At 46.3% G+C, this 288,358-nt stretch overlaps 5 protein-coding genes across 7 annotated transcripts; 1 reads left to right on the top strand and 4 right to left on the bottom strand.

Moving 5' to 3' along the window:
• Nucleotides 1–32,988: 32,988 nt before the first annotated feature.
• Nucleotides 32,989–43,576, bottom strand: SNAPC1 (small nuclear RNA activating complex polypeptide 1). The gene is made up of 10 exons (XM_050336767.1): nt 43,399–43,576; nt 42,621–42,780; nt 41,438–41,578; nt 40,880–40,984; nt 39,864–40,022; nt 39,346–39,420; nt 38,621–38,683; nt 37,564–37,693; nt 36,839–36,919; nt 32,989–35,541 (listed from the first exon to the last, which is right to left on the bottom strand). Exons 1-10 carry the CDS (start codon nt 43,524–43,526, stop codon nt 35,507–35,509), a joined length of 1,077 nt encoding a protein of 358 aa, XP_050192724.1. The 5' UTR covers nt 43,527–43,576; the 3' UTR covers nt 32,989–35,506.
• LOC126650597 (collagen alpha-1(I) chain-like) lies at nt 43,576–47,113 on the bottom strand. Its single transcript, XM_050335584.1, has 3 exons — nt 47,057–47,113; nt 44,888–45,002; nt 43,576–44,840 (listed from the first exon to the last, which is right to left on the bottom strand). Exons 1-3 carry the CDS (start codon nt 47,111–47,113, stop codon nt 43,576–43,578), a joined length of 1,437 nt encoding a protein of 478 aa, XP_050191541.1.
• Nucleotides 47,114–47,409: 296 nt separating this feature from the next.
• On the bottom strand, nt 47,410–81,873 carry HIF1A (hypoxia inducible factor 1 subunit alpha). Of its 2 annotated transcripts, none has more exons than XM_050336759.1 (15): nt 81,670–81,873; nt 66,914–67,104; nt 66,006–66,151; nt 65,820–65,904; nt 62,562–62,674; nt 61,263–61,465; nt 59,696–59,802; nt 59,356–59,503; nt 58,254–58,474; nt 57,788–58,068; nt 57,155–57,277; nt 56,531–56,925; nt 55,573–55,681; nt 52,672–52,798; nt 47,410–52,510 (listed from the first exon to the last, which is right to left on the bottom strand). In XM_050336759.1, the coding sequence occupies exons 1-15, from the start codon at nt 81,702–81,704 to the stop codon at nt 52,359–52,361; spliced, it is 2,436 nt and encodes an 811-aa protein (XP_050192716.1). In that variant the 5' UTR covers nt 81,705–81,873; the 3' UTR covers nt 47,410–52,358. The 2 variants fall into 2 exon arrangements, with proteins under 2 accessions (XP_050192716.1, XP_050192717.1); XM_050336760.1 differs by lacking the exon at nt 81,670–81,873 and adding an exon at nt 69,244–69,822.
• Nucleotides 81,874–126,582: 44,709 nt separating this feature from the next.
• Nucleotides 126,583–260,745, bottom strand: PRKCH (protein kinase C eta). 2 transcript variants are annotated; one of them, XM_050336255.1, is made up of 14 exons: nt 260,343–260,745; nt 217,617–217,680; nt 196,089–196,239; nt 195,230–195,264; nt 193,620–193,708; nt 191,916–192,045; nt 190,885–191,012; nt 188,311–188,454; nt 187,380–187,553; nt 172,338–172,492; nt 146,749–146,887; nt 145,627–145,815; nt 129,059–129,202; nt 126,583–127,591 (listed from the first exon to the last, which is right to left on the bottom strand). In XM_050336255.1, exons 1-14 carry the CDS (start codon nt 260,700–260,702, stop codon nt 127,445–127,447), a joined length of 2,049 nt encoding a protein of 682 aa, XP_050192212.1. In that variant the 5' UTR covers nt 260,703–260,745; the 3' UTR covers nt 126,583–127,444. The 2 variants fall into 2 exon arrangements, with proteins under 2 accessions (XP_050192212.1, XP_050192213.1); XM_050336256.1 differs by lacking the exon at nt 260,343–260,745 and adding an exon at nt 206,789–206,855 and having other exon boundaries at nt 217,617–217,678.
• A 3,729-nt stretch (nt 260,746–264,474) lies between these two features.
• LOC126650596 (maestro heat-like repeat-containing protein family member 7) lies at nt 264,475–272,860 on the top strand. The gene is made up of 15 exons (XM_050335583.1): nt 264,475–264,601; nt 264,842–264,900; nt 265,015–265,686; nt 265,870–266,018; nt 266,296–266,443; nt 266,665–266,852; nt 266,941–267,078; nt 267,357–267,471; nt 267,642–267,779; nt 268,005–268,181; nt 271,414–271,560; nt 271,718–271,819; nt 272,213–272,315; nt 272,410–272,454; nt 272,769–272,860. The coding sequence occupies exons 1-15, from the start codon at nt 264,475–264,477 to the stop codon at nt 272,858–272,860; spliced, it is 2,400 nt and encodes a 799-aa protein (XP_050191540.1).
• Nucleotides 272,861–288,358: the final 15,498 nt, after the last annotated feature.

Below are 288,358 nucleotides of genomic sequence, written 5' to 3'. Positions count from 1 at the left end.
TCAGTGGAAGACAAAACCATTTGTGAAGCTGTAACTCCTAGAACATGAGAAGCAGGAGAACATCAGAGCAAGCGAGGTCAGTGGGGAAATGGTGCGAAGTGTTAAGATTAGTTTAAAACCTTCCAGATTGTGACACTGTCCTCAGGGTTACAGGAGACTGGGTACGCAGACAGAAGAGAGGAATGATTTGAAACTACAGTTGTACCACACAGACTGGGAAACTATCTTGACAGGGTGCTGAAAACACTGTATTTTTAGACATTATAAATAACCAGTTAAAAACCTGTAATAGAAAAGCAGCTCATCCCCAGCGACACATAAGAATGGCTATTCTTCGACACTCTACAGAAGAAAAAAAAAAAAGCCCACAGAAATCTAAGCAATGAACTTGGATTTTAAAAAGGAGAACTACGTAAAAATCAGTGTGGTAGTATAAAGAAATAGCTGGAAATGCAGAAACACTTTCAGGAGACCATGTACAGGTACTATAGGAAAGCAACAGGATACTTGTATCTTTAATTCCAAATACTTTAAAAGGACAAAAAAATCAATTGTTGTTGTTTGGGGTTGAACAGCAGATTAAGGCAATTACCGGCAGTAAAGCCAAAAAGGGAAAAAAAGAACATCCTCCAGAATGTGAATATCATGTTCAGAAGAGGAAAAGAAAAACAGATCATGAACTTCTGGCAAGTTCAGTGTGGAACCATAGGAGGGCAGACCTAAAAACAACTGTGGTAAGCAACTTCCTAATGACATAAAGATTTAATTAAAACTCCTTTTCAAGTGTTGCAGAAATAGGACACCTTCCTGAGAGCTGGTAGGGTCATTGGTGATGAAGGTGTACAAGGAACACTCATGATGATAAGCCTACAGCAGGAAAGCCAAATTTTGTACCAGTGTTACCTGCAGAGAAGCTGAAGGATGTAATTCAGGACTCTTTTCACCCACAAAAGGGATCTCAGTGACCATCCAAATAGTCCTTTGAAAATAGCTCAGTGTTCAGGAACATGGCAAATAAAGAAGCATCATGAAAACTAGTGAGTGAGACCAAAAAAACAGTATTGTCATTACAGATCCATATTGCATCCCCTTTCTTCACTACTGTGTAGAAGTCTTAGAATATTATAATAGCACCACCCTGAGACAGGCAGCTTGGGTAATGAATGGTCTGCAAGGGCTTCTATTCAAGGAAAAATCCCGATTTTGTGAGATAGACAAAGAGGCAATTATGGGATCAGGGCAGGGATCAGAGGGGTAATAAAACAGTAAGTGGCATGGAGGTGGCAAATAAGGAATGAATGGTAACTACACCTTTCTAGGAAACAACTAGGGGACAACAAAGTGAGCAGATATCAGGTACAAATCACAGTGCACAGGAATAATGTTTCATGCAACACAAGGCTATGAAACTCTGCTGCAGGATGTTTCAGGGCCTGAAAGCATAGGTATTTCAAAAAACAAACAGATAAATAGAGTATGGGTTCATCACAGGCTACCAGACATAACCTCTGGGTTAGAAAGTCCCCAGACTGTTGATTGTCAGAAACTGGGAATACATATCCAAATTCTGTTCTAAAATATTCTCCCCAGGTAATTGCTACCAGCCAGCATCAGGGATCTTTGCTTTGACACAGCACAACCACTCTTTTGGCACCGCACCACAGACTGCATTTTTTGTTTATGTTTTTAAATTATTTTTAAATTTAAAAATAGTCTGGACCCATAAGATTGCAAGCTGTTAACAAAGTATGAAAAATTAACTGCTTGCTTTGCAGCTTTCACTCAGTAAATCAAACAAACAGCCTGCTCCAGTAATTTTACCTGTCAAATAAACCTTTCTGATCATTTGCTCTAGGCTCAGGGGCAGGAATGGCATCTGAAAGCTAATTCCCACTGCTAATCACCAAGCAACTAACAGCATACCATGCCAGCCCAACTGGTGTGCCATGTACACACCAGTCAGTACCAGTAGTCCCCTGGTCCTACAACTCAGTTGTTCAAAACTATGGATATTGCATAATCCCAGCTCACCCCTAAACAAGGGCGAGGCATTAATTTGGAGCGTTATCTTTATTCATGTTTGTTTTACTGAGGTGCTCTCAACTTATGCCAAGCAGCACAGAGAAAGGTGACCACTCTGGAAATGAATCCTCTACCACAAGGGCAGAGTCCAGCTCTGGGCTCCTCAGGACAAGAAAGACACGGAGCTCCTGGAACAGGTCCAATGGTGGACTGTGAAGATGATTAAGGAACTGGAGCATCTCTCTTATGAGGAAAGGCTAAGAGAGTTGGGCCTGTTCAATCTCGAGAAGATACAACTGAGAGGGGACCTCATCAGTGTATACAAATGTCTTTAGGGTGTGTGTCAAAAGGGTGGATCCAGGCTCTTCTTGGTGATGCCAAGCAACAGAACTAGAGGGAACAGGCAGAAGCTGGTACACATGAAGTTCCACCTGAGTATGAGGAAGAACTTGTTCACTGTGCGGGTGTCCACACACTGGAACAGGCTGCCCAGAGAGACTGTGGAGTCTCCCTCACTGCAGATATTCCAGAACCATTTGGATGCGATCCTGTGCCATGTGCTCTGGAATGACCCTGCTAGAGCAGGGAAGCTGGACCAGATGACCTGTTGTGGTCCCTTCCAACCTTACCCATTCTGTGATTCCATGAGTCCGTTTACCAGGATACCAGAATCCTCTCCTCCAACCTGGAGTCTCCTCCTCCACAAAGATAAACACTTAAAAGTGGTAACTCTCTTCACCAGGTAATGTTGTTACAGCAGCGCCAAAACAGTATCCTTCTTTAAGTCTTCATCATGTGCATGCAAGCAGTGGGATACTCAAGGGGCACAGAGAGTTCCATGGATGGATTCTGCTGCCTGCTGGAGAGGTCTGGGAACCAACCCACAGAGCACCAGCCCCGCTCTGCCCCACTTGCTGTTGCTTTCCCTGATGGGCAAAGAAACCAGAGAAGCCCTAGTCCATCTTTATTGATCCTTGTGGGACTCTTTCAGCTCGTGATATTCTGTGATTCTATCTGGAGCAGAAACCAGCCCAGAAACAACCATTACATTTTGGGGGAAGGGAGGTTGAAAAACATCTGATTACTTTTTGAATTAAAAGCACAGCCCTGAGAGAAAGTCTCCTCATCAGCCTAGATTCCCTTGACCTTTCTGGCAGCTTTTATACAGCCAAGTAGGGTAAAAACGAGATGGGGAGGGGAAGCGGAGATGGAAGGAAAAAAAGAAGATAAATTAGAAAAGGAAAAAGCAATTGGCAATGTGTTCCCCCTCAACTCGGTGACAACAGTTCAGTTTCCAACTTTGAAAAGAGAATTTCTCACAGAAAAATGACAGTATCTTTTTATTTATCTTTTTCTTTGCTGCTGCCAAGCTTGGCTGCCAGCAAAATAAGTTTTGAATAAAAATGTTTTGACCAGCTTTGCCTGAAACACTCAATTAGTGGTGAAGGGCAGAGCAGTAATGGGAGAGGAAAGAAAAGAGGTCAGCAGCTGGGCAGCAAACAGAGCCAGGCTGACAGAGAAGCTGGCAGCACCCAGTCCACCAAGCACCTGACAAATCTATGTTAAAGCTAACAAATCCAGCCCTTTTTCTCAATCAAGGCTTATCCTTTGAAGGATGTCCTGTACCATCTTCTCCAGAGAACTCCACCAGGCTGCCTAGATCCCTTGGACCCTGCCATGCCCTGCCAAGGTCTGCAGGGCCTCTCAGGTGCCTGGACCTAGCAACAGGGATGACCAGTGCTGAAAATAAACCAGGAGGTTCCTTAGGAACCAGTCACCACAATGACAGTCACCAGGCTGGATTCATATGACTCCAACTGGGCCTCAGGCACTCGAGTAACTGCTCAGATATAGCTTGTAGGTCAGTCTCCTTTCAGTCCTCAGATTCACACTCTTCCTTTCCTTTTCTCTCTTTTATTATATAGTACATCTCTCTGGCATCTCCAACTTAGTGTTCTGTGTGTTGGCTGGCTGACAGGTCTCAAAAAAGCACATCTTTCCAATTCCAGTGCAATTCTGTTTAATCTTGTATGAAGAAGGTGTATCACTTAGGTAACTTTTTCTACCCCTCATTTTCTGCAGGAAAAAAACATTCGAAAGAAGAATGTCAGAAATGTTTCAACCTAAACGGGAGCAATTTGCATGCAAATCAGATTTTTCAGGTGCCACAAAAGCTGTGGGGGCCCTGCCAATCTGGAGAGAGGGAATAAAAAGAACGGTGAATTTGACACAAACACTATGAAGTGACAAACCCTCAACTTTTGGCTTCCTCACTAGGGCAAAGTGTCCTGGAAAAAGAGCCTCTTCTGTAGTACTTGCATATTTATTTTCATTCTCATTGACACTACCATTATAAGACAAAAAACCTATTTCTTTTTTTATTTATACGCCTTCTCAAAGCTCCTTGCGTGAAAGAGCTAGAAATGTAGTCAACATGTGAGTAGGTGCAGCTGGATGTAAACCCAAGTGGGAAGCGGTTTCCTTACAGAACTTGATGAGAAAATGAGTTATACAATCAATAAAGTAGCACCAGACTGCAGAGAAGGAGAGAATCATATGATGTACTAAACAGCACCCAGACATTATCACCAATAACTCACAATACTATGGGAGTTAGCAGGGGCACAACAGGGATGCTAAAGCTGCTGAACACAGAGGAGCCTCAGGAAAGGCAGAAATCTGCCACCAGCACTTCAGCTCAACCAGTTCCTCCCAACAGTGCTTCTCCCAACAGTTAGCATTTGTTATGCCTACAGAAAAATCTTCATGCTCCAGAGCTGTCACTCCTTGTTGTAAGCAGAGTTATTTGTACCTCTCAGAGAAAGACCTTTCAGAGACCGATTCCCATGGATATTTATGCTTTTCTGGCATCACTGAAGAGATCTTTTGGGGAACCTGAAAGCACTAAGCCCAGTGACAGGGGATACCACAGCACTCCACACTCGGGACCACTGCAACATGCCCCAGAGCAGCAATGTTGTCATAGAATCATAGAATGGGTTGAGTTGGAAGGGAACTTAAAGATCATATAGTTGCATCCCCTCTTCCATTAGACCAGGTTACTCACAGCCCCATCCAGCCTGGTCTTGAGCACTTCCAGGGATGGGAAGTCTACAAGTTCTCTGGAAAACCTGTGCCAGTGCCTCACCACCCATATAGTAAAGAATTTCTTCCTAATATTTAATCTAAACCTGCTCTCCTTCTGTTAAAATCCATTCCCTTTGTCCTATCACTCCATGCCCTTGTGAAAAGTCCCTCTCCAGCCTTCTTGTATCCCCCTTAGGTACTCGAAGAAACTTTAAGGTCTCCCCAGAGCCTTCTCTTCTCCAGACTGAACAGCTCCATCTCTCTCAGCCTGTTTTCATAGGAAAGCTGTTCCAGCCCTGTGATCAACTTTGTGGCCTCCTCTGGACTTCTCCCAACAGGTCAACATCTTTCCTGTGTTGGGGATCATTCAAACTTGATCCATAGCACTGCCATACACAGACAATCAACATTTTTACTAAGTCCTCAACACCAAATTGACCAGTTTTATCTTATACTTGAAAACATGGAGAGAGAAACTGAAGAAAACACCCTGCGCTTGCCTTCTAGTGAATTCTGCACAACAGACCTGCCATACCAGAAGACAGTCTCCTAGCCATCAGATTAACAAACAAGCCACAGCTGCCATTTACTAACAGAGACACACATCTGGTCTTAGAAAACTTGCACTGAGCACAAGTTTTTCAAATGTTCACTTTTCCACGTTCTACCTCTATGTTCCTGTGCCAAGTGGTATGCCAGTGTGATTTACCACCACTGCTCTCGCCCTTACAAAAGTGTTACACCCTTTCTAAAATAAACCAGGGCTATGTGACGGATCTAAAACAGCGAAATTGCATCAGGGCAATTAGTGGTTCTGCTGGTTTTATGGCTCTGATTGGAATTCTGATCTCCAGTGAGAAAAACACGGTGGCTCTGCATACGGGCTCCATCTGCCGGCACGCTGCTCTCCTGGCTCTGCTCAGCACATAGTAAACTGAAACAAAACCTACACAGCCATCAATTACATTTTTCTTCCCTCAGCCTATGAATTTCAATAAATACACCATCTGTTCATCTTCTGTGTGGGAGTTCAGTCATCTTCTTGGCAGCAATATTATTCTAGAGCAATTACCTGTGTCTTTATCACCTATCATTGTGCTTCATCATCTTTTCATCATGTGTAAAAACCAACCACTTTATTACTACAATTTCTGTAGGCAGCCCGGTCCTGTTAGTTACCATGGAGATGATCTGTCAAAAGAAGTCTACATTTAAAGAAGTAAAAGCTGTGAAAAGGAGGAGGAGAGAAACACAAAGAGCCTGAAATGAACTTGTTTCTCTAAGTCAGAGTTTAAACACAAAAGGCACATCTCAGGCAGCAACACCGAGATGCCACTAACAACCTAGTTAGGAATCCATCAACCTGCCAATACAGACGATGAGTCAACAGCTCACAAGCATTACAGTATGTTCAGAGGTCAGAGACTCGGCTTTAATCCCTCGGCTGAGTCTCATGACCTGCTCTTAGGAAGGCCAATTTCTTATTACTATAAATCAAAAGATAAAAGAGGGGGAGGGAGGACAGGCTGGAATGACAGGCAGGCAGCAATGGCAGTTTCCTCTCCCTGGCAGTCACTGGCAAGACAGTGACTCTTACATCATCTGCACTACAGTTTATATCTGTTCTGGAAAATCTCCTTGAATTTTCCTCTTTCTTCCCCAACTTCACTCTGGTTTTGCTCCACTTTCTCTCACCCCTTCCATGGATTCCTGCTTAGCTCTGCTCTTTTGCTCCTTCCCTCACAAGCTGCACACTGCTCTCTTCTTTCTGTAAACCATACACACACTTGCAGCTGTTCCACCTCTCTCTTTCCAGATTCCCATATATTTCAAAAGCAGCTGTCAGTGCCAACTATTTACAGATGCTTGCTCCCTCACCCACCCACATACACACCCTGCCTTCACTTCATGAAATCCTGTTTTTCCCTTTGAATTTCTTCATCTCCTCCAGCCTTCCAGCTTCCATCCTTCCAAGTTGTAATTGCTCTCGTGTTACTGCAGGAAAAATATTAGCAAAGTACAAAGGACTTGCTGATGCTCTGTGTTTCTGGGATGCGTCATTAGCAGCCTTGAGCCGAGACACACTGGGCTGCAAACTGCTTTGGCTCAATTCATCCTTGTATCCCTGGAAGAAATAAGCAATCTCAGAGCTATCCAATTTGTTTAATATCAAGTACACATGCATTGAGTTTTAATGATGTGGGTTGTCATTCTGAATTGCAAGAGCACAAAAAGTGATGACCACCTATTCACTGTGTTCACAGCTACCTTCCATGGTTGAATTACCACAGTATTGCAAATCATAGAAAGATACCTAGAGAGGCAAGAAACGTTTTTGAGAAGTTCTCCAAACTTAAAAGCACTTTAATTCCTGTCTGTTTTCCTTGAGGGTCAATTTCTGTAAGTTCTAAGTGTCAATACTTCCCATGGATTCCTATCTGCAGAAAACTTTCTATGTTAAATAGCTAAAGAGCCTCAAATTTAGGTACTGCAAAATAGGAGGGGCGATTACTTTAAAACATTAAGCAGGAAAGAAGAGAGAATTATGAAAATTTAAAAAATAGAAATGGAAAAACACAAGGATATATCAGGAATGCACTGCCAGAGTTCAAAGCAGAAATCTCATGGACAAAATCAAAAATATCAAATCTGAAACAATTGGCATGTGCTGACAAAATACGAACTAAACAAAAAAAAATCCCTCACACTCTGATCTCATATCTGATCTCCCTTGAAGGTTTATTATGGAGAAAAAGTTCTTCACAACTGTCCCTTTAGCAGAAGTGCTGTTGAAGAGAGGCTAAAACCACAGATAGATGAGACACTGCAACAGCTTTGGTTGCTGAGGAAGTGGCACCCACACACTCCTTCTTTATCTCTAAAGATGTGGGCCTCATGTTTCCTCTCCCTCTTTAGATATGTTTTGCAGTCAGGTTGAGCCATCAGTTTCCATATGGTGCTTTACCTTCTACAAGACAGGTCCAGGGAAAGTCACATTCCCGCTCTTTAGCATGGTGGGTTTCTGCACAGATTGGATGGAGATGGAGGAGTGCCCAGGCTAAAAAGTGGTTTCCAACATCCCGGGCCAACTTGAGCCGTCACTTGGTAGGCATGCTGTAGAAACTTCTGTTTCTGCTAACCTCATTTCCTCCAGACAGTCTCAGTGGTTGCTGACTCCCCGCACAGGGTCTCTGTGCCCTTCCAAGGCAGATGCCCTCAACCAGCAGCATCTGTGCTGCCTCTGCCCTTGGCAGGTGCTGGCAGGCAACTGGGACAGACGCTGGTTCCGCTTCCTCCCCCGCTTTCCCGACAGGTCTGCAAAGACAGCCAGGAGAGCTGTCCCCACAGGGAATGCTTCCTGCCCTGCCTGCTGCTGCTGGAGCTGCTCTGCCTGGGGCAGCAACGCCCCAGTGCACAGCACCGCACACAGCCCACCACTCGGGCGTGGACGGCAAAGCCCTCATCCATCACTCCTGTTCTCTCAAACCCTCAGCAGCTTTGCAAAAATTATTATTTCTGCTTATTCTTTTGCTTGAACAGATGTTCCCAGTCAGTGCTGTGTGCTTGCACAGTGATTCTCCCTCTCTCTGGGGCTCTTACAAGGGCATGCAGGAGAGGGAGAAGGGAAAGCACCACCATGCCTGTGGTTTGCCCCAGCCTCGCAGAAGACTCGAGGAGTGAGCAGCAGATGGTGACGGACAGGCAAGGATAAAAATGGAGTATAGGATAAGAAGAATTTCTTCCTCTCTTCCTATTAAATCAAATACACACAAGTCAACCCAATGCACACACCCCTCCATAAAATGGCCAAAGCATCCTCCAGAAATGGGCCTTCCAGCTCCCTCGATGGGGCAGAAAAGGAGCAACTAGTATGTCCCCTCTTGCTCCACTCCACAGAGACAAAACCACATTTTTCCAGGGGCACCCAGAAGCTGTTACAGCAGTGCCACACCAGATTACTGGTCAGATGAGGCAGGAATTGCTCCCCAGACCAGGATGGCACAAAACAGGCAGGCTTGCCAAGGGGACATGGTGGCACCTACAGCAACCCCAGTAACATCAGCAGGCCCTGTACATGCCCAGAGCAGACTGCAACAGCCTGGAGCACTGCAGAGCCCACACCACTCCTCCTGCCAAGGATCTGTACGTGCACACTGGGCAGAAGGCATCTGCTCGTCCCTCAGTATCATCACACATCTACACTCTTCCTAATAGTCAAAATGACCTTTCATCTGCAGGTACAGCCATCACCTTCCCAGTCTTGAACTGGCTGGGATGGGAATAGACAGAACATGGGGTTTGGCTGCCTTTGGATGACACCTGCAACTCATCAGAGTCATGGTCCTGTAAAATCACCCCTTGGTCTGATAATTAAATGTGGACTCAGCACAGATACTAGTGAGCTGGACTGGTATTTGGCAGTCCAAGTGTAAAACAAGCAATGGATGAACAGAGCAGGCTGGGATAACTCTTGGCATGCCAGATGCCCATCCAGAACAAGGTCATTATTAACTGATTTTACCTCACCAGTGGCAACCACATGGCTGGACCACCTAAATTGTGCTTCAAACTGTCATAAATTAATTCCACCCAGTGACCCAACATCACTCTTTGCCAAACAATAAGGTAGCAATGGGAAAGGCACAGGAAGAGAAGCAGCACTAAGGAAGGAGAAAAATAGATTTAATCACTTAACAAAAGGCATTATCAATGCTTTGTTCAAAACTGCTTTTTGTCCTTGCATCTTTCGTGGGTTTGGTGGTATAAACAAGTCAACACAACTAATCCAGTCATCCTGTCTGCAGGAGTAATCCAGAAACCAGAGCTCCACAACAGTACAGGCAGCCCCAGGCAAGAGTCAGGTAGCCAAAAGGGTCCCTTACAGGCACAGAGGAGGCAGCGCTGTCACTGATAGATTCACTTCATTTACCAGGAGTTCTGCGACAAACGAACACAAATACTTTAATAAACTCAGTTTTGCTAAAATAATAACCACAGGTGAGGGTGTTACCCTTACAGCACCTTCCTCTGCCTCTGTGCAGGGGAGCTTGCAGGCACAATGGGGAAGGGGTAGGACTCAGACCACTCACCGGCACTGGAGGTAGGGACAGAAACCAGGAGCTAATTTGCCAATCTGAAGGATTAGATTAATGAAGAGGTACCATTAACACCTTTCACTCTTTCCCGGAACTCTGTAAAAAGCCTTAGACAAAGCAATCTGTGATCAAAGCAGTGTTAATTATTTCAGTTCACAGCATGTTTCTATCCTCAGTTCAGCAGTAGATTTGACTTGTTCCTTAAAAACTTTAGTACTCCTGGCCTCACCTTAGGGCAGCAGTTTACTGGCAGTGCTGGATAGTGTACAGTCAGCACCACCCACACCAGTCTGCCTGGCAGAGGAGCTGGGCTGGACTGGATTCAAAGGCAGACATGGCTGAGGAGATGGTGAGATAGAAATCATCAATTCTGACAACAGCCAGGGGGAAAAACAGGAGCTCATGCAAAGATTTTGGGGAAAAAAGGTCAGAAGATCTCAGGTGACCACATCCCCTGGTGTTCTCATGTCACTTAAGGAACACACACACTTTTTTAATTTTCTATATATGTTACTGATTTATTGGCTGTTCCACAGGCTTTTTATGGCTTTTTCATTAAACAGCTATTAAAGCAGGCAGCCAAAGTCAAACTAGGCCTGTGCACTGAAGAGGCAGAAAGTCCTGAGCAAACAGTTTTTCCTTCCTCATTTTAGGTTTGAGGAAGAAAGTGACACTAGATATAGCTGACATTTTACCTTGTGTCTGCAGGTGGCTGCATGCAATCATAGTGCAAATTCTTAACAATACTGACAATTCCCTTCAGGTGGTTTCCTGCCCTTGCTACTTCCAGATATTTCAAGAACAGACTAAAGCTCTATGCTGTCTTTTTGTTAATATTGAGGCACAATGCCAGTATAATATTTCAGGGACGTCCTGTTTTGTGCTCCTCACATAAATGCAAGCATGCAGCATCTGACTTTCAGCTAAACAGACCAGCAATTCATTTACATACTTCATCACATGGCCTCCTGCACCAGGCAAATCTGGAATCCTTCATCCTAAATTTGTCGTTTTTTAGTTCTACTTTAAAGCCCAAACTCAAGTTGAGATTCTAAGACAAGGGGCTGCAAGTCCTCAGGAATCTCAGAGCATTTATCCTCTCCAGGGAACAGCTCATCACGCAAGTTGCTGCCAGCAGTGAAAGGCATTTAGGATTTTCCTGATTAATACAAGAATACCGTATAATACTTCCATCAAAAACCATTCTAATTGTGTCTTATTCTCCAGCCCTAGAGGAATCAAACTCACTCATATGAAAAAAAGGTGGATATGAAAGGATCACCATAAAAAAACCCAGATAATCCTCAAGATGATTATACTTGCAACAGAATTGGGAAATTCTTGTGTAGAGTAAAAACATTAGTCTTGGGGCAGTACTGGGAATCAGCAAGAAAACCTGTCAGGAGTGAGTTAGATACTGTACATGTGGATGTGGGGCAAGAGAACAGACCTGTGGCCCCATCCTGCTTTACTTTCTATGATTATCTGTGCTCCTCAGCACTCATAGGTCCAGACACCCTCCTAATGCTATAGTGTACAAAGCCAGCCAAAATAGGATTTGGTTCCCATTTTGCTCAAGCTAGAGAGTTTCCTCACAAAACAATAATGTCTCTGCTTTAGCCTGGGGTCCTAAACATCTGGACAAATAAGAGTGACAAATAACCACAACTAAACAACCAAAAAGAGCGTAATTCTACAAAAAGAGAGTCAGTATTAAAATCCATTAGGCAGAGAAGCACAGGCTCTATTAAATTTATTGCTTGGTTTCAGGACTTGGGAAGAGTCTCATTTCCTGTACCTCTTGAGTATTTACCATGTCCCCTATGAGATAAGTCTCCCAGAGTCATTTTAATGTCATGTTCTAAGCACTTCAGTGTTGTAAATCATCGATTTTTATCTCTTTCTCCCAATCAATGCAAAGATATTTATGCTGAACACATAAAAGCACTTGACACTATAGAGAAACCAATTACACCCTGCAAGACGTTTGCTTTTGGTCGTTGACATCATGGAATTATCCATTACACTTTGCACATGCCTGCCACTTACAGGAAAGCAGTGTGACCTTGCCTGCCTGAAGTTTGCATCTCTGCATCCTGGCGAAGCAACGTGGTGGGAGTTTGCAGCAGAGACACCCATGCCTTGGCTGGGGACGGGACCTGACCTGCAATTTGTGAAAGCTGGGAGAAATCACAAAAGGAGAAGCAGCTCTCATGCCAGTTCTGCTTCTGTGCTCCTACCAGACACTGCTTGCTGTCACAGACAAGGTACTGGATAGACAGACCTTACTTTCTAACCACTGCAGTCATGCTTCCCCTTGGAGCCCCAGGGACAGACTGGAAAATTCATTATCTCTCTTTGTCTGCCAAAGCTTCAAGGATGGGTCCTACATCCACCTTCTGCCAGTGTGCCAGGCTGGTCCTTCTGTCTCTTCCCACTCCCACAGCCCGGGCTAGCAATGACTACATTAAACTGCAGGGACAGCACACACTGAACTACCTGCAAGCTCCTGTTATAGCAATTGTCTAGACCACACCACGATCCCCTGTGGCTCCCATACTCCATGCTCCTGGCAGACAGGTTCAGGGGATGAGCCAGGAACCAGACCTTTCTTGGCAAAAAGCTTGGCAAAACTGCAACAGACTTGTCAAGTCTCCGAATGATTTACGTTCCTGACGCCCACCAGTCCCTGTCTTGCACTTTCTACTTGTAACAACAGCAATTCACACCATCCCAGTAGAGCACAGAGGAGTCTGTGCTCCCTGGAAAAGGACCCACCACCAAAGGACCTCCCAGGAGGTGCAGTCTTCCCAGACTCAGCATCATCAGCATCACATTCTCTCTCTCTAGCCTGTGACACTACAGCTTAGCAATGAAAAGGAGTTTTCCTACCACGTTATGACTGGCATATGGATGTGGTTGTCTGCCACATGACTTGATGCTTGCTTCCTCACAAACAAGAGAGAAAAGAGTTTCACTCAGGACTAAAATAGGCAGCATTATTTGAGGAACAAGTGTGTTGAACAAAACCACATAGGAAACTGATGCACCTTCCCTAACACTGCTGTCAGCTCTGCCTTTCCATTTCAAGTGTTTATCCAGATTTTATCTGAAGCTGACACATCCCTGTAGCCCCAGCAGCTGAGGAGCAGCCCTCACAACTAGCTCAAGGGAACTGCATTTCATTTTAAAACCTTGGTAAGGTCTTGCAGTGTAGAACCTAATTCCAGTGAAGTCGGGGAGCTGTGATGGTTACATCAGACTCAGCATGCAAGCTGTGAGCACACCTTTAATAAGAGTATACAAAGGCAGAGAATATTAAATTCCAAATGGTCATCATTCTCTCTGCTGGTTGCAAGAGCAAGAATTACAAAAGCAGTGACACCAGCAAAAGCTTTAGGGCCCAGAGTCATCATCTTTGATTCTCTAAGTTCCCAACTGACCCAACTGAGTGAAGCAGAACTATCTCTCATTAGTAGAACAATTAACGTTTTTGTGACTCCAGACACTGCCTATACTGAATCTACTTTCAGACTCTGAACTTTTCCTTAGAGGGTGTTGGGGTTTTTATCTCTTGTCAAAACAGGCAAAATTCAGCAAACTTCACTGCAGATCATCCCTGTTAACAGGAGGACAAATTACGCGGGCAAAAAGGGGAAATAAAAAACATCACTGTGTTTAAAAACTGACAACCATATTTTGACTCTCAAATGTTGGGAAAAAAAATCCCCCAAGCCCCCCATTATTAGCCTACTTCTGAACACCTGGAGCATCAGGTAGTCAAAGGAACTGTGTGAGAACACAAAGCAGTGTCTATGGAAAAGAGATCCCTTATTTTAAAGAGGTTGGCAGAGCATGCACACAAAAGAAGTGCTAAAGACAAGAACTTGCAGCATATCAGTTCAATGACGTTAAGCCCTTTGGCTATCTCTCTTCTTCAAAAATCAAAGCAGCCTTAAGTAATAACAGTATGAAATTAAGCTGATTTCATACTCTTTAATCTAAATCAAGTAAGACAGCACACATGGCTCAATTCTAAACCATACAGGAAATAAAAAGGTTCATTCGGAAGCCGACTGTGTAGACAGGGATTTGGCTTCATTGTGTTAATCCACTTTACAGTGATACATTATTTAATTAGGAAACACATAGGGAAATTAATTGGTACAAACATAAATTAACTGTAATCTCTACTACAGTAATACCTATGCAACATTCATCAGGCAGCAGTCGATCTGATCCACAAAGTCTGGTACCAATATGTCTACTACTTGACAATGCTACGTTTTGGTGTCTGAAAACCAGGGTGGTCTGACAGGTGGTTTGTTCAATTCACCTGGACAAACAGCCCTGAAAAATGCTCCACACCTCCTGGGGGGGGAGTTGAATCAATCCAAATGCTGCACACCTGCTCTTCACAGCAGGAGCTGAGGGCCTGAGACACATCATCACATGGTGGCTGGAGCCAAGGCTTCTGCTCCAGCCACTCTCTGTTGACACTGCATGGTCCTTTGAAGGACAGAGGAGCAGTAGAGCCCCCTCAAATAGTCTGTGATCCCTCCACTACAACAGCCCCTTTTTGCAACAAGATGCTTCCAGTCTTAAAGCCACTAGTACCTTTCAAAAACTGGAGAGAGAGCAAGTGGGTATTGCTGCAACAGGAGAAATAAGTCATGGCAGAAGTGTGGCATTTATAGGCTCAAATACTTTTTGTTTTCTTAAAGGCAGAACTGAAAAAATAAAGAAAGCAGAATTTCGAGGGGAAACACTGCTTTATTTTTTAAAAAAATATTATTATGGAAGTATGTATAAGCAATTTCCCTTCTATCAGGTTGAAATGAGAGCATGTTGCATCTTATTTTTCCACCTCAGTTACGTAAAGTGCTGTCTCTGTTACGCCCAGCTCTCCTTTCCTATCATCATCCCTAATTTGCACAGATGAACAAGATGTACTCTACTTAGAAAACAAACAAATATTTATTTCAAAAGTATGAGTTGTTAAATGCTGTGCCCACATACAGAATTTTGCGTGCACCCAGAGCAACTATTTGGGGTAATCTTCTCTTTCCTGCTGCGAAAGGCAGTCAATTTTAATTTGGAAGAAGCATTGCTACTGTGAAAGTTAATAGAAATCTATCATGCACTGTCTTACAAAGGGATGTTGGTAGCAAAGTCCTTGCTCAAGCACCTCTCTGTTAGATTTCAGCACTGATTCCTCAATGCCCATCACTGAAGGTGATGTGAATGAAGGCAACGTGAACGACCTCCTGACTGCGCACTCCCCCACTCTGTGCACCTTCCTCTGGAAGGACAGCGAAGACAAAGCCACAACTGATGGCTGTAAACAGCAGATGTTACTTTATGTGCCTGTTATTTGCTTCAGAGCTGCCAGGGGAAGAGGGTCGTGCAAGCCAAACATCCCCTTCAGAACACCCTTGGAGAGAAGGGAGTGCACGTGTGCTCAAATGCACAGGCACGTGCACCTTTCCAAAGAGAAGTGGAGGCATCTGAGTGCAATTCCTCAGCTTCACTCACGGCAAGCAAGTGCTCAGAGGACTACAGGCTCTGCAGATCTGGGGTTTGGTTCACTTTACAGAGGCGTGTAAGGTCACGCACTGGAGACTTGAACTGTCTCACAAAGCAAAAACCCACACCAAGCGCTCATTAGACCATCAGCCAGCTGCACATAAGGTGTTTATTGGGTAGCAAGGAGCTACCGACCCCTTCTGACAGCACAGGCAGCCTCCAGGTTGTGGTTCGACACCCTGAAGAGCAGGTTGACACACTGAATCACCACCCTGTCATTCTGAATGCAGCCCTGCAACATTATCAGCAGACGTGTGTGTATGGCACATCTGAGCTCCCACCTAAAATTAATTCAGAACCTTCCAGCACAGGGAACTTTTGCTTCAAGCTGTGCTCTGCTGACACAATGATTTATTGATTTACCTCTCTACAAGGGAAACAGGAGCACCTCCAGTCAGAGGATATGTTACATTATAAGAGTATCCTGGAGGAGGGGGGAAAACAATGTGAAAACGAGTAGTTCTTTTGTGGACTCTGCTAGATGCACAGAAAGGATGAATTCTTTCTTTTTTTTTTTTTTTATTTGTTCCCTTAAATCATACACAAATATTGTAGAAGCTTTTTCAAGATATTAAGACCTTTTCGACACAAGTACAGCCAGTCTAATGCCCAAAGCTCCTCCGAAAAGAAGGCCAAGTTTTCTTTGTACGAGGAGTTTTCATCAGTCAAAACTTCTTGTGAAATAACAGAAAACTTCCACTTAATTCTTTATTATTTTTAACTATTTTAAGCAATCATCCTGCAGAGTAAGAGCTCTGTGAAAGAACCCTGAAGGCGCTCCCATCACAGGGAGCTGCACTGCCCTCTAGAGCCTCTCTCACTTTCTCATTCCAGCATCTAGACACAAATTCTTACAAAATTGGCCATAAAGACACCACAGAGTGGAGTGCTATCTACCAGATATGATGCACAGCCAATAATTAAGACAAGAATTCAAATTCAGACTCTTCAAGCAGTTCCTGTGTTACTTTGACAGTATCTCACCTGACCACACCACTATTTATATAGGTACATCTATGAAATAAGGTGTATTGCATTTTAAGAAGGACTTTCAACATCAGTGTCTCTATCTTCTATAGAAATAAAGATGCTAGCAAAGAGAAAAATAAATATTGTACTTTTCTCTTACTAGCTCCTTTCCCAAAAGCCACTATTCTGGTAACTCAAACCACAGGATGAAGAATCTACCCGGCTCCTTTCAAGATGGAAAATTGCTGCACTTGGATTCAAACTTCATGTAGTGCTACAGAAAGATGGATATTGCTCCTGTGAGTGCTTTGCTTTGATTTTAAATTGGTTTTAGTTCCTTGCTCTCAAGTTCATAATGAAAGATCCTCCAGTACAGCTCACTACCATACATACATATCCACCTTCATGTGGCTAATCGTTATTGTTCTTCCACAAGGACAGAACAGAGCACACTTTAACCCTGAAATACCAAAACTACAGCAAGTGTCTTCCATCACTATCGCATTCCAACAACCCTGTGGACACATTTGCATCACCCTTGTAGCAGGAGATGGGCTGATACACTCCGTCCCTGTGCACTGGGATTGGTGTAATATCCTTTACACATCATCCCAGACGTCTTGCTTCACCGCTGCTAGTTATGCACCCGAGCAGCCCATGTACTGTGCCAACAGGTGATATCTACCTCGCTGTTTTGAAATACACAGTTTTGCTCACAAAAAGGGGATGAAATAAGGACAGAACCTGTTTTGTTTGATTTGTCACTGCCCACATCAGACTGCTGTGGGAGATGATTCATTTCAAATACGTAACAGATCCACGCCTGGAGGTGCTCACACACAGAGTACCCTTGGAAGAACACAGAGACGTGGCTGAGCCAGCCTCCTGCTGTCCATTAGCAGCTGGCCCGCTGACCCACTCAGCATCACAGAAGCAACAGTGAGATCAGGTCTGGAGAAGAAGGTCTCAGCTCCGTGATCTACATGGGGAAAGTAGAGCAGGAATAAGGAGCTCTGGGGAAAAAGAAATAAAAGAAAGGAATGATTGCCTGGTTGCTAAAAGACATGCTGAGAATTACAAAACCAGGGCTGTCAGGACCCTCTCAAAGAGCTCTGAATTTATTATTCAGTCTTACACAGCCATGGGAAATGAAGCATCTCTGGACACTGCCCAGACCAACTGCTGGATGACAGTGGGAACATCAAGAACTGCTCTTTGTGCATCCCACTTCTAGTCACAGAAGATAAGGGAACAGAATATGGCTCTTAAGAGTTTTTCTGGCTACATGTCAACATCTGGAAGAGGACTGAGGTCTCAAGGAGACATCATGATCCTTTAGACTCCAGCAAATACCATGAGTGAGTCAAGAAGTTGGGGTTTTAGGGTTATTCTCTGAAGTTTGTCTATTTTCCCAAGCTCCACATCATCTCTGCTGTACTCTGTCCCACAAGGTTTGAGTTTGCATGGAGACTACAGCACATTAAATTCACTCCATGGCCTAACTAAAGAACCTTGTGTGACAACGGGGCCTGCTCAGAGGATCTTGTATCACCTCTTCTATTAAAGTCAGAAAATCTGACTTGTCTGCTAAAAGGCACATGATTCTGGATGTCACAAACACAACCCTGAAGTCTTTAGCTTAGCAAGGTTCAGTGTAACCAAGTCTCTTCTCCATCTCATGACACGACACAGGGATTTCCCAAAGGCAAACTTACTCTACAATTTACTCTCTGCCTCTCTGCTTCAGACTGCTTCCCTGTGGCTGCCCTTAGCTGTCTCTTGGTTTGGATTTGAATGTGGCATATTCATCTGAAGCCTCTCGGGTGGAAGCAGGAAGGAGTTTACAGTTTAGTAATGATGACAAACATCTCACTGCCAGGAACAAGACGTGAATGCAAGAACATGTCCTGGTGTTTTAAATGCTTCCCAGTCCTTCTGACAGTGTTATGTTCTTTTGGCTTGTCCATCTTCACCCGCACTCTCTTTCCTCCAACTCTGTCCCCAGAGATATCTGGATACGTTGAATTTTGTGTCTCCAGCGGCAGCTCCTTGGAGCTACAAGCACTCAGCTGGCACATGGATGTCACAGCAAGGGTGAACCTCAGTTCAAAGTGGAAACACTAAAACCCAGTCTCCTGTAGGTAGGTGGGCACTGGGCACCACAGCTCCCATCACAGCCAGTGGATCGGCACTCAGTACAGCCAGAGAGCTCAGAGAGACACTCACCTGAGCACTCACTGTGAGTCCACTTCAGAACTGGGTCACTCCTCAAGTTGTACTCGATGATCTTAAAGCTCTTTTCCAACCTAAAAACATTTATATCCCTACCTAATTTATTCCATGATTAAAATACTTATTTATAGGAAAATAAAGTGCAAGTTTTATGCCTGCATATGTCTTGAGTATAGATTCCCTGTCTGTGTTGTTCTAAAAACATGGGGGATTTTTGTTTTCTGCTTTTGGTTTGTTGGGTTTATTTTTGTTTTGTTGTTTGTTTTTCTTTTAACAAAGGGTTGTGTTTCCTACACTAATTCAGTAGTGTCCCCTCCTGTTTCATTACTCCTTAGACAATGTTTTTGGGAACTACTGAGCAAATTGCAAACACTGAGATACTGTTACCTCTGTCCAAGATGAAGTTGGAAAGCTTTTAAGTTGGCCAAATGTACATCACATTGAATCACACTCAATTAACCTAATCAAGCATTCCTCTAATCAAAACATACATTTATAAGCTGGCAGTTTCTGACTCAACCACAGTTCATTCAATCTTCAGGAAAAAAATCATTAGAAAAACCATCTGTTCTCTTTAAATAGACAAGTTATTTTTACGTTCATGATGAGCTCAAATAATTATAAAACAAGTGGAGAGGGTTTCAAAAGAAAAATAAAGGGAGAGGTTGAGACAGCTGCTACCTTGTGATTATCGTGGTACAAACATGTTGCAAGCCATGTAAAGTTTAGGCCTTAAACTCCTTGCCCTATGATGCATAGTGTAACCAATTGTCACCTGATTAGTCGAAGTTACACAGTAAATGCTACAGGGAGGCCCTGGGGTGAGATTTGATGAATCAGTATTTACATACCAGAATTGAACACCAACAGAATCCCAAAGTTAAAGTTCTCAGAAAAAGGTTGGTTCTCAAAGGAAATCAGTGTCAAAGTCCCACGCACCTGCTATTTTTAGGTACCAAATCAAGATTGCAGTCCTCAAAATCATCAGTGAGTTGACACCTAATCCTAGGGGATCTGACATTTTTAGCATTAAAATTCCCCGGGCACCCACCTGCTCACAGAAACCATGACAGCGTTAACCAAAACAGCAGAACTGTTTCATACCTAATCCTTCCCATAACCCACAGCACAGAAACTTCTGCCTACGTTTCCTGATGAGCTCATCTATCACCAAAGAGATGAAGCACTGCATAAGATCAAGTGGGCAGCACCTTTCCTCCAGCAGTTGCGAGGCTACAAGACAGGACAGTCCGAGTGGAAGTCCTGGCTTTTGCTAGAAGGATCTGAACCCCAGCATCCACACTGCTCTGGCCTGTGGAGTCATCCTGAGGAATTAACTCTCAGTGCACCCTGCTGAAGCTGCTCCAGTGAAATGATCAGTGGACCAAAGAGAGACACCAAAGGAGCACAAGTCCATTGTGAACTCCATGGTGCACTGATGAGAGAGTTTCCTAACACAAGGCAATCTTAACTTCTTGCTCAGGCTCCAGTGGTTGCTGATGCTAAACACACTGAGAACATGGGCAGCAGTTCAGGAATCTGAAGGCTCCTCTTTCCAGTGTCAGAAAGGGGCACATCTCCACTCTATGCTACTCCACTTTTTACACTGAGTGACTCAGAGCAATTCCCACAGGCTGCTGACTGCAGGGCTTCCCATGGAGACACCTGGCTGATCTGTGTGACTCTTCTGGTTATCACCTGACATCAGATCATCATGGATCATGCTGCAGTGCCTAGGAAGGAAACATTTCTTCAGCGATCTCCAACTCTTGAGCGAGTATGCCAAGCCCAGCTCCCAGTTTTACATTACCTCAGATCTGGAACTATCTAGTCATGGATTTAATGCTCCAAAAGAACTCAAGAACTTCCAGACTGTCTATGGTTAATCTACTGGTTTCAGCAAGGAACACTCATAAATGGTGTTCAGTGACTCCCAGCAGGCAAGAGCTGCTGAGCAACACCAATGAGAAAGTGCTCCTGAAGGATGTAATTCTTGACTAGGACAGGAGGTAATGGTGCTAAACTGAGAGTAGGTTTATATTAGATATCAAGAAGAAATTCTTTATTGTTAGGGTGGTGAGGCACTGGAATAAGTTGCCCAGAGAAGCTGTGGATGCCCCATCCCCAGAAAAGTGTTAGATGGGGCTCTGAGCAACCTGGTCTAGTGGAAGGTGTCCCTGCCCATGGCAAAAGAGTTGGAACAAGATGATCTTCAAAGTCTCTTCCAGCCCAAACCATTCTGTGATTCAGACACACCTAAACCAATTTTCAGAGTGGCAGGGAACAACAAATTTCCTGCCTCCTTTGCCCCTTCTGACTGCCACAGCACGGAATACATAACAGCATGCCATTTGTCTTTACTAAATTACAACTCTTTGGTCATTTTGCCATTTTGGACAGACCAGAATGTGGTCTGGGTTGTACAGGGTTCCTGGGTAATGGAGAAGGTGGGAGGTTGCCAGTATTTGGGCTAAAATGAGGAGATCATCACCTACAGTCAAGACTGTAACTGAGACACTTCCCACCCATGAAGTGTCCCTTACTAAAGCTTTCCATGACATTAGGTGCATGTCACATGGTTCAGTTGCATGACAACACTGGCACACAGCTCTTGGAACCAGGCAGGTTGACCACCTTGATGCACAGCATCATGAATAGCATAGATTGCAGGCTATCAGATTCCTCACTGTGGACTGCCTTAAAAACATGGCAGAGCTTCCCAAAACAAATTATGGTAATACAAATACACCTTAAGTTGTTTACAGGATGTTTTTTGACTTCAGCATGAAATGCACTCTGCTCCTATTGAAAAGCCTGTCATACACCATATGCAACCATACAAAATCCAAGCTAAGGGGGGGAACAGTTGCCAACATTATATGAAATGCAGGTAACAAATCAAGTAATTCAGACTGCAGAACAAACCCCAAAGCACTGCTGTGAAATGCTGTGAGCATTTATACATCTCATCTATTACAGCTCCAGTGAAACCTTAGCAAAGCATCTACTTTGAAGTACAGCACCAGAACCTCCTGGACTAACTTCTCAGCTGTATCCTTCCCAAGAGGACTGATGGATCGAATTGAGTGCCAATGCTACCGAAATTCCAAAGTCATTTCTGCAATTGGAAAATAAAATAACTGGTAACTATACACATGCTTCATGGAGCATGCACTGGTTTTTAAGACTTCAAACACAACTATCACAAGTTCATCGACTAAAATCTATACCTTCATCAAACAATAGTAGGTATTTTACCTAAATGAATAGATCTGAAGTAAATTACAAGGTGAGAATCTCAGCTGCTACAACAAATAACCTTTTAGTTCTTGTGGCAACAAAAAAAACCCCTTCTTTCCTTTCATATGTTCCTCTGAAAAGAATCTCAGGAGATTTCAAGTGCTGTTGAACAAGAAGGAGGATAAAACCCTCCCACACGTGGTGATTGTGTTGTTCTTCAGGGTTGACTCAAACTTTCTTAAGCACAAAGCATAACCATGGCATGTTATGCAAAACAGATTTCAGACAACAAAGCTTCTTAAGTGTTTTCAACAAATGTTGTTGATGGAAAATGTTGGTTCCAAAGAGCCACTGGGAAACGAGAAGAAATACCCACTCTAAAACAGACAATGCTTCATGACCCCCTGCCATTGTCTGATAAATACATTATAAATCCTTTGTTGCAGACAACTATCTCAAGATCCCAATAATTACCTTTAAACAGTGGCCCAAATGCTTACCTTCTGATAAAACCCACATTACCAGCAGGAATCAGCACTGTGTAGGTGCCTCCTATCTGCAGAAAACCTCTCCCCACACTTGAAGAATTAATGCTTAGGAAAAGAGAAATTACCACACCAAAGAACAATAAATTCTTTTAGCAAGCTCTCTTCTTTCAATTGCAGCAAGGTATTACAGAGGGCTGAATAGATCTGTGCTAAAATTACTGGGTTTTGGTTCAATCACTGAATGTTTTTGTTTCCACTGTGCAAGCACTTGGTTCTCAGGATGATGCAATGGGAAACGTCTGGGAGTATTTTCTTAAAATTTATATACATTATCTGAATATGCTCTCTAGACACTTCTGAGATATAAACCACATTCTGATTTTCCACATTTTTGTAAGAAGTGTTTAACTGTTTCAAAACTCCAGTTTTGACCAAAATAACTGGTTTTGGCATCTGCAAACCTGTATTTTTAAAGAATGACAGTGGTCTTAAAACCTGTCTGCCAGCTCTAGGAATAAGTACTATCTGCAAGTTCCCAGGTATTTCAAACCCTATCAAAGTCAATGACGGCTAATTAAGACTGGCCCTGCCCTCCTGGGAGGCATCCAGGATCTTATACATTTGAGTCACAAAAGCTTAATAAAAATAATAATATAGCTAATAATAATATCTAGCTTATAAATAACACATTTCATTACAGAACACTAGAGAAACAGCACAGGGCAACAGGGAGGGGAAGCAAAATGCCAGTCCCAAAGTCAGCACCAGAGCCAGGAGTGGTCTAGTGGATGTCCCTGCCCATGGCAGAGGAGTTGGAATTAGATGATCTTTAAGACCCCCTCTAATCCAAACCATTTTGTCATTCTATAATGATATCTATAATGATATCCTGATATCCAACAAAGCCCCAGCCCTAAAGGCCTCCTGCAAAGGGCCAAGAGAAACATGAAAGGTAGTTGTGAAACAGAGGGGTCAGAATGGTGTAAGGTACCTTAAGAAAGAAAGTAAACCAGCCTCGTTCCATCTTTGCTCTTCTCCAGTGCTGCTTGGAGACCCTGCCCTCCTTTCATGAGGAGCTTTCACCAGGAAGCATCGTACAGGTTATTCCAAGCCAGAAATCAGGACTGTGTTAAGGAAGAGATGCCACCCAGCTGCTCTGCACAGGCATTCAGGGCAGCTGTGATCTCACAAGAAGGAGGAACAAGGGTAATTTTGTGGGTTTATATGGAGAGTAGGCTCTGTGATACCCTTCCAAAACCCTTTCTTTTTCCAACACTGTCTACATCCTCCTCCACCTGGTTTTGGTACAATCACACACTTCAGTCTTGAATTCATACATCCTCTGGGCTTCCCATTCTCCTTTATGCCCTCCTCATCTTCCTGAGCTTCCCTGGAGACCTATTCTTTCTTTTCTGCCTTCTTTCCCATATCAGTCTCAATTTTTTGTTCAGGATCCACAGTTCTGCCTGCACTCCAGGCTTATCTTCCTGTCCACACCAGACCATGGCACCCCTTTCCGGTTGTTCTTATTGTACATCTTATGAATCAGCTGAAACTTCAGCATGGCTAAAAGCACAGCTCCTAATTTTGTTTGGCCCCAAAATGAGGACATAACCTTGTCTCAGAGCCTGCTCTGAGACTGAGGAATCATCCCATTTTTTTTACAATATCTGCATGATCATGCAGTTTGCCATCTACCATTACTCTTTCAACTCCCCTCCTAGTCCTTTCCCTCTTGATTCCTGTGAGCAGCTTTTCTAGGGACTTCACAAATGGTATTTTGTCTTTCTCATACCCACTGAGAATGCTGTCACAAAGGTCACTTTTCATTTCTTTAACCGAGTTCTGCAGCTGCTGACAGACAACGTTGCTATTGGCAATTTTAACCAGCTATTTACCCACTCATTTAACCCTCCAACAGAAAACCAATCTATCTTACACACAAGAAAGGAAGATATCCAAGAAGTCCACTCCAGACAACACAGATAACACAATATATCCACGACTAATTAAAACATGTCTAATTGGATTTGTCTACAGCCACCATCATAGGCCAGGTATACACACATCAGATATATGGTTGATAACTGTATTCTGCTCTGGTTGGGAATTCACATCCCAAAACGACATGAAGAACAGTCTGTGCAAAGTCTGAGTGCCTAAACAGCAACCAACTGCACCAGTTTGTAGTTAGTGGCTTCCCAGCTTTGAGACAGATTAGACTCAAGCCCTTGCTGAATAATTGATCAAACTTTCTCAGTGCACAACCAGAGCCATCGACAGCAAATCATGTGAATGGGACGTGAACAAAAAGTCTCCTTAATGACTACTCAACCCCTCCAGTCATGGCCTCCACCTACCTAAGGCACATAAGGGGATGCTTTTCAAAATAAAGCCTCCCCGATGTTTTAGATAATCTCCCCTGATAATTATGACTACTCCTATTTACATAAGAGTCGTCTCTACAGCTGAACAGCACCACGGAAGGACTTAGCCAGGCCAGATGGAACACACTTGTTTCCCACGTGTGCAGGAACTAAAAGAACACTCCAAGAAGGCAATAAACATTACAGACTCCTGCAGATGGGTCCCTCAGGAAGTGCTGGCATCATTACTTAGAGCAGAGGCAAGCCACAGAGCTGCATTTCACAAAACCTGACACAGCTCTCGCTGCCGCAGCGCTTCCAGCACGGGGCCAGCGCATCCACAAGCCCCACCACCACACTCACAAGACTTCCTCCATAATTGCCTGTCTGCACTGAACAGCACCCACCTCATGGTGAGCTAAGCATATTAAATCAGTGCTACAGCCATCACCAGCAAGGCTCTGGGGACAGATTTGATTTAAGGTGTCCTGCAAGCCCAAAAATATTTGGTTTGGTAATTCACTTTTGTCTTCAAACTTCTATTTTTAAAAGCCATGGGACCCTTTAGCCTTTTTTTTTAATCAAAGAAAGAATGCTGCCTGCACCTCTGCAACTGCATCCCAGTCCTGCAGTGAAGCACTCTCCATCCTCTCCTCTGAGGCATATGAAGTTGCCTATCTTTGTGAAAAACAAACTCTCCTCAGAGGCAGCGTCCCAGGAGAATACCCTCCACTTGAATCAAAACAGGAAGGAAACAGATTTAAAATGTTCTCCAATTTACTTTGAAGTCTGACTGTGTATCCGAATGTTTTCTCAGGGGGGCAGGTGCACAAGCACAAGCTCTTAAGAGAAGTCCCAGTGTTTCACATATTTGGAAAAGAATGTACAATTACAATCAATATTTTCCACAAAGCAGGCTTTTTTTTTTTTTTTTTTTTGAAAGATTTGCTTTCAACACAGCCAGATGTGATGCAGGTCTATTATTAGCAAGAGTTTGAGCAATGTTACATCAAAATGAAACAAGAGAGAAAAACCAAAACCAAGATACAACTACATGAACTTTCAAATGAAAGCCAATATATTTGCAGTATTTAAAAACTGCTTAGAACAGTCACATGTATGTCTCCTCTTTTAAATATATTCTCTTGGGACGTTTTTTATTTTAAAATGTACAGAGTGGTCTTAATACTATGAGGATACCATAGAATCATAAAATGATTTAAATTGGAAAAGACCTCTGAGATCATCAAGCCCAACCAGCACTGCCAAGCCCACCACTAAGCCATGTCCCCAAGTGCCACATCTACATCTTATAAATCCCTTCAGGGATGGTGACTCCACCACTGCTCCAGGCAGCATATTGCAGGGCTTGACAACCTTTTCTCCAAAGAAATTTTTCCTAATATCCAATCTAAACCTCTTGTGACACGACATTTCCTCTTGTTTCCTCTTCCACTTTCTCTTCTTCTCACTCGTTACCCGGGAAAAGAGACTGACTCCCACCTGGCTGCAACCTCCTGCCAGGGAGTTGTAGAGAGCAAGAAGGTCCCCCTGAGCCTCCTTTTCTCCAGGCTGAGCCCCTCCCAGCTCCCTCAGCTGCTCCTCATCAGACTTGTGCTCCACACCCTTTCATAGAATCTTTCCCAGCTCTGTTCCCTTCTCTGGACATGCTCCAGCTCCTCAATGTCTTGCTTGTCATGAGAGGCCCAGAACTGAACCCAGGATTCAAGGTTAGGTCTTACCAGTCACCAGTGCTGAAAATGGAGGGGCTGGTCGCTGCCCTGGTCCTTATGGCCACATTATTTTTGATACAGGCCAGGTTGCCCTTGGCCTTCTTGGCCACCTGGGCACACTCTGGCTCATATTCAGCTGCTGTTGACCAACACCTCCACGTCCTTTTCTGCCAGGCCCTTTTCAGCCACTCTGCCCCCAGCCTAAAGCTGTCAATTGAAACTGTCAATTCATGGCTTGGACAGGTGAACTCTTTGCTGGCCAAAAAACTCACTGGATGGCTGGGCCCAGGCAGTGGTGGCGAATGGTGCTGCATCCTGTTGGCAGCTGGTCACAAGTTGTGTCCCCCAGTGCTCAGGACTGGGCCCAGTCCTGTTTAGTATCTTTACTGATCATCTGGATGAGGGGATCAAGTGCACCTTCAGTAAGTTGGTGACAACATCTAGTTGTGTGGGTGTGTTGATCTGCTGGGGGGCAGGAAGGCTCTGGAGAGGGATCTGGATGGGTGGGATCAATGGGTTGAGGCCAATTGTATGGGATTCAACAAGGCCATGTGCCAGATCCTGCACCTGAGTCACAGGTGCAGGATCTGAAACTCAAATAACTCCAGGTGGTTTGCTCCATGGCCTTCCCTGACACCAAGGTCAGACTGACAGGCCTGTAGTTTCCCAGATACTCCTTCCAGCCCTTCTTGGAGATGGGCATCACATTTGCTGAATTCCAGACCTCCTGAGTTAGCCAGAACTGCTGGTGAAAGATGGAAAGTGGCTTGGTGAGAATTTCCATCAGCTCCCTCATCACCCTTGATGTATTTCATCTGGCCCCGTAGACCTGTATGTGTCTAAGTGGTGTAGCAGGTTGCTGACTATTTTCCCTTGGATTATGGGGGCTTTATTCTGCTCTCCATCCCTGTCATCCAGCCCAGGGGGATGTGTACCCTGAGAAAAACTTACTATTAAAGACTGAAATAAAGATGGCATTAAGTACCTCAGCCTTTCCTTCAATCTTTGTTACTATTTCCCCACACACCCAAAGGATGGAGATTCACCTTAGCCCTCCTTTTTTTGCTGGTATATGCATAGAAACATTATTTATTGTCTTTTACAGCAGTAACCAGATTAAGTTCTAGTTGGGTTTTGACCCCTCTAATTTTCCCCTTGCATAACCTCAAAACATCCTTGTAGTCCTCTAGAGTTGCCTGTCCTTTCTTCCAAAGGTGGCACACTCTCTTTTCATCCCAGAGTTCCAGCCAAAGCTCTCTGTTCAGCCAGGCCAGTCTTCTTCCCTTCTGGTTTGTCTCTCAGCACATGGAGACAGCCTGCTCCTGGGCCTTTAGTTAAAACCATTAGAAGTGTATTCAAAGGATCCACAGTTCTCTTTAGCATTGACCTGAACTGTGTCCAAGCTATACTCATTTCCAATTGAGCTGAAGCCATAGTAACTGGAAACCAAACTTCCCTCACTTTATCCTTGAGCCAGCAGGAGCAATGAATTATTTAGCAATAAAAATCAGAGCAGACAGCTGTAACACACATCTCTGATCACCTCAAGTCATCACTGCCACCTCTTCTGGCAGCCCAGAATCACAGAGGAAGAGAATCTCTGGCTTTTTTGCCCTTCTGTGAGGAACAGCTCTAATACAAGGACAGAAGATAACACCACCTGAGCTATCAGGATGCCCCCACTCCTCTCAAAATCCCCAACCAAGAAAAACCCCCAGTTCTGCCAATGGTCCACTGCTCCATGGCAGTACAGAAAAGGTACTGAGGTGCATGTTGTATATAATGCTGAAAAGAACAATGTCGATTTTCTCACTTCAGTAAAAATCTTAGTTTATATATCTGAGTGGACTTTAATACAAGTATACCAAGTTCAAGGAATGCCACCTTACTCATTTTAACATTAGGCTTTCCTCCAGTCTTCTTTATTTCAGGTTATTATTTATCAATCAAAACATATCAGTCATTTTCAAACAGATGAGGAATCAACTGTTAGATGTGGATCCCTGCTTTGATGATCTAACTCATGAAAGGACACATTCTGCTAGGTAACAATGTACTATTACTCTGAACAAATCAGGTTAGTTCCTAATTCTCCTAAGTCCACCTTGAAGCACCAAACAATTCCACATTGTGGAGAATCCATGACTCCACCCATCAGCCTGAGATGACCCTTCCTTGGGGACACAGCCTTGAAAGAAAATGATGAACAGTAAACACAAATGAACATCACTAAATGGCAAAAGGAAGAGAGAAACTGCACTCCCCATTAAGCCAAATCATTTTAATAAAAAGCTCAAACCTAGAATTTCGTTTCTGAGAGCTTGTACAGTGCTATATGCATCTCTTAAAGACTCATGTGATTATTTTCCCTAAACCTGGCAAAAGATACAGCAAAATCAATATGGCAATCTCCAAGAAGCACTGAAGTTGTCATTTTTATAGTAAATCAGGAGAAGACTCTCAGGACCTTGGCTGACAGTAGCAATTCAGGTTTTAACTCACTGGTGCTGTGATCTGAAATATTAAGAGAAATACCTGACCCCCGTGCAGCAGCACCACTGCCACATCCAAGAGCCAGGGTGGGTCAACAACACCATCAATCAAAACAACAATCAATCAAAAATCAGGATGCAATCATCTCTAAAATCATTTGTATTATAACATGGTCAGAAACCCCAACAACTCCGAGGCTCCTGGACCCAGACAAGTCTCCCATGGTTACACCTGTTCTCCATCAATATCTCAGAAGCAGGCTTTCCTATTCCTTTATTCTCCCTAAAATCCGTGTCCGCGTGCACCCACCCTTTCCGCGTGGAGCACACGAGCAACACACCCCGCCACCATCTCCTGGGTGACCCGCCGGTGGCGGGGCCGAGAGGGCACCGCCCGCCTCCGGCCCGGGGGAGGACAGGGACCCCCGAACCTCCTTTTGCGGCCGGAGGGTGCCCGCCGTTCCCAGGGGCCGGGCCGCTGGAGCGGGGCCCGGTTTCCCCCGCCGTCCCCCGCGGCGTTTAGCATCCCTCAGCACCCCTCTCCCCTCAGCACCCCTCTCCCCTCAGCACCCCTCTCCCTTCAGCATCCCGCTTCCTTCAGCATCCTTCTCCCTTCAGCATCCCTCTCCCCTCAGCATCCCGCTTCCTTCAGCATCCCTCTCCCCTCAGCATCCCGGTCCAGCGCGGGGCGCGGCCGGCGGCAGGTGCCCGAGCCCCCCTTCCCCCGCCCGGGGGATGCCGCCCCCGCCCCGCACTCACCGTCCGTGGCCACGGCCGCGGCCCGGCCTCCCTGTGTCGCTGCCCGGGGCGGCGGCGGAGCGGGCGGAGGGTGCGCGCCGGCCCCGCACGGCGCATCCCCCGCCCGGCGCGGGCAGCGGGGGGAGCGGGCGCGGCCGCGGGGGTCCCGCGGGGCTGCGGGAGGGAGCGGCGCTGCTTCCCCCCCCCTCCCCGCCCAGGGCATTTCTGCGACATTTCACACCCCCCAAATCCGACCTGGGAGGGGTAAGAGCTTCGCCACGCTCTTCCAAAATCTCTTCTCACGAGGCGCCGGGACCACACTGCCCTGTAGGCAGCAGCCGCACCCTCGCTGGGATGGACACTGACAACTCTCAGCGCTCTGTCAGGAACTCACCTGCTCGGTGGGCTGCACGGAGTCCGTCTCTCAGGTTTAATTGCCATAAAGCAGACATACAAAACTGATTTCTGAAGAAGTAAGTTTCTCCCCATCCCCAATAACCTTTAGCTGGGTTATGGACAGCCCTTACGTCCTCCACTGTTGTCCATATCCAGGTTTACATTTCTATATCTAAAGAAGCATCAGTTTGGTCTCTGTTACAGAAAGCTCAAGCTGTTGCAGGATAACGTTTCTTTGCATGTTTCTAGTGCAGTCAAACTACGGTGCAGCATTAAAGACTGACCCAAGGGCTACGAAGATGGTGACCTTGAGGGGAACCCTCAAGGTGTGAAGTGTGGCTGAGGTCACTTGGTTTGTTCAGCCTGGAGCAGACTGAAAGGAGATCTCATTGCAGTTACAACTTCCTTGAAAGGGGAAGAGGAGGAGCAGGCACTGATCTCTTCTCTGTGGTGCCCTGTGACAGGACCTGAGGGAATGGCCTGAAGTTGTGTCAGGGGAGGTTTAGGCTGGATATTAGGAACAGGTTCTTCACCCAGAGGGTGGCTTTGTACTGGAACAGGCTCCCCAGGGAAGTGGGCACAGCACCGAGGCTGACAGAGCTGCAGGAGCATTTGAGCAGTGCTCTCAGGCACATGGTGGGATTCTTGGGGTTGTCCTGTGCCAGCAGCTGGACTTTGATGATCCTTGTGGGTCCCTTCCAACTCAAGATATTCTATGATTTCAAGTCCTAAGTGCAGGAGCAAGACAGAGCTTAACACATTTGTCAGCTTCTTGTAGCTCCTGAAGTTCCTGCAGTCCCATTTCCAAGTGTTGGGCTGCAAATAGATAGAGGAGGGAAATATTCCATTACCTGGCTTAGTTGGGTGACCAGATTTGAGAACAAATATGAAAAGGAGGTGACAAAACCAGGCCTACGTAGTAAGCTTTGTAAAATGTGAACGGGCAACTCCAGAAGTAGAATGAACTTCAAAATGAAACATTCCAGAAAAGCAGTGATAAAATATCAGTGTAATATGAAGAATTTGCTATGCATGTGTGCAGAGAATATAGGCACTCTGCATAGGGTCCTGTTATGTAAGACATGCAAGTATAATACTGAAATAAACCTCAAGGTTTCCTTTAGTCCTTTAGGATCAACTCTGCCTCAGGCAACCACGACCAATGTTTATCCCACATTGTTTTGAACTCCTAAAGTGATTTTGCTGTTTGTTACAAGGCCAAATTGTTTACTTAACTGTGAAATTCTCTTACTAAGTAAATTCACATTGGTGCAAATTGTACGTCTCTACCTCAGTGAACATGGAGAACAATTAATTAATCACCATTTGCATAAACACATATTACAAAGCTCTAAAGACTGCTCCCACAAAGACTGGTATATTCACTCTCAAACCCTTTATTTTTCAGACTAAACTCTCTTGCAGTCTGCTTTCCTTCTGTAGCCTTTTTTTTAGGATGCTCCAATTATTCTAGAGGAGATACCTACATCAACACCACAATATACACACCACAGACCTTCACTGTCTTCCATGGCATTTGGAATTTTTTACATCACCCCCATCTTGCTGATCCACCTTTGGTTTGAGGGCTTGAAAAACATCCAGATTGAGCACAGCTGTTGCAGGAGCATTCCCAAGTTGGTATGTGAATTTAATTTGCCCAAGTGCAGCCTTTTGTACTTACTTTGTCTTAACTCTACCTTGTTGATGTCTTAAATTATAAGAATAAAAATTATATTGTAAAATGGCTCCCACTTACAACAGTTTCTTGGTGTTCAAGAAAAGACTGCGAGTGGCACTTAGTGCTCTGGTTTATTTGAGAAGGTGGTGATCAGTCAAAGGTTGCACTTGATGACCTCAGAGGTCTTTTTCAACCTAATTGATTCTGTGGTTCTGTAAACTGATGTCACCTGTAAGTGTTTTAGGTTTATTCTGCTTTTCATCACCCACATTATACTTGTAAACACTGCACAGCACTGGCTCAAACCTCCCCTTAGAAGATCTTTTAGCTCTGAAAGCCAAAGGAAACGGTGATTACTATTGCATGAACGTAGCTCTTCAGTCAGTTGTGTATCCATCTCAGAGGAGCTTCAGCCAAAACATATTTAATTTATGAAAACTGTAACAACACCCAGATACACACTGTCATGCCGCCTCACTCCTATCCATCAGCACAACTGGAAGTTAGGCTGGTGTTACAGAGATGAAGTTTCCTTTCAGCCTTTAACTACTCGAGCAGCTGAGGCTACAACCATGAGAGAATGTAGATACTGGAAAGTCTTCTACTACTATTTGGAAGGCTAGAATTCCTGCTGTTGTGTTTCTTTTAATGACAGCTGCTTGCTTCAATGAAGCACTTTAGGAAGTCCCTCTCCTGTTTTTCAAAGCCTGTAATTGCCCATAAGAGTGCAGCAAGGGATTCTTTTTTTTTATTATTATTTTTACTTTTTTTATTTTTTAAAGATTACACCAGCATTATGAAACTCTGCTCACAGCTGCCCCTAAATTCCCAGGATTACTGTTTTGAAACATAACCATGCATATAGTCAGCAGTTCTAAGTTTATTCTTAATCGTAACTTCCATTTTACATCTGTGTAATTTTATAAACAAATTACAGAACATTTGTTTTCATTATTACAATATTAAAATAACTGCTAGTTGAATTGCACCCATCTTTGTGCCTAGTCAAGCCTCTGCATGCAGGGAAGACTCATGTCATGGAATATTAAAAATTCTGACAAATTCCACCCCCTACTCAGCTCTTGGGATGGCTCAAAGATATAAGGAGAGGCAAATAAGATGTTCATGTTATGAAAAAGGGCCACTGCAGGGAACAGTATTAAAATGTAAAGCATGATAAAATAAACTTACACCTAACACATGGAAAAATAATTCAGCTGAAAAGAGCCCATCAAGAAAGTGAAAAGTAAGGGGTTTTGTGTTTAATTTTTAGCTTCCTTGAGAGCTGTAAATTGGAGGGAAATGGAAAAGAGAAGCAATTTTCAAGTTTCCCTTCAACTCAAGCACCCAATGCCATGTAGCTAGAAGACCAAACTTAACCTCTGTGCCTGGAAACAGCAGAAGAGGATTGGTGCTGTAAAATTCATCCTTAAGCAACTTCCTAAGTGAAGAAACCCTTAAGAAATTATGAATCTGAAGCGGTAGTCCCAATATCTGCTAGAAAGAACTCTCCTTCTTCATTACACCTACACTGCTGTCCATCAGTCTGCACGCCCGCCCACAAAGCACCACCTGGAACTGACACACCTGACAAATGCAGTTTTAACAACGGGATCCTAACTGACCAAAAAAAGTCTGACTAAGTTTCCTCTGAGAACCTCCTCACGTCTCTTGTACCTGCTCACCAAAAATTAGGAGCAGAAACGCATGGAGACGGTGAGTTTGTGCTGGTAAGAGAAAAGCACAAGCCAGAAAATCCAAGTGAAAACCAAACTGTTCAAATCTTACAGAAATGATACCTCCAAAACCTTTATAACTACAGAGGAGTCTTTTTAAGCAGATGACATCTGTGGTGTGTTCTACCCACAGACTAAGCCCAACCACCTTAAGATGAGAAGAGCAGTGGAAGAGAAAAAATAGAATGTAATTGCATGTAAGATAAATTTAACTGTATTATTACCACTACAGGGATTTTTTTCTCTGTGTAGAAGTATTCTTTTCCTGTAATAATTAGATCTGGACTAATAATGACTTTTGGACTAGACTGTAAAGATTTTGGTTATCCAACTGAATATTCAATTGTTCAGTTTTCAATACAGTAAGGTTTGGCTTTATTACAAAGTGTTTCCTCTTTTCTCATTAACAAGGTCAACTGCAACACTGGCATTTAATTAACAGCTTTTTCAGTGTCCAACCTGTTTGTCATTTAGGACCACTCCTCCTTGCCAACCAATGCGTTTAATATGGACTCCTTTTATAGTAAAACCTTTTATATTTCCACTTAAATGTTTTTTCTTCTAGGTAACAGCACTTCAATTCCTTTGGCCTTTGAGAGTCACACCACCAAACTAGTTCATTCAGCTTAGGTTCCCTTTACATTCAAATTTTTTCTAATTTCTATTTTATGTTTCTTCTTGTAGAGAAAGACACCTCAGCTCCTCTGGCCTTTCTTTAGGAGAGTAACTATCCACATTCTTCTTGAATTGTTGTGGTCAGGCGGGGGTATTTAAGGCTGTAGCCTTTCAGGGCTGAGCGACACAAATTGTACTGCTTTTTATTGTTTACAGAAAACACTCCAGCTGATGATTCTGTTTATTTGTTTGTTTTTTTCCTGCCATACTGTTACCCAGCAATTGATTCCCCATCCTGTGCCTGTTCTCAGTACTGAGCTGCACGTTTATTTCCACACCTCTTCTCCCACTCCTCTCCAATTCATAAAGATCATTTTGAATTCCAGTCCTGCCCTTGTACATCTTTGGGTCATCTGTAGAATTAATAAATTCACTTTACATCTCTTCATGCAAATAGAGAACAATTCCAGATGATCTGCTGGAGACAGGGTACAACAAAATGTTTATCACCAAGTTCATTTCCACTTGCGTGGGATCAAACCGCGATCAACAGTGAAGTTACACACTATAAAATGGAGCAAGTAAACCGCGAAAAACAATTTATTGCACTAATTTTCAGCAGTCAGTAACCTTAATTTTACGTTCAGAGATAAAAGATTACAAGCATGTCTTATATGGGCAGATGCTTTGTGAGCTGTTCTTTTAACAGTCTCAGCTAAAACCATCACTGCAGCTCAACACGAGTTCCAAGTGATGACTCACACGTACAAGCTAAATACGACAAGCCACCACCTTCTCTTTCCATCTCAAACAGGACACAGCTACTTTGTCTCCCACAAGAAACATTCATCAGATGAATAAAGGTACCAGGTGTTGTACCATGAAAGCATCCCAGTCACTACCAGTATTCCAGCATCACAGTTCTGGTCCCGGACACTTCTTGTATGTCCAAAACAAGCACTTGGTGTTACCTCTGACATTTACATTTTGTCACTAAAATCCTCATTAGTGCTTCTCTGACTGGATTCTCTAACATCTTCTTTTCCTCTTGGGGAGGGATACTTCTGAAATGAAATAGAGAGAGGTATTTTATGAAAAGCTTTTCAATCTGTCTTCCCTCATGTGAATTGTTCAAATAGAATTAATTTTATCCAGCAAAGGAAATTAATTAGATGAGCTCTTGAGATCCCCTCCCAATTCCTCTACCAATGTTTTTTTAAATATGAAAAAAAAAAATCTTTCTAGATCCTACAGCAAACTATCATTCAGAATATCAATTAAAATGCCACTGATGAATACTGTACTTCAAAACTTATTCAATCTTGAGAGCTCTCTGCTCCTCATGAACCCCCTTTAAGACTTTGCTATGAAGTTGACAAATGGAATAATCACAAAAATTAAGCAAAAAAAATCTGAAGAGACTGCCTATGAGTATTTTTAATGCTTTAGAATTTACTGGAAAATTCTGAGAAACGCAGGATGTCCCTGATTCAGAAAGAAACTTTTTATCCACAAGAATTGGACAAATGAAGGAAAAGTCAATGAAGTACAATATTAAATGCACTGCTGTGGCTTCAATCTGACCATTTAAAATTGAATGAATTCCTACAACTAAAAGTGATTAGAGAATGTAATCTCCCTTCAGCACTACAAGATGGTCTTTTGATGTTAAAAAGAGCAAATATAAACATTCTACCTCACTACAAATATCTTTTAATAGTTATTATGCTCGCTTGTATGAAATATCCTTCCATTGCATACAATTTTGGATACCAAATTAACTCAAAAAGATACACTCCTCACGCTCACCTATGTCATTAAAGCTTTCCAGAAGTTGTACTTAACCCTTTACTCCCCATTTTTAAGCAACTTAATTAAATCCTCCTCTTTCAAGTTAAGAACCAGTACCTCCAGTCTATCAAGGGCTACTCTTACCTCATCTTACCTCCCAGATCTACTAGAACAAGCATCTTCTGTAAGGGGGTGAATGACTCCCCCCCCACAAAAAATCACTTTTCCCTACACAAGGGAACTCTTCAAGCCAAACTTGTATTACAGAAGAGTGAGATTCCTTTTAACTGGACCAATTTTAATACTGAACACACTATAACAAAATAGTGTGGAAAAACATGACTGTACTTTGCCACGGTGTGCTCTTAAGAAAGCTTCAAATCAGAGTTTTAATTTTCTTACAACAATTAACAGGCTAAAAACTTCAGCTTTAGCTAAAACTTAGCTAAAATCTCAGCTCTTTCAAGGCAACAAGGCATGATCCAAAATATCAGCTTTAGTTTCAGAAAAATGCCTGAGAGAGCTATTAAAAAACAAGCCCCTAGTTTGTTAGAATTCCAGTAATTGTACCTTCTTCATCTGAGTTCTCCTCTACGATTACTGGCATCCCGATGTGCCGATTAGCAGTTTCCTTTGCCACTTCCATTTCACCTGCAGACAGATTTGGAGGAAAAACTTTTGGTCAGCTTTGCTTTTTTTCCCTGGTCCAGCAGTTGAAAGACTGTTCACTTGCTGCTCTCTTCACATCTGAGTCAGACGCTGTAGAGAAACCTACATTTCACAGCACCTTCAGAGCAGCTCAGTAAAGAAACCTTCAATAAGAGGTGATTAACACTGCCAATTTAAAACAAATTAATCACCAACTCAGTCCAGTGTGGTAGTTCAAAATGCCCTTATTCCTCCTCAACACTTCATCTACTCTTTTAAAGTCAAACAAAGGCAACACTGCCTAATGCTCATCTCTGAAGAGGGGTTAATTTTGTCAGTAACCTTTTTTCTCGCAGAAGCAAGTCAGAGAACAGAGTTTGGAACTTTGAAATTAGATTCCTGTCTTCAAAATAAAGATAATTCAAAACTAGTTTGCTGTTTTATTTCACTTAACAATTAATGAGTAAGCAAAAATCTTGCAAAGCAATTTCTATAATTTTAAAAGCTGGATATCAGACAGACAATTACTTTTCCCTTAGGAAAAGTAATTTCCATTGTGTTCCACTGACCCGCAGCTGCCCCTGCTAGCAAAACAATGGATAAAATTTTGCAGTCTCTCCAGGTTCATGGATGCAATGGAGAAATACCTCTGACTTCTGGAGAACCTCTTCTCCTGTCTGGCTGCGCTCTCCTGCTGGTTTTTCTACTTCGGCTCGGGGACTTCCCCGCTTCAGAAGATTCTAACTGCACTTGGCGATGTCTTCTGGATTTGGAAGCCTAGAACCCAAACACATGCAGGACACAAAAAAAGCTGAACTTCTACAGCCAGATATTGCTGTATGTCTCTTAAAAACCAGCAAGGACCAGAGCACCGAATTCCATGTCAGGGTGGAGAAGGGGAAAGAAAGAGAGAAGGGGGATTCTCACCAGTGGTTGTTCTTCAGTTTAACAGGGCAATGCCCTGTTTTTGATTTAATGGGTGTATAACTCAAAATGCAGATAATGAAACACTCATTAATTCCCAAACCATCCTCTGTTACTACCAAACTACACTAAGTCACTGCTGCACCATAAAGCCTCCTTACCATCATATTTTACTTAGATGCCTGGAAAACACTATCACTGCATATTCCTTAAAGTTGGGACTGTTTATACAATCCAGAGCTCTGTTTTATTTAATAACACATTTCTCAATATAAGATTTTAATAAACAGAGGAAGCTGCAATGTTTCTCATAGGCCTGCTAAAAAATACCAAATCAATAATTTATTTTAAAGTAGCAGTTACTCAAACAATGTTTCCCAGAACTTGCAACTGACTTTAAACTCCCAAGTTCCATTTTCACAGGCACCTTCCGAGATTCCGGTATCTAAGATCCAAGGAATCTGAGCAATTAAACCTGCAAGTGTTTTTATTCCATCTCCCTAAAATTCCATCTACCTTAACAGTGCATAGACATTAAAAGATATCTTGTAAATTAAAATCCCCCAAGCACAGGCCTTATCTGCACTCTTCCATAAACCTAACAAGAATAATAAGAGCCTTGAGTTTCCCCAATGTGTTAGGAAAACTAGAACATTCAAAGGTTGAATTACAGAGCGCAATTTTAACTCATTCCTTTCTGACCCAGCATTTACAATAAAGTGGTACTTAAAACTGTTCTATAAAAATAAATGCATCCCTCTCATTGAATTTTCTACCCACCTCAGCAACTGCAGAGTAAGACCTGTATTTGATTCTGGCCAGGGCACTTGCTCTTTCAGAGCCCTGGGAAGAAACAAGAGTCCAGTCAGAGAAAGTTTTCTTATTCTCTTTTAGCAATACTGAAATGCAATATCATATCAGGCGATCACTTGAGCAATATTTCATTACAGCTATAACTCCAGAATTACTTCTACATAATTAGAATGCTGACAAACTGTTACTTAGAGAAAAAAAAAATAAGTTCAAATTCCATTAAAAAAGGTAGAGTACAATTTTTGTTGCCTTCACTGTTACAAAGCCTGGGAGGAGAAAACCAAATTTTAAACTTCAAGTCTTAATAAAATTCAAAGTTGAAATAAGCAGAAAAGTACAACATGAAACAATTTTGTAGCATAAAAAAAACGAATGTTGCATTTAGTTGAAATTCCAGGAGGAAGCATTAAGGAGTTTGGCCCAGAAAGTACAGCTCTTTTCGTTCCTTACCTGAGAAAGACTTTTTATTATGAGCATTTAAGAGCTATCACAGCAATAAATGCTCACAGCTTCTCAGAAAACATGATTTAAATCAAAACCAAACAAGAAAAGCCAACCAGCCCCACTAGCTGTCCTTAGAACTTACTATGACACTATCAAGCCTTGACCTACACTGCTTAGCCTTTGATCTGAAGTCAAAAAATGAACAGATTCAGCCTGTGCAATGCAGCAAACTAGTTGAGCTTTCTTACCTCTGACTGCAGCAAAGTCTCATCTTCCTTTTTATTTTCTGTTTCATCAGTTTCTTTAGCATTTAGGAATAATTTCTGGAGGGGAAAAAAAAAAGCATTTTTCTTTAAACATCTGTCATACACAAGACAGCCAAAATACAAGAACCGTAAAAATCAAAACAAGTATTTACACACATGCACGTTTTCTTCACTGATCTTACACTGTGGCCTTTCTTTAATCCAAGAATAAGTGTTACAGAGGTATTTCATGAGGTCAGTCTAATACTGCCCATGAGTCACACCTTCAGGGATTCCCTCTCAGCAAAGGTTACGGTACCACAGAGGCAGCACCACATACAAGTCCTTTCCTCCACACCATATCTCTGCCTCACGCTTTACACATTCCACGTCTTCAGTTAAGTTCCTTCTACTTCAGTCTGAGATTTACAAGCTTAGAGGTAATCACACCAAGAAAGCCAGTTCTGACATGTCCACACAATCTGCTAAGTTGCCACAGCACAATGGTTGATATTACCCACCATTCTGTTCTGCTGCCATTCCTGATGTTCCAAGGTTATGTCTTTAAGAGTAACTACAAAGTCATCTTTTATCAAGCTCAGGGCCTTGTCTGGCTGGGACTTGTCAGCTGAAATGACGCACTTCATTTTCTGATAGTGGTCATGAATATTCATCAGTTCCTAAAATAAATTTTTAAAAAGTTATTCCAGCAATAAAGCAATATCAGTCCTCAGTGTACAAAGCCAGGGTTACACAAACCATTCTAATTGAACCAGGAGGAGTGACAGAAACAGATTCTGTTTAGATCAGTTGAGTTTTAGGGAGCCAAGCAATCCTGCTACCTAGCACTGACACACCAAATAAGCAAAAGAAGAAAGAGTATTTTGCATTATTTAAACTATGAAGGTTACTCAGGATCAGTATTCACAGAGGTTTCATTCTGATACGATGGCTTATTTTCATCTCTTTGGAGGAAGCATTTTACTTCACAGATTTTTGTAACACTGCTGATGATACACATTTGCCAGCAACCCAAGAACCTATACCTAGCTTGAATTACTGCATTTTTAATAAACTGTATTATATATTAAACAGAACCAAGTTTTGAGAAGGAGAAATAAAGGTTAGAGAAGCCTACAAACTTGCAGGATAAGTAAATTCACATTATCACAAGTATCAAGTCCCCAACTGCAACCTGCAGACATATCGAACCAAACATGCTTCCCCACATTGTCCAATTTTCTTTAAGTGACAATTAACCATTTACACCCTTCCCCTTCTACACCTTACTGAGGCAAACCCACAAAACATTAGAGCATATTTCAGTATTGAAAAAAGGTACCACAATTCTGCCAAACTGAATGCCACGTTTCTGAGTGTTCAGTAAAATTACAGGCTATTACCCTAGCCTGAATTCCATAAGAGACTTAAAAAGGACAAGACTGTGCTGATTAGAGAAGTTACAGCTCTTGCACAACAGAAGAAGAAAAACAAAACAAACCCCAGTGGTTAATCTGTAGTTTAAAAGTTTCTGTACCTCCAAAACATCATTAGTGATGAGGCTGTTTACTCTGTTACTTGGGTCCTTAAACTCTTCTTTAAATTCATTTTCCTCGATCTTCTTCTTAGTTCTGTAGTTCAGCTAAAGCAAGAGAAAATGTTTGTAACCTAAAAGCAAATTTAAAATGGCACCTCCTCTAGAGAATTCCCACTGCATATTCAACAATCAGGAGATGTTGAAAGGCATAAAACCATCTCAGCAACAACAGCACAGAGCTTTGCTGTCATAATGCTCAGAGACAGCACTTCTCACAAATTACTCCCTAATCAAGAGTTTAATCCAGCACACAGACTCATTTTCACAACTGATAACACATCTCAAAACCAATAAGAATATGAAATCCTGAAAAAATATTTTCAGGTGAGAAGCATTCAAACATCCTCTAAGCTTTACATCAAATACCTGCATAAAGCCACATATGATACTTCAACACAGCCTCAAGGCTAAACCAACCACGAGTGCTGTTGAACTGTTAGCCACCAAGAGATAAGGATATTTTACTTAAAAATGTAATTCTTTAATGCAGTAACTCACTAGCTTTGGCATCGCTGTGAAATGGAATGCTCTGGCTAATCTCAGTTTCCTGAAGATATATGCTGCATCATAATGCTGGGAGTCTATCAGCTCCTGCTGAAATTTCTGGATTTCAGGCCAGTCCTTGAGTGCAATTCTGATCTGCAACAAAGCAGTTACACACTGTTATGCCAACCTGCATATTTCAGCAAACAAAAATTAATTCAGCTGGCTACTGTGACCACGTTCTACTACAGACAATACTTGGATGTGTAAGGTATAGCACGACACACGACCACAGAACTACATTTTGTGCAGATAAACTCATTATACTGTTGGGCTAAATCTTTTCACTGCAGCTTTCTTTGATAGTGACATAGAACACAAGTCCTTTCTAACATTTGAAGACATTAATTCTTCACATTCTGAAGTGTGTGAAATAGCCTGCACCGAGGAGACCCCATTCACCAGTGATCAGAAAACTACTCATATCAAAATGTGCTGCCACTGAAATGCTCATAAAAGTATCACTCTTTTTTTCTTCCTTTCTCTTGTGTCACATCTACTCTGCCACCTCATTTTCTCTCTACCCATGTTAATTTCCTTGATAACTCATGTACTCTCTTACAGTTGCTCTATAAGCAGTGGCTTTAAAATTGCCTAAATTCATTTCCATAAAAGGTAGTGATTTCTCTGAAGTCAAGATATGAGACATCATGGCATCATTGTAGACTACTCCAAATTCAGTTTGTTATTTAAAGAATTTGGACTCCCCTGTGCACATGCACACAACACGCATCACACAGTTCCCAAGTAAACCACTTCTCCTTGCACTGAGTTTCCAAGTCCTTCAGATAGTGGTCTCCTATCCTAAAGGCACTCAGGAGACATGTCATTCAGGCATGCACCCTCCCAACCTATTTGTGAATTTCACTTCTGGTTAACGGGAACTGGAAATAATTCAGCCCTCTTCATTCTGTTGGAATTTTAAAGACTAACTAAGCCTATAATGTAGCTCACCCTACAGCTGACGAGCACATTGTCTGTCCCTACCTTTTCCAATGGAACCATCTGGTTTTAAGTACTTTTATTTTAAGAAAACGAGAGGAAATGCCCTAACCATTTATGTTGATGGAGCAGGCAGCAGTACACCACATATCTTACATCTGGTATCTGCCGAGAATAAAACCTCAAGAACAACTACCTTTTGTTTTGGCTGACAAAGCTGGGTATTATAGAGCCCATACAAAAGGTACAGAGCACCAACTCGGATCTGGAAGGCATATGGGGGCAAGAAGTACTGCTGGGCCAGTTCTAAAGTCTTCTTTGTGAGCTTGTTCCTCTCCAAGGCTCTTATTCTGCCACTAAAGCAAACAAACAAACAAAAAGCAGCATGTTAAAGCAAGCAAATATAAAACTGCAGGCTTTACAAAATCCATAATGCAGAAACAAGTTTTAGGCATTTTAAAAGCATAGAATCATTGAATGTTCTGAGTTGAGAGGGACCCACAAGGATCACAGAGTCCAAGTCCTGGCCCTGCACGGGACATCCCCAAGTTCACAACACGGTCATAGGGCCCAAGTTCTGGGGAGCCTTTAAGACAGACCTTAAGCTTTCACATATTACATTGTCTGTATTAAGTGAAGCACAAAGCGAAAAATGCAATGTCCCGCAGCCACATTTTTTAATCTCATGAGAACTGCATCCACCTCCCGGAGGAGTCAGCTCCCGCATCACACGCATTACTAATGCACGAAATAGATTGAACTAAAAATTCAGAATTGAATTCCAGTATTACACAGGGACCGATGCTCCCGTGCCATTTACTCAGACCCCAGGCAGGTAAACCTCCCCCAGAGTTAGGTAGGCCTGAGAGGGAACACGGCTCACCCACACCCCCTTTACAGCGAGGGAATCCCAGCAGCGAGGGGCCGCGGGCTTTGGGATGCGGGGAGGGATGCGGGGGGACGGCACCACTCACTGGAACACGGTGTGGAAGCGGCGCTCCCGCCACAGCTCGGCGAAGCGCTCGAAGCGGACGGTGTCGGCCTGCTGGAAGGCGCCGAGCAGCTCCTCGCAGTCCGCCTGCAGCCCCGGCACGGCGCTCATCCCGCCGCCGGCACCGCGCTCATCCCGCCGCTCCCATCCCGCCGCTCCATCACATCCCCGCACATCCGCCCCGCAACATCCCCGCGGCGCCTGCGCGGCGCCTGCGCACCGCCCGAGCCGGGAGGAGCCGGGAGGAGCCGGGAAGTCCCGGGAGGAGCGGCCGCGGCTGCTCCGGGAGGGAGCGGAGCTGGGGTGCTGGGGCTGCCCTGACCCCCCGCGCTCCCGCCGCGCTCCGGTCCCCGCGCCCCGTGTGGGGCGAGTCCCGGTCGGGGCTGTCGGGGCTGGGCGCTCGCTCGCTCGCCGCGCCCCGGGCTCTGCCCCGCTCGCCTCCGCCTCGGAGGGCGAGCCCGGTCCGCAGGCACAAAACCCCTCCGAGCAGCGCATCCCTGGCCGGTCCCCGGGGAGCAGAGGATGCTTCGGGCGGGAGGGAGCGGCGTCGGGTCCGCTCGGGCAGGCGCCGCTGTACCACAGCCCCGGGGATGCTCCTGAGCCTCGGGGCTTCATCGCCCCCCGTTTCAGTCCCGGCAGGAGCCCCCAGCACCGAGCCCGGCGGGCTGCGACCCGACGGGCTCGGGAGCAGCGGGTTCCCCACGGAAAAGGCGCCCCGAGCCGCGCTGCCGTGGGGACGTGACTCTCCGCCACGCTCCGACCGGCGGTGCCCGCCAAGGGCCACCGGTCCCTGCGCTGCCCCCCCGCCATCCCCCGGCTCTCGGGCAGGAGGGGGGGGTTGCTCGGCGGCCGCCCCCTCCCAAAAACCCCTCCGGACACCGGGGCCCGGCGGCTGCGGGAAAGCCCCGTTTCCGCCTGAGCGAGCGCGACAGGCAGAGGGGACGAGCCGGCGGCCGCCCCCCCGAGCGGAGGGATGCGATGCGATGCGATGCGATGCCGTGCCCTGCCCCGCCGTGCCGTGCCGGGCGCTCCCCGCATGCACGGCCACACGTAGGCGGCCCGGGCAGCGGGGCGGGCGGGGAGGGGGCCGCGGCTGCCGAGCCGCACGTAGGGTGGGTGGGTGCGGCCTCGCCGGCGGCGCGGAGCGGGCGGAGGGGGCTCCGCTGCCCGCGCTCCCCCGCGCACCGAGGGGCTGAGCGGACACCGAGAGGAGCCCCGGCGCCGGAGCGAGCCCCGAGCCCCCGTGAGTACGGACCCGGCGAGCAGCGGGCGCTGCTCGGGCGGTGGTGGGGTGGCTCCTGCGGGAGCCGGGGTTGGTGCCCGGGATGCTCCGCAGCCCTCCGGAGGTTCCCAAGAAGGTTTTTAGGGACGAGGCTCGGGTTTCGAGGCGGCTTTGCGGTGATCGCCCCTGCGGTCGGGGCTGGGCTGCGGGCAGCCTGCGGGTTGTGGGAAGCGGGGATGGGCAGCGGCACCTGCGCCGGGAGCGGTCTCCAGGTTTGGCAGGAGAGCATCCAAGTGCCTCTGCACCCTGGGGGCTACGGGGATGTGTTCTCGGCTGGTGGGAGGTCGCCCTTGCACGAGGGGATCCTTAACGGGTGAGAAACAGCATGCAGGGAAAGTGTGGAATAAGCATGGGATGGAGCGTGTTGAGCGTTTGGTGCCTTTGGGATATTTCAAACCTGCAGGAGTTTTGCCCAGCGACCAGGTTAAAAAGTCACACTTCGCTCTCTCAAATAGCAAAATGACTGTTAAATTCTGCTGGCTGCGGTGCCGTGGCTTCTCCAGTTCACCATTAGCATCAGCTAATTGATCCAAAGGTCGCTCCTTATGGCGAGGCACATCAAACTGTCAGCTCCTACAGTGACAGGAGCTTCCACAGAGTGCTTCAGGCACGCAAGCATCTTTCCATATTCCTTATATTTCCCAAAAGGTTGCTGGAATCCAACCTTTAGGAGCCTTTATTAGGAGATGAATGGCCATCGGGTGAACAGCTGTTGTCTGTGAGCACCACTGGTTGCCGATGTCATTGATTATAGGAACAGGAGTGTTCACAGAGCTGTTGTGTGTGAACTGGGCAGGTTTCATCAGCTGCTGGAGGAGAGCTGCACCTGCTGATGTTTGAGTTCCATTTTTGGGGTGCTTTTTTGTCCAAAAAGACATCTTCATCTTATCATTTGGATTCACGTTTGGGGATGTAGGGCAGTGACCTCATTCATCCAGTACATGACCCTGACTTCAACAGATTGTACTGATTTTAAAACAGAACGCCTGCACTGTTGGGAAAACAGATATAATGTGCTCCCCCCTCAGTGGATTTAAGGATTCAAAGCACAAGTAAGTTAAAATTGACACATTATGGAGTGAGTTCATCCTTACATACAGCTCAAGCCAAGCCCTATTTAGTTACAGGAGTTATCCTTTAATTTGATGGGAGCGGAGGAGCCTGGCTCTGGAGTGATGCTGAATTTGTAGGGCTCAAGTGTGTTTTCTGATTTTTGTATTTCAAGCATGCAATGAGTGGGGGGATTTCTCAGGGATGGCATTTCAAGAAGCATTATATGGAATTTTTACTTTTTTCCCTAAGGCAGATGGGGCTGTGTGTTGTGACACTTTGATCGTGTCAGATGATGCAAGATGTACTGAGGATGAGGCTATTGTGCCCGTGTTAACATGTGCTAAATCTTCCCTCGCAGAAAGTTTGGGTACACTGTAAGGAATTAAAATGCAGAGGAATAAAACCAAGTAACAGGGTCTCTTCATATAATGCCCCTTGTGTGGTACATGAAGTTAAATACAGTACCAACTTTTAGATTAATTAATACTCTATTTTTCTTTATAAACTGTGTTTTCAGTGCTCCTTCAGATTTTTCATTACTACATTTAAATTCTTAATTGATGCCTTCCAAACTAAAGAAAAAAAAATATAAAAATTTAGGTGATTTAAGGAAGAGTGTGCTGGTTACTGTATCTTCTTCATATTCTTATTTAACTCCTAAACAAAAGGATAAGATCCTATTTGACCTATTAATTCCTAGTTTTTAACTTGCAAGTTAAAAGCCATTTATCCTGCATAGATATACATAACGGGGTTTTCCAGGTGCACACGGCACAAGACAACCTGCTCTTTTTTTAATACCTTATATGATTGTATTATTTTATTAGATCACATTTGCAAATTGAAAACATGAAAGTAAGCCACGTTTTAATCGATTTTCATTAAAATAAATCATGGATGTATTTTATTAATTAGCATATTCCACCCTCTGTACGTGCAAACACACTAACAACAGATAACAGGATCATACTCTACTATGACAGCACTTGCACACGCCTTCTGCTCTCAGACTTCTCAACCAAGCAAAAACATTGCAAAATCTTTTTAGTCTGTGCAGTAGGAAGTGGTACTGATTTTAACAGGTAAGCAGGAGTCACAAAGTCCTTGTCAAGTTATTTGCATGTACCGACAGCAGCTGAAATCACCTGTAGACATGATGGTGTATTCAAGTGGGTTTCTGTTTTGATACTAAGGGTGTTCTTGATGTAATTACTCAAAGAGGTCTCATAAAACAGTCTCTGTCCCTCTGGCTCTGTATCTGTTGCTCACTTGCTCGCTCTCTTTGGCTTTCCCAGGGAAAACCTACACCATCCCCTATGTCCGACTTGTTAAATTCTATGGTTGACCCCTTTTGTTCATGCATGCGGTCTGCTTAATTCAGGTGGGAAAACCACCTGTCTAAGGTGAACAGGATTCAGCTTATATACAAATATCATGTTTATATTATATTTAATATAAAACACACGAATGCTTTTGTGAAAGCAACCACATGTCTGTTTGGTGCCCGGTTTTCTGACAGCAGTCGGTAAGATCTCAAACCTGCAAGGAGCTTCAGTTATTTATGCACAGTGGTTAGTTAGTTCACTTTAAAGTGGGCTGCCACCTCCATCTTTTACTACAAGGTAAAGGGACGAACAGAGAGATCACAGATGTCACAAATTAGAAACAAACCCTCTCTTTTATTGAATTTTATACCGTTACACAATCAAAAAGAAATACAGTCACAAGTACGTCAAAATGTTTCAAGAGAAATATCAATTGCAACACGTTGTACTTGGTTCCAAAAAAGAATTCCATTAAAATATACCACTTCTTCATGAGAGAATACTGCTATTATTCACAAAATCTACTGTACTGTATAAATCCAGTAGCAAACTCTTAAACTTTTTGGTAACTTGCTCAAGGTAAACAGGGAAGCAGAAGGTAAATGACAACTCATCTCTAGAATTTGGATCAAAAATCACTATTCCTCCAGAATGGAGCTTTCCAGGGAGTCAAGTGCCTAATGGCTAATAGTATTTTTAATGAAAGCTGAATACTCAATCATGTGAATTCCTATGAAAAAATGACCTTCCTACTCCTGGCCTGTGAAGTGTTTATTTTCATGCTGGACAATTACAGTTTCAATAATGTGCTTAAGTGCAGTGACATTTGAGTGAGATGTGTGCTCTGCTCAGAAGCAGCTCATCAGTGGGAATGGGAACAGATGGCTGACCTGGGGCATGTCCAGCCTGGCTGACAGTGGCAGGATGCTCCCAGCTCCCACTGCAAAAGGTTCACTCAGCAGTGTAACAGAGAACACTTGCCAACAGATACTGGTGGAAGAGCCCACAGTTCTGCCTTTAGCTACAATCATTTAGCTGTTTAATTAATTAAACAGCTCTTTAAATAATGAAAAATTACTATTAAATATGCAATAGTTTAACCTGTAATTATCAGACGTTTTTGACCCTATAGTTGTATTTCATGGCAAGCAGAGCTGATAATTTCATCCAAAAGAAGCTCCGAAGTCTTTCAATTGTCACCAGTGTTATGTGTAAATTGTTCTGTGATTCTTTAATTCAGTAATTACTTTGTGAGAGTTTAATGTGTGTACACAGACACTTAAGGAAGGAAACTTAATAGTAATTTGTTTCCATTTCACTCTAAGGTTTTCAAAGATCACCAAGGTCCAAGCCAGTTGCACCAGGTGAGAGGAAAGTATGTTAGAAAGGTGTACTTTGGACTCCAGGTGACCTTAATTTGCTCAGTATATTACACCCAAGATAAGTTACTGGACAGTAGATTTAAGTGACTGCTGGGAAGCCACAGTTGCTATTGCAACTACTTTCAGGTAAAGGAATGAAAAATATCATCATAAATACTAGTTTAAGAATTCCTTTACCTTTTAGCAAAATCATCACTGTTGAAGATTAAAACATCAATTAGAATTCTTATGTAAAAATAGTAATTGTGCTGTGCCCTGAAGAAACTCTGGCTTGACTGCTGCTGTAGTCAGGAAAACCAGGAAGCTAACTTTGTTATTCTCCTCAGTTTATCACTTCCACCTAATCTAGCATGTTCTATATGCAGGAGGAAACACTGTATTTACCCACAGTTTCTTCTTAACTACTAATGACTAAGAATAAATCATAGAACCACAGAATGTCTGGGTGGGAAGAGACCTTTAGACTCACTTAGTTCCAAGCTGCAGTTCCAGCTGCACTTTCCACTGAACCAGGTTGCTCTAAGGCCCATTCAACCTGGCCTTGGACACTGCCAGTGATGGGGCATCCACAGCTTCCTTGGGAAACCTGTGCCTGTGCCTCACCACCCTCACTGTCATGAATTTCCTCCTAATTTCTAATGTAGTGCCTCTCTACATTTATAAAAGGCAGCGAGGCAGCAAAGAAAGTATTCAAAATCAATAAGAAAACATTAAGGAAGCAATTTATTCTGGAAGCTTGTCCTCCAAAGAAGGTTTAGAATCAGACTGTGCGTTTCTGGAGTCTAAGGGGGAAAAACCTGTAGTTTAACAGGGGAAAAAAAAAAAAAGCTAGTAAAACAAACTCCCCAAAAAAGCAACTGAAAGGTGTACTTCTAGCTTTGCAAAATGGCATCTGCATTTACCAAAGCTCATGCAAGGCCAGAGCAATTACTATCACTTTTCCATGCCTTCTTCACTGTCTCTAGGAGGTCTGGTAAGTTTTTATTAAGTTAGGGTTTCATTCCCTAGAGTAAACCAAAACAGCTACTCAGTTCATCCCTGTAAACGAAATGCTGTGCCTTGTTACTGTGCACAGAAAAAAAATGTGAGAGTTGGGAAGATTCTTAGATGAAACATGGCTCTGTTAAATCCACAGCTGCTGTCACTAAGATCAGAGATGATCAAGGCAAGGTTGGGTGGGGCTTTGAGCATCTTGGTCGAGTGGAAGGTGTCCCTGTCCATGATAGTACTGTTGGAATGAGATTAAAGTCCCTTCCAACCAAAACAGTTCTGTGATTCCAGCAGGCTCACAACCACAAATCGTGGGTCATTCCGTTTTCCTCCTCTTTTTAACATGGATTTTTCTCTATGAAAACTTAACTGCCCCCTTAAAGTACACTGAAGAGGAACTGACAGATCCAAGCAGGTCAGGTTCCTCCAAAATACGGTCAAGAGAGCAGCAGAACACCATCAAGCAGGATGGTGTGGCATTTCTCTTGGGAGATGCAAAGGGATAACCCCCCCAGCCAGCTCAAAGCTTGTGGGGGCAGTAGAAAAAGTGGAACCCAGCTGCACTTTCACCTGCGGGGACTTTAGCCGGACTTCACTGTTTAAACTTTTTAACTGCTGATAGAGAAAGAAATGCCATGGAAAGAATGCCAGCCCCGAGACCCCGCACAGCAGGCAGGCCGGAGCTCTGCTGCTTCCAGCCAGAGAACTTTGTAAGCCTTATGGGCTGCATTAAAAATCTGTACTATTCAGTGGCAGGTGTATGTAGTGAAAATGTTCTCTGCACCAAGCGTCAGCTCCAGCTGAGTGCCCCTACACACTCTATCCTCTCTGTGCAACTTCTACTCAAAATTGTAACATGTGTGTAACCACCTGATGCTGCCAATGCCTTATCTTGCTAAGAGTGTCCTTTTGGTTCAATACAGTTGTGGCAGTTTGCAAAGTGCATCTTTCAGTGAAAAAGTCATTTTAGAGAACAAGTTAAGCTTATGTACTATTATACTGATTTCACAGCAGTGCAGTGAAACCAAAGTTTACAACATTAAACCAAAGTAATTCCTGTGACACTCCACAGTTGATTACTTACAGCATGATAAGTTTTTTTTTTAAATAGTTTGGCAAATGCACAGAATATCTTGACCATATTTACACAATACAGGGTTATACCAGTAGCATCGTGTTTTATGACACCAAACTAAGAAAAGTCACCGAGTCAACAGGACAAGAATGCAGAATAAGTTTTATCAAGTACCAGCTTAAATTTTTCATCACGGAGTTTTGTGATAAAATCCCATCTTAGATCGATTCACTCCTGCGAATTTGACTTTTTTCCTGCTTTCCTGTGTTACCTTGATAAAGCTTCCAGAGACAAGCCTTCAAGCTGTTCATAAAGGTGAACCTTTCTGCTCTACAGTAACACAAATATGCTGCCTCCTCGCTTTCAAGTTTGCTCACTGGTGTGATAACAGACTGAGAAGTGTAACGTCTTTGGCGAGTGGTAGTACAACACTGTCTAGGAGCACTGAATAGGCCCAAATAATTAACGCAGAGATGTTACAATCAAAACAAGGAAGCAGTGATTTCCAATCAACTCTAAGTTAAAAAGGGAACACGGATGAACAATAACCACTAACAAAAATATAAATTATCTCATTTCTCTCAGATAACACACTCCCCAAGGGGGCCTGGTCCACATATAGTTTATTGATGTAAGAAAACAATACAGTTAGTGTTAGATCCAACCACAAAGAGCAAAAGAATGAGTGAATGAAGGTTTTGTACAGTACATATAGGAAAATAAGATGTTTGTGACAACTATATATTTCTAAATAAAAAGGCTTCTAAATATATTCAAGTTATTGAAATCTACATGAAAACATATGGATGTTAATAGCAACAAGGTGCATAAAACCAAAACATCAAAATATTGAGCAACTCAATGTTGTACTAGATAAAAGTCTGCTAACAATGCAAGATGTTTTACAATCTGCTTGAAATATCACCTATACCACACAGGGTAAGCTGAACATTTAGATTTAAGATCATACACAATATTAGCATTAACTTCAACAACTACAGGCAGGGATTTTTTTTTTTTTTTTAAGCTGGCAAAGTGACTACTTTAAGAACATCAAACTTTCTCTAAATTGAGAACATATCCAAATAAAATGCTGCTAGCCCTTTCCAGATAAACCCTTTCCTTTGACTAACCACACTCATTGAAGTCAAAAGCGTAAGACAGCATTTAAGAACAATTTATATTACAACGTGACTAAAATAATGACATAATCCAGGTTTAAACATGTTTTCATAGGCAAACAAAAGATTCTTCTTAAAAACTAGTTTTTATAAATGCAGAATATATTGCATGAGGAACTGCTGGTATTTTTTAAGAAAATATATTGTGCGATTGTGGCTACAATGCACTGCTGCAAAGCATTGTTGTTTCTTATAAAAACTATTAAAATAAAAAACTTACTTGAACGTAAAGAGTAAGAGAGCACAAGTCTTCCAACTACCTATGAAAAGCAGCATGGAAGTATTGCCAGTTTTTCCTGTGTTGACATTTTACTAATGATAAATTTTGGTGACCAACTCCCCAGCCAAAAAATAAATTTTTTTTTAAAATTAGGTGCATATTTCAAAGCTGCTATTGCAAGTGTGTTTTAAATGTAATGGACTTAAAAGTGTATGTACCAAAGAATTATAAAAATGCACTATAGTTTGAGTTATTGTTACATAAAGAACATATTAAAAAGACTGTCAAAATAAGTAGAAAGGGGATCAAAACTGAACTAACTGAATTAGTGCAGTACTGTAGCCAGGCTTCTAAAATCAGATATAGAAAATATAAATAGACTGCTTTAGGTGATGATTCACCAGTGTCCAAAAAAGGAACAAGTTTTGTGAAAGCTCAGTTAACTTGATCCAGAGCTCTGAGCAGTTCTTCCCCCTGTAGCAGGTTTCTGTTGCCTTGTATGGGAGCGTTTACTTCGCAGTCGTAACTCGTGAGTTGGGGGAGTCCACTCTCATCCATCGACTGCCCTAGAAGTTTACTTGCTATGTCTAAAGAGGGAGGGGAAGGAGAAAAAGTGCACTTTATTCACCATGCTTAACCTCTCCTCCAGAGCTGTTCATGGGGAGCTAAGTTTGGATAGTTTTGGCCACTCAGTTCTCTTTCACACAGTCCCCTCCACCCCCGCTGCCTGTTAAAGGAAGATACCAACCAGTTGATAGTAGAATGATTGTCTTTTGCTCCACTCCATTATGACCATTTGTTTTGCATCCCTTTACACGTTTCCAAGCAAGTGATGCATTTCCTCCACGGTCTCCTGTCTGCTGGAATAAAGACCCCTAGAAAAGAAATAAAAGCAAATCTTCTTCACTGAATACTGTATCTTTCTATCCCTCCACATCCCTCTTCCAAATTAACAGTTCCCGTCACTAGTTACTAATGTAGGCATTGTTACAATTTGAAGTGGACTTTGTTCAGAACTTGGGGAGAAATATATTTACAAGCACACTAACCTTGAAAATTACTTAAATGAAAAGTGAATCAGATTTCAAGACCTTACTTCCCTTACAGAAAACAATTACTAAATCCTGGTTATCACCAGTTACCACGCACGCTCAAGATTAGCGTGTACATGTACACATACACACCCCTTTAATTAGCACTGCTCTGGTGTGAGTAAGCATCAGGTTTTCACGGGACTCTCTAATGGTTTTCTACACTGGAATTAACAGTGTATAGACAGGAGATTCAGGAACCTCGGTAGGTCGATTCTATCTAAATTTAAGATGTGAATTCTGCTTGCACTCCAGTTATTGCCTTGTGGGGAATGCAGTCCTAAGCCAGTCTACTGCAGATATGGCTCCTTAGCATATTGTTTTGACAGCAGCACAGAAGACATGGGTATTAGGAAGCTGTAAGGGCTTCATGTAATTAGGATAAGGAAGAAGCAGCTGCCACTGAAACAGATGGAAGGAAAAAATGCAGTCTTAGTATCAAGTTTCCTGGCAGAAATAGTTGAATCTGCAAAGTTTGGTCTTGTTAGTACTACTGACTGCTGCAACAAGAGGAAAAGGTATTTCAGAACCCTGCCATTACAGTCAACACTTAAAATAGTAAAGAGCATATTTTCAGATTATAAAACACCCATGCAAGTCAAGAGAACAGATGTATAATAGAAGCTACAGTTTACTCAGAAGCTGCAGTTCATACTGAGGTCAGTCACCTACATTGTCGCTGGTTCACTTTTTTATTGTGAATGCAATCCAGACCTTCATATTAAGAAAGGTACAGCTCATAACTGTTCCAGTGTAATGATTTAGAACATTATTTTATAATCAGACTATGACACACCTTGCCCTTGCCTAATTCTCCTGTTTCCTAGGAAGCTAAAATAGTACTTTGGTCTTCACTTATTTTGACTCTTTGCAAAATACGTCCTGCTTCCCTAAAGCTAAGAAGTTGAGCCAAGTGTTTGTACAATTCCAGAATAGCATGTATCCTAAGCCTAGATTTAACATCATTTTTCTTGTGCATATGTGAAAGGCCTGTGTATCCCTCTCAGAAATCCATTCTGAAGAAGGAAGCCAAACAGCAAAAGCACTTTCTTAAAATAACATCAGTAAGACCCAGCTTCATGGAGACTCATCTTCTGAGAAACCATCAAAATATTTACAACAGTTCTGTCAGATACAGAAAAAAGGAAAATGTTTAGCAAAGGATGAAGTCTGAACCTGTCAGCATTAAACTGGCACTAAGCACAGATGACTGAGAACTGTTACAGCAGTTAATACTGAACTGCTTGTGTTCTGTGTATTTAATGACATCCCAAGCTGTTTCGAATATTTTGTCAGCCACACTGCAACAGCTGTAGCACCACTGCATGAGCAAAGGGCAGTGGAAGGCAACAAAATTTCTTGCAGAGCTATGAATTCTAACAGGGCTTCTGGAAGCAACAGAACAACATGCATGAAAGTGCAAAGCATTTAGCAAATGAAAACAATCGCCTAATTATGATTTTACAAAAAAAAAAAAAAAAAATGAAGTGTTTGCCTCATAGTAAAATTGGACATGTAAAATCTTTCCCAGCTCTTTTAGAGGACAGCAATGATAAAGACAACATAGAGCGATTCATCTCATGCCCAAAGCAGAATACTAGCACAGGAATAATGCATAGTTCAGAGGGAAAATAATCCTGCACTGTAAGACATAATGGGTGACTACAACTAGGAGACGGATGGGCAACTAGAGAAACAAAGAATCTCAAAGGATACATTGCAGTAGAGGAAGTAAGACTTAACTGTGCGAAACTTAAGAAGGGGGAATTTGCAATGAAGGCAAGAAGAGAGAGAACAGTGTGCAGTGGCAAAGCTCAAAGTTTCAAAAGACTTAAAACTGACAAAACTGTGAGAGACAAAGATTATGGAGACAACAATATCCCTGCAGAAGATAACAAGCTGGACAACCCCTAATTAAGTGACACAAATATAAGAATATCTAAAAAGTTTCTTTTGAATAGTTAGGACAGATGATGACGACCTACTGCAAAATTCACACACACTAATACTAGAGAGAGTGTGCATGGAAGAGAGTGGTAGTAACAGACATTTGCTAAGTTATTATAGGAATTCTATTCCCTCATGGTTCAGATGGTCTTGTTGTCTCATTAAGTAAAGGAATCTCAGTCTCAATGGAAAAATGAAAACATAGGAAGAAGCATAAGAACACTATCTCTGGTATCGACAAATATGAAAACTGAGTTTCAATTCAAAAATTAAATAAATACAGCAATTACACATTTCAATGTGATGTCTTATATTTGTGCATATCCTACTGAAGAGCACATATGTTCACAGAAGAGTATCTTCTACCTAATCAAGAAATGTGCTTGAGTGTAGAGGGCACTTTTGAAACAGGTGACAGTAAGACAACTAAAATTGGAGTATTTGCATAGATATATGTATATAAATTTCACTATCAAACAATTATGTCTGATCCCAAGATTCCATTGCTTATCAACAGCTCAACTCAGGAGTCTGCAGTGATGCCTCATTTCAGAAAGGGAGGTTCTGCAAGGTTAAAAGGGAATATTTTAAAATGGTAAAACAAAACTCACAATTCCAACTGCCTGAAAAAGTGAACCATCATGTTCCATTTTTCGTTTTCTCTGAGCATTATGCAAAGCTAGCATCTTTGGATTTAGTTCTTCATCCAGTGCAGTAGATCTAAGAAAAATTGATTCAGGCTGTTAAGACGTTTCTACTCTCCTCAAGCCATTCTTCTTTCATGGACACTTAAATATACACATCATCACAGAACTGAATTTAAGAACTCTACTACTTTTTGTTCATAAATTGACTCATTTCAACAATCATTGTCTATGAGCATAGAAAACGTTAGCTTTTAATCTTGCCTTGAAGCTCAGAATGAGTTTTAACAAAAATTTTTTAAATCTGCAGGATAAAAAAAGCGTAAAAGTTCATCAATTTACTTCTGAAAGAAGGGAGGGAAGGGTGAGGGAAAGTCTCTTCTGAACATTTCTATGTACAGATAAATCTTTTATGCATCATAAAACTGATGTTTGACTTTATGTAGTTTTCTATCGTGGTAAATGTCTGCCACAGACACCACAGTCCATCACTGTAAAATATGGCTCATTTTAAGAGCAATAAATCTAGGACAGACTGTAGCTGCCCCTTACTTCTAACAAAGTGGACAAGGAAAGCACCACAAATACTGTGTGGGTGCAACTACCTACAAATTGCCTACTGCCTTCTGGTAGAAAGGCTGCACCATGTCAGGTACAAGGCAGAACAACACTTGAACAGTCTGCATACAGCAGCCGCCTGTTACATAAGGTGCTTATGTAAAAGCTACCATGAAATTAACTTCAGGGAGGTTTACTATAAAAAACAAAAACCAGACTTGTTTGAAGCGTCCAAATTTAAATGTATCGATTCCTGCTTTGAAGCAGAGTGCTGAAGGCAACATACAACACACGGCAGAATTTATAGGTGTACTATTATCTAGTTCCTTGAATTGATACTGGGGCTTAAGCTGCGCTTTTAAAATACCTTTTATTCAGAGTGACTGTTAGCAAGCTGGGTGCTCCCGGAGAAGGTTTTTCCGTCTGATCCACTGTTCCTTTCCCTGCTCTGATTGGAGAGGCGGTTCGACTCCTGTTCCCACCGTAAGGTGACGCCGGGGCACTACTCGTTTCGCTGCTCACGTGCACAGGAGACGAGGGGACGATTATTGTCTTCGCGTCGTCCGGACGTTCCGCCGCCGGTTTTATCTCCTCAGCAGGACTTGGTGGCGTCTGAGTCTGCTGAAATATGGTAATGGTGGCTGCACTCTGAGAGCTGGAAGAGCTGCTTTCCAGCGGAGAGAGCTGATCAAAGGATCGCAGCTGGAAGTCATCATCCATCGGGATGTAAGGAGCCAACATCTCCAAATCTAAATCGGTTTCCTGGGAAAGACGAGACGTAAAATTTATAAATATGGAAGAAATCTGAGCTAAGGCTTCATGGCTTCATCAGGGCCCTTCCTTTTACCAAATCGCTAAGTACTTTTTTTTGCACTTTAATAAAAATATTACATAAGGAATGAAGTTCCTGAAGACGTTCTCAGGAGAAAAAGAAGCACATTCAGAATAAGCATGGTGAGGATGAAGAATTCGAAGTTACTGTACACTTTACCTGAGTAGAGAAGGGATTTTTTGCTTCTGTATCTATGGCAAAGAGTTTCTCCACTAATTCCAGTTTGAATTCATTCGCCATATCATTATCCACGTCAAAGCAGTAGTCGTTGGGACTACTGGGCTGTGAAGATATTTTGAGCACAGTTTTAGGTTTCTCTCATTACACCATTTTGCGCTTTTATCTACAGATTCTCTGAAAAACATTCTAATTTAATTTCAAACTTAGCTGCACAAAATTCAAATGGGGGGGGAAAACACACTTGTCTGTATACATTCAAATTTACCCCACTGGGGAAGCACTTGCCTAGCTGAAACCTGGAAGTAGCCTCTACAGTAACCTATTACAACTATTTTGCTGTTTAGGGAAGTTGGGTCTGAATCACTCTCTTCTAAAAAAACCAATCCCAAGCTCTCCTCATTTCTATCAGATGGTACTGCATGTATTTGCAAGGCTTACTTTAATGAAAAGATATGAAAATTTATCTGTTTCCTCAGATCATGGCATGAGCTAAAGTCACAAGGTAGAAACAATTCCCAATTCCCAGCCTGGCTGCATCCTTACCAGATTTGCCCCACAAGCCCCAACAGCACATACATTTTAATGACAGCATACCCAAATTACGAAACTAACCTCAGGTGAACTTTGGCTGGTACTTGCATCAGAAGGGCTGGTTGGTTGCTCTTGCACCTGAGGCATGGTAAAAGAAAGTTCGAGTGGCTCTGTGTTTGGCTCCAGCTTTAATACAACTTCTCTATTGAGTGCAGGATCAGCATTGCTACGAAGTGGCTTTGTGGTTTCAGAGGCAGGTAGTGGGGACATTGCCATATTTATATTCTGCAATTTCTCACTGGATGAGGGGAGCATTACATCATTATACAAAGGAACTTCATCACATTGTTGTTCATCAGACTCTATAAAAATTAAAAGAAACCATCAACCTAAGTAACAGTACTGTGCGTGTCTACGGACCTCATTACATTTAAATAGCAGCAGAAATACCACTGGGCAAGTGGTACTGGGAGGTTATTTTTTGAAATCTACTTTAAAATACTAACTTTGCTAATTAGCATGCTCTCCAATTTAAACACACACCCACCATTACTGCTGAAATCTAGAGAGATAATTGTGTCTCCAGCAGCTGGGGCCAGCACAGTTAAAGCATCTGGTTCCTGTTTAAGTTTTTCAAAGAGGCTGTTGGTATCATCCAGGTCATCTTTACTGAATATTTTGGTCATTTTCATATCAGGAGACTCCACTGGTTTCAGCATACACTCAGTTTGTCCAAGGGAAAAAATTAAGTCCTTCTGAACAATTCCACTGTCAGACAGAAAGATGATTGTTAAAGCATGGCTAAAAGAAATAAACTTTGGCTTAACAGTTTTATAAGTGGAAACCCACCCCCTCCCCTAAACAAAACAAAAAACCCCACCACACACATCCCACAAAATTACCAGAGCTTTAAAAATTCTTTTTTTCTTACTCCTTCTTTCCTCAAAAGTAACAGACAAAGCAATTACTAATTGTAGGGCCATCAAAAATAAGCAACAAAAATAAACATGCTTTTCTGAAAGCATTAAGGAAGACAGAAAAAAAAAAGGAGGGGGGAAAGTTAGATATTTCCTAAGCTACTTTTCTTTGTTTTAAATGAATGTGCAATATCTTGATAGATTGATACTGGTATATTTATTGAAGTTTTGAAAAGCTAATTTAGGACTATTATACAGTTGCAGAAAAACAGTCAACAAATCTGCTTTGAGTTGAAGCTTTCAATTAAAACAGGAATTCTAAGGAAGAAAAAGATAAATGGGATTACAAAAGGCACCATTACTGCTGCTCTGACTCCGTGACTACAAGTTATTGGTGGAATTAACTGCTCAGACAAAGATTAGAGAGTTCTTTGAGCACACAAATGCTCAAATGCTTACAGTGAGACTGTACAGAAGAGGCTGGTCCTGCACTCAGCACTACATCCAAAACGTGTTTTGTTTTCAAATATAATTTCTAAACCTTAGGACTGGCAGTATTTCTAAGCAAAAAGTAATTTCTGTTGTAGGGAACAGTAAAACTATAATTTATTCAACAGGGGATGGCATTCTCAGGAATTTGAAAAAAAAAAAAAAAAAAAGCAGTTCCATCAGAACCTGACTTTATCTTCAATAAAGCTTATGGCAAAGAACATCGAAGTCCACTCAACTTACCTCAACACATAGTTTACACACACTATGCACTGTGGCTGAGAATTCTTAGTGTTGTATATAACAGTTGCTTGAGTTTCAACCCAGACATAGCCACCTTGTTTTGCCAGCATTCTGTACTGCCCTGTTGTCACCTGCCCTTTTGTGAACACTAAAAACAGAAAGGACACCAGCTTTAATTACAGACAGAAAACAACCAAAATCATTTAAGGTAAATATTCATTGCAGATTCATATATGCACTTTAAAAAAAAAAAAAAAGCTCTTGTTCTTCTGCTGCTTTCACCAGTGCTGTCTCTCTCATCCCCTGTAGTTGGAGGACTTGAAATTCACTTTTCACTTACTGTCGTGGTGTGTTTTGGTCAGATGATCAGAATCCAGTGCGTGATAGTACTCATAGATTGAGCGGCCCAGGAGCTCCTCTGGCTCATACCCCATCAACTCTGTAATTCTTTAAAACAAGGGAGAAAATGACTATGTAAAAGCAGACATGGACAAGCACAAATACTAGAGCATGTGGATGCTTGCACATCTAAAAAAACCCCTAAGAGTCACTTCCATGTACATCAGCAGCAACCATGGTTTACCAGGACTTTTCATTTTGAAATAAATTGCTATTTTTATGCTTCTTTAAAAGAGAAATTTCAGCAGGCATAGGATTCTACTTCTCACTGAGTATTTATAGAGGGATAGGATTACACAAATCCCTGCTTTCTAGACACTTGTAATTTTTTTCTGCTTCAAGGTAGACCAGCTACTTACAGACCGGTTTAGGCAAATATGAGAATTTAATAAAATAACAACGACGGGCTTCAACAGTTTTAAACCTGCAACTAAGAGAGATTAGAAATCAGATTTACTCTTCCCCCTCAAACACTGCCTGCTTTTAAGGAAAATGGGATTTCTTCAGTCTCTAGAGGGCAGTGCTAACCAGGGCAGCGCTTGTATTTTGCCCCATTCTAGATGCAGAATGTGACCAAATAAGTACTAGAAAGGTAATTCCTGCAGAGGGGAGAAAAAACCTGCACTAACCTCTTTTTGTTTCTAATTGCAGCAACTAACTAGAAGTTTACTTTTGTTCTAAAGAAAAGGAAACGGGCAGTAACAAATAACACCAATTAAATACAAACAAATGAAACAAACAAGTCCCAAACAATAAAAAACCTCAGGGCTGATTATTTCCTTCACCTGGGTTTATAAAATTTGTCAAGCTAAGTGTCCAGAGGATAGCAAAATCAGTCTTTTGTGTTTGACTACACACCCTGATTTGTACCAAAACACAAAAATCTCATTTTTCAACAGCAGATGTATTGCATTAAAAATACAGCTGAACTTTTGGGGGTTTTTTTGACTGAAGAAAGCAGACACTGATCTCCTGAAGAAGGGAGAGGGGAAGCAATAGCAATAAAATGCGCCTGACAAGTATTACACACACACTCTTTTCAGTCACCTAAATGTCCCATATTTGAGAAACCTAAAACCTTCCTGTTTTTTCAGTGTCTGGAAGAATCTTCTCATTTCAATTTAATCACTGTCCCTGTAGTAAAGACCAGTTTGAAAAGGCAATTAACTGAAGGCAAAGGATTTATTCATAGAATCACAGAATGGTTTGGGTTGGGAGGGACCCTAAAGATCACCTTGTTCCAACTCCCCTGCCCTAGGCAGGACACGGTCCACTAGACCAGGCTGCTCCAAGCCCCATCCAACCTGGCCTTGAACAAACCCTGCATCGTCCTTAGATCTAAAAATCTCACTTTTAATGAATCCTGAGCATTTAGTAAAAGCCAAAGTATCCCACTAGTGATTCCACTGTGGAGATGAATCGAGTTACCAAGAAAGACTACGTAAATGTATAAGGCAAGCATCAGCCAGATTAATTTATTTTTTTAGAGTATAAATCATATATATTACCTTTCATCACAATAGGAAAATTTCATATCAAGACTGTGACGACTGAGGAACGTTTTACTGTCCAAGGGGACCTCAATGTTTGACGGATGAGGAATAGGTTCACAGATCAACACCAGACACGTCATGGGAGGCTTTTTGTAGCCGCAGTGAGTTTGGTTACCACACGTGTCGTACACACGGATGTGCCCAGTGCAGTGCAGCACCTACGGGGAAGTTGTATTTTAAAGAGAGAAGAGGTTCTTGCCCGCCAGACAACACAACCATATTGCCATTAGCACACCAGAGCAAAGTCCTTCCCTCCCCAGCCCTCGACGTGATAGCAGCCCGAGGAAGGAGCAGTGCTGGGGGATGGATGGAGGGAGGGATGGCTACAGGACAGCAGTCATTCTCCTCCCCACACCACACAGCCTGTGATGGGCACACAGGCTGTCAGCTCCTTCCCCTCAGTGCTGTGTGAGGCAACACCACACGCTGCTGCATTTCTGTGAACTGCTGCTTTTTGAAAGTTACAGTAATGACACTGATAAGCAACTGCCTCAGCAAAAAGTATCTTGCTGTTTGAATTTGAATGTTATGGTAATAGCAGCAACCTCCATTTTAGATCTTCTGCAGAAGTGATGTTAAGAATCCAGTATTTCCTTCAAAAGACAGGAAGTTTTGCATTTTGTGGGGTTCTCTTTTAACCATTCTGAAGCAGAACTTGTTCACAGACAGCAGCAAAGAAGTTGTTTGATCCAGAATAATCAAATTCAAGTTATAAAAGAGAACTGTGAGCCATAATCCACTCGATACAGTAAAAGGTTACTTTTTGTGCAGAGGAGAAAATGCATTCACTGCAGAAAGTTATCAGGCTGGCCTCTTTTTGTTCCAACTGTTACAAAAGGGAGAGCCAGCAGCTTGAAAAGAATGGCATTGAAGTCCTTCAGAGAGACCTCAACTGTCACATTTTCAGTGTCAAATCAAAAGAAATCAGGGATCAGCATAAGTGGTGTCAAGTATTTTTTTCCCAGAGAAGGCTTTATGCAAACATATTTAGTAATTACAATTCTTTGTAAGTAAATTACCTCTACCGTAAAATGGAAAATTCATTAGAAGAGTTTTGAAAAACTAATTTTGAAACATTGTTTCGGTTACCTCTGTGATGTATTCAGCATTAAAATTCAGCATATTGAAGCACAACCATTAAAGTACTTAGTGAAACTCAAGCTCGTTACATGAAGTAAAAATGTTGAAATGTAGTGTTGTGACACCTGAAGAGGAAGCTGCCAAATTATATAAATACTCCTTTGCATTAGTTACCTTCCACGTAGCAGACTTTATATTCACTGTTCTTCCCCTGCTAGTCAGTGTACATTTCATTCTGAGAAAAAAGCTGCGCTCCGTGTTTTGCTCTTTGCCCTTTTTCACAGGACCTGGCAAAAGCAAACAGCAAACCAGTTCTTAAGCTCCTGGATCATCATGGTGTAAAAAAAAATCCCCAAGCATGTTAGAGAACTCTAAGTCTAGGAGAAGACTCACAAGATAAACTAAAAAGATTGATAAACCTAACAGCATTTTTGATGATAATACTTTTCAGAACAAGTTTTACTATCATGGAGATGAGAAACCTGAAGTTTCATAGCATCAAAGAATGGTTTGGGTTGGAAGAAATCAAAGATCATCTAGTTTCAACAAACATGCCACTAGACCAGATTGCTCCAAGCCCCATCCTACTTGGCCTTGAACACTTCCAGGGCAGGGGCAGCCACAGCTTCTCTGGGAAACCTGTGCCAGGACCTCACCACCCTCAAAGGGCAGAATTTCTTCCTAATATTAATCTAACCCTGCCTTCTGTCAGTTAGAAGCCATTCCTCCTTGTCCTGCCATCTTGTTCAAAGCCTTTCTCCAGCTCTCTTACAGCCCCTCTCAGCCTGTCCTCACAGGAGAGGCTTTTGCAGCCCAGTTTCAATGTTTTAAGATCAGTATTGTTTCTGTAGCCAACTCCAAGCTCACAGATATCAGGACAAAGGGATGGGGAGAAAAGACTGACGGAAAATTTAATATTCTTTAATGTTGTGGCAATGGACAAAAAAAGCACATGCAGAATGAGGAGCCCCGCTGAGTTCCTTTCCATTGAAATGCATCAGTAATTCAGGGTCAAACCAAATACCTTTTGGGCCTGTAGCTCTGCAGGACTGCAGTAGCTTTAAATTTTTCAATTCAGAACTAACAATTCTGCTGTTTACATGCATCCAAATACTTCCATGGTAATTTACATTCTTGGAGTAAACAGGGACAAGGTTTTTAAACACATTATTATCATTCTTGGGCAGAAAAAAAAAAATCAAGAAACCCTAATAGAAACCAGTGTTAGCAGCAGTAATTTCTTTAGCTCTACTTGCTAACAGCAGGCTTTACATTAAGATTTTGCTTTTACAGGGGAGATCCTTTCAGAGTCAATTACTAGTCACGCTGTTGTGGGCAGAGAAAATGTACCTGATGGTATCAGGAGAGCTGCAAGCAGCTCACAATGGGTGGAAGAAGGAAATAAAGCACTCAGGAGAAGGAGCAGTGGGAGAGCCAGTTTGCTGAGGCTTGCTAAGGAGCAAGGACCGAATCGTGGCAGAGGTGGAAGTTTAGAACATATGACCTTGCTTCTGGTGCAAGTTCATACAGTAATTTGCTCTCATCCTCCACAGATAATAGTAGCTATGAAATTTTTCTTCAGGGTGGCTTGCACTGCAGCTACTAGTTTGACAAAATTCATTAGAAAAACATTAAAACCCCAATACCTACATTCTCTATGGCTTCTAGCAGAGGCAAGGACTAACGGGGTCAAGTCCATTTTAGGCCACATCAAAATATCATCAATAACGGGACAGGGGAACTAAAGCAGAGTTCACAGAAGCAACCAAAACTTCTTTAATTCAGTATGTTTTAAAAGGGTTAAACCAACCTAGAAACTGATAGTTGAAGAGCACACAACATTATTGTTACCAAACCCTGATGTTTAAGGCTCTGCTTCATAAAGCAACTGTAAAAAGATGGAGCAACTTTCTCAAGTCTGATTCATCATTGGGGATTATTTTTTAAAATCACCAGCTTTGAAAGTTTAAAAAGCAGTTTCATAAAATGAGAACGCAGTTCTGTTTCTGCCAATCACATTCATATTCACTTGCACTCATAAATCCCAAAGGGGAATATTTAATACTCAATTCAAAACCAAAATAATTCCACTGATGTAAGAGCTGCAGTAGAACGCAACCTGGGAATACTAATAAATATAAAAATGTACTATTATTACTGTAATTCAGACTTTTGTCTGCCAACTTCATTTGCAAAACAGCTTTGGTAATAATGCTTTCCAGACATCTTATTCCAGTCTGGCCAATTTAGACATGCTAGAGCTGGGTTTGCATGAAAGTCAGCGAGACGACATTTTTAAGAATAAGCTTTTGCAACAAAACCAGTTTTTTTAAACTGCTTTAGGGAAGTTGTTTCCCCAGCCCCAAGACTGCATTACTGTATTCCAAAAGTGGGGGCTGGGGGGAATCTAATCTAGCCTTAGATATATATTTCAGTATTAGAGGCAGACAAGTTTACAAAATGCTTAGAAAAACAAAGTCAGGGCCCATAGTGCTACGTTATCTTATCAGGTCTCTTCCACTCAATTAGTAGGATGACAACATAAGACTTCTGATTTACATGAAAGCAGAGGTCAGGTTTAGTAATTCATCACTATCTGGATTCAGAGTCCATATAACCCCTGTTTGATAAAACAGAAATTAGAGAGGTCGGATTTTAGACTTGTAACTACTGAGTAAAGCAGAACTGTTGGGAGGCACATGGGCTGCCAAGACTTATAGTCATTATCAAATCTTTAGAAGACATAAAAGCAGTAATTCATGGGCAATAGTTAAATTCAAAGGCATACAGAACACGTGAACACGGTGTGCTGCTCCCTCAGATGGAGACAAGGAGAGTCAGAAGTCTGTGAAAAGATACCAATTTCATGCACCAATTAAAGGGTGCACAGAAGCGTCAATCCCAAAGCCCTTTCTGGGGTTGTTCAAGTCTTCCCCAACTTGGTTTTTGCTTCCTGAAGTTCAAATACAGTATCTTTTTTGTGTCTTAAGTATATCACCACACTTTTCTGGAAGAAAGCATTTGCTTTTCAGTTGTCCTGTAAAGGCAAGCCCAGACCAAGACAAATGCACCAACTGAACTTCTCCATGTCCTTCTACAGTAATTGCTTAAAATCGTTCTCATTCAACCTACCTTTAATTTTATTCCTGTAGGCACTTGAATTCTTTCAACCCTCAAGAACTCTATTTAGTCATTAATTTTGTTAGATTAAAGAGTAATAATGAAGTCTCATTTCTCCTATAATTAGGATATTGCCAAAACATTTTGGTTATTTCTGTTGTATCTCTCAACAAGGTTTACCTTGAGATTTAAGCAGAAAAGCACACTAGTTTGTTCACTCAAAACCATTTTCTGGCAGATATCCAACTGTATTAATGCCAACAGGAACTATCCACATGTAAATTAAATTGACTTATTTTCTTTTTTTCTCACCATTTCTGTGTGTAAGCATTTCTCTCAGCTCTTCATGGTCACATGGATGAGTGAAATCAAATACACTGTGCCCCGTCAACTCAAACTGCAAGAAACAGGAGGTATATGGGTGTTTAACTTCACATATACAGAAATGGAACAGCTTTTACAGATTTGAAACAGTCTTAGGAAGTGTCAGTATTTCACCTGAGTGAGTCCCATGCACTTGTTCACGTTTTCAGACATGTAAATCATGTCCCCATCTTCAGACAGAACCATGACAAATCCATCAAGAGCCTTCAAGTAGAAGCAGTTCAGTTCCTTCTCCATTTTGGCTTCTGTCTCCAGCTCACCTGCAAGCAGTCACACATTTCTGTTTAAGTAAACACCACCCATTCTTCACTTACCATCAGAAATTACATCTGGCACCAGTCTGCAAGAAGCCAATCTTGCAGGACCATTCAAAACCAGAATAATTCATTTAGATAAGTGATCAGTTCTTCAAGCTCCAGTAATGGTATCACAAATCACAGAAAACCAGAGTGAAGTTAACCCTCTTTGCTTTTACGCATTAAGCAATAAACCTTCCAACTTAAGGAGAAAATCTATATGGCAAAAATATTACCATTTATCTCAAAAAGGCATTACAAACTTCACTCAGGGTCTTTCTGGGAGAGATTTCAGAGTCTGGCTGCTGAACTTTCTCCTCCATACTTTAAAGGTAGATGTGCATAAGTATAAATAACCAGAACAGCACCCACAGCACTGGTTCATAACCTATCTCAGATACTCCTGTAGTTGCATGGGCAGGTGTAACTGCAGAGACAACACACCCTCAGCTAACTTTGCCTTCAGTGGGGCACAAATCACAAAAGTATTCCTCGCAGTTTATATTAAAGGGATACATCTACAGTCAACTCAGCCAGCCTTGCACCAACTCCCTACAGCTGAGTAAAGCACAGCTGGAACAAGCAAGTGTAGGGGGAAAAGAGGGTTAAACGAAGGAAATTAACTTTGGGAGAAGCACCAAATGTGACTGAAAACGGCACTACAGCTGGGATGAGCCAACCAGGATCACTAGAACAGGACGGGATTCTGCCCCATCATTCCCTTACCAGCATCCAGCAGCTTCCTCATGCGCAGGTAGCTGATGGTGAGCCTCATGATGGACGCCTTGTCCAGGTGTGCGCTCACGGTGTGGGGCAGAGGCAGCTGGTGAGCGAGTTCATAGAACACCTCCGACTCCTTGCTCCTTCGGCACCGGGCTGCATCCCTGGACTTCTCTTTTCTGCGTTCAGAGCTAATCCTAAACAAGCAAGTTTGGGGTTAGCATAGGAAGCAAGAGTTCTCTGTGGAAGTTAAATTTGAAACTAAGCTGCCCAGTGGACAATTAAACCAGTTACTGAAGTTGAATAATTTAAAACCTCAGTTTAAAAGGGTAATTGTATCGAGTTCTGCCGCGGTTGGGCTCTGCCAGGACCAACAGGATCAGTTCTTCAGACAGACATGTATGTACTCAGAACTGTTCCTGCTTATCTCATACCTTCACTGCTGCCTCTCCAGCCTCCAAATCCTGTTTCCTAACCCCTCAAGTCTGTTCAACATACTACAGAGTAGGTTATTTCCAGCTCATGTACACCCTCCAAGTTCATCCTTTTTTATCATCCTTACAAAGCCCACCTCACAAGTCAGATGAACAAGGATACTGATGCAGTATCAGATATCCTGCTTTTCAAGTGATCCAGAAAGCACTTTTCCCAGCTCTTTCCCAACCCACACTATTCTATGATTCTCTGATGATTCTAGGATTCACTCTTTCTCCAGTATAGCCCCTTCCACAGTCTCCCCTATACTGGAAAACTCAGAAAATGCCTCATTCTCCTTCCATTGCCTCTGCAGACTTGCCTCCCCCACAACACGTGAGGTAAAGAAGAGCTCACTGAGAGCAAGCACCAAAACAACTGAGACTGTTGACTGGTAACACGGATAATTCCCCCTTTTCCCAGCACCCACACTGGCTCACATCTGCCTCATGCATCTGTCACATGAGTTTTGAACTAAACATTTTGAGATGGGAGCTCCGAGTTCTTCTTGTCCATTTTTCTTTTTATACATTTATGTCTTCTGAAGGCACCCTATCTCCATTTTTGCACACATCTGAGACACAAAAGACAATTGCAGTTTACTAATTACTTTTTCAAATTTCACTGGACTTAAAAGCCATGTACTATTACTGCCAAATTCACGTAGCTAGGTCTGCAGATCTGTGCCAAAGCACTTTTTAAGTTAGCACACGCTGTGAGAGAGGTACCACAAATTACAGAGCAAGACTATTCATGGGCTAATATTGCCTGGGACATAATGAAACAGGCATAGTATCACCGAATGGTCTGGGATGGAAGTGACCTTAAAAATCATCTTGTTCCAATCCCCTGCCATGGGCAGGAACACCTTCCATTAGACCAGGTTGCTCCAAGTGTTACCCAACCTGCCCTTGAACGCTTCCAGGGATAGGGCATCCACAGCTTCTCTGGGTATCCTGTGCCAGGGCCTCACCAGCCTCACAGTCAAGAATTTCTTCCTAGTATCTAATCTAAATCTCCCCTCTTCAATGTAAGTAGTGAAATACATACCCAAAAGAATACGTTTTCAGACCTTTACCTGATGTCCTACCCACAAGAGCCAGAAACTTTCTTAGTTTGTGCAGAAACATGCAAGCAACAATACTGTTAAAACTGACGTTGGAAGCACGGAATATGAAAGAAACGTTTTTTCTTGAAACATGAAAGAAGCTTAATCATCCATGATAAAGACAGAGTAAGCCATGAGAATCTCCTCTACAATTACCCTAATTTTTTTCCAGCTTCATAAAACTGTATGGCATCCCCACCCATTCCCAATCCCGCTGTCTCCTCCTGCCTCCTGCCCCTGCCAGCAGAAGGAAGCCCTAGCAGCTTGATTTTCATAGTCATAAGTTTTATAAGAGCCAAGAACAGCATGTTTTCTCCTTTGGTGGCAAAATCAGGCTACTAGATCACAGAAATACTACTTTTGTGTAATAAGAAACATTAATATATCAACATCATAATAACAAAGATCTTTGGAAAACTAACTTATGGGAATTATAGTTGTAAAAAACTCTGGACATACAATTGTTCTATTGGTTTCTTTGTATATAAGCTCATATCCTTCAGAAGGGTAGCTTAAAATATCTGACAATATTTCCCCATCTTGCAGATTTCTTCACATTCAATTTCCTTGTGACAACAGATGTTCCTGCTCTAGTCATGGATATCTTGGTCTGAGAAGCTTGAGGCTCCTGACATACAGGTATATCCAGAAAGTGCCATTACGAAAAGTCTGACCTTTAACAATACTGAAAAAATATTTTAGCTATTTAACCTGACTGATTAAACATTTCTTACTGAAGCCAGGGCTCAAGTACCTTTTCTCATGGTGGAAAACTAAGCGTGGAGGTGAAAAAACATCTGGATTCTCTTTGTCCTCTTTCTTGGACCACACATTTTACTGTAAACTCAATTTTGTCGAAGGTACTTCAAGGTAACTGTTGTGGTTGAACCCCAGCCCACAACTAAGTACCACAAAGCCGTCTGCTCACTACCTGTCCTGCGCTGGTGGGAGAGGGAGGAGGACTGGAAAAAGGTAAAACCCATGGACTGACATAAGAACAGTTTAATAATTCAAATGAAATAATAATTGTAATGATAAGGGAGACAACAGAGAGAGAAACAAAACCCAAGACAGACAAGTGATGCACGGTGCAATTGCTCACCACCCACTGACCGATGCCCAGCCCATCCCAAAGCAGAGACCGGCGCCTCCCGGCCAACTCCCCCAGTTTGTACACTGGGCATGACGTTCTGTGGTTTGGAATATCTCTTTGGTCAGCTCAGGTCAGCTGTCCTGGCTGTGTCTCCTCCTGGCTCCTTCTGCATCTCCTTACTGGCAGATCATGGGAAACTGGAAAGTCCTTGACTCAGAGTAAGCACTGCTCAGCAACAACTAAAACACTGGTGTTATCAACATTATTCCCATATTAAATCCAACACACAGCACTGCACCAGCTACTAGGAAGAAAAGTAACTCTTATCCCAGCTGAAACCATGACAGTAGCCCAAGCAATTCTCCTCCCTTAGACAGATTCACCTTTATGCCTCTAATTTTTCTTTGTTAGCCACTCACTCAAGATCCCTTCACCTGCAGAAAGTTCATCCTACAACAGAAACTCAAGGGAGAATTACTGAAGTAACTGGTTTCTATTCACCCAGATGCCTGCAGTTTTGTCATGGCTTCCTTTTCAACTGCAGACACTTTTAAGTTAAACCCCCCTCCTTGCTTTGGCAATGAGTGCACTCCAAGTCCACAGGTTTGTCAGGCTTGTGTGAATCACACAAGGCACGTAGAGAAGGACAACGCAGAGACGAAAATAGACGGTAACCTCACAAACTGGGCTTTCAGCCCTTGTATTTTCTTTCTGACAGCCTACTGTTCTTGAAAGTATTTTGGGTAGCTCCTAGATTTTTGCAAGGTTTTAGCACAATTAGCAGCAGCCGTCAAGAGGAACAGTCAAAGCTCCTCGCAACTGTGGAATCATTAATTACCGACTGAAACACGGCTTAAATCGAGCTCGTAGTGCTTCTGTTAAAAATTATTCCTGCAGTAAGATCCTCAGGTGCTGCCGGCTGGAGCACTGCCTGACTGTGAGACAGGCAAAATCCAAGGAAAAGGGTCCCAACCAGCGCTGTCCAAGCGGCAGCGCCTCCTCTCCCTTTTACTACGTGTTTCCTTTCTAGAAAGGCTACTACTATAGATAGATGTTTAAACTCTACAGCACAACAGTTTGCTATTTTTAGCTGCTATTTAAACCAAAGCTGTAACCAATCTGAGTAAAACCCAGCCATTTAAACAGGAAGATTAACTACCAGCTTCAAAGAGCGTTTCTTTAATGGATCAAATTAATAGGGAAAAGGTCTTTCACAAATGAGGTTTAATTACCAAGTGAAGTCATTGTTGCCTCAACACTGAATGCCACCAAATAAAAAAAAAAAAGGAAAAAAATCCTTTACTGTTGCAACTACTGTGAGCTTTGTTACTTACAGTTGCATAAAGTAAATGAAAAAACACACTTCAGCATATGTAGCTGCCCACAAATTTCTGTGCAGCCAATTAAATGATGTTGAATTCCTGTGAAGAAAATGTATCGCCAAAGTGAGCACGCTCTCAACCAGGGGAGAAAAAAGGAAGCTCAAGGGAAAGGACTTTAAACAGCAAGATGAGAACTGCCACAAAATCAGTTTAAATATATCCTATCACTTCTCTTATCAGTTCTTTCAGAACTGCCCCGTGTACAACTCATGATCTTCACAACACAAATACCATTCTGTAGAAATGGGACCAAGCTCCACTTAAAACAACCCCCAAGCTTGAGATCTGTATTAGAACCTTCTGGTGTCAGTCTTGCACAGAACAAAAACAACCTGAAGAAAATCTCAGCTGAAGTGTGATTGTACATGCAGTGAAAATATCAGAAACACCAGGGCTGGACAGGAAATTGCATGAATTTGCAGGTATCATTTGTCCTGCACAATTCCAGTGCCAGACATCCATTTCCATTTTGTATTTCTGCCACCAGAATAGAGAAGCAGAGAGCAATCCTAAGCACATTATCCCTCGTAACTCACAGAAAGCAGTGTTTCACTGACCCCTTTAAACTCAGTACCAGGCACTTTCTACATATAAGAGAAGTTTACAGGCAATAGCTGAATAAAATCTTAGTTCCAGAAGATATTTGAGTTAGGGACCCAGGATTCACTGCTGCTGAACCAAGAGCTCAAGCTGAAGGATATAACCCAGACTTTCACTCACTGCCTAAAATCAAAAAGGCTTTAAAATACAGTGTGGTGAAGAGAAACAAAGTCTTACAGCAAGAATTAGCCCAACATCCTTCCCAGCAAAGCACACCAGCAGCAATCCCATGCACACCAGTCACAGATGTTAATGTGGCCTCTCTACTTGACTGTGCAGCTCCTGTCATTATGGTCACAGGAACAATTTGGGCCAGAGCATCTCCCAAACAATACATGGTTCCCCACACTATCTCAAAGGTCCCTCTGCCCACCATGGCATATTCCTACAAGTGAATCCCCAAGTGTCTGAACACAGCCCCCAGTTTTTGTCTCCCTGAGTGTAAAATGAATCAATAGCCTATGTATAAACTGATTAATTCCTGATTGTTTACCACTGGTAAATAGATTTAAAAAACAAACAAAAAACCACAAATAAACCAAACAAACTGGAAAATATCACCAGTAACTGATAAACTTCAATTAAAAATAACTGGATTTAAAATGGTCCATTTTGTTTTCTTCTGGCTCTTTTAAATCACCACCCAGTGTTAAGGAAACTTTTACAATGTGTACACAATATTAGATTAAAACAAAAATCAGTGGGTTTCCTGTATGTTGCTTTACTATTGTTACAAATTTTCTAGCTTTTCTCCTCTTATAACGTACTCTTTCTCTAACTGGGTAGATTTTGCCCTATAGGTGTCTTCAATTCCCCTGTAAAATAACTATTGTGAACGTATTAATTAATCCAGGCACATCTTTCTTGATCCAGGTTTTGAGAACATTCTAAAAAATTATAAACATCTGATATCAATTCAAAATTTTCTAATTTAGAATTGTTTTCTCTATCAAGTTTCTTTGTATTTGCAGTATCTGTTCTTAAAGTTTCACAGAAATATACCGTGTGGAAACAATGTAAACCAAATGAATAACATGCCTCAAAAATGGTAACATCTCCTTACCTGAGCTTTAACTCGCTTTCAGGTATGCCATTAATTCCCATCATTTGCCAGCACAACATTCACAGAATCCTTCAATGTTGGGTACAACCTCTCCTCTGACTGTAAAACTAGTATGGGAAATACCTGGCTTAGAAATGGAGTCACAGAGACCATATCCACTATATCATAGCTTCATTTTTTCTTCATCACACAAAAAGAGATGCAGCTATGACAATACAGTAATACATTAACAGTGCATGACACCAAGATGGTATTGGAACTTCAGAAAGTTCCAAAGACCTGGAACGGGCCTTGTATTTTGCTTTTAAGGTTCAACTTGTTCCTGCATTTGGTATAAAACTCGGTCCTGTTCTCAGGCCCAGCTCAATCCAGGTATTTCTGCCAGCACAGCTGTACCGGACAGAGGTGCAGCTCCCAGTTTGCAGCCGTACCCCAGCAGAACACCCAGAGTGACCAGCTGTGTTCATGGGGACTGTGGGAAGGGCTCAGCCCCGGGCATGTCTGTGCCGACTGCTCTCACCTACAGCCAGAGTGTGTTACAACAGAGCTCTGCTCTCTCAGCTGTGCTGAATATGCAGCCGCTCGTTTTTCTTCACTGTTTTAGATCTCTGTTTTGTCCAGAGCTGGATTAAATTATTCCTTCATGGAAAGAAGTCTCAGACAAGCCCTGTGCTTAATACAGAGAAACTAAACCAGTGGAAATGCCCTATTGACAAGTTCATATGAAAAATCAGTTTGTAATGAAAGAGAATAGTACTCTAATTCAATTATTTGGATATATGGGGAGCTAATGCTGCAAGTATTCTTCCAAAGGAAAAAAAAAAACAAGAGAACCCACACAGAAATCCCTCAACTTCCACCTGGCACAGATGAAGAACATGCCAGTTAGTCCCCTTATCCCCTTAAAAATACTTTTCAAATTGAGGCTGATTAACTTCAGTGAGGGAAGACAGAGCTGAAGCATTAACACTACAGAGTTTTGAGATGGATCCACATAAACATAGCCCAGAGACTGGCTTTGACATGGTTTCCTTTTAAAGTATTATTGCTTTGACCATTATGGTCAATTTTGTTTACCAATTCTTCTTATTTTGCTGTCTGTGTAGAGAGTTCTTGTGAGGAAAATACCAAACAAAAGAAACAAAACAAAACTCCCCAAAACAAACAAACAAAAAACTGAGACAAAAAAAAATCCCCCACACCCAAACGTCATGTGTAATCACAAACCCGCGACTGCACGGAAGAAAGTCTTGCTCTTCATGAATCAATGAACATCACAGCCCACTAATCCAACTCAGGAAAAGAACTCAGAAACTCCTTACATACACTAAGAATAATTTAAAAGAAATTTAACTGCAGAAACTAACACAGTATCCAAGCAGAGACAACACCTCTGTATGTAAACTATTAAAATTCATTCATATGTATATTACCTTCCAACTGCAATTTAAAACATTTTCTTTACATGAGGGTAGTTACAGGCATTTACCACTGCTTGACCACCACCAAAAAAACCCTAACTAATAAAAACCCTAACAAATCAGGACAGCAAGCAGGCAGTTCAGCCTGAATCAGCTACAGCAGCACAAACACTCCAAAACCCACTGGCGTTTGCAAAATGATAGTGGGGAGAGGCAGCGAGAGGAGAGTCCACTGGGCTACACATCAACTGCCCCAGTAAAGTGTTACTACCAAGACCATCAAGTCCATATAAACACCCCTTTAACAGACAGGTAAATTATGGCCTAAGAGGCGGCAGCAGAGCCTGAAAGTCCTGACGCCAGCACAGGACCACAGTGACAAGATTATCCATCATGTGGATTCAGCCTTGAATTGACCTGAAACTCCAACTGCCTCCCCACTTACTAAGTGTGAGCAAGAAGGAAAAAGCTTCCAAGATCATAATTTCTAATTCACATCATGGTGAAGTGATCCTGCTGTGCCTCACTGCACAATGTAATCCACTGATAGTTTACCTTTGCATGGTAATTTACTGTTTTAAAATAACCACTTGGCAGAAGTGGTGGTTTGTAAGAAATTTTTTTTTCAGCTAGGTTATTTGGCTTTTTCCTTGAATATATAATTTTTTCTTTCCTAATTAGTTGTGCTTTGCTCTTTGAGATCAAAGATACATGGTAGTTAAATTGTGTTTATTATTACAGAAAAATCAGAGCTATTCCAAAGACATATCTGAGCAGGGGCTTCACAGAGCTAGACACTAAGTGCTCCTCTCCCTTCAGCTTTCCTGCTTTTGCTTCTACTGAGCTCACAAAAAGTGATGCAAAACATATCCCCAAGATATCTGTCAGGCTCTCAGTTAACAATGTTTTAGCTACAAACTGGTCTGTCTTCAGACAGATGCTGACTCTTGATAAAGTAACTGATTTTAGTCTAAATCATGGCTTTAAAATGTATCATCTATTTTATTTGCTGCGTTTAGTTTTCTAGACTGGAGGCTGGACATTTTTTTACCCTTACTGCTTCCATCCAAGTTCTCATCCCTTCACCTCAAGTTCCTCAAGTGCTTTCAGTTAACAGGGTATTTTGTGATCAAAGGTTTTAAGAACAAAAGAAAACAAAACAAAACAAAAAAGGAACAAAAATAAGAGAGATCAACTTTTATTTTTCTGTACGAATAAAGAACAAACAGTCCCACTAAGCAGTCAAGAAAAACACAACAAGAGCTAGGACAAAAAGCCTGCAGCAATGTCAGCTCGGGATCCAGAGATTCAACAGGGTGCAAGGAAAAAAGTCCTTTCTGAAGGACTGAGCACCAAATATTCACATCCCCAGCTAAACCATTCTCTTCTTTAGTTTAGCTGGTGGAGGCTGCAGCCTTTATATTTTATGTGGATTATTTCAAGTCTTCTGTTCCTTGGAGCACATCTTCTTCCAATGGAGCTGAGCAGGGAACAAATGGAACGAGGTACGCCTCTAGTAACTCCCTTTCTAACATAACAGTCCATTTACTATTCTCATTTGTGAGCAAAAACAGGAGACTTTGCCTCAAATTCTTTTGCTTCTTGAAATGCACAAGTTTCCATGAAGTGGCATCACTCTAGTTTTGGTTTAGAATTGACAAAGAAAGAACTCATTCTGGTAAACAAAATGGGTCATCTTTTTCAGGTAACACTTCCAGGATTATTATAAATAGAGTCAAAAAGGTATTAAATAAGTTACCTGGCAAAACCTTCCACTGCTGTAAATATAATCAGTGCTGTTGATCCAGTATCCTCAATTCTACGCTTTAAGTTCAGGCTCTATTTTAATGTAGTGAGTTACAAGATTTGTTGTAACATTTCTCCTCAAAACACCTAAGGACCATTCATTCACACCAAATTAAACAGAAGCTGCACAGCTTCCCTCCTAACACACGGTTTGCATTGGATATCTTTAAGGAATGACTGATGGAACATCTTGAAGCACCAGTTCTTCAGTGCCAGCAGAGCCATTTTTGCATGAGTTGGTACTAAAATATCTCTAGGTTTAAAAAAGTTACATTTCTGTACAAGTCCCAGTATTATCAGACTTCAACAGGAGGAAATGACAGATATTGCACACAGTGAAACTCCTCTTCATCAATGCACTTAGTCCGAGATCTCAGACCCAGCCCCCAGGCTGCTGTGAACAGGCACAGCTTCAACTGAGGCTGTGGCTCCACATCAAAGCGCCCTGCAGTGTTCATCACCTACGTAAACTGTATTTAAAAAAATACATATGCTGGCATGCATTCACTTGATTTCATGTTCCAAAAAAAATTCAGAACTTAATTTTCATAGAGGCTTTTATTCTAAGCTAAATAGCAGAGATCTCAGTAGAGGAAAACCTTAATGGCCTTCATATCCAATGGTAATTTGGAAACCTGTATCTTCCCTGAATTTCCAGTCATTAGGTAAAGTACAAAGGCTCGCCTTCTCTCCTGAGCCATTTTTGTAGTCCTCTGTGTCATAAAACCCCCACGTGCCTCCCATTTCAGAGCAGTACTCCATGGAAAACTCCGATTTTCCCACATGCTTTCCTCTAATACAAAGAAGGTTTCTCAAGAGAGGCTCAAACTTTCTGGAATTCAAAAGAGAAAGGGCTGTTATAACATGAAAAGATGATTAAGGTCCAAGTTCTTTCCATGCATTACCTAGGTGGTTTTTCTGTGGCGTGTAAACACCTGCCCATGTAACTGTGTACGTGAAGATAAAAGGAGCAGTTTGAGCTGATTACTTGTAATCTGGAACATTCCCTTCCTTCTGGACATCAGCTTGCTAGGAATGGGTACAGGTTACTGCACCTTCTTGTAAGGCTCTGGCAAGATTTGTTTTTGGTTTGAAGCTGTTTGTTTTTTAAAGAACACATCTTGTAATCAGACTGGTATTTGCATCTCCTTGGAAGAGCAGTATCATCAGGAAAAGCCTGATGCTCTTGTATGCCACCACTGATCCATGCAGGACTTCCCTCCTGGGTTTACTTACTCTATTATTTTGTTGGCATATCATACCACCAAGCTCTTCAGGAATAAATAGAGTTAATACTGCCAAATTCTCTTCTTCAATAGAAAAAAAAAACCAACCAAACAAACAAAAAAACACACACAAAAAAACCCCAAACAAACAAAAAAACTCAATAAACAGCAGCTTCTGACATTCAGTGTCCCCTTGGGTATCAAAAAGCTTAGGCAGCCTACTTGAAATCCAGCACTCTGACATAAACTGGTGCAATATTACTATTGAACAACATGAACACATCAGGAATTCAATCCACTGTGTTACATAGGCTCAGCAAGAGTCCTCGAGGCTTCCAGGCTGGAAGAACACCAAAGGGAATGTGTGCAATCTTAAGAACCTCAGAAGAGTTTGGGCTTACACTGCAACGCTGCTGACATTTGCCAGTGTTATTAATATTTATTGACTAATTTTTTTTTTTTTCCCCCACTTCACCATCAGCAATCGGAGTCTTGGAACCAGCCTTACAAACTCCGGGCATTATAGTTCAAGGATAGGGAGGAACAAAGGTCTATGGTTGCTTTCACAATGTGCAGAGGAGGAAGCAGGAGCACCTGTAAGTAAATGCACGCGTTACACTGCTGACTGACGCGTGCCCATGACAGCAGGATGGTCTTCTCTGGCCTCTCTTCTGGTGGCAGTAGAAAGACAGCACATAACTAGGCTTGTCACCTCCTCAAGGCTTACAGAGGACTTAGGTTCTTAGCCTAACCTAAGTAAGCCCTTGATGGACGCTTCTGATAAGAAAGAAACCAACCAGAAGATGGGGATGGCAATTAAATGAGAGAATAAAATGGATTATCCACTTCACACCTCCACCTTTAAACCAATAGTTGACGTAACTGCCCGATTTAAGCTGCTGATAACAGTTTGCAGCTACATTTGTTTCCCTCCACCTTTCAAAAATGGTCCAGAGACACCAGAAAGGAAAAGCATTTCTACGGAAGACAGAGTTGCTAAAAAACCTTGAAAATACTTGAAATAAAAAACCCCTTAGTATCCCATCGCCCTGCTACGGACCACCTGACAACCTGGGCCGCCTGATCCCAGCTACACTAGCCCTCTTGGCTAAGTGTGGACTGGCTGGAGGTATTTCAGGCACCCCAACCAAGAGACCCAGACTGCAGCCTGGAGATACTGTGTTTTAAAGGGCAAAGCAAGCATGACTGTAAACAAAAACCAGAAAGCCTCCCGCTGCTTCCATCAGCGTGCTGCCAAATTATCAGACCTCCACTTGATATAAGGAAACCAAAGCACCAACAAGAGCAAGGTTATGGAAAGTTTCTGCAGCAGGGAAATCCTCCACAGCTGATTTTCAGTGCCTTGATGTTGAGGAAGAAGGGTAGGGCACTGTGCTGTCCCCGTTCACCTTTAGTGGGCAATGAAAAGCCATTTCTGAGCCCTTTTATTGAACCAATTTGCAGAACTGTTTCGTGTTTGAGGAAGTGCAAAGAACAGACAACACAGGCACTACTGTCAGGTAAGCCCTGTGGCAAGGCAAACAATCCAGAAAAACCCAGAAAGCAGTAAAACCACTGTTTTGAAAGCCAGAAACCACTCAGTCTCCCCCCATACCTGCGGGGAGACTCTACAGATTTACTGAAAGATTTCTCCTCTTCTTACAACTCGGAGAGAGACACAGAGTATATACAAAAGGTTTTTGTGTTCACTTTCGACTCCAGTAATGGTGGCTCAGTTCCACCAGCGCTGAAAGAAATTAAAAGACAAAAGCAATGGCACATACAATCCTAAAGACCTCACACGGGTTTAAGAAAAAACAGCAGCAGCCACTACGCCTCAAAGCCAACAGCACAAGATACAGGCTTCTCAAGCAGATTCTGGAGCTGGACTTGGGTAACAAAGATCCAGGAGAAAAAAAAAAAAAAAAAAAGTCGTTCACATCATCCCCATTAGTCACTGAAAAATAAGTTTCAAGGCCCAACTCAGAGAAACTGAAAAGCTGAAGTTCTTCTGCAAGGCACTCAGTGCTGTTCTATACCATCTCAAGACTCAGAATGAGCAGCCCAGAAATCATTGCTCTGTTTTATTTAGTACACATACCATTAAAAATACCTATTTATGCTATAAGGACTTAGAACACATTAGAATAAATGAATCTTGGATTATCTACCAGCTGCAAGCCACTACCAAAGTAACCAGTAACGCTAAACGGCTCATTTACTTAAAAAGGTCCAAAAATCCCTCTGCCAATAGTGAAGTGTCACACCGCAGACCTGAGAAAAAAACTTCTCATTGCATCAGCCATCTGCACAGGACTTTTTTAAAAGAATAATGAGGAAAACCTCATACATCTCAGCAAAAGCCCTAAATTTGGCTCAAACGGGAGTCGATGAACAAAGCTCCCAACAACACTGATTCACCCACTCCATGCACTGACACGAGCTCCTTGTAGCACCTGGGGGAAAATCCAGGAGCACATCAAAGTGATACAGCTACTGAGGAATGGCTAAAACCCAAATAAGTCAGTATCTAATCGTGATGCTCTTAAGTGATTTCTTATGGAATCTTGACCCCTGTAAATATATGAGAAGCCTGGAACTACATCAAAGAATGGATTCAACAGACCAGTATAAATATCCACACCTCCAGATACTGTAATGACTAAATTTCACTTATATAAAGCTGAGACACAAACTTGGTCAAATTCCATAATTTCTGCCATCTCACAGCATGAAATTAAATAAACAACAAGCTTCACCTTAACTATCAAGAGATAAACACTATCCCAATACAAGCAGAGGGAGAGGCACGGACTAAAAGGATCTCAACCCATGCCAAAATTGAGGTGTACTTTATATACAATCAGCCAAAGTTTTATCATCAAAGATGATAAATAACAGGACCCAAAGGCCTTTTCCCTTCAAGGTATTCTGAATAAGGACACCATCAAACCTAAACCTTCTAAAACATCCCGGTTTGAGAATGCTTGAGATTTACAATAAGTTCTCTGCTGAGTTCATATCCTTCCTTTTTTCTTAGCCATCTTAGCTCAACTGCACATCCACAGCCCCCAGGATGAACGTACCATAAACACAGCTTTATGTTTTCCATTAAAACCCCTACAACAGGACCAATCTGAATATTCTTTGCTGCTTTATAAGAAACATTCCCAACTTTGAACTCAGTCTGCAGGAAACAGAAAACAACAATTTCTCTTTCTTAAGCCCTGCCTTTAGGAAGGAAGGATAAGCTTTGCATACTGATTCTTACATTCTGAAGAAAGTAGATTACATCCAGGATAAGGAAATTGAGGAAAAAAAAAAAAAAAGTACTCGAGCGGGGCAGAATGGTAAGTAAAAAACAACAAATGCTCAAGGGCGAAAGGGGAAAAAAAGTAGAGACACAAAAAACCCCAATAAACCAACCAACCAAAAAAGGATCAGAGAACAACTTATAAGTCTCAAATCCCCTTTCTTAGACCTGCCACTAAATTACGGCAGAGCAAATCGTTTTGGTTGCAACATCTTCTCAAGAGCCATCAGCTTCGAGCAGAGAGAAACCAGAGGTCAGGGAATCAGTGCCACCCCAGGTGCTCCCCTCTACGTATTCCACTAAAAGCCGCTTCTCCCCCATCCCACCCCTTGCACCCCCGTGACTGCTCCAAAGGCGCTGGGAGCCGGTGCTGTCCCGGCGCTCCCGATCCCTCCCAGCTCGGCACAAAGCTCACCATCCATTTTACAAGCCGGCCAGGCTCCTTCCCGGCACAACTCAACGCGCTGAAAACACTCACTGCGCTCAGATGACCCCCGGATTTACAAGAGCGGACAAAACCCATCTCGAATAATAAAAAAAAAAAACAAACCCAAGGAGAGGTATCGATATCCATTATAAACAAGCCTTTCTGCAGATGGCCATCGCGGCAATTAACCACCCACCCCCCCATCACAAAGCACCACCGCCGGGACCTGCTCACCCGAGCCCCCCGGCTCCTTAAACTTCACCGCCTAACAAAGGCTTTTAAGGCTTTTATTCCCCCCCACCCCCCAATTTGCGCCAACAATCCTCGGTGAATTATTCATACTCCTCAGCTCACACCGTCCACTCGCCATCCCCCTCTTAACCTTCCCCCTCTTCCTCCCCCCGGCATCCCCACGCGGGTTTGGGGGATTTATTTTTTTTTTTTTTAAGCTTAATATCTCCAGATTGCGAGCCGCACAAAGCCAGGGGCGCCGCGGGCTCTCTGCGCGCCGGGACCACGGGACAATCAATCCCCGCCCGCCCATTCCCAGGAGCGGGGCAGCCCCCGGGTCGCTCCCCGGCCCCGCGGCCGACACCGGGCGCTCCCCACGGCCCCGCCGCCGGCCCCGAGCCCCGGCCCGCTCCCCCCGCCGACAAAATGGCGACGTGGACGGCGGCGAGGAGGAGGAGGAGGAGGAAAAGGAGGAGGAGGAATGGAAGAGCGGAGCGCTCCGCGGGCCGGGGGAGCGCGGGGAGGGAAACCGGGAAGGGGCCCGGGAGGGGGGAGGCGGTAACAAAGCGGGGGGCGGCGGGCGCCGGCAGCACCGAGCGGGCGGCGCGGCATCGGTACCTCTTCTTGTCGGTGACGCCGCCGGGGCTGTCCATGGCGGCCGGGACGGCTTCTCCTCCCGCCGGCTTCCCTGTGGGTGCGAGGCGGGCCGCGGGCTCCAATGGCCGCCGCGGGGGGCGCGGGGGAGATGGCGGCGCGGCCGGGGAAGGGGCCGGGTCTGGGGCCGCGCGGGCTCAGAGCATCGGGGCAGAGGCTGCGGGAGGTGCGGGCGCCGGCGGGCGCGGCGGCTGCGGGCGGGGGCGGGAGCGGGGGCGGTGCGGGCCCCGCGCTGCGCCAGTGAGGAGCGGCGGCGCGGCCCGGCCCCTGCGCGGGGTCAGCTGAGCGCTCAGCTGGGCGGGGGACGGCGCCTCACGTGCGGCGCTGTGTGCGGGGCGGGGCCGCCGCCGCCGCTCCCGGAGCCTGCCGGCCCTTCCCGGGGCCTCCCCCCTGCTCCCGGCCCTTCCCGGGGCCTCCCGCCCGCTCCCGGCCCTTCCCGGCGGCTCCCGGAGCGGAGCCCCCCGCGGAGCGCCCAGCGGCGGGCGCTTGTCCCGGCAGGGACCGGCTCGTTCCCGCTCCGAGCACCGCCGGTGCAGATCCGTAAAGAATCGCACCCCCGTGGGCACGGCACTAGGACTTATTCCCCTTTTTTTTCTTTTTTTTTTTTTTGTGTTTTTTTTTTGGTGTTTCTTTCCTCACGTAACTTTGTTCGGTGCTTGACTCCACACTCCCATTTCCCGAACGTTTCGTAGCACAAACACCCCAGGACATTCAGAGCCACGGAATCATAAAATTTGGAAGAGGCCCTTAAGCTCCAGTCCAACCATCCACCCAGCACTGCCACTGCAAGCCCTAAATCACATCACCCAGCGCCAGGTCCAGACTCCCCTTAAACACCTCCAGCGACGGTGACTCCAGCACATCCCTGGGCAACTTATTCCAATGACTGACAACCTGAACAGTGAAATTTATTTTTCTAATATTTAATCTGAATCTCCCCTGTCTCAGTTTTGGGCCGTTTCCTCTAGTCCTCTCACTGCAGGCATGGCAGAAGAGGCCGGCCCCCGCCTCATTACAGCTTCCTTTAAAGTAGTTCCTTTAAGTTGTGGAGAGCAATGAGGTCCTCCCAGAGCCTCCCTTTCTTGAGACTAAACAAGCCCAGCTCCCTCAGCCATTCCTCACAAGACATGTTTTCTAGACCATTTCCAGTTAAAGAGTTCAGAACCTCACATTAATTAAAGGGAACAGACAGCTCCATGGCTGGGTGGCCCAGAAGGAGAACACAGGGGTAATTACGCACATTTCGAGCAAGTTTTACAACTTCCTAAACCCCAACCATCACCCAAGGAGGCTCGACCAGGGCTGCACCTCACACCACGACCCCGCTGCCTTCCCTGCTACCCATCCAGGCCAGCCCAAAGCCAACCCTAACCCCAATTTTCCTCTCCCTGCTCCCTCATGGCAAGAGCATCCTCAGAAACTGCTCAACTGAGGCCCCAGGTCTCCTGCAAAACTTGGCTGGCCCTGGAGGCTCGGCAGGAGTGGATGTACAGGGGACAGGGTCTTAATGGAACTGGCGCAGCCACTCAGGCACTTGCAAGTGGTCCCTTGGATTGAGAGCCAGGCCATAGCCATGGGGGAGCAGGGAGAAGAAAACTGGGGGCAGAGCCCATGCAATTAAAATTAAGAGCCTAACCCATGTACCCTTAGCTCAGGGTCACATGTGTCTGAGCACTGTGGGGGAGGCAGGAAAGGTACAGTTCCAGGTGGAGCGACCCCACGGAGCTCAGTGGTTCCTTCATGTCTTGCAGGTTCCCTCCAGCAGGGACGTTTAAGTGATCATCTGGAGCTGAACCTTACAAGACTACTCAGTTTGCAGCTCAGAGGTAATGATACCTTTAAAAAAAAGCAGCTTTGACAGGCATAAGTGACATTCTTGTGCTTCTGTGTGCACGTGTGGTGATGTAAGAAACACCTGCAGGGCAAAGTGATGGTGTTTCAGGTACTGCACCTTCCTAACGCTTCTGCTGTGGGTTCCCAACCTCCAGGTAACAATCAGTCCTTTTTGCATACAGCCACGGGTGTTCTGTGTTTGGGATTTTTGTTTGTTTGCTTGTTTGTTTTTAAGAAAAAGCACTGATCATGACATTTGATAGCAGTCATAAGGAGTTTCTGTATGAAATGGATTGCTTCTGCCCGCAGCAGACAGATATACAGAAGAGGCACAGGTGCTATAGACTCCTTTTATTCCTTTAAGGTTTTCCATCCAAATACTGACAAAGCCCATCTTTAGTTTGCATGTGAGCTGTGACAACACAATAGCCCATGGCAGTGTGGCTGTGAACTACTGATATTTCTGTTGTTCTGTGCTCACTGGAGCCTCGAGAAGAGAAATAATGAAAGCAAGATTCAACCTCGACTGTCTTGCATAAGTACCAAGAAGCCCTACCCAAGGGCTCAGACAACTTTATCTTTCAAAATGAGGTTTAGGCAACTTAAACATAGGAAGAAATTCAGTCATGCACAGCAGCCATGCAGTATTTTAGTCCAGTCACAGAGTCACCATAACAACCCTTAAAGAATTTCTGTGGTGAAATGGGGGGGATCTCCTGGCAGGTGCAGAAATGACAAGCCCAGCTCACTGGCATCTTCCCCATCAGAGCCCCTGGAAACGCATCAGGGGGAGTTTCGGTAGTGAAGTGGTGCTGCCAGAGGTACTTCCCATGCCTTAGAGGAGGCTGGTGCAACTCAGAGCAGCCATTGCAGCTTCTCTAATCTGACTGTGAGGTTGAAGAGGTTCCTGGTGAGTCTGGCACGCTTAAAAGTGAAAGCCTCTTCTGCACTTTGACTGCAATCTCAGTGCCCTTCAAAGATTAAGTGACATTGATGCAGTCTGGAGCAGGGACTGCCCAGCTGCAACCTACAGAACCTGCCTTATCCTACCCAGTACGTTCTTATTTTCAATCCTGTCACTCTTTGAATGACAATTGTGTTGCCCATAAGCATGGATGTCTTAGGATCCACTTGTGCACCTTTATTACTGTTATCCAAATTCACATAATGTGCAATGTATTGAAAGGGTTCCTCATTGAGTATTCTCATACTAGGTTCTGATCACTTTAAATCACTCAGAGGCTCAAGATGTGTTAGTGAACCCTGAGTAAAAAGCACTGCAGAAAAATCCCAGTCTACACATTGCTAACACTGTTCAAATGATTGTTCAAAGGTATCAGACTTCCCAGCATGAACTGGCTGGGGAGCTGTGAGTAAGTGTTGTGGTCTCCTTACGAGACACATTTCTTTCATGCCAAACATGCTTACTCTGAGCTCATAATAAAGAATAATGCTTCAAAACCCAGCTGTGTTTTCAGAAGTGTGTTAGTGGAAACTTGTTCTGCAATTAAGCATTTCATACTGTAGCAGCTCTTGAGAGATGTTAAGCAAATGCTCTCCCCCCACACACATCCTCCCCTTTATTAAACTTTTGCGTCACGCCACTAAAATCCAGCATGCACATTTTCCTTCCCGCTTTCCCAGTGGCTGATAACAGAAACTTATTGCAGTATATGATGCCTTAGTCAGTTTTTTTGACCTTTATTCCTGCACTAAGTTCATACTCCAGATTACGTTAGAGAACTTCCTGAATACAATGGTGTTTGCATATGACTAATTAGGGCAAATGCACAAAGCTGATGAGTCAGCAAACGGCCCGGTGAGGACAGCGGCAGGGATTCAGCAGCAGAACAAATCATCCTGAAGGTGTGAGATGTGCTTCTGCCTGTGGCTTCAGATCTGTTTGCTAATGGGTCGAATGTCTATGGGATGGGCTCTGCAAGCATCTCAGGAGACAAGTACACCCTATCAAAAACAATTGGCAAAACTTCTGACTTCAGTGAGAAGAAATCAGGGGTTTAATTGTCTCAGACACCTTCCTTCCAGAGGGTGTCAAGGAGAAGCAAGGGCTCCTTGCATTTATCCCACTGGAGGTGGCAGCTCACATCACTTGGGATGTCACTAACAACCTACCCACAACACTGGCTTTCCTGGGCTTTTTCTTTGTAGTACAGCCCCTTAGTGTATTTCGGGAATTAACACTCATTGGTTCAATAATGGAGCTGTAATGAAGGGTACATGCTAGTCTATCAATACTTGACCACAAAACCTGTCTTACAGTGCGGCTGTGGAGCGTTGACTTGACAGAGAAGTGCCACGAGGTCTCTAATGTGTGCAGACCCGGTGCTCTGTGGCACAGGCTGTAATGATCTAATGGTTGTCACTACAACTTACTGTGCTTAACAGTGCAGGAACCTGAGATCTCTGGTGGTTAAATCTTTTCACAGTAGAAAAATGAATTGAAATTTGAATTCACTTCAAACCAAAACCATTGGCAGTGGAAGCCTAATGCTGCTGTTTCTCAAATATGAAATATTGTCTGAAATAAGAGTACGTGATGGGAGACACAATCTCTCTTTGGCAACTGTTGTTTCCTCTAGTCTTTTCTACCCACAGTGCTTCTTCTCTCCTTCTTGGGCCAGGATCTTCTTTATTTTTCTTTTCACATTTGCACAATTCACATTTCTTAAACTATGACCACCTCTTAAAGCTTGCTTTGGTCAGTGCACATTTTAGGCATTTGGAAATACTCTGTGAACTGTGATTTCTACACAGAGACATACCCCAATGTGGTAACAAATTCTGCAGTATAATAAAAGCACTGTGTCCAATTCAGTGCAATTAGATTTGGGGAAGGATTTTCAAGCCATGAAAGGAATTTAACAGATGAAAGCATAAGGCAAGCAGACGCTCATCAGACTACACTGTACAGTTTCACCCATCGACTGCATCCTGCCTATCTCAGGCCCCTCCTGAGTAGATATTGCCAATTGTACAGTGGTTTTCCTGATGTGGACAAAAAGCAGGATGGAATTTTAATACTGTCCTTATAGAAAAGATGGGTTTGTGGTCAAAGCCCTGAACAAAGGCTCTGGGAGCTGAGGTTTGGTTCCAGGCTTCCTGTTAGGGCTCTACACAACTCACTTAGAGAAAAGCTTTTGGATTTTAGTGCTACAATCCTTTGCCAAAGGGCTTAGCATAGGAGTTCACTGTGTGTCAGGCACAAAGTCCGGCTCTTCATGCAGTGCACCACAAGATCTGGGGCCTGGCACAGAAACCAGCTGAGGAAGGAGCAACTGAGACAACCACAATGTAAACGCTGAAAAAAAAGCAGTGCTGCTTGATCCCATGGTCTTGCCAAAGCTGGGTCCAGGTTTTGGTTTTCAAGATATTTCTGTGCTGGTAACTCCACCCTGCAGCTAGGTACAGCAGTGGGACTTGGAAAGAGTAGCCAAAGTCTGGAGGGTAAAGTGCTCTCCTTCAGGCCAGAGATGCTTCTTCAGCATCTGTCCTGTCCAGCTCAGACCAAGGTTTGTCAACCACTTGGGCAAAGCTCCCCTTTTTCTCTCCTCTGGGAACTGTTTTGCCTTAGCCCCTTAAGTGCTGTTTCCAGAGAGAGACTTGGGGACATGAGGCAGTTGGGTTTAAATCTTCTTGCCAAACCAGACAAAAGAGATTTGGGCAGAGGTTTTCCCCCCTCAGAGTGCCTAAACAGCGCGTTTGGTGTTACTGGGCTTGGTCCTGAGTACTCTTGAGCACATCAAGCACTGTTTTCTTGGCCATTAGTCTTAACTGTATAAAATGGAGACACAGAGACTTCCTTTCCTCCCTCTCTCTCTGCTCACACACTCTGAGCACTCTGACTTTCTCACGAGGCCGTGGTGACCAGCCCAGCACAGTCTGTCATCACACCACTAAGCAGGACACAGGCTGGTTCTCCTTCTGACCAACACAGTGGTTTTAACCCACATCTCTGGAGCCAGCAAGACACTCCCAGTATGCCAATCAGCCCATAACACCTCAGACCTACCGGGCTAGTTTTACTTTCTTCTTTGCGCAGCTTCCCTTTTGAAGGTACTATAAACACAAGTGAAACGCTTCGGGGACACGTAAGGGAAACCAGAGGAGCCGTCAGCAGGAGCAGCATGAATGGTGTGACAGCTTTTGCATAAGTTATAACCCAGAGCGGAGGGAAAATGCGTTTCTCAGGAGGAGATGTGGTTTCAATTTCATGCAGATTTCTGGCTCCTACAGCTAGTTATGATCCGGAGGAACATTCTGAATGAGGTTTCTTTTTCCTTCTTTTGATCCTTCTCATCCCTCCTACCAAGCCCTTTGTTATTTTACAGCCTGGACCACAAGTTTCTCACACAGAACAAGAAGGAGTCCAAAATAAATCGAAAGCTGAAATTAAATGAGCTGCACTTGTAATGAAAATGCTTTTACCTGACCCAACATCGTGAATTTTCAAGTTCTGATTATTTTTTTCCTGTTTTGACATTAAAAAACACTTTCTTTCCAATAATATAGTTTCTTAAGTGTTTCTATTTAACATTTCCCCAACTTGGATCTAGCTAAAAGACAAAGGGCTTGAGGCTTTATTTGTTTGTTTGTTTGTTTTCCCAGCAACACATTAGAAAATGCAGTGCAAGCTTTAATGACTATGTCTGTTTTAACATGCCTTTTGGAAGACTGTAGGCATTTATGGGGGAATGAGGTAATTAACATATTACTTAGGCATGCAAAGACAAGTTGGAAGCAGCTGTCTTTCTTCTTTTGATATGGCAACACAATCATTAAAACAATGGCTTGTTATACCTTTTTTTTTCTTCTCTGTGTTCATAGACCACTAAAGTTACTTGATTGAGTCAAAGCTCTAAGAGCTCTCCACATTTTCAGGACCTGCAGTTTCTATCTCAAACACGCTGTTCCCTCTTACTTATTTGAAGTAGCAAAATGAAAATCGATATCTCAATTCCTTTAGGGAAATGTTGGTATTCAAGTAAACTCAAGAGCTCCCATGTTCCCATTTCAGGTTCTAAATAATGACTTTTATAGTACATCCATTTTTCCTTCAGATTCAGATTTTCCACCTATTGATCTGGAACCACAGGCTTCATGGATATGGTGAAATGTGGGTTTAGCTGATCCAACCTGCTGTGAGAGGAGTCACCTGAAGAGTCTGGGATCCATAGACAGATGAAGGAAGGAGCAGGTTGCATTGCTTCCTGCCTTGCAGAAAACCAGGTGGGTAGGTGAGGGGGGATGCCTTAACCAGTGTTTCTAAATTGCAAGGTCAAGGAACCGATCGTTGCTCCAGGCAGAAATAAGCACTTTGCCAGCTTGATAACAACAGAGCTGAGACACAGATTACAGTTCCTTTAATTTTCTTCCAGTTAATTAAATGATCAATTGCAAAGCTGGCTTTCAGCCATGGCAGTGCCAGCTGAAATGAGCTCTCCAGTTTATAAGAGGCTAATCAATAGACACAATTTTCAGCAGTGATATGGGTTTTTATTTTAAAGACAAATGTCAAAGGGCAGAGGCAAAATACTGCTCTTACTCACAGCAAATTGGGATCTTCTCCAGCCCTCTCAAAAGGCCCAGTGAAGGGAAGAATGGCACAAGTAGTTGCTTGGGTTGTGTTTTCACTTCTCTGCTTACCATAGATTTCCTGCATGACCACAGACAAAACACTTAGGTCCAGATATGCAAAGGTATCCAGGCAGCTGAGATAAAAATCGGTTGGACCTAGATACATAAATAGTCTGTGGATCTGGTCCTTTGGAAAGGGGACTGAGTTCTCCACCTAGGAAAGGTATTAATAGGTACTTTCCAGCAGAACAACTTTCCAGAAACAACTCCTGTCACAAAAAGCAAAGACCAAGTAAGAGCTGAGGAATGGCAGCGACTGAACAGCTCTAGGTATTTGACCACAAAACAGCATCTGAGCATTCTGCCTGGTGTTTTCTCCTTAATGCATCCCCTTTGATCACTTTTCAGCTGTTTCTTAATTCAAACTCTTCATTCCTGGAGTGCAGGAAGGGTGAAGTGTGGAGCAATGAAAGAAGGACCACCAGTGCTGGGTTGTCAGAGCACTTTGGCAGGTGGGAAAATAAGAAAAAAGTAATATAACTGAGGCATAGAATGGGCTGAGGGCATTCTTATATTGTTAATGAAGAATTTGGCAAGGTTCTGGCAGGAGCTAATAAGCCTAGCATTTCCGAGCCCAAGAAAACCCTGGGTTTGTATGTCAAAATATGTCAACACAGGATGGAAGGAGTTTGCCATGGAACTGAGTAAGCAAAATTCAGAACCATAATGACAAAGTTGGTGCATCAAACCTCACTTTGCTATCTAAGATCACATGTTAAGTAATGAAACTGTTCATCAGTAAGAGGCAACTCATGAGCGTGGGAAACAAAGATCTCGTAGGAACTTGATCTAGATAAGAATGACCACAGACCTCACCATTTTCAGTACCAAATGAAAATTTGTTTATGCTGGCAGCTTTTGCTCAGGGCAAGCCTTTAGTACATATAGGTATTCAGTCTTAGAAAGAAGAAAAAAGTAGTTCGTGGATGTAATTTTCATTTTTAGTCAGTTGAGAAGCCCTCGGTTCATCATGAAAAAAACATGACATCAAAAAACTGGACAGCAACGTCAGAAACTAGTTAAATTTCATCACCATTTCATGACTTTATTTTAAAAAATGCAAGAGGATTGTAGCAATAGCATCTCTACTAGTCATTTATTTTACTAGAACTGTTACGCAAAACTGAGAGAAGACAGTACTGCCTGCAATCTCCCCCAGGTAAAAGCAAGCGTAGGCCTGAGTACAGTAGCTCGTGGATTATTGATAGGACCAGCAGCTGAACAACTTCTCCCAAAGCAGCAGAAAATAAATCTAATTGCAGGAGTAGAGCATGTTTTTTTCCTGAGAAGGAAGAATCCATTCTGGTGTAACAGGAATGCTTTTGGAGGGTTTTAAATTGATGTGAGTTCGAAAATAAACAAACAGAAATCAACCCCTTAGGAACCAAGATCCATAGGAGATATAACTGAGGTGAACTTGGCCAAGAATTCACAAGCCACAGGGTCTCAGTAGCTGTTAAAGGCATATGTGTCACTAGAACTAAGTTAGCAGTAGGAATGCACACCTGGCTCACCTAGTGCTCTCAGTCTGACATGACCGGAGCACTGCACAATAAAGGCCTGCAACTGGTGGGGTTAGGGGGAAAGAAACACCTCAGTGACATCTCAGGCTCCTCTCTAGCCAGCCTGGCTGGATGAGAAAGTGCCCCTTAACTGGCATCGTGATGTGACCTTCCTTCCCCACAGGTATGTGCAGAGAAGGGGGCAGAGCCTGTGTGAGGTGTCCTCACTGCATCAGGCTGCAGGAAAAGCAGGGACAGGAAGGCTGCTTTGACTCTGTGGCTTCTCAGTGGAAAATCAGAGACGTAGAAACACAGCCACAGTAACAGAACCCAACAAAAACCACAGCCTTTTCCCTCAAAATAGAGACACACAGGCTTGTCTCAACCCGAAGGTCAGCTCATTGTCAGCCCATTGACTGACAATGTCTACTGTCAAGATCATGTAGAGGACCAGTCAGCTTCTCAGGGATGCATCCCAAATTTCCAAATTCACAGATCTGTATGCTAATGACTAATCTCTTAGCAGGGACTTTTCACAGACAAAAAGTCCCTCACATGTTTTTACCCCATCAAGACAAGACAAGCAGCTTGCATCACACAATTTTTATTATTTTTCCCTCCAGAGCAAACTCTTCTTAAAAAAAATGGGCTGAAAGAGACTTAAATGAGCTGAAAACTACCCAGGAGCAATGTTTATTTTGCAAAACACAGTTACGTCCAGGAGCCCTCATTAATTTGAAAAGTTTCCGCATGACCTCAGTGTTTCTGTAGCTTGTGTGAGCATCCTGCAGCCTCTGCTGTGCATGGTGGTAAAGAAATTGCTGCTGCAGCCCCGTGGAGAGAGTAATGAAATTCTGTCTATCATGTCTGACACAGCACAACTAGTTTATTTTAAAAAAGAAATTATAAAACTGCACGTCTCATTGCAAGTACTTAACTGGTGCATATGGATGCTCACCTGAAAAATGCTGCTAAGCAGAGGCAGCTGCTGGTCTTGGGGCTATGGCCAGTGCCAGACACAGCTACACTTCCTGAGGTTGGATGTGGCCACGTTCAAAGTGCTGGGTGTCAGTGAAATCAGGCCAAGCTCTTGCAGGCTTATAGGAGGGGCATGAGGAAAACATAATTTCCTGGAGTTAGCCAACACATCAGACCAGAGAAAGTCCATCGCCTCATTGATTAGTATCTCTTCTTCTGTTGGCCCTCTCTAATCTCTCCTGTCTGGGGAACTCCTCCCAAACGCCTAATTGCTAAACAGCAATTAAGGCATAAATGCATTAGCAATTCCATATTATAAACTCACTAGCAAGCCACATGGTGCTGCCAAGCCTGGCCGTGGCAGTGGGGCTCTGCCTCGTCTCTGGCCGCTTTCCCATGCCAGGAGTATTGATCTGTCACTCTGAAACAACATCAGAGTTCACGTCCCACTATAACATGACTTTGACCTTTAGGAAGTGACTGCAGCCTCTGCAGGGCATGAGGTGTTAAATCAGGCTGGGTCACCAGCCCTGTTCCCTGCTCCCCGGCAGGTCCTGCTCCTTCTTTCTTCTCCATTTGGCCAGGCCAGAACTTGTCCTTTCTCCTTTCAGGTGACAGGAAGCATTTGTAGTCAGTCATACATGCGCTGGCATCTTGCAGCTCTCTGGTCAGTGCTCACTGCAGCACCCGCACAGACACTCCGTGCCCGCAGTGCCCAGCAGGACGGCGAAACCCAGGGCCTTTCCCTTCTATATTCAGCTCATCTCCAGGAATACAGGGACCAGCCGTGGAAACCTGTGTCTCCATTTACCTCGCTGGGTGTGCAGTGGTTTACAGTGGGTTTTTTGTGAAGCTGAGACAAAGGGGTTTTGATGGGAAACCGTTGTCTGTGGCACCTGGGGAGGGATCCAGGTGTTATAACTCCTGTAGAGTGGGGACTGTCTCACTGTCGAGTCGAGGGGATGCACATGGAAAAGGGAGGACAGGCAGCAGGAAGGCACTGACTCCATGATCCCTCTTATACACAGACAATCTCTGCTTTCCCAAGTCACCTCTGTGATGTTTTGCTCTGCCAGGTCATAAGCAGCATTTCCCCAGGAATGAAATGGGATGCTGCTCCAAAGTGTTTTGAGTTTGACTCGATTTGCTAGTGCTGCTGAGCACAAGAGCTTCCAGGCAAGCAGTTGCCCCTTTGCTGCTCCATTTCTTCTGCATATCAGCACGTCCATGTTTATTTCCCTTGTGGTAAAACAAGGAGATAAGGAGTTATTTTAGAGTCCTGGAGACTTGTGTGAGAGCAGACTGATGGCCTCCTCACTTGTTTACACACTATATTGGTTGAAAAGCAAAGAGCCAAGCCTGGGAAGAGGGAGGCTTTCCCAGGACATCCTACTGAGTTGTCTTTGGAGGTCTGTGAGCTCCTAAAGCCCACAGGGGATGCGTAAAAGAACTGGAGGTTTCCGAAGAGCACAGGGATGGTGAATACATGACTCAGGCATGAAGTGGTTTCAGCAGAGGGATGGTAATGCACAAGCAGTAAGATGGGAGCTACCAGCACCACATTTCCTGTTAACCACATACCCGACTCACTTGGCTTTCCAAGGAGAAGACACCAGGTAGAGGAAAGAGGGATCTGCTGAGGAGACGTGGCTCGATCTGTGCTAAAACATTACCTTAGACATAAAAGATGAGAAACCCCATCACAGCCCAGAGAGGCCTGGGTACACATGGAAGCTCAAGCAGGCAAGAAAAAATAAATAGGGGAAGAAAGGGGGTCAGTGCCAGAGAGAGGCAGGTGAGAATCCGCAGCTGTGCTGAGGAACTGACCCACCAATCCTGCACAGAGCCCAAGCCTGAGCTGGGGCTTTCCCAGGTGGGCTTTGCTTGTTTTTCCTCTCTAGCAAAGAGAATTTTCATCGGGACAGGGATATGGACCCGCTTTCTGTGCAGTGCTGGTTTTGGAGCAGCGCTGCCACTGCTGCCACAGGCGAGCCGGCGTTGCGGGTTGCTCTAATAAATGCTCTCTGCCAGCAGCCTTTTAATGGGAGCTTTGCCTCTGGAGGATGTGACGTGTGGTAACAGTCTGTCTGCAGAAACACTTGCCCGTCTGTCTGCAGAAATAGGCCAAACACAGAGTTTTCTCCACATTCACACCAAAAAAATAAGGGTTTTTTTTAACTTAAAAACCCCTCGTGCCCTCACGGAGCACGCACACGGTGCTGTCAGAGGCTGGGGAGAGCTTTTCTCTGCATCGCACACAGCAGGATCTGCTGCCAGGCTATCCTACAGTAGCTGTTCTGAGTGCCCCTCTTTATCCCAGTGAAATATATTTTATGCCTCCCACCGCTTGGATTTACTGAAGTCCGGCACTTATGGAAAGCCAAAGGATATTAAAAAAAGGCACTAGGATTAAAACTGCAAAAATGTACAATATTAACAGCAGCACTGATTTTTAAAAGAGTTAACATATGGAGAAAATATAGCTGACTCTGTTTCATAAATATTTAAAGGATGAATGGTATTTTGTGGCAAAATACTTCTCCCTGACAGGAGTGGAGGGAGCATCTGGAGCAGAGGGACTAAATGACATAGAGAGTGTGTTTTGGAACATAATTTATTTGTGTCCATGGACATGACAGCTTTTTTGGTAATTTCTTCCTTTCCCAGCAAAGAAGCCTTAATCTCCTTACTGGAAATTGTACTATTTATGCAGAAAATCCTGCCTCTGAGATTGCTTGAGATCATGAGTTATGTAACCCAAACAGATGGAGCTGGAACTTCTTTTTTTTGAATGTCAATTCATATTATAATCCCAACAGGCTGCAATCATTTATCAGCTCATTTGTGGCATAGAAAAAAAAGAGATTGAGGATTTTAGAATGGGCACTTAATATACACTTACATAGGAACATTTGTGCCAGTGACGAATACCATTGCTAAATACCAATACTAATAACATTTATTAAGGATTTTCTTCATTCTTATGAGCACAAGGATTCTGTGTGATACTCACAATAGTAGGGACATGATATGATGACCATCACGCTGCCAAGACATGTCTGTGGCTGTATTTACATGTTGGATAGATGAGGTTATCTGCAGCACTGGGGAGGAGATCAAAACAGTGAATAAGTGGGAATAAGGCAGAGCCAGAGGAGAGCTGGAAAGAAGCAGTCCAGGGCAGGGCAATCAGTGTGAAGAACCTGATTAATGCTGCCTTGTTCAACTCTTGAGCAATACTAAGTCTCGTAACCATGAATCACCCATCCAGCTCCCCGCTGATCACGTGCATGCACTGTAGGAGCCAATATATCATATACAATGCCTGGTTTTAAATTTCACATTCACTTAATAGTCCTTCTGCTAACACAGTCAGGCAGATAAAATCATAAAAGGTTCAATTACACTTGGAGAGACTTTATCCTTTTTTTTGTTACTGATGTTGGCTGGTTTTATTTCATGTGAGTTTGAGCCAAAGTGGATCAAGACGATAGTAAAAAGTGGATGAAAAGGGATGGGAGGGAGAAGTAACAAGCAAAGATTATTCCAAAATAAAACGAATGTAAAGTGGAGTATCTAGGCATCCTTAAAACTGATGAGAGCTTGAGCAGATGAATTTGGGAGGAAGAAGAGAAAAACCAAAAGAATAATTTGAACCCAAATCTAATTTTCTATCACACTGAAGTTCAACCCGGACTTAAAAGAAAAGCCACTGTGTTTAAATATGAACTTAGGCCAATCACATTACTTTTATTCCATTCTGTGGGAATCCCCATGTGACACACTTGCATATTTAGGCCCAAACTGTAATCTAAGGCTCAAACCAGGACAAGGAGCTTTGCTTGAGGAGAGCTTTCAGTACAACCACAGAAAGCTGAAGCAGAGCTCCTGGTATGACACAGTACTTTCTGCAAAAGCAAAACCAAAACAGAGGCACGACGCAGCTGCCAAGGCTGGGTTTGGGGGTCTGTGCACTGAGATGGACCCCCGGGGACCTGCCTATGTGGTGTGTTTAGTTGTTGTTGCACAACCACCGCTCTCTTCCAGCACACTGCCATATGTAAGGGTGGCTGGAATGGGCTCTGATCCAGGGAATGTAAAAGAGACCCCAAAATCTGGTCCATCTCCACCACCCTCTGCTATCTTTCCACATATCTGTGGCGGCATTTTTTCCACCGCTTTGGGACTGTCGTGGTGCTTGCCCTCTAGGTTGTAATTCCCAGGGGCATGCCTGTTTGGGATGCTGTGAGCAAGAGCTCTCATCTGAGCTGTGATCTGGGTTGATGGCAACAGCTAGACCAAACCTTACCTTTTAATCCCGTCTTTCATTTTGCTAAAGCTCGAGCACTTGCTCTGGCAAAAGCTTTCAGGGGACCAACCTAGAAAACTGAACCAGAGAGATGCTGTCAGCCAGGCACGGCACCATCAGCCCTCTTCAGGTCCCACCACTGACAACAGATCTCCCACCGAAAATGTTTCTGAACAGGACAGTAAAAGCCAAGTCAGCAGGAGTGAAATGTTTAAACCCAGATGTGCTCATAGCCTCTAAATTCCCCTGTCTGCTCAAACTTTATTTTCTTTTCCCTTCTCATATTGCATTTAAGCCCGCAGAGAGAACAATGTATTTTAGCAAAGCATCAAGTGATGGAGATTGGGAAAAGATGATCTGACAGTAGAAGGAATTACAGCATTTCAAAAATAGACCCAATATAGCCAGGGAAGTGCCATTTCTTATACACAATGCTAAGCAACACCTTGATCTCCTTTCTTCTGGATTGGGGGCTTTACCTACTTAGTACTATTAATGTGAGAAAAATTGTAATGGGTTTTTAATTCATTCTGGACCTTGGCCAGTGATTAATTTAGTCTGATGCTTTTCTGCTAGCCAAAAACTTCAAAGATCCCATTTTTCCTTTTTCACAAGGGAAGAAATGAGCTTCTGCTTTTAAATATATGTAAATGTTTACCTGAGCAGGATTTTGCTCAGGCTTATAAAGCGTGAGCTTTCTTTAGAATAGCTTTTCCCTGGATGATGTAATTTACTTGACTGGGTATTTTCTGCCCTTGCACTACTCTGTTAGTCAATCTAAGCAGATTAACCTAAGCACCAACCTGGCACTTGCTTTGCCAAGCAGCTATTCAGTGCCCTGCAGAAAAGGGTTGTTATTTTTGGGAGGCGAAAGGATCACTTCTGTGTGCCCGAGATGACTTTCAGATGGATGTTAGTCTGTTTGTGTGTAAATAGGTCTGAAAGCCCCAAGGACTGATGGGCTAGACGAGCCAGATACTGTATTAGCAGTTATGTAACAGGAGCAGCACTAAGAGAAGAAAAAATGCTGCTTTTTCCTCTTTGTTACAATGACAGTCGAGAGTCAGATGACCTAAAGGGCATAGAGATGATTTTAAAGGGAAGCATCCACAGCACTGCCTATGCTTCCTAAACCTTCAACCTCACAGAGTTTTTGATATTAGAGCCTGGGTTTGTGGAGGGACGGGGGTTGAAAAAAAGAGGGAGAGTGGAAATAAGGAGCTTTACTTTTAGTAGAAATGAAAGATGACAGACCAATGGCTTTCAGGAAACATTTTGTTTGAACTGAAAGCACAGGCTACGGGAAACAGATTCAAGTCATCTCCATAACATGCTCCAAAACGCTTCAACATCACCCGGTCAGTCTGCCCTTAAGGGCGAGATAATTACGGCTGCGCTGTCTGAATGAAGGATTTTTTGGTTCACTGATCAAAAATTTATTTTGAATCAACTTGAAATGAAAATCTGACTCCTTGTTTTGTTTAGGGTTTTGGGGAGGTAGAGATTTTTCCTCTTCACTCAAAATTATTAATGTAATTCAGTCAATGTTCAAGAAAACATCGTTTTTTCATTAGGACTAAGGAGCCTTTAAGGGAAAAAATCATCATGGATAATTTTGCTATTGTAAAAGTACTTCTGAAATTCAGCTCAGGTACTTGGTTGCCTCAAAACTGCAGCTCCTGTGGTGAAATTTCTTCCTGAGCTTCTCATGAGCTCTGAATTAATATTCAATTCCTTGACATTTCTACTTATTAAAGAAATAGATTTGGTACATCCAATCACATCTCCCTCTTGTAGCTACTTCCCAGGACTAAAACGACCTGTTATTTACTTGGCATTCTATAGGATTGTAGAGGTTCCTTCTTTCATTAGCACTCCATTTTCCAGCCTCAAGCCCTGCTGATGACAATATATGGGTGTTCAAGGGGCTACACCATCATCTCTTGCCTTGTGCTTCCCAAATAAGATGTCACCAACTGCCCCTCTGAACCTGGGGACACTGAGATCAAACTGGAGGGTCCCACCAGCCCCACTCCAACCAGCTCATCCTTTAGACGAGCCAAGAGAAATGTTATGAAAAGAAAATACTTCTGTATCTACATGATGGACAGCTGAACAATTGTCTCTTTCATCAGACAATCCTGATGAAAGTTGGGCTTCATAAGGAGTTTTGCCCTCCAGAGCCCTTGCGGAGATTTCCCCCTAAATTACAGCATTTAACTGCTCCCCACTTGGGTTTTACAAATAGCTGCTTTTATAACTACATTTATCCTCCTGCTAACGGTTTCACAGCAAATGATATTTCATTTTGATGAGAAGGCTTTTGAGCTGAAGCCAAATCGCTCCAGGCAAAGCAGATTTTGTTTTCCTACGGTTTAATCAGTAGGAAATTAAGAGGCCAATATTGTGCTGCCACAGACATGGAGGTGAGCAGCTGCCTTTGCTCGGGTGAGTTTTTCCTCTCCCGCTCTCCCTGGGACACAACAAGGAGGCAAAAGTCACAGTGTCTAACATTAATCCAACGTTCTCAATCCCCAGTCCATGTCAGTCCATTGGGAGCAGGTTTACAGCCTTCATCAGTCGGCAGACAAACAGCATCCATCACAGAATAGTCCATGATCAGCCAACCTCTCTAATTTGCTAAAAGTCAATTTTACGTTTTAAGAGAAAATTGAGCACGTAATACAGATCCCTGTTTGTGTCCTTGCCTCAAGGGAAGGCAGCTCCTAAGCAGCTGCTGGCAGCTGGTCAGACAGTATGAAAAGCCACTGAAACTATATATATAGATATTTTCATGCAGTCTGGAAGGGTCAAGGCTGGCTGCTCCAGGGGAAGGTGTTTCAAGGCAAACACTAACCCGACACTCTGTTTACAAGGGGTGACTCAGCCACAGAAATATGTGCCTTTTATCACACATTTCTAACTCTGTTAAAAAAAAACACCCCGAAGTTTAGGGGACCTCAGCCTGCTTATTCCACAGAAGAATTCAGCTCAAATTCTCCATCCAAAAGATGTTTATCTCACAGGTTTCACCTAATGTCAAACTGTATAGACTAATTGCTTTCTGGGGGGTATTTTGTGTAGGGAATACAATACCTGTGTTGCTTTAAAAAGTACCCAACAGCATTACCTAGGTGATGGCTTTACAGGACATGCCTGAAAGATGACGAGGGACCTGCAAATTCTGCGAAGACTTAACCCCACAAAGTCTCACTTTACGGCAAAAGCACATCCAGTGCCCCTTCCTCAGGAGTGAAAACGCCTCGCTGGGACCCAGAGTCTTTCCAGAGGAGCTTTATGAGATCCCTACAGAGGAATGCCTGCGGTTCCTGCGGCTGCGGGGCTTTAGCGCTCGGACTTCTACACGGGGTCATCTGAGGTTAAGAGCAACGGGGGCCACGTTGGCTCTGGCTCCTCCTGCTTTCCTCTAATCAGGATCAAACCCAAACTCATTTCGGTGCTGGGCCTGGCCCCCCTACTTCAGCCCGGGGCGGGGGATTTCCACCCGATTTGCCGGGTTTTTAAGGGGAGACATCTGCGAACTCCGGCTCTCGCCCCGGCTCTCCGCGCGGAGCGTGTTCGTGTTGGAGCAGGCTCAGCCCGTGAGACCCGGCAGGCTGGAGCCAGGAGGGAGGGAGCAGCCTGGAGATGCCCGCTCTGTGAACAAACCCTCTTCAGATGGTATGAGTGGGCTGCGGCACTAAAAAAACCCAGCTGAGCTGCCTCCGACACCAAACGGGTCACCCCGTGCAGCCAGAGCTCCCCTTTGCAGCATCCAGAGCCCGTGGTGGGGGATGATTCGTGCATTCAAAAGGGAAGGAGCATCTTCCATCAGTGCCTTGGGGCTAAGCAGCTTTCCTGGGAAGGCAGCTGCCGGTAGTTCATTGTAGGAGAGGGAAGGGGAAGGTGGTGGCATGGAAAACGCTGTCACCTTTCTTAAGGCTTTGTCATCTCGAGAGTCAGCACTTTATCATATCGCTGGCGGAAACTATTTAAAGGCTCCTTAATTAGCCTGTGGTCTCGGGCAGTTCCTGCGCCGACGGCTGGATGGTTCTGGGCGACACCACGAGGCTTCGTTTTGTCACGTGGAAAAAGTTTTCATGTAAACCGCAGCAAAACCGCGTGTTTGCCTGACTACCAGGCAGGCTGGGGGGCAGCGGGTGGAGGTGGAGAGGGGGCACTCATGTCCTGCGGGATTGGTTTGTGTGATGTCCTGATAGGAAGCGACAGGCTCTAGATGAGCTGGATTTCAGCAGGTCTCACCCCTGAAATGCTTCTCTGCTCCCAGCTCCCTGTGCCCTGTGCCACGGCTGGTGGGAGGAGAACGGGAATTGCTGCTTGAGGGAAAGTTGCTCAGCATCTGAAACAACCATTCCATGTTTTCCCACCACATCCTGCTGCACAGCTCATGGCCAGTGTAGACAGAGCTTTCCACTTTCTTTATTGACCTAAAGTCTCAGAAAAGCCTTTTCTTGGAAGACTCCCCCACTCGTGGGCCATGGGTACCACCACCATGGCAGCTCCACCTCATCCTCCTGCCTGCACCAGAGCTCCCAGCCATGGCACTGGGGAACTGAGGGTCAGAAAAGGACCTTTTATCCATTTCATGCCAAAAGTAGAGGCTGAGTTAAAGCTTTTAATCACTTGCTAATGTTGTTGTTAAATTAGGTAGCTAACTCAGGTGTTTACTCAGCCAAGAAATCTGCTTTCCATCGAGGAAACCTACCTGCTTCCACCAATGTTTGGGCTAAGCCAAGCAAAGCCAAGCTACAGGTCCCCAGTTAGATGGGACTCCAAAACCAGAGGTTTGGAGACTTCTCCTTACTGCTCCCCTTCCTCAGGGGTGTAACCCCCATTCCTTATTCAACCCCCTCATCTGTTGCTCATCCCTCCCTAGGCCTGGCTCCCAGAGCTGCTGATCCTGCCTGTGGCAGGGCTTCCATCTCCTCCCTGTCCCAGCCCCCAGCACATCTCCCTCCCAGCCCCCACAAATCATTCCCCTGGCACGAATATGGATCATGCTGCTTGGGGCTTTTCCTTATACACAGGGGTGCCCCTGAGTGCACCCACATCTGCTGTTCCATATATAAAAGCAGTTGTACAGGTGTGTGTGCATTCATGTGAATATGGTCATATATTACAGGGAATTGTTTCTCCCAAAAGTATCAAGAAAAGAGTGATCTGGGATGGCCTGTTGATGATTTTTCTCACCTTTGCCTCCACACGTGCAGGGAAGGTTTTCACAGGCAACAACAACTGGAAATAGATTCCTGATGAAGTCAAAATTAAGAATATTTTCCTCTGCTTAGGCAGGCATTTGACAGTGTAATTCTTAAATAGACTTTATTGCTGTTAAATTTAAGACCCGTGAAGGATTACATATCTGCTTCATTGCAAGTCTGACAGGATTAGGAGAGTGGTGTCTGCTTAGTGTTTTTAAAACATCAAACACTAACAAAGCCCTGAGCAAGAAACCTTTCCTGTGGGCTACAAAATGCCAAGGGTCCAGGGAATTGCACCGTGCCAGGAAACTGGATGGTGTGCCCTTTGAGGAGCTCTGCGTTCCAGCTGCTGAAGCACGTGGCAACAGAGACACAGCCGCTGTATCTGCACCCAGATACTCCAAATTCTGCTCCCTGGCAGCATAAAACCCCTGGCTTCAAACCAGGCAGCCAGCTGGAGGAGCAGGAAATCACACCCCCTCTCCACAGCCTGAAAAACTCTGGGATTTGGGGTGAAAATATTATTTGCAAGGTTCGCATTGCAATTAATTGTTCACAGTTGCATTGTTTGTAATGACCTCCCTCTCTCTCAGAGATACATATGGAAAGAAAGTCAGTTTTTCTAGTCCTGAGACTATGGACTTGTAGTGTGGATGTTAAATCATTGTTAGAGCAGGAGGTGCAGGCCAGGATAGGATGAGCCAGGCTGGCTCGGAACTTCATGGAATGGTGAGGGATTGGCACAAGGCCCTTCTGGGGATCTGTCTCTTTAAAATGATCCTCAGTTTCTCAGAAGAGGCTTAAAGTCAATATTGTTTGCTCTAATTAATGGCCTGTCCAGCTCAGGCACGAGCCCTGGGCAAATCCACCCCAAAAATTCCCTGGAATAAACACCACCACTTTGATGATAGCTAGGAGGTGACTTGCCTTGCGTTACAGTAAATTGGCAGGTGGGAAGAGCAAACCAGCCTCGCTGCTTCCCTGCTCCCTCTGGAAAGCTCTTGAGCAGGCACAGGATCCTCCACCCTCCATCTTCAAGGAACCTGGGACAGTGTCCTGACAGTCAAAGCCATCACCACCAGGCTCTGAAGGGCCCATAAGCACCACATATAGGTACAAAGCAGGGGCAGAGAAGCCTATTTTTGATTCAGCTGCTGTTAGGGTGGCTCTGATGTCTATAAAGATGGATTAGCTCTGGATATTTCCAGGAGTAAGGGTTTGGCACTGGAATCCATGTTAAAAAACCTACTTGAGCTACAGTAATGGTGGTGGCTTTTTTTTTTTTTTTTTTTTTTTTTTGTATATTAATATTATTATTCTGTTTTCTTTTTTACAGCAAATGAGTATTTCCCTGGGGAAGGGAGCGTGCATGCCAGGATGGCTGCAGGCACTAGAGGCACCTTTGCAGGCAGAGCTGATCTGCAGAAGGTGAATGACAGCAAAGAAGCAACTCCTGATGGACACAGAGGATTCACCCATCTCCAGCAAGATGTGATGACCAGGAATCCCCAGAAAGCTCACTTTCTGCTACGAAGGAGAAAGAAAGAAGATAATAGAAAAGAAAAATTACTCTAACAGTCGCCTTCAAAACTCCAGTAGCAGGTTTAAATGTGATCTCTGATTACTTCTTCACCTCCACAGCTGAGCTTAAATTCCTCTTAACTGTTTCCTTTACATCAAAGACACAGAAACTTGAAAAAAGAAATAATCAAAGCAGCAAACAAATCATGAAGGAAACAGGGCTTCTTAAAGTATAGAGGGAGCCAGGTCTCTCTTCATTTGCCTAAGGAGAGCCCACAGACTGAGCCTTGCAGTTGCTTACTAAAAGATGGGGTCACATGGGAAGGCTCTTGGCCAAATCCTCCACCCCAAAACCCACAGCTCGGCTCAGACAAGCCTCATTTAAAGGCCCACTTCCAAACTGAGCTGCTTGCACTGCAAAAGAGCTGGGGGCACAAGAGAAAATCCAGGTGATTGCCAGGGGCTGGGAAAGGGGTCAGACACCTCGCCAGGGGTTCCCAGTGGCTGAACCTCACCCAGACTTACCCAGCTCTATTAAGCCCGATGGGAAACATGAGTTTTCATTAACAGAGTCCAGGGTGAGGGGGTGTCACGGTATATCTGTGATACTGGTTTGAAACATCTGCTTGAAACAAGATTGCAGTATCAGTCAAGAATAAATATTTCCCCTCGGCTCTGACTTGTCATCCGAGGCTGATGCAAGTGTACAAGGCCTTACCCAATGGGCATCTGATAGAAACACAGAACACTTTAGGTTGGAAGGGACCTTAAAGACCATCAAGTTCCAACCCCCTTGCCATGAACAGGGACATTTTCTACTAGACCAGGTTGCTCCAAGCCCCATCCAGCCTGGCGTTGAACACCTCCAGGGATGGGGCAGCCACAGCCTCTCTGGGAAGCCTGAGCCAGGGCCTCAACACCCTCACAGCCAAGAATTTCTTCCCAATATCTAATCTAAACCTGACCTACTTCAGTTTAAGGTCATTCCCTGATGTCCTATCAATACATGCATGCCGTAATCAAAAGTCACTCTCCAGCTCTCTTGGAGCCCCTTTAGGCACTCTGGGGCCCCTTTTGGGGTTCTAAGGTCTCCCCTAAGCCAGTTGGAACAATCCCAGCCATCTCAGCCTGTCAATATGGGGCACAGCAGCCTTTTCCCAGACGGCCAAGTGGGAAGCAGACCTCAGAATCCGTGGGTAATTAATTATCCAGCCCGCAGTAGTAAATGCCGCACGGCGCATACGCTCCCGACGCAAGACTGATGGATCTGGCAGCGAGCGGTGCACTCCTGGGAAGTTTCCTTTGCATTAAGTGCTTTTGACACTAATGTTGGTGCCTAAGCAAACACATTAGGATGACTAAAACACCCGGGCTGCTTGGAATCACAGAGCACACACACTGGAAATGCATCGGCAGACTTGGAACGAGAGGAAAGCAACGTGCTTTTGTTTTTAGGGCTGGTCTCTTCTGCCTTTTCACCGGTGTGCTGGGTTCCATGAGGTGCCTATGGGTGAGCTGATACTTCCTCGCAACACCCCATTGCTATTTATGAAGCAGACCTAAATATTCTGCATTAAAAAGTCACATGTGTGGATTATGCTCATGTGAAGAGTAATTGGATTTGATTGTGCTCTTTACAGGCACGGGAAGTAAACCCAGAGCCTGCACTCAGCAAAATTAGTGTTGCAAAGACGGCTGAGGTGAGAACTAATTCAGGTTCATTGCCCATATTTCTCAGTGCTGCCACACAGCACTAAGGGTTTTGTTGCACGGATCTGCAGCCCAGCTACTCCCATGTGGAAGAACCTGAGATTCAGGGGATTATAGAGAATGCGTGGGAGTATTAGGCAGATCTCCATGCTGAAGATGAAAAAGAACTCTCATAGAAATACTTAATGGCCTTTGAAACAAGAATAAAGCACGCAGGATATTTTTAGAAGCCCGCCTGCACTTGCCAACACCTGCATCTGCTGATGGCAGAGGCTCCCCAGTGTCAACACCCAGCACCTCTCGTTGCCACACCGCTCTGGACAGGGATACAAGAAAAAGGGAAGGGTGGAACACACATGCTTGGCTGAAGCAGGGACTGTACCCTGACTAAAGCATCCCTGAAAAATCACCTCTGAAAAACTTCGAGGACCTCAGTTCCCCTTCTGCCAACCAAGAACCTATTTAGGCTTTGAAGATGCCACCCTGGGGCACCCCACGCTGCATGGTGGGAATATTCCACCGTGCACGAGAAGGACCAAGGTGGATTTATCCAGTAAGACTTCACAAAATCCTTCTTTTGCCCCTCTCTTCTCTTGATTAAGGGCACAGTATCTTCAACTAGACCCTCTGTTTTGGACTTCTTTCTGTATAGCCAAATGGTGGCTGTTGCCCAAAACCACTAGCCCTGCTCAGTCATGGAAATGCTGAAGTGATGAGAGTTAAAATTTTTTTGGAGCTCACACTTCAAAGCATCATAAAAATACAGAGTGGTTCAGCGTTTTGCATGTTTGCCTACCACTCCAAAGAATGGTTAGAAGCAGGTTGATAAGTGGGGCTTTGTAATTATCCTGTGTGTTTTTCCTTTCACCCCATTTGCCATTAGTTTCCTTAGAAACAGACACACACACACACACAGGAATGAAGCATTTTCCCATGAAAGACTACCAACACCAGATTGTGTATGTTCTTAGGAAATTACTTGGTTTTTACTTGTTTGGTTTTTGACATTAAAAATTTTTAGTGTCTGAATTTTCCAGCAAGAGAAACTTAATCTTATTGTATAAGAATTATCCCAAGCCAGTAATAACATTTCTGAAGGAACCAGTCATGGAAAACATGTTTCTCAGAACTTTTCTCAGGACGAGAAATTTCCTAGGCAAATCTAAAAATTGAAGCCAAGGGATTTGGTACAGAGGGATGACTGGAACTGCTGTTTAGAGTGGTACATGGGAATTTAAAATGTTACTGCTGCTACTAAGAGGGTTCTTCTCCTTCACCGGGATGGTCAACTGTTGTGCTTTAGATTACACCTCTTCAGAAAGTTAACAGGACACGTCATCAGCTTAGCACTTAGGGGTGGTCTGGTTTTAGGGGTTACAACCAGGTATTTCTGCAAGAGGGTAGGTTCAGATTGGATATTAGGAAGAAATCCCTGACTGTGAGGGGGGTGAGGCCCTGGCACAGGTTGCCCAGAGAAGCTGTGGATGCCCCATCCCTGAAAGTGTTCAAGACCAGGCTGGATGAGGCTTGGAGCAACCTGGTCTAGTGGAAGGTGTCTTTGCCCATGGTAGGGGTGTTGGAACTTGATGGTCTTTAAGGTCCCTTCCAACCCAAGCCCTTCTATCATTCTGTGACATCCAGCAGGCTGGCTGTGCCTTGATGTGAGGGCATCAGCCTGGCTCCTGTCCCCAGGACCTCCCCTTGCTTGCTAAGTGTGGCTGCAGGGAAAGGCTCTTCTCCTACCCAGAGCCTTGCACGGAAAATACATTTTGCTGACAGTGTCATATCTATCAATTCTCCTGTTAGAAGGGGAGACATGAGTTTTGTCTGTGCTAAGGCTTGTGTGTGCAGTAAAAGCCCTTCTATCAACAGAGGCACCAAGGAAACGAGGGTTGGCTACAACCCAGTTGAACTGTACGAGATCCTATCTGCCATCTCACAGCCTGTTGGATTGTTGCCCGCCTGAGCTGAGGGCATTCAGCTGGAGCAGGGTCAGGGACCTGGGGTCAGGGAAGAAAGGAGCCACACTGCCCTGGAGCCCTCTTTGGGGTTTGCCTTTGCATCTCCCATCAGGCTGTGCTTTGTATTCACTGGGCTCCTTTCCACAGAGGGAGGGCAATCCCTCCTCTCTGTCAGGGAGAGGCACCCTGACGATACAGAGAAAGCTTGGAAAAAGGCTACACAGAGAGGAAAAATATTAAATAAAAAGAGTATTTCATCCCTACCAAGGACTGTAAAGAACAGCATCCACTGATAAATAGTACTCACTGGCAACAATAATGATTTGTTTGGGAAACAGATTAATTTGGAGCCAGTTTGATCCAGATCTTTCTTTTCCCCTGTATTTATTGTTACTGCTCGAAGTCTTTAGCTGTGATCTAAGAGCATGTTGCAGAGCTGAGCACTGCAATAAGCATGGCAGCCTTGGATTATTCACTTACTGAGGCAACGGGGAGGATCTTTGTAACACGAGGCCAAGGGCAATTCCAATCTCATTCTGAAAAGCTGCATTTAATTCAGGCATCCTTTGAGGATCAGAGTTTCTCCATCATCTGAAGCTATTGCCTTAATCTAAATTGTTGGTTCAATTGCTTTCCATGAATTTAGCACTTAAAGGGATTAGGGAAAAAAAACGCTTTAATTTTCCTTCTGACCTTTTAACATCATCAAATGGAAGTTGGGACATCAGTAAAGGGATTTTAAGTCAGTAATTGTTTTGTAGTGGCTGTATGTTTGTGAGCCATACACTATCCCTGCCCTAATCCTCACTCCCTGTATGGAGCAGAGTCATCTGCCATCATCTTCTGGGTTTGGCTTCACAGCAGCCTTGCCAACAGGACAGAACTTGCAAACAAGGCGAGAGAGCAGTGATCCAAATAAAAATTGGAGAGATGAGGCTGCTCTGCTGGAGCCCCAGCAAGTTCTCTAAATGGGCTGTTGCTGAAATCCTGACCTTGTTTGCTCTTGGGCTGCCCGAGCTGCTGCCTACCCTGTAGCCAACATTAATTAATCCTCGTATTGATGTGTCGAGCAACTGCCATGAAATCATAAAACAAGCAGAAAGCTGTCAGCATCCTGTAAAACTTGAGGAGGAGACAGGGAATCGACACATAGGGATTTACAGTGCAGCATACCAACCTAGCACAGCTTTAATCTCAGGTTGTGTTGCCTGAAAAGAGGCAGATCAGGTACCTCATTCTATGCTGTTACCTTGGGCAAGAGTTAATGGATTTACACGGGCATAAAACAGACACAAGGGAAGGGAGAGTAGCCAAGGAAGCCAGACCTTTTTTCCTTTGGCGTTACTTCTGTTACACCAGGTAAGAAGCTGAACTGAGAAGCAGAGCTGAGAAGCCTGCTTTTGGCAGACAGGTTTAGTTACAGCGACGAGATGTAGGTTTAGATTTCCTTTTGGCCCTCAGTCTCCTCCCTGGCCCTGTGCTGGCTCCTGTTGCCGTCACTTCACACAGCTGCAATGACGTTGCTGGAGTTAGAGCAACTATTTTAGAGGTGTGGTTCGTACTCATGGAGGGGACAGAGGGGAAAGCAAAGCAGATGTGAAAACCCTCAGCGACTGCAAGAAGCAGCAAGGCTGGAAAGAGAGCTGGAAGGAGGAGTAACCTGTGGCAGGAGCCTCTCATCTCCACCCCCTTGAAGAAGGTTCATGGGTGGTTTGTGCAGTGCTTGGCTGTGCTGGGGCACGTGGGGTTGGGGTAGGTGGCTCCAACCACAGTGTGTCTGTGGGGCCAGAATGAAGACCCAGGCCCATGGCAGCATGGCTTTGCACCAGGCTGCACAGGAGGCCAACTCCACTTCCTTCTTTCTGCTTTTGCAGGTCTTTTCTCTGCCTCCCTGGGAGGGAACCGGCTCTTGCAACATCTCTGCACTTTCCAGCACAATGAGCCCCTGTCTTCACCCTCCCCTGTACCAAAGCACAGGGGAACCACAAACAAGAACCTTGGTGTTGCAACACCATTGTGCTGTCACAAATCATCTCGGCTAAAAATAAACTGCCGCTAAACAACTTTCAGACTTGCTTTCACCAAATGCCGTAAGGAAGACGCCCATCAAGAACACAGACAGGGCACAAACAGCTTCAGAAACTCTCATGAATTTCCCTTTTTGCCTCTCCTCTGAGGGTAAGTCCTCTCCTGCTCCTCTGTCCTGATCAAGTACCCTGGATCACCTGTGGCTTCTCCACGAGCTCTTCCACGTGAAGATTTTTTCCCTGCTGTCCCCACTTCAGGGTACTCGTGGAGCCCCAGGAAGCTAAATCATGTGGGGACAGGAACAACCCTCACCTTTGCTCTAAGCCAAGTTCAGGCAACCTGTGAGCTCTTAGCTCACCCTGTCATGTTTTGTGGGGATGTGCAAGTTTTGCACAGCTTTACAGAGAGCGGGGAACCAGCCTTGCGTAAAACTGCCGCCCGCAGACAAAAGCCGGCAACAAAGCCCAGCGAGCTGTTTTGTCTGAGCTGGGACAGCTCCGTCTCCGGCTTCTGCCGGTACTGGCAGCAGTGGAAAGCCAGGGTAGTTTTCTCAGTTGATCTTCTTGTAGTCTTAGCAGGCTATCCAAAGTTCAGGTCTTTCTCCACTGCCTCTGTGCGAGCTTAATGTTGTGTGACACCTGCCCTGAATTGCAGCCACACACCCAGCTGTTGCTTGAAGAGCTGGGCTGGACAGGCTCCTATCACCTTTCAAAACAAGCTGCAGAGAGGTAAAGTGTCCCATGATGCTCCATGGGGACACTTTTGCCAAGCTGCTCAGTGTACATCAGACCCAAGCCCACTGCAGCAGCAGCTTCCAGTGAGACCAAGACAGTATCTCCCAATTTCAGAGGTGACGCTGTGTCTCACTTATACAAGATTTTCCTTCCCTGTCCTCCACACTTTATTTTCATATTCATATTTTCCAGCCCTGAGAGAAAGCCAAAGAGGCTGGAAACAGAAAGCTAGATCTTTTCCCCTCCCTCTCTGGCAAATGCAGAGGTGGGCTGCAGCCTCACAAGACCTACCAGCTCTCCACAAAGCGGCCACTGGGCTCAGTGGGAAATCTACAATCCACCTTCAGTACCTCCTCAGTCCTGCTATCCTACAGACCTACCTAAGGCACCAGGATGCAATCTGGAAAGTTTTGGGATTTCACCAGTCTAAAATTGCTAAGGGGAACAGCACAGTCTCTGCATCAACCCCAGCTCCAGAGCATCCCCATGAACATCCATCAGTGGCAGCAGAGACCCCTTTACCTCTCACACTGTGTGCTTTGTTTCCAAAATAGCCGCATTGAGGCACTTAACCCACAGCACCACTGAGCCATGCCCAGGAGGAAATTCCCCACCCTTTATCCTCCTGCCTTTTGGTCTTTTAAGGAAACTTGGACTAAGCAAGGGAACAGGATGCTGGCAAGTGGAGATAAAAGCAGGCTGCAGGTGGCAAGGGGACAATACTTTTTTTCCCCTGCCATCAAGCAGGCACGGAGCTGGAGGGCAGGTCAGGCTGCCTTCACCTCTCCACGGAGAGGTGACATTCACTCCTCAGCTGAACCCTGTGGTGGGTGTCTTGTCCTCAAAGCTGGCTGCAGGAGCTGGGCTGGCTTGTGCTGGTATGACATGTGGAAAGCTGGAAAAGAAAATGCCCACTGGCTCTTCACCTGCCCTCGTGCAGCTTGTCCCCATTCCCAGTGCAGAGCAGTGGGAGATACAATGGTGGGAGATGTCCATGGTTCAGCATAGACACCCAGTTGTTAGGTGTTAGTTGCTAGGAAGATTTACACAATGTGCCCAGCTTCAAGTGGGACCAAGTCATAGAAAGGTTTTGATTCAGAGATACAAAACTACTTCCAAGTTAGAACAAATGTATCTCTAATGCGCCTTCATCCAAGGGTTAAATTTTTAGCTTGGCTCAGCATGACACCTCACTGGGACACTGCTGACTGAGGGCAAAGTCTTTTCTAGTGCACAGATCTTTGATGCAAGATTTTGGAGTTGCTAGTGGGGTCATCTGCAGCTTTGCCAAAGCAGTTCCTCATCAGAGTTACTCTCAGGACTGCTTAGCAGGAAGAGGCACTGGGCTGAGGAGTGTGGAGTGCCAGAATGGGGCCAGAGCACCTCCAAACCCTGCTCCCACCTGAATCCCAGTTGGAGCAGGCACTAGCAAGAGCTGAGCTCACACTGACCAAATGAAAGACAGTTTTGACTGGGGCCTAGTGGATGGCAAGTACAGGATGTGCTCCAGCTCCTTGTAACAAACCATTTCAGCTTCAGCCCCGTAGAAAGGTTTGCACTCACAGAAATTGCTGAAAAACCCTAGGCACGGAAATCTCTGGGCAGGACCATCTATGACCAGCATGCTTTGAATCTCATGTCTTGAAGTTATTAACAGACATAACGAGAATATTAAAAATACCTCAGTCTTGACAGGGGAGATTTGGGACTGAAGCCGTGCCCTGTCTCGTTCAGACCCCAGAAAGGCAGAGGCTGGTAGGGTGCAGGAGGAGGCTCCCCTCTCCCTATGCATGGCTCAAGCTGCAGCCAGCCTGAACAGCAGAGCAGGCTATAAAGCCACACACAGCTGATTATGACTTCCACTTGCCTTCATTTGCTGATTGCAAGGCCTGGGAGGAGGGAGGTAGACAGTGCAATTAAAGCAGCTGCAGGTTGCCAGAGATGCAAAGCAGGGATGCAGTTCCCCAGCCTCCCAGCTGGCCTGACACCCCAGTCCTCTGGGGACAGACTGAAACCACCAAGGCTTGAGCAGCCCTTGGTCTCTACAAGACAGCAGAGACCAGGATGTGCCTTTTGCAAAGATACTGGAAGAAAGCTAAGCAATAACTGGAGGTGAAGCCCATGCCACAGGATAAGCTATGCCTTGCCAGAGAGGAGTCAATGCTCACAGAGTTCACACTAAACAGGAATTTGGCCCCATGGCCTCTGTACCAAATCCCTCAGCATGCGCTGCAGATGTATCAGCAGAGCTTTGGGACCGAGGGGTGAGGCAGGGTCTGGCCCTGAGCAAATCTCCATCAGTGCTGGGGGGGAGCAATGGGCTGAGCTCAGCACCTCCCACATTGCCTACAGAAACACTGTGGTGCTGCAAACACTCATAGAATCATAGAATGGTTTGGGTTGGAAGAGACCTTAAAGTCCATCTAGTTCCAAATCCTTGCCAAGTGCAGAAAAAACTTCCACTATCCCAGGTTGCTTCGAGCCCCATACAACCTGGCCTTGAACACTTCCAGGGATGGGGCAGCCACAGCTTCTCTGGGCAACCTATGCCAAGGCCTCACCACCCTCATGGGGGAGAATTTCTTCCCAATATCCAACCAACTCTTCTTCAGCCAAAGGCTTGGAGGTTTTTATGTTTTTTCAATCAGCCTGACTTTTCCCTGTTTCTGCATATATGCTTAAAATTCTCCTGAAATGGCCTTTTAAAATTTTCTGTTTAGAGGGTAAAAGAAAAAATAAAAGCTACATGTAGCCACATGTACAGACAATACTGCCTGGATATAGGATTTATGCTGCATCATTGTTATATTTGGCTCTTCCTAAAGTCAGTACCTCCTGTGCTTTTAAGGCTGCATTAGAAAGATAAAAAAGGACCAGACAAGGACAGCTCAGGCCAAACTTTGGTACCATTGAATTGGTAAAATATACAAAGCAGCTGCTTTAAAGTCCAGAATCAATATTTTCACATCAGAGCGCTGCACAAAACACAAACCAGAGAAACTGTGGAGGTTTTGACAAGATTTTTTTTTGGAAAGCCCTGGCTGGGCTCAGGCAGCCCGGGAGGCTGGGCTGGCGAGGAGTCAAGGCTGCAGGAAGCCTTTACAGGAGCTTTGTGCAGGGAAACATCCAAGTGTTTTACAGCTTCGCAGCTGTATGGCCCAAAGATGAATTCGCTGGGCTGCAACTATTTTCCACTGGATCTACTGGGAGCTGTAGCTGCTACTCTGCGGGGTAAATTTGGTTATGCGGTGACTTGAATTTCCTCACACGAAGAAAAACATTTCCCCGCTAGTTTATGTGTCCTAAAATATACCAAGAAGGGGAAAGCCATGCCAGATGGTGTGGAGCAGATAGCAACCCCGTGGCTTGCATCCCACATTATCCTCCCGGCTGAGCGCGCTGCCGAATAAACGGTGCTGCGGGGATGGTAAGTTGGGATGCCACTGCTTGGAGAGTAAAATACTGCCTTGTGAGCGAGAGCAGCAAGGTTTGTTCATCAGATATAACTTGTTCCTGTTAGGATGGAAAAGCTCGAGCCAAGGAGCTTGTCTGCACAAAAGAGAAAATTTGTGAAGCAATTCATGCCAGGGAGTCATTACTCTTCTGATCAAAGCGTGTTTAAGATTAATAGAGGATCTCTGCGTATACAACATGTATATGCACATGAATACCGTGCCTCAACCGCTGTCTAGCTCCAGGAGATGGGAAGGTGGGGCAGCAGTAAGAAAAGCTGGATTCATCCAGACGACACACACTCAGCTGGCTTCTGAGGAGGAAAGAAGGAAAGAAATAAAATGCTTAAAAGAGAATGCTTAAGGTGCAGAGCCACTGGCACAGGTTGCCTGGAGAAGCTGTGGCTGCCCCATCCCTGGAAGTGTTCAAAGCCAGGCTGAATGGGGCCCTGAGCAACCTGGTCTAGCAGAAGGTGTCCCTGCCCACAGCAAGGGGATTGGAATGAGATGACCTTTAAGGTCCCTTCCAACCTAGACCATTCCGCGATTCTATGAAAGCTCCAAATAAGACCAGTAACTAAAAAGAAAAAAAGCCCTGAGATGTGAGAGGGATGCTCAGTGCTGCAGTGACAAGCTGGGTTTATCTATCCTTGTTAGAGAATATCTTTCATTAGTTCAAATTACAAATTGAGAAAAGTCTTTGAAAATAAAACTGGAGTGACCTCTAAGATCAAAGCCCACTTGGCCGTGGCTTTCCAGGGTCTGCTTTTGCCTGGACATGTAGGGCCAGGCTCTCCAGCTGCTTCAATTCTCCTTGCCAGGGAGGGAAGACACTGATACATCAGGGACAAAACAAATCCCTTCAGGCCACTGCTGACCACCCTGAACCACAATTGGAAGTCACCGTTCTGTGAAGGTGATCCAGTGGCTCAGGCTGGGTATGAGGCAGTGCGAGGAAGGTACAGAAGTGAGCCACAAGGTGCACCCCTAGATACTCTCCAACAAGACTGAGGAGCTTGTCTCCCCAGACTGCAACATCCCAGCACCTCCTGTTTGTACACCCTGCATCCCAAAATTGCCTTGCTTGAAGCTTTAATCAGCTTGAGCATAAATACACAGGCACAGAGAACTGATGCCACAGGGAGGGAGCCTCATCCTGCTCAGGCTCCCTCATAGCTGTGTAGGGTAGACAACACTGTGGTGCGGGGCAGGGGGAAGAGTTGTGACCTCCTGTCAGACCCAGGCCCTGATGGCAGCTCTTGGATGCTGCTGGGGTGTGTTCATGGCTCTGGAAACATCTGCTCCCCACACCAGCCTTGGCAGTGCACAGCAGTGGCTGCACCCGCCTGCCATCCTCAAGGGCAGCTGGAAGCTCCCTGTGTGGTATCACCTGGCCTAGGGCCACATCCAAAATCTGGGCATGGTCCTGCTGGAATGGCCTGTGTACCCGAGGAGGGCAGCCATGAATCGTCTTCCTGAGGACCCCATCCCTCTTGACCTGAGGAAAATGAGGCACCAGGCCTGCCCAAATGCACAGTGTTTAGGCTCATTTCAGGATGGCTTAGGCCTCTGGGATGCTCTTGGACCTCACACCCCAGACACCAGACCACACTGGGGAGCTTTTGGGATGCTGTGGAGGGCAGAATTGTCCCAGGAGAGATATAACTGGGGTGGGCAGGTAGCAGAAATGTGCTGAGTGCTGCAGATAAATCCCCCTGGGAGAGTGAGGCAGAGCTCTTTAGTCAGCCCTGACACATGCCAAGGAAGGCAGTGGGGATGCTGAGCCTGCTGGGATGGAAACCTCGGGAGTCTGCAAACAGAGCTTGGAAATGCTGGTGGGTGAGGACATGAACCCTTGTGTGCCAGGAAGTGGAAGGCTGAAGTAGTAAAAAGCTCTGATAAGAAGGGCCATGCAACCAGAACAAATATTGAGTGACTCAGCAGTAGCTGACCCAGGAAGGAGTGGAGGGAACTCCTTGCAATGTTTGACTTGCTGTCTGTGATGGTGCAACAGCTTCAGATGACGATGAGCAGCAAATCCATCAAGAAGGAGGCTCCCACCATCACTGTGGCACCTGCTCAGCTGCTGTGTAGCCCCCAAAAGCAGCCTCTGGGATTCCTTCAGACGCCTCCTGTGACAGGTGTGGGCCCCCATCCCACAGGGATGGCAGCAGAGCTCAGCACTGGCTGCTGGGCAGGAGTCCAGGACTAACAGTCCGGTTGTTTGTTGCGTGTGCTGGTGGACAAATTGTGCCACAGCCCATATTACTGCACCAGGGGATTCTGCAAGAAACACAGTCCCCTCCCAGCCAAGACTTGCAATGGGCAAACAGCCAAGGGGCAACTGAATGTCCCCACAGCCTGTGTTAGCTCACGCAGGGCAGGTCTGCCTTTTGCCCTCATTTCACGGTGCTCACACCACCTTGGCTCTGGGCTCGGTGGCTGGGTCAGTGCCCAGCATGGCTATTGCCTTCTGTTTCCCTCCAAATCCCTGCACCAGGTAGACAGGAGAGGGCTCTCTCTCTCTCTTCCCTTGAGATGCACTGGGAGGTGTCACACAATGGTCCACATACGGCTTTGCTGGGCTTAGGCTTTGGAAAGCTGGTGCTGTTTTAGGTCACAGGCAGGCTTTCCATCACCATCACCAGGAACACAGGCTTGGAGCCCAGACTAAGCATCCCCCTTCAGAAATTCAGACCTCCTGAATAAGACCTGCAGTGGAAGAAAACACACTGGAAAATACCAACCCAACCCCAGCACCTTCCAAAACCATGACCCAGAGTTTACTCCTAAAAATCCAGGCTCTCACCCCATATCTAAACCACAGTCATCCTTCCTGCTGGCTCCGCCCTCTCATTCCTGGCACAGCCCTTGTTTCACAATACCTGTCTGGCAAAGAAATCTTCATCTTTCTAAGCAGACACGGATGCCAGCTGGGGGTCTCTGATGTGCAGGCCCCCCCACATTCAGCCCATTTGCTCTTGGCTATCACAGATGGGCCATGGCTCAGAGAAAGGCTGGTGGGACACTTCTGGTACCTATGGGAAACCATCAGAGTTCAGGGGTAAAAACAGTCAGCAAAAAGGGTGGTGGATCACATGGACCCCCACACCTTGACATATGTTTATTTATCCCACCTTCAAGTGTGGATTGAGCACAGGATAAGCTTGGCAAGCTGGGCAAATGAACAACAAACAAGCCCCCCCAAAAAAAAACAAAACACAGGCACAAATAACAATAAAAATCAACTTTTCATATTTATACTTTCTCCTCGGTACAACTCTGTTCCTCCCCAAACAGGGGCCTGAAATGGCACTGGAGGGTCACAAATGGGCAAAAACACAAAAGGAAGAGATTAAATGAGACAATCATGTAGGTATGGAGTGAAGCCTGTCTGAGGGCTGGCATGGGTGAACGGGGATTTGCAAAGGCTTGTCCAGTGATTGACCAACCTGCAAGTGCCGAGGTGCAGTGGAACGTTACCTGCTGATCAGATTAGATGGAAAGTCCCCCCAAAGACCTGCAGTCACTGGCTAAGAATTAGGCAAAATCAAGCAGAGGATTTGGGACAAATCATGGGACAAAAATGCTCCCACATCAGCATAAGTGAAATATCACTGGGGTTAGAGCAGACATCACTGACTGCAGTTTCTGCAGCTGGCAATGCTGCTGCAGCTTTGTGGCTGAGGTTCATCCCTGCTGCTCCAGACCTGCACTTGCCACCCCACTGTCCCTCCCCAGCCACCCTTGGCAGCTTTGCCAGTGAAAAGGGAGAGCAGTAAGTGGGTTTTGCTGTGACTCCAGGAATGTGTTACCAACGCACTGGTCTGCACACGTGGAGCACCTCTCCTGTGAGCACAGGCTGAGAGAGTTGGGGCTGTTCAGCCTGGAGAAGCAGAACCTCCAAGGAGACCTTAGAGCCCCTTCCAGTACTTAAAGGGGTTACAAGAGAGCTGGAGAGGGACTTTGGATATGGGCAGGTAGCGATAGGACATGGGGGAATGGCTTCAGACTGAAAGAGGGGATATTTAGGTTGGATATTGGGAAGAAATTCTTGACTGTGAGGGTGGTGAGGCCCTGGCTCAGGTTGCCAAGAGAAGCTGTGGCTGCCCCTGGATCCCTGGAAGTGTTCAAGGCCAGGATGAAGGGGCTTGGAGCAACCTGGTCTAGTGGAAGGTGTCCCTGCCCATGGCAGAGGGGGTAGAATTAGATGATCTTTAAGGCACCTTCCAACACAAAACATTCTATCTTTCTGTGATTCTATGAAAACATGAAATGTTTGTCACAGGCTTCTTGCCACAGCCGCTTGCTGCTCAGTCAAAATTCTCTGCTCCACCTACAGCATCCCTTGTCCATGGAATAGCAGCTAACCAAACACTGGTGACTTGACAAGAAAGCCAATAGCTCTGGCAGCCCCTGCAGAGCCCAGTGAAGAGCTGCTGCCATGTTACACACCACCCTGACCACCCAGTGCTAGCTCTGGCCACCATGGACACTTTCCCTGCCCGCTCTGGCTCCAGTGGTGCAAGAGCCATGGTTCATTGCATCATCCTTGCTCCACCCCTCTGGGGCAGGTCTCCATCAGCTTCAAGCCTGGCAGCTTCCCCAGGGGGATCTTCACCAGCTGGCCCCAGACAGCTGAGAGGAGCTGGGGCAACGCTTGCCCCATCTCCAGTAAAATACCCAGTGTTTCAAATTGCCTTCTGGTCTCAGGGCATGCCAAGGTTGAGACCTTTCCCAGTTCTTGGCGAGCAGCACCAGTTCCTGGTGCTCTCCTGAGACAGGGAACTCCCCCTCCAAGCCCTCCCTGCCAGCTCCATGCCTGCTTGCAAAGACTTGCCCTGGAGGGATGGAGTTGATGGGTTTAGAAGTGCTAGGAAAGGGCTCTATGGACATGTATTCAGCTTTACCATTGCAGGGAAGACAGCTTTATTCAGATTCCTGGGAGACCAGAAATGAAGGCAGAAATGGAGCATAATTAGCCTCTCAGGAAAGGATGGAGAGGAGAAGGTTTAAGGGCGGGGCTGTTGTTTCTCAGCCCCAATCCTGCCAGAGCTCAAGGAGCATTTGGATAACGCTCTTAGGCACATAGTGTGATTCTTGAGGTTGTCCTGTGCAGGGCCAGGATTTGGACTTTGATGATCCTTGTGGGTCCCTTCCAACTCAGGATATTCTATGATTGTATGAAAGTGGGGCCTAGGTGCTCCCAGGAATGCTGTGAGAGAGAAGCTGCTCCAAAAAAGTAGCTGCCCTTGGGCTGGAGAGCACAGAGAGACACTGCACTCCCTCCTCCATGGGCACCCCCTGCCTTTCTCCTGGGAGGGGAGGCACTGCAAAGCTCCCTGTTCTCCTGACCACCTGCAGCAGGGTGGCTTGTGGCTCTGCCACCAGCCTGACACAGCAGAGTCCTAAAAGCAGATTCAAACGCCCTTCATATTAAAATAAAGTCATAAGAGCTTTTGGCCTGAGGGATCCAGGAACTCTGTGGTGAAGGGGCTGGTACTGGAGTCGGCTGAGGACCTTGGACACCCCCTGTGTCTCAGGGCACGTGGAGGGAGGGAGCGAAGCCATCACTGGGCATCACTCTGACACACCCACAATTTTTTAGGCCTCCCTTTGCGGGCTTTTCTATTTTTGACCTTCTGCCTAATCGCATAAGCTGCTTTCCAGGGTAACTACAGCATTTGCAGCTTTCATTGACTTCCTCTGAAAACACAAGTGAGGATTCTGAGGAGGGAGATGACAGAGACACGCTCACTTGGACATAGTTTATCCACCTGGATAGTTCACGGGCTTCAAATAATGCCAGGCAGGCAGCTGGGTGAGTGAAGGGCTCGCAGTGCCCAGCTGGCATCTTGCAACTCAGAGGCAGAGTATGAGCTAAGGCAAGAGCTGTTTGTTTACAACTCTCTCCACGCAGCAGAGGCTGAACTAGAAAGCCAAATCCACCCTCCACTCCACAATAAACAGTGGGTGTTGGGTTTTAAGGAGCATCACACTGTGACCTCGATGGCCCATTTTATGTGTGGTGGCATGGAAGGGAGCCCAAAGGTGAAAAGGCTTAATTAGTAATACTTGAAGCTGATTACCACGGCCCATATATAGGATGACCTGCATCTACTATCACTTAGCATGGTAATGACTAAGTACAGTATGTGGTTTAAATATCTCCCTAACGCTAAAGCTAAACACATCTATAGCCCTAACCCTCTAATTGACTGATTCTAAATATGATAGATTAGCTTTCCATCTCATTATATGTATCTAATCAGGGGATGAGTGACCCTTGGACACTTGGTTTTTCATCTCCACTGTCCTACAACAGCAATTAAAAGAAAATCACTTGTCTACTCAGGTTTGTTGCAGGTTTATCTTGTACCCTCAGAAAGCTGCTGGAGTCACTTCATTATGATTATAAAAACAAGCTGCAGAGTGCTGCTTTTATGTGGACACCAGGATTTAGAAGCGTAGGTTTAACCTCTGTCACCTTTTCCTGATGACCTTAAATCATCGTGGGGCTGTGGTCATCCCTCTGTAAACAACTGGCTCAGGGGCAGCAGTGCCCAGTGGGAAAGGCTGGGAGAAAGAAGCAGGGAAGGCTCTTGGCACAAACAACAGCTTAGGCTTAAATCACCCTTTCTCAAGTAGGATGCTCGGTTACATATTGTCTCAATAAGGGTGGTCCTGTGGAGGGCCAGGAGCTGGACCCCATGATCCTTGTGGGTCCCTCCAGCTCAGGATATTCCATGATTCTACTCTTAAAAGAAGTTTCCTGATTCCAATTCCAGTTGTACAGGTGCTTCTTTTCCTGCACTGCTCAAGCCCAGCTGCGAGGTCCTGCAGACCAGGCAGGCTCCAGTCCCCCAGGAGCTGCTCACCACGGCCCCAGCCTGAGTGCACAGGTGGGTGGAGGACTAGGGCAAAGTCCCTGAGTGACCTCATGTGCCTCTTCCAGCCCAGCTGAGCACTAATAAGCTTGCTGCATTAAGGCTTTCACTCTAGGCCTGGGTAGCTCCAGGCAACTCCTTGCTCCTGCCTCGTCTCTGCCTAGGAACCAGTCTCCAAAGCGGGATGCTACAGGCCACCTGCCTGGTGTTGAAATCCAGGTGCTGCTGGGGGCTCCAAAGCCATTTAGTAGTGCTCAGGAGTCCCTGGGATACGCTTGTGCTTCCACCAGAACTGAGAGACACCTACATGAGGTCACCCTCAAAATTTGGCCACCACCAACAGGCTCCCTGGTTCTTCCCTCTGACCCAGGAGACACATCCCCTCTCGCTGGGAGGAGAGACCATTCCTCCCAGTCCCCCTGCCTAGGCCTGGCTAAAGAGGACATCAGAGGAGGTCGATGGCTTTGTGCACAAGATGCTTTCAGAGGAACTGAGGATCACCCACGTCTAACAAACCTCTGCTGTCAGCATGGCCGTGGGTGCTCTGTTTCCTCTCTGTTTAGCCCAATACAGAGGCCATGGAGCCAAAACAAAGGCTTCACAGTCACACTGGCTGGTCCAGGCAACACCAACACATCTATATGTAGGCACAGAGTAATTGACCACGGGGAGATGAGCCATGGTATAATTTTGTCATTTTCCACTCAAGCGTCCAGGGCACTGATTTGCAGTTTGGGGATTTTCCATGTCAGACCAATTACCAGACTCCACCAAAATAGCTGAGAGACAACCCCATCTTGGGGTTACATCATCTTCACCAGATGGGCACCGGCAGAACTCCCCTCTGTGTGTGCAGGAGATTCGGGGCCACGGTAAATTGGTGCAGTGGAAGGAAAATTAAAGGAGTCAGGGTAACATGTGAAGAGAAGGCATCCCGAGCTGGCAGGGGGAACTCTTGCTCACTGCAAGCAAAAACAAAAGAGCCTTTAGTTGCCAGGGTGTAATTTGGATGCAGGCTCTACGTGGCAATTTCCATGGGTCTGCAGGGAGCCCTGGTGAAACTTGGGGATGAAGGTTCCCACAAGTGGAGGGATTTTGTTAAAGTCCAGGCCTAGCTGAGCACACTTAAAGGTCACACTTGCCTTTTTCCCTCCAGTTAAAACTGAGTTTTAAGCTACTGAGATAAGCATTTGAAAGAGAACGTTATCCTGTGATGTAAGGCTCACTTGACCCGTTTTCTTAGGAGCTGGAGGCAGGTTTTCTCCACTGTCCAGGGAAGTGGCAGAAACACTGAGCTGAACAAAACCACCACCCATGCTTCCCCTTGGAGAAAGGGCTGGAGACGAGCGAGAATAAAGCACCTGAGGAGTGGCAAGCAGAAAGGCTGCCCCAAGGAGAGCAACATGCCCAGATATGTCTATCAGATAACAATAACTTAAGCTCGAGTCCCCAGAGTGCGTTCGCAGAGCTTAAAAATAATGGTGACTCAGCTCCAGGTGAAATACTCACCTGTAATACTGCCCTCCTGCTTTGAGTCAGGAGGTTTGAGCTACTGATGGCGCTGCTTTTGCTCCAAGTTTGGGGAACACCACCATCCCAGTAACTAGAGGAAACACTGGCCAGCGTCATTTAAAAACGCAGCAATGCAGTTCTTGGGGGGAAAGCAACACTGTTTTCTCAGTTCAGAAGAAAACTGCAGTTAGCACCAAGCTCTAACAAAACTCTTAACACCCCATTTCTTTTAGATTGCATTTGGGAAAAGAAAGCCAGGCTTTTCTGCAGGAGGCATCTCTGAGCAGCAGACAAGCCTGTCATGACAAGGAGGTTTGAACTTCTTCCCGTCTGAGTCTAGAAGAAGGTAAGATGGAGGTACATAGAGTTGCCTCTCACTCCCAGCCCAACCACAGTGCACCTTGGCCAGTCTCCAAAAGGGCTCATTAACAACCTTTGCAATGTTCATCTCCTGGTAGATGTGGTGGCTATAGTGGTAGTGATGCAGTTGTTGCAGTGGTTGGAAGATCTGGAGATCTTGTTCCTGGAATCAAGTGAGCTAAAGGTGAAACACATTCCCTTTAAGAAGAAACACACTTTAGTTGTCACTGTTGTAGAAAAACTGAGGCTATGACCCCAGTCCACACTGAACTTCTGAAAATGAGAAACCAGGTGATGAATAAACCCCTCATTTGAAGGAGGGGGAAGGAGGCCGTGGAGAAACTGAGTCATTAGTTTTGAGCAATCCTGAACTCACTGCTAAAATCTCTCAACTCCACTTATAGAAGAGCTGTTGCCAACAACAACTGTGGGAGCTCAGACCTGGGGCGGGAGAGTCAACTCCATGGGCAAGTTAAAACCGTTTCAGGGCTAAAACCTTCACACTGACATGTTACCTGTGGGAGCCCACGCAGAAAAGGCTTTGTCTGACCGAAGCTCACTTCAAGCTTCCTTCTTGAGGTGAAAGGGTCTGGGGATGTTCCTCTGCATTTCTGCCCAGCAGCCTTTTGGCAACTCCCACCATCCCTGAGACCTGTGGTCCCCACGTCTCCTTGATCAAACCACCCTCATGGAGTGAAAGGCAACTGCCTGTGCCAGTGTGGACGGGGCAGAGATGAAAGGACAACTCCTGCCTTCATTAGTGCCTGCAAGTGGCTTAAGGCCCTTCTAAAATATACAGCACCCTCTTGCTCACAACCCAGAGCTGTGACCTCCTTTCTTAGAGGACATCCTCCTGTCCATTCTCTTTTCTAGATCCTAATACAAGGCGTGAGAGGGGAGACAGCCTGGCCTTCTCCCACAGCTTCCAGTCACATACAGGGATGTCACTGGGACACTGGTTGTACCAAAGTCCCCACCAAGACCAGGAGACGCCCAGGAAGCCGAACACCAACACTGCTCCCTTTCTTCCACGCTTTTTGACCTCCTGCTCTTCCTTCAGGCTTGGCTGCATCAGCAGGACGCTTCCAGATGATGGCAACCCGAGGGGTGATGCCAAGCTCTGTGACCAGGGGAAGGCAGGATGGGCCTCAGGAGGCAAAAGGTGACAGGCTTGTGCAAGGCCTGATGCGCGAGTCCAGAAATGCTGCTGGACAAGCCCGACACACAGCCACTACACAGCACCTAAATGCCCTCCCCAGGCTTCCTCTTCTTTCTTCACTCCCGTGCCTCCTGAGGGCTGCTTGTCCTGCTTTGTGGGTTTTGAGACAGGGAGGCAAGGGACCACACTGTGGTGACTGTACATAAAGAACAGAAAGAGATGGAAAAATACTTAAACCCCATGCCCTCTGCTCTCACAGTTTTATCACCCATCTCTTGGTGTTTGGCATTTTCCTCCATGCTCCAATGCCTGGCTTCACATCAATTCACAGACCCCAGCTTTCATCTAATAAAATTATAATTACGTGACATTCCAGGTCCTATTGATGTGGAGAAGTGCAAGTCAGGATCCAAAATATTCATAATACAGATGTTAAAAAAAAATGAAAAAAAAATGAAAAGAAAGAAAGAAAGAAAGAAAGGACTTTGACATTTATTATTTTGGAAAGCTCTTGGTTCCTGAGTGAGCTGTGATTTTCAGACAACCTGACTCATCATTTCTGAATGCTTTGGTTTGGCAGCCCTGTATATATTTAGTAAAACAAACCCTGACTTGCAGCTTCCAATGAGAATCCTAATGGCACGATAAGACAGATTTTCATCTCATTCACGTCATTTCCAAATATCAGGACATTTACTTAGCAGGAAGAGTTGTAAATGCTGTGAAATGGTCTCCCTGGGGAGAAGCAGAGACCTTCTGCCTACACGCCTGAGCAGCTGAGCAAACCAAGGGAGAGCAGGCAGCAGTGAGCAGCTCTTTACTTTCTGGCCAAAGGACAGAGCAGATGATCCCAGACACGTTTTCCTCTTCATTGCTCCTGGCTCTGGGCATTGCTAATCGAGTCCTCATACCACGGCCACTGGAGCCTCTCTCAAATCCAACTGGAGAAAGAGCAGCTTCTGCAGGAGGAGCACACAGCTCCAAGGGAAAATACTGCTGCAAACCATATAGGACTTCACAAGGAGTGAGGAACCTGTGCCAGTCCTTGAGAATGCATTCAAAGCATCCTCAGCCAGCAGTCAGAATCGCATTTTTTACTTTAAAAACCCTTAGGCACTTGGAGTCTGTGAGACTTTTTTTTTCCACTGCCTATCAAGCAGCGGTATTAAAAATGATGTCTTTGGCAGCACAGCCAGCCTGAGTAGATGTGGGATGATTTTCATCTATTCATTATAGACCATCTGCTTCTTACCATCCACTTTCAAAGGCCTTGAAGGAGACGTAGGCCACTGAATTTTATAGCTAAATTTCACATACCTCTTTGAAAATGAAAGGATTGCACAGAACACAAATTTAGAGACATCAAAGGGATCTTCTCTTTTCATGCAGGCACTAAAAGCAGTGCAAAGGGAACTAATTACAATTTACTCAATTGCCAGATTTCACACTGGAGCGAATACAAGCATTTTATGCTTCAAACCTTACAAACCCATGGCTGCCAGCTTAATATACTTCTAAAGCCAGGACCAAATTAATAGACTAAACCATCTTGCATCCACTGAGGCAAGCAACAAAGACAAAACAGTTGGCAGGGTAGCTAATGGAAAACTCCTTCTTTTTTGTATTCCTGTTTTTTTTCTCCTGTTTTTTTTTTGTTTGTTTGTTTTGTTTGTTTGTTTTAATAAATCAGTATATCTTTACATATTAAATGGCAATGCAAACACTAATTCAGCTTTTTCAAAAGCAAAGCTATTGCATAGACACTTTTTATTGAGCTGATCTTCATCCCTGCTGCTGACAGAGTCTGAGGAAACATGATTGAAACGGCAGCTCCTCATAAAAAGTATGAGAGAGTTCAGGGATCTTGGCCAAATGTGGCTGACTCAGGATCTGCTGACTCGAGTAGCTCAAATCATTACGCAGACATGTGAGTTCCAGGCGGGCAATGGAGGGGAAGAGATGCCCTAAATTATAAAGGAAGATCCAGGGGAAATTGTGAAAACCAAGAAAACTCCTATATAGCAGAACCTTCAGCTTCTAAGCCCATCCACAGATCTTGGTTTGCAGTGAGACTGATGGTAGGGTGGAGCGACCCTGACACCACTTGAAATCTATGAAAAGTAAAGCTGGGGAAGAAACTCCCTTTGGCATTTGATCTCCACTGAGCCAAGCCCTGGGCCAAAGCAGGTACTGGCTGGCCAGAGCAGGAGCTTTTCCTGCTCCCCGGGGTTGTCTTAGACACCATTTTATATCCTCCAGACATCTACAAACCTTCTGATTTACAGTTCTCAACAATCCCAACAGAGCACCTACAGAGGTGACTTAGTTTCCACTTCCCAAGCTTTTAGGACACAGATTGGTGGGCACTGATGTGACATGACATAACACGAAATTCCCACACCAATAAGGGTCTCCAAAGGTGACTACTGCACATTCTTCAGTGGTGTAAATACTCAGATCCTGGGGCCATGGAGATGGGAATCACATTTCGATGCTGAAGGCAACATTAGCTTCTCCAGCAGGACATGATTCCATTAAGGTCTCCAGAGCCCCAAGGAACAACACAACCAATGAAAACCTGGGGTGATACCACCGTGCTGGCAAAAAAAGGTGCACCACTTACTGTTTTCCAGCACTGATCTCCAGGGCAAGATGGGCTGTTCATAATCCTTGACAGTGGGAGAGTTGAAAAGCCATCAACACAAAATTCACAGGCAGTTTTGGGGCTCCCACTCTCTGTGTCCAGCTTTGCTGCACTTACCCCTTGCCAAGCAAGCACTGCTGCAGTCCTAACACTGGGAAAACAAGTGGGAAACCGAACGAGGAGTTGCCCGAGGTCATGTCTGCACCAGGTGGGTGAACACCACGCGTAATTCATATGGGAATTAAGATACCACAAGTGGCCCCCTCATGCAAATGCATCCATCCCTGTACTGTTTCTTCCTATATGGGAAAACGATTCAAGGTGGCCTGCACGACTGGTTCTCAGGTTATTTTTCTGGATATTTGCTCTTCTTTCTCCTGCTTACATGACTTAACATGTTTTCCTTCCTCTCTTGACCCACTTTGAAGGAGCTGGGTATCTAAAGACCAGCAAAGGGATGGACTGCAATGTGGCCACAAGATGCCCATGGAAGGGAAGGGAGACCAGAGGATGAAGCTTAGAGGAGGAGATGCAGGAAAGAAAGAGGAGAAGCAGGAAGGAAAGAGGGAGAACTGGGGTAACACACAAGAGCACAAAGGCACAAAGAGTCCAAGGGTAACTGACCCTGTGTCCCACCTGTCAGACAGCTGAGTGATGCTTTAGGGGTAGAAGTAAAATGGACTTAGTCAGGTACAGAGGACTGGACTGGGAAGGGGTAACATTTGCATGTAGATCTCAGCTTTGATTTCTTATTTCCAACTTGGTTTCAGAGGAGGTGAGCACGTAGATACTGGGGAGTCTGTGCTCTAATGGGGGTTAATTTCCTTGTCAAAGGCTTCTGCTCCCCTGCAACACCTCCACAGCTGCAGTGGTGCCAGGTCTGTGCAGAACTGCCTCTCTCTGCTGCACCTCACCCTTTTCTCAAGTTATAGTTCATAAGTAGAACTATATAAACATCATTAGTTTTGCAACAGGTTAGAAATCCTTTTCCTTCTCCAGCAATTCATATCTGCCCAAGGAAGAGGCTATAAACCTGTCATACAGCTTCAAGCCCATCAGGGAGTGCAAAGGTGTGCCAAGGAGCTACAGAAAAGTCACCCAGCTTCCAGGAGAGCAGGAAAAGCACAGATCTGTTTCCCAGAGCATCTGGTTTCAACAACCTGCACTGAAAAAATCATCTCAGTCTGCCTGTGCTTGAGGCCACAACTGATAAGAAGTGCCCTGTGAGTAACAAGGCCTTAAATCCAATCCAAACCAAGTCACCCTGTATCTTAGATAAGGTTTATCATTCTCAATGGAGAAAAGTGGTCCTTTTGTGTTACCTGTTGGTTGACAACTCTGCTTTCAAGCAGTTTGCCAGCTCTGCAGCTCCCATTGCAATAACGCTACAAATAATTTAAGTGCTACCACTTCGGATCAAAATTTTAATGAGGCACTAAAACCCACAAAAGGGGCTCTGTATAGCATAATTAAATAGAATGGGCCTAAATAAACAGTAAGGTTTTACAAGTTACATTATAGTTGAAAACAGCTGGGAGGCAAAGAAAGGAGCATTGAAGATGCATGGTGTAAAAAGGCATTTCACAGAATGCAAACACTAAAACTTTTCATATCGCACAAACAGTAAAACACTACGAGCACATGACTTCCCTTTGATTTGGAAGAATCTGTGTGGGGCACAGGGCATTTGTTTTTTTCCTTCTGCAAGTCAGCACAATGAAATATTTCACATGGGAACCCAAACAGTGGCAAAGAGAGCCGTTTGTCCTTCGGAAAGAAATAAATACTGCAGAAACAGGTAAAGTCAGTAGGAACATCTGGTTCAGTCAGGCCATGGGATGTTGGATCACGTCTCCAAAACGCTGGACAGTGCTGGGACTCCTCAAAATAGTCTTGCAAACAATCAGAATTGTAGCAAGTCTATTTGGCTCAGAGCTGCAAGACACTTGTTTCATGCTCACGCCGACTCCTTGAATCCACGGCAAGGAGTGACATTCAGGCTGAGCCAACCAGCTCAGCATTCAATGCTCTGTCTGCATCAGCTATTTACACTATCATATTCATTCCACCCCTGTCAATATTTGATCCAAGAGCCACGTAAGTCCTACAAACAGGAAGGTTTCAATTTCACATTAAGGTAACATTGACAGTGGTGCTGCTGTATCGTGTAAGTCAGTGCACTTTTACTCCTTGAGAATGAAATTACTGGTAAACTTGGCTTTCTTTTCATTTCCCCCCCAGTCCTCTCAGCAATCCTTCTTCAGAGCCATAGCTATTGCTGCAGTTCTGGGCTGGTGAATGAAAAGTTTCTAAATTCATCTTGGTTTATCATTGGAAGAATCCCCTCTTCAATGGGAGTCAGGATGGGCTCTTCTTTTATAAAATCTGGATCAAAGTTGCTCACATCATCTTTGGATTTCTGTCAAATGGAAAAGACAAAGGAAAGAGTTGTCAAAAGTATGTATCATCTGCTTGATCCTCACTCTGCACCTTTACTCCTGAGTGCACTGAACCATCACCTACATAACGGAGGCTGAGCTGACTGAGAGCTTTTTCTGGGGTTGGACTGGGAGCAGTGCAAAGCCTTTTCGAGCCTCTGCAGGTTTCTGACCAGGAACCCACTCTCAGATTTAACTGACAGTGCCTCTGGGGTGTTCCCTGCCCAGACACGGCAGGGCAGGGCACATAAATCAGTCCCTTCTCTCAAATGGCAGCACAGACCCAGACATTTGAAGCAGTTATCAGCTGTGTTATGACTCCACACAGTCCCTCCTTATCTGCAGAGCATCTCAGCTGGGTTTTGGGGAGGAGGTGGGAGGAGGCTCCTCCAAGTGCCAGCCATTAAACTTGCACAGTGATGAATTACTGGGCCGTGGGAAGACAAATGGCTCGCCTCCAGGTGCTGGATTCCTTCCTGTGTGCCGCAAAGTGGGGCTGTTTAGAATGCACACACACAAACCGGGTTTGTGGCACATTTTCATGAGGCATGTGTTTTTCCTGTGTCCAGAGCAAGATGTTTTACTGACACTGAAGTTCAATAAAATTTACTGACATTGAAGTCTAATGTTCCCAGATCCTGTTCAGCTCATGGTGGACTGAGCAGGATCCTTTAGCCTTTGATTCGGGTCAAGCAACAACTCAGGAGTCTGCTGTCAAGCTGTCACACCTCCCCTGAGTCCCTGATCCTGCACCCCAAGATGATGGAGCAGGACTGGGCGGACCATTGCCACTAAGAGCTTGTAGAGAGACCACAGCATGAGACAAACCACTCCGGGCAACAATTCCAACAAGGCAGCCACACAGGGACCATCTTGGAAAGGCTGTCCATGGAGAGTACCACTCTTCTCTCACAGAGCATCCTTAGGGCTGGGTAGCACTACTGGGAAAAGGGGTAGCACCACATCCTTTGCAGCCTCTCTGCCATTTGAACCACTCAGCTGATGAGAGTGGCCTGAGCAGGGAGCACTGTGCTTGGTGCTGAACAAACGGAGAGAGACAAGGGAGAGACAGCCCCGTTGTGAAGGGTTAGGTGGAGTGAGCAGGACAAGGACTACTCACCCTGTTTTATCTTTGGGGCAAGGCAAGGGGTAGTCAGGTACCTAATCTGCTGCAGCTGCTTTTACAAACCTGCACCTTTTCACTGAGCTGCCTTTGAAAATCCAGCATGGAGCAGAAAAGCAACCTGTACAACATCAGGTGGCCAACCAGCAGCCAAGCCAGGACCAGGGATCTCACCTCCCTGCTCCTGGGCCAGGCCTTGTGTGTCAAGGTTGCCCTTCCTTCCCATCCTTTCCTGTCTCACGGGAATAAATGTGCTTATATAGAGCCAAAAAGAGGGAGGGGGGGGGAAAGGAATCCCTTTCCCCCACCCCTCCTTGCCACTTACAATTCGGGGCCTGAATGGTGGCTCCATCTGGCGCTGGTTCAGCAGGTCCCAGTCCAGGTCCTTGAAGTAGGGGTGCCGCAGGATCGCGCTCTCGCCGCCCAGCCCGGGGCTGCCCAGGCGCATGGTGGGGTTCTTGGTCATGAACTGCAAAACAAAAAGGGCTGTTTGTTTCCTCCCATCCGGCACGGCCACGGGAGAGGGACCTATTAGCAGCTGCACAAAAGCTTGTCCTCAGCTTTCCTGTTGAACCCAGTTGCTGGCCAGACTTCTCAGCTGTCGCTGTGCTGGAACCACATGCAAGGAACTTGACTCAGTCTCCAGGGGAAGAAGTCGGGGTGTATTTCTCCTTGGCCCTTTTTCTTTTAGTGAAATCCTTGATTACCACAATAAGAAAAGAAAGTTGAATTGCATCATTAGCAACATTTACAAATGTTGCCCAGCGGGTTTGGTCGTTATTTGTTTCTGTATTAATTTCTCAGGACTACGAGCTCACTCTCAAATGCTGCTCATCAGCCAGCCAGGCTTTGGCCTGGAATCAGTCCTGAGCTATGCCTTTTTCCTAAATCTCAGCCTGCTGAAGCACTGCCAGATGCCTATGCTTTCCTTCCTGTCACCTCAGGAAACAGAGGAAAATGGGCAAGGCGCTGGCTTTTAGAGCTCCCCCGACCCTGAGAAGATGAGAGCAGGCAGGTGATCATCTCCTCTCTCTCTGGTGAAACACTAACAGAGGGTTTAATTATGTAACATTTTTATTCTGCTACCAGTGAAAAGAAATCTCAAACCTCAGCCAAAGTGCCCTGACTTGCCAGGGAGCAATGAGGAAAGCTGTACATCACGCAGACGGTGCAAGAGGGCCCCAGCGGGAGCCCTTCAGGTCCCAGTGAGAATGATGAAGTGTGAGTCCTGTACATATTTCTTACAGGAGAGGAGGAGAATCCTTTCCCCAGGAAGGAAAAGAGTCTGGTTGGCTTGTTAATTTAGGATTATAGTTCTTAAAAATTCAGTAATAAACAATCTTTCCCCTTCCTTCGAACACTTCCAATTCACTAGAGAAACCAGGTTATGTTTAAACTGGGAAAATGGCTGCTTTTATTTGCCTATTGAAACAGGAGCATAAAGCAAGCTCCACTCCGGTGGAGGTGTCCAGACGATTTCCTGGAAGATGAAAGAGCATTATGTTTAGCAAATAGCTGAACCAGCCAAACCAGACAATCGGTCACTGTTTCAGGAATGGCCAAGTCTGCTGCATCTCAGCAATGGGGAAATGAAAAGAAGGGGAGGTGCAGTGAGAGACCAGCTTCATTCTGACTGCAGGAGCTTTTCACAAGGTACAAATTCTCCTAGGACGAGTGGATAAAAGGTCTAGTCATTCCCTACCTAGAAAGAAGACAGGGAGGAGAAAAACAACTGCCTGATTTACAGAATTCTCCCCAATACCCCATTCTGAGGGAGCTTCAGAGCCAAAGCAGATGGGGCATCTGCAGCTGAGACCTTGCAGGACCCCAAACTCTGCTGGCATCAGCACAAACCCCACAGATCCAGCCTGACCTCCTGAGCCCTTCAAGGACATCTGCTGCCACAGGATTCCCTACAGTAGAACCTTTTTCCAGTATTCCACCTAAAACATCAGTAGAAAGAGCTGCAGAGTGCACCCAGATTTATAAGAGGAGTCACCAGGACTGCATGAGGAGCAAAGCACCCGTGGCTTTCCACAGCTGGGCTCTTCCCATGCTTCCCTGGACTCTTCAGCCCTCAGTGATGCAGCATGTCCAGGGTCAGGCCCAAGGACAAGCAGAACTTCTGTGTCTCCCCAGCCATTTCAGCCTGTTCTTCTCCTTTCTACCAGCAGAACCCCAACACAATTTGTTTCCCAAGAATGGGAAACAAAGCCCAAGAATGGGGCTCCCAAGAGACTGCCCCAAAATTTCTGTGGGATACTGATTCCCAGACACAGCTTGGTTTCCAAACAAGAAATAGGTCAAGCCAAAATCTCTCAGAGACCTGGTTCAGACAAGCCTTTGCAAGCTTTGAACTAGACTTCTTTGGTTTGCAAAACAGGCCAGAAACCTCCTGGCAGCCCTGTCTTTCTCTAAAAATTCCCTGCCCATCTCCTCTGTCCCCACAGATTGATATCTGCACCTCACTAAGTCTTATTTGCATTGCTGGAACACCTAGAAAGTGCAAACAAGATCAGAGCTTGCTGGTGCTGGGAGTGGTACGGACCAAAACGGTCCAAAAAGACAAGAAAGAAATGGAGAAAAGAGCTGGGAATAAGTCAAATGTCTCCTGGCTCCCGCCCTACTGCCGCCTGCATTACACCAGGAACCTTCTGCTAAATGTGGAGAGGGAAAAAAATAATCATGAAAGCAAATAATCTCTGAAAAGGACTGGCAATACACTTTGCTTGGGCTCCCATTCGTGTCCAGCCATATAAGACCAAAACCTGAACCCGACTGCCCATTCCCAGACCAGTTCAGAGACCTGGGATATAAAAGTGTGTTTACATTTCTATTTGCTTGATTTATTCCACATGATGCCAAAACTGCACCAAGCGAAGGCATCCAATGCAACAACTCAAGAGCCAACATAAATGCATTCCTGGCTGCTTAAAACACCCTTCCTGCTAGGACAATGAGGATTAGGCAAAGGCCATGCCTTGAGGTGGGCTGTTTTGAGCTCTGAAAAAGTAAAACAACATTCAAAACAAAATGATTGTCCAAATTTGACTGGCCAGCTCTGGTTTGTGTACTGGACCCAGAGATTGCGAAACCTCAGCTGGGAAACTCTAGGCATCATCTTACCCCACAACGGGTGCCCAAAGGAGGCAGGAGGAGAGCAAAGGACTCAAATTCACTCACTGCTGCAACATGTTCCCCTGGTTGGCTGCTGAAAGCGATACCAGGTTGCCAAAAAACCCTCTCAGTTATTGCTTACCTCTGACAGGAAGGAGCTGACCTATGGAACACCCAATCAAGCTCCCCCTTCCTCTGCCAGGCAGGAGCTCAGTGCTGCTGCCTCTCTGGCTCTGTAAAAACAGGGCTGTGAAGCACAAGGGTATGGAACAGGTATATGGAACAGATATTCCAGAGAAACTGTGGATGCCCCACCCCTGGAAGTGTTCAAGGCCAGGTTGGATGGGGGATGGGACAACCTGACCTAGTGGAAGGTGTTCCTGCCCATACTGGGGGGTTGGAATGGTCTTTAAGGTCCCTTCCAACCCAAACCATTCTGTGATTCTCTGATACCATTTCAAAGCACCGTTGGTCTCTTATCATTAACCTACAGCCCTGATAAATGCACTGTACACTGTGCTGAGACCCTGCTACTGCACCTACACATGGGAACTGGAACTGAAAACGTTGCCTTTGAACAGCATCACGTGGTGGGTGAAACACAGTCCTGCACTCTGGGCAGCTGCAGCACCCTGGCAGGTCACTCACGTGTGGATGGATACACATCTCTGCAACCAGGGGCTGTGATGGAAAACAAGAGATTGGCCATTGCTGCTCCTCCCTTATGCAAAATTTCCTGGTGAATTTCGGAGTGGCAGGTCCATTACAGCCTGGTGAAAGGGGTCTCTTCTCTGAGAAGAGAGTCCAATCTTTATTTCGCAGTTGGACTGAAAAACAGGAGTGCAAATGATGTCTCCAACAGAGACAGCACTGATGCTCTGCACTGGAGCAGTTCTCCTTTCACCTGCCTTACTGCAAGAGGTATATAAAATGAAAAAGGAAGATTTTGAACAACTAACCCTCTTCAACATCATTTGAATTCACCAGAAATTATTGCACTGATATAGAAATGGAAAAAGTTCCAGTTTGTGTTGTTTAGAACTCAGGAAAAAACAAAAGGCTCCAATGACCTCTCAAAGGCTCAAAAGCCCATGAATTCTCCCTCTCTGCCTTAGGCAGTACTGACATTTCTCTACTGCAATAGGGCTGCATCTGACAGCCCTGTCTCATGCTGCCTCTGCTGTCTGATGGCACTTCTAACTCGAGATTTCTGAAGAACTTAATCATGAGCTCAGCCTTCATCTCTGAAACAAGTAGCTGGAGCCCATCCCCCTGTCCTGAGCTATTGTAAGAGGCACTTGTGCAGCAGGAGGGGTAAAGCTGCATGCCCAGACCTCACAGACACACAGACAGGGGAAAGGTTTTCAGAAGTGTAGCTCATCTTCCCCATGATTCCTTCGGCTGCGTTCAGAAACAGCCAGAAAATGTCTTACAAAGTGTTGGCTATTCCTGGCATCCACAGGAAGGTCAGAGTTTGACTGTTGCTTCACAGGCTGTTTAGCCCTAAATGTCCTTCCAAGGACAACCCTGCAGTGTTTTTGCAGGTGATGAGAGATGTTCAGCAGAAAGGTTTTCATGGCAAATGTCACCTCCCAATGTTTACCCAGTATCTCTAATTTTGCACAGTAACCATGAATCCAGCATGAATCTCAACCTCTGGCACATGGAGCTCAGTGAAGAAACACAGTGAAAAAATTTTAACAGTAACAACAACAGGGCAAATCAGAGACGTTCCTGAGCAAAAAGAAACATGTAATCACCCAAATCCAAGATGCCTCCAAGCAAAACCAATAGCAAACCAACTATCAAGCTTAAACCTGAACCAGGCTGTCAAGCCCTTGCTGTGTGATCACATCCAGCCATGGGAAATTATCCCATTCCCAGAGTAAAGAGCCTCTTGGGAGCATCTTCAGATTGGGATCCTTTGGGCTACACCAGTCTGCTGAGCAGAAAACTCAAGCAAGGCTCTCGCTGACCTCAGCTAACCCTCCCAGCAGCATCGCAGCCAAAACCAGCAGCTGGCATGAGCCAAAGCATGACTTCACGAGATCATTTGTAAAACTTTACTGAAAGAAAGTGCAGCAAGCCATGACAAGAAATTAAAAGCTGGGGATTGGTTTACAGAGGGCCTGTGAAGTTACATGGAAAAAGTGCAGCCATAGCAGTGCCAACCACGGGGAAAAATCTGTGTCAGCCCCGGGAGCTCAGCCTGTGAGCAGGTGAGGGAGAGCAGGGATCTGTGCTGGTCTTCCCCCTTCACCCATGGCTTGGACCACGCTGGGAAAGGCTCCAAGACTCTCAATCTGCTGGGCAAGGCTGCATTTTTCCTTTCCAGTGCTACTCATATGCAGCGTTGCAACTTCTGTCTCGAGGGGCTGAGTCTGCAAATCTGTCTAAAGGCCTGGGTGTCACTGAAGGGATGTTTGCACAAACCAGATGTTTCCAAGAGCATTAATTTCCTTGAATTACAAGTTCCCTTTCTCAATACTGGAATCCCTGATTGGTTTTAACGTAACTGATGTATGTGCTATTTGCATCAGGGCAATTAATTTCATGAGTAATACCACAGTGACAGATGACGTGAAATTGCATCACGTTTTAGGAAAACATTAACGAGCCCAGATCCTGTCACAGAAGTACTGCACTTCAGGAAACCTTATGCTCAGCCATTCCCTTCACGTTGTCAGCCCTCTGGACAAGGAAGAAATCATTCTTTCTTGTATTAAAGAACATTTTAGGCACACCAGTTCCTCATCGGTACTCTGTTGTATTTGCCCTGTAAGAGAAAAGCCTGTGCTCCCAACAGAGAGCCAGGAAAATTCATCCCTTTATTTTGCCAGGAGCCCAAGGGCAGCCTGTCACAGGCACGATGGCAGTACCTCAGTCTCACTCCTCTCCGTCACACCACCTGCCTCAGAGGACCCCTATTCAGATTGTGCCAATGCAATAGTCAGCTCCAAACTGCTAAAGGAAAGGATGATTTCCCTGTTCATGATTTTAACACTTGCCTGTTGGTGTTTCTCCCGTGTTGCTACCAAAGTAAAGATCAGCAGCAGCACAGGAGATTAATGCCCCACAGTCTCTCCTCTAGTAATGAGGGAGAGCGGGGAGATCTGGAGATACCCAAGGTGCTCGTCTTCATTAAGATTCATGAGCTAAACTAACAGGGCAGAAATTAACTCGAAAGGAAATAAGATTTCTCAAAGATCCATTTGATCTCAGACAAAAGGGAATCATTATATAAATAGAGCAATTACTCTAATTAAGGCTTCCCTCCTTGAATCTCTCCACTGAATGCTGCAGTTGCTGAAAACAGTTTGGCTGCCTATTATGTAAGGCAAACAAACCCACAGTATGAGGTGTCATTAGTCTTCAAACAAAGGAGAAGAAAGATGGTTCTAAAGCCAGGAGTTTATAATTTTTTCTCTCTCTTTTTTTTTTTTTTTTAATTATTTTTTTAAATAAAAAGCTGCTCGTTTTGAGCCAGTCTTGTCTCTTGCTCTCTTGGCCAAGGCTCCCATCACCATCCATCCCAGTCCTGCCAGGGAGATGCCTCACCTCCCCATGCAAGAGCAATCCAGGGCTTGGACACACAAGTGGGTTACAGGGGGCGAGGGAGGCAGCACAGCCCAGTTCCACTGAATGGTGTCAGCCCTGGGAGCAGGGTGGTCAGAGAGCTCTCCCGTGCAAGTCCTTGTACTTAGGGCAGCTCAGCCAGTGCTGGGTTGTGGGTGTGAGCCAGGCACTTGGAAGCCTGAATCCTACTGACCTTCAGTGAGGACTGTGCTGCTGAGAATAGGACTTGGAGTCATCGTGGCTCTCTCGAATGCCACCTCTGTTTTTTCTCCGGGGATTTGCTCTGACTGCAGCCATTAGAGGCTCCTGCACTGCACACAGAGGGATCGATTGCTGAAAGCCCTGATTTGTACCAGTGCAATTCATCATGGTGCTGAGCCAGAATGTGACCCCACAGGGTGCTCCTACCCCCACGCTGCAGTCCTGGCTACACAAAACTGGGAGCAGGTGAAATCCTTCAGCACAGAAAAGGTCCAGCGAGGGCAGTGCCAGGGTTCAGAAGTACAAGACTGCCCTGAAAGCATTTTAAGGAGGAGCTGGGTGGGGGGAGGAAGAAGAGACAGAGTGTGAAATATCTGTTATCTCCTTTCCCAGATAAAAAGGGAGGGGAAAGGAGGTAAAAATAAGTCTTCAGCCCAGCTCCTAAAAGCCAGAAGACCCTAACAATAAGCAGGACAGCAGTCACATGTCTAATGTTCCAGCCCCAGGCAAGAAGGACAAAATGTCAGTGCAGTGGATATTAAGCAGATAAATTTGATCTCGCTTTCCCCTAGTGCAGAAATGGCTGCTCGATGAAACAAAAAGGATTAACTGTATTGCAAACAGTGCTGAGCAAGACACTAGCAAAATAAACCGAGGTGGACAGAGCAACTCACACATGGGGCAGACACATCTGGCTCCAAATCTCCCAGTGGCGTAAACTGATGTAATTTTGCTGACTATCACCAGGAGAGAACCTGGTCTGAAATATGGAAATTAAATGTTCTCTGAATAGCTTCAAACTTCCTTGCTGTGCTGAAATCTACCTGTTTTCCTGGCTCTCTCCACTCATCAACGTTAATGCAGAATAAAAAGGGCACAAATATCAAATGCATTGGCCCCTAATGACAGCTAGTGATTTTTGACATTTCTGCCTTCGGTACTCTTGTAATAAATAACAATAAGCAGAAACTAACTTCAGTCACTAGATATGTGGAATGTTTGACACAGGTTTGGGTCAAGATGTCACACCAGTAAGCTGTGTTTTCAGAACTGAGGAGTCGCCCCCAGTTCCCACGTGGGTCACCAGCTGCAGGGGCTGCTCACACAGCATCTGACTCTGGCTGCTGGTTTTCAATTACCCCAGTTGGACTATAGGTACAACAAGGGATATGCAGGTCCATTACTAAATCAATACATCAATCAGAGTAACACAAACACGGAGGGAGAATGAGCATCACGCTTATTAACAGACTGGGGACATGATCCTGCTCTCATTTTAAGCAGAAGTAAAACCTCCCTTGGGTTGCATGGGCAAACAATTAATCCTTTTCTGATAGTCCTGTCAAGAGGAACTGGGAATCTGTTACACAACCCTGGGTGGTCTATTTACATAGGGTCAAGTACAAAGGGGACTAAAGTGCCCTGGACAAACCTGCAATGGCCAATTAAATTTAAAAAAGCCAGGAAAATACTTCAAAGGAGCTTTTTTTTTTTTTTTTTTTTTTTTTTTTGTAGTCCTGGTTATATTTCAATTCTTTTAATTTTAAAGTTCCTGAAAAGACACAGCATGTCAGAAAGTTCAAAGCTGGAGGGAAGAGTAAGACCTAAAGCCCTGAATAGCTCGGACAGTGGGAGATTTGTTACTCCTATAGTGGTGTGGAGACCTCCCAGTTAGATGGACCAGCCCCCTCCACCAGGGGCTGCACAGCTATTGCTGGTCCTACACAGCTATTGCTGGTCCTATCATTCAGCATTCTCACCCCCAGGTTGGACCCACGCTCTCAAGGGAATCCTTGAGATTGGGTTTTAATGGACTTCACCAAGCCACTTTTGAGGGTCTATAATATCACTCTTTAACTGTGGCAGAGATGAGAAGGGAGCCTGGTCCACAAGTCTTAGGCTCAGACAGAGGAACTGCTCCTCCCTTAAGCACCCAGGAGTAAGAAGGAAGAAAAGGATGGGGAAGACAATGTTGGCACAATGAATGCTCCTTCACTTTTTTCCCCATTCCTGGCAGGAAAGAGGAGGATGAGTCACAATTGACATTACAATAGGCCGGGTTAGGAGCTTCTTTTGAAGTAAATCTGAGCTTGCATGCTGCAGGCTTTAATGAGAAGCTAATTTGAGCCTGTTGGAAAAGGGAAAGGTGAAAGACTTAATGACTATTTCAGGATGAATTTGGCCTTGGCAAGCTATATACAGATGGCTTTAGTTTTCTTTCACAGTGAATTATTCAGAAGCATGGGACTATTACTGTGGGCAGGAGAAGCACTTGAGAAAGAGGTTTGATCAATCAAGAGAAGTGATTAAAATCACTGGGGAAAGCTGCTGTTTGAGAATTAGGAGGGAAAGAGACAGCATGTTACAGAGATGGATGTGCAAGCTCAGGCAAAAGAGGTAAGAAGGCAGCCTGTGGTGGGGCACAGCTCTGACACCTCACCACGGTGTGTGTTTATGGCAGAAATGGTCTGGACAAGAGATCATTTAAAACTGAAGAACTGCTTCCCAGCTGGGAAACAACAGTCCTGCTTTTGCAGCAGTGGCTGTGGAGCCAACGAGGAAATGCAAGATGAAAGCATTTCTGAAAAGCAAAATAAAGGAAAAATGTGTACACAGATCCAGCATAGAGCTTCACAGGGAGATTTAAATATCAGCCTCACTCTGAAAGCCAAAGCTTAATCAAGTGGGGACTGCCAACTCTGAAGAGATGCCAAGGAGAGTAATTTATTGGCATATTTGAAGGCACTTTTAATATCTATCTGCCTTTGTTAGTAGGCTCTTCAGCTCTGATGACAAAGTAATGAGCTCATCTAGCTCCCTCTTTGATTTTAGTGGGTCCATCATTGTGTTGCTTCTTTTCCTTTTAAGCTTTGTCTAAAAAATACTCCCAGCATCTGGTTCATTCAGAAACAAGTTCATTCTATGCTCATATGCTATTCCAGCAGTGCATATGAAACAGATTATCTGCCTTTTTCTGTCTCTTGGAAGGAAAGAACCCGCCCCAGATCTGTAGGACGCAAGTGTGAAGGAGAGGCACGCACCTTGTGCAGAGTGATGAAAGAGAAATGCAGGCAACCCTGCACCACCAGCATCTGGCTGCCTCTTCTCACACCTCAGAAGTGCTCAGGAGAGGTCTGGGAAGCACAAACACGGGGGTTTGGTCTGGTTCACATGTGGCCAAACTGAGTGCCCGGGACTTAGAGAAAAGGCCAGGCACGAAGGCAGTGGCAAGCACATATGGACTGCGCTTGAATGTGTCAAGTGAAGCACAGTCCAGGTATCCTGAGTGATGTGTTGAGGCAGGATGCAGACTCCCATCATGGTATCTGAGCTGATGACGGCTACTTGTGACCTCCCAGGGCCCAGGGGTGTTCAACCCCAAGCGACTGCAGAGTATGGAGAGAATAAACATCTCCAAAGTCCAGAAGACCTCACCCTGTGTGCTGATGTCACGGCTGAGCAGCTGCAGCGAGTAGGCAGCTTGGATCATCCACACCTCTGCTGAACTTAGATGTCCTTGCCAGCAGTCTGAAAACAGCCCTTTCCCATCCACTCCTCTGTCACAGCAAACTGTTTGCTTTGATTATGTTAAAAAATCTGCCTCCAAGTCTTTCTGCTGCATGAATTCCATACCTTTGCCTCCTCTCCTCATTAATGGCATTTTCAAGCTGCCTATAGTGGTGGGAGCCAGTCTGGCTCAGCACAGAGCTCTCACCATCCACAAAACCTTTCTGACGAGGGTTTGGGCACTCATGGTGGCATCCCCTTAGGGTGGGTAGTTTACTGCTCCTGTAGCACAGCCCAGTGCTTGCTTTGCTTTCTCTCCTTCAGCAAGCCCTGGACAGAATTTCCCTAATTTCTTTTCTCTATCTGTATGTGGCCTTCCAGCCCTTAAAGGGAGCTTATGAAAAAGAGGGATAGGGACTTCTTACACAGGGAGATAGTGATAGTACAAGGGGAACAGCTTTAAACTAAAAGAGGAGAGATATGGATTAGATACAAGGAAGAAATTCTTGACTGTGGGGTGGTGAGGCACTGCCACGGGATGCCCAGAGAAGCTGTGGATGACTCATCCCTGCAAGTGTTCAAGGCCAGGTTGGATGGGACTTTGAGCAGCCTGGTCTAGTGCAAGATGTCCCTGACCATGGCAGGGGGTTGGAACTGGGTGATCTTTAATGTCCCTTCCAGCCCAACACACCCCACTCTGTGATCTCTCCCATCTTCTTTCTTCTCGGCCCACTATGGTAAGTGCCTGCACAGCCTGAGTCTCCAAAGGCTCTGCTGGAGATGTTACCCTGCATCCAGTCAGACTGGACTGCCCTGTGCACTGACCATATGGGACATTAGAACTTCCTCATTATTTCTGTGGAATGATAACTGCTCCCCAGGAAGGCCTGGATTCAGGTCTCACACACAACAATTAAAAAAAAAAAAAAAAAAATTATCTCACTTTATCATCCCCTAGAATTCCTGAGAAACAATGGGAAACACTGCTCCTTTTCACCAGAAGGAGGGACAGAGGAAGGTACCCTTCAAATTTAGTTTTTCCTCACCTCGTATCAGCTGCAACTTTAGGGAAGAAAACCCTAACATGCACACAAACACTTTCCTAACAGCCACTGAACTTATTTCTGTGTATGTATGTGGATACAGGTAGGAAATGCCAACTCCCCCACCTTGTGTTCCGACAGCCACAAACAAGCCCATGAAACGCAGGCTATCAAAGCAGGACCTGGCTCCTGCTGACTCACAGAGCATCAAAACTGCTGCAGCTGAGTCCGAAGCACCAGTTCCCAGACACTGACCTTATGTTGACCTGGCAGTGCAAAAGGGATTTTACACAAATCTGCAAGAACAAAGTTTAGAGGTTATCTGGTGCAGGGGAAGTGAACTCAGTGACACAAAGCAGGAAGGAGTTCACTCAACCAGACCATTTGCCTTCTGAGTCAGCGTCACTTCCAGGTTACCGTTCCCTAGAAAAACAGATCAACTTCTTCTCTTGCATCCTTGGCACTGTATTGGTGATGCAATTTTTCTCTCAGATACATGTCGTGCTTGCTCTCAGCTAAGCTCCTTCACCTTTCCATCCCTCTCACTCTTCACACTAATCCATCAGAATTTGGACTCCCCTATGCTGTTCCACCTGTGCTGGCTGAGAGCAGAGCCTGCTAAAACCACAGCCAATTTCCCCTGCATCTTCCTCTTTTCTTGCCTGGTGTTTATTTTTCATACAAAAAAACACTTGGAGGGGGACATAACCACTTCTGCCTCTTAACTCCAGTAGTGTTTTCCTCAAAATGCACATTTTCAACCAGCTGGAGGAAGGACAGGCTTTAGTCTCATTTGTGTCCTCAAAATACACAGATACAGGCAAGGTTGCCAAAGCCTCACTTTTGGAAGGGGCATTTTAACTAGGCCAGAAGTGTTTCAGAGCGCTCATTAGGACTGGAGGTTAGCGTACAAATGCCAAGAGTCACCCTGTGCTTCAGCAAACTCAGCTGTGACAGGAATTCAGAAATCTAGGGTGCAGAAGGCAGAGCAATGCTAACATTTCCCTGGGGAGATGCTGCTTTCCAGTCCCTGCTGTTACCAGGCTCTGAGGGTGAAAACATCTAAGCTGCAATTGCTCATCCAAATTTCCAAGCCTTTGGGCCAACCGTGGCTACTTCAGATCATCAGTCCATGGAGCGACTCAATAGGCTTAGCCCTTCTCTCCTCATCCGAAACCAGACTTGGGAAGGAAAATCCCTGCAGCTTTCCCTGTGAATTTGCTTCCCATTACGCCATCGACTTTTGAGACCTGATTTTCACTGTGTCCCTCCATTCTCCCCTCCAGCTAAGCTGACTGTGAGCAAGGCAGCGGGATTGAATTGCATCTGAGAAAGCCATACATGAGGCGAGTGAAACACGCTGCCAAAATACCACCCCGCTTATGGGAAGCAAGAGGATTGTATTTCATTTTGCAGTTCACTCAGTTGAATCCCAAAGCCTCTGGCTGCCTGGAAAGCTCCCCTCTCTGCTCCAGCACTTTTTGCTAGTGACAGTTAACAAATTTAGAATATTGACATGCTGTAACAAAGCAATCTCTAGCTGCACTCTCACCATAGGAGATTTCGTGCAGCTGTCTCTGCTCTCTGTGTGCTCATGTAGTTTCTCTTTCACCGTTTTTCCATCATCAGACACTGGTGATTACTTTGTCAGCTGATGGCAGAGAGTATTTTAAAGAATTTATTTTACACACACAAACTCAGTTGTACAAACAGTTGTAACTTCCCACTAGTTTATCACAAGGTTCCTGGTTATGCCAGCTCCTCTGGCATAAACTCCTTGTGAGTGCATTCAGGTAATGCATTCAGGTAAAGCTATGGAGAAACCTTTTTCCTTTAGGAATCAATAATCAATGCAAAACGTAAGTCTAGAATAAGCTGGACTGGTCTGAATCCATTCAGCAGCAATTCTGTTTTTCTGCACTTTTTTACTCCCATGAGCAAACCCATGGCCAGTTTGAGTTGCTCACACAAGCAGAGGAGACTCAGTTTGAATCCTCTCCTCCTGGCTTGAAGTATTGCTACCTGAATTCCCCAGTGACACATTCATACAGGGCAGGATACACAAATGAGATGTCCTACTTTCCTCCTCTGGGAATACTGACTCCAGTGAAATCCTGCTGACTTACACTGATTTACCTCTGTCCTACTGTCTCCCCAGCTCCTGAGGGAAAATATCAAGGACAAAAAAACCCCAAACATTAAAAAGGAAACAGATAAAACCTTACTTTTCTAGAGCACAAATGTTTCTGCTTTCAATTCTATACAAAGTCCCAGGGCACTGGGGTTGGTTTTGTTTTCCTTGGTACCAGTGCTCAAAAACCTTCCAGGAATACCCCGTGACGCAAATGAGGTCCTAAGGACGTAGTTTTGTTATTATCAGGAAACTGCAAAGATGAACAGGGTGCAACCTTCAGAAATCATGTGGTTTCTGGTGGGGGGAAGTTGGTGAAGCACAATTACGAAAAACGAAAGCAAAACAAGGTAACAGCATCTGTGAAATGGGCCCTAAAACCTATTATCCTTGCTTAAAATTACGCTCTTCAGGAAGGCAAACAGATCAAATGCTTTCTAAACTTTGATACATCCATTTGTAAAGCATCTTTAAGCACCTACACCTAATTGTATCTTCCTAGCAGAAGAATTTGATTTTCATTTCAGAGCTTTGTATCCTTCAAGGCTCAGTGAATTCTCACTAGTCCTCTTCAAGGCTAGAGGCCAGAACTTTTAGTGAGGGGATAATCCAGTTATTAAAGCTATTATGGCCTTATCCTGCAATACAAGAGAACCCAGGTTTAATTCCCTGATCTTCCGTAGGCCTCCTGTGCCATGTAATTACTTATAATCATTTATGTCACTGCAGTAGTTGAATGCTCTGATTTTCCAGAGCTCTTAACATCATGGGTTAGATAGCATTGTCACAGCTGTAAATCAGGGAGCTCGAGTGCATGTTTTGCTGGAGGTAAACACAGCAGTGATTAGAAGATGCTCATGTAGTCATAATACTGTATCTAAGAGAAATATTAGCATCAGAAGTCAGTGAGAAAAAGAAAAATCTACATATTTAGCAGCTAGAAAATCTACTATCTTCCTTAAAAAAAACCAAACAGGTTTACCATACTGTGTTATACTGACACTTAAAATCACTGACCAAACATTGTACACTGCAAATATAATACCTCTGCAGTGACTGAACTGTTATAACCAAAAATAAAGCAAAGTGTGGGGAGGTTGTTCCATTTTAATGTCCCAGACAATCTCATGACAGGATGTTTTCTTCCCATTAAAGTCAACATGCTCTAATGCCTCTAAAAACTCAGCATAAGAAAGGAATGAGGAAATAAGGAGCTCTTCTAGTGAACAGCTCTTGAACTCCAAAGCAGCTACTGTGAAGCTGCAGAAATTCAGGCAGTAGCCAACAATCATCACTGCTGTAAAACAAGATGCACCAGTCACCTCCAGGTAGCATCCAGCCAGGGAACAGAAACACTGAAGAACTGAAGGTCCAGTAAAAACTTCAGTTGTAACTTCTCACTAGTTTATCACAAGGTTCCTGGTTAATGCTGTGAAGTTCAGCCTCTTACCCAGAGCAGACCTAGGGTAGTGCTTCTCTTGAGCACTGCATGTGCATTTCAGAGAGGCAGTTTTGCTTTCACTTAGGTTTCATCAGCAACACGTGATGGAGCAGGCAAGCAGAGTGGCTAGAGGGATGGCAAGTAACCAGCAGTTACTAAGCTGCTTGTGCAGTTTTGGAAACACTCAATCACTTTCTATTTAAAGCCTTAGCTCCCTCCTCAATCCTGGCCTTTTTTATCCAGTGCCCCTCATCGTGTGTTCCCCTCTTGCCTGTTAATCACAGAAGGAACCCACTGTTAAAATTGGGTCTCTGAACACAAACTAGAGCAGCCAGGGGTGACTGCAGCTTGCACTGACTGTTTCTATAAGGTTCCTATCAGATTTAAGAAAAAAAGCTTCTCATCAAGAGGCTAAAATACAAATCATATTTTACTACCCCCTGAGACTCCTGTTATGATGAGCATCTACCTGACCACATTTTACCTCCATCTCATACTTATGCAAGACACCTGCAACAAATCCACTCTGCTATTACTTCAGCTGAACAGGAATTGGCTCAGGCATTCAAGAGTCCCAGTTCAACCACATGAACACTGCTACAGAAGCTGCAACGAATCTGAACTTCACAATTTTATGTTTTATATACGTTGCAGGTTATTTCCAAAACCCAAGAGGGCCTTCAGCATGACAAACAATCACTCCTGAGCACAACTTGTAGTTTAAAAGCTCCTCTGCCTCCTCAAGAAGTAGATTTTTTTTTCTCAATTGATTTCTGTGGAATTTATCAGATGCGATTTCAGCTGCAGGAAGTAGTTGCTCAACTCATATACAACAGAAACCCTTCAGCAGAAAACTGTCCAGATTTTTACTACTAAAAAGCTGCTGAGAACAAGCTCTCTTCTTCCCCTTAAGTGGGCCCATCACTGATTACCCCACTTCTTCGTATCAGTGCTTCACAAGTTAATATAAATTAATACATCATCCAACCATTTCTTAGATCCTCTGTTACCACAATATCTAGTAGCATCCAGTCTTAAATATATCTTTGTTCCCTGTGCTTTTGCAAGGAAAGGGAATACTCTGATCCCTCTCTCTCTCCAAAGAGTGCTCAGAGATATTAAGTGATTTGATGAGGGGCAGGGAGCAGAACAGTCAAGTAAGGCCTGTAGTTTAATCACCTTTTGATTCCTTACAGAAAAGCCAGGTACTTCCACACACAGCCCAAAATCTTAAAAAGCTTCATTCCCATGTCACGGGAAAAGATGTGAGGCGTGTGGATAAAAGAACCATGGAAAAAGTGAGGAATACATGGTAGGACAAGGACAAAGTGTCACCAGCAGTAGCTCTCTTCAAGTTGTTTGTTGCACAGGCCCCTTTTTTTCTCCTCCCAAACACACAAAAATCAAACAAAAATTTGTCTTTGCATGCAGGTAAGCAGCAGTCCTGGGGGATGTTGTTATTACCCACAGTCAGAACGAAGGATTATCGCGAAGCCCTCACTTCTTTGCCACTGCAGTCACATGGAAACCATACAGTCAGTACTGATTAAACACTGAGTTCACCTGCTGCTTCTGTTCTGGACGACGACGGCGTGCTGTCAATCATTAAGCTATCAGGGGAATGCCCAGACACACAGACATGCTCACACTTCTCTTGCCAAGTTGGTTACTGAGCCATGCAAAGGCCATAACTATGCAAACACACCTAAGCGTGGCACGATGTGTGTTTTTCTGTTTACCCTTCAATCCAAGATAAGAAGAGGGTCAGGGTCAGGGTAACTGCAATTTCTGCGTGCCGATACCCCAGCCCCGTTTTCCTTTGCTGGAGTTAGGATGAAGAAAGCCAGGACAGAGAGGAAACGGCCAAAGGAACTCACTGCTTTGAGGATTGCCACTGCATCCTGCTGGAGCCACGTGGGGTAGACGACTTCGTCGTTCAGAATGGCCTCGAAGAGGTCGTCCTCGTTCTCCGCCTCGAAGGGCGCGTGGCCGCACAGCATCTCGTACAGCAGCACACCCATGGCCCACCAGTCCACGTCAGGGCCATACAGCATCTCCTGCAGGATCTGGGGAACAGGTGGGAAAAGAAGTATCAACCCCGAAGCTTTGCAAATTGACCAGGAGAGGAAAAAGGATTTGGGAACGTTAACGCAGAAGTTCTCGCTACGTCCTAACGGTGCTCTCTGCCAGGCTGGTGGATGTCCGGGAACACAAAAAGGTGATCTCACTCTGGGAATGCCCAGATCAGCACAGAGGTACCTCAGTGCATTATACAAGGGGTGAACTAGTTTAGCTGCTCACAGGGTCACCTGGGAAGCAAGCCCTTAGAGTGATGCTGGGGCTGAGCTGGAGAAGAGGCACTTCGGCAAAAGTGGCTGAGCAGCCAAGTGTGTGAGTTGACATCACCTATTCCTTGTCCCTGGGAGGGAAATGTTTACCTGGCTCCAGTGGCAAGGCTTTCAGCTGGAGAGGGGAAGGAGTGCCAGTGTGTGAGAATGGTTACAGATATGAACCACAGACAAAAATTCGATTGTGCTGAAGGATCTGAAACCCTGTCAGAACACCTGGCAGCATCTGGAGGGCAGCTGTTCCTTGAAGAGGTGCTTATTAATTTTGTAGTGAGATTGGGGAATGACAGGGAGTGCAAGGAGGTAGAAAAAGGAACTGGAAAATGAAGGAGAATTCACTCTCCTTTCAAATCAAACTGGGACAGCAACTATATGTGACTCTCAAGATTTTTGCAGCTCTATTTCCATTTTTCACTTCACATTTTCTAATCAAAAATATAGGCTTATTCTGGTGCGCACAGCAGCCTGAAGATTTACTCATGCTTTGTTTGTACAAGGGACTGATAATACATTTAGGACAAAACCTTGAGCTCAGCAGTCAAATAAGGCATAGCTAAAGACACCAGGGAGTACACTTTGGCTGTTCCAAAGCTAACCCATGCTTTCCATAGTGCAACCAAGTTTTCCTGGCCAAAGGAAGGTTTCCTTTACCTCTGGAGCGATGTAGTCTGGCGTACCACAGAAGGTGGCTGTGGTGATGCCGTCATGAATGCCCTCCTTGCACATTCCAAAGTCTGCCAGCTTGCAGTGCCCCTCGTAGTCCAGCAGCACGTTGTCCAGTTTCAAGTCCCTGCAATGAGAACCATTCACAGAGTTGCTACGTGCTTGGAGCAGCCCCAGCACAGATGGAGGCAGCGTCCCAGGCCTCAGAAGCTCAACCTGTAAACTGGACAAGCCTCATCATCATCATAAAAAAAATAAACAGAAGTCATGCAGGATGGGGTTTTCTTTTACTTCATCTCTTACAAAAGGGAGGGAGGAACAAACACCATTCTGCCGAACAGCATTTAAAGTGGGCAGGTGCTACAGGATTTCACCCACATGGCTCTCCAAACATACCACAAGCCTGGTTGGCAGGGCTCCTGCTCATTTAGCTCTGGGACTCACTGGAGCAGAGGCTGCCAGAGCTGTCAGATTGCGTAAGGATGTTATGATGCAGCAAAATGCACCGCACGGGACGTGCTCTGATTCAGCAAAGCTCTGGAGCAGACAGCTGGAGCTTGGGAGGAGAGCAAGGCCTCTGCAGAGGGGCAGCAGATCCCCTCTTCTCCCGAGGTGTGGGGGGTTCAGCCACAGACTTCCCTGTATTGGGGCAAGTCTGACTACTAAACCCCAATTGGAGCATTTTCCAAGCTCAGAAGTAAAGAAACTCCCTGCCGGCATCACTCCACATGGGCAGGGGGAATCTCTGGGCAGCATGGGATGCCTCCATCATAAGGCAAAGTCTTTAAGTCCTCCCAGCTGTATTGATTCCAGCAGCAGAATAAATAAGAACTGAACTTCCCCCACAGTGCTCATTCGGGTAGGGAGCTCCTTGTCACTGTCACAAGAGACCTGCAGCCCAACAAGCTGCAGAGAGGCACATTTTCCAACACGTCACCTCTAACAGCCTGGGAGCTCCTCATCAAAAGCAGATCTGCCAAAATGACAGAGCCCTAACAAAGCTTATCTGCTTGCCTGACCTTGAGACTGCCCAAGGGAATAGCCCACAATCAGAAGCACTGTCAGGAACATGACCAGAAAGCATGGGGTCACCTGCAGACTCAGGCAATGCCTGCCTAAAAATACACCAGCTCATAGCACCTCTGTTTTTCAGCTGTCAAACAAGCTCCAGGCACCACTGCAGATGGAGGAAAGGAGCTATGATGGGAGCTCTGTGCAGCACAAACATGTCACGGTCCATTTTTTGAACTGTCTCAGGTATTGGCCCAAGAGATGCCCAGACCCCTCACGGCAGCTCTGTGGCAGGGAGGTGTTACCATCACCATTTTCCTGAGGTGGAGGACACCTTGTAGGCCTAGACAAAGCCACCTTCAAAGTCATTCCTATGCCCAGATCATGACCAAAAACTAAATACATCTAATGATCTCAGGGCCTCTTCATGAAAGCCATGCTGATCTTGATCCACTTTGCTCTCTGGCTGGAGATCTATTTCCCTGGAAAGTGGGAGCAATGGGGAGGGTGGTAACATAGAATTATAGAATTGAATAACTGAAAGGGACTTTAAAGATCACCTAGTTCCAAGCCCACTGCCATGGGCAGACGCACCTCCCAATAAACCAAAAGTCCCATCCAACCTGGCCTTGAACACTTCCGGGGATGGGTGATCCAAAACTTCTCTGGACAACTTGTGACAGTGCCTCACTACCCTCTGAGTAACAAACTTCTTCCTAATATCTACTGTAAATCTCTCCTCTTTTAGTTCAAAATGGTTCCCATCCTATCACAGGTGGTTGCATCCCCATATCACTATGAAAACCCATGGGTGAGTTGAAATCTGAATCCAGCCTGATCCTGCTCATCCTCCATCTATGATGCTAAAGTGAAAATCATGTGGTTGATGGCTCTGCTGTGCACTGGCATTTCCACAGCCCACACCACCACAGGAAGCCTCTCTGGGGTTTGAGACATCTCTCCCTCAACTTCACTGTTGCAGTGGAAAGATCAAGGACACATTGTGTTAAGACAACCAGAGCCACATCCTCTCCTAAAGAGATAAGGAAAAGTATTATTACTCTCTTGAATGGATGGGAAAGCAAGGGATAGAGGTTAAGAAACTTGCCTGTGTCCCCCAGAGACAAGACCGAACACCAGCTTCCTGAATTCCAGGTCCAGATCTTAATCACAAGATCACACATCCTCTCTCTTCAACTTTAACTCAGCTTGGCAACACAAGCCAGTAAAAAGCCTCCTGTGACGCTGCTGCCCTTCCCAGCAGGCCCACCAGCCATCCAGAGGCCACTGAAATCTGGATGACAGGGACAGGGCCAGTGCCTGTCTCCCACTGCAGTGTTTGCTCTGGGCGGGATGCTCAGCAGGAGACACTTATTTTTTTTCCCTTCTGAGAATCACAAATGGCTGCTAAGGCCTGTGGGCAAAGGCTTGTCCTGGGAAGGCTTTAGGTGAGCACAGTGAGAGGCATTGTGCTTGGTCACCCATGACAGTCCATCTTCAGCAGCAGTTTACAGCCAAAGCTCCTGTTGCTCTTCCCTGTGGTTCCTGGCAGAGCCAGGAAGCCCTCCAAGCATGAAGGCAGGCCTTGTTTCCAGGAATCTGCAGCGATGTGGTTGAAACATGCAGTTTATTCCTGGCTTGGGTTTAAATGTAGCAAACACTTCTCGGTCCTAGGCAGTGCTGACTGTTGTGCTGTGCCCTTAAAGGTACAACTGGAAGGGGAATTTGGGTGAACTCGCTTGATATCCCCCCTTGAAAACATCCCCCCACTCCCTGCAACATCAACCATGTCCTGGCATGCTTTGTGAATACCTCAAAATATGCCATCCTTATCCCTGAGCCAGCAGAAACAGTCACGTACATGGAGCAGCAAGACACAGCTACAGAGCGGGGCCAGCTCTGCCGACCACATCTCCAGGCACGCTGCCACTTCCCAGCCTCTGCCCCACGGGACACGCTGCAGGAGCCCCCAGATCCCTGTTGGCTGGGTAACACACCACGCTCAGCACAGCTCTGCAGGTGTGAGAGCGCTCTGCGCTCGCTGCATCCTCCCAGAGAGCCTCTACCTCTGTGACTGCCGTTCAGTTTAAACTCTCTGCCTCTCGCTGGATGAGCGCAGTTTTAACCACACGAGGCAAACCTCCAGCCCTTTGGCTTCTCCACATGGCACATGGCTGCATTCATTAACAGCGCCTGTTGTCTCCTCCTGCAGCTGGAATACCAGCTTCTCCTGCTGACTTCTGTCCAGCAATGTGAAATCCAACATTTTCTATTTTCATGTAGCCCGTAATGTGATGTTGCTCTGGCGCTCGCTCGCTCAGGCCCTTGGCTACGTGCAGATCATTTTGGGATGACCACACAAGACTGCTCAGTGCTCTTTGCTCGGCAAGGTGACAGAAGATCATCCCACATGTCCCTGTTGCAGCAGGTCTTGTGGGCCAGGGCAGTGGCTGGCTCAGCCACGTGGCTCCATTGGAGCCTGCTCTCTCCAGTTGCCCCATAAGATAATTCTCTGGGAAAGCTGTGGTTTGAGTGTTTCTCTCAAGCCATCCCAGCAGTCATTAAGCTCTGAAATCGCTGCTGGATGTTGACAGGTGCCCCCACATATTGGTACCCTGTGAACCAGTGCAGCCACATGAGAGGAAAAACACTGGCAGCTTCTGAGATTTACAAGGAGCTCTTCATTTTCGCAAGAATTCCGGGAAGCTGATGAAACTGGAAGTCATCCAGCTCAGAAGGCCCAAATCTACCTCATTTCCTTAATACTTGCATTTTCCATTCAATATTTTTAGCAGTTCCATGAAGCTGTAACGGCGGAGAGGTTTTCTGAGGCTGCGTTTCAGAGGTCCGGCTGAGGTTCTGCCTTTCACTGGCAAACCTTCCCTGGAAAACAGGCTTCATCCTGACTCAGAAAGGCCGTCTTTGTCCTCACCCCGCAGCTATGGCACATCAGCTCAACGGCCTCGGTTTAGTCTAGACCCAGAAGAAGTGACAAAACGAGCTGCTTCAGCGTCACTCACTGGAAGAGGTGTTCTTTACACATCTGCTGCTCCAGTTTGACATTTGTAAAAAAACACGAAATTACAATTGCAGATGATCTGGTCCTTTTCCGAAGCAATCTGTCATAATGGAATTTCCCCGCGCCGTGGAGTTGTGCCAGTGAATATGTGTTATGCACGTACCTGCCACTTGCTCTGCTCTGACCATCTCACTCGTGAGGTACAAACTATATTTGAAAAGATGAAGTTTGGGGTTTTTTTCCCCCTCTTATTTTGGTTTTACCTCCCTGCTGTGGTAAGAGCTGTACATGCAGTAAGGATCTTCTTCAGAGGAGGAGGGGTGGCAGAAACTGGCTTCTTGCCTCAGTTCAAGGTTCCCCCAGGTTTGCTGATCTCAGAGGTCCAGTTTAAAGCTTGTAGAAGCCTGGTGTTCCCATCTGAATGCAGATCATTCAGCCACGGAAGCTGTAGGTGCAGAGCAGTGGGAGCCAGACACAAAGGCAGGTGTGACAAACGTGAAACTCCAGCCAAATGGTCTTTAAAAAATACACAATGAAAAATGAAGTCCCCAAACCTGAAATCAGCTAAATGAGTAATTCTGGCATTTCTGAAAGGGAAAAAAACATTCCCTGTAGACCCTCCTTGGAAACACTTTTGGGTGAGCAAATGTGCATTCAAATCCCTTTGCAAGAAGGGAGGAGATTTTGATTTTTCTCTTCTGCTGAAGTCATTTGACTTAATAGAAATACTGAAATCTCCATCATGATGGAGAAAAATGTGTTTCTGTTGCCTGTTCTGTAGCCAAAGCAATACACATTTCCAACTCCTACTCCAGTGACGTTGTAATTTTTTTTTTTTTTTTTTTCAAAATGAAGCAACTTCAGTAGAGGAGAATAAAAGATATACAACCTGTGGAATAGCACAGTTGGTAAGGTACTTAAAGAAGAGGCAGGATTTTTCAAGTTGGAGGCCCTGCTCCAAACACAGTGGACAACAGATTTAAATCCATATTTTGATTCAATGAGGAGATGAGATGGAGTTTTATGTGAAGCTGATATTATTTCCCATTTTCCTTTGCATTCATCAGTAACATCCAAAATGAAATATTTTATTTTACTTGAAACCAACACTGTCTTGACTTGGGAAAAAATATTACTGTTTTACAAAAGCCCTAACAGTTATTTTGGGCCCACAAAATCTGAAACAATTTTCTATTTCTTTCCACACCAAATTTTGGAGAATCAGTAACAAAACTCAAAGAAATAATTATTTTCATTAATCTATTCCCACCAGGTTTTGTTCCCAAGATTTCATGTCACTTTGGGAATTAGGGCTATTTCTAATCGAATGTGTTTTGGGTTGTAGAGAACTTGCTTATAAATTCCTTCACAGAAAATGGTTCACATCTCACATACTTTTCTAATAACATCCAAAATGTATTGTTATGATCAAGTAAGCTTTTATAACCAGAAACTCACAATCTCACAGCATCAAGGAAGAGTTAAGCAAATTTCCTAGGCAGTGGTAAAGCTGAGTGTGAGCAGGCAGCAATAAATACAGGCTGAAGCTGACCTGTAACATATTGCACCAGAACTAAGACATAAAAATTCAGGCTGAGCTGCTGATATTTGCTTAGAAACATCTTTAAGGTAGGAGGAAACCCTGAAATCACAAATGAAACACCAGATCAGAAAAAGATCACGCTGCACCGAGCTGGAGAAAAACAGTTTGAAATCCTGAGTTTTGCTGCCAATTAAAAGGATGAGCTGTTGCTCCCTTCCAGCCTCAGAGGCTTCATCTAATTCAACTCCTGTCATACTTTAAAGGGGAAAATTAGCATAGATGGAGCAGCCCCCCTGTGCTTACCCAGGGCACCCTTGTGGGCACTGCACCAAGTGAAGAACCAGAGATAGGACTTTGTGACACAGCATATAGCCAGTGTGTTACCATTTACATAAAACACTGCATGGGGCTGACATGCTGAGATGCAAAGCATTGCTTTACACACCCACAGCTTCACAGCACAATCCCCAAAATCCCATGGGATTTAGTCTGTGCACTCCATCCTTCCCAGTATTGCATGAAGTAACGTCCAAATTATAGCACAGGGACTGCAAAATGTAACTTCAACTCCTTGTTTCCTTGAAAAACATTCTTTTGGGTAAGGAAAACATTTCTTCTGGTTTCTAAACAACCTCTGAGGTGAAAACACATTCAGACCACCAGCAGGCATGCAGACAGCCTGGACATGGTGTACTGCAACCTGCAGAGCAATGTAACAGGACAGAAATGAAGGGAAGATCTCTCCAGATTCTGTAATTCATAATTACCAGAAAGCAGGAATGAAACACAGCAAGTGCCCTTCTGCACTGTCCTAACAGCCAGAAGTTGTTTTCAAAAGCTGACCACACTTAAGTGTTTAGGGACTGCAAATACAGCCACCATGGCTCCAGGCTGAACTTCTCATTTCCCAAAAACAAAGCAATAGCAGAAATGTGATAAAACGATTCAAGGATCCAACTCGGACTCAGGGTAAGTAGCATGAGTAAGAGAAACTCCACTGAAAATCCACACTCATTGCTAGGCCATTGAACAGGAGACAGCCGCCTGTCCTTGCTGCCTGCTTTGGGCAGCTGTGGGAGGCAGAGCATCTCAGCACCTGAGTGGTGCTCCAGCACTATTCCTGGGGATTTTACAGCCTCGTCCCACCACAGCACGCCCTACAGACTCTGCAGAGAGCTGCAGAGGAGGAATGTGGCAGAATACAACAGAGCCTCGTGGCTTTTCTCTTCATCACCTAATCCACGCACGCTGGCACGCAGAGCACAGACCTTTTGAAATGCTCTGCACCTGTGGGTTAGGATAAAGTCGAGATGGATTACGGACACCCAGCTTCCAAAGCAGGCTCCACCTCTCTTGCAACACAAGATGTTACAGACTGATGCAATATGGACTCGTGTCTGGGGTCAGAAACAACACTAGAACAGATGGCCGAACTTCTCTAAAAACTCTCACCACAGCACATGCCCAAGGACCGCCCTGAGGGCAAGGCCACGGGTGTGTGAATTCGTGCAAGACAGAGGGAGATCCTCACACCCACCCGCATCTGTGCTCTTCAGGATGTACAAAGGCACTCAGTGTCAGTCCTGCACCCTCACAGGGATAAGTCTGAATAAGCTTTAAAATACAGTCTTGCCCTGCTGTTTGGGCTTCAGACTGAACTCACAGTGGCAGTACTTATATCCAGAAGAGCTGTTATTACATTTTAATCTTAAAAGTCAAGCAGCTCTTCAAGCACAAGGACAAGTTTATGCAAGCAGTCTGCCCGGGTTAAGGCAGCACCAGGGGGATTTTGGCAGGGATGAGCTGGAACCCAGTGCTGCCAGCTGCCCGTCTGCCTGACCCCTTCCCGCTGGCACGGGCTCTCTGGAACCTGGTTCCCCAGACCACATCAGAACACCATCCCTATCCTGGCATTCCCTGGGCTGCTGCTCCAGAGATGAAGCAGCGCCCAAGGCACTGACTTCTCTTAGAGCAAAGATGGCATTACCAGGGATCCAAGACCTCTCATGGTTCGAAGTGCCACTGGTTCCACCTCCCCTCCCTCTGGGCACTTCAGAAAAGTGCCTGTGGAAGAGAACACAATTACTCAGAGGATTTCATTGCTGCTGAGATGAGCAAGCATGATTCACCCTCCAGTTAAAGCAGAGTGGTAGGCTCAAGTATACAGGCATAACTAAAAAACCCTCGGCATACCACAACAGATAATCACAAAGCTTCCACCACGTTAGTGGATCTGAATCCAACTGGTACAGATCCAGTGGGGCCTCACGGGTGTCCTGAGTCCCTCTGGGGTCAGGCACACCTTTAAGCTTCCCCTTTATTACACACATGGCAGCTGTAGGAGAGCTAATGACAAGTGTCCAAAGGCAGCTTTACAAGGCCAAAAAGACACTCTTGTGAAATGGGGCAGCCACGAGCCAGAGCCATTACTGCTGAAACACAGACGCCCTGGAGATTGCCACGTTGGAGTAATCCCAAAGATGGTACAATCCCTATATATATGTCCAAACTGGTGTATGTACTTTTTTTTTATGTACGCTAATATATAATCTATATATTATCTGCTGCACTTTTATGTGGGAGTCTAATTGGGAAAGAGGAGTTACACTTGAGGTATTTCCCTGAATCCCAGAGCAAATGCCCTCCCGTTTAGTGCAGGAAGGGGAGAGGTGGACAGGAAAAGGCCTCGTGTCCAGCTTTTGGTATGCACGCCACGCGTTCCCTCTCCGGATGAGCCGCCAGCCTAGTCCTGTGATAGACTCCTCAGTCCCACTGGGCAGCAACACTGGAATTTGCTGGCCCTGAAACATTACTTGCTGAGTTGCTCCCAACAGAGCTCCTATTTTACCCTTGCCAGAAAGAGAGGGAAAGAGAAAAAAAAAAAAAAAAAACCACAACCACAATGCTTCTTTCTGTGCATCCTATTGCCTAAAGTCTTCAGAGCAGGAGTACAACAGACTCGAGACCCAAACGCACAAAACAAAATCAGGTGTGGGCTTATGACTGGTGGTGCCAGGAGAGGTTAAAAAGCATAAGCCTGTTGTGTCACTTAGACAAAAACAGACTAATGTTGATTTGAAGCCTGACATAGAAATTAAAATGAAATCAGGTTTGATCCCACAGCACAACATGGTCTCAACACTGCAAGATGGGAAGAGTTATCCAAGATTAGCCATCACCAACTGCCCATAGCCCACCACAGAGCTGCTTGAAGGCCCTGTCCTAGCTCCAAGCTGTCCTGGTAGGATCAGGGTTGGACTGTGCTGCTGAAAAGGCTCCTCCTTTCACCAGCACACAGTGGCAGGTCCCCATTTCACCCTGGCATGCCACTAAGCCTGCCCTGGGGGAATGAGGAGGTAGCCAACACTAAAGCAACTCTCCTGCTCTCACTGCTAATCTCACTGCTTCCATGACATTCACCCTCCCTGCACTCCAGTCTTAGTAGGAATATTTCACTCCCAGAAATACCAAAGAAAATATAAATAAACATAAAGGTGGCCCTATCCATCAGGATGATGTGTGCAGACTGCCTCTGGTGACAGCTTGAGCAGCAAACCAACCTGGGCTGGTACTGGCAACACCAGCAGGGCTCTTTGGGAGGGACACTCCTGCATTGAACCTGTATGTCTAGTCAGGCAGACTTCCCCACATTCATCTGATACGGATAAGATTCACTTTACTCTGAGCCTGATCCTGGATCCAAGGAAACCAGCGGAAAAATGTCCTGTCAAATTAACTCAATTTTGAAATAGGCTCTGAGAAAAAAAAAAAATTACTTAACCTTATTAAGGCTCTGAATTACAGATCCAGATTTATAAAGCTAAGGCTATAGGCACTAATCTCCTTTCTATAATGGAATAAACGAAGCTGAAGGCAGAAGTACTGTATTTTTAGACAGGATTTTTGAGAGCACCTCGCTTTAGCCTGTAGATTTCCACTGACAAACTCACCACTAACTTTTGAAGGAGCACCCGTGCTGGCCCAGCGTGGATACTTTTGAAAATCTCACCATCTGCACTGAATTTTTATGCGCAGAGCAAAAGAACAGTCTCTGTGCTAGTGACATATTGCGGGCACAAAGCACACAGGCATCCCAGTACTGCACAGGAGGGGGTACTGCCTGGCTCCCCTTGGAACAAACTGACACCATCACTGATATCGTTGACTCTTTTTTTCCTAAGACTCCAGGGAACCTGTAGGCAAACAAAGTGCTTTCCTAAATGCTCTGGTCTCGCCTGCTTTTGGCCACAACAGCCACTCAAATATCAGATGGAAGAGGTATTTATAGGAGCCTAGCAAATGGGTCATTATCCCAGGATTTAGTTTTTCATTTCATGTGGATTGCTGTTGCTATTCACTCACTACAGGTGATTCACCCAGGGCTTTGTGAAGCCCAAGGATCCTGGATAAGCAGGGCAGAGCCAGGTGGAATTCCAGGCTGGGCATGTCGAGCTCTCTGCAGTTCCGCTCCCACTTTGGGGACTCCTCCCAAACTGCCTGCCTGCAGGAACCAGTGACACTGACCTTTGTGCCAGGCCAACAGGGACAGACTAGATCCCATGTGTCACCTCAAATGCCATAGAGCCTCAAACAAACCCCAAACTGCCCATGAAAAATGTCCCCATGTCACATCAGGCACTTAACCCAGGAGTCTCACTGGTCCAGGCTCCCTCTTCAGCTGGCACAGGGAAACAGGTGCTTTCCCAAGGCACTTCAGCCCCTCTAAAATTTGACTGACCAGCTGACAAAGTTCCCAAAATAGGTGCCTTAGGTGGTTACCTGATTGCAAGCAAAGCAGAAGAAACTTGGAGCAGGAGTCAAGTGATGCTCACCTGACGTAACTACCATGCACAAAGAGCTGACAACTCCCTTGTTCCTGTTATATATGAAACAAAGGAATCAGAAAACGAAAATAAACACTGTCTTCACTGACTCCATCGAGAAAAAGGATAAAAATGGGACATGAGCAAGGAAAGTCTGTCTTTACACTGCTCAGCTCTCAAGATTTTAGCATATTGATATTTCAAGTCCCTGCATGAGAATCACTGCAACCCAACTCGAATCTCCCCAGGGCAATGGGGCACTTTGGCCTCTCCAACATATGACCATGGAGAAGGATACCCAAGGGTACTGTATGTCTGTGTACCTGGGAACATGCCTCTTGGCACACTCAGATTTTACTATTTTAGCTGTGGAACATCTGAAGCTGTCAGGTCCCTCTCGCTTACATAGGCCTTGATTGTGTATGCTTGAGTGTCTTGATGATAAATCCCTTTTGTCAGGAAGAAGACACCACAGTTCCCCACTGAAACTTATTTCTAGTCTATGGGGACAAGAAACAGCAGGCAAAAATCTTGGTGCCTCTTGCTGAGGCACCACATCAGATCAAAACTCAGAAGTACAGATCTTCTGTCCAGACCTCCTATGTTTACACAAGCCAGAACTGCATAACAATACACATTTTCTATCCCAACACAAAAGTTAGTCAACTTGAAGACAAGATGGTTTTCAAAAACCTCCTTGTCTGTGCTCGCTAAAGGTGCACCCAGGTGACAACTAAAGTGCATTGGTTTTTAGCTCACATCCTCATCAAAGTTTAGTACACTCCACCTACAAGACTGTATTTTTATTTTGTGGCATGAAAGCAGTTCTTAATGTTATTGACAATTCCAGTGGGTTCAGGCATCAAGTACTTCAAACTCATCAACACAGTCAAGTGCTGCTGCTCTCAGACTGGACTGCACTTTTCAGATACTCTCCCATGAATAAATAATTGATTGAGTACTAATGGAAGCCCAGGAGGCTCAGGTAAAGCAGAATGACTCTTTACTGTCCCGGGAAAAAGGAGTAAAGAGGGAATTATCTTAACATGTTGAAATGCATCACCTGCAAAAGGCACATTAAAGCTAATGAACCCCTGGAACTGTTCTAGATGGATGTACAGACAAGGAGAAATAAATGGCCTGTGTCCTCTGTGCTCTTTGGGGACACCATTCACGTGTGGCTCACCTGTCCTCCATCTCTGTTCTCAAGCAGATCTCACAAACGGTTTGCAAACTTCTTCATGATTTTGCACAAGGAAAGATTTCATGGTACATGAAATGATCTTGTAGTTGTGAGAGCAGTGCTAGACTGTTGACAGGAAAACAACCACACCACGACATAGCAGCTGCTTTCACATCAAGATTACATCCAAGGGCATTTGGAATCAGCTTTTAAACACTGGGTTACTTTCACTTCCCACCTCACATCGTCCCTGTGGTGACTTGGGAAGCACCACAGCGATACAAACGCAAACCCATCTTGCTTCTTCTCCACCCAATTCCTTAACTTTGTACTCCTGGTTTTCAATCCCTGAGTTTCCACTGCACATGCCTGTGTCTCTACAGCCAACCCAGCTACCTGGAACTCAACCCTTGGGAATTTGGTTTGTTGCCCCCACCCCAAGCGCTTGCCGTCACTCCTGGCACTGCCAGCAACCATCACCATGGTTGGAATGACTCAAAACAGAAAACACCCTGCAGGATCAACAGCCTTTCGTCCCTCCACAGCAACCAAAGTGGCTCTGCCAAGGCATGGAGCGGGTGCAGCTGACACCCAGTGCAATGTTTGGATGCAGCAGGCTCTGCCCCAGTGCTGATCCAAGCTTCAGGGATCAGGCAGGAACGCTTTTCACTGTGCGTCCCCTGCACGAGCCTGCATGGCAGATTTCTTTGCCAAGCGTTTCTCCACCCCAGCTTTCCATCTCAAGGCACAGCGTTCCACAGCCCAATGGCTCTGGTGCCCACACGGCACCTTCATACCAGAGAAGTCAGAGCTCCAGCACTGGTGACACATTACTCAAACACGCAGTGAACTGCTGTTAATCCCGGCAGCCGAGCAAGCAGAGCTCCCTTCTGTCCTCAGCTGCCCTTTTCTGGGCAGCTGCAGCTTTTCCTGGCACCTGACTAGCAGCCCTGTGGCTTTTACCTCGTGTGCATGAGCTAAAACATGGATTTGGGCTTAGAGCCTTCCTGCGTCTTGAAAGGGAAGTGTTCAGGTTTAGCACCGGGCAGCTGCTTAAGTGCCACCAGGGTTGCTTTTTAGAAGGTAAAGACAGCAAGGTCCCTTTTCATGGTGATTTTAAGCTTTCTCTCAGAGCAGCATGGTCACACTGCTCTCCAGCCAGAACCTGACCTTTCATACCCTGTCCCATCCGAGCTTTTCAGGGCAGCGAGGGTGCTGCATGCCCAGCAGGCAGTGCCCTGCAAGGAGGTGCAGAGATGGAGGGGGAACCCAGTGCTTCCCCACATCCTACAGAGGCAAGAGGAAGGCCCTGTGTGTGGCACAGCTTCAGGTTTTGCCCTGGGCAGAGGATGGCACTTCATGTTACTCATGTTGCAACCAGTTACAGGAATCGAGACGTTTCCCAGGTGGCTCCTGCGTCACAGCCCTGTGTGGTGCCACCACAGGACTTCACAGAATCATAGAATAGAGTCACAGAATGGTTTGGGTTGGAAAGTGCCTTAAAAATCATCTGTTTTCATCTGTCCCTGGCTATGTACAGGGATGGCACACACTAGATCAGGTTGCTCAGAGCTCCATCCAACCTGAACACCTAAACAACTTCTCTGGGCACCCCGTTCAGGAGGCAGTTTCCGTGACTTCAGCTGGCCCGTCTCCTCCCTACCCACACACTCTGAATTTTGCCAGATCCCACTCACATCACTCACACCCTGCTTTGCAGTGCTGTCCCTTTACCCAGGCTGAGCCATTCCTAGGATAAAGTACCGCTCAGATGAACAAGACTGGAAAAATCCTGCCCGCCTCCATGCGAGACCTACATTGGCCTGTGTTGGTATAAACCACAGATTACTTCTTGACTTTCTGGCACCTACAATCAACATCATCAGCCAGCGAGTGGGACGGGCTGTACACGCATGAGAGCAAAACCACAGAGGGGTTAACCCTGCAGTGGGCTGGGAGAACACCCAAAGTACAGAGAGCTCTTAGAGTAGTCAGAGAGCCAGAGGCTGTGACTCACCAGGAGAGGCTGCACAAAAATAGGGCTTTCAGCAAGGCCCACAGGAATTTCTTTAGGGAGATTCTTTCCCCAGAGACAGGCGAGGGAACTCGCCTCACCTTTCCCATCAGGGAGCGGATCCGGTGACTGCCCTGCCGGGAGAGGAATTCACTATTGTCCGGCTGGCTGTTTCCAGTCTGGCTAAAAATGGGATCACAGGAGACTAATTGCTTCACTGGAGGAAAAAAAAGAACCAGTCTGGAGTGACGGAATTATTTTGTAGACTGTTGTTGTTTGGGTTTGTTTCCATCCTGGCTTAACAAGCATTAATGACTTCAAATGGGGGGAGGAAAGCCATTAGGGAGAACATGATCCACACAGACACCTCTCGCCCAGCACACACCTCTGTCCCAGCCAACCTCTACAGGCCTGATGGCAACAGTGCTGTGCCTCTGCCCATCCATCCCTCCCTCCTCCAGCCCTTCAGAATCGAGTAAGGTGGCTGAGAGCAAAGGGACATGTTAAGTTTTCCTTTTTAATCAGCCTGACTGGAAGTGCCAGCCTTCCAGCAGCTCAAATATTTGAGCGTGTTAGCTATGCTCGGCAGCGCCTCCAGAAAAACTGCTGTCCCCTCTCAGTGGCAGGGGAACAAAGGGAAAACATCCCAAAAGAGCGGATGCTCCTGCAGAAAACAGTGGAGTCCAAAGCCTGCGAAATAAAGTTTGTTTGTTTTGTTTGCGGAAGCCACACTCAATCTTCTGAGAATAATTCTGGTGTCTGGAGAAACAGAATGAAACCTAAAGCCAAGACACGTAATTAATGTTGAAATTCCTCCTTATATAACAGTGCCTGGGACAGAAACTGGCCTGGACAATGCTGCCCATGGCCCTGCCAACAGAGCCCAAGGAAAGCCTGGGAGCAAGTGAGCAATGCCTGTGTTATACCCACTGGATACAGGCACACTTACATACTCAGTGCGGGCTTCAGGGAATTAGGGATCAGGAGCTTATGGGAATGGTGTGCTCATATCTATAAGCCACTTCTATAGAGAGATAGCTGTCTTCTAACTGCATCCCCCAGGGAACAGGAGAACAGCCTGAACTACCCCAAACTACAGCAAGGTCTCAAGGAAGACACAAGCAGAGCAAAGACTTGGAAATATCAGGAGCTTCCCTGGAGAAGAGGTGGAGAATTTCAGCTTGAGTCTGGTTGTATGAAAGTCAAGAGAAAGTAAGGAAGGCTCTCAGACAGTCAGCGACTTCAATTAACCTGTCCCAGACAAGAGAGAACACGGAGATACCCAATACTCCATGGCACTTTTAACGCATGCAGAGGTAACAGCCAGGCCTCCAGAAACCATCCTTTGACATCCCCTCTCTTCCACATGTCCCCATTCCAATATCAGCTTACTGGTTCATGGCAATATTTAGCATTTGCTGTCTTGCTTCCTGGCCAGTGAGGATTCAGAGATGCCACTAAGCTGATGCAGAAAAGCAGCATCCAACAGCTCTGGCAGGAAATGCTCCTGACTTGGCTTGGGAAAACCATCAGTCCTAAAGGACCCCAAAGGCAGCTCTGAGTGGAGTCAATAAGGTGCAGTAAACAGAGCAGGCTGCAAGACAGTTTCCCAATAATTTTATCACACAAAATACCTCTCTTTCCCCCTGGGGCTATCCCTGTCAGGGTAGTCACCCGTTTGAGCAAGCAGGGCAATTCTGCAAGATCAAAACAGTGTAGGGGGATGTGGGAAACAGAGACTTTCCACTCATGAATGCAGCTTCAGCCCACTCATGCCACAGATGACTTGTGGCTTTAGTGGTTTGAAAGCCAGTCTCCTTTGCTCTGGTTCCTTTCCAAAACATTATTTAGGCACTTTCTCTTAGTGTAAGGACAGGGAAAATATATCACAATTTCAGGTCTGAGTTACACCAGTCCATCTTAAACCTACCACCACTGATCAGCCATCCCAAATCTGAACTCTTCAAAAGCAGCACAGGGGACACAGAGGACACCAAGAGCTGTCACCCTCCCGCAGGGGTTGGCCCCAGCCCCAAAGGGACCCCAGCAGGAGCAGGACTGGCAGGACCAGCTCTTGCTCCATGCTCTGTGCTGATGTAAGTGAAGAGCAGCTGGGCAGTGCCGCCTTCTGACCTTCGCAGTGGGTGGACTATCTCTTTGGGAGCTGGGCCAGCTGGCAAGAGTCAGAGGAGCTCCTTGGTTTTCTCATTTATCAAGGCTGGGCAGAGAAGCAAGAAGCAGGAGCCAGCTGCCAAGATTTTTGCTCCCTCTGTGCTCAACAGTGTCTGAAGGTAGAAATTCTGGCTGTAAAGCTGCTGTTTGGGCACCAAGTTTTGAACTAGTGATGTGAGGAACATTGGAATGGGGAGCTCCAGTTAGGAAGAATGGCTATAAAGGATAAAGGGAGAGAAAAAATTTAGAGAAGGTGCAGGCAATGTGGAAAGCAACATTAAGTTGATAAGACTGTGACAAAAACACAGATAAGCATATGATTCCTCAACCTACAGTTAAGAGATACTGACAAAGAGAAATACGAAGCACACTAACTCAGCTTTTAGGCACAACTCACCAAGGACATGGGACCTTGCTACATTTTCATATCCAGGTAAATGTCAAAAGGAATGTAACCAGATCCAGAGAAGGGAGGAGAAAACCTAAAGCCCGCTTGCTAAATGTCACACACCAGCTCAGACTCTTAACATGAGTGCCACAGAGTCTGGACACCAAGAAGTGCTGCAGCCTCACTACAACAGCCCTCACCGGCTTACTTGAAAGTCCTTGAACAATTTGAAAGGATCACTTCCTACCATTCCTTTACAACACAGGTTTGCACATGGAATAATTTCCCCCTGCTACCTTGCACAGTTAACCCTTCTTTTTCCCCATTTACCCCTGTCCCTTCTCCTCCTCCAGCCCCTTTCCTTCTCTAATACAATAACCAAAGATGGCATGACCCACTCTGGCAAGGCACCACGACACTGCTGCCTTCCCTGAAATGTAGATCAGAAATGCCTCAGATGTGAACGTACACATCTTATTGGATAGATTTTCCATGGCAATATGCCTGGATCAGGGATTTAGAGCTAGTAAATAGCCTCTCCTACTTGGAAGTAATTTTCCTGATTCATGAGCACGTCTCTACTATGCTGCCGAGAGATTTGTGAAAGCAGCTCTGGATGTTAATAATAAATTGTGCTTGTGAAACTTTAATTGATTCAGAAAAAATCAGCTCAGAAGCATGGAGGATCTCCGTGGTTTTGAATATATAACATTTGTACACGGTTGGGACTTGAAGGCTTGCTCCCATTCCCATTGTTGTCAGCTGGAATGCCGCCACTACTTCAGTGGAATAATAACCAGGTAATACAAATCCAAGATTAAACTGTGCCTTTAGGCACAGCCTCATAAAAGGGGAGGTTCTCCATCCCATTGCACCCAGTAAAGGTGCAATGACTCAGAGGGCAAATGATGAGCAATGCCTTCCCCTTGCTCCACAGGAATAGGCTTCACCTCCTGCATCCTGGCCCACACCAGCAGCTAACAACAAGCCCCAGCACCAGCTCTGCTGGCGCACAGAGGGCAGAAACAAAGCTGTGCCCACTGTCCTGCCCACAGTACCACTGGCAGAAAAAAAGGGAATTTTCTCCCACAGAAATTCTGAATTGTAAACCAGACAGCTACTGCCGTGCCATACCATGCAGCACTGCCATGTAATGCTTGAAATTTTCTACTGTGTTATTATTTCTGGTTTATATCTGTATCGTTACAGGCAGCTGCAGGCTCTGAACTAGAATCTACAGGCAAGGCGGTGCACTACTGATACTAAAAGCTGCTGTGTGGCTTTACAAAATTGCTCTGTTTCCATAAAAGCAGAGTGTTTACCTGCTCATTGGCACAAAAAATAAAATCTAAACAGTGGTATTACTGACCAAGGACACATCAGGTGCCGACCTTGCTACAGCTAAAAGAGTAAGTCAAATTCTCCCTGGATGGCTACGGCAGTTGCTGCAGGCCAAGTATTTCAACAACACTGATTCTCTCACGGTCTGCCTTACACACACAGCAGCTTCACTCGCTGCAACACGTTGTGTTGCAAGAAATCCTCCATTTCAGCAAGTCAGAGGGAGCAGATGCAACAGCATTTTGCTGGCATAACGTTTTAAAAAAGTTGTACAAAACATTTATTAAGGTTGACAGAGAGACCTTTTCCACAGCTATATATATCAGCCTCCCTAATGCTAACCCAGGGCTCATATTCTCTGACATTAATACTAAAAGCTTTCTCTGTTCGAAATGGATACAGAGATCAATAAAATTACTGGATTAATGCTGGACAATTCTGGAGATCTCACAGCAAATGTTTTCAAAATTCATAAAATCATAGTCCCAAATGTCCTTGATATTAGGGAATATGTTAAAAGTCAGATGAACAGTTCTTTCTGAAAACATGGCAATAATATTTAGGGGCAGTTTTTAAAAATGCACTTTACATAACATCTTCGAATTTATTTCAATTTTTGGTTTTTTCTCCTTCTCATGACTTCTATGCCTTTAAAATAGAATGAAAAGGGCAGGAAAGGCAGAAAACCAATATATTTGCAGAAATTTTCTTAGTTTCAGAAGTCCTAACCTAAATATTCTCAGGTGCTCTGGGACTTAAAGATTAAGCCTAAACCTGGTCTCCAAATCTCCTTTCTTTAAGAACTTGTCTGTAATTGTTACACGTAGCTATTTCTTAATTGCATCTGCATGCTTTTTAATTGTGAAATGCCTTCATAACGATGTATTAGTCACAAAAGGAATGTCAGAACACAAATCACAGCTAATCACTTATCCCCCTGCACAGATGAGCAGTACTGCTTATTTCTATTGTACCAGTACCAGAATTCCTGACTAACACCGACCTCTCATTGCAAACATTTGGTAAATGAGAGTCTGTGCCTGTAAGAGTTCACAAGTTATCACATGCAAATGTAAGAGCTACAGCAAAGGGGAAGAGTGAAAGTACGAGAGACTTGCATTTAGGTAAAGGTTCTCCAGCCTTGGGGCAGGTGGATGAACTAGACAAACTCTCGAGGCCCCTTCGAGCTCTGGGTTTTTAATGATTTATACAAGCTCATTATGTGCAGGGTTTGCAGGTTTCAAATCAATCCCTTTAAATAACCATAAAGGAAAAGTAGACACTAGCAGAGCCAACAACTTCTGTAGGCTATTCAGTAGTCCTTAGTCATGTGGAAAGTTCCATCAAAGTTCACAGACGATATACAGTGGAGTCAATGGGGCACAGAGATCTGATATGTGGATCTCAAAACAGGACTGCTCTTCGTAAGCATAACTGTAAATCAGGACTAAACTGTCCTGCACACTGACTGATTAAACATGACATGGAAACGTGAGAGGCTGGGGTTTGTTTCTCTGCACTTTCCATTTGATCAAGAGCAGGGAAACAACCCCTTTAAGCACTGCATGCCAGAGGCTGTAAAAGAGCCCATCTCACAAGCATGCAACAACCACATCTGAGTGGAAAACTGTGTGGAAGATGCAGTGTCTAGAAGCACAAATCAGTCTACACAAGTTGTTGATTGTCAGATAAGATAGCTGCAGACATCACTACACTCCTGACCCTCAGAGACATCCCTTTATATTTTCTAAAGCTGAATGAAGTGTTTCCAGGGACTCCAGCATGGAAATTCCTCTTCTACAATAAGCAGTTGTTGTAGGAACATGGCTGCTGATATGCTATTCCATGCCAACTTGCAGCTTTTAGCTGATTTGCTTCACTCATTCACCATATAATCAGCTTACATTTCATTCTTTCTGCTGTTCTCATAACACAGCACATCCTTCATTTTGTTCTGCTTACATATATCTACTCTGGTCCTCAGGGCCCCAGTCCTGCAATGCACCAAGCCCTGGAGCTCTCAGAGCAATAGGGACCAGATCCCACAGCTGAGGTGTTGGTGCTCCACAGAGTGGACTCACAGCAGTTTTGGCACTGGTTGAGCTCTTTCCCACCCTCTCCTCTCAGATGCAAACAACATGACTCCCCATACACAGCTGAATCGGAGAGGGAGACATAAAAATCCATCAAATCAGCAAAGAGTACTTACAGAGGTATCTGCTGTAGCACATCCAAGCAAAAACTTTTACTGAATCGTAACATGGTTTGGGTTGGAAGGGACCTTAGAGATCATCTAATTCCAAACCCCCTATCATGAGCAGGGACACCTTCCACTATCCCAGGTTGCTCCAAGCCCTGCCTAACCTGGTCTTGAACACTTCCAGGGATGGGGCAGCCACAGCTTGTCTGAGCAACCTGTTCCAGTGCCTCAACACTCTCTCATTAAAGATTTTTTTTTCTAATATCTAATCTAAATCTACGCTCCTTCAGCTTAAGGCCATTTCCCCTTGTCCTACCACTGCATACCCTTTTAAGAAGTCTCTCTCCAGCCTTCCTGTAGGCCCTGTTTAGGTACACAAAGGCTGCTATAAGGTCTCCAGGCTGCTACAAGGTTTCTCTCTTTCAGAAAAGCTTAAAAGCACCTCATTGAACAAAAGATTTGTCTTTATTTGCCAAGAAAACAAAGCTATGCGCAGCACCTAAGCAAACCATCGATAAACCCTGGGATAGCCCCCACACCCCTGCAGTTTGCCTTGCAGAGCACTGCTGATATCAGTCACAGATCCAGTTCAACTGCTAATTTACCTCCCTGGGGAAAGCCCCTTGACTTCAGGGGAAATAAGATCTGTCTCCAGATGTGAAAAAGGGCACGGGATGAGAATAAACAAAATCACCAGTTGCCAAAAAGAAAAACAACCAAAAAACAACAGAGAGCGAACATGAGGAATCCCATGTCTACACTGTCTTGACCCATGGAAAAAGAAAACAACACACTAATAAAAGTTGCTCTGTTAGCAGTGGCTGTATGTAATTAGGAAAGGCATTCAGCTTCTTGTTTTCAGCACGTAATTTTTAATTGATTTTGCTGAAAGAAATCTTAGTGTTGTTACAGTTAATAGGAGTCTTTCCAGCAAAACTGGTCTCCATAAATGGCTTACGTAAAGCTTCCTTTAAGTGTCACAGGTTTGAAATGGCAGGGAATCAACCTGTTGCAAAAAACCCATTCCCTATAAAAGCCAAGAGTCATGAGACACACAGCTGCAGACCTGATGGGTCTCCTCCACTAAGGAAAGGTGATGTTTTTAGAGACCTGGCCAGTAGCCAGCAATCTTTCCAGTTCCCAGGAGAGACTGAGTTTTTCCCTGTCCTAAGGAACAACACACACACAGAGGAGATGCTTTCAGGTAACACACAGAAGAGTAAACACTGTTAATATGTCTATCTTATTTTCCTCAAGGGCTAGTGTTCAGCCCCAAGGCCAGACCATGGTCTCATCTGGATAATTGTATAATTACCTTTTGCCTTCCAAAGGGACCACACATCCTATTAAACACCATCAAGTCTCTGGACCTACTTCATGGTGGCTGGTGCCACATCAGAGCACAGGGACTCTGTGCACACCATCCCACATCCAGAGGCGTGATAGAGCACAAGCAGACCCCAGACATCTCGAGATGTGTGGGTTGCATTAGAAACATCAATACAGACACAAAGGCAGTGGAATGAGCTAACTAGCATGAGCCCTCAGGATAAAAACAAGGTTCTTCAGTCAGCCAATAACCAGTCCTTCTCCCAGGCTCTCCAGCCCAGCCTTTTAGCCCCTGTGGCTCCTGGTCAGCTACATTACCTACATGCTACACTCCCTACAGCCTTAAGGATGTATCTGCCACTGTGCTGTGCCAAATGGTGAGCTGGGGCACCTGGGTGTCTCAACCATCCAACTCCATACCTCGGGCTGGCAAAACCAGCACTAAAATGCAGGCTGCAAAGGTGATACTGCCTCTGCTTCCAGCTCTAGTTCAGGTATGTCACCATGTCCTGTATCCTGTATCCCCTCTGCAGGTTGTGGAAATGTGTTCTGAAAATGACTGTGAGACACATTTTCAGAGAGACAGAAAGAAGGCTTGTCAGAAAAGTTAAGGCTGTGCCAGTAGGTTGGGCTGACTGCTCTGTGTTGCCTGTAGAAAGGTCATTATCCTACTCTAAGCCCCTAAGGCCCTTCCTCCAAAAAAATCCAACCCCACAACAACTAAGTTTAAGGAAACCTTTGCATTTGCCCTCAGCACTCAGGTGTGGTGCCTCTATTGAGGGACATCGTGTAGGAGACCTTGGCAAGTGGACCCATCCATCAGCAAAGCTCTACATCAGCCTATGCAAGAGGTCTGAATTTGAGGGCAGCAGGGCAGAACAGCCATTCTTACAGTAATGGTACATGGAAGGAGCTACTGCTTTTAAAATAAACCCTAAAATCATTCACTATCTTTTTGCTTTTCAGCAGACTGTGAGTGGACCAGATCACTTGCATTGAGTAAGCCACTGTGCAACCTCATTCTGCTCAGATACACTGTTTTGTTTTGTTTCTGGCATGCACAGAAGCCAAAGTATGCTTTCCCTGCCCTGGGAACTGCTGAACCGGAAAGCAAAGGTCGGGAAGAGCTGACTCAAGAAAAATAGCACATACAGTCTGTGGATAGAAATGACAAACGAACCTACCAGCATCAGAACCCAGCAAACAATCTTCCTTTAGAAGTAAGCTTAAAGAAAGCAGCAGTGCTCAAACATTGCCCTGTGAGCAAAGATTTTATTCACAACAGCCTTGATAATCACCTAACTTTTTCCTGGCAATATCCAGCACAAGCTGATCCCAAATATGCCCTTGTCCTACTGCTCTGTGGTTAGGTGTGCACAATATACTGTGATGCGACACTCAGAAAGCTTGTTTTTGTGTCTGGATGCATTCCCCTGTATGATGGGATAAGGGACTGTATGTGCTGATTGGTTTTTTTTCAGGAAGCAACTATAAATAGGTGCTGCTAAGTTGGCAGCTAAACCTTATCTTAGTGCAAGACAAAGATCTTTCCTTGATAAGGCCAGAAAGCCATCTCTCTGTTGCAGAGCTGCAAATGAAGAAAAAAAAAAAAAGTCTATGAAAGTGAAAGCTCTCTTTTAAAAAAACCCTCATACATATGTGTTTGTTTACGGGACTTCTATTCTGGCCACGGCTTAATAACAAAAAGGAGTTTCCTCAAAGTGAGGAGCAAACTCACTTAAAATTTCAGTTGAATCACGAAAACCACCCTGTGAGAGCTCCAATCCAGCAGCAGGACCAGTTTTAACATTAAAAACCACACATAACCAAAATATACCATCTGCCTCAAGAACCCCATTGCCGTGGACCCACAGCAGCACTTGCAGAAGTACTGCACTGGAGCCATCTCAAAGTGCTTACGTGTGGCTGAAAGAGGAATCAACAAACACCTGATTTTAGCAGCTACCAGCATTGTCACACCTGGCCACAGTGTCACGTTTCAGCTACTTCTTGATGAACTTCCAGTGCTGGTTTTCAAACCTCTGTGGCATCTGAATGGAGAGGAGGTCCTGCTTTTGGCAGCCCTTGTGGCAAAAGCAACTTGACCTACCGGGAGAACGCTCATTGCGTTGGTAAATGCAGATTCTCTCCTGAACTGCTTAATCTTGAAGGGGCAAGGAAAAATACAGTATTAACAAGTTTAGCCCAGAAGGAAAACAAATGACCCAGGGTATTCTAGGCCAATAGCTCTCTTCCTCTGCTGACCCTGGAAATCCAGAAAGAAGAGGTACCTTGAATAACTTGTGGCAAAATGCTTTCTGGTCGGGCTGTTCCTGGTGTCTCTCCCTGCTGTTTCCAGCACTCACATTCTGACCATAAAATCTCAAACCTCTCTTACACAAGTGCAGTGATTCCCTCCTGAGTCACTCCTTCCATACTGCAGACTCCCTCCTAGAGTCCCGTGTTCGTGACCTGACAGAAGCAACCTCAGGTCAGTAAAACCACAGCCTGCAGTTCCCTTCTCTTCCACCTTCCAGAACCCTGTCTAATTTTAAGAAACCAAGTCATCCCCCAGCAAATCTGCCCCATGCAGCTGAAGCTACCTGACCCCACAGCTTAACCAGTTTCTCAACAAGATCAAAGCCTGTGCAGTTGTTCAAGGAGCCTTTCAATTACTCCTCCAGTTTCTATCATGAATTATGGCAGCACTTGAAGAGCGCCAAAATCCAGAGGGATCGGTTACTCCTGCCCTGTGACAGGCAGCAGGCTGGGGGGGACAGGATAAGCTGTAAGCACAGTGGCATTACATTATGCACAGATACAGTTTTGCTGCTGAATGATTGACAATAACTACTGGATGTCACTATTTTAAGGATAATGTCATTTGCGTAATTATCTGGCAGGGTCTCTCTTCAGCAACTGGCATTATTCACAAGGGAAGAATTACACTGAAATCCAGCTGTAGAGAAAGTAGATTTGCTATTCTATGCAGACAATCACTGTGCTTTAGGAGCTTGATAAATATGGTATCTATCACTAGTCATTTTCATGCTCTCAGGACCTGGAGAGCATTAAAATGACACTCCTTCTCTATTTCACTGTGCCATGTATATCACATGATTTCATACTTAAAAATATTCTAATATTCTCTGTCCTCACCTGACCATCTGTTTCTTGTTTGGAGCTAGGAAGAGTCAAGAGAAGCTGCTTTTACTTTGATTGATTCTATCTCACCATCAGACAGGAAAGTGCCCCCCACAGAGCGCCCAGGCCTTTGGCCACTTTAGCCCTGAGCTATTCTGGTTTTAGTGAGTTCAAACCTGGGTTTATCTGTCACAGGAGGATACACTACTGCCTGGGTTAAACTGTGTAAAGTCCCAAACCAAACAACACTTGACCCAACCCACAGCCTGAAATGGTACCAACAGTGCCTGACTGGGACTGGAACTCGTCCCATCCTGAACCCAGCTCTGGGTCCCAGTTGTACACCTGTGACCACGCAGCAAAAAATGAGAGACTTGACATCATTCTTTGCAGTGCTGGCATGCCAAAAGTGGGACTGAGCAGAGCTAGAGCAGACCATACTCAAATATGCATGCTTTGCTGCTGGATTCCAGATAGCAGCATTCCAAAGAAAACAACTGTCTGTTCCTCCTCTCCAATGCTATGGCAGGAGGATGCCAGAGATGGTCTGCAAAACACGGCAGAAAGAAACCTTTCTGTACAACCAGACTGTCTCAGTGCTGACATCTCCTTGTTCCATCTGTCCTGTTCCATCCCAGAAGAGGCCTTGCTCTGCCTCCGGGGCATATGGGAAGATGCTGGTCAAATGGTCATCCTGGCCAGGGAGGGCTCTGCTCAGCAGACTGGCTCTGATCCATGCAGGCTGCCCTATGCCTTTATGCTTGAGCTGACAGGGGAGCTCTACAGCAGCACAGAAAGGAAAAAATATAACCAAACTGCCCCCCTGAGTACAGAACAATGACAAATAACAAAAGAAAGCTATCTATGGGAAATAGCTTCCTGAGAACAGCCTTGAGACTTGGAGTGGAGGCTGACGCAGGGAGGCAACAATGCTCCGATGCTGTTGCAAACACAAAGGTGCCAGACATCGACAGGAAGGAAAAACTCCTGCTGTAGGATCATGGGAGGAATGAGAAGACTTTTAGAGGGTGAGTGGCACTGGATAGATACGTCAAATACATAGTGTTTAAACACAGGTCTGTACCTGCTATAGGGAAACAGAGGCTTTGGTGTAATCAGCACACACCAGCCCTTTAAATAGCATGCAGTGGCAAAAGCAACATATGCTTATGTTCACCTCCCAGAAAATCTAGGAAGGTTTAATTTAATGCCTGCCCAGAAATTTCTCTTCTTTCTGGAAAGAGGTGCACCTTGGCCAACAATGCATGGGGGATGTGGAGGTACTGTCATCCCAGCTGACTTGTTCCTGGTGGATAGCAAGTGACAGTTATTTATTCAAGCAGGAAACTCCAGCTTACCATCTCAGCCATGGGGTTCAGACAGAACAGAAGGAATGAATGTAGAGCTCACCGATAAATGATGCCTCTTTCGTGGAGAAACATAAGGGCTGAAATAATTTCGGCAGCATAGAACCGGGCCCGATCTTCATCGAAGCGACGTGACTTCTGAATGTGGAACATCAAGTCCCCGCCATTCACGAACTCCATCACAAAGAACAGGCGATCCTTCACACAGGCAAACACAACAGACATGAACAGCATTAATCACAACCTTGGTTGGGCCTAAAAAACTCTAAGTAAAACTGTTATCTCCCAAATAAAAATGGATTAAGCACTCACGAGACAGTGTATGGGGGGAAATGCTGATGCTTTTTCAGGAAAAATCAAGTCAACACCAGGAAGAACTGTTAGTACCTCCTTGCCCTGCACTCCTCCCAAAAGTTTTGCCCCCGTCATGAAATGAATTCCCGATCACATGTGGATTGGGTCTATCAGTAGGTGCTCATCGCTAATCAGCTCCTGTTGGGTTTCCCCTGAACTATCCTTAGACTGAAACAGCAAGGAATGATACTCCATCAGCATTCTCTAAGCTGAGTGGCACATGAGAAATCTGTAAAAGGTCACTCACTCCCTAGTAAACACCTCAGGTCTCTGGGGAAAGATGTTCCATAATACAACGTGCATAACCAGACCGCTCACAGACTGCAGCTTTGCCATGACAGCACAACACTGTCTCTAGGATATCCCAACATTATTTCTGGAGAACGTGTGCTGTTTTCCAGGATGGGATTTCCTGCCATACACTTGCATGGCAGCTGCTATTCAGGGCCTCAGATTCCAGCTTTCCTCTGATTAACCTGCAGAGACCTCTGGGCTGTGGAGGAACTGATAAGGATGAAGTATAAATCAAAGCTTCTGCCGAGCAGAAAAGCAACCTGTTTGATAAAGTTCAGTTCATTAACCACAGCTGCTGGTCTCTGAGGTTTCTTTTTTGGCTTTGTTCTGGCTTTTGCAAAAGCCTACACATAGGGAGGCACTTGCTTGAGCTGCATGCTCAACAGTGAGTAGGGGTTTAGTATGTGCAAAAGGGACGCTTGTTTGATTGTGAGAGGAAGGACACACAGATTTGTCACAAAACTAAACCTCAGAATTGTTGGAGTCTGGTTCAAAAATTTCTCTTTGTTTCAGGATCTTCAGTATTTATTGTTTCAGTTTTACTCTGAGCACCAGGAACAAGCAGATTGGAAAATAGGCATACAATTCAATTAAGACCGGTCAGGCTTTTAACAGTAATGTTTTCCCTTCTTTTCCCTCAAGTCCCTTCCCAGGTCTGATGTTAATCGTCTACAAGCTACTTTTAAACCCTCTCTAAGTTTAAGAGGATAAGCATTGTCGTGCTCCACTTTCTGGCAGCCAGCCAGCTTGAAATGACTACTGGTATTAACGTCTTGAGAGGCACACAGTAGAAGAAAAGCAACCAGAAATCCTCTCATTCCTCAGTGGACACGAGCAGGAATGCAAATGGCTTGTGACAGATGAGGACAGCTTGCTTCTCAATGCCATCCTGGGCTCTGCCCAACAGTCCCTTCTGGGCTCCTTCCAGAGGATAAAGATTATTAAATCAAAGAATCATTTGGGTTGGAAAAGACCTATAAAAATCATCAACTAACCACTAACCCAAGACTGCCAAGCTCACCACTAAACCATGTCCCTAAGTGCCACATCTACACAACTTTTAAATACCTCCAGGGATGGAGACATTTAAGTGACTTCCCCAGGCAGCCTGTTCCAGGCACTTGACCACCCTTTCAGTGAAGAAATTGTTTCTAATATGAAATGCAAACCTCCCCTGGTGCAAGTTCAGGCCACTTCCCCTCATCCTGTCACTTTTTACCTGGAAAAGGACACCCACCTCCATATGGCTACAGCCCCTGAAAGGTAGTTGTAGAGAAGAAGGTCCCCTCATGAGCCTCTTTTTTTTATCAGGCTAAACATCCCCAGCTGCTTCTCATCTGACCTGTGCTCCAGACCCTTCCCCAGCTCTGTTGCCCTTCCCTGGACATGCTGCAGTACCTCAATGTCTTTCTTGCAGTGAGAGGCCCAAAATTAAACACAGAATTCACAGAGCAGCCTCACCACTGTTCCCAGCAATCTCACAGCACTACTGTGTGCAGCACCAAGGCCATGTGTTAAACGCTGTCTCCTGTCTATATAAACAACAACACTTCATTGTTCACTCTGCCTTTATTAGAGGGCACTGAAAGACACTCAAGCTGGCCCATCTAGGGTAGCAAACCCACCAGCAGCCTTGGCTCTTCAGCCCTTATCAGATCTCTAACACCACATCTTCACTGCAGCTGGTTCAACTCAGCCTGGCTGTGCTGTGTCTACCTGTTTGGCAGCCCCTCCTCCAGCTGCAGCACCGGTATGGCCTCTGCCTTGCCATTCAGGCCAGCTTTTACATCTCCTTGTTATTCTTCCCCACCTCCTTCCTTGCTGATCTCTGCACATGACACACGATTATCCAGCCCAGCTTGTCCAGGCATCACCTCAAGCCCATACTTAAAAAAGAAATCCCTTTTGCCAGATCCCCAAGAGGAAGTAATTTAATTTACCAGCAGCCTGACGAGGGGTGGTGTGTGTGTATTTATGTAAGTAATACATATGCTTGTACAAACATGCATATAGTTAGGTGAACATACATGGATTTTCTACTCTTTCCTTAAAGGTGAGCTTCAGGGACACAAAGTTAACTCTTCCTATATTAAAACATACATGTCCAGCTTCTCCAGTGCAGACAAAACGCCATGGCCCACCTCAGAATCCTGGTTGTACTCGTCTCTACTGTGATGCTTAAAGGAAGATACTGCTTCTTTCTCAAATGTTGAGGTGAGCACTGAAACAGTTTTAAAATTCACATCACTGCTGTCATGGAATTTGCAGCTTTTTGCTAAAAACTGCTCTTGCTTCAGACTAACTGCAAACCTGAGCAAGTATCACTGCATGTGTTGTATACAGTCACCTGCACCCATGGGCTCATTTCACAGGTCAGGCATAAATATAGAACTTTGGGCTACTTATTTATTTATTTATTTATTTATTTATTTATTAAAGAGTCCATCTAGTTTTCTGCCCAGTTTTCTAACACTTAGAAATCCCGTGGGACTGCTGAAGAAAAGAGCAGGACGGGTATCACAACTGGTTTATAATGCAGCATTTGTGCATTGGCCTGCTACATGTCTGGCAACAAGCACTAGGAAAATCAGCACTAACCATCCTTTAGGGAACAACATCTCAAAACCAGGCAAGGCCTCCCATTTTTACTCTTAAGCAAGACCATCAGCTTGCCAAACTGCAAAGACCAACCACTCTTTTGGGAATCACTGAAAAATAAAATAAGCAGGAGGTATTCTATTTTTTTAAAAAAGAGGGTGGGAAAAAAAGAGGGGAGAGAGGACAAGAAAAGAGGGGGAAAAGGAAAAGAGAGAAAGAGAGGGAGGGGCAAGGGAGGGGGAAGAGAGAGGCAGAGGAGAGAGAGGAGGTAGGGAGGGAAGGGAAAAAAACTAAAATAAAAGAAAAAAGGCAATTTGCAGCCAGAAGAGTGAGTAGATAACTTAAAAAGGGGGCATGAAAAGGAAATCTTAAAAGAGCAGATAGTTCAGACACTTGTAAATTTGACCTAAGAGTTATGTGTCTCCTCTCCTGGGGATTACCAGTGGGAATTAGGGGGAGTTGAAAGCTGGATTGGTTTTTGACAGGACCTAATGCTGAACTCCTCACATGTCTATTTTACTATTTTCCATTGCCCAGAAGTCTCCCTGATCTGCTATCTCTGTTTGACATCAGCAACAGCAAGAAAAGAGCATTTGAATCAACAGGAAATAGTGACACAAAAGGCTTTGCAGCAAGCGACAGCCACAGGAGGAAATCACATTGCACCATTCCCGGACTGGGATGGAGATGAATAAAGACACACAGAGCAATTGTTACTGTAAATTAAAGAAACACTTGGAGGAAACAAAGTCTGTGGGATGAGGTGGGCTCATTTCAAGGTTTGCCTACACCTAGAAATTAACCCTGACAATTGTTGTGCAAGAACACTGTCTGGGTTTGGCTTTTTTTTTTTTTTTTTTTATTTTTTAAATTTCAGTTTTCCATCCCTATTTGTTTACCTACTAGCAGGGCAGGGTCTATTGGAAGCATATAGTCTGTCCTAAGGGCAGTGTTTGATAGCAATTACATATAAACATTGTATTTGTTTGTTGTTCTAGGTGGGGTTTCTGGTGAGGCTTGAAGAAAATCCCTGGCTGCAAAAGCCACTGCGAGGACAGTTTATAAACTGGTTACTGCCCCTTGCAAACACAAGCATCCAGTGAGATCCATCTCAAGCATCACTGTAGCCCTTTGTCCTCACTAGATCCATCTGTTTTAAACCCTCGTAGCTTTCCTCTTCATCATCACAGGAGGAAAAAAAATTCATATTTTATTAAAAGAGGATCCTTTTTCTCTTACTATGCCTTAAAAGACTAGTGTGATGGCCAACTTCTACCCTCTTCTAGTTAAGAATCAGAGCTCATGTCCATGGACAGCTAACACAAGATCAAAGACCTCTGAAGACAACTTGGGCACTTATCTCTGATCACAGGCTCTCATGCTACATAAATCACATAACCATCAGGGTTGGAAGGGACCTTCAGGATCACCTAGTCCAACCCCCAGCTTAGCACCACCATAATCACCCCCTAAACCATATTCCCAGTGGGACAGGGCATCATCACTGCCCTGGTTCAGGCAGCATAGAGGGAGGAGATGGGGAAAGACAAACATTTCCCCTGTGAAGACATGGAAGAAGGCAACAGTCTCCCCTTCCCGCCACCCTACAAGAGCTGCTGTGCCAAGGGAGGCCTGGAGGCCAGGAGGGACTTCTCTCTAAACAGAGTCATCAGTGGAGGTTCAGGAGACTCACTGGAAGACACCAATGAGGCCTTTCCAGCCTCCAATACCACCAGGAATAGGCTTGGACAAGCTCTGCATGGCAGCACAGCTTTCCCAGATGCTGCTTCTGCCCACCCTGGCTCCTCTGCAGGACAAGAGGATGAACCCACCAAGAACACTTCAGCTTCCTCTTTAGCTGACAGCTGCCATACAAGGCAGATATGGAGACCTGGCTAAATGCATTTTAGGGCAAGGGTCCAGTCTTCCTCCCCCCCCTGAAAAATCAGCCTAGCTCAGGAATTCTGCTATGTTTGCATTTCATCTTTTTGGAAATAATTAATGCACACAACTCCTTAGAAAATCAGCTTTGGGCTCAGTCTGAGTTCACTGAAGCCAAAGGGTTTCCCCATGAAAACAGTCATTTTCCCCTGTTTTGGCAGTTTATGCTTTGCAGAGCAGAAGGCAGGCTTTCCAAATCATCCCCAAACAGAGACAGCTGTGTCACTGCTTCCCAGAGAAAGTTTATTGTTTCCAAAAAAGAGTAGCAGGGCTTAGGGAGCTTGCAAGCAAATTATTACAAGATAATTACAAGAGCTGGCAGGCTCCCTCAGCGCTTCCAGTGTTCCTGTTCTCCCTTCGTGGTCCACAACCCCTACACAAAGCAAATCTGCCTTAGGTCTTGCTGGGAGTGAGCAAATAAACCGTGATGTCTCAGTACTGGGCTTTGGAAAGCCACATGTCCAACACCCCCAGCAGTGCAAGTGGCCAACTGTATCTGGGTCAAGGCACTGCAAAAGCACAGGATTGGAGGAGGAATAATAAACAGGTTTGTTTCCTAATATTTCTCTCTGTAGGACTAATGCAGTCAATGCCCACTCTTAGATGCTGCTCTGTGCCAAAATGCCTGTCCTTCATACCCAGCCCTTCACAGAATCTATGAATTCCTGTTGGAAATGCCTCCCCTCCCTCACTGCAGTCTTCAACATCCTCATGAGGGGAAGCAGACCCTGATCTCTTCACTCCTATGACCAGTGACAGTACTCAAGGAAACTGCATGAAGCTGAGTCAGGGAAAGTTTAGGCTGGATACCAGGATAAGTTCTTCCCCCAGAGGGTAGTCAGGCACTGGAACAGGCTCCCCAGGGAAGTGGTCACAGCACCAAGCCTCACAGAGTTCAAGAAGCGTTTGGACAATGCTCTCAGGCACATGGTGGGATTCTTGGGGTGTCCTCTGCAGGGCCAGGAGTTGGACTCGACGATCCTGATGGGTCCTGTCCAACTCAGCATATTCTATGATTCCATACCCAGCCCTTCACAGAATCCTTAGATTCTACGAATCCCTCTTGGAAATGCTTCCCCTCCATACCCAGCCCTTAGACCAAGGCAATGCCGCACCCTCACGAGCTGCCTGATGCTCCCAAACCCGAGGGAGGGCAGGCTCTGCAGGGGGGATTATACATGGCAGTGTTTCAAAACCAGGGGAGATCTCAGCTGTCATAAAAACAGGCTCACCAAGAGGGAATCACTAAAACAGCCCTTGCAGGCATACGTGTGCACACAAGAGCAGATCTAATGAGCTCAGCCCCAAACTTCTGGACAAAGCCACTCTCGCCTGCTTGCAACGGAACAAGACGTGTGAAGATTTGGTCCTTTGATTTCAAATCAGAGTAACTACACCGAGCAGAGAAGGAACACCTCTGCTCCACGCTTGCTCAGCTGGAAGTACATGCATGTGACAGTGACACTTCTCAAACAGGGCCATGGCACCTGCTGCCCGGTCCAGCACTCCGCAGCCGAACACGGCAGAGAGGCAGCAGGTTTTACAGCCATCTACTCGCTGAGTTGTGCTGCTCTCTGAGCTGCTCTACCTCCCTGCTTCAGTGACTGCAGAAGTACCCTCAGGAACCGCTTCTGCCTCAGGGAGATCAAGCCACAGAGGGCATATACAGGCCTTGGGCTATCCTGATGGGGGGGTCACTGTGTGATGCAGCCAAAAGGCTGAGAAAGGGAAAGATTACTCCTTCTGCTGGTTTTGTGGGGTTTTTAAGCTGGAAGGAGCTGCAGTGAAAATTAAGCAAACTCAGAATGGGCATAAGGTGCATGTGGTGTCTCCTCCAGGCCGAGCAGCTGGTGAACACATTTCTGAGAAGTGCAGGTCACTTCCCCACACCGGGCTCGTTTTCAGCTTCTTTAAAACAAAGAGTCACCAACCTCACTGTCACAGCTATGTGAACTGGGCAGCTATCACCAGTTATCACCCCAAGCACGCTCTGCTCTCTGATGCTGCTGATAGTGGGCACCACGAGGCTTCCTTATGAGGCCACTGCAGCGAGACACAGACACATATAATAAATTGGCTCTTTCCATTTGCATAAACAAACTCTGCAGGGTCCCTCGGGGTGAAGGCTGCCTTAGTGCTTGTATGCACAGCACGGCATGAACGCCGAGCTCATTCCAGAAGAGCTGAACAACGTCAACCACAACCCAGGGTGAGCTGAGGGGAGTTGTGGGTTCCCACTTGCCCCAGGGAAAAAAATATAAATAACCACAAATCTAACTGCACCCTCCAAATTTTTGCCCCTATTTTGTTGAACACTTGGCTGAAATCTCAAGCTCATAGGCTGGAGAGATTCTGTAACACATAAATTCAGTCATTTGTCTGGAACAACGCATGTTTTGGGTATTCAAGTGAACCATACACACATCCTTCCTCCTCACCCCTTCCCTTCAAGATGGGCTACATGATTAGTTCATCTTTTCACTAGAAACTTTTACATAACATTGGTTTTTATCACTCTTGTTCATCTGTTCCATTTCAAACAAAACCAAACCCCAACTAGGAAAAACCCCAAAACTCAGATACTAAGTCCACCAATTAAGTTATGTACAAAAAAAATGCTTGATTTTAATCTCAAATTAAAAAAAAAAAGTCAGTTTGGCCAGCATTAAAATAAAATATTAAAAAATCCCATGAAACAAATTGAAAGAATTTGCAAGAATTGAAAGAAAGTAAAATGAAATCTTTCTCTCCAGACCTTCTGAAATGCTATAGAAAACTACATAAACATTCCTTGCCACCTGAAAGATCAGAAAAAAACCCCAAAGGACTGGTTGAACTTAAGAGGGGAATAAATTGAGGAATAAGGAACTAAAATGTATCACGCTACAGACATTACCTGTTAATCAAAGATTTATAGGACATCTGCACCCCTCAGCTGGCATCATGATTTCTCAGAAGAGAGCAGCAGTGTAAACATCATGCTCTTTTTACAGCCCTCAGTTCAAAGAAAGGCTACTGGAATTGGTACTTTCAGTTTGGAGTGACCAACCTGCGACAGCTCTGCCCTGCTTTTAAAAATACTGAGCTCTGCAATATCTGCTGGCTCAGGCTGGGCTGGGAAGGCTAGACACTCACTTCTACAGCACAGCCAAAGGTCTCCAGGAAAATTAGGAATGTCAAAACACCCAAAGGCCACTTGGAAACAGCTTGCTACGAGAGATCCATCCTCTCACCTTAAACATCACCTGGAAAGCAGTACGGATTGAAAGAGACTAAAGCACCAGTGGGTCGCACTTCAACTTGTTACCTCTTCTCTGAGCTTCTACTGCCTTTGTTTTTTTCTTCCCCTTCCTCCTCAATACTGTCTGGCACCTGCTCCCTCAGGCTGCTCGAGAGCTGCTTCCATTTTCAGCCCTTTTTACGCCACAACTTCCTTGACTTTAAGGCCAAAAAATATTAGTTTCACATACTGTGGCTAACCATGGGCAATAGCATCTCCTTTGCCTGCTGAACTTGATAATTTGTCCAAGCACCAGTCTCTCCCCCAAGCTACTGCAGATGGGGACAGGCATTTATCAGCTTCATGAAAATGCAAGTATCCAAAGTCCCTCAACCATCTGAGGTGGGAAAGTTACACTTGGGAGCTACAACACGGTGATGGCAGCTGACCCTTCTAACCCTCCAGCTCGTGTTTTCACCTCAGCTTGTATCACCTCAGCGTGCAGCCCAAATGTGGACACCAGGCAAAGTTCACAGATAGAGCCAGAAATGTCAGTCTGATCTTGTTTCATCTCCTGCAAGCAAAACCACTCTGCCTGCAAAAAAAACCCAAACCAACCCAACCTAGAACATCCCTTCAACAAAGTGACCACTGCAAGGTGTCACTGCACACGTGAGAGAGCCTTTCACACCCAGCTTTGGAGGCCTCACACATCTGCTTTACTGACAGCTTGAACCAGAGTGCCAGCAAACACGGCACCGGTTTTAGGTGGATGTCAACACTGTAAAACCATGGAAAGATGCACTTTTTGACCACTCTGTCTTTATTCGGTGCTGGACAGGACAGGAGCCACAGAAGAGCAGAAAGTGACTGTCCCTCCTGTGGTCACAAAACCAACACAAGGGCACCACAGCACACACACCTGCAGAAGCCACACCTGAGAGAAAGGCGGAGAGAGCAAATTCTCCTGTACCTCCCTGTCCAAGAGGCCCCAAAAAACTAATCCACTGCCCCAGAACTCGAGCTCCTTCACACCTGACTGCAGCAAGCCCCTTCGAGGTGCCTGTGCTTAGGACCAGAAGCCAGGCTAGACTGGAGCAAGCTTTTTGAAACATGACAGGCCTAGAAACAGGATGTCCCAGCAACATCTTCACTTGGTTTTGACTTGAAGCAATGACACTGAAGCGTGTGCTGGCCTTCCAGCACAATGGCTTGGGGCTAGCACAGGCCTCAACTCCCAAGAATAAAAGTTTCAATGCCTGCAGAAAAGCACCCAAGAAGTGCATTTGGCTGTCAGGTGAATGCACATACAGAGTTGAGCCTCCACAACATGCCATAGATGGAATGCTGGGGGTTCAGAACCTGGGAGTTGATCAAAGCCTTCCTCCCTGCTCCCAAAGGGCTCCCTCTCAGCGCCCTCCAAAGAGAACATCAAAGAGGCCTCACTGCTTCCTTAACACCCACCAGCACACTCCAAAGTCATCTACCAGAGCCTCAGGAAGGCTGTTGCTGCCTCTCCAGCCTTCCTCATCTCCACCACACCAGGCTCTGCCCTGGGTCTGCCCTGTGCCCTACCCACTTGGTGACAGTGGAGCGGCTGGTGGACAACCAGGCTGATGCTGGAGATTCCCCAGAGGGACCATGGCTGGGGGACTCCCCTGGGCAATATAAGGGTACTTAAGACTCCCCTTGTGGCATCTGGATACCAAAGGTACCAGCCAGATGCCACTGCTCAGTCCCCTCCTTGGCTGGTGGGCTCTCACCTGAAAATTATGCCCCCATAGAAGGCTCCAGGTTAGCTCTTAACACTTCTAGGAGATGAAACACCCGCTCAGCTGGGTAACCCACGACACGACACCCACACTGACCCTGGGAGAACTGCCTGAGTGCCCCAAGAGCCAGCAGAGATGCAGAGAAACCTTCCTCTTCCATGTCGAGAGCGTGACCTCAGCCTGCAGCCTGCAAAGGGAACAAAAAGCTGCGTGCCAAACAGCAGGCTGCCCTCGTAAAACGGGACCAGTTCAATGATTGTGCTGTCCTGGAGTCCCGGGCCAGTCCCGCCTGGCTTAAATAGCACCCCTGCCAGCTATTATCTTGAAGGACGCTCGTTACAGAAAATCACGTCCCTCTGCCAAGTTCTCATGTCTCACTATTTTTGGAACAACATGGGCAGGCTCTGCCTCAGCAACTGTCAGCAGAGCCACAGGCAAAAAATCCATATAACGATCAGGCTGACGGGAACAGCGCTGGGAACAGCATCGCCTGGGGGACAGTCCCCTGGAAGGACCCTTTGGTCATGAGAAAAGGGATAAGGGCAATAAACATAAAACCCAGAAGCTATTTGACACAATATTTGCATGGGAAGCTGATCTCCCCCAGCCCTTTTCATTCTCATGCATATGAGTGGAGACAAAAGGATTTAAAAGCAAACCACCTGTGTGGGAAGGATGGTTCCTAAACCCCGAGGAAGACAGGACCCACTTACTGCAAACTCATTTTAATTAAAACATTCCAGGATTCACATTCCCCAGGATTACATTACTGACTTAGCTTTTTATACATATAGCCTCTTTCACCCCTTCTAGGACAGTATTGTTGAGGTGTTGGATGACACCAGTGTCAGGTAAATGGAAATAAACAGTTTTTGGTGCCTGTGGCCCCTCATGCAGGATCCATGATTATCCTCAGGTCCCACCACCTGTTGGCAATTCACAGATTACTGGAGCACAAGCATAATCCTCTCTGACACTGAGGAATTATTCTAAGGCCCCAGAAAAAGCAGAGGTAAATGGCTTAGGCAAGGTGGAAAGCTCCCAAGGCAAGGCCTTCAATTAAAAAAAGGTTTAAAAACCAGAGATGTGGTGAGCAAGGAAGACCTCCCACAGATGCAGCTCGAGCAGGACTTAAACTCTCCCCCCTGCAATGGAGCAGCAGGACTCCTTCCTTGCCTTTCATAGGAAAGGAATCTGGAGGTACAAGTCCAAAACTGCCCAGCCCAGTGCTGGGCACACAGAGTGCTACATCCAGCCTCTGCCAGCCTGCTGGGCAGCTAGTATTTCCTCTTTAGGCTCTGAAAACTGTGACCCACAGCAGGCAGAGACAGCCCTTGCAGCTTCTACCACCTAGTGGCTGCAGGATTTGGCTGTGATGGAGCGAGGAGGTTGTCTGGATGTCAGGAAGCCTCAGCCCACCCCATGGCAAATAAGGCTGCCTTTGCTGGTGGGCATCACTTGTGCTGCATCTGAGACTGATGAAGCAGAACAGAACAGAAAACCTTTCTGAAAACCATCAGTGGCAAATGTAAAAGCACAGAAAAACCTCAGCCAGCTCTAAAACAGGTGAGAAAAAGTAGCAGCAATATAGATGAACCTGGGTAATGCTTTGCTTTTTCAGGTACTTGTGCCAGCTCAGCTAATCACAGAATGGGTTGGGTTGGAAGTGACCTTAAAGACTGTCTAGTTCCAACCCCCTGCCATGTACAGGGACACCTTTCACTAGACCAGGTTGCTAGGAGCTCCATCCAGCCTGGCCTTGAACACTTCCCTGGAGTAATGCTGCATTACTGGCACCACACGACACCACCCCATGCAGCAAGGACATACCTCGGGCTGTTAAAGTCACCCCCAGGCTGCCTAATTCAGGGGAAGAGTTTGCTGGTTTGGGTGGAATGTTTTACAAGAGTCAGAATTCAAAGGGCTCTAGATCCAGCTCTGAGCACTCTGTCGTCAAACTGTAGCAGCACCTCATGCACTTCCAAGTACCTTCCTTTGTAATTTCCACAATTTCCTGTTGAACTGGGAGCGGGGAGGCCATAGCTGGACTCCCCTGTTCTAGGTACAGCCTCATCAGTGCCAAGCAGGGGGCATAATGACTCTCCTGAGCTCGTGAAGCAGTACATAATTTAACTCATGTGCCATGGGACTGCACTGCTGGCTCATACTGAACTTGGCATATACCTTAAACCCTGGGTACCTTCCAGATGGGCTACAACCCTGCCAGTTAGTCCCAGCCTGTCCTGATGCATCTTATGGGATCAGGCTCTGACTTTGCTTTGACAAATAATAAGAAGCCTCGAAGTGGCCAGTTCTTAAAGAATTCCTAACAGCAGGCCCGGTAGGTCATTATGTATCCAGGATCCCCATGGCAGACTGGAGTCATGCTTTGTTTTTTGTAACATGAACCATTAATACCACATTTTCACAGTCTGGGCTGTGAGTGTGACGTGGTTTCCATTAACTGCAAGTGAAACTAGGTTATGTTGTGTCACCCTGACCCCCAATGCCAACATTTTTAAATATGGTTGCAGGCTGACATTTTGAAGAAGTGGTTGCTCTTTTTATATATATATATAATGTTACAGATGTATGTATATATATCATTTCTGCCAAGTTCTTGTAAATGGAGGTGATATCCCAATGCCATACATAGGATGAACAGAAACCCTAAGTTCAGAACAGCCTGGCTAAGCCCTCCTGGAAGGATTCTGTCCAGTGAATACCCTGCTGTTGCAATCACTTCTCTACTACAGCAAAAGGATTTAATTATGCTTTTATAAGCAATTTAAATCTGGTTATTCTGGATTGAAGTGGGTGTCACTGAGTGCAGACCACGGGCAAAAGACATCATGAACCTCATTAGCCTGAAATTTATCTACCTTTTTTTTTTTTGCAAACCCTTCCCTTTTTGATTTTGTTTATTATCAGGTGGGAGTGGTTTTCTGTCACAAACAATCCAGACAATGAAGCAAAGTGGGATTCAAGTAAAAGAGGAGCCTAGGAAAGACTGGAAATAGCAGGGTCCTGCTAAACAAGCACCACTCCCTTGGCACCATTTCAGAGACTGACCAGCTCTGTGTTCAGGGCACCAAGGGTTGAGGGGTTCTTCCCTCCGCTCCTCTGATGACCAGCTGGTCCAGAAATTCCTGTTCTGGGCTGTTCTACTGTTTAGCAACCTCCTTTTCATTTCCTGTCTAACTGTATCCATGGCCAGTCTAGACTCATTTAATCTTAGCCAGAATCTTGACAGCTTTGTTTCCCTCCTCAGCGTTCGACATCTGCAGACATCAATCAGATCCTCTTTTTGCTTTCAATTTGCTAGTCTAAACAGGCTGAGTTCTTCCCTTTTCTTCCCCTTTGCAAAAGACTCTGCAATTACTTCATCAGCCCAGAAGACCTTGTCTGCACCCACAGTAGATTGCATTCATTTTTCTGAACATGACAGACGGTACTCACACAGTGACCTTAAATCTTGCTTAAGTTCATGGGAAACACTCTGCACAGCCCAGGAGAACACTTGTTATTTTCACATCTACACTGCAGTTCAGTGAGCAAAGCCATAGCAAAGTGCACAGCAACGAGGGGCAAAACCCACTGGTACCCCACATTTGACCTCAAACAGAACACATCAATATTGGACATTTCTGGTATTTCAGGAAAGGCGTTAAAAGTTGAAATATTATTAAATAAAATAGGAGTTTCCTTGGTTACTAGTGACAAGTTTTGCTTCTGCTATACAGCCCAGGTGCTCTGTGAACCATGTGAGCTGTGTATTAAAAAAAACCCAACACAAACCATCCCATTTCTATTACATGAGTCTACCCAAAGGCTCCACCCTCAATGAACATTTCTTCAATTCCATAGCTGGCTGTTGCATCACCTCACTGAAAAGAGAAATGGGTGGGTGGCAGGATGCATTTGTCTGCTCTTTTTTCTTTTTTTTTTCCAAGTATTTTGGGTTTATGTAGGAGGAGTGAAGCCACAATTAAAAGGGCAAGTTTCTCCTGCCTCTTCTCAGAGGAAAAAAAAAAGCTCTATTGCCATTTAGCAAAGGGCAAAATGCAACTGGAAAGGAGCCCAGGCAGTTGGGAAGAGCTACGCTGCAGAAAATGCTTCAGTCCTAATAACAGCTTAGCTGAGGGACTGCCAAACTCACCTTGCTGGTGCAGGGTTGTGGCCACTGCCTCCACCTCAGCCGCTCCTCCCTCCACCACACCAGCAAGGGGCTCCCACCCACAGGCACACCCCAAATAAGGCTCTCAGTTGGGCAGGCAGTGCATGTGCAGTCCTCCACTGAGGTACACAAGGCACAAATGACAGCAATGCTGCCACTTGTCTTCTCCGCACAAGAAGAAATACCAGCCACGCATGGAGCTGACTCAGTGTCCACCCATGTCAGCCAGACCCTTTCCATTAACCCCAGAAGGATTTTTTGTTCAGTTCTGACCAGCATACAAAGGCTGGCAGAGACAGGAGGCTACCCCTGCTTCCAAGCACAAATCTGAGTTTCCTGAAAATTCAATGCAAACACAGTCCTGTTACAATTCAGGCAGCACCAGAGCAGAGCTTGAGATCTCACAGCAACCAGAGGACACTGCAGTCTGTAGACATTTGCACATATGCATTTGGAAACATTCAGTGGTTTGGAGATGTTTCTAGGGAAGACCTTTGTGTCCTACCAATTTGTTGGGGATCTTAGAATGAGCCAGGATTTTGTTTGCCAAATGCCCAGCAGACGTCAGAGCTGGAATATAGCAGAGTACCCTGTTCACCCTCCAGCAGAGAGCTTTCTCCTGGGTCTAAGATGGACATTTATAATGGGCCAGGGGCCAAATATACAGCTGAGTGCTTCATGCCAGCCAGTGTCAGGAGGAGGGCTGTCCACTGCCTGGGTTATACTTACAGGAGTCTGGAAGCAACAGTAGAGCTTGGTGAGGAACGGGTGGTTCCTTGCTAAGGAGAGGATGCGTTTCTCAGTCATGGTGCATTCAACATCATCGTCCTGGAGAATGACGTCCTTCTTCAACACCTTCACCGCATAGAGCTGCCCACTCTCTTTCATCTTGGCAAGCATCACCTAAACCAAAGGGGAGGGTGAGTGGCAAGGGCTGAGCCCTCGGTCTCTGAGCATCACAGGGCCTCTCGCACCTTCTCACACTGGAAAGGTCAGTCATCTCATGACCAGGCTTGTGGATGAAAGTGAGTCAGCCTGTTAGTCTGGGCATCAGTGTACAATCAATGACACATGCTACTGCCTGCAGCAGGCTTCTCTGGACAGAAATACCCACACACGTTGCTCCAATGTCTGGCACAGGGAAAGCTGGTCGAAGGTCACCCACTGTGCCAGGACAAACTCCCTGGGCAGTGCCATTCATCCCAATTCCCTCCTCAGTTACCAAACCCAAATGCACCATTTCAAATCAGCTTTGTGGCAAAGCAGAGAAACAAAACCCCCGTCTCACCACACTTGAAACCACTGTCTTGTTTCCTTTAAAGGAGAAGTCTTTACATGCTCCAAGAAACGCTGCCCAAACGAGTGCTAACACACACACTTGCAGCTCTTGGTATGGGCCCTGGCATGCAGCTGTTCCTTCAGGTGCTAACTTCTTTCTTTTCTATGATATCCGCTTCTTAACTTTGCTGTCAACTTTCTCTTCCCTCTTCTCCCTGCTCTCTGTAAGCAGCTTTGTTGGACAAAGTAAGTACCACTCAGTACTTGCACTGGAGTACCACTGGACAGCCTGTGTGCCATGTGATGAAACAACTTCACCTACCTTGGAGCTTCTTAAATAAGGAATGTGGTTTCCCACAAAAGAGCCACGAATAACTCTCACCTTTCCAAAGCTTCCCTTTCCCAACACACGAAGGAAGGTCAAGTCTTTGATCCCAAGTTTGCTCTCTGAACTCTCACTAACATTGTTGCCATCCTTCAGGCTGCCTTTTCCCTGATGTCTCAGCGTGGATCTCGAAACCAGTTTCTGTGGAAGAAAGCAAAGAATCACAGAATCACAGAAGTATCAGTCTGCACAGAAATGGTACTTCTGGCTCAGAGGGGCTCACAGATGGTCAACCCATCAACATGGGCGTTTGGGACCTGACCAGGGGCACGGTATAGCCACTGGAACAGAAAGTGTGTTGGTACCACCACCCCACAGAGCTGCCACGTGCCACAGGCCAAACTCAGCACTGCTCAGGGATGTGCTGAGACCTCAGTGCCAGCTCCTGACCTGGATCTGCCCGGCAGATCCAAGAGGCAAACCTGACTCTCTCCATCCTCACTCCCTGTCTAACAGCAGAGCAAGGAGAACTCCATAACTTCTGCAGTAGGTGACGTGCTGGTGAGATCTAGAACCAGAGCAGATTTCATCTGAATTTCTTAGGTTTCCACTTGATTTTAAACTCAGTTCAGCAGGACCCAAACACGTTTCTTTCCCACATCTGGGCTGCTGGCTTCCTCCACAGCTGTAAATTCAATGGAAAGCTGTTCATTACCACGCCAGCAGTGAGGTGCTGTATATTCAGGAATTCCACCAGTGAATTGTACCAGTGTTAGCACACATTTATAGATCTCGAACACAAAGATAAAGTCAGCCTCTGGTGCCCTCAGTTCACAGCTCTCCAGGTATGCGGACGCATACAAATGAGCACTCTCATTCAGTTTATTAGTCTGAACAAACCCACACGGACTTCGTGAGCTCCATCTTGTGACTACTTTGGTGTAGAGCAACGTTCCTCCTGCACAGGAGACTTGTCACCACAGGGAAAGAACCAGGAGCATTCATACAGTGATAGAATGGTTTGAGTCAGAAGGGACCTTAAAGATCATCTTGTTCCAACTGCCGTGGGCAGGGACACCTTCCACTAAACCAGGTTTCTCAGAGCCCCATCCAGCCTGGCCTTGAACACTTCCAGGGATGGGGCATCCACAGCCTCTCTGAGCAACCTGTGCCAGGGCCTCATCACCCTCAGAGTAAAGAATTTCTTCCAAAGATCTAATCTAAATGTACCCTCACTCAGCATAAAGTCATTCAGGGTTGTTCTTAAGGCATACACTTTCCTGGAGCTTTCAGCTCACAAATAACAAGAAGAGATCGTTAAACACCAAACACAGATTTTTATTTTTTTTCTGGTTTCATCTCCTTTTGATGTGCAGATGATGCAAACAACAAATGTTAACAAATGCTGATTTTTGCAGAACTGAGGAAGGAGTGCGGGACTTGTGCTTCCCGGTAACTCCCAGGACAACTGTCCCCCTGAACTGCTACAGGAGGAGGAGTGAAGAAAAGACTGTCTGCTATGAACCAGCTGAAATCCAAAGGGGCAGCACAGCCCAGTGAGCATGCCAGGCTGATACAGCATGATGTGGTTGATCAATGTAGCTGACTAACTGTATGACAAGATTTACCACGTCTGGGAATTACATTTTGGGTTTTGATATTTTCCTTTTTGGTCAAATAAATATAAATAGACTTAAGTTTTATTATGGGTTAGTGTAGTCTCAAGAAAACTCACTTTTCCAAACTGTTCACAAAGGAAACATGATGAAAACTGACCTCTTAGCAAATGACAGCTCTGGTTTCCATTACCAGCATTTTGACTTAAGTTCTTACAGTGTGTTTTAAACTCTATGAACAGATTCAGATATACACCAGCTGGATTTTTAGGATGCCTTAGAGTGCTGACAAGCAGAATTGTACAGATAAAATCTGTACAGATACATCCCAACCCTAGCAACAATCTCACAGGGACCCTGTCTCAGATAGCTAAGACCAGAGATCACAGAATCACAGAATGGTTTGGGTTGGAAGGGACCTTAAAGATGATCTAATTCCAAGCTCTCTGCCATGAGCAGGGATATATTCCATTAGACCATGTTTCTCAAAAGATACTGTGTTGACAGGGACCACAGATTTTTAGCCAGAGAAACTGTAGTGAAGAGTGAAATGGCTTCCCCAAGAACACTCAGAAAAACAGTGATGGAGCTGGGAAGAGAACTAGGCCTCTTGCTGAGCTCTTGTTTTGCTCTGTCACAAGCCACACGTGCAGACAGATCATTTGTGCTTGCAGTGAAAGTGAAACAAACGTATGGCATGAATTATATCGACCGCTAATTATTTAGGGGCCTTATTCTCCTCTCATTCACGACAAACAGATAAAAGAGTGAATGGAGTCACAGCACTGTGAAACATAAACATAGAGCAAAGCAACACCTATAGATTAAAGGCTGCACCAGGGTAAACCTGGATATCAGGCATCCATTTTCCAGGTAAAGCCTTTGCCACAAGCCACAGACAGTAACAACCTACTCCTGCATTCCACCACTCAACACCACCTGTCCTAACCAAAGTTGGGACTCAGCTGTAAATGTTTAAAATAGAGGAGGAAAAAGCCAAAAGAAAAAGACTCACCGAATTTGGGGAAATGCTTCCTGGTTGCAGACCCATGCATGCCAAGGTTTTAGCAAGCTCTGCTGAGTTCACTCCACAGTTTGGAGCAACGTTTGCCTGGCACCGGATGTGGACGTTCATTTTACAGACTGACACGGGTGATGGGAGGGATGGAAAGTAAAAGAAAAGGAACAATTTAAATAACTTGGAGGGATTTAGTGCTGAGAAATAATTTAGCAGTTCTGCTTCAGGAAATATACTAATCTGGATTCACCCTGTTATCTTTAAACTGGAGGGATTTTTATCACTGATCTTAGTAGTAGCAAAATTAGGACTCTCATAAGAAAATAAAATCCTGAAAATCAGGAATAGACCCCAACCTCTCCAAGTAGGATGCCACATTGCCTGAAGCTATTCATAAACACATATTTTTGAGGTACCTAACTAGCATTACAGCTATGCCTTTAGGTACAATTAGTATTTATAATGTCACAGAATTTGCAACAAACATCCCCTGCATTTTCAGATATCTAATTTGAAAGACAGTGTTCAGTTGGAAGCAAAAATCATTCTTGCTCTAATTCATGGGCACACACACACCCTCTTGTGGGAGATGAAGGCAAATGGAGACTGTTAGGATTTTACAGTCTGGATCACTCAAACAAAAACATAACACCAGGACATGCTTTGTCATCAATTAACAGACAGGGTAGTCAGCCTAAAGCAATGACCTCTTTTTCCCCTCGGATGCCTTTTCATTGCCTTATCTCATTAGCTGAGGAAAAACCTTCAGGTAAAGGGAAAATATGAATGCAGGAAGCAGAATATTTTTAATAATGCAAGTTAAACAAAGCTGTGCTGAGAGTGCAAAGTAGAGTCCTTCTGGCAGCCCGAGATTAAAAAGCAGATCAGAGGTTTTTTTAACTTTTACAAAGATGAATATTCATTGCTCAGCTTTCTCTTCAAGGCTGCACAAATCAAGCCCACGTGGTGCACCAGGAGTCTAAAAATAAATGTATTTTGTGAAAAGGCAACAGTGAGGAGCTGCTCACTTTTACACTGTAGACCCTGTCGCATGATTCCCCAGAGCAAGGACCCGCAGTGGTCACAGAATGTCGGGACTTTGTAGTTGTGGACGCTGAACTTATGAGGAATGTTGATTCCAAACCTCTGTTCGGTCACCTGAGGCACCAGAAGAAAAGCACAGGTTTAAAATTCAAATACATATGTATAAGCTGATGTTCATGTACATACAGGCATTTCAGTGCAAAACTAAGGAAATAATTCCGAGTCAGAAAATGTCCTGATCCATCACCTCGCTGAGGTTTACTGCAAGCGAACACTGAATGACCAGCCTCACCTGCTGTGAGCCAGGCCTGCTCTCCTTGGCTGGACTGCCTGGCAAAGCTGTCTAGACCTTAAATTCTTAAAGCCAAGTTAGAACTGAATGTGTGGGTTACCTCATCACAAGCCAATCCCACTGCAGTGTGAACAACAGTAGTTTGTAACCACACAGTTTTCAAATTATTGACTTGTATACTATGTGGAAAAATGTAACTTTAGGTCAAATTGTTGATTTTATTAAATTTAATATAGAATAGCTTTTGCACCTCCTCCTAAAATTCTCAATCCTCTTCTCACCCTCCTTGTATTAACAGGCTTTCCTTTCAGCCACACATTTCATTTTAGCACTTGCTCTCATGCCCTTTTTAACCTTGTCCTTTTCCAACTGTAAATCATTCAGATGTCAAAGACACCTTTAAAAATGTTCCATCGCCTGAAGAAACCAGCCCCCATTTAGCAAATTCATCACTTTTGACTTTGTTTCTCAACATTCAGATCCTGGAAGGCTGAGGAGGAACCCACAACTCCATAAAGAAAAGTCAGGGCTGTGACTGGAACAACAAGTTTAAAGTGAACAGTGCCTCCTCACCTTTGGCTTCTTTTAAAGTAGCTTAAATGTGTTATAAATCCTTCATAATCCTGAGAGAGGGGCGAGGACACTCACTATTTAACTTGTACTTTACCTTTAGGCATTTTAACTCATTTTGATCTGGCTTGTCTTGGGGTTGTCTTAAGAAGTTCACCTCACCAGTTTGGAACAAGAAATAGCAAACAAAGGCATGGCACAAAACACAGAGCTGCCTCGTGAATAAATGGATTTTACTTGATTACCTCAAACAGTTATTAAACAATTTCCAGTTACAGAAATGAGACATGCAATGCATGGGTCAGTTTTAGGTGGGGATGTTACTCCCATTAAATAGAGCCAAAACTAGCAAGAAAGAAAACCTTCAGAAACACAAGTTATGCAAGGATTCTTTGTCACAACATACAGACCAAAGGTGTGGAGCAACGACTAAATGGGCACTTCAGGTTACCAGAAGAGAAAAAAGAGGCATAGCAAAGACCGGTGGTAGGCCAGAGAAACCCACACCAAAAAACAGGCATCAAATTTTGATTGCACCAGAGTTAATCAGGCCAGAAAATTACCAAGGAAAACAGTGGATTTGCTTGATGTCTTCCAATTAAGACACCCAAACTTCCTAAACCATGTGCTAGTCCAAACAGTTATTGGCATCAACAAAACAACAACTGGATGACATTGCTTGGCCTTTACACGTCATCTAACGCTCTTTCCCACTTTTAAATCCATGAATAATGATAACAGAGCAAATTCTTTTATAGGGCAACCCCAGCCACCCTGATAACCCCAGACAAAGCACGATGACCCAAAATAAGCAGCGTGACTTTACCTTGAGATCGGTCTTGTTAGTATTGTTTTGGCACGTGCAAGCTGTAACAATTAGGTGGTGGCAGCGCTTGTGTACAACACAGGTGCATACTAGGAAACAAAAGAGGCATGCTGAAAAGAGTTCTTGAAAGACTCAGGTCACGTCAATCCACCAGCTGGGTTCTTTAAGGTTCAGCTGTATCAACAGCACACAGTAAAGATGTGAAAAATAACTGTGTAATTGGTGTCTTGGAATTAACAAAGTCTCCTAATGGATCTGGAGATGTATCTTTAACCCACTGCAACAGAAATTCTGCACTGGATCATTCATACAGCCTAGAAAAAGCTGCCTATACAAAACAAGGGCGATGCACACAGAAACAACAGTGTAATTTCTCAAATGAACTGAAAAAAATGCTGTTGAAATAACTATCCAGTGAAGAGTGTTTCACAAAACATACAAACCCCATCTTGGAGAACACAGGTCTGAGATACCCAGAGTCATCCCTGCATATCAGTGGCATTGTGCCTCTTAGGCTGGGTATGCAAGTGCCCAGGTTAGTTTGTCCCTGAGACTCAGTGCAATGCTTGGGTCTGGGAAGCTGGATAACTGCTGGATAACTGCAGCAAAATGGGGCAGAGTCTAGCCCACTTGGTTAGTCCCCACCAAGAGGGCTAATCAGCCCTAAACCTGAGCTGGGCTCTCTCCAAGTCTGAAGATGGCTTGGCTGGAACAAACCTGGATTCTTTCATTTTATAACCCAGCACCTGTTTTAGACACCACTAAGACCCATAGCCACTGTCTGCATAAGGAGATTTTTGTAGTGACAACAGTGAATGGCAGGTATTTTTCAGGGTCTCACATATTCTGTTTGTTGCTTTAAGCTTTCACTCATGAAGATCTACCAATAACATTCACTTCCACCCAGATAGATATTTTATGCAGTATGTCCGTTTTGTTTACGTGCAGCTTCCTTTCATATGAGGAACCAATGCCCTGTTATATTGCACGAGAAACAGGCTGCATTAGAAGGCTATAATCAGTGACCACACACCTGTGAAGCACGTAATTCTGGGAAAAAGGGAGAGGAAAAGGCAAAAAAAAGGGAAAGGCAGAACAATAATTAAATGCAAACAAGCACCACATACATCTATACAGCCACTCAGCCAAACCATGCATTCAGACAAAAGTGCTGTGCCAGCCCACAAAGCTGCCCTTTGAAGTCACAAAATCCTTAATTTTACTTCATTTGAACTTCACAGAGAGAGAGAAAGGAAGAGGGTGGCCATTCTAGTAGGGCACTCCAGTGTCACAATACTCGCTGAACATGTCTTGAAGGGACCCCCAGGTGCCTCAAGACTAGTTGGGTGCTGCATGTAGTCAGCAACTCAGTGGATCTGCCCAGGATGAAACTGGACCCCCAGGTGTTTGCAGGAATGTCAGTGGTTGCTCCTGTATGCATGCAAGCCTGACAGATGCTCAAATGCACAGTTTTGGCTGGCTGGGGAGGAGGAGGGGTGGTGACTTCAGAGGAGTTTGTAACTGTAGGATGTCCCCACAGCATGGGAAAGTGCTCCTGAAACAGCACCACATCCTACACACACACACACTGCAGGAGCAGAGCACCTTACCTTGGCACTGGTATCCCTGCTTCCCAAACACGCCCCTGTTCAAAACAACACATGAACATAATTTAGTGTCAGAAAGACGGTCATCTTCCAGGTTGTTTACAGAAGAGAGAGGCAAAATGCAAGAGGATGCCAAATGATCAGATCCCAAGGCAAAACTGCCCAGCAGCAATGGTGCAATCCAGCACAGGGGTGTGAGAGCACAGGAAAGCACTGCACAGGCCATGGCTTACAGGGCAGGCTGTCAACATGCTTGTGTTCCCCTTGTTCCCCCTCACTCTAATTTCTCAAATACCTCACTTCATTACAACACACACCACACATATTAGACAGATCCCAGCAGCCCACACCCCGTTATTATCTCTCCCACTCCACGTTCTTTTGAGACATATCTACCTTTTTCTCCCTGCTCTGCCCACTCCTCCACATGCATCACCCCACACCTCACACGTCTGATGGCTTTTCTGTTCTCAGGAGTTTTCTCTAAAATTTCAAGCAACCATTTTTTTTCTCAGTGCAATCTCAATGCTCCACTCCAGTTAATATCTGGGGTCTTTCTGCAGGTTGCCTCAGTTACTTTTTTCCTCCTTGAAATGACATCTGTGCTTACAAGGCAGGAACGCTGCCTCATCCCCACACCACCCCAGTCTGTTTCCAACATCCAAGATACACATCCCACCCCCGCCTCTCTGCAGTAGACCCTGGTTTGCAGCACAAACCTGCCCTGCTAAACCCGACGGTCAAGGGGTGTCACAACTGGCGGCCCTCAGTAAGGTGCCGGGTGACCGGCTCAGGACTGGGGGTGGCACGTGGGTCCCCAGGGATGGGAAGCTCCAAAACACCGAGCTCGAGCCGTCCTTACCAGATGAACTCCCTGCAGTGTGAGCAGTACGTTGGCTGTCGCAGGTAGGTGGCCATGAACTTGTGCCCGTTCACCTGGTGCACTCGCCTTCGCATCGCCCGCTGGCGCTTCCGGGTGAGGTTCTTAAAAATCCGATCCCTCTGCAGAGTTCCTGTGCAAGGGGGGTAAAAAGTGGGGGAAAAAAAAAAAAAAAAGGCAAAAAACATTAACATCATCACACACAGTTACTACTCCTGGTTTTGCTACGGTGTTCAATTCGGGCCCCCAGCATAAGGAGAACATGGAACTGCTGAAGCAAGTCCAGAGGAGGCCACAGAGATGATGCAAGGGCTGGAGCATCTCTGCTGTGGAGACGGGCTGAGAGAGCTGGGATTGTTCAGCTTGGAGAAGAGGAGGCTCTGGGAAGACATCAGAGCCCCTTACAGTGCCTAAAGGGGCTACAGGAGAGCTGGAGAGGGACTTTTTACAAGGGCATGGAGTGACAGGACAAGGGGAAATGGATTTAAACTGAAAGAGAGTAGGTTTAGATTGGATATTTTGAAGAAAGTAATGACTCTGAGGATGGTGAGACACTAGCATGGGTTGTCCAGTGAAGCTGTGGATACCTCATCCCTGTAAGTGTTCAAGACCAGGTTGGACAGGGCTTGGAGCAACCTGGTCTAGTGGAAGGTGTTGCTGCCCATGGAAGGGGGGTTGGAACTAGATGATCTTTAGGGTTCCTTCCAACCCAGATTGTTCTGTGGTTCTACGATAAAATGCTTTTAAAAGCCATAATTGCATCTCTGCTTTAAAAGTTGGGAGACCATGGTCTAGAACAAGGATGGCATCTGGGACAGGTACAGAAGTTAATTACAAAGGACCTCTTGGCTCAAAATTACATTTTCCATGTAGAAATAACTGCCTTTTCCTATCTTCCTCTCACTCCTCTCCTATATTGAGACACGTCACTAACTTATTAATTCACAAGCTGTAAACAGACTGGAAGCTTAAGGCTAAAGAGTTGTTATAACTCACAGCTTTTTGGGCAATAAATCCTGAAAACATGACTACATGTAACCAAGTGACCAGCACCCCACCTGCTGAGCCAAAGCAGTGCCTTGCTTGGTGAACAGTGTTATACCTTTGGTATTCTCAGGCTACATTTCTGTATCACCATTTGCAGCATTTTTGCTTCCTGTATTATATAAAAAAGTATAGGCTACTTTTTCAATGACTGTTAGTTGTTTGATATGTGCCACACTCAGCTTTCTTTAAAGTGTTCATTTTCCAAAGGTTAGATAATATTTTATAGTGCTGGAAAGCAGGGATCCAGGAACTGCTGACATTCAAATCTGATCTGTCCCAAAATTTACTTTCATTTCAGAAAAGAATAGACTACTTCAGTTGTAAGGGACCCACAACAATCATCCAGTTCAACTGCCTGACTACTTCAGGACAGACCCAAAATTAATATATTTTAAGAGCACTGTTCAAATGCCTCTTAAACACTGACAGGCTGGGGGCACTGACCACCTTTCCAGGAAGCCTGTTCCAGTGTCTGACCAACCTCTTGGTAAAGAAATGCTTCCTAATGTTCAGACTAGACCTCCTCTGGCACAATTTAATATCACAATTTAATTATCTATCAGCATAATTTAATTTCTTGCTGGGTTTAGTTCAGCCATATAACAATTTCCTAGCAAAGCTCAATTTACACAAAACAAGTGACTCCCAAAAGGCAGAACTGAGCTCTAGATCAAGAAAGCCATTCCCATTTGGCAGCAGCCATCTGACACGCACATCCCAGCCAGCTGGTCTCTGGGACCCTCACACAGACCAGGTCAGGCTCAGCTGAGCTTCCCACATCAAAGCCTCATCTGGGGCACACTTGCCTCAGAGGAAAGAAATGCATTTTGTGGTTTTCAAGTCAGTTGCTTTGCAAAGTAAAGGCCCTGAAAACCAGGGCATTCTGGGGACACACACTGGAGTCTGCTAGAGGTGATCGTGCATCAGGACTCCTGCTTTGAGCCTGGACTGGATGCAGGACAAAACCCAGCTCTGGCCAAACACTCTGCATGGATATAATGACACAGGAAGGGACAGGCTGTCTGCAAACTTCCCACCCATCGGATTATCCCGGAGCAGTGGATGGGTAGCAGTACCCAAACACAGCTGTCACCATCCTGCTTATCTACCCACAATAACGGGGCAGAGCAATTCCCTGCTTTCAACTAACTTTGTTGATTAACTGCCAGAGGGGAAAAATAGAGGAAAAGCTGTCAACATGATCAAGGCTTGAAATGTAGGAGTCCCACATCACAGGCGTATTTTCCCAGTCCTTTTTGTGGGAGTGGAGATAAGGGAAACCATCCTGTCAGTACTGAAGGCAGCCACTTCAAGGGGCCATGAGCCACACGATGCATTCCTCTCTGTGCTCTTGCCACACAGGTTCAGAAGCAAATCCAGCCCTAAAGCTCAAGGAGCTTTTTTTCTGCTGTGTCCTCCCAGCCCTTCGTGGGTTCGTCCCCTCCACAGGCACTGATGGAAATCCCTTACATGATGGCACAACTGTGACATGGAGCACGGCTTGACTTTAGGACAGCTTGGATTTATTTTTAAAATGGAAGCACATGCTATAAATTAGGATCTTCCCATTAAAACACACACGCAAAAAAAGGATGTGGTAAGGGTAATCCAAGCACTTAACAAAGACCTGCTCTCTGCTCCAAGCAGTTGGGCAGGGACTGGTGCAGGAGAGCCTGCCTTTCTAGGGAAGTGCTTAAACACGTGTTTGATTCCCACTGAGGTCAACAGGATTCAGGGGACCACAGGAATTGGCAGATTGAGTCAGAACATTGATCCACCTAGTTCAGCATCCTGCCTCTGTCAGTGGGCAACCAGAAACACATGACAGCAAGATGAAGGAACTCTGCAGCTGGGAGATAATTTGCCTCTTTCCCACACACAAGATGTCATTTTGATCTCCAGAAGCAAGAGATTTGCAGAGGTTTAATATTCCTTTCAAACATTCAGTTATTGCACAAGTTCAACAACCTCCTTATCTACCAAAGGAAAGACGTCAACCAGACCATCCCTCTTCCCCAAAAGGGAGATCAAGAGCCAGTTGCTTCTCTGAGCCAGAGCCTCCTGCAACTTCATGTGAGAATTAAAAAAAGTAACAATAAAAAATATTCCTTACAGTATTACAGAATTTGCCCAACTTCAAATTCAAGAGAACATCTCTGATCTAGGTTTAAGCAAGCAGCTTTTTTCTTGTTTTCCCAGATAATGGCCAAACACCTCAGCTGCAAAAGTATCCTGTACTGGTGTTCAGCATGTACAGGAGAACTTCTGAGGCATGGAAGGGGAAGCACAGGGTCTGTGAGTGTGTGGTGAGCATGTAAATAAATCACCTAAAGAAGGAATCCAGTTACCATCTTGCTTCATACCAGCTGCTCCATTAGAAGCCCGGCAGCTGATGCCCTTGAAGTTCCTGCACTCACATCTAGCAGAGTGTAAGAGAATATGTTCCCAATTTAGCTCATGCACTTTCTGTGGGGTTTTTACGGTTCCCATCAAGGAGCAGCATGGGGTGATCACCTCCCTGGTGCTCTCCCATGCAGCAGAGCCCACACACAGCCAAGAGAAAACCAATCCTCTGCACCAAGAACTGGGGACACTTGGACATGGCCTGCAAAGCCACTGCTGTGCATCCCTGTGGTTTGCCTGGCTTCAGGCACACTGTAACTCTGGGACAGTTCATGAAAATTGACAGTCACTTGTGTTTTCATGGGCAGCAGAAGTCTCCATGCTGCCTGTACTGGTGGATCACATCCATGGCCAGCCTAGAGCCTTCTGAGCTGCACTTGGCCTCCACCTCCTGTTCCCCAGCCACCAACATCTCACACAGGACAACAGGTTCTGTCTTACTGACCCACCTTTCATTAGAACACAAGCCACAAGTTGGGGTTTTTTCTTTACTAAAAGCATAACTCATACTTCAAACATTACTTGAATTTCACATTTTCTCATGCTACTTGGCTGTGTTACCCTGCTAACTTTGCCCAGATGCTGCACATCTTCCAGGTGATCCTCACCTGTGATTATGTTCACTTCACATTACATTATAACAAATCTAAGTGTTACTAAGCAGGAGAGTGACTTCAGCAAGGATTGGATTACTTTTCATATGCAACCAACTCTTTTGGGCACTACTCTTCCCGTTTCCTGGTGCTGACTCAAGTGAAAAGGGGAGGGAGAGCCCAGCACAACCTCAGCCATACCTCAGGCCCAGGTGTAGCTTCAGGAGACCACCCACCCTGTGATCTAGTGGACCTACATATACAACCACATCCCACAGAATAAATACCTCTCTCTCAGGGCTTGGGCACTCATGCATCCCACACACCACACCGCGGAGCAGGAAGGTTCAGCCCTCCAACAAGGTGCAAGAGATTTTGAAACGGTGGAACATATCGCTACCAAAACCTCCTTCCTCCCAACCACCACCCTCTCCAGTCACCAGGAAGGCAGTTCCTCAGCTCACACCCATCACATCTGTTAAACAGGTCCCAGCACTGCTGAGGGAGAGGCTGCAGAAACCATCCATCAACACAGCACTGAAGCCTGCTGGTGGAAAGGTTGAGTGAATTTGTATCGTTCAGCCTGGAGAAGAGGCTCTGAGGTGACCTTATTGCAGCCTTTCAGTACCTGAAAGGAGCCTACAAGAAATATGAAGAGGGACTGTTTACAAGGGCATGGAGTGGTAGGATAAGAGGATGGAATGGATTCAAACTGAAAGAGAGTAGGTTTAGATGGCATATTAGGAAGAAATTCTTTATTGAGAGGGTGCTGAGGCAACTGGCACAGGTTGCCCAGAAAAGCTGTGGAAGCCCCATCCCAGTAAGTGTTCAAGGTCAGGTTGGATGGGGCTTGAAGCAACCTGCTCTAGTGGAAGGTGTCCCTGCCCGTGGCTGGGGGGTTGGAACGAGATGATCTTTAAGGTCCCTTCCAACCCAAACCACTCTGATTCTGTGACAGGCTGGCCAATGCAGCAGTCCCTTGTGCCTCTTACTTTTGATGTCAGAGAATACAAAGCCATCAGAGACATTTTTCCCCACTCATGTTTTGCATTCTGGTCAGTTTCCTATAGGATATATATTTTCCTTCTGTACATGGAGAGCATTTTACAAAACAAAGTCATTCTAGACCACTTTAAGAGACCCACACTTTTAAAAGCCTCTAATCTCTGGTAAAGCAACAACCATCATGAATGGTTCAAATGTCCAAATACTGCTATAAAAGTAGACAAGTAATTGCTCAGTGAAGGGAGTTTCCACACCCGTGGTTAAATTTGGACATCTGTAACTATGGGGGATATGCTGTGCCTGGTTATTTGCAAAAGCAGCTACAGAGTTCAATACTAAAAAGCCTCTTCCTCTTTCCTCCTCTCCAGTCATGCTGAACACGTGTTTATGGCAGTGGAAATTATACACGCAGCGAGAGAGGACAATAAATAACCCACAGAGTCGTCTGAGGACATGTGCAAGCACTAGCACATCCTCACCCGCTCTGCAGCCTCTAATACCATCCCACCTGTCCCCTGCACTTACCTGATCCTGCCCTTCCCAGCCAGAGACCCCCCCTTTTCTCTCCCTCCCATTTGGTATTCCAGGGGTTTATTTCAGGCAAATCCTTACAGCAGTGGCAATAACCACAACAGTAAAACAAGAGGAAGAGCTGCAGGATGAAGAGGGTTATGTGTGTGTGGAACTATTTGCCTCAAGTAGTTAAAGCCTGTCAGGTCCCATCCATTGGAAATCAATCTTGCTGTCTTGCTACTGTAACCCTGGCACGGCAAAGGTCGTCCAGGAACCTCCTGACACATGTCAATGCCTAGTGTTACACTCCTGTATGAATCAGTGGGATTTTTCTTTGAAAGGAATAAAGCTATTAAAAGAAAGCAATGTTAAAAATCCTCAAAGCAATAATGCTAGTAGACTAAAATTTAATTAAGCTTTTTTTTTTATTAGTACCAGGAACAGTATACATTGTTATCCTGTGCTCCCCTAGGAGCACTGCAAGCAAGCTCCCCTTGCACTAAGTGAGAGCAGAGACCTACCACTGACCTTACTGGACTGTAAAAAACAGGAAGGCAGTGGATTGAGAGACCCATCACCTCTTGCAAGCACTGAACAGCAAGTTCAGATCACGCTAAATGCTCATCTAGCCCAAGCCCTAACAGTGAGTTGCAATGGGTGTTCCAGGAAATTAATATATAAGCCAGATCAAGTAAATGAATTCACACCCCCGCCCCTCCAGCCATCAGCATGTAGGTGTTCTCTCAATATTTACTTAACAGTGGGCTTCCTCACACCTACTGAATGTAAACTGAGGCTAAACCCAGATGTTTATTTTCCAGGCTGGAAAACATGTATGCTATGACAAAAATCCCTTACTAAGGTTTGGTATCTTTTAACCAGGAATTCTATCACCATGATTCCTGTGGATGGCCAAAACCATGGGAAACCTTGCTAATTAAAATTATACACACAACACAGCACTGAAGAAGAAGCCGACAACCTAACTCTGAAAAGGGAACGGGACTTAAAGGCTACAACCCAAAGTGGTATTCCCATTGCTGACTATTCTGCTTCCCTTAGTATTAGTGCTGCAGAGTAAAAGCCTTGCCTTTCCTATTACTGAGCTTTTTCTTCAGTTTCCCTCAAAAGTAACTTGGATCAGCCAGAGGGAAACAGCCACATCCACAAAGAGTTAACCACAGAGGGTTTCTCTCCTACTTCGTATCTGTCAGAGCTCTTTTCCTTCTGCTGCTTTTGCCAGTCTGTGCACGAAACCACGTTGGTTCCATCCCAGGAGAGGCTCCTTGCAAAGCAAACGTGTGGCACATCAAACACAGACTGGGATTTGTGTTTGATCCAGCTGATATTTTGCCTTCTGAAATTGGATAAAGTTTTATATGAAGACCAGAGAAAGCGACAGCTTGTGCAGACAGCACTGTTGTCTTCTAGGACTTCACAGAAAAGCAACATTAATGGGCAGCTCCTCTTTTCAAGATGCCAACCTCTCAATACTGTCTGAAAGAGTAAGAAGGAACAATGATGCTATAAAACCAAAAAATTAGAGCTTTCCCCACTCATGAGTATGAAAAAGCCTTATCATCAGTCCTGGAAATGCAAACATGTAATCATGCCTGCATTGGATCACACAGAACTGTGCACTGGAGGCAAGGTCTCTGTTTATCATCCAAGTGTTGAAGTAAGGCAGACCCATCTTCCTTGTTTTCTTGCCAGATCCAAGACATAAATTCAGCTCTAAGTGATTAGTAGCATTTTGAGGACTGAGGCTGAAGGATGATGTTTCAGTGCAGCAGCAGCAGCGAGAACAGGACCAATGAAGTTCACACAACAATACTGGTGAGCATGACATTGCTCAGCTACCAATCCCATCATAGGCTTATGTATAGAATTACACAGTGATGCCAAAGCTCTGGTGGCACTGGTAGGTGAGACAGAAAAGCTGACAGGACATGTCTCTGTGTTTCCCAGACTTACCAGGTACAGCTCTGCTCCATCCATCACTGCTAACCTAACCTTCTCCTCACCAGCACGGGACTGGGGTTCAGCACCTTTTGGGCAGGGGGGTCAGTTTTCTTCAGTCTCCTGCACTTGGATAGAGAAGTTTCAGGGAGAGCAGGACAGCACTGCAGAGCTGGAGTGACCAGTGTGTGGCTGCTGGGAGCCATCCACATAGGGAGGAGGGGAGAGGGCTGCAAAGCAGAGGGTAGAGCCCAGTGCTGGGCCTGAAGGAGCTTTTTATCTGTTTGCATGAGTTCTGGGAGAACATGAGAGAGCATGAAGAAGGCAGCTTGAGAAACCAAAAACAAGTATTCTGCTGCCACTTCCAAGTTTACCAACCCATTATGAACACCATAAAGGTTATTTTGCATAGAGTTTGAAATCACAACTGCCACACAGGTTTTCAGACATGCACAGAGCAGCTCAGAACAAAAATACTATTTTCCACATCTGCTTTTACAAGTCTTTTTCTGGGATAAACTGTTTTTAGACGTCTGCTTGTGGATGTTGACAGCTCTGAGCAAGGCACTGCAGGGTGTTGCGCAAGGCTGAAAAATATGAATGGAAAAGCCTTTCCATTCATTTCTGTAGTGAGTAACCAGGAACTGAGCAAATGGGATAGAGAGGGTAACGAAAGATTTCAGCAGACGTGAGCAACCCCATGCCCCAGGTTCTCAGAGATCACTGCAAGCCAGCCCCATTTGTGCTTTCGAGGCCATCCAGGCTGCAAAAATGCTGCTGGATGACAAGGAGGGTGTGCTTGAAGGGAACAGCCACTTCCCTGCACTTCCCTCTTCCCTCTCTGTACAGGCACACCACACTGAGAGAAGGAAGGGGACAGCCCCAGTTTTCACCCTGTGCTTGTCTCTCTCTCTCAAGAGCAAGGAAGGTTTCACCTGAGCTCCATTGTACCATTCCATCTCTGCAAGCTTTTGCATTCATTTGGAGATGGCAACCTCGGGACGCTTCTGTTTTCCAGAGAGACCAGGCTGGGGTGACAGTGGCAGAGAACTGTTTCAGCTTGCACATTTAAAAATTAGAAGAGGGATTTGAGGGAGACAAGAGAAATCTGAGCACCAAACTGAGCCCATGAGAGCCCTGCGCTAGCACTGTGACTGGAAAGCCACTTCATATCTGTCCCATACTGAGTAGGAGACATGATACCCATGCAGTTTGGAAAAGCAAGGTAAATTAGTCCAGTCATATCCAGTGAGATAACAGACAGTTGCTTCCCTCTGACTGTAGCTGAAGATGATTTCCCAGCAAAAACAGTCTAAAAGTCATCCCCACCCTACTGTTCCCCCCTCACGATGGAGTCCCCTCCCTCCCATGTCAGAACTAGAGATTTCAACTACTCCATAACACACTCCTGTCACACTGATGTGCATAAGAACAAAAAACACCACCAAAAAAACAACATCAAAGCCAACCAACCAACCAAAGAAAAACCCAAATCAATAAATAAACAAACAAAAAAAAAACCACAGAAAAGCCCTATGATTCAAATTTTAAGTTGACACACACAAACAGTGAGAAACAGGCAGAAATAACCATCTCCCCTCCTCAGCTAAAGGCAGTCTCAATTTTATCATAAGATCTGCACAGCACATCTGCTTGCAGTCTCAATTTTACCATAAGATAAGTACAATACTCCACCTTACCTTAAGAGGTGCAAATAATACTAGTACCTCATACTTCTTACGGCATTGCTCATCAGAGCCTTAACAAACAGATTCCTCTCCCTCCTCTCCTCTCAATCATAATAATTTTTATTTCCTTGTGCTTAGGCAAGTGAATTTCCATTGTAAAACCTCCTGTTAGTCCTTCCCACCCATTACACTCGAGAAAAAATGTTGAGATGTGATTTACCAGAGAAGAAAATCATTTAAATACATTATTCATTAAAAACAGGAAAAGAAATCTAACAAAGCAACTTTGATCTTTTCCATGATTAATTCACACACCAGAAACCCTCTGTGCCATAAGATTTAGAAGATTTCAAACTATGCTGGCAAAATTAGCAGCAACAGAGTATGACAGCATTCATAAGTCAAAGCTCCCATCCCTTCTGCAAAATCCTTGAGAAAAGCAGAATTGTCAGGATGGGCAAAGAGCAGGGAGATCCTGAACCCTTCCCTGCTCCCAATGCCTTGGGGCTCTGCCCTGTTGCAACACTCTGCAACTCACATGCTCGTAGGTGGTTCCCCAGTAGGTATCACAACACGCTATTAGGAGGCCCTGCCCACACAGGGAAGCACGAGATCCAAGTCAAAACTATTTTTAACCAGGTGCAGTTGATAGCTATTTTTAAGTGGATGCTGTGGGAACATCCTTCTTTTGGGCCATGTGGCCAGCTTCAGAATTAAAGCTGGCCACTTTGGTAGTAGTAAAACAAGAGTCCCCACTCAAGGTCTTACACTCAACTAAATCTGCTTAAAATTCCCACCTTTTTGTTCAGGCACTGCAATTTTCTAGAGACATGGGCTTAACATCTGTCTCAAAGAAGGAGGAGCAGGAAAATACTCTTTGTGTAACACGAGACAAAACACACAAAGAAACCAGAATGAACAGAAGGCAAGTTGAAATGGGAGCATCGAGCAGCTTGTGCCCAGAGGGACCCAAAGGTTTGCAGCATTTCCACAAACAGCAACCACGTTCCTCGACACAGCCACCCCTAGGATGAAACCTCATACCTTCCTCACCAGGGGCACTGCACCTCTCCATGAGAAAGCAAACTGTAACCCAAAGCACAGCTGGAATCTAGTCAGGAATAAATTAACCGGAAGAGCTAATTAACTAGAATAAGTCAAACACTCCCATTCTTTCCCCTGTCAGGGCCTCCGACTGCTGTCGTGCGATGTCTCAGCTTTTCCCCAGAGCCTGGAGGTGCAGTTGGCCTTGGGCTCACCAGGGAGGATGACCAATACCTGAATCACCACCCTGCAACACCGGGATCCTCCTGATGGACGGCTCACCCCACGGCTGCACAGACCCAGCCCAAGTGGTCCGGCCTCATACTCAGCTCTGATTACACGGCCGATCCCGGGCACTTTTGAGATTTCCATGTGGCAGCTTGCTAACGAGTTCTCTAATTGCAACAGCCTTAAAAAGCAGGTTGTTTACCATGTCGCTCTCCCACGCAGATTCCCACACACCATGGGCTGAGTAAGACGCTGCCGCAGCAAAGCATCTGTCAAAAGAAATAAATTCAGCCTTCTTGTATCCCAAGCTCATTGCTACCAGGAAGAGACCTGCCAAAAGGCAGCACCTCTTCTCATCAACACAGTCCCCACCTTGGCAATGCAGCAAGGAAATACTCAGCGCTCGAGTGCTCAGGCTGGCGGTCGCACTTGGCTTCACTGCGCAGTCCCTCCTAGAACACTTCTGCAGATGGCACAGACCTTGACTGCTCTGGCACACGCTGCACCCCTCCCTAGTGCCAGCAGATTATTATGACTTCCCAGACGGATTTCCCAAGGGCTGAAGGTCAGGAGCTGCACGTTCAGGAAACACAGCTGTCCTCAACAGCTTCCCAGCAGCTACCACAGCCAGACCTGATCTATCCCCCTTCCCCATCTCTCCTCCATTTCTGAGATATGTTTCTGAGATTTCAAAAGCAAACTGAAACAAATACAGACTTTGAAAACACTGGGTGCCACACTGGCTCAGGATCATAAAGTCACGGAATCAATAAGGTTGGAAAAGATCTCCAAGGTCATCAAGTCCAACCTGTGACCAAACACCACCACACCAACTAAACCATGGCACTAACTGACATGTCCAGGCATTTTCTGAACACTTCCAGGGATAGCAACTCCCCACCTCCCTGGGCAGCCTGGTCCAATGTTAATCATCCTTTCAGTGAAGAAATTCTTCCTGATATCCAACTTGAAGCTCCTCTGGCACAGCTTGAGGCCATTTCCTCTTGTCCTGTCACTGGTTGCCTGGGAGAATAGACAGACCCCCACTTTCCTACACCTTCCTTTCAGGGAGTTGCATAGAGAGATAAGGTACCCCTGAGACTTCTTCTGTAGACTAAACACCCCCAGCTCCCTCAACCACCCTGCATCAGACTTGTGCTCCAGACCCTTCACCAGCTCTGTTGCCCTGAATATGCTGAGAAAGGGAAGGACCCCACCAGTTTCAACAGCTCCATAATAGCCACCAGTGCCACCAGCCGCTTTCATTCTCATAAATGGGTGGCCCTTTCCACCAGCAGCAATAAGTACATAGCCTGCCTCCCCACCGGCTCTGCCATCTCACTCCTCTCAATTAACAAACAAGCAGAGGTGGGTGAGCAGGAAGAAAGTCACTTTCTCCAACCTGCACCTCTTCTCATCTTTCTTCTCAGTACCTCAGTGGGGAAGGAACACACAGAGAGGGGATTTGTTTAAGTTCAAATGACAGGAGATGACAGCCTGCAGTTTGATGGTCACAACAGCCCTTACACAGATTTAAGCTTTTCTACCCCCATACAGCAGCACCCTGCCTTCCTTCCAGCACTCCCTTCCACACAGTCATTTTCCAGCCAGATCTGTCCCAACACATGGGACACCGGGTACCTCTACAGCCAATGGCCTTCATGTGCAAGTTGTCATCAGCCCTTTGAGATGCAACAATGGAGTCTTTCCCTGAAGGACTTGTTTTTCCCACTCTACCTCTCATTCACAAGTGAAATGCAGAACAGAGACAATGCAGCTAAAAACGTGTAGGACCAGGCTCAGACCCTGGATTCCTCACCCACCACCTCAGTACTCTGATCTGGGCAGGTTGGAGAAGAAACATCTTTCTGCCTTTGTCCTTGCTGGCCTGCAAATGTGATCTGCAAGACTGCATTGTGAACATATAGAGAAGGATATATTTTAGACACAAAAATTCAGAATTGCCTGACTTCTGATAGTTTCATTTTCTAGTAAAAATTCTTCAAATGAAAAGGTTTCTGGTTTTAAGGCAATTACCTATATTTTACAAACAAAACTAAAACTGGAAGCAAATTCATCTTCTGGAGCTGGAGCAGCCTTTCCCCTCCACAGTCCCAGCTCACCAGGAAGGCTGTGGTCTCCCACAGCTCCAGGGAGAGAGGAGAGCACTAGCAGGGAACACAAACTTCCTAGGAAAGGACTGTGGGCTGCTGTGCCAGTACAGCAATGGGCAGACACACTTGCTCAACAAGTCTGACAGCTAGACGGCAGAAAAGAGCTGAGATTCTGGGATTAGAAACTGTTTCAGATTCCAGCAAGAAATAGGTTTGATGGTCACATCTATGCTGCTGCTGCAGCCTTTCCTTGTCCCCTGCAGCTCCTCTTCAATCCGTCTATATTTTCCTCCTCTCACCTTTTTTTACTTTTTGAGTTTCTTTAAGCTGCTTCTTCCTGACAATTCCTGTCCATACCTACCCATCACCACTCCCCACACCTGTCCCCTACTTCCTTCTGTCTCTCCTAATACCTCCTTTTCTCTGGTCTTCTTCCTGCCCCTTTTGTCTCTATTTCCTTTCCCATCAGCTCTTCTCAGTGTTTCCACCATTCACTGCCCTTGCCCTGTGTCCCAGCAGATGGGGCACGGAGAGCAGGACACCCTCTCAGTCAGACCTCCTGCCTTCCTCCCTCTCCTGCACCACTGCTGGGGCTCCCCCTCCTTCCTCACCAACAGCACCCTGAGCCAGCGCTGAACTCAAGCAAAAGACAGATCTGGCCCCAAACCAGCCCACAGCCCTGCTCCAGCTTTGCTCAGTTACCCAGTCCAGTCCAGCCCAGCTGGTGCAGAACTGGCCCCACTCAAGGCAGCCCTAGGGACACCTAAGAGCATCCTTTCAGACAGACAGATTTACCCTCAGCTGCAAAACTGCCTCATTCCCATAAACCAGCAGTGTTGGCACTGCCAGGAGGAGCAGTCAGTGAGGTGGGAACCTGCTGAGTGCAGGTGGTGTCCCACAGTACTCAAAGCCATGCTGATGTCATGCAGTTTTTCCCAGATGAGGAATGAGCAGATTCTTCCCAAAGAGTGCAGAAGGCAGACAGGGATGGCAGAAGCTTTCAGCCCTCCCACTCTCGCCTCTGCCAAGCTTGAGGTCACCCTGGCAAAACAGCATCAGGATCTCTTCACTCAAAGCTCTATTTTAACTCAGCTTCTCATTCTGGAAAACAACAGAATCATTGCTGGTGAAGCACTCCAGGAAACAAAAACAGCTGGCACTGAAGAGCCGGAAACTCATTATTTAATGCTGGGCATACTCAGGAACAACCTAAAACAGGGGTGTATAAATTGCAAGTGTGAGTATTTGCCTTGAAAAGCACCACCAGAAGATGAATTCTGGCTTCCTACAGCTCCGTGACAGCTCGCCTAAGGCTGAAGACCCTGTTCAGCTTGGCTGCCTGAGAGATCCTGCCCACTTCCAGTGAGGTGCAGGACTCAGCTGTCACAACACCCCCAACATGCAGCAGACTGATGCTGCCGGTCCTCCTCGTGTCTGCAGAGCCAGAGGGAACTTTGGGTCTCTCCACAAGCACTATCAGTGCCTGAATAGCTTCCAGGCAAATTGAAGGAATTAAACACTGTGGCACAACAGCATCTTGTTACCTCCAGGTGACAGGGACTTACAGACGCTGGACAGACTGGGCTGCCAGACGTGCAGACACCAGGAAAATCCTTGACTGTGGTGGTGCCACCTAAATTAGGAGTCTCCTCTAGCAGCCAGAGTTGACAGACTTGGATACTAAATGGGATACAGTCTAATCTGATAGATGGTGAAGGGGAGGTTTTATATATATATATATATAAATATATATATAAAAATATATATATATACACACACCAGTGTGGTTTTGTTGGTATTTTTTCTGGCACAGATCTACAGAGTGACCCTAGGTAAACCACTGGGGTTTTTGGACAGCCATTTACCTGCTTCATCAGTCAGGTACCTCACAAACTGTGGTCTGGAGAAACTGAGGCACAGCCATGAGGTGTGCTAGTGTATGGAACAACTCCCTTTATCCCAGTCCAGAGCATCATCCAGATACCCTTGACCGCAGCGGGTCCAGAGAGAGATGGCCATTAAACATCATCCACCAGCACAGGGCGCAGCAATCAGGGCTGCTGCCATCATCCCTGGCCACAGGATCACAGCACTGACCTCCCACAGCTTCATGCTTGCCTCCTTCCACCCCACATTCACCATCCTGCTCCACTGCAGCACAAACACCAGCTCCAGCACAGCCCTGCCCTCCAAGGCCAAGGAGATAGATTTAAGCTCCTCTGGGAACTACGGTCACCTCTTCCAGGAACCACATTTAAACAAAGCAAAAAAATCTCTGTTCCTCATTACAGCCAGGAACACTGAAATCCCAGGGCAGATTGCAAGCTTGCACATTTATCTCTAGGTTTCAGAGCCCAGACAAAACACAGTCCACCGAGGAAGTGAAGTTAACCCTGATATCGCTGCTTGTTGCATTTTTGCAGTGCCTGGATATCTTCCTGGTAAGTCATGAATTACTGACAGAAACCTCTCAGTATTAGACATACTGCCATAGCTGTGGTGCTCAAATGGACTGTTTTCCAAGAAGTAAAGGTGGTCTTGTGGATATGCAGCAGGCTGGGGTGCTGTTCACCTCATGGCTCTGTGTTAAGAGCCCCTTCATAAGCATCAAGCAAAACACTTCATTTCCCACGGCCTGGATCTTCCAGCAAACAGGAATAAACAGATTTGTTTGTTTTCCTGTTGCAATATTTTTTTCCTCTGAAAAGTCAGAATTTACCATACTTGCATATCTTCTTTTTTTATTTTTTAATGGAGGAGAGGCATACGTGAGATATCAGAGTGTCAGGGTGCAAAAACACTTGGGTTCTCTCTGCAGTATTTACATGTGAAATGCAATAGGTACATTTGGAAGGTTTCTCTTTGAAAAAGAAAAAAAGTTCACGGAGGCTTCAGGACAAAGAGCTGCTCTTGCTCCTGTTGGCTTGGCTGGCAACACCTCTGTTGGGGTGCAGGTTTGCAGAGTGTGATCTCCAGGAGAGCAGTGCCTGCTCAGGACTTCAAGATCAGCCTCTGGAAACCTTTTACTTTTTAACCTGACTGCTCTTGCACCAAGGCTGGGGATCCACTGAAGTTCAGCTGCCTGCCACACAGAGATGCACAGCATCTGTCGATGACATTCCTGGTCTCTGCAAGGGCTCAATCTTCTCCAGGGTACATTTATGGTGTATTTTCTCCCCCATGGGACACTGAAATTGTTCTGACCTATTTCCACGTGGAAATGCAGAGTTGAAACAACATGGAGTGCATCTGGAAATCCCTTGCCTGCAGCATGCACACATGGGAAAAGTGTAAAGCACTTGAAGAAGTGTCTACACATCTTAAAACTCTGCTTGAGCTGGTAAACCAAAACAGAACAATGGCCCAACTAGCCAGTGGATGGGAACAGGACATTTTTCATTCCTGAATCCTAGTTTCCAGTAATTACTCCCCTAACCACAAAAAACAGGCTGAAAACAGTCATTATTGCAGTTAAGACAGGACTGGTAAAATCTTTTTTTCTCCCTCTTGTGCAAGAACCCGATAACATATCTGGCAATAGAAGTTTTATGGGGCTGAGGAGCTACATTATAGTGCAGAGCAAAGATCTTGTTAGCACAACACCTATGCACCACTTCAGACTTTAAGGCTGCAGATTTTTACTGGTACCCATCTGAGGAAATGTTATTTCTTAAAATAAAACCCACTCTGTGTTAGAGAAATGTGTTCCAAGAAAAATGACAGCAAAAGACCAAGCATTTGTGTTTGAAAACAAACTATCCCAAACACATGATGTGCAAGTTGCAAAATAAAGCAGCATTTCCTGGTCTAGGAATTTCCAGGTTCAGGAAGCCTGAACTCTCCTCTTAAATTACTTGTCTGTAAGCAGTTTTAAGCCTCCACCTTGGAGGGGTTGGAACTGCATGATCTTTAAGGTCCCTTTCCAACCCAAGCCCATAATTCTATGATTCCTTGCTGCTGCAAACCCTCCCAACATTAACTATTTAGTAATGCGTACTATATCTGCTCTACCAAGTCACTTGGTTTTTCAATATTCTCATTGTTCTATTTCTTGCCCAGAACTCAAATTTGTCTTTGTCTTTCCTGACACTGAAAGAAAAGAAACAACCATTACTTATCTAACAACGATGAAATTAAAAGTGAACTTCAAGCAGAATTATCACGTTGAGTGACAACGTTAAAAAAAAAAAAATTAAAAAAAGGCAAATTGCGAGAGTTCAAAGCACTAAAATAGAAGCACTTTATTTTCTACAGGGCTTGCTTCATTCATTAATTCAGTCAAATACTTAATTTGTATTAATTTAATTAGCTCTGCTCAAAATTAAATAGAGCAAATAGCAAGACAGGCAGCCAACTGAGGGCACAGCAACACGCCTTGCAGGCAAAGCTGCAAGGGGACTTGGTGTTCCTTAGTGTTGCAAGGAGAGAGGTTCATGCCATCCTCCAGGCACACACCTGGGGCCTCTCACTGTCCAGTCTGACCTTGCTGCAGCCAAACACCCACACACCATCACCTGACCTTGAGTATCTCTACCAACCTCTCACAGGTGTCCAGAAGCCCCAACAACAGCAGTAGTTCACCCAGTCACTGCAAGGCTTTTTATTTCAAGTCAATCACCTCCTGATCAAGAAGAATGTAATGCATGATTTGCCTTTTCACAGCTGAAACCAGTATTCAGTGGCAAAAACCGACAAGCAGTGGAGAGAGGGTCTGAATTCGTGTCACCTCTTGGAGCACTCCAGCAGCACCAGCCACTTCCTATAGGCAACACAAGCCCCAGAGTCTCCTCACAGAGACACAACCCAGAGCCAGGGGGACCTCGATGACACCTGGGAGAGCACAGAGGTGCTGGAGAACCATAAAGGCCCTCAGCCAGTGTGTCTTCCTGCCAGGATGCTCCCAGGTGCTCCCAGGAGGGATGAGGAAGATCGCCCTACTTGGAAGCTGTCCGCCTGGAAATGGTTATGACCAAGGTTAGGAGAAGAGGAAAAACATTAGGGAACTCTACACCTTATACAGCACTATATGTTTTAGAGAGAAACGAAGCAGAATTCTTTTAAAGGAGGCCTACAAGGGTTGAGATCTGGTGGATTACCTCAAAGATCCTGGCACGCACATGGAGGGAGGGAAGCAGGGCACTACGGGTTCAGCTAAACCACAGCTCCTGCAGTCCCCAGGGCTGGGCAGAGCTGAACTGACTTCTGGCAGCCACAGCTTGGTGTGGCCCTGTTACACACACTGCACCCCACTCCCATCCCCAGCTCCTCAGCTGACATGTCTCACATCCATGGATGTGGCACATCAAAAACAGATCTCTCTGAGCAGGCACATCCATTATTTTTAAGAGAGCAGGGGCAAGGAGACACAAACAGAGACATAGAGAGGTAAGAAATATGCTAAAGACACCCTTGGGGAAAAAAATCGTATTTATATCCAGAGTAAAAAGAATAAGGAAATTTTAAAATAAATCATTTTTTGGTGACTTGAAAGATAATCCTATTATCAGGCAAGGTGAAATAAAGAAAACCCAGAAAAGAGTAAATAAATTCATTTGAGGAGGGGAGGGAAATCAATCCCTAAGCAATGCCTGAAGTCTGGCAGGCAGAAGGTCAGTCCTCATCTTCTCTAAGAAACAGCCTGGACTGGAACAGCTCTTGGGTTAGTGAGGGAGATGGCTGGGGAAGAGTGTGCTTCCCTCCACCCCAGACAGGTGCCAGGGCCACCAAGACCCAGCACAGCCAGCAGAGATGGGGCACACTTGGAGAGTTCAGGAGCTAGACTCTGATGATCTTTGTGGGTCCCCTCCAACTCAGAATATTCTGTGATTTCTGTGAGAGGTAATCTCCTCCCACGGTAAGGAGATTTTCATTTTAATTTTGCACTGGTTGCTTTACACAGGAAATGTCAGCTGAATGAGGGGAGTTAATATAATCAGGTACAGCTTAGCACAGCAACAAATACATCCAGCAGAGAAAATAAAGATAGGCAGAGGTAATTTCACTAGAGCTTCCTCGCTTCCTATTGCTCCGTTCCTTTCTCTTCCTGAAAAGCTACAGGTATTTTTACCATGTGAAACAGGAAGATTTCCCTGCCTCAGCACAGCAGGGTGATAATACTGATGGACAGAAGAGCCATATGGGAACCTACAAAGAATTAACCTCTTTCCAGCTGTACGTTTTCTATACTGCCTTTATCCTGACAGCACACAAATGCTTCTGTGGGACACACTGCACCCCTCACAGGAGCGACACCCTTCTCCCCCATCCCTGCTGTAGGTGAACAGAACCAAATATAGATTTTGGTCAGAAGAACTTTTGATCAAAAAAAAAAAAAACCACCATTCCTGAACATAAAGAAAGTCCAAGAGACCAACACCAGGAATGTCTGTTTTGGGTAAGCTTGCTCAGACAACAAAATAATACAGTTTCAGGTGGACCTAACATCCAAGTCTTTTTGTTTGTTTGTTTGTTTTTTGTTATTTTTTGAGGGGAAGGGGTTGCTTTTTTTTTTCTTTTTTTCCACTCTCTCTTTACCCACTTTTTGGACTTTTGCTTTGCTGGATTTAGACAATGGCCTCTGAGCCCCTGTGAATTTGGCTATTTCCATAAACAAAGCAACCAGATTGGCATAAACCTCTCTGACATGAATGAGGGGTGTCAGGACCAGCAGCAGGCACTAACCCTCCACCTCTGCTCAGGGGAGCTCTCAGAAGCTTTTCAAAGGAAGATGCTCCCCCACAGCTCAGTCTGACTCCATTACATTATCCTGCTGTCTCCTGAAAGCCATGGGGCAAGAGCTGCAAAAAAAAACCCCATGTGGGTGGCTTGAAGAGTCTGTCTGTGAACACTGCCATGATGCTCTTTTTACCTGCTAAAGTCTGGCTTCTTTTTGTAGCACCGTGTCACCACTGCTTAATCCTTTTCAGAGCAGAAAACACACCAGAGGTACACTCATAACCACTCAAAGTCACAAGAAAATGATTAAGTGTCCTAAATATCATATTGCTTGAAAATCCACTTATTACACTGGTGGGACACTGATCACTGGGTTCTCTGTGTGCCCACAGACACAGAAAGCCTTCAGGAGGTCTCTGCCACATTAGCCATAACAAGCAAGGAGGATGTGATAGTGGCTGCCCTCCAGATCAGAGGAACAAGTGGGAAGCCACTTTTTGTACTTTCAGGTTCTGAAAGTACAAAATTCTTGGACTTCTTTCCATAAAACTTCGAATTTCAAATACAGTTCTGAGCCTCCACATTTCCGGCACAAGAGAGAGAAAAAAAGAATAAAATATGATGTTATAAACAGGACCTCACTGCTTATTAGAAGGAAAGCCCTTCCTAGTGGATGCCTCCTTTATCTAACAACTGGGAAAAGACAGTATCTGCAGTCAGGCTTGCCCTGCATTTTGTCTATTCTTGGAAACTCTAAATGTGACCATACATGGGAACAACCGGTCAACAAAAAAAAAAAAAAAAACCAAGGACCATCTTTGGTCTTCCTGTTCTGTAAGTCTATACATCCTCAGCAACAACACAGAAAAGAGAAGTAAATAATTTCCAACATTTCCCATTTCCCTTGGAAAGCAGTAGCTGTACAAACATCTGAGTTCTCCATCTCTCATCTTGGAGGCATTGTTAGCAGTAAGCCTTCACAGCTCAGCCACCAGCACAGATTTGAAGCACACTCTGGGTTAATGCTCAAGCCCACCACCCCATGACACCTGCCCAACTTTACTTGGTAAGTGAACTTCACTAGAAAAGGGAATTCTGGTCCTCTCTGCCTGACTGCAATGCCAGAACGTCATATTCCTCATCTCTTCCATCACTCCACGACTATATATTTGTTTAGGAATTGAAGCCAGGCTTTCTGTTCCTATCTCCCTCCTAACATACCTTCTGCAAGAGGAGTGACACCCTGTCAGTCATCCCCAGGTGCACACACTCCCCAAAAACATCCAAGTAAAGCACAAGCTCATACTGAAACCTGCATTTGAAGCACAAAGGCAGGGGCAGTGACAAGCCTGGGCACCAGCACAAGGTGGGACCCGTGGGAGGTACAAGGCAGGAGAGCAGAGCTCTCCCACAACTCTTGAAGCACCCCCAGCACAGCCCTTGTGCCAAGCAATCAGTTTCTGGGGCAGAACCAGAGAGAACATTAAAAATCCATCTCCCCTATGCTGCAGGTAACAGCAGATCCTGCCTCAATTCTTGCCTTCTGTACAGAAAACATCCCTCAGAAATGCAGTTTGAGGCTGCAGCTAAAACAAGAACCATGGTTTGAAGAAAATAAGCTTTTTCTGTGCCCCATCCCAAGTTTCCTGGGTTGCTGCAGCACAGCTCCCATCCACACTCGTAGTTAGTATCACAATAAACAACAGGGAAATTAAAAATATCACGCTATAAAATATAATTACAGAAAGAAAAGCTGCCCAGATACTTTTTCAGGGCAGCTGTCACATTAAAAACTTCTAAGTTTCCTGTGCAAACTGAACCTGGGAAACAGAAATGCTCATGAAATAGATGGGAACCATTATGGAATAAAAATCATCCAGATGTTTTAAACATGTTCCGTTTTAAACATGCTTTTTCTCCTTAGCTTGCCCTTCAAGAGGCACCCAGGTGAAAAGCAGGAGCGACAAAAACAGTCTGTTTGAAGGACAACTTCAGATAAATAAACCAGATCAAGCAGGGACCAGCTCCCCAGGTCCAAGATCAGGGCAGAGGGCACAAACAGCACGAGCTGTTACCAACAGCCCCTTCCAGATTTCCCCCACTGCTCAAGAAATCTCCAGCACACCACAGCATGTGCCTGGTAAAGAATGCCATTCCCTTATTTACTGCTTGGTAAGTGACAGCAGGAATATACACCAGAGTCCAGCTCTTAATGGAAACAAGCCAAAATAATTCCCTTACCTTCCGTGAAGCTTCCTGTAAGAGTTATGACAACAAACACTTTGCCTTCTGGCTCCAAATCCACCTGAAAAAGTAAAGACAATGTTAGAAGATTGGTTTCTTTAAGGCAAAATTCCTTTTCAGGATTTGGCATGACTAATCTTGCCAACATTTGATAATATTTAAACCTGTACATATTGTCATGCACACCCTTAATTAAAAAAAAAAAAAAAAAAAAGGTATCCATGACCCAAATTTTCAAGCTCCATAAAAAACAACAAATTTGATTCCTTCTTTTTCTGCTGCACAATCTCAGCCTTACTAGAGGAAATAGAGATTTTAAAAAAATAAAATATAGTTAACTGTCTTACAATTTCAGATAAATGAAGCAGGACTAACACTGAATGCACACAATTCTCTGAAAAGATCAATGCATATCTGTTTTGAGAATTATATGGTTATTTCTGCCCTATTATATATTATCCCAGTGAAATTGTTTCAGTCTCTCAAAATACCCTCAGTGCTGAGGTAAACGCTGATTTCTTACATAAATCACCTTTTGGCCTCAAACCATAGGAAATAGAAAACTCTTAGTGCTGTTACCTAAGGACTTTATCTAATTTAGATTAAATGAGAAGAAGAGAGGTACAGAACATAATTTCAGGGATCAGAGATCCAATCCCAATGTCATTCAACCTGTCCTTGAAAGAAAGTACTTATTTTTTGGTGAGTAGATTTTTCATTTTTAGATACATTTTTAATAAAGGTCTTGCTTTTCTATTTTTTTCTTTTTTTTCATTCACCAACCAAAATCACAGCTAAGGATCCCTGAAGTCTGAGTCAGGCTGTCACACAGAAAAGCTCACTTAAAAACCAAAACCAAACAAAACAAGGACAAGGCACTCCCCGACACCCTCCGCAGATCGCAAGTTTAAAATTAGCAAAGAGGAGCTTCACACCTCGTGGGTACCGATAACCTGTGCTGAACAGGGATTCTGAAAATAGAGCTCTCTGAGGGGAATAAGTAAACATCATTATCCAAACCCTCCCTGTTCTTGTACGAGCACCTTTCCTTAGTCTGGCAGAAAAAGAGGCAAATTCACTGCAGTTGGCAGCACCAAGTTTCATCGCAGAAGTGCCCAGAATTTAATGCACCTTGGTGAGCACACCGCAGAGTAGAAAAACACTTCCCGGTCCTGCAAGAAAGGATGGTGTGTCCAGGCTCCCTCCTTTTTCAGGGGTAACACACAATGTATCCTGCCAACCTTTTGATTCCTCTCCCCTGTTAACTCATGGAACACAAAACAGGGAAGCTAGAACTGCTTGAGAAAATCCTATCAAAATGTTGATTTTATGGGCACTATATTTTCCACTGAAAAACCTGATAAAAATCAGTCTCTCAGGGAAAATTTAAAGTCAATATTTAGCTTCGACTCGATATTAATTTTCATGCTTGTTTGTGCTGCATATTACATTGGCTTTAGGAAGCTGTGTTTGAACAGCCCTCTGCCTCCACTAATACTGAAGACATTTCCCCAAATAAATTTCAACTCCAGTAATATCAGGCATCGTTTTTGTCTAAATTTCAGTTCACTGGAGAGATGCACAGCTTTGTAAATAAATAGTTCTTTCAAAAATATATAATATCTATAACATGCCATCACCCAAATTGATTTATGGGATATCAAAAATTCAGATTTTATGGAAAAATCCTTACTTACTTAGGTTTCCAAAATCATTCTTCAGTGCTTATCATTTCCCTGCCAGTCTCTGTACACGACACATCAGACTCCTGCCTTCACACTCACAAAGAGGATCCTTCCTCCCTTCTTCTGTCACACATGGTCTCTGGTGGAATGCAGAGCAAATCCTGCACTCCTTGTTTAGTCTTACAGGCAAAAAGGCTTGTCAAGACTCAAGCAGCTGGGCTGAGACCAGGAGATGCAACAAAAGCATCGTCCACCTTCGGCGCAGGGCAGAGACAAAAACTGGTCCAAACTCTGTGGCACACCTTTGTTCTCCACCACTGCAAATGGGATTCCTCTGCCCACAGCACAGCATAGTCCACTGCCTGCAGCACAGTCTTACAAAACAGAAACAGAATAATTCTGGAAGTAACAGCGGGAGATTTATGAGAGTTATAAAACAATTTATCTCCCCTCCAGACTCCAAGATTAAAGACCAGTCAAATCCCCTACACCAACTAAGCAACCGTGCTCAGGTCATACCACAGTCCCAGAGCACTCAGCAAAGAGGATCTAACTACACTCAAGATCTTCCCACAGCACATGTAAGCAGGATCTAATTAACAATTACAGCTGAAAGGCTCCAAAATGAGGAGTGAAGCCCCAGCATGCCAGGAGCTGCTGAAACTTTGGCACACCAGCACCCCACTGGATGCAGGACCAATAGGGAATTTTTATTCTAAACGAGGTTAAACCAGACAGTCTTAAGAATTTCTATGGTCTTAAATTGATAGCAAGAGCAACAAAAGATAAGATGAAAGAAACGAAATGAAGTAATAACAGACCACAGGTAAAAGTATGGCTTTTGGACCTGCTTGTGATCTCCTTTAAAGATGAAATTTGACCAGCTAAGTAGCGGCCAACATAACACTCGAGATAACTCCCAGATATGTGGAATGTGCCCGAAACAGAAAATAATCTCTGACCCAGAAAACTGAAATGAAAATGTCAGACCGCAGATCTGCCCTCCCATGAACCGGACCGAGACCAGATGATCAAGCAGCTCCCAGGCAGCAACACCCCCCTGACAGGACACGCTTCTCACCATCACACACCCTGTACCATGGCCACACAACGTGGAGGGGCCTCGTGCTGGCAGCAATTGACACCTGTGAGCTCCCCACACTTGCTGGACCACAACCTGCGACGCTGGTGCAGCCCCACCGACGTTCCCACGCTGAGCTGGTGTGAACAGCAAGCATCTTGTTCGGCCCAGGCCCTGGACTAACCTCAGCCACCCCTGCAGCTCAGCCCCTCGTGTCCCTGCCCCTGCTTCACACCTTCATCGTGGCCTTCACACTTGCTGTGCAGCCACAGCACATGCCTGGGGACAGCTTTACCAACCCGGCAAGGAACTGCAGCCACAGCTGGGCTTGCAGAAGTACGCCCGTAACCATCTGAAAACAGATGCCCACAGATTAGGAGTGTGGTACCCTACTTCTTCCCTAAAAGGAGGATCTGCTAATAAAAGCCCTCCTTCAACCCCTCCAGTCACTAAAGCACTTCCATTACCAGCACCCACTTTCACAAACTGAGAGGGCTTCTCAGTGTGATGTTACTTAATAAGACCTGAGCACTTCAAAAGGAAGCAGCTGCCAAAGGACTGGCCCTCCAGCCATGGAAGGGATAACCCTATCTGGGGACGGCTGGCTGGCAGCCCAGGCCCTGACTGCATGCTGGCAAAGCTCTGGCAATGCTGGTACCTCCCAGCACCAGGGAGCACCCTCGGGATCCAGCCTCCCAACAGCAGTGCGGGTGTAACACAAGTACCACGCAGACAACAAGTTTTCCTTCTCACTTCATTTCTTTAGTTTCCTCCCAGCATTGACCATGGCCGCTTAAAGGGAAAAAACAAACAAACAAACAAACAAACACTACATTTTTACAAAGAAACAGGGGTCACAGTATTATTCTTGACAGAATTAGCGAAGTCCAAAGTAGACCACGACATCAGTTTGGGTCAAAAATGCAGCTGATGTTGATCATCTTTCCCAAAGAAAGCTGGAGAGGCTCAGAGAAACTCTACAGCCTGAAGGCAGCACATATTATGCTCAGGGGAAACTCCTACACCATAATATAGGAGATAAGTGATACAGGAATGTAACCATATGTATTTGACAAAATAATCAAAGAGTAATATGCACAGAGAAAAGTTTCCTAATGCCAAGATATATCTGGCACAGGATAACTTCTTTTAGGGAATCACAGACTTCTGCCTGGAAGGTTTAGTATCAAAGCAGGAGATAAACTGCAAAGGGAAAGTCCTGCTGTATTAGAAGAGACAAAGGAGAAGTCTGAAATTCTATGCATGCCTTATATTGTGTATGCTGTGAGGCGATCTCTGAATAAATCAAACTAAACTGGTGGCGTGCAGCATCACACCACTGGCACACAGAGCTGTAAACAATCATCACCCTCCCTTCCCTCCAGTGCTTTCATCGTCAGCCTGGTCCCCCAGAGAACAATCAGGAGGAAAAACATAGACTTTCTGGCTGGTTTAGAGGTAAGTTGGCCAGGTTTTAGCTCACTGGGAGAGGAGAGTGTGCTTATCAGTGTAGTAAATCCTTTAGTCACCTTCAAGGAAATGATGACAGCATGTTTGTCCATAGCACCAGGGGTGGATAAGATCAACTGTTGGAGCTCAGTTGTACCTGTGAGAACACCACAGGATTTTGGCCCAGAGCTGAGCGTACACTTTAACTTCTGTTGAACTCCACGGCCATTCCTAAGAGAAAACAAGCGCTGGAGGATTTTGGCAAGCGAGCTGGAAACGAGCAGGTAAGGATGATGAGTTCAGCCACAGCTTCATTACATTTCCATTGTGAGACACAAGCTTTTGGCAGTGAAGCTGAGCAAGAAGCGAGGAAGACTTCACTCCTAATTCAAACCACTCACACGGTGCCCCATGCCTGAACTTGCCGAGATCGTGTCACTCCACGTGACTTCAAAGGGAGCTGCCAGGGATCGGTTTCCCACAAGGAGGGGCCCCAGTCAACCACCTCACACACCTTCTCCAAAAAGGGCTTTACTAATATTGTTCCCAACAACAGGGCAGGTGTTATTTACTCTCTTTCTCTTGTGTTACCAAAAAAAAAAGCGCTAATTCAGGAGTGGACAAGGGAACAGATGCAGAGAGACCAAAACAGGGCTCCTTAATCACATGCCTTCACACATATAATAAAAACTGGTCATGCATGATTCACCAATGGAAGAGGTTTGGAAAACAAATTCAGAAGGAGGGTAATCTCTCAGGCAACGTATCAACACCCAGCTGAAGCATCCACTGAACTCGAAGAGCAGGTATAGTCAGTCGGCCTCCGAGACAGCCCGCTGTGCCTCTGTGAAAGGCGCGCTGTGGATGGGAAGAGGCAGATCCGAAGGGCGGCTGCCTGCCTGCGAGTCACTCCCTCTCCAAAATGGAGACAAGGTGGGCCTCCAGGATGAAAAGACATCTTCAGCACTGCATCCGGCACAAGCATTAAATCTTGCAAACACAGGTTTAGAAATGTTTATTTTTTTCCCCTCCCGTCCCCACAACAGATAATCCAGCCTGGGAAGCCTGATCTGAGGTACATCAGAATCAGTGGGAATCTTTTTAGTGTCTTTGGATCAGACACAAAAGACGACTGCATTTACCCTGGAGCCTAGAACAGCCCTTTCTCCCATTGCTGCTCCATCCTTCCTTCCCCACAGGCACAATTCATAAGCATCCTAGAAGTACAGCCTTTTTTTCTAAGCCATGTCAATGCTGACGTGGCTTCAGAACCAGAACAGGCCAGACACTTGCAGTGAATAAAGCAAATATAAAAGCTACCCGGGGACTTCATTAGCTTAATTAAACAAGTAGCTATATCTTTTGACTTCCTACATAATTTTTAATTTTAATTAACAGAGCTGCATATGTAATCAGTCATTTGTAGAGGCAATTCCCAAGGCTCTGTTCAGTTGAAAGAGCTGAAAGTCTGGGTTAGGCTCAAGCTGGTTTTTCACATGCCTCTAGTTATTTCTTGTAATCTTTCTTGTTTAAGCTCCTAACAGATCACGCTTATGGAATGTCAGCTCTTTCTGTGTTTTAATAATGCAGCACCTCCTGAGCGTGCCTTTGTTGGACAGGTCAAATAGAAACTTTCCCAGATAAATACACGGTGTCTGGATTAATCAGTCCCTCTTGCCCTTTTAAAGGCTGACAGACACCTGTCTATCAAGTCAAGCACCTATGAGAATTCTTAGGGCAGTCTAGTATAGACGGGATTTTGCATTTCCAGAACCAACAGTTTAAAGCATTACAAATGCACACAGCATGAACTTTTAAAGACTCAAGTCAGTGTACCTAAAAAAACCCTCCAAAAAAACCCAAAACAAAACAAAAAACACAAAGAAAACACAACAAAACAAAACAAAAAAACACTCACAAAAAAACCCTAAACAAACAAACAAACATCTCAAAAAAACCAGGGTGTTGTCAAGCCTCTTTTCATTCCTGCAAAGGCTGGTAAGTGCTTACGGCAGTAATTCCCACTGCAGGTGCTAAGGGCAGACAGGGACAGTATCTCCACGACCCATGGTAAGCTCTGTGCAGGGGAGGCCCAAGGAGATGCCATTTGGTGAATGGCAGCAACCCAAGCTCTTGTTCCACCCAAGCTTTGAATCTGGTGCTGCCAAACAGCAGCATCTCCCTGCCCCCAACAACATTTAACTTCGAAGCCAAGTCACCAAACAATGAGGGAGAACAGGGTGTCCCAGTGCTGGGGAAAGGCTGTAGGTAAACTCAGGAATGGGTGGAAAGTCAGTCTCTCTCATAACTCCTATAACCAGTTATTCCAGCTATTACTGTAATATTGTCATTCTAATTTTTTGTTTCAGGACAGCTGCTTAAAATATTACTTTTGTTTTCAGTCAAGCTGCATAATTATAAGCTGTGCACCAGTCATGAACAATCATGCATAACTAATGACTCTTAGCCAATCCTGGACTCTTTAATCAATTTTAGTCTGGTTTCACCCAAGAGATTTCCCACCTCAACAGGAGATTTGCTCAGGTACGAACAAGATTTGTCTATCCTGTGAAAATTCCTGCAAAGAAAACTTTCATGAAGGGCTACAAATAAAACACAGATAAATAAAATATAGATTAAAAACTGTTTCAAATCTTAAAAAAACCCCCAAACTTTAACAGCATGAGCCAGAGCCTGCTCCTAATGGAGTTACACCAATTTATATTGCTTTTGAGAAATCCCACCTCTAAAGCAATGAATGATTTATGAGTAATTGTTGCAGGCAGCTCCTCTTTAGTATATTTGAAGAAAAATTTTAGAGTTATAAAGTTAAAAAGGGAGAAACAGAGACATAACTGGTTCAGGGACCATTATGCTTTTGTTCTCCTTATATTCTTAAAGAAAAACAACAGCAACCCTCCAGAGGGATTTTTTACCTCTTTTCCCGAAGTTATGTGGCAGGGGGAGGGAATCCAATTGCCTGTAAGTCCCACAGCACTGAAGTTTCTTGAAGAAGAAGCAGCATTGACCCCAACAATACCACCACTGGGCAAGAACCCATTCCTTCAGAAATTTAAGTGAAACTCAAAACAAAACGGGGGGATGTGGGAGAGTATCAGAGTCCCGTGCACACACAATGGAATCTGCAACAGAGGAGGGATTTCATCCACAACATCAAGACAAGCGTGGGGCTGGAAGTGACCAGGCTGGTAAAGGGGCTGAGGAGAAAGCATGGAGGATGACCAGACCCTACCAGCGAGGGTCCATTTTCTGAGGGCATAGAACACGCCAAGCATGGGATGACTCCGCGAACTGCCCACGAACAGCAAAGCAGGGGCAGAAACTGCCCTAGTAATGGTGTGTGGCAGCCAGGGGAGATGCCAGGCAGAGAGAAAAGGCTGCTCTGAGCCTCCCTGAGCAGCCCCTGCAGCCCAGCTGGCTGCAAAGAAGAAGGGGCAGGACACCACATCTGCCTCCCCAGCTCCCTTCCACAGCCTGTATGACCATGGTCCATGTGAAACCAGAACAGTGTGGGCAGGATAGATGCTGCCTTTCCCAACGACATGAACACACAAGCAGAGCTTTAGCTCTGCTGAGCACAATTAAACACTAATTATTAAACATAAAGCTTTGTAACACCACGCCAAATACCATCATGTCAAGTCCATGACTGGATTTTCCTTCCAACTCCACTTGCCTTCCTCCCACAGCTACTTTTTTTTTAAGGGATTGGGAGGAAAATCACAGATTACTTTAATTTCCCGAAGGCAAATACTGACATCAATGTAGGACCACTAAATTAAAGGATGGCAAATGCAGGACTTCATTTTCAGCTGTCTGAACACTTGATTACAGCAAATGCACCCATGCTCACATTCAGTAGCTGGTATCAGGCTATCAGCTTTGCATATGCAGTGCATGGAAATCTGCCTGCAAACACCTATGTGTGCAACAGCAGGCAAAAGAGGCTGAAAGTGGGACAAGGCCTCTGCTCTTCAGGGGACTTAGGAGCTTTGACCAACAAACAAACAACAAAAATCTTCTATTTCCATGTAATGAACAGTAACAACACATCAGTAAACCTCAACAACCAGTTATTACCAACGCACCAAAAATCTTTCAACAGCCCTGGAGCCCTGGGACACTCCTTGAGCTATCACACTCTGGACACAGGAGTTGCAAAGGCACGATGCCGACAGGTCTGTCACTGAGTACACAATGCAGGGAATGCCCTTTTCTATTTCCAGGTTCTGGAGTTTATCAACAAGCATAATTTCAGTCTCCTACATTAATTTGACACTACTTGGCAGAAAACCCAGGAAGCTTGTGCCGCTTTTGCTGTTTACAGTAATAAAGAAATAAGTCACTAACTGGTGGCAGGTAGGCAAGTTGGTGGCACTTCCCATTTGGAAACGCTCCAAGGGTCACAGCAATGAGATGGTGAGCAGAGCTTCCTCTGACACAGCTGAGCTTAGCACTGATGCAACGTCCCCCAAGAAGGAAAGGGCAGGTGAGGGCTAGCAAGGCAGTGAGCCCAAGTAGCCCATACACCAGCCAGACCTGGGTTTTGCCCAGAGAGGTACAGAACAGACAACAGCCAGAAGTACAGAAGGAGAAACACAAAGACTGGGCAGAGAAGCAATAATGATTCTCTCAGCCTTGAGAAGTCTACCATGGCACAGCATTCACCGGCAGTTTTAATTAACCTTATTAACAAATCTAGGCAGATTTATGAATCATTCAGGACTTTAAATAATAGCAGCAAAGTCTGCACGTGGTCTGAGGTTCTGTGTCCAAGGAACTCTTGCTGGCTGCTCAAGAATCATCATCACACAGCTACAGCAGGAAAGCACTGTGTAACCTAAGGGAAATCCACTGGGTTGTACAGTTTCAGTCCTCAATACCCTCTTTATGGATCCAACACAAGGAATTGTGGATCCCTAAACCAACTGCAATACTCCGCAAAGAACCCCTCTGCAGTTGTCTCCCGGGTACCTTGCTCATTTACATACTTGTGTTGTTCTCCAGCGTTCAGTGCTGGGAAATATTTTCTTGTTATTCACAGGTTTTATTGCCTAATATTAAGCTTCTGAGAAATTATTCTCATTCAAGTCTCCATTAGGTGTGTCACTATTTTTAAATATCTTCCTACTACATATAATTCATTTGGTGTACTGCTGCTTTTCCATTTTTGTCCAAAAGCTCTTTCTTCTTTCTAAAATCAGGCCACAGCCGATGAGATCATGAACCATTAAAATCCATTAGTCCCCCAGATACAATCCATCAAATTTCTCAACACCTCAGGAAGAAAGGGGAAAGGTCACAACTTTCTGCTACTCCAACCATTTCTGTCAGACACTCACTTTTGAAGAGCCAAATCTTGTGTTTTTAATAACAGTTAAAAAGTTAAACCCTGGTGGTATAGCAAAAAGCAATCTGCTGGAAAAGCTCAGTTATTTATGCTGCTTAATGACTACTAATGAGCACAGTAAAATTAAAAAAAAAGAAAAAAAGGATTCTGGAGTGAGATGTGATCGACATCTCAATGCCTGCAGCTTGACGGCAGGAAGATGGGGTTCCACAACACAGAGGTACAGATGCAAACCAACAGAGGGTTTGATTTACAGGCACTTTCCTTCTTCTTCCCCTCAACACCAAGTGCTGAAAAGATCTCTTCTCAGTCGAGGGCCTTGCAATAACCCAGCTTGCTCGGCTGGCAAGTGGTTTGTGTGGTGTGTGAAGATCCAAGAGGAATGTGCCCTGGCTATCACTCACCTTTCTTAACCTGACTTCCAGAGCTGCTACAACACTACTAGGACACTACTTAGGGACAGACTGAACCCTAAAACATGGATGGTGGAAATGCCAGGGAGGCCCACAGCACTTGCTTTCACCCAGGGAAGCTTCCCAGGCAGGCTGCCATCCTAGTATTCCAATTCCTACAGCGGCGTTGCTGCATCACTCCTGAAGACAACGTGATGGATGAAAGGAGCTGCAGACAAGATCATGCACATCTCTGCCTTTCCATTTGAAGGCAGCAAAGCCCCTCGGGGTGCCGAGGAAACCTTAGACTGTCAATTTTATAGATGAGGAAAGCAAAGCTTCAGCACAGGTAGCTGAAAACAGGGCTTGGGGTCTTCAAACGCCTGGCCTAGCCCACTGCAAAACACCTCGGAAAAGTGCAAGGAAGACTCCGTAGAATCTACAAAAGCACCAAGTGCAGAGGTCGAGCACAGCAGTCCAGAGGTCAAGAAGAGTCAATTGCTCCCCAGCACCAGAACATGTCAGTCTTTTCAGTGACTTTAAAGCCTTGCACTAAATGCTTTGGGGGGACACACAGCACCACCACTCCTGTCAGCATCACAGTGCACTAATCCATGTACAAGATCGAGTATTCAGCCATATTTCTGGCAAAACCTTAGATTTCAGAGACATGTCCCAGGGGCATGCCAGTCTTTAGGAGTACAGCTCCCATCATGGATATTCCCATTTAAAGTCTTAACCGCATTACTCATCCATAGTGAGGATACAGAAAGGAGAGATTAATTCCAGCAACTTTTGATCCTGGCATGGGCTGTAACACCATGGCAAAGCCTAAGCACCTATGTTCCAATAAATTCTTTCCAGATGTGGAATTAATCACAGTGACTTCCTTCTTCCTCCTCCCACTTCCTTCACCTGGCAGTTTCTTAACACTAAAACTATTAAGGACTATCACTTATAGCCAGCCATTATTAATCCACCACATCCCCTCTTACACTCCATGTTGCAAGATGATCTGCCAAATGATTTGAGGCAGAAGGATGAAAAGCAAAGTGTCAAATATGAGCGGCATCCCACAGGAGAGAACCTGCATGGGAGACAGGGAAAGATGTAGAGAAATGTTAAAAGCACTTTATCCCACATAACCTCTCTTCCATTCTCTGCCAGCCACTTATGAGATTGTTCAATATCCCTGGTACACACATCCCAGAACATCATGTAAAAGCAGCAGCAGTTTCTGGCTGCATAGCCAATTAGATGTTTCCAAAGGTACAAAAAAAAGAGGAGTGCCAAGGCATGCACTCCCCCAGCATTCCAGAAGGTATGATGTTTGCTCCTGGTGTCCAGATGTTACAGCTCATGACTCTGCTCTAATCCCACGAGGTCCAGTGCTGGGAGCCACAGTCAAGCCTTCACGCAGCAAAAAGAATGTAGGTTGCAGCTGAGAACACCCAGAAAGGACACACCACTGCCAACATCTGCTTTGCCAAGTCAGATCATATCCTATTTCTATAGTGGATTTTGTTTATGGTTGTGTTTTGTTTGGGTTTTTTTGTTTTGTTTTGTGATTTTTGGGTTTTGTTTGGTTTTTGTTTGTTTGTTTGAGGTGTTTTTGGTGGGTGAGAGGGAAGAGTAGAATAAAAATATTTCTGTAAAACAGCAGTTAGAAAAAAGGGTACACAGATGAAGTTCTTCATAGGGAAGATCCTGGGTTGTTCATTTGTACAGAAAAGATTGAGAGGGGAAAAAAAAAGGCCTAAAATCCTGAGGCCAAGCAGTGCAATAAGAGACAGACTGTCCGAGATAAGCAATTTTTAGTCCCATCAAGTCCATGATTACAGTTTTCCTCAGCTACCTCATGAGAGAGATGATCTCACTACCCACTTGTGACCATTAAGTCACAGCTGTGACTCCAGCAATTAGGCTGAGACCAGAAGGAGCTGAACAGGCCTCCAGCCTTCCCAAGCCACCGGATGGGTGACAAGGTGCCCTGTCACTGTTCAGCTGACCCAGCCATCTGCCTCCATCCGAAGGAGAGGAGGCTCTTCTGGGGTTTGTGTGCAACTGCAAGCTGACAGGCAGCTTGCTGGCATCTACCAGCAGCACGCTGTCTCACATTTCCTCTTTTTAATGCTTCTTTTTCCCATTCCGAAGCGTGGTTTCAAGATGAGGAAGCGCTTCTCAACCAATGTGACCAAGATTTACCTTGGACTAAAAAAACAGAGGTGGAGGACACCCAGAACTGGTATGCAGAGGAAAAGGTCAGAGTATGGTTGGAGTGGTTTTGCTCACACGTCAGTTGAGAACATAATCTGATGCTGACCACATTTCCCATCCACAACTCAACATCACCCACGAAGCTGCAGGTAAATGTTCTTCCCTTCAAACAAAGCTTTTGCTGAGGATTGCCACAAGTCCCAGCACATGGCAATCCCAGGTAAGCCAAGAGGGCAGGCTCCCTTAAAAAGCCATCATATTAAGGACAACTGTTGTCATGTTCCCTCCCTGATAAATGTTTAGTTTCTTTGTGAATGGAAGGCCATTTTATCTGTGCCACAGTGGTGCATGTCCTTTATATACAAACACACATGCTTTTAACTCCAGTACACTACCTAAAGTATAAATACCCTCCTGAAGAAAAGCACATGGGTGGCACTGCTAATGTGGACCTTATACTCCTCTTCCCACTGACAAACAGCCCTCGCTGGGGGGAAAAATACTCCCTTAATTCTCAAAGCAAAGTTTTATTCATTCCAGGAAAAGTCACATCCATTTTAGTCTTATAACCTTAACCAGAGAGCTTTCACCTGCTGAGGACAGAAATCCCTTGGACAGCATTTATCTTCTTTCAAAATAAAATCTAATCACTTGCCTTCTTTAAGATTTACCAAGCCTTGTAATATAAAGCTGAGAAGCCAGTCAAACAATTCCTGTCTTCTGTATGAGCAGGACTCTCAGCAACCACCTTGAGGGGAAATAAATGAAAGAGATACAGTCCCTCTGATACACATTCAGTGAAGGGAACGATTACAAACATAGTCCCTTAAAAAGGATAATAAAATACTTAATGCTGTTCAACTCCTAATATACATGATATAGGAAGAGCCCAGGATAAGATTACAGAAAGGAAGAGTTAGATGGAATCACAGAATAAATACTTTGGGTTGAAAGGGACCTTAAAGATCACCTAATTCCAATCCCACTGCCATAGGGACACCTTCCACCAGACCAGGTTATTCCAAGCCCTGTCCAGCCTGCCCTTGAACAACTGATCCTAAACTGGAGCTAGTTCCCTACCATGGCTACACGATGAGTTTCAGGTTTTTATGATTCTAAAAGGTACCCCTTACAGCCCAGCAGTGTTTGAAAAGCTTCTGGGACATTACCACAGACAGTACCATGAAGCAGTGGGGTGGTTTCGGATACTGAAAGTCTGAACAAGTAATGACCCACTGGAAAATTCACAGCAAGAGATGGAAAGATCTGGTACTCTTCAAACACCTACACGTTCTGGTTGTGGCTTTGAAGCAAACCACAACACTGTCTATTGTAAAGAGCACTGTTCCTGTGGAAACAGTTGCTTAATATTGTCAGAGATGGAGTAAGAATAAATGCTATAGGTGTGCAGAATTTTGCAACTACCTTTTATTGGCTAAAATATGTATATATTTAAAAGAAAAACCACGTCCTGTTCTTACTGTTGACAGAGAAAAGCCTTATTGGGCACAGATAAAGTGTATTTTTGCGCAGTTGAAGTAATTAAAATAAACCCCAACAAACCCACATTTCATAGAATCACAGAATGGTTTGGGTTGGAAGGGACTTTAAAGGCCATCCAGTTCCTACCCCTTTCCATGGGCAGGGACACCTTCCACTAGAACAGGTTGCTCTGAGCCGATTCTGAACTGGCCTTGAACACTTCCAGGGATGAAGGATCTGTAAATTTGTCTGAAAATAAAACTTCTTATGCTCAGGACTATTAACATAAAGAGACAGTTTAGTCAATCTAGAAATGAACCACAAGACTTCTACTGAGAAAATGTTGATGAGCTTTTCTGAGGTCAGGAAGATGTTTTCAGAACAGTCTTTCAGGAGCCAAGCACTCGGGTACTGAGGGCTGTTTAAAACCAGCAAGCTCAGTTACTCTTTTCTCACCTAATGCTAATGTTCAAAACAGGAACAGAGGCTTCAAAAATGTTACTAAAATAAGAAGTGCATTGCTTAAAAACAATGAGTACTGCATATGCCTTGCTGAGGCAAGTCTCTTTGCAGTAAGCTTATTTATATATAGAAATAACACCAGTGACCTTGTACTAATCACAAACACTCCTTTCCCTATGACAAAGGGAAATGACAAACTTGTGAGGACACACCAGAAACCTTCTGAGATGGCATCCACATAATCCAAAATGTGACAGCTTGACTGATCTTTGCCCCTCTTTAAAGAAATCCACATAAACCCTAAAATTTTATTCTTGACAAGATCAGAATTGTGCAATTCTAAAATGAACCAACTGATGATTGGCCATAGCTTGAATTCTCCATTCTAAGGTTCTTCTCAAATTCTGGAGCTCTAAAGTTTTTGATTCTAAGAGTTTTACCCGAGGCAACCAGAGAGAACATAAGCAGTCAAAGGGGTTTCTCCTTTCTACAGGCAGTGCTGAGCGAGAACCGAAATGAGTGTGTGTTGTGTCCTCTCTGTCCCACAACACGCACGTGTTCACCAGCAGCTCTTCACCACAGTGACATCCTGTGCTCCTGCAGAGGTGCAGCCACAAGCAGCAACTCCTCACCCCAGACAAGCGAAAATACACAGCTCCCAATGCCCCTTTGGTAGAGCTCAGGTGACCTCAGAGGGGGGTTTTATAAGTGTCCAACATCAGCAACTTCTGGGAAGAGCATAGAGTTGACTATGGTGTAAGGAGGGAAGATTTAGATTAGATATTAAATTCTTTATTGTAAGGCTGGTGAGGCAAGTGGCACAGGGTGCCCAGGGAAGCTGTGGATACCCCATCCCTGGGAATGTCCCAGGCCAGGTTGGATTGGGCTCTGAGCAACCCGGTCTGTTGGAAGGTGTCCCTGCCCATGGCTGGGGGATTGGAACAAGATGATCTTTAAGGCCTCTTCCAATCCAAACCGCTCTGTGATTCTACAAACTGATAAATCATTTACCAAGTTCTTTGGTAGATACAAAATAAAGGGGAAAGCCATCTCGGTATCAAGTTTTGATCAAAAGCAGATTACTGGCCCTAGCCCCCCAAAATTCCCCCTCCCCTCCCCTTTTCTTCCGGCCATCAGCACTCCTCTGCAAAGGCAGCAGAATGGACGGTTGCTTTTGCACGACTCCAAAACCACAGCTAACAGCCCACCACATTAACTCATTCGGCACCTGACTGATGGTTTTTTTTAGCAAGCTCAGCTGTGAAATGGGGTAAGCAAGAAGCAGAGGCGCAAGCAGGAAGCTCTCTGCCTTTCCTGCTCCACAGCAACTGCCCATGAGGCAGAGGAGGACAAAAACCTGCTGGGTGCTCTCCCAGATCTGCCCTGCACAAACTGCCAGAGCTCACAAGTCACAAGCCTGCTGAAAAAGTGCTCCATCATGTTTATACACAAAACTCATTCCTAGTCTGGATGACTTTGTAAGCATTAACCCAAATGAAAAGGGTTGGAAGGGAAAATCCATGCTAGCACGTGAACGTATTTTGTCTACAAGGGGATGAAAAACATTCTGTGAGGATGCCTGAATTTTTGGTGCTTTATTCTCTGAGCCTTCCAGACACTCCACAATTCAAGAATTTGCTCTTCATTTCAGCACTGTCAATCCAAGAGGACGGTAAGACCTAAGGACGTGGATACAGTGAGTTTTGGACTGCAGAGACTGCATTTTAACAGAAAACATGGGGGTTCCATAGTCATTTAGGTAGAGCTGGAGATCAGAATGTGACAAAGAAATGACATCTGCTTCTGTATCACTGCTGCCCATTTCTTTTGCCTCATCATACCCCTTTTGTCCCTCAAAGGGAAAGAATAAACCCCCACTGTCTGGGCTCACTAGCACACCTCTTGAATTCATTAATTTCTTGGACATGAGCACCATAAAGTTGATGATCTTCTAAGTTCATGTCAAAAAACATTCAACAAGGTTTTGCAAAGGAAAGTTAAACATGTCCCTTTCTAGAATCAAGAAAACGGGAAAAACATCATCTTGATTGGCAAAAATGTTACTCGAGCTTATTATTTGAAAATGTGCTCAAAATTAGTTGCCATCATGAAGTACTGATGGGGTTATTATAACAGAGGGTAATTTTTTGAGAGGAAGATGGCTTGATCTAGCACCGCTGGGTTTCTACCCAGTTCTGCTCCACCCAAAGCAGAGAACAGCTTAGTTGCTTGTACAGTAGCTACTAAATGACCACAGTTACATTCCATTATGCCAAGGAAGATGTAACAAGCCAGCATGTTTTCTTAGCACAGGTCTGTGAGCTGCCACATCACGAGCCCCCTGCAGAAACAAGGGACAGAAACTTCTAAGAAAGGAAACTGACTGCAGGGTCATTTCCAACCACCTCCAGTGCATCGCCCTCCCTCACAAGCCAGTCATGTGAGTGATTCTTGGGAAGTACCCAAAGCTGGACTTTTTACTGTTACTGAGTAAAGAGATAACGAAGTGATAGGTCTGGGGCTGCAACTTGAAAACTGATTATCTATCAACAGCAATACTCCCACCAAGCCCTATTAGGAGAAGGAGGCTCACCCTACACACTCAACACCACTATAGCTTTTGTATCAACATTGTGTTCCAACTGAGCAGCTTTGAGAAAAATCCCACCACGGATTGGGACCACACAGGAACATTTTCCTCACATGGTTATATTTTTTTCCCTTGCCCAGGAGCAAACTGCCTTACAGAATAAATTTCCATTGAACATATTAATGTTAGACGCCTCAGTCTGGGAATGACCTAGATAATGAACTCACTGCATGGAAGCGAGTTCCTTCCTCTTCCTCAGAGCTCCACAGGCACTCGCTGTGCCCAATAAATAATGTACAACCCAGCCATCATTATGAACTCTTGTTACGTGCAAGAAGGGGGAAAGAAACATGTCCAGTTCTTCTCCCAATTAGCCAGTGCAAAGCTGGCAGCAGGCAGCATTAACTCCACTGATGCCACTGGAAACACACTGATGTAAATCTTGCAAGCAATACCAGAAGCAAGCACCAGGCTCCTGTTCTGCTGAAATCTCACTGAAGACACAGGCAAACGTGTTTTTTACAAGAAGTAAGAAAGGAAGAAGACAACATTCACATTGATGTTAGTAAAAATTGACGCCAGAAAAAAAGTGAGGTACAGAAAACACCATGTGTGTGTCAATTTACATATGAGGGTAGGATAAGATTTACAGCACTTAAAATTTAAAAGAGTTAAAGGATATGAGATAGAAGGAAACATGTAGTAAATCAATTCTCAAATTTTGTTACTTAAAACTGCACTTTTCCAGTGTTCTTCAATCCTAGGGAAAGGGCCAACAAGCTATATGGCCTTGTTTACCAAGGAAAACAAATGCAGGATAAAGTAGGAATTCAAACAGGATAAGCTAGTCTTTCATTAGCCATTCTTGATTTTAGACAACCTTCATTATTCTGAAGGAACAAAGCCCAGAATTGAATACATTTAGCAAGGGATGAGCACACTGACCAGACTAGGTGGAGAGAATCCCTCTAGGAACTAACTCACATGCCGTCAACACAGCTCCAACGCTATCAGAGACAGCATTGATTTGCAGCTATGTTGTCAGATAAAAGCACTTTGGAGCACAGACATCCCGTGCTGTGGGCTGATTTTTACTGTCATAGTAAAACTGTCTCCCTCCTTCCTATCCCAACCATGGAGACAGCCCCAGCAGACTGACACAACCCTAAATGATCTTCCTGACAGTGCACGTCTCTTTCTGACTCACACCCACAGCGCTCGGCATAGTTACAGCTGGTCCCTGCTTGAACCTACTACAGCATCTATAAAACTGTGAATGATGGCAAATATTTTCTATATGAAACAATAAAAGGATTCCCAAACTACAGACCCCATTGCTAACACAGGTGGTTTAAGACACTACAGCAGGTGGGGATTTATATGAAAGCTTTAATTTACAAGGGATGTCTTGCTTACATGACAGAGTAAAATAAAATTTACTCGAGAGAAAACACAAAGGACAGTGTTATGCTAAAATGGAGACTAATGACAAGGAACTAAGAAAAAATAAGAAACAAGGAAAGGCAATAGAGAAACCACAGAGCAGGACAGAGAGAGAGAGAGGGCTAGAAACCAGAGGTGCTGCAGGGAGGTATGAGCTGCTTTTTCAAACTAAATGATACCACCTGGCAAGTCAAAATCCTGTCTAAGGATGGATGGCATAGAACATATGAGACAAAGGCAGGAAAAACACCTCACTGTTGGATATGGAACTACCACCTCAAACCTCTCCTCAGCCTCTAGATGCACATTGTCAGATAATCTGTCACTGTAATTCTTGCCATTATGTGTAATGTCCTGGGACAGCATAGCCACACAGCCTGTTTCTCACATCCTCTCCCTCGCTCGCCTCCATCTGAGAGATTACAGGGCTCTACTGATCTGTCAAGTGATTTCACACTGCAAATGGTTTTATGAATTTTTTTTAAAACATACAGCAGACATGCGATACTCATACAGCAAATCACATGTTTAGAAATGTGACTTGCATGGACCTCCTCTTCTCCTTCTGACAGAAATATCTGTATTGCAATAAAAAGGTAAAAAAAACCAACAAAACCCAAAACACAAAACACAAAATAAAAAAGAAATTCCACTTATGCCTAAACACCATTCTCATGTTGGTTAAAAAAACAGAATAAATAATCTATCTCCCACCTCATAAGCTCAAGTCAGCTACCCAAGCTGCCCAACTTGTTTTTCTTCACCAGTATTTCATCTCCTGCCTGTTCCACAGCAAGGAGAACTCTCCTAGAAGGAGTCTGGAGAGCTGCCACCGTACCACTGAAGTAAATACAATCAACTCACTCATGAAATTCAATACTTACAAAACTGGGCAGGTGAACACCAAGAAAAGTCCTTATGTAATGTCATCTACAGATTCACACTCCACTCCCTCCCTCCTCCCCTGCCAACATTTTTTTGTATTGGCAAAGCTCCTGGGTAAGCACAGTCACAGCAGCTGGCTCTTCCTGCAGTGTGAGCTGTGCTGAGCCAAAGGGCAGGACCACACCATTTGATGGAGCACAGAAATTCCCATCCAGTGACATGGAGGGCCATCAGACAACCAGAAATCTTATCCCAGACCCGACACGCCGAACGCCCCGAGGCTGTGCAGCCCAGGATTGCCACCTTCCCCAGGCTGGGCTTCACTGCTTTGCAAGGTGGCACTCAGAGGAGACAACCCTGGGTGTGACATCTACCTGTCAGACAAGACACAGGCATCCCCTGTCTCTCTCTGTTCATGTTGAGGACTGCATCCCTCCATCAGGACAGAGATCACTGCTGGGCTAGAGAGCACAAGGCTTTCTGGAGACGCAGTGGGTCCCACAAAGAAATACAGCAGTCCAAAACCAGCAGTTGGCAGAGCAAGTCTTCTGCCTGCAACCTGCCCCCAGCCCCACAGTGGAGGAGCCCCAGGAAAGAGCAGAGCCGGGAGCGGGGCCATCAGCCGGTCAGACTGCTCTGGCAGCTGTGGGATAGATCTGGCCATCGATTAGATGCCTCTGGTCTAGCACAACAAGGGCACAAGAGATCACAAGGTCGGGGTAGTGAAAGAGCATTTTTTTCCATCACCTTGGGCCCAGGACAGACACTGAATATCTGGAGCACCAGAACTGCTGAGAAATGCTTGCTCCTGCACGGCATTGCTCTAACACGACAAAAACCTGGCTTACATCTGTTCATGGTGCTGGTTCCCACAATAAAGCAGGATGGTTTCCTCAGCAGTTGACCTCTCTGAGTGATGAGAACAACTCAAGATATCAAAGCATAAAAAAAATATCATTGGCATTGCAGAAATTTAAGTAGCTTGTCTGGTTTACCCTAAGTGGCTTAGCAACATCAATTGGACGCTTCAAGATGTGCTTTGTTTTAGATATACATTAGTTATCTTTGATATAATTATTATAAAGCAAGCCTTTCCCTCACAACCATCCGGAGATCTTGTACCAGCACAAAGGAATGGCTTGGGAGAGGAGCAACCACCTGGTGAGCTCCACCAGGATACAGCACCAGGTTAGTTATCCAGAACTCCAGCCTGGGTCACCCCACAAATAAGGCAGGGGTGGAACAAGAAATCAGAGCAAAGACTGCTCACTGTCTCAAGAAGAAATTAAGTTTGCAGCATGGTATGACATATATTACCTGCATGCCTAAATAGGATGAGATCTGGGAGGCAAAAAGGTGCGATGGCTGATCCAGAATCCTTTAGGAAAGCTTCCAGTAACTTGTTTCACATCTGAAACTCTTCTGTTCGTCTTTTTATCCATGGTTACACAAAAGGTCCCCGATTTCCCGATTGCATTAGCAAAGCACAATAGCTACAATCCAGCCTAAAACATCAAGGGAGCTTTGATAGTTTGTGAAGAAAGGGTGGGAGTCTTATTCACTTCAGTAAGGGATATGTTTTTCATATTGAATTACCCTGTAAATCAGTAGACTTTCTAATGGCATTTCAATAGCTTAAATGGCCCCCTTGACAATCCATTCTGCAGGGTTTATTGCCAATAAGCTCAAAATGGCCAGAAACCAAATCATTACTCAGAAAATACTCCAAACAGAAAGCCTCTGACAGCCTGGGTGAAATGTGCTTTACTGACAGACCTGTGGAAAAAGCTAAATATAAACCATGAACTGAGTGAGGCGAGGCTGTGTGGGGCACAGGGCTGGGGACAGAGCTTCCTGGGGTGCTGGGCTCACTTGTGCTGAGGTCACCCCACTGCCCCCTCCTCCTCCACACAGTCTCTCTGAAAAGAGTAACCCCAGGGCTGGGGGTGCAGGTCTGCAAACACCTTCTCATGAGCTTCTACCATGACCAGTGCTGCTGAAGGCAATGTGGGCATCAGCCCTTGGCTGCCTCTTCTCCCTCTAACTGGGGCTTGCAGGTAATTCAGTGGCAACTCCAGCAGCAGGAATATATAGGTATCCCTGGCATCAGAGTCAATGCCCCCACTCCAGCAAACCACATCATCAAGGGCTTCATAGAATCACAGAATGGTTTGGGTTGGAAGGAACCTTAAAGATCACCTCCTTCCACCCCCCAACACCATGGGCAGGGACACCTTCCACTAATTGCTCCAAGCCCCATCCAGCCTGGTCTTGAACATTTCCAGGGATGGAGCATCCACAACTTCTTTGAGCCACCCGTGCCAGTGTTTTGCCACCCTCATTATATAAAACTTCTTCCTTATATCCAATCTAAAACTCTCCCCTTTCAGTTTAAGGCCATTTCCCTTTGTCCTGTCACTCCATGCCCTTGTCCAAAGTCCCCCTCCAGGTTTCTTGCAGCCCCTCTAGGTACTGGAAGGTGCTCTAATGTTTCCCTGGAGCCTTCTTTTCTCTGAGCTGAAAAACCCCAACTGAAAAAGCCCTTTGAGTATCTTTGTGGCCTCCTTTGGACTTGCTCCAACAGGTTCATGACCACCTTTTATTGGGGACCCCAGAGACGGATGCAGTACTTCGAATACATCATCCCTCACATGCAGATTCACCTTGAAGTCACCACCTTGCAGTCCCCATCAGACCATTTCTCTCTGGTTCTCTGCAGCACCTGATTGCCTGGACTCTGTCCTGCTCTATCCTGCACTCCCAGGACTCCTGTTCTTCCCCAGGCACAGAATTCTCCCCCTCCTCAGCCACAGTCCCAGGTAAATGCAGTGACTGCCAGCGTCTTTGAAGAGGACAGAAATGCTTCACTGGCCCTTATGCCCCAAACCTACATGCCCACCAAGCTGCAAAGCCAAAGGGCCTGGGTACCCTTCAGAGGGGTTGGGCTCAGCTTCTGGCTCAGGGGATGCTCACAGCTGGGAAAAGTGATGTGGTGATCCTCGCACAGCCTATCCCACCCAAACTGCACCGAGTGAAGCATGCTCCTCTCACACACACTCTCCAGCATTCCCACAGCATTCCCAACTCCAAGAACATCAAAGCAACAGCTCTCGAGACACAGCTGCAGAAAAACAGACTGAGGAACTCTCTAAAGAGCCATTACCACAGCAGGACCAGGCACCCAGGTACATGAAGGACAGACAAACTCACATCTTCCTGTACCCACTGCAAAGCCAAGACAGGGACTCCAGTCCCATGGACCCCTACTGGTTCCAATCACTGGACACTAGTTCTTCTTATGCTTTGACCAAATCTTTCCAGCCAAACACACTCCCAAGCAAAATGCCTATTTTCTCCAAGGATGTTCACAGCTGCCAGACAGGCCATTTATTGGGGAAGAGCAGGAAACAGGACTCCAAATAGCTCAACTTCTGATGCTGAAACAGAGCAGTAAGTATGCAGTCCTTCATGACAGCCAGCTCTGGATGTTCTCATCTGCCCTGATCAGTACAACTGTTATTAGCATCACACACCCATGGATTATTTAATACCTGACAAATAGCAACAACTTTTCTTTTAGTTATTACAGCCTTTCTTTTAAGCTGCAGGGCACTCTCAGGTAGCCGTGATGCAGGGGCCTCTGCTGGCATTCTGAAGAGTCTGTTCATAGGGCCAAAGGACAAGTGTATGCTAAAGGAAAGAAAGAAAAGCTGAAATTACAGTAGCTTTCAAATCCACCTTACGTCCTGCAGTGGGTCTTTCTCTCCATTAGTCCTACTAAACATAATAACTGCAGTAATAATAATTACAGAACATAAACATACTAAACATAATAACTTTCAGTAATAATAATTACAGAAACAACTTATCAAGAAATAGGGAAGGATCTTATTTTACTGAAGCCTAGTTTGCAATTAATGTGCAGGGTGACCTTCACACAAATCAGAGATCTGTACTACATACACAGATGGTTGTTGTGTGCATGGAAATAGAAATCATATGGACAGATTAGTACTGCTTTTTATCTCAGCCTCCTCCTGCTCTATAGAAGGAGATACCGTTTATTCCCAGTTCTACAAGCTGCAGTCCATCTCTACAGGTAGGCATTGGTTGATGCAGACATAAAACTCTGCACCACAAAATTCTCTGTCAAGAGCTATGAAGTATTTTGGCTCCTGAAGAAAGTCTTGCTCACCTGGAGAACACTCTGCAGCCAAGCAGGAGTCAAAACAAGCAACAACTATATCATATTTGACCTGCAGCATCCTGGCTCTCTGCCACAGTCGTGATGCTCTGGAGAAGCTGCCTTTTCCTTTAAGTCCTCAACGTAATGTTCAGCAAATACAATTGTATATAAACATGGCTTTATATACACATAAAACACAATATATATACACAGAAAACATATAAAACATATATACACATGAAACACAATTCTTTATGAAAAAAAATCATAGGGAAGAGTACAGGCAAAAGAGCTCAAGTGAAGGAATGCACGAGAATTATTTGTCTTAATCTCTTCCTGCACACATGAACAAATCATAACAAACTCATCAGGAAGTTGCGAAGGGCTCATTAATCTTATAGCCCATCTGTTATGTGATTTCCTTCGGTGTACTCTGATGATGTGCTACTTCAAGATCAAGGTTTAATTTACAATCCTTGTTAAAGTCTTAGAACTTATGACATCTCTGCCTAGAGACTAACAATTTTTACAATTGTGACTAAATAACTCCCCAGTGACAATGCCATTCAGTATCTGTAAACAGTGTTTCCCCAAGGTTAAAAATTACTTTAGCTACTACATAAAACTCATAGGAATAATCCTATGTATTGTAAACATCCCCCCTTTCAGCTACACTCAGTACTCCAACTTATTTATGTTGTTTCACTGACCTACAACTGCTTCCTACGCTGCACTCAGAAGCACTTAAAGAGGATATAATAACTTTTAGAGATGCGTTTACCCGCCAAGTGAAAAGATCTTAGCACATGCTAGTGCAAACCTAAATGCTTTAAAAGGCAAGTTTCAACCCTGATGTAAATCATAGCACAAGAGCTTTCGGATAGCAGCCAGCTCAGTTCTCTCCTGCCCTGCACCTGGTCATGCGCACCTGTGTGAAATGCTACCATTCAGGTTTGCACAATTTCACACCCACACAGGTAAATGCCTCCCAGAGAGAACACAGCACCAGAGAGATCGCTCTCAGTTCGGACTACACTAAAGCATGCTGAAGGCAAGATGGCATTTATTTGACAATATTAATAAAAACTACCGTGCCGCGACTTGACAAGTAACTATAAGAAACGGAAAACAGAAGAAGGATCTTGAAGTTTGTAAGATCTTAGATGTTTGATCAGTGGAAACTTAGTCAAATGTGTTTAACAACTAACAAACAGATTAGAAAATATCCGGATCGTGTTAATGTGTTTACTGGAAACGCTTCAGAAAACAACTAAAATGGTTGGAAGAAAAAGGGTGACTTCTGAAGAATCTCTGAAACATGGATTTTAATGCAAACCATGAACAGAGAACTCTGTCCCTGACCCAGTGGTATGACTCAGGTGTATAAGCATTACAGATGAGACAGCTCATGTCCATACACTTACTCATCTGCCTAAGTGTTCAGGGCTATAATTGCACTGAGGTACCTGCAAGTCATCTGGGAAGCACCAATGCTTACACACCAACTGCTCCTCCTTGCCTCTCACTGATACTTCCTACAGATCTCACAGAGGTGGTGACCAAGCTACAACTAACCATTCCCTTTTTTTCAGCAGAAGAAAAACCATGTTTATAAACATAGCAGCATGAGCCCAAGAACTGACATCAAAACTTTCAGGCCAGAAGGTGAGCTGAAGGACTGCACAAGTAATTCCCAGGCAGCTCCGCTCTCCATGGAGGAGAGCTCAGGGACCAAAGGCAGCAAACTGCCCTGCCCTCTTTGGCTGTTATCAATCATCTGAAGATTCCCAATATACTGTTATCTTTGTCTCTGAAAAGTAAACACAAAAGTTCTATTTCAGATCAAAATAAAAAATCGTGCACAGTCAAGGAGGCATAAACCAGGTTAAACGTCAGGGATTCACCAGTTTTCCCCACATTTAATTCACTCATTCCTCGCCTATCTGTGCTTTCCTTTTGTGCGTGCAAAAGGGCAGAAACGAAGGACTTCAGAGTATAGGTGTTGCAAATAATCTACAGTTCCTTGTGGTGTTTTGTATTGTGCCAGCAGTTCATAAACCCTGGGTCAGTAAAAACCAGCATTTCCTATCCTTCTGATACACAAACATCCGTGACAGCCTTGTAGCATTTATCTAAACATATTCAATTATAAGGGCAAAATGCTGTTCCCTGTCATCATGTGACCCTGGCTGCACGCTACGTGAGATGCTAAAGACACAAATCAGAAGGGAGGGGAGAGGAGAAGGGGAACAGAGGACAACACTTGTTCAGTCCCCAGTAAATCCAGACCAGCTGTAATTTCCAGACATTAACTAGAGAGGAGAGCAGCTCTTAGCCTCTGAGTGTGTGCCAAGATACAACATCAGTTTAGATCAGTCTAATTCAAAAAACTCGCTGATTTTTTACCCCATTGCACCCATCAACTCACAGCTACAGGAGGTCATAAAACACATGTCTATCCAGCAAGGCCAAAAAACTTGTCCCTCACCAAAGACCACATGACTAGTTAAGACTGCATCAGCCCTAAAAATCAGCACTGCGGCATGGAGGAAAGGAAAGAAAAGAAAAGGCACCTGAAATGACAGAAACGTGCAGGCATCCATTCTGCAGCAGTGTGACAATAGATATTTTAGACATGGAAACAAGGCCACCACCTCTGCAGCACAGCAGTCCAATCCCACATGGAACCAGGCCCAGCACAACCACCATTCCAGCCTCCCAAGAGGACAGGGCCTCTCTCAACAGCAAAGACGAAACACCCCCAGCAAAGCAAACATGAAGAAAACCCTCAAAACCACAGCTCACTCTCCTGAGATCACTCCTTTGCCTTCTCCACAGGGCTCTGGGCCATATTTACAGCTGCTTTAGCACAAGTCCCAGGAGCAGTTGCTCTCCAGGGGCACAGCCAGCCTGGGAAGCTGGGCACGCACCCACTCAGCAAACCCCAGCAACTCTGCTCCACCTGAGGCAGCCCCTCAGCTCAGCCATTGGAGCTGGGCTGGGGCCCTTCTGTCCCACACTCAATGGCAGCACTGACTGCCTCACACAGAACACCTTCAGGGCATCAACCTCAAGCCTTGCCAGAGGCTACCTGAGCCCTCCCTAACAACAACAAAAAGAACACCAATCTATACCTATCCATCAATCCCTCTAAGCACCCCAAAGCTGAAGCATCACACCTCAGCCACAGACCCTGGCTGACAGCAGAAAGCACCACTCATCTCCCTGGGATAGGATCAAGATGTCAATCTGTCCTCTACACTCTCAGCTCTCCTTCCTCCCTGACTGATTTATTCTGCTGCTTACCTGACTGCACATGCTGAGCTTCTTGATCTAAAAATGTTGATATCTAGCTTAGCCTCAAAAATTCTCATCTCTTCTGCACCTTCTCTACTCTGAAGAAATGCCTTTTCCCCCACTAACTCTTGCTTTTAAGCAAACTACTGTCTGGATCAACACAATCACTTGCTCCTCCTTTACAGTCCTCTACAGGAAGCAAAGGTGCAACTTCAGAGCCTGTGCTATTTCTCTGCCATCAGGACTAAGGCATCAAGGAGGTTCTCTGGGCTCGATGCAAGTGACATTGACTTGGCAATAACCTAGAACGAGCTTGAAGTGAAACTGTGTTCACCCAGCACAACGCTGATGGCAACAGACACAAAGCCAGTCCTGCCATTCTGGGAAGAAGGCAGACAAATTTGCATGCACACATCAAACTCCTGTGCGAGCATGTGAAGAGCTGAGCAGAAACACAACCCCAGCTGTCCAAGTCTTCAAGTACGTGTCTGTGCAGTGCTAAGCAAGAGGAGGAATAGACACCTTCCTCTGAGTTATCTATTCCAACTCTTCTGCTAGTCTCCAAAGAGGACAGACTTCACAGCCCCTGCTCCAGCGGCTGCACCCTCCAACTACCACACCTGGGACTTTTTGCTCTTACGGTCCCCAAATGCATCACCTGCAACAGCAGCCTAAGCCGAACTCAAAAAAGAGGGGCACAAAGAGAGGCGGGAAGGAACAGCCCTGTGTCCATACACACGCACAGAGCGCGCGGCTGCGGCACAGGCAGGCGAGGACAAGCCCCAGCTGTGCCAGTCCCCTTCGGGCGCCTTCATTCATTGCGAGAGGAGCCCGGCTCAGCTTCTCCCCCACACCAAGCGGCCTCGAAGCTGTCGCTGGGACCGGCGGAGCGCAGCAGCTCCTGAAAAGGCAAGGTGCAGTTGGCCACGAAGTCATCGTAGCCGATGGGGGTGTCGTGGAAGACGGAGAGCTCGATCTGATGGCCGTCGGAGAGCGTGGCCGAGAACTCCTCGTTGTAGGTGGGTTTCTTGGTCTTCTGCTTGGTGCTGGTTTGCCCCACGCGCACCTGGTCCACGCTGACGGTGACATAGGGATCCAGTAGTTGGTAGCCCTTGCGGAAGAGCGAGTGCCGGAGGGACCAGCGGGTCGGGCTGCAGCCCCACCGCCTCCCCGATGCGAACCTTCAGGTCGCCGCTGAACTTCATGGCTCCGGACATGCCGGCCCCGCCGGGAGCCCGGAGCACAGCCCCAGCGCTCTCCCGCCGGGACACGCCCCAAGCCTGTCCTGCCGGGCCGGCAGCAGCCCCGCCGCGCCTCCTCAGGGGGCCGGGCGGCGGCACCGCGCCCGCCCCCGGGCCATGCCGGGGCTGCGGAACTGCCGCCCCCCGCGCACCGCCCGCCTCCCGCAGCCGCTCCGCGCCCGGCCCGGCCTCCTCCTGCACAGGGGAGCGCCGCGATTCACCGCAGCTGGGCTCCGCTCAGCTCTGCTCGGCTCTGCTCTGCTCTGCTCGGCTCTGCTCGGCTCGACACGGCTCAGCCCGACTGCGCTGGGCTCGGGGACACCTGGGCATGGGGCGGTGCCGGGCGGGAGGAGCCGCGAAGCCGCGGGGATGGGCCCGGGCTGGGCATGGGCGGGCGCACGGCCCGGCTCGCTCCCGTCCCGCCCCGAGAACCCTAGCGGGGACACCCAGCCGGTGACAAGGCTGGGACAAACCTCCGCACCGCCCCCGGGCTCCAACGCCCCCGCTCCGCATCTCCCGGCGAGGGCTGAACCTGCACTGCCAGAGCACTGACCCCGAGCAGCGCTGCCCCAGCCGCCCGCACGGAGGAGCACACCGGGATGCACTGGCTTGGCCTTTGGAAACTTCATTGGAACAGCTCTGCCGCTTGGGCATTAATTGCAGCTCATTAAGGTCTTCGACACTCGGCGTGCAGGCTTTGTTTGGGGGCGCGTTTCTTGGGGGCTTTGATGGCAAACTGTTAATAAAGTTGGAATGTAAAGAGTGTGAATTGCTTTCCAAAGTTCACAGCAAAATGGGCTGAACTGGGTAGGGAACAAGGCAATCCTGCTTTCCCTGTGGCAGTGCTTGGCTGACATTGTCCCAGTGAGGTTGCAGTGCCTGAGATGTGGTCCTTTGAACGGCCCCAGTGCAGCTGGATGGTGCCCAGGCTGGCTGAGAGCTTGCAGCCTTTCTTTGTGGGGGTGTTTCTTCCCTTCTTTCTTTTCTTGTACTTTTCCAGACCACTCTTCTCACCTCAACCCTTCATCTTTCCCATTCTACCCATGCCAGAGCAGACTGCCCCTGCTTTCCCACCCCTGTTCCTCCTTGCCCCCTTCCCCATGCTCTTTTCTTCTTCTAGAGCTCCAAGTTTTGCAGGAGCACCAAGCCAAGGCTCCTTCCAGCCTCGGACAGACCAGGGGGCTTCCCCTTGCCTCCCGTGGAGCGAGCAGGGGGAACAGCTTCAGTAATGTCATCCTTCCTCACAGGGAAGCAACCCTTCTGCCAGAAACCCTGCTAGACTCTTAAATCAGATTTCTGACATGCCTGCTGCCGAGGTTCTTAAGTTCCTTGATCTGTCCCTATTAGCTGGAGAAAAGAAGCGTGGAAGATTTTTTCAGCTCGCCTAGGACAGCTCAGCCTGGAGAGGAACACAGACTTCACCTTAGAAATTGCAAAACTGTACAGCATCCAGCCACCACATGCTTGGGATCTTGTGTCCAGCAGTGACCAGCTCCAGATCTTTTAACCGCAGGTATGGCCAAGTAAATGAAGAGTCCTCTTTTCTCATCAAAGACTCGAAGTTTTATTTATTTGGGGGTTTAGATGGGGCAGGGTTCTGGGGGAAGGACACTGATGTTCCATGTGAAATGCATTCTACCATGAGCTGTGCTTATTCTTGGTAATTTTATTTCCCCTGGTTTGAATATTCATCCCTTTTTGCCTTCCTCCATCCCACAGCAGTCAGCTGGTCTGAAAGAAACAGTTCTTTTTGTCATCTGTGTATCTGCTCTCACTTCAGTGTCTTGATTCACCTGCTTTCATGACACCCTCAGGTAAAAAAGGCCCTTATCTCCCCTCTCATGAGCATCACTAGTTGTCACTTGGCACTTTCAGCCTCTCTCTCCTTCTTACTTAGAGCTCATCGTTGCAGTCCAGAGGAACCAGGACACAATCCACCCTCACCGTCAAGAGCAACCCACAGTTCTTAGAAGACTTCCCTGGGACTGGCTCATGGCTGCAGGCAAGATTCCAAGACAGCCTGAACTTTAAAGCACCCCACCTGAGTGTCCATAGGATGAGTTGCAAGATCTTACAAAGGCTGGAGCACTTGCTCACTCAACTCCAAATCACCCAATACAGATTTTGCTTGGCTTACAGTCTATCAAAGGCTTTCCCAGCCAGTCAGCTACCTGCACCAGAGGGAGGATTAATGTTTTTGCAACATCCTGCTTTGTTTGGGGTGCTTTTGGAACACTGAGGGAACTTTTGTTCCTTCAGAGTTTTCATCCCTTACCAGAATACTTCTATATTTATCCCATAATAGAAAACCCTTTACAAACCAAACACAGCCCAGGATTCTGGCTTCTGTTTAGGTTTTTTTTATTCTAAATGGACTGTGTGAAGGCAAATGAGTTGCCGGTTGGAGAGGGGAAGCAAACTCCAAATCTGTGACGTTCTCAGGTCCTCCCAAGTGACTTAAACTGCAAAGTTTGCCACTTCTTTCAACTCCCTGAGTTGAGTAATGGGAAGTAATGCTTTCCTGAATGTAGGATTATTAAATGCCAGATTCTTCAGTGCCTTAACAACAAAGATGTTTTTGTGCCGCAGGTAATCACTTCCATGAAGAAATCATTCCAGCAAGGAGCCACAGCTTCTCCCTTCTGACAGATGCCAAGCATTGCCACAAATTGCTGCAGAGGCTCCTCCCAACATCCCCCTGCAAGGGCACAGTCATCAATGCCTGTTGGCTTTGGCTGCCCTCTGGCAGGGAAGGCCGCAGGGGTGCAGATCTTTGGGGCAGGAGACGAAAACCAGCCCTGCCAGGACTCAGGGCGGTGGCAGGTCTCTTTGGGCTGGGACTTGCCAGAGCTGCTGATTTTGGTGCAGCCCGGGGGAAAGTGGTCAGAGCAGCATCGTGCCCTTGTCCACACATTGCTCCTCTGTGTCACCCACCCTGTGTTTATGATGGCCACCAGCAGGACTTCTCCCAAGGAGGCCGTGCCAGCTTCTGTGGAGGCCCCATGCCCTTCCTGCTGCGGCTGTGTCGGCAGCAGAGGGGGCTCCTTCTGCTGCCATGAGCAGGCACACAAGGGGAGTGTTTGCTCCTTTCTGCAGCCATGCCTAAAGTTCACATCCAGCTGTCTCAGATGCTTTGAGGAATGCATTCCTTCCAACCTGGGGCAGGTTGGCCATGCTGGGGGAGGCCCCAGGGCACGTGGCCATGTGTCACAGAGCCCTTTGTGACATGGCAGCCGTTGCCGATGGGATGGGACAGGGCAGGGTGTCCAAGGCCCTTTGTGACACCCCGTGATCTTGGTGTTGGCGGCGACGCGGCCACGCCACAGTGCTCGGAGCACGCGTCTGGACAGGACGGGACAGAGCGGTGCTGTGAGGAGTCTCCTCGCAGCCAACTCGTTCCTTACTGACCCGAAGCATTTCCGAGAATTCTCTACGTAGCAAGATCCCTCGAGGCCAGACCACGGGAGTTGGTGACCCGGAGGTTTTTCCGAGGCATCCTCACTCCCTGTGGGAGTGGCCCTCGAGGCCAGGCCACAGGCCTTGGTGACCCAGAGTATTTCTGGGCATCACCAGTCCCTGTGGAAGGTGCCCTCGAGGCCAGACCACGGGACTTGGTCACCTGCAGTCCCTGTGGAAGGTGCCCTCGAGGCCAGACCACCAGACTTTGTGATCTGGAGGTTTTCCCAGGCATCTCCACTCCCTGTGGAAGGTGCCCTTGAAGACACTCTGCGAGATTTGGCAACCAGGGTCTTTCCCAAGGCGTCTCTCGTGCCCTCGAGGTCAACGTGTAGGATGGCGGGGAGACGCTCTGGCCTGTGCAGGCTGCTCAGGCTGAAGAGGAGGAGAGAAGGCCCTGGGGCTGCCCCAGCACAGCAACCTGAGGAGATGCAGCATTTCCAGCCCCTGCAGCAAGGTGAGTGCTGGACCTGGGCCACAGGGCTGGTGGCTGCAGCCAGCTTGGACCCTTCCATCCCCTGTGGACACGCCCAGGGAAAGGGAGGCAGGAAGAGGGGCAAAGACTCACACCCCAGCATCCATGCTCCATTCACTGGGCATCCCAGGGCTGTCCCTGACTCTGGAGTGCAGGGCTGGGCTGTGTTCCCCAGCCTCTCCTGCAGCCCCTCAGCTCTGACTGCACTCACTCTTTGGCAGACCCAGGCCAGGAGCGGACAGAGCAGCAGGACCGCCCCCGTGGACGCTTCCGCAGAGCAGTTCAGGTACCTGCAGCCATCGCCACCTGGGCTGGGCCTGCTGACCCTGCTCAGCCTGGCACTACTGCTGTAGCACTCTGTCTGACTTTCCTCTCTTCCCTGCCCTTTGCTCTCCTGCAGAGGTTTCTGAAGTTCATGGGCATTCGGCGTAGAACACCCCGGAGCACACCACCTGAGCTCATGGCAGAGCCTGACACCAGGCCAACTGAGATCAAGCCTGATGTCAGCACTGCCCGGATTGATCACATGGAGACCTCTGACAATGCTGTGACCGAAGACATGGAAAACCCTGACAGTGCACTGGCTGATCTCACTGCAAAGGCTGACATCGAACCAGTTCATTGCACAGCACAGCCTGACACCGCTGAGGATGATGACACAACCGGCTCTGACACCACAGTGACTGATGTCATGGCCAAGCCTGACATCACACTGATACCGACTGATGGCACAACAGACTGTGACGTGGCACCGATGGACGGCGCAGCAAAGCCTGACACCGCTTTGGCTGGTGACACAACCGGCACTGACACTGAGATCGTGCCCAAGGCTGACATCACACCAGTGCCGATTGATGGCACTTCCAGCTCAGCCACGGAACTGATGGATGGCACAGAAAACCCTGAGACTGCCTTGACCACTGACACAATCAACAATGAAATGGAACCAACTGATCTCAAGGCGAACGATGACATCACAACTGAGAGCATCGAAGAGGCTGACACCACGGCGACTCAGAGTGTCCCTGATGCTCCCCATCTGGAATTTTTTGAGGAGAAAGGTGTCTCCAGAATGAAGGAAGTAAGCAGCTGGCTGCCAGGGCTCAAGTGCCCCAGGGATCTTGTGGCCCCTCAAGCCGGGTCTGCTGGGTCCCCTAAGCCTTTGAGGCCACAGAGTATGGTGGGAAGGGAAGCACTTCCTAGGGGAAGCTGGGCAACTTCCTTGCTCAGGGAACTCTGCAACTCTCCCTCATTTCCCCTCCAGGTGCCGGCCATTGTGAGGTCCATCCACCAGCGCCTCACATCCCACGTGTCTCCAGATGTCAGGATGCACACTGACATCCGCAGGCTCGCTGAGGCACACCCAAGTGAGGTGGTGACAACTCTTCTGCGCTGTGCCCCAGAGTGTGACAGGTACAGGGCTCAGCTGCCTTGGTGGCTCAGGGCTCAGCAACTTTAGAACCCATCACTCTGTAGAGCCTGTCCCACCTGGTCTACTAGACAGATGGAGAGCTCCAGGACCCTCTGACCCCTCCATTTCCCAGCCCTGGCCTGTCAGCTCCCCAATCCTGCTGCCATTTGCACACTTAACCCCTCAAAGCACAGCTGCTCTGTCACCTGGGCCCCCACAGCTGCCCAGGTCATGGTGCTGAAGCTGAGACCCCCCTGACCAAGAGTTCTGTTGCCACAGAGCTGCTGCAGTGATGTGGAGCAGCATCGCCTCCTCGGGAACAGCAGTGGAGAAGGTGCTGCCCACACTGCTTGCAGCAATGGAGGACTGGCCAGTGCACGGCGTGTCCACCTCTGATGAGGACCACACACACATCTCTTCCCTGGCTGTGAGTTTCTGGAAGTGGCCTTTGCTCTTCCCCAGGTCACCTCTCCAGCGACTCTCCATGCCTCCCCCACCACTGCATCTCCCTGCCTCAGGCATTGGGCTGCAAATGTGGCTAGAGGGGCAGGTTCAGGGGCACCAGGCTGGCTGCTCCCCCTGGGTCTCCCCTGACCCCTCCATCGCACGCTCAGGCCATGCCACATGGACATCTCACACTGAGCGCTGTCTCTGTGTGGTTTTATTTTGCAGGCAACTCTGGCACTGCGGTTCATCATCCAGGAGCCCAAGTGCCAAGATGCAGTTTTCAATTACACCCCACACCTCCTCGTGGCTTTGCTCATCCAAATTTCCATGAGCACACAGCAGATGCCAGAGGAGGTCAATGCTTTCTGGAGGGGATGCCAGGAGGAACATGGCCTTCCCACCAACCCCAACAGGTGCTCCATCCCAGTCCTCTATCCCTCCCATGCCCTCGGGACTGGGGCCAGGGCTCCCAGCAAGACCTGGCCTTTGCTCTGCACACAGGTTTGCAGTACAGACCCTGAAGGCCCTGCTCTGCCGCCTGCACTGGGAGAATGAGGTGGTGGCCATTGAACGAAAGCGTGGCTGGGAGACACTGCTTTATTCTGACACCCACCATTATGCACTGGGGCTGCTGGCCAGGTGAGACACCCTTCTCCCCACTGCCCCTGTTGTCTCTCCCTTGGGCACAAGGAACCCCACACAGCCCTTGTGGCTGTGGGCCAGATGGCCTTGGCACCAAGAGATGGCCAAGCAGACTGGAAAAGGCTGTGAGAGCTGGGTGCAGAGGAGAAGCCACCTCCCAAAGCACCCACATCCCATGCTGGGCTGCTGGGGAAGGTCCAGGCCTCTGTGAGTCTTTTCTTGGAGAGCTTTGACCACCTGGCTCAGCCTCGATGGATCCCTTTTCTCCCATGACAGGGAGATGCGACGTGTCCTTGGTGCCCTTCCATTGCGAGATGGCAATCCACCTGCTCGGGCTGCTCAGCAGGGAGGAACCCCAATGGGAGCTCCCTGCCCTGGCGTTCCTTGTCGAGGTGAGCCTGATGGCAAGAGCTGCCTCGCCCACCTGCCTCCCCCTCTCTGCCCTCTCGCAGCCACAGCTGCCAGGACGGTGCCTGCGCCCTGAGCTGCTGCCTGGGCACAGCCCTGGGTGGCTCCGGGCTCCTGCTGCCCATCCAGCCCCTCACTGCTCTCTGCCTTCCAGATCCTGGACTATCTGGATGGGAGAAAGTGTCGTGAGAGGGTCCTGCCCATCCTATCAAGGAACCTGCAGAGCCAGTGCCCTGACAGGCAGCGCCTGGCACTGAGAGGGCTCCTGGTTCTCAGTGTGGATCCCTCAATGGTGAGAAGGGGACACCCGGCTGAAGCCACACTGGAAACGTGGGGATGGGAATGCAGTCACTTGGGCTTGGCTGGGCTTTGGGAGCTGTGGCAGCTGCTCCCAGCTCTCCTGCCTCCCTCTGGGCCCTGGGGAAGAATTGTGGGGTTGCAGCACCAGAGAGCTGTTGGTGGGGCAGCTGTTCAGGGCTTCACAGCACAGCACTGTGTTCCTTCCACACAGGCCAACAGCATCTGCAGCCTGGCTGAAAGCCTCTTGGAGCTGCTGCATCAGGCAGATGGAGAGTTGGTCGAGATGACCCTCTCTGTCTTGCTGAATGTGCTCCAGAATGAAGATCTTCAGACATTCGGCTGCGCTGCTCCAAAGCTGGCTGAGACACTCCAGCCACTCTTTGAAAATGTAAGGATCTGGTACTGCCAGGGAACTTTGTGCCCTGTGGATTTTCAGGCCTGTGCCTGGTGCGCCTGGAGCAGCCAGTGCTGAGATCTTTTTCTCTTCTTCTGCCCCAGGACAACAGCCATGTGCAGCTGCTCTCCATTCGCCTCTTCCGAGAGGTGATGGAGATGGTAGCAGAAGAGGGAAAGACGGATGTGTGCCAGGGCCTGGTCCCCTTCTTCCACTGGGATGATGAGAAGCAGTGTGGGGCAGAGGTGAGCACTTGTGAGCTGTGGTGTCCTCATGGCAGGGGTCTGGGCTGCATCTTATCCAGGTATCTCCATGGGGTGCAGTCCTTCAGGAACAAGCTGCTCCACTGTGCATCCTGCCGGGGATTCCTGCTCCTTTGTGGGCTCCTCTCTCCATGTGCAGCAGGTCCCTGTCAGGACCCAGCTCCAGCACGAGCCTCCCATGGGCTCACAGCCACTTTTGGGCATCCACCCACTGTCACAAGCCAGCCCTGTAGAACCCCCACTACCAAGGCCTGGCCACAGAAACCCAATACAGCTGCCAGTCTGAACTCTTTAGAGGAGAAAGGTGTCTCAAATCAGAAGCAAGCAGGCAAGCAGCCTGTGCCCAGGGCTCCTGCTCACCAGGACTCTTATGGCACCTTAAACTGGGTCTGTTCGGCCCCCTAAGCCTTTGAGGCTGCACAGCGTGGTGGGAAGGGAAGCATTTCCTGGGGGAAGCTGGGCAACCTGCTCACTCTGGCAGCTCTCACACTCTCCCCTACTCCTTCTCCAGGTGCCAGCCCTTGTGAGGTACATCCACCAGTGCCTCACCTTCCACCTTTCTCCAGATGTCAGGCAGCACATTGACATCTGCAGGCTCGCTGACAGAAACCCTCAGGAGGTTGTGATGACCCTGCTGCACTGTGCCCCAGAGTGTGACAGGTACAGGGCTCAGCTGCCTTGGTGGCTCAGGGCTCACCAACCCTTAGAACCCATCACCCTGTAGAGCCTGTCCCACCTGGTCTACTAGACAGATGCAGAGTTCCAGAACCCTCTGACCTCTCCATTTCCCAGCCCTGGCCTGTCAGCCCCCAATCCTGCTGCCATGTGCCCTCCCTGTCCCTCAAGGCACAGTGGCTCTGTCACCTGGGCCCCCACAGCTGCCCTGGCCATGGCACTGTGGTTGAGACCCCCTGACCCAGAGTTCTGTCTCCACAGAGCTGCTGCAGTGATGTGGAGCAGCATCGCCTCCTCGGGAACAGCAGTGGAGAAGGTGCTGCCATCACTGCTTGCAGCAATGGAGGACTGGCCAGTGCACGGCGTGTCCACATCTGATGACAACACCACAGGCATCTTTGCCCTGGCTGTGAGTTTCTGGAATTGGCCTTTGCTCCTGCCCAAGTTGCCTCCCCCACCACTGCATCTCCCTGCCTCAGGCGCTGGGCTACAAATGTGGCTGAGGGGCAGGTTCATGGGCACCAGACTGGCTGCTCCCCCTGGGTCTCCCCTGGCCTCTCCCTCCCCGCTCAGGCCCTGCCACATGGACATCTCACACTGAGCGCTGTCACTGCCTGGTTTTATTGCAGGCAACCCTGGCACTGTGGCACATCATCCAGGAGCCCGAGTGCGAAGAGGCCATGATCAATCATGCCCCACACCTCCTCTTGTCTCTGCTCTTCCAAATTTCCACGAGCACAGAGCAGATGTCAGAGGAGGTCAATGCTTTCTGGAGGGAATGCCAGGAGGAACATGGCCTTCCCACCAACCCCAGCAGGTGCTCATCCCTGTCCTCTGTCCCTCCCATGCCCTCGGGACTGGGGCCGGGGCTCCCAGCATGACCTGGCCTTTGCTCTGCACACAGGTTTGCAGTACAGACCCTGAAGGCCCTGCTCTGCCGCCTGCACTGGGAGAATGAGGTGGTGGCCATTGAACAACAGCGTGGCTGGGAGACACTGCTTTATTCTGACACCCACCATTATGCAGTGGGGCTGCTGGCCAGGTGAGACACCCTTCTCCCCACTGCCCCTGTTGTCTCTCCCCTGTGCATGGAGAACACCACCCAGCCCCTGTGGGTGTGGGCCAGATGGCCTTGGCACCAAGGGATGGCTGAGCAGATTGGAAAAGGCTGTGAGAGCTGGGTGCACAGGAGGAGTGATCTCCCAAAGCACCCCTGTTCTCTCAAGGGATACTGGGAAAAGTTCAGGCCTTTGTGAGTCAGTCCTTGGAGAGCTTTGCCCACCTGCCACAAGCTCAATGGCTCCTTTTTTACCTCCTGACAGGGAGATGCGACGTGTCCTTGTCCCCTTCCATTGCGAGATGGCAATCCACCTGCTCGGGATGCTCAGCAGGGAGGAAACCCAGTGGGAGCTCTCTGCCCTGGCGTTCCTTGTAGAGGTGAGCCTGATGGCAAGAGCTGCCTCACCCTCCTGCGTCCCCCTCTCTGCCCTCTCACAGCCACAGCTGCCAGGATGGTGCCTGTGCCCTGTGCTGCTGCCTGGGCACAGCCCTGGGTGACTCCGGGCTCCTGCTGCCCATCCAGCCCCTCACTGCTCTCTGCCTTCCAGATCCTGGACTATCTGGATGGGAGAAGATGTCATGACACAGTCCTGCCCATCCTATCAAGAAACTTGCAGAGCCAGAGCCCTGAGAGGCAGCGCCTGGCACTGAGAGGCCTCCTGGTTCTCAGCGTGGATCCCTCAATGGTGAGAAGGGGACACCCGGCTGAAGCCACACTGGCAGCCTGGGATTGGGAAAAGCAGTAGCTTGGGCTTGGCTGGGCTTCGGGAGCTGTGGCAGCTGCTCCCAGCTCTCCTGCCTCCCTCTTCAGCTGCCCGGGCCCTGGGGGACAGACCTTTGTCCTCTGGGCCCCGGGGCAGCAGCGTGGGGTTGCAGCACCAGAGAGCTGTTGGTGGGGCAGCTGTTCAGGGCTTCACAGCACAGCACTGTGTTCCACACAGGCCGACAGCATCTGCAGCCTGGCTGAAAGCCTCCTGGAGCTGCTGCATCATGAAGACACCGAGCTGGTCAGGATGACCCTCTCTGTCTTCCTGAACATGCTCCGGGATGAAGACCTTCAGGCATTCGGCTCCGCTGCCCTGAAGCTGGCTGAGGCACTCCAGCCACTGTTTGACAACGTAAGGCTCTGGTGCTGCCAGGGAACTTTGTGACATGTGCATTTTAAAGCCTATGCCTGGAGGGCCTGGAACAGACAGTGTTGAGGTCTTTTTGTCTTCTTCTGCCCCAGGACAACAGCCATGTGCAGCTGCTCTCCATTCGCCTCTTCCGAGAGGTGATGGAGTTGGTAGCGGAAGAGGGAAAGGAGAGAATTTTGCACCAGAGCCTGGTGCCGCTCTTCTTCCACTGCCATGACGAGACCCAGTGCGTGGCAGAGGTGAGCACTTGTGGGCTGTGGTGTCCCCATGAAGGGGGCTCAGCTGCCTCCTGTAAAGGTGCCTGGTGGGCTCCAGGGTCTTCTTGGCTTTGGCCAGGGATGCAGGTCCCATGCCCTGGGCTGTGGTGCCATGTCCCAGTCTCTGCTGCTCTGCAGGCCTCTCGGGAAATGCTCCTTTGTGCTGCAAGTTCTCTCAAGAGGAGGGATCTGGAGCAGCTCCTGAGGAAAAATCAGCACCTGGAGTTCTGTGATTGCCTGGTAAGGACCACCCAAAGGCCCAGCCCCCGATGCCCAATGTGTGGGGGTGCCCTTCCCTCTGCTGAACCCACCTGTGGGACACCAGCCTGCACCCCACACGCTGCTCCCTTCCCTCGGTCATGCGGGCTCTTCTCCAGGCTCCACTGCCCCTGAGCCAGGAGGCCACTGGAGCCAATGGCCAGCTGGACTGTGGGGCAGGGAAACCCCAGGAGCACCCAGCCCTCTGCTCACTCCAAAGCCCAGGCCAAGTGGCTGCTGCCTGGGCCTCAGGGCTGTGCGGGAAGGGGAGGCCAGTGCTGGGCACAGGCAGTGCCTGGAAAAGGGGCAGAGCCTCAGCCAACCCTCCGTGTCCTGCTGTTCTCTCCAGATGGACAAGGACATGAGCCGAAGGGACGAGCACCTGCACCGGGCTCTGCCCTACCTGCAGAGCCCACAGCAGCCCCTGAGAGAGCTGGCTGTCAGGTTCATGGGTGAGCCACAAGCCCACGCTCCCTCCCCGCCCCGCTGCACCTCGGCCCCAGCCCAGCTGTGCCACTGGGGCCCTGACACGCTCTCTGTTCCCAGGGGTCGCAGCCTGGCACATGAAAGACCTGCAGCCCATCATGATGGGTGAGTGAGGACAGCGGGCTCTCACTGGGGGCTGGCGGGGAGGAGCACAGACCCTGGGCAGGGAGCTGCAATCCCTGACCCACCTGCACGGGGCTCCCTGCATGGACGATGGGTGCTGTGGGCACAGCAAGGACACATTTCACTGGCAGGGAGGGGATTTGGGGCCAGCACCTTCCAGCTCATCCTGTTGGCCCCTTCTCCCTCCTGCCCATGGCCAGAGCTGGCTGCGATGGCCCTGGCAGGAGGGGCTCCTCGGGTCCCTGCAGAGTCCCAGGCTCTGACCGTGGCTCTGTTCCTCTCTCTTCCAGCCCTCCAAGTCATAAATGAAGATGACTGCCCCTCCTACTCCACCATGCGGACTGCAGTCTTGTCTGCTTTTCGACGGGCAGTGAGAAAGTAATCTTCTGCCCTGACACAACCAGCGTCCCTCCAACAGCACTGGGCGACCAAGGGACAAGATGATGGGCCTACCTGAACAAGCCAGCAAAGCCACGCACCTCCTGGCCTCCCCACCTCTATGGACAGCTCCCTCCCTTCCATTCCCTTCTCCTGCCCACACTTCATCCCTCCCCTTCCCCTTAGGTTAAGAAAATATATCCCTCCCCTTCCCCTTAGGTTAAGAAAAGTTCATCCCTTCCCTTCCCTTTAGGTTAAGAAAAGTTCATCCCTTCCCTTCCCCTTACGTTAAGAAAGTTCATCCCCCCCTTCCCCTTACGTTAAAAAAAGTTCATACCTTCCCTTCTGTTTAGATTAAGAAAAGTTCATCCCTCCCCTTCCCCTTTAAGTTAATAAAGCATTCGCTTTCTCCACCTGAGCTGCATCTTTGTGGAACTCAAAAGGCACAAACCCCCAGCCCTGCAGCTCACGGGCCGATCCTGCCTTGCTTTTACTCCTTTGTGCCGTGGGCACACACACAGGGACAAGGGCACTGCAGGCTGCAAAGGGCCCTGTCCTGAAGGGCCACTGCCACAACATTAAGTGCACTTCAAGATCTGCATGGACACACTGAAGGCCACTACTCTGAACCTGCAGAACACACTGCAAGCAATAGGAGCTGGAGCTGGAGTGCCTGTTCTCAAAGGACTGGAAGGAATTCAGCCTTGCCAGCCTTTCTTAAGTGGGTGCTGGCATTCCCCAAGGAAACTACAGATTTGGGTCATCCCTCTGCAGACAAAGGGCTTGCTTCTCAAGGGAAGTGCTTCCCAGAGAGTTCTCCCTCAGGTAGCTCCAAATGTCTCCCTATGGCTCTCGGTGGTCCTTTCACACCTTGTGTCCCATGGCACTTGGGAGAGGGGCAGGGCAAGGGGGAAGGCTCTGAAGAGCAGCCTTGGCTTCTGCCTGTACCTGCAGAGACCAAGCCAAGCAGCTGCCAGCAGGGTCTGTCACCCACCTTTCAGCAGAGGTCTGAGCAGGAGCATCTCTGTCCACCTGAGAGCCCCAAAGCTCTCACAGAGACCTGCAAAGTAAAAAGCCTTTATCCACACCCTTATTCTATCTTATCTCTCTTAGTTTTTTCATTCATCACATCATCAGGTTAGGTCAGTCTAATTCAAGGAACTCACTGATTTCCCAACCCAATACACCCATCTACTCACCCCTACAGGAGGTCAGAAAACACATGTCTATCCAGCAAGGCTGAGAAACTTTTCCCTCAACAAAGACCACATGACTAGTTCAGACTGCATCAGCCCTAAAAATCAGCACTGCAGCATGGAGGAAAGGAAAGAAACAGCACCTGAAATGACAGAAACGTGCAGGCATCCATACTGCAGCAGTGTGACAATAGATATTTTAGTCATGGAAACAAGGCCACCACCTCTGCAGCACAGCAGTCCAATCCCACACGGAACCAGCCCCAGCACAACCACCATTCCAGCCTCCCAAGAGGACAGGGCCTCTCTCAACAGCAAAGAGGAAACACCCCCAGCAAAGCAAACATGAAGAAAACCCTCAAAACCACAGCTCACTCTCCTGAGATCACTCCTTTGCCTTCTCCACAGGGCTCTGGGCCATATTTAGCACAATTTAGTACAGTTGCTTTAGCACAAGTCCCAGGAGCAGTTGCTCTCCAGGGGCACAGCCAGCCTGGGAAGCTGGGCACGCACCCACTCAGCAAACCCCAGAAACTCTGCTCCGCCTGAGGCAGCCCCTCAGCTCAGCCATTGGAGCTGGGCTGGGGCCCTTCTGTCCCACACTCAATCGCAGCACTGACTGCCTCACACAGAACACCTTCAGGGCATCAACCTCAAGCCTTGCCAGAGGCTACCTGAGCCCTCCCTAACAACAACAAAAAGAGCACCAATCTACACCTATCCATCAATCCCTCTAAGCACCCCAAAGCTGAAGCATCACACCTCAGCCACAGACCCTGGCTCACAGCAGAAAGCACCACTCATCTCCCTGCGATAGGATCCTTTTTGCCCCTCTGATTTATTCTGCTGCTTACCTGACTGCACATGCTGAGCTTCTTGGCCTCAAAATGTTGATATCTAGCTTAGCCTCAAAAATTCTCATCTCTTCTGCACCTTCTCTGCTCTGAAGAAATGCCTTTTCCCCCACTAACTCTTGCTTTTAAGCAAACTACTCTCTGGATCAACACAATCACTTGCTCCTCCTTTACAGTCCTCTACAGGAAGCAAAGGTGCAACTTTAGAGCCTGTGCTATTTCTCTGCCATCAGGACTAAGGCATCAAGGAGGTTCTCTGGGCTCGATGCAAGTGACATTGACTTGGTAATAACCCAGAACGAGCTCGAAGTGAAACTGTGTTCACCCAGCACAACGCTGGACACAACAGACACAAGGCCAGTCCTGCCATTCTGGGAAGAAGGCAGACAAATTTGCATGCACACATCAAACTCCTGTGCGAGCATGTGAAGAGCTGAGCAGAAACACAACCCCAGCTATCCAAGTCTCCAAGTACGTGTCTGTGCAGTGCTAAGCAAGACGAGGAATGGACATCTTCCTCTGAGTTATCTATTCCAAGTCTTCTGCTAGTCTCCAAAGAGGACAGACTTCACAGCCCCTGCTCCAGCGGCTGCACCCTCCAACTACCACACCTGGGACTTTTGGCTCTTACGGTCCCCAGCTCTGACAGTCCCCTTCGGGCGCCTCCATTCACTTGCGAGAGGAGCCCGGCTCAGCTTCTCCCCCACACCAAGCGGCCACTCACCCAGCCCTCGAAGCTGTCGCTGGGACCGGCGGAGCGCAGCAGCTCCTGAAAAGGCAAGGTGCAGTTGGCCACGAAGTCATCGTAGCCCATGGGGGTGTCGTGGAAGACGGAGAGCTCGATCTGATGGCCGTCGGAGAGCGTGGCCGAGAACTCCTCGTTGTAGGTGGGTTTGTTGGTCTTCTGCTTGGTGCTGGTTTGCCCCACGCGCACCTGGTCCACGCTGAGGGTGACATAGGGATCCAGTAGTTGGTAGCCCTTGCGGAAGAGCGAGTGCCGGAGGGACCAGCGGGTGGGCTGCAGCCCCACCGCCTCCCCGATGCGAACCTTCAGGTCGCCGCTGAACTTCATGGCTCCGGACATGCCGGCCCCGCCGGGAGCCCGGAGCACAGCCCCAGCGCTCTCCCGCCGGGACACGCCCCAAGCCTGTCCTGCCGGGCCGGCAGCAGCCCCGCCGCGCCTCCTCAGGGGGCCGGGCGGCGGCACCGCGCCCGCCCCCGGGCCATGCCGGGGCTGCGGAACTGCCGCCCCCCGCGCACCGCCCGCCTCCCGCAGCCGCTCCGCGCCCGGCCCGGCCTCCTCCTGCACAGGGGAGCGCCGCGATTCACCGCAGCTGGGCTCCGCTCAGCTCTGCTCGGCTCAGCACGGCTCAGCCCGGCTGCGCTGGGCTCGGGGACACCTGGGCATGGGGCGGTGCCGGGCGGGAGGAGCCGCGAAGCCGCGGGCATGGGCCCGGGCTGGGCATGGGCCCGCTCGCTTTCGTCCCGTCCCGCCCCGAGAACCCTAGCGGGGACACCCAGCCGGTGACAAGGCTGGGACAAACCTCCGCACCGCCCCCGGGCTCCAACGCCCCCGCTCCGCATCTCCCGGCGAGGGCTGAACCTGCACTGCCAGAGCACTGACCCCGAGCAGCGCTGCCCCAGCCGCCCGCACGGAGGAGCACACCGGGATGCACTGGCTTGGCCTTTGGAAACTTTATTGGAACAGCTCTGCCGCTTGGGCATTAATTGCAGCTCATTAACGTCTTAGGCACTCGGCGTGCAGGCTTTGTTTGGGGGCGCGTTTCCTGGGGGCTTTGATGGCAAACTGTTAATAAAGTCGGAATGAAAAGAGTTTGAATTGCTTTCCAAAGTTCACAGCAAAATGGGCTGAACTGGGTAGGGAACAAGGCAATCCTGCTTTCCCTGTGGCACTGCTTGGCTGACATCGTTCCAGTGAGGTTGCAATGCCTGAGATGTGGTCCTTTGAACGGCCCCAGTGGAGCTGGACGGTGCCCAGGCTGGCTGAGACCTTGCAGCCTTTTTTTGTGGGGTGTTTCTTCCCTTGTTTCTTTTCTTGTACTTTTCCAGACCACTCTTCTCACCTCAACCCTTCATCTTTCCCATTCTACCCATGCCAGAGCAGACTGCCCCTGCTTTCCTACCCCTTTTCTTCCTTGCCCCCTTCTCCATGCTCTTTCCTTCTAGAGTTCCACATTTTGCAGGAGCACCAAGCCAAGGCTCCTTCCAGCCTCAGACAGACCAGGGGGCTTCCCCTTGCCTCCTGTGGAGCGAGCAGGGGGAACAGCTTCAGTAATGTCATCCTTCCTCACAGGGAAGCAGCCCTTCTGCCAGAAACCCTGCTAGACTCTTAAATCAGATTTCTGACATGCCTGCTGCCGAGGTTCTTAAGTTCCTTGATCTGTCCCTATTAACTGGAGAAAAGAAGCGTGGAAGATTTTTTCAGCTCGCATAGGACAGCTCAGCCTGGAGAGGAACACAGACTTCACCTTAGAAATTGCAAAACTGTACAGCATCCAGCCACCACATGCTTGGGATCTTGTGTCCAGCAGTGAACAGCTCCAGATCTTTTAACCGCAGGTATGGCCAAGTAAACACAGAATCCTCTTTTCTCATCAAAGACTCGAAGATTTATTTATTTGGGGGGTTTTGGATGAGGCAGGGTTCTGGGGGAAGGACACTGATGTTCCATGTGAAATGCATTCTACCATGAGCTGTGCTCATACTGGGTCATTTTATTTCCCCTGGTTTGAGTATTCATCCCTTTTTGCCTTCCTCCATCCCACAGCAGTCAGCTGGTCCGAAAGAAACAGTTCTTTTTGTCATCTGTGTATCTGCTCTCACTTCAGTGTCTTGATTCACCTGCTTTCATGACACCCTCAGGTAAAAAAGGCCCTTATCTCCCCTCTCATGAGCATCACTAGTTGTCACTGGGCACTTTCAGCCTATCTCTCCTTCTTACTTAGAGCTGTCCCTTGGATTCCATAAGAACCAGGACACAATCCACCCTCACCGTCAAGAGCAACCCACAGTTCTTAGAAGACTTCCCTGGGACTGGCTCATGGCTGCAGGCAAGATTCCAAGACAGCCTGAACTTTAAAGCACCCCACCTGAGTGTCCATAGGATGAGTTGCAAGATCTTACAAAGGCTGGAGCACTTGCTCACTCAACTCCAAATCACCCAATACAGATTTTGCTTGGCTTACAGTCTATCAAAGGCTTTCCCAGCCAGTCAGCTACCTGCACCAGAGGGAGGATTAATGTTTTTGCAACATCCTGCTTTGTTTGGGGTGCTTTTGGAACACTGAGGGAACTTTTGTTCCTTCAGAGTTTTCATCCCTTACCAGAATACTTCTATATTTATCCCTTAATAGAAAACCCTTTACAAACCAAACACAGCCCAGGATTCTGGCTTCTGTTTAGGTTTTTTATTCTAAATGGACTGTGTGAAGGCAAGTGAGTTGCCGGTTGGAGAGGGGAAGCAAACTTCCAAATCTGTGACGTTCTCAGGTCCTCCCAAGTGACTTAAACTGCAAAGTTTGCCACTTCTTTCAACTCCCTGAGTTGAGTAATGGGAAGTAATGCTTTCCTGAATGTAGGATTATTAAATGCCAGATTCTTCAGTGCCTTAACAACAAAGATGTTTTTGTGCTGCAGGTAATCACTTCCATGAAGAAATCATTCCAGCAAGGAGCCACAGCTTCTGCCTTCTGACAGATGCCAAGCATTGCCACAAATTGTTGCAGGAGCTCCTCCCAACAGCCCCCTGCAAGAGCACAGTCATCAATGCCTGTTGGCTTTGGCTGCCCTCTGGCAGGGAAGGCCCCAGGGGTGCAGATCTTTGGGGCAGGAGACGGGCATCCCCCTGCCAGGACTCTTTGGGCAGGTTTCTTTGGGCTGGGACTTGCCAGAGCTGCTGATTTTGGTGCAGCCCGGGGGAAAGTGGTCAGAGCAGCATCGTGCCCTTGTCCACACATTGCTCCTCTGTGTCACCCACCCTGTGTTTATGATGGCCACCAGCAGGACTTCTCCCAAGGAGGCCGTGCCAGCTTCTGTGGAGGCCCCATGCCCTTCCTGCTGCGGCTGTGTCGGCAGCAGAGGGGGCTCCTTCTGCTGCCATGAGCAGGCACACGAGGGGAGTGTTTGCTCCTTTCTGCAGCCATGCCTAAAGTTCACATCCAGCTGTCTCAGATGCTTTGAGGAATGCATTCCTTCCAACCTGGGGCAGGTTGGCCATGCTGGGGGAGGCCCCAGGGCACGTGGCCGTGTGTCACAGAGCCCTTTGTGACATGGCAGCCGTTGCCGATGGGATGGGACAGGGCAGGGTGTCCAAGGCCCTTTGTGACACCCCGTGATCTTGGTGTTGGCGGCGACGCGGCCACGCCACAGTGCTCGGAGCACGCGTCTGGACAGGATGGGACAGAGCGGTGCTGTGAGGAGTCTCCTCGCAGCCAACTCGTTCCTTACTGACCCGAAGCATTTCCGAGAGTTTTCTTTGTAGCAAGATCCCTCGAGGCCAGACCACGGGAGTCGGTGACCCGGAGGTTTTTCCGAGGCATCCTCACTCCCTGTGGGAGTGGCCCTCGAGGCCAGGCCACAGGCACTTGGTGACCCAGAGTATTTCTGGGCATCACCAGTGCCTGTGGAAGGTGCCCTCGAGGCCAGACCACGGGACTTGGTCACCTGCAGTCCCTGTGGAAGGTGCCCTCGAGGCCAGACCACCAGACTTTGTGATCTGGAGGTTTTCCCAGGCATCTCCACTCCCTGTGGAAGGTGCCCTTGAAGACACTCTGTGACACTTGGCAACCAGGGTCTTTTCCGAGGCGTCTCTCGAGTCCTCGAGGTCAACGTGTAGGATGGCGGGGAGACGCTCTGGTATGTGCAGGCTGCTCAGGCCAAAGAGGAGGAGAGAAGGCCCTGGGGCTGCCCCAGCACAGCAACCTGAGGAGATACAGCATTTCCAGCCCCTGCAGCAAGGTGAGTGCTGGACCTGGGCCACAGGGCTGGTGGCTGCAGCCAGCTTGGACCCTTCCATCCCCTGTGGACACGCCCAGGGAAAGGGAGGCAGGAAGAGGGGCCACGTTTGACCACCCCAGCATCCGTGCTCCATTCACTGGGCATCCCAGGGCTGTCCCTGACTCTGGAGTGCAGGGCTGGGCTGTGTTCCCCAGCCTCTCCTGCAGCCCCTCAGCTCTGACTGCACTCGCTCTTTGGCAGACCCAGGCCAGGAGCGGACAGAGCAGCAGGACCGCCCCCGTGGACGCTTCCGCAGAGCAGTTCAGGTACCTGCAGCCATCGCCACCTGGGCTGGGCCTGCTGTCCCTGCTCAGCCTGGCACCGCTGGTGGAGCGCTCTGTCTGACTTTCCTCTCTTCCCTGCCCTTTGCTCTCCTGCAGAGGTTTCTGAAGTTCATGGGCATTCGGCGTAGAACACCCCGGAGCACACCACCTGAGCTCATGGCAGAGCCTGACACCAGGCCAACTGAGATCAAGCCTGATGTCAGCAGAGAGCCCATGGAACACAAGGAAACCTCTGAAACCTCTGTAATCGAAGACATGGAAAACCCTGACAATGCACTGGCCATTGAAGCTGACATCAAAGCAGTTCATTGCACAGCAGAGCCTGACACCGCTGAGGATGATGACACAACCGGCTCTGACACCACAGTGACTGATGCCATGGCCAAGCCTGACATCACACTGATACCGACTGATGGCACAACAGACTGTGACGTGGCACCGATGGACAGCGCAGCAAAGCCTGACACCGCTTTGGCTGGTGACACAACCGGCACTGACACTGAGATCGTGGCCAAGGCTGACATCGCACCAGTGCCGATTGATGGCACTTCAAGCTCAGTCACGGCACTGATGGATGGCACAGAAAACCCTGAGACTGCCTTGACCGCTGACACAATCAACAATGAAACAGAACCAACTGATCTCAAGGCGAACGATGACATCACAACTGAGGGCATCGAAGAGGCTGACACCACGGCAACTCAGAGTGTCCCTGATGCTCCCCATCTGGAATTTTTTGAGGAGAAAGGTGTCTCCAGAATGAAGGAAGTAAGCAGCCTGCTGCCAGGGCTCAAGTGCCAGAGGGATCTTGTGGCCCCTCAAGCCGGGTCTGCTGGGTCCCCTAAGCCTTTGAGGCCACAGAGTATGGTGGGAAGGGAAGCACTTCCTAGGGGAAGCTGGGCAACTTCCTTGCTCGGGGAACTCTGCAACTCTCCCCCATTTTCCCTCCAGGTGCCGGCCACTGTGAGGTCCATCCACCAGCGCCTCACATCCCACGTGTCTCCAGATGTCAGGATGCACACTGACATCCGCAGGCTCGCTGAGGCACACCCAAGTGAGGTGGTGACAACTCTTCTGCGCTGTGCCCCAGCATGTGACAGGTACAGGGCTCAGCTGCCTTGGTGGCTCAGGGCTCAGCAGCCCTTAGAACCCATCACCCTGTAGAGCCTGTCCCACCTGGTCTGCCTGACAGATGGAGAGTTCCAGGACCCTCTGACCCCTCCATTTCCCAGCCCTGGCCTCTCAGCACCCAATCCTGCTGCCATTTGCACTCCCTATCCATCAAAGCACAGTAGCTCTGTCATCTGGGCCCCCACAGCTGCCTAGGCCATGGCACTGTGGTTGAGACCCTCCTGACCCAGATTTCCGTCTCCACAGAGCTGCTGCAGTGATGTGGAGCAGCATCGCCTCCTCAAGAACAGCAGTGGAGAAGGTGCTGCCAACACTGCTTGCAGCAATGGAGGACTGGCCAGTGCACGGCGTGTCCACCTCTGATGGCGACCACACAAACGCCTCTTCCCTGGCTGTGAGTTTCTGGAAGTGGCTTTTGCTCCTCCCCAGGTCGCCTCCCTTACCACTGCATTTCCCTGCCTCAGGCATTGGGCTCCAAATGTGACTAGGGGGCAGGTTCAGGGGCACCAGGCTGGCTGCTCCCCCTGGGTCTCCCCTGGCCTCTCCCTCCCACGCTCAGGCCGTGCCACATGGACATCTCACACTGAGCGCTGTCTCTGCATGGTTTTATTGCAGGCAACTCTGGCACTGCGGTTCATCATCCAGGAGCCCAAGTGCCAAGATGCAGTTTTCAATTACACCCCACACCTCCTCGTGGCTTTGCTCATCCAAATTTCCATGAGCACAGAGCAGATGCCAGAGGAGGTCAATGCTTTCTGGAGGGGATGCCAGGAGGAACATGGCCTTCCCACCAATCCCAACAGGTGCTCCATCCCAGTCCTCTATCCCTCCCATGCCCTCGGGGCTGGGGCCAGGACTCCCAGCATGACCTGGCCTTTGCTCTGCACACAGGTTTGCAGTACAGACCCTGAAGGCCCTGCTCTGCCGCCTGCACTGGGAGAATGAGGTGGTGGCCATTGAACGGAAGCGTGGCTGGGAGACACTGCTTTATTCTGACACCCACCATTATGCAGTGGGGCTGCTGGCCAGGTGAGACACCCTTCTCCCCACTGCCCCTGTTGTCTTTCTCTTGGCACCAGGCGCCCCACACAGCCCCTGTGGGTGTGGGCCAGATGGCCTTGGCACCAAGAGATGGCCAAGCAGACTGGAAAAGACTGTGAGAGCTGGGTGCACAGGAGGAGCCACCTCCCAAAGTGCCCACATCCCATGCTGGGCTGCTGGGGAAGGTCCAGGCCTCTGTGAGTCTGTTCTTGGAGAGCTTTGACCACCCGGATCAGGCTCAATGGATCCCTTTTCTCCCATGACAGGGAGATGCGACGTGTCTTGGTGCCCTTCCATTCCCAGACAGTAACCCACCTGCTCGGGCTGCTCAGCAGGGAGGAACCCCAATGGGAGCTCCCTGCCCTGGCGTTCCTTGTCGAGGTGAGCCTGATGGCAAGAGCTGCCTCGCCCACCTGCCTCCCCCTCTCTGCCCTCTCACAGCCACAGCTGCCAGGACGGTGCCTGCGCCCTGAGCTGCTGCCTGGGCACAGCCCTGGGTGGCTCCGGGCTCCTGCTGCCCATCCAGCCCCTCACTGCTCTCTGCCTTCCAGATCCTGGACTATCTGGATGGGAGAAAGTGTTGTGAGAGGGTCCTGCCCATCCTATCAAGGAACCTGCAGAGCCAGTGCCCTGACAGGCAGCGCCTGGCACTGAGAGGCCTCCTGGTTCTCAGTGTGGATCCCTCAATGGTGAGAAGGGGACACCCGGCTGAAGCCACACTGGAAACGTGGGGATGGGAATGCAGTCACTTGGGCTTGGCTGGGCTTTGGGAGCTGTGGCAGCTGCTCCCAGCTCTCCTGCCTCCCTCTGCCTCTGGGTCCCAGGGCAGCAGTGTGGGGTAGCAGCACCAGAGAGCTGTTGGTGGGGCAGCTGTTCAGGGCTTCACAGCACAGCACTGTGTTCCTTCCACACAGGCCAACAGCATCTGCAGCCTGGCTGAAAGCCTCTTGGAGCTGCTGCATCAGGCAGATGGAGAGTTGGTCGAGATGACCCTCTCTGTCTTCCTGAATGTGCTCCAGAATGAAGACCTTCAGACATTCGGCTGCGCTGCTCCAAAGCTGGCTGAGACACTCCAGCCACTCTTTGAAAATGTAAGGATCTGGTACTGCCAGGGAACTTTGTGCCCTGTGGATTTTCAGGCCTGTGCCTGGTGGGCCTGGAGCAGCCAGTGCTGAGATCTTTTTCTCTTCTTCTGCCCCAGGACAACAGCCATGTGCAGCTGCTCTCCATTCGCCTCTTCCGAGAGGTGATGGAGATGGTAGCAGAAGAGGGAAAGACAGATGTGTGCCAGAGCCTGGTCCCCTTCTTCCACTGGGATGATGAGAAGCAGTGTTGGGCAGAGGTGAGCACTTGTGGGCTGTGGTGTTCCTGTAGCGGGGGGCTGAGCTGCATCTTATCCAGGTATCTCCATGGGGTGCAGTCCTTCAGGAACAAGCTGCTCCACTGTGGGTCCTGCCAGGGAAACCTGCTCCTTTGTGGGCTCCTCTCTCCATGTGCAGCAGGTCCCTGTCAGGACCCAGCTCCAGCACGAGCCTCCCATGGGCTCACAGCCACTTTTGGGCATCCAACCACTGTCACAAGCCACCCCTGTAGAACCCCCACTACCAAGGCCTGGCAAAAGAAACCCAATACAGCTGCCAGTCTGAACTCTTTAGAGGAGAAAGGTGTCTCAAATCAGAAGCAAGCAGGCAAGCAGCCGTGTGCCCAGGGCTCCTGCTCACCAGGACTCTTATGGCACCTCAAGCCGGGTCTGCTGGGCCCCCTAAGCCTTTGAGGCTGCACAGTGTGGTGGGAAGGGAAGCATTTCCTGGGGGAAGCTGGGCAACCTGCTCACTCTGGCAGCTCTCACACTCTCCCCTACTTCTTCTCCAGGTGCCAGCCCTTGTGAGGTACATCCACCAGTGCCTCACCTTCCACCTGTCTCCAGATGTCAGGCAGCACATTGACATCTGCAGGCTCGCTGACAGAAACCCTCAGGAGGTCGTGATGACCCTCCTGCACTGTGCCCCAGAGTGTGACAGGTACAGGGCTCAGCTGCCTTGGTGGCTCAGGGCTCAGCAACCTTAGAACCCATCACCCTGTAGAGCCCGTCCCACCTGGTCTACTAGACAGATACAGAGTTCCAGAACCCTCTGACCTCTCCATTTCCCAGCCCTGGCCTGTCAGCCCCCAGTCCTGCTGCCATGTGCCCTCCCTGTCCCTCAAGGCACAGTGGCTCTGTCACCTGGGCCCCCACACCTGCCCTGGCCATGGCACTGTGGTTGAGACCCTCCTGACCCAGAGTTCTGTCTCCACAGAGCTGCTGCAGTGATGTGGAGCAGCATCGCCTCCTCGAGAACAGCAGTGGAGAAGGTGCTGCCATCACTGCTTGCAGCAATGCAGGACTGGCCAGTGCAAGGCGTGTCCACCTCTGATGACAACAACACAGGCATCTTTGCCCTGGCTGTGAGTTTCTGGAATTGGCCTGTACTCCTGCCCAAGTTGCCTCCCCCACCACTGCATCTCCCTGTCTCAGGCGCTGGGCTACAAATGTGGCAGAGGGGCAGGTTCATGGGCACCAGACTGGCTGCTCCCCCTGGGTCTCCCTGGCCTCTCCCTCCCACGCTCAGGCCCTGCCACATGGACATCTCACACTGAGCGCTGTCTCTGCGTGGTTTTATTGCAGGCAACCCTGGCACTGTGGTACATCATCCAAGAGCCCGAGTGCGAAGAGGCCATGATCAATCATGCCCCACACCTCCTCTTGTCTCTGCTCTTCCAAATTTCCATGAGCACAGAGCAGATGTCAGAGGAGGTCAATGCTTTCTGGAGGGGATGCCAGGAGGAACATGGCCTTCCCACCAACCCCAGCAGGTGCTCCATCCCTGTCCTCTATCCCTCCCATGCCCTTGTGGATGGGGTCTGGGCTCCCAGCATGACCTGGCCTTTGCTCTGCACACAGGTTTGCAGTACAGACCCTGAAGGCCCTGCTCTGCCGCCTGCACTGGGAGAATGAGGTGGTGGCCATTGAACAACAGCGTGGCTGGGAGACACTGCTTTATTCTGACACCCACCATTATGCAGTGGGGCTGCTGGCCAGGTGAGACACCCTTCTCTCCACTGCCCCTGTCATCTCTCCCCTGTGCATGGGGAACACCACACAGCCCCTGTGGGTGTGGGCCAGATGGCCTTGGCACCAAGGGATGGCTGAGAAGATTGGAAATGGCTGTGAGAGCTGGGTGCACAGGTGGAGTGATCTCCCAAAGCACCCCTGTTCTGTCAAGGGATATTGGGGAAATTCCAGGCCTTTGTGAGTCAGTCCTTGGAGAGCTTTGCCCGCCTGCCACAAGCTCGATGGCTCCTTTTCTCCTCCTGACAGGGAGATGCGACGTGTCCTTGTCCCCTTCCATTGCGAGATGGCAATCCACCTGCTCAGGATGCTCAGCAGGGAGGAACCCCAATGGGAGGTGCCTGCCCTGGCGTTCCTTGTAGAGGTGAGCCTGATGGAGAGCACTGTTGAACCTGCCTGCCTTCCCCTCTCTGCCCTCTCACAGCCACAGCTGGTGGGATGGTGCCTGTGCCCTGTGCTGCTGCCTGGGCACAGCCCTGGGTGACTCCGGGCTCCTGCTGCCCATCCAGCCCCTCACTGCTCTCTGCCTTCCAGATCCTGGACTATCTGGATGGGAGAAGGTGTCACGACACGGTCCTGCCCATCCTATCAAGAAACTTGCAGAGCCAGTGCCCTGACAGGCAGCGCCTGGCACTGAGAGGCCTCCTGGTTCTCAGCGTGGATCCCTCAATGGTGAGAAGGGGACACCCGGCTGAAGCCACACTGGCAGCCTGGGGCTGGGAAAAGCAGTAGCTTGGGCTTGGCTGGGCTTCGGGAGCTGTGGCAGCTGCTCCCAGCTCTCCTGCCTCCCTCTTCAGCTGCCCAGGGCCTGGGGGACAGACCTTTGTCCTCTGGGCCCCGGGGCAGCAGCGTGGGGTTGCAGCACCAGAGAGCTGTTGGTGGGGCAGCTGTTCAGGGCTTCACAGCACAGCACTGTGTTCCACACAGGCCGACAGCGTCTGCAGCCTGGCTGAAAGCCTCCTGGAGCTGCTGCATCATGAAGACACCGAGCTGGTCAGGATGACCCTCTCTGTCTTCCTGAACATGCTCCGGGATGAAGACCTTCAGGCATTCGGCTCCGCTGCCCTGAAGCTGGCTGAGGCACTCCAGCCACTGTTTGACAACGTAAGGCTCTGGTGCTGCCAGGGAACTTTGTGACATGTGCATTTTAAGGCCTGTGCCTGGTGGGCCTGGAACAGACAGTGTTGAGGTCTTTTTGTCTTCTTCTGCCCCAGGACAACAGCCATGTGCAGCTGCTCTCCATTCGCCTCTTCCGAGAGGTGATGGAGTTGGTAGCGGAAGAGGGAAAGGAGAGAATTTTGCACCAGAGCCTGGTGCCGCTCTTCTTCCACTGCCATGACGAGACCCAGTGCGTGGCAGAGGTGAGCACTTGTGGGCTGTGGTGTCCCCATGGCAGGGGGCTCAGCTGCCTCCTGTCCTGGTGCCTGATGGGCTCCAGGGTCTTCTTGGCTTTGGCCAGGGATGCAGGTCCCATGCCCTGGGCTGTGGTGCCATGTCCCAGTCTCTGCTGCTCTGCAGGCCTCTCGGGAAACGCTCCTTTGTGCTGCAAGTTCTCTCAAGAGGAGGGATCTGGAGCAGCTCCTGAGGAAAAATCAGCACCTGGAGTTCTGTGATTGCCTGGTAAGGACAACCCCATAAGGCCCAGCCACAGGTTGGACAAGCCCTCGATGCCCAATGTGTGGGGCTGGCCCTGTGCCCTTCCCACTCCTGAACCCACCTGTGGGACACCAGCCTGCACCCCACACGCTGCTCCCTTCCCTCGGTCATGCGGGCTCTTCTCCACTCTCCGCTGCCCCCAAGCCAGGAGGCCACTGGAGCCAATGGCCAGCTGGGCTGTGGGGCAGGGAAACCCCAGGAGCACCCAGCCCGCTGCTCCCTCCAAAGCCCAGCCCAAGTGGCTGCTGCCTGGGCCTCAGGGCTGTGCGGGAAGGGGAGGCCAGTGCTGGGCACAGGCAGTGCCTGGAAAAGGGGCAGAGCCTCAGCCAACCCTCCGTGTCCTGCTGCTCTCTCCAGATGGACAAGGACATGAGCCGAAGGGACGAGCACCTGCACCGGGCTCTGCCCTACCTGCAGAGCCCACAGCAGCCCCTGAGAGAGCTGGCTGTCAGGTTCATGGGTGAGCCACAAACCCATGCTCCCTCCCCGCCCCGCAGCACCTCGGCCCCAGCCCAGCTGTGCCACTGGGGCCCTGACACGCTCTCTGTTCCCAGGGGTCGCAGCCTGGCACATGAAAGACCTGCAGCCCATCATGATGGGTGAGTGAGGACAGCGGGCTCTCACTGGGGGCTGGCGGGGAGGAGCACAGACCCTGGGCAGGGAGCTGCAATCCCTGACCCACCTGCACGGGGCTCTGCTCCCTGCATGGACAATGGGTGCTGTGGGCAGAGCAAGGACACATTTCACTGGCACGGAGGGGGAATTGGGGCCAGCACCTTCTGGCTCATCCTCTTGGCCCCTTCTCCCTCCTGCCCATGGCCAGAGCTGGCTGCGATGGCCCTGGCAGGAGGGGCTCCTCGGGTCCCTGCAGAGTCCCAGGCTCTGACCGTGGCTCTGTTCCTCTCTCTTCCAGCCCTCCAAGTCATAAATGAAGATGACTGCCCCTCCTACTCCACCATGCGGACTGCAGTCTTGTCCGCTTTTCGACGGGCAGTGAGAAAGTAATCTTCTGCCCCGACACAACCAGCGTCCCTCCAACAGCACCGGGCGACCAAGGGACAAGATGATGGGCCTACCTGAACAAGCCAGCAAAGCCACGCACCTCCTGGCCTCCCCACCTCTATGGACAGCTCCCTCCCTTCCATTCCCTTCTCCTGCCCACACTTTATCCCTCCCCTTCCCCTTAGGTTAAGAAAATTCATCTCTCCCTTTCCCCTTAGCTAAAGAAAGTTCATCCCTCCCCTTACCTTTAGGTTAAGAAAGTTCATCCCTCCCCTTCCCTTTAGGTTAAGAAAAGTTCATCCCTCCCCTTCCCTTTAGGTTAAGAAAGTTCATCCCTTCCCTTCCACTTACGTTATGAAAGTTCATCCCTTCTCTTCCCCTTATGTTAAGAAAGTTCATCCCCCCCTTCCCCTTACGTTAAAAAAAAGTTCATACCTTCCCTTCCGTATAGCTTAAGAAAAGTTCATCCCTCCCCTTCCCCTTTAAGTTAATAAAGCATTCGCTTTCTCCACCTGAGCTGCATCTTTGTGGAACTCAAAAGGCACAAACCCCCAGCCCTGCAGCTCACGGGCCGATCCTGCCTTGCTTTTACTCCTTTGCGCCGTGGGCACACACACAGGGACAAGGGCACTGCAGGCTGCAAAGGACCCTGTCCTGAAGGGCCACTGCCACAACATTAAGTGCACTTCAAGATCTGCATGGACACACTGAAGGCCACTACTCTGAACCTGCAGAACACACTGCAAGCAATAGGAGCTGGAGCTGGAGTGCCTGTTCTCAAAGGACTGGAAGGAATTCAGCCTTGCCAGCCTTTCTTAAGTGGGTGCTGGCATTCCCCAAGGAAACTACAGATTTGGGTCATCCCTCTGCAGACAAAGGGCTTGCTTCTCAAGGGAAGTGCTTCCCAGAGAGTTCTCCCTCAGGTAGCTCCAAATGTCTCCCTCTGGCTCTCGGTGGTCCTTTCACACCTTGTGTCCCATGGCACTTGGGAGAAGGGCAGGGGAAGGGGGAAGGCTCTGAAGAGCAGCCTTGGCTTCTGCCTGTACCTGCAGAGACCAAGCCAAGCAGCTGCCAGCAGGGTGTGTCACCCACCTTTCAGCAGAGGTCTGAGCAGGAGCATCTCTGTCCACCTGAGAGCCCCAAAGCTCTCATGAACAGCTGGAAGGTAAAAGGCCTTCATCCACACCCTTATGTCATCTTATCTCTCTGAGCTTTTTCAGTCATGGCAGTATGCCTTTGCCTCCTGGTTGTGGGAAGGTGCTCTGGGCCATGGCCAGCACAGAGCTGGGTTGCGTGGGCCAGTCATTGTGGAGAATCCTTCTCTCTGATCTTGGCTGAGCTTGGTGTATCCTTGGCCTTAGAAAAGGTTTGGAAGGGTTTGCACCCAAACGTGCTGCTCATTTGCTCTTCCTGCATTGGAGTCCCATGTGACAGCATTATTCTGTACCTGGACTTTTAAAAAAAACAGCAACTATTGTAAAACTTAGGGAAAAAAACTGACGAGTTGTAAGTATTTCTAATGAGCATCAGTACTCATTGCTGACCAGTTTTCTGCTGGAGTTAAAATCAGTCATGTGGATGCATATGATGTGAATCTAATTGATTTTGTTTATCCACTCAAACACTGGAACATTCTGGAACAGATCACCGCAAACAGCTTCTGAACACACTCCTATTCTGAACTCCCAGCCAAAACCCAAAGCTCAAAGAGAACTGAGGAGTGACATAAAGTCATAACATACCCTTCCTACCCTCCAGACATCTGCACGGTGGAAAACCATCCCCAGTTCAGTCTTTTCTTCCAGGAATCAAAACATCCCTATACACAATGACCCTGGGAGGCTGAATGCAGCAGCACCATCTGCTGATGACAGCACTGATCATCCCTGCACTGCTCGGGGAGCCAGGCAGGTCTGCAGGAGCATGGATTCCCTCCTCTTCCTCTGCAGCACCTCAGAGACTGAGCTCCAGGCATGGCACAGTGATTCATTCTGTGCTCTCCAGTGTTCAGGTAGGCTGGGCTTTTCCCAGTGTTGCCTGCCAAGCTGGATGGTTTCCTGAGCAGTCGGCTGATGACACAGAGTTGTTCCAGAAACCCACTGAGAAGAATGAACAGATCTGATGTGCCTGAGCAGCAGCGTGCTGGAAGACATGCAATGACAACAAATAGAAAATAAAGCACAGGAGGCAATGTAATGTAATCTGAATTATGGGTAAATTATAGGATAAACAAGCAGATTTGATAACCTGCCACTCTGAGAGAAGATTTTAGTATAGTGGTAGAGAACCCCCTGGAATAAAACAGGTTAGTGCTCACCAACAATCAAAAGGACAAATAGACTATTGGTAATGATTAGAAACAGAACTGACAGCAATGTCAAAACTGTCACTCAGGCACTTTATAAATGATACACCCATACCATTTATTATGTGCAAGCCCACTTCTCCCTGCATCTGAAAAACTGCAGAGTAGAACTAGGAAACACACAGAAAAAGATGATGAAGGTAATGAAAGCCATAAAACATGGTTGAGAAGGGAGAGAGAATTTCTAGCTTAAGATTTCTGGGTCTGGGAAGGAATGACTGAAGAGGAAAATGTGAGAGACATCTTTACGGTCATAAACCATGTGAACTGGATGAACGGGAAAGGGTTTTTCATTCTTTCCCAGCCAAGACCTAAAGGGCACTCACAGAAATTTTGAGGTCACAGGTTTAAAACCTACAGAAGCAAACACCTGTTCACAAAATAATTTAGAATTCATTGCCAAAAATGGGGGACAGAAATATAAGTGGCCTCATAAAGGACTAGATATTTATGGAGGATAGACTTACTTGTGGCTACCGACCATAAGATAAACCCTGGCTCAGGAACTTCTTAAACCACAGATTGCCAGCTGAGAGGAATCAACAGAGGGAGGACATGGAACAGCATGGTTGAGGTATGATGAATCTGGGAGGGACCCGGTGAGCCTATTGTGTTCCTCTGGACTGTAATTTCCATATCTAACTGAAAACTACAGAGTGACACCTCTTTAGACTGGCTTAGGCACCATTCCCTGCAGGTGGATGAATGGCCATAGATTGGAACAACTCTCTGAGTTTACTCCTGCATTCTTCCTTCAGGTCACAGTAACCACAAGGATAAGTTTATGCAACTTCTCTCTTATGTTTTTGGGGGTCTAACTGGAAAACTTGCAATTCAGCTCCACAAACAAAGCCAAAGAATTTTTCCAAACTCTGTTGTAAGTTTATGATTTAAACCTGGCCTCATCTCACACTACAGCTATACACAAATTAGAGCCTTTTTCCTACCAAAGTGTGCATTATTCCTGTCTTCAATAACCTATAATTCTGTAATAATTTAGTATCGTCCTCATTTGGCAAGTTAAGAGCAAATGCTTAAATTGCTCAACTTCAGATTTCTGCCAGACACTGGTTACATTCAGGAGTCAGTCTGTAAAGTGAGGGAAAAACGTTGGCTTTCATAACAACCATTGAAAAAATGCTACTGACACTTCTTTTAAATGAAACTGCAGCTAAATATACTGTAAAAATACAAAAATTGAAAGAGCTGTAGAGGCAAGTGAAGCAGAAACTAACTCTATTTTGTTCTTGTATTAATTTTAGTCTGTTTATACCACTTCTCTTTTATAGTTCTTTCTATAAGAGTGCTTGTTAAACCTCTAAATAATGACAGCTGTTAAGGACTGAATATCCCATGTGTGGAATCATTTGTGGTCTGGGGGATAAAAAAAAAAGGTCCAATTCCTCTCTAATGATAATAATTACAGGATCAATTGCAAACTCACTGAAATCAAAAGCAGAATTGCCACTCATTTAAGCCATACAAGATTTGTGTGTCTGCTATTGATCCTGATTTATTCCAGTGCAAACTAGAAAAAGAGATTTTAGCCTAATATTAGCTTTTCTTAGTTACCATACATACTTATTTTCCACTACTACATTGGAGCTCACCTGATCCTTATTATTTTTTATTTTTTGGAAAACACCAGGTCATTTTATAAAGTGCTGGTATTATAAACTGCAGAATATAGTTTATAAGAGCCCTAACTCCTACAAGCCAACCATTAATACAGCTAATGGTCTGTTTGTTGTTTTAAACTGCTCTCATTTGTCTGGGTCCATTAACAAATGCAGTGGTCATTAACTGTTAACAGCAACTCAATTATTAGATTTTATTACTTGTACAGGAAACACTGGAGAACAAACTGATTGTTCTGGTTTACTGGGATTTATTTCTTTCCCAGCAGTCTTGCCCTATTATTTATAATTTAGTTTCTCACTTATTCCCGAACATGACGGACACACTCAGAAATGGGTTCAAGCCATCTATGTGGATAGTCAGTTCACATGCCAGCCCCTCCTGCCAGTCCCTCTGAGCCCAACAAACCTCTCCTGTAAACGAGGGATCTCTGAAGCATGAGATATCTGCAGTAGTCTCTGCTTTTCTGCTTTTTCTGTATCTTTTTGTTGGGCAGCAGCTTTCACCCACATATATAATAATGGGATTTAAGTAAAGATACATTATTGTGTACATAGGAGGCTGTAGAATCTTCTGCTTCATTCATGGTTCTGTCTTTCTAATTCACTGGAATCCAGCATTCAAGTTTAAACATATCTTTTGGTTCCTCTTTGTTGGGACTGATGCATCAAACAAGGGTGATCGTTTTCTGTTTTGCATGAAGATTTAGTCCAGATAATTGTACAGTTCTCTTCTGGCCTCCTGGTTTACAAGTGAGCCTAGAGCCACAAATGCCTGCAGGTGAGGAATATTACCCAGTACTATCAAGATATGAAAGACCTTCCCTTCCACGTTCTGAATGCTGAAGACTCCTGATGCACACCTCCCTCTGCTTTCTTCACCCTCATTCGGTTCAGAGCAATGGAAAAACAGCACCAGTGTCAAATTGTCATGAAGGACCAGCAGCAGCTTCTCATGAAAGTGGCTTTCATCGAGCAGTCTGAGCAGTTTTCTTCAACCTGCAGTGCCCTGATGTGCAAGACGCTGCTGTTTTGTACAACCAGCACAGGTGATTAGAAAGTGTTCTATTATCCCTGGTGTAGAGGTTAAAGCCTCTTGTGTATGCCCATGCCTGTGTTTCACATGGTACCTGCATGGGGATGTGTGGTGCTGTGGTGCTGGGGACTCAGAGATACGAGTCAGCTCATCTGCTTCTGCCTATAGACAGTTAGGATACAACTCCTCTGCTATCAACTTCTGATAACAACTTCCTTCTTCCCCTTTTTCCCAAGCTAGCATGTGCTAATATTTTGTGCAAACAAAACCAGTTGGACAAGAAATATAAAAGAAATACAAAAGTATTTAGGAAGCCCAAGGATGTGGACATGATATCATTATAATTTGCTAGGAACGGCCCCAGATCACAAGAAGTGTGTGCATTCTCCTTACCTGGTGGTAATAGGATAGAATAAAAAGAGGACCTCTGCCTCTTTTAGCTCCTGCTACAGCTCAAAGTGTAATAAATCTCAGCATTTTCCATGAACAGCAGGACTGTTCAAACACAGAGGAGACCCCACAGTCTTTGCTTTACACACATCAGTAGATGCCAGGGCTGTGATCCAGAACCCTGTACGAAAAAGCTGAGCACCCTATCCCCCTCTAGCATGGGATACTGTGCCATTGTACCAACTTCCTTCTCCTCTTCCCTCTCAGCAGAAATGGGTCTTTCTAACAAAGTCACTGTGCACTTCATGCAGCATGTTATTCCTTCCTTTTGCTGTCACTGGATCTTTTTTTCTGTCCAAGGATCTGAGTGTCAGCTCAGAAAAAGAGTCGATTCTGCCACAGCAATTGAAAGCACATTATGATTGTTTGAGGAGAGGATCCCATCCAGAGGGACCTGGACAAGCTTGAGAAATGGGCCCCTGGGAATGTCATGAGGCTCAACAAGGCCAAGTGCTTGTGCTGTACTTGGGTTGTGGCAACTCCTGATATCAATACTGTCTGGGGGATGAATGGATTGAGAGCAGCCCTGCCAAGAAGGACCTGGGGGTGCTGGTGGGTGAAAAGCTGGATGTGACTCGTCAGTGTGCGCTTCCAGCCCAGAAAGTAAATCACATCCTGGGCTGCATCAAAAAGCAGAGTGACCAGCAGGTCGAAGGAGGTGATTCAGCCCCTCTGCTCTCGTGGGAGCTCACCTGAAATGCTGCATCCAGCTCTGAGATCCTCAGCACAGGAAAGACATGGACCTATTGGAGTTGGTCCAGAGGAGGCCACAAGGATGCTCAGACAGCTGGAGCACCTCTGCTGTGAGAGGGTTCTTCAGCCCAGAAAAGAGAAGGCTCCAGAAAGACCTTTCAGTGTTTAGAGGAGGTTTGTAAGAAAGATAGAAAAAGACTTTTTAGTAGACCTCGTTGCAGTAAGATAAAAGTAATGGTTTTAAACTAAAAGATGGCTGATTTAGATTCAGTATAAGGAAGAAATTTTTTACAGTGAGGGTGGTGAAACACTGGTACAGGTTGTCCAGAAAGGCGGTGGATGCCCAATCTCTAGAAACATTCAAGGTCAATTTGGACAGGACTCTGAGCAACGTGATTTAGTTAATGATGTCCCTACTCACTGCATGGAGATTGGGTTTTAAAGGTCCCTTCCAATCCAAAAGGTTCAATGATTCTGTGATTTGCTGGTACAGCCAGCCACAGAACACTGACAGGCTGGTCCTTCTATTTGTGAAATATCTTTCTTTGTGCTTTCTATACTACTTTGGTCAGGAGCTGCTGCCTAAGCCCAGCTGATGAGCCCTAGATGAATGTGGTAACAGCTTTACATTTAGTTCATTTTAAAATAAAGTTAATTAGGAAGTTATGTTAAGGTTCAGAGTGGTGAGTCAGACCAGGGCCCATCACTGCAACAGTATGTGGGTGTATTTCAGATGAAGGAGACTGAGCCTTGAAACTGGAACAGGTGAAACAGCAAATGATGGAGAGATTGGTAAGCAAATCCTCTGCGGTGGTTGCCAGAGATCTGTTTGTGAACTGGCATTCCCAATGTTCTCCAGCAATGTTTATCTAATATTAGTGTTATTCCTTAAGAAGTAGGATTTGTTCTTTTCCTGAATAATTTAACTTTGCAATTTTTTAAGTCTTCCAAAGACAGAACTATAATCTGTGCTAAAACAATCGTAGATATTGTTTAACAGTAAGTAAGCTAAAGAGAAGGAAAAAAAAAATGTATTAACGTTATGAGACTATTATGACTGCATGTTGCAGACTAATGCTAATAATACCTAACTGAGTTGACTCTTTTAATTCTGACAAAGGACCAACAAGCCCTCAAAGTCCTTTTTTCAGTGGAGACTTATCTTTATCTATCAGTTTCCTGCCCTGTCTCTCATTAAATTTCTTTTTCTCATTAAAACAAAGTCTCATCTGCCAAGAACTACATATTCTTTTTTCACCTTAAATGCTGAACTCTGTTCCACTGAAATGTCAACACTGACCAATAATTTCTATTTATCTGTACGTTTTCTAGTAACCAACAGATCAGTTATCTCTAATACTTATAGTATAGATGGAAGTTGAAAAGACAGCAGAAAAGAGTTAGATTGAATGGACTTACAAGTATTCTGAGGTGAGTACATTATAGAGAATGTAATGGCGATGAAGGATTCTCAAAGATAGAAGGGAACAATTACCTGGACGAGGTGATTAGAAGAAAAAGAAACCCATAATTGAGCATTATTAACCTTTAAATTCTACCTAAGGATTGATTTTTATTCATCAGTCCATTATAAAGAAGTCTCCTCTTAGTTCAGAACCAAAACAGCATACAATTGCAGTGCTGTGCCAGGCCTGCACTCTGGGATATGCTGTGCAGTGGATGTGTCTCTGTGTTTATGCTTTATTCGTTACTGATAGGAAAAAAATATGCTGTGCATGCACTTTTATCGAGATCTTTAACATCTCACTGCTGTGAGAGCTCTGAGATACAAAGGTATCACCCCAAGCTTTGAATCAAACTGTTAGATTCCTAATTACTTAAAGTAACCCTTTTGTTGGTATGCATCTATGAGTAAAAGTTACCAGCATGTCCCCATTCCCACTCCATGGTGGCTACCACAGTGGTACTTGTCCCTCCTGTGGAATCAGAAAATACCAGTGTGTTTGGAAGCCAGAAAATACCAGTGTAGGCTCGAGTTCAGTTCTCTCTCATATTGCTCTGAGAAATTCTGAGATGTCTGTAAAAAACTCAGGGAGAAACAATGCTCAGGACCTCCCTGCCCACCCTGTTTCTGTCCCAAACTCTGCCCACAGGCAGCAAACTACACGTACAGATGCTCAAGTACAGATGCTCCAAAGATCTTGCAACTTATAAAACATTTAGAAACCAGAAGGTAAAGCCACCGTTACTCCCATGTACACAACACTGCATCAAACAGAAACCCCTAAGTGTAGAGCTATGAAAAACAGGTTTTCCTGCCTAATCACAGACCTCTAGATGGAGCTGCCTCTTTTGTTTTCAAACCACGTGAGAGCCAGTGAAGTACTGCCATGAGACAAGGCAACAGGAATACAAAGCTTAGGCATCTGCAATGGGAGAATGGAATGGGAGCATCATTTTGCATACATGTTGTGCTGTCGTTACATATTGTAAGCTTTTCCATAATTCTTCAAGAAACCAGCTGTGTTGCCAATGCCCTTGTATTGCTTACAGAAGTCACTCCTTCCAGAAGAGAATTGTTTGGGAGTGAAGAAACAGTCAGATTGGACTGGAGAGTGCTGAGATCTGAATGTGAAGATCATGCCTGCTCCTCAGCTGGGCAGATCAGCTGGATGAATTTATATTAGGGCTGTAGCACTGACACACAGGAGCCTGGGAGCTGAGCTCAGGGCTAGACTAGGTCCCTATGAAGAGGGAAAACTGCAGAAATTTGGACACCGAAGAACTCCTTTGCTTCCCATGATGTGGGGCCTCATTTCAGGAAGACCTACCCCTTCCATGGACAGAGGCAGCAATTTTCCCAGCCAGGCTGGCCAGACTGAAGAAAACTGACAGCATGAGTGTCTCGCTCAGCCTGCATGATCCTGTAAGCCTGGAGAACAAACCTTGAGGCCATTGTACCATCCTGGCCACACTTCAAATCCTGTTTTCAGTTTTGGGCCCCTCATTCCAGGAAAGATGCTGAGGTGTTGGATTGTGTCCAGAGACAGACAACAGAGCTGGGGAAGGGGCTGGAGCAAAAGTCTGATGAGGAGTGGCTGAAGGAGCTGGGAATCTTTAGTTTGGACAAAAGGAGGCTAAACAGGGGACCTTATCACTCTCTACAACTACCTGAAAGGAGGTTGTAAACAGGTGGGAGTTGGTCTCTTCTCCCAAGTAACAAGGAATAGGATGAGAGGAAACGGCCTCATATTGCACCAGAGGAGGTCTAGGTTGGGTATGAGGAACAATTTCCTCACTGAAAGGGTGGTCAAGCCTCCCAAAACAGGCTTTCTGGGGAAGCAGTGGAATAACTTGTCCCTGCTGTCAAAAGACTATTTGATGTGGCACTTAGGAACGTGGTTTAGAGGTGAGCTTGGGAGTGCTGGGATAATGGTTGGACTTGATAATCTAAGAGGTGTTTTCCAACCTACCTGATTCTCTGCCAGCACTTTGCACAGGAGGAAATACGAACAGTGTTTTGTCCCTCTTTACACTGCACACATCTCCCTTTAAACGTGACACCTAAACCCACCAGCACCCTGTCTCCCTTGCACAGGGTAAAGTGCACAGGTGGACAGGGGCCAGAGTCAGCATTTCATTTCCCCTGATTTCTCACTGGCCCTAAAAAAGCCCCTGGGAAAACAGAGCATCCCTGTTTTTCACTGCTGCCAGCGCCTGTTCCTCTAGAGGGTACCCTCAGCCTGCAGGGAGCTCTGCTGAGCGCTGCTCCTAATGAAACCTGGAGGCCAGGCCCAGGAAAGTAAAAATAAAACTTTACAGAAAAGCATGCTGTAATTTTATGATGCGCTTAATTTGATTCTGGTTAGTTAGAGCAGCCCCCTGGGCAGGCTGGGACTGCACTGAGCAGCACACGGCTGTGCTTTCAACTAACAGCTCCAGCCTCTTCCAGGGATGTAAATGTTAAAGCCTCCTGTGCAATCAAAGCCGAAAATTACTCTGAGGTGTAAAGGAAAAAAAACCAGGAGACCTGCAAAGGCCCACATTTAAAACACATATCTAATCTTATTAAAAATATAAGAGCAAAAATGTTCAGATATCTAATATTATTTGCATTGTAGCAGTGCCCTAGAGGAACTAAATAAGCACAGGAGTACCCTGTGCTAGGAACTGGATGAACACCTAGTAAGAAGGACACAGCTTGTCCCATAGACCTTTCAAACAGAACAGACAGAGCATAAGGGAAGAAGGAAAACAGGACAAAGAGGGAGAAAGTGGTGGCCTGAGACCACCCTGCAGATGGGACAGAGCCAAGAGTAGGACCTAGGTCATCCAGTTCCTCTACCACGGTCCTCCTCCTTGGCTCACACTGTCTCAGAGCATTTTTTCCACCCTGTTTTCCCCATGGTTTGGATTTTTCTCGGCTAGGATATAAACATGGATGCACAGCTCCTGTGAAAGCCAGGTCCCCCACAGTCCTGTTTCAGCTAAACTGAAGCATGGGAAATACCTACCATGAGTAAACATTAACCTAAACTGTGACCTAGGGAAAAAACCCAAAAAAGCAAAAAAAACAAAACCAAAAACAAACAAACAAACAAAAGCAACACACACACACCAAAAAAAAAAAAAAAAAAACACAAACAAATTTTAGGAAATGCTACCTATTTTCTGTTGATGGAAAATACACCCAGCACTTCAAGACCTGCCTCGTCCACTATCTCCCATATTCCTGGAGACTGGTGGTTAAGTCTGTACCCACCATGTTCTAAGGGAAACTCAGAAGGGCTTTGTAAGCTGTTTGGATCATATGCTAACAGGCAGTTTTTCATCCAGATAAGAGGTGTTATCCTGAAATTCATACAACTCCATCTCACTTCTGTAGGAAGGGATAACTCTTGGCTACAGCGAGCAAACTCCCTGTTCCCATACTGCACTCCCGTATGGGTGCAAGACTTGGTTTTTGCTTTCTAATAAACTGGGATCTTTCAACAGCCTCAATCCAATGAAAATGGTGGTTTTTGTGAATATATGGAGTTGCTTCAGGAGTGTCACTGGTGTAATGGGATCAAATTATTAAGGAAAGGTTAAGCTGTGTAGCAGGCTGAGGTCCCTCAGCAAACACAGCAGAAGAATCATTAACTAGTAGGGCAGAAGAGAACTGTTGAACAAAATAGATTGAAACATTCCAGTCAAACAATCCTCTGATGGGAAAGGTGCTGGTTTCCACCCAGCTCCCAGAGGGAAAGCTGGCTCAGCCCAGGATGGGATTTTGGTCAGTGTCAGAGCAGGGTCAACAGACAAGTCATTCTCATAGGATGTGACACACATTTTTGAAAACCCCAAGTTTTCAAAAGGACATGAACTTGAGTCTTCACCACCTCTAGGGATTGCCCTCACGACAGGGCTGTTTGCTGTTTTGGTACCAGATTTCTTATGCAGTATTTTTGTACTAGAAGGAGAAAAAAAAAAATTCCCCTGAGTTAATAGCAGAAAAAAACTCTCTTCAGAGGGCTGAAAAATTATTTATTTCCCCATACTAATTACTCAGCACTTACCTTACATGCCTGAAACTGTCCCGATGTCTAAATAGCAAGTTGGATGGAAGTGATCTCTGTGAGCTGGACTTGATTTGAAAGCCAAGAAAACCTGCATGCAGCTACTTCCATCTCTCCTTACTGTAGAAATTATTTAAACCCCTTTGACATTCCTGGGGAACTTCCTTGTCTGAAAAAGGAATAGAAGAGGCTGTCCCATGACATTATATGTGACTGTTATAATACTTGTCCAGATAGAGCTGATGGTTAATTTTTCATTCAAACCTATTATTATTATTATTATTATTAATATTATTATTATTACTATTTGGAGGAGAGAGTGAGGAGAAGAGGAAGTAAACCATGACAGATTTCTCACATAAAATTATATGATGTGGTTTTGACTCATATGAACATTTCTGATCTACGTGTCTGTACAGCTCTGCCTGTAAAACATTTTAGGAGCCCTGTGCACAAGATGTGTTCTGATATAGGTGGATTACACATGAACAGGCAGTGCAATGAATACACACTCACACGCTCCTCAAACCCCCTGTGGGCTGGTAGATATCAAAACCAGAACCTGAAATTCCCTTCTGGGAGCCATACATTATGTGCTTGGAGCTTTCTTCCTGCATTCAATCACCTGATTTACAAAATGAACAGCAGATGAAGGGCTGTCATTTCCCTGCTGATTGTGACAGTGGCTGTACCCTTGTGGCAATCAGTGTTCTTCTAATGGAAAACACCGTGTATTTCAACTGGATTGCTTAGCTATAGCTTGGCATTCTGTTTATGGCAGAGAATTATTTGTTATTGAATCCTTACTGGTCCATAGCATTAACTTCATTCTAATTACCAGGGCAGCCAAGTCTTATTTTTCTCGATTTACAGATATTTGTAGGACCATAACGAGAAAGCAAGCCACAAGTGACTCAGCCAGTAAACAGTGCAGTTTGCTGACTAGTGTTTGGTTTATAACCTTTGGCACATCTTGATATGTACATATTAATAGTTCTTAACCCATAAATAATATTTTAAAGAGGTCACACCATAGTTATTTAAGTTCAGGGGTTTATTTCCCAGAACACTAAGTAGCTGTGAATGAATTATGTTTAGTCTGATCTGCCACAGAAGGGTCATAAACTTATAAGTTGTAGCAAACCATGGAATATTACTCCTGTACGTCAGGCAAACTGTAAATGCAAAGAATAATACTTGATAAGGGGGAAGGTATTTTTATTTTTTTAAAGTAATATATGTTCCTAGGGAAAGACTGTAAAATTTCATGTTAACTTAAGTGACAATTTGGGCAATCTCTCCACATACAGCTTGTGAATTTTGCTTGTTACAGGGGACTCTCTCTGCGTGTCTGAGAGGTTACAAAATCCACTCTGAGCAGGGAATCTTTTTCTTTCTTGGCTCCCTTTGGCTTACAGTGTCTCAGAATCCACAGGGGGGGAGGAGAGAAAGTTTTATGCTTTTGCATAGGGGTTTTAAATGTTGCCAATAGTCTGTTCCACTGCAACAGCTACGGACAGGGAGAAGGCTACTAGCTCATTCCTTGAATATGATGAACACCTAAGGGATAGTGAGGGAGGAGAACTAAGCTGCTGATATCAGGTAGGAAGTTTGATAATTTTGGAGTCTGCTTGAGGTCACCTGGCAATTGAGGGAATAACAGCAATGGCAGAGAATTGAAAAATGAAGATGCCAAAGGCACTCTGGATTCTGGGAAAGACACTGTGTGCAGGAAACAGGACATGGTAGCTTGCTTTAATCCAGAAGGATGCTGACTTCAAGACCAGCTGAGATAAAGAAATCCAGACAGAGAGGAGCGTAAAAGGCTTCCAAATGTTAAGAAAAAACATAGGTAGTAAAAGTGAGAAAGAACCAGACCTGCAGGAACTTTGCCTGGATCCCAAACAGCACACAAAAATGAGGAAAGCAGGGAAGTGCATCTGAGTCCATGTGTTTTTTGGTGTTGATTGTAATAATAACTTCAAAACAGTAACTGAATTTGGAACCTGCAGCAAACTCAAGTTTCTGTGCGTTTCTCCAAAGCAGTGCACTGCATGGTTATAGCCCACAGAAAGGGCAGTTTTAGGCAAAGAAGAAACAAAACACTGGTCTAGAGTCTGTTCAGCTGCTGATCCTGTGCTGAGGGTAAGACCAGGGCAGAGCCCCCAGTGCCAGGATGTAGGAGAGCCAGCTCACTGCATATGGACCCACGCTCCTGCTCCCAGCAGCAGCTGGGACACCCGAGTCCATCTCACACTTCCCTTCCCAAGCCTTCTCTGGGCAGGTACAGCACTGTGCTATCCCACCTTTTTTGTTTACCAGATGAACTGGAGAAAGCTGAGGGCTCTTAAAATTCTGGAAAGTTCCACAGGTGACCTTTAAGAGACGCTGTACTGAGGTGGCAAAGCTTCCCAAAACAGAAATAAAGGATGAAAACAAGAGGATCAATAATAAAGATCAGATCATTCTGGTTCTCCAAAATTTTCTGACTCCACCAACTGCTTTGCTTCCACTGTCTGCAGGGGGCCTTGCTGTGAAATTCTAGCTGGCCCAGAGACTTTTAGGGGAAGGAGATAAACAAGAATAAAGCAAAAAGTCACCAGCTGCATTTTTAAAGTTTGCACTCCTAGTGCTGGATGCCTAAATCTGGGATTATCTCTGTTGTGAAAGGCTTGTGGCATGGTGAGACAGGACCTAGTTCACCACCCAGCTGAGCCTTCTGTTATTTGTGAGCTGTGTTAATGTCCTGGCACTCCTTCTCTACAAAATCAGTCCTGCCTAAATGAATAGTTGCATACTGGTGGGGGAGATTTTTTAAAGAAAAAATATGACAGTGAATTGTTGATTCCCCACTGAAAATCAGCAGGAGATGCATGCCTAACTTGTCCATTTGCCTCAGAAAACTCTAATAAATATTATTTTGAAATTCATTAACTAAAAAGAAAATAAAATTTCAGTGATTTTTCTTGACTTTAGGAAATTTAAGAACAAATTATTTCTTCTGTGTGTAACCTTTGAGAGAACACATAAAAACAAGCCTTTTAAACAAAATAAAAACACTCTTAAGTTTCCTGATTGTACTGCAATTATTCCAGTTCACAGATTCTATTTTACAGTGCTGAATTCAAATTGAATTGTAATTTCTGGGGATGGGGATCTAAAACCAAAGGGTGAAAGCTGTGGCTGTGTCTCATGCCTGTGTCCAATATAACATGAACTCCAGCAGAGGCTTCTCCTCTTCTTGGAGTATTCAGTATGACTGTTTCTCTTGTATTTCCTGTTTCTATTAATACAGCAGGAGCTGTGCTGCAGCCTTTCTCTCAGGGGGGGCATTCATTTACATCTTTCATAGAATCATCACAGAATGGCTTGGATTGGAAGGGACCTTAAAGATCATCTTGATCCAACCCATGGGAAGGGCACCTTCCACTGGACAACGTTACTCAAAGCCCTGTCCAACCTGGCCTCGAACACTTCCAGGGATGGGGCATCCACAGCTTCCCTGTGCAACCTGTGACAGGGCCTCACCACCCTCACAGTAAAGAATTTCTTTCTAATATCCAATCTAAATCACTCCTCTTTTAGATTAAAAGAGTTCCCCCTTGTCCTTACACTATCTACCTGTATAAAAATTCGCTCTCCCTTTACTCTTATGAGGTCAGTTTAAGTACCAACATTAGTTTCCATTTTACACAGACATTTGATTCCATTAAACCTGTAGGACTCTTCTGTGAATCCTTCCTTTAAATCTTCTTCCTGTTCGTCTGACTTGATCATAATTCCCTACAAAATTCACAATAT

The sequence above is a fragment of the Myiozetetes cayanensis genome, unplaced genomic scaffold (assembly GCF_022539395.1).
Source record: "Myiozetetes cayanensis isolate MyiCay16 unplaced genomic scaffold, myiCay2020 scf6-25, whole genome shotgun sequence".
NCBI classification, from domain to species: Eukaryota; Metazoa; Chordata; class Aves; order Passeriformes; family Tyrannidae; genus Myiozetetes; species Myiozetetes cayanensis.
The sequence above is the reverse complement of the archived record's forward strand: the minus strand, read 5'-3'. Positions and strand labels throughout refer to the sequence as shown.

Excerpts from the sequence above, each read along its gene's own strand:
- SNAPC1 (XM_050336767.1), bottom strand. The coding sequence starts at position 43,526 with ATGAGCGCCGTGCCGGGGCTGCAGGCGGACTGCGAGGAGCTGCTCGGC. Across the intron at positions 42,781-43,398 it reads CGCTTCCACACCGTGTTCCA|TGGCAGAATAAGAGCCTTGG; the intron begins GTGAGTGGTGCC and ends TGTTTGCTTTAG. Across the intron at positions 35,542-36,838 it reads GGAGAACTCAGATGAAGAAG|AAGTATCCCTCCCCAAGAGG; the intron begins GTACAATTACTG and ends ATTTCATTTCAG.
- LOC126650597 (XM_050335584.1), bottom strand. The coding sequence starts at position 47,113 with ATGCATGAACAAAAGGGGTCAACCATAGAATTTAACAAGTCGGACATA. Across the intron at positions 45,003-47,056 it reads AGTCGGACATAGGGGATGGT|GATCCCCTCGTGCAAGGGCG; the intron begins GTAGGTTTTCCC and ends TCACCCGTTAAG. Across the intron at positions 44,841-44,887 it reads GGAGACCGCTCCCGGCGCAG|CCCAGCCCCGACCGCAGGGG; the intron begins GTGCCGCTGCCC and ends GGCTGCCCGCAG.
- HIF1A (XM_050336759.1), bottom strand. The coding sequence starts at position 81,704 with ATGGACAGCCCCGGCGGCGTCACCGACAAGAAGAG. Across the intron at positions 66,152-66,913 it reads GAGGAAGCTGCTGGATGCTG|GTGAGCTGGAGACAGAAGCC; the intron begins GTAAGGGAATGA and ends GACTGCTTGCAG. Across the intron at positions 61,466-62,561 it reads TAAAGTCTGCTACGTGGAAG|GTGCTGCACTGCACTGGGCA; the intron begins GTAACTAATGCA and ends ACTTCCCCGTAG.
- PRKCH (XM_050336255.1), bottom strand. The coding sequence starts at position 260,702 with ATGTCCGGAGCCATGAAGTTCAGCGGCGACCTGAAGGTTCGCATCGGG. Across the intron at positions 187,554-188,310 it reads GAAAGGGAAGCTTTGGAAAG|GTGATGCTTGCCAAGATGAA; the intron begins GTGAGAGTTATT and ends CCTTTGGTTTAG. Across the intron at positions 145,816-146,748 it reads CAGACTACATCGCTCCAGAG|ATCCTGCAGGAGATGCTGTA; the intron begins GTAAAGGAAACC and ends CCTGTTCCCCAG.
- LOC126650596 (XM_050335583.1), top strand. The coding sequence starts at position 264,475 with ATGGCGGGGAGACGCTCTGGTATGTGCAGGCTGCTCAGGCCAAAGAGG. Across the intron at positions 266,444-266,664 it reads CAAACGCCTCTTCCCTGGCT|GCAACTCTGGCACTGCGGTT; the intron begins GTGAGTTTCTGG and ends GTTTTATTGCAG. Across the intron at positions 267,079-267,356 it reads GCAGTGGGGCTGCTGGCCAG|GGAGATGCGACGTGTCTTGG; the intron begins GTGAGACACCCT and ends CTCCCATGACAG.